We start from the raw sequence: 288,358 nt of genomic DNA on the forward strand, positions 1-288,358 counted from the left end.
GCTTCCTGGAATTGGTGTCCTTATTTGTATCTCTCTACAATGTGTTCAGTTAACCTATAAGGGAACCTACTATGTGTTGGGCCCCAGATTGGAAGGAAAAAGAGAGAAATGGGCACGGAGAAGGTATCAGGGGCAAAGACAAGGCCACGGTGGGAATCAAGGGAGACAGACGCATGCATTCTGCTTGCGTGAGGCTGAAACCTACGGGGCCAGGAGCAGAAAGGCACCCAGAAGATGCCTCGGTGAGGAGGAAGGATGCGAAGGTGCAGACACAGGTACTTGGTATGGGCGCCATGTCTCACTCCCAGGTTGCCTAATGCTGTCCCGTTAATGAAGTGAGTGATTAATAGCCAAGGGGATAGAGAGCTGGTGTATGAGATTAATCCCAGTTAATGAATCCATTGTTAACAGCATTAAATAGCAACGGGGGGTAGGGGACAGCTTCCTCTCCAGCACACCAGGCCTGGGCTGGCTCGGCAACCACCAGAGAGGGAGGCTTCGGAGGGAGGTGGGGAGACAGTGGAGAGAAGGAGGGTGAGAGATGAGCGTGTATCACGTCCCTCCTGTAAATCTGGTCCTCTCTCACACGCTCTTTTGTGCTGGTCCCCGTTGAGCCTCCGGCAGGCAGTGTCAGCATCCCCATTTAACTGAGCTGTGGAGATGACAGCTTGCCCCTGTCCCTGACTGCTGTGTCCTCATCGGCCTGACTGCAGGCCCGGCTCTGGCTGACAGGCCACGCTCCCTTTCAGGGGAAGCTGAGTGACAAGGTCCAGGGAGGTGGGTGGAGGGTGAAGAGAAGCGGTCACTGGTCACTGGAGACAGGAGGAAATGAAGGGACAAGAGGAGCTCCCAAGAACCAGGGCAGGAAGGGCCCTCACGGAGCAGAGAACAAGTAGATGGCAGGAGAGCACGGAGGACAGCAGAGTGCGGGGTGAGGGGGCCTTGCCGTGCGCTGCCTCTCTTCAGAGGGTCTCAGCCCTCAGGACTGTCCTCAGCAAGGCATCAGCATGGAGAAGCTATCTCTCTAGGCTGCCTCCCGCCTACTTCCATGGACCACCCAGACCATCTGAGTGGGGGAGCCCCAGGCTCCCTCTGCCCGCCCCACTGCTTCCTGGGCATAGAGATAACATTCCTGAACCCCAGCTTTCTAGGCCTGATGCCAGATGCTGAAAACATGCTAAGTTGTTTGACCTTCACAATAACCCTGAGTAATAGCTGTGATGGTTCCCCTTTGCAGATAAGGATACTGAGGCTCAGAGACAGATGCCCAAGCAAGTTAGCGATAGAGCCCGGATTTGAAATCGGGTCTACCTGGCTCCAAAATTTATGCTCTTGCTGCAACTCTTCCCTCCCCTAAACGAGCAGTCCTCAAAGGGCCGTCTGCACACCAGCAGCAGCAGGAGTGGCGTCACCCAGTGACTTGTCCGAAATGCAATTCTTGGGCCCCACCCCAAACCACTGCAGGCGGGCCCAGCGTCTGTGTTTTAACAAGCCCAAATGATTCCTAGAGCCACCGCCCTAGATGGGGCTTCCTCCTGGAACAGGGGAGTAGCTCTTCCAGGGCGATTCTGAGTCCTCCTCTGCCAGCCCTGCAAATGCTGACGCGCGGGAGCCCTGCTCTCCCCTATCTACACTCTCTCTCTGAATGATCGCCTCCCAGCCCCTGGTTTGACAACAAACATACGCTGACAGCTTCCCAGTTTATATCTTCATTCCCGACACCTCTTGGACTCCCATCTAATATATCCAGCTCCCCGCCTGACATCCCGATTTGGAAGTCTCCAGGCATCTTGAAATCAAAGTGAATTCGGATTGTCCCAAACCTGCTCCTCCCCCATCTGTCCCAACTCAGGAAACGGCACTAGCATTGATCCAGTTGCTCAGGCCCAACGTCTCAGAGTCGTCCTTTATTTCTCTCTTTATCTCATAGCCCACATCCACTCCAACGGGAAACCCTGTGGGTTCTACTGTTTAAACATATTTCAAATCTGACTGCTGTTTACCACCTCCACATCCAAACTGTCTTTCTCTTCTCACCTGGACTTGTACAATCGCTTCCTAATGAACCCCTCTGCTCCCTCTCTTGCCTCCTACAGTCTTGTCTACACTCAATGGCTAGAGTGATCCTTTTGAAACATAAATCTGATATTATGTCACTTTTCCTTCCAGTGGCTTCCTAACACACGTAGAAATAAATCATAGTTCCTGCTTGACCCCCGAAGCCCCATACAATCTATACCCCCACATCCCTCACTTCTCTCCAACCCCATCCTCTCTCTCACCACACCTGCCCTCCACACCACAACTGCCCCTGCCTTCTTGCCCTCCCTTGGTTATCACAAGCATGCTCCCACCTCAGGGCCTTTGCACAGGCTTTTGCCTCTGCTTGGAATGTTCATACAATTGCTTCATTCAATTCTCTGCTTAAAAGTCAGAGTGAACTGCCTGCCACTTGCTGATGCTTGCTCGGCTTCTTTAATTCTGCACGGCACTCAGTATCACCTGACATTGTGTCGTAGACTGATTTGTTTTATTCTCTATCTCCCCCATCAGGCTGTAAGCTCCATGGGGACAGGAACTTTCCATCCACTCAGCACCTAGAACGGTGTCTCCCATGAGAGCTGCTCAACCAGTATTTGCTGAATAAATGAATGAACGAATTTCTCGGAACTTTTGTCTTCCCCACCTGTAAAAATAAGCGTGCTCACTTCGCAAAGTACCCATGACGACTGAATAAATCCGTTAAAACATACAGCTCATGGTTGACATAATGTGGCTCCTAAATAAAGAAAGATGGTAGCTTTGGGGCCGGCTGACATGGGAATCACCCCTGGTCGTATGAATGGCTGACTCCCCTGCTCTTTCTCCTCCTTCAGGCTTCCTTCCCCGGTAGCCTACACCCTCGCTTCCTACCTTTCACTCGCGGCTGGACTGCCCTCCCCTCTGCTCCAACTCTCAGTTCTGCTCTTGCTCCAAGATCCAGTTCACCATCCTCCTCCTCCTGGAAGCCCTCCTGACATTCCCACTCTCCTCCAGGCATGTCTAGTACTGGATTCTGTACCCTCTTGCCCTGTTCTCTGATTGTCCCCTGTGTGTTTTCTCTCTTCAACTGTAATAACAATAGTGACACATCCTGTTTAAATTACATTTGCTAAATAGGCAAGCAGATCAGAGAAATATGGAGGAAAAAGGCAAATTTTCCTTCACTGCCCCTCCCCAAGCCCACTCCTACTTGGGGCGACCCCTGCCAACAGTCTGGCCCCACCGTTCACGGCCCCTTCCAGGCTCTTACACACCAACACTTGTCACATGCTAACAACAGTGCTTAATGGCTGGGATCACACTGCACCTACTCTTCGACTTGATTTTTTGGACTTAGCCACATGTCTTAGTGACGGCGCCCCGTCAGCACTCAGAGACTCCCTTTGAAGAGCAGTACAACTGTGGATGCACCATGATTTATTTAACCACTTCTCTGTTGACGGATGCTGGAGTTGTTTCCGATTTTGCACGATTAGAGAGCACGCTGCACGGAGCAGCCTTGTGTGCACCTCTCTGAGCACGCGCGCGTTTCTCCAGGAGGGAGAACTGGCAGTGGAGTCGCTGGAGAAGGCTGTCCTTCGAAGAGGCTGGGACAATGGCTACTCCACGGTGGCCCCACACTGACCCTGCACTCAGCATGACAAAGCCCTTCCACAAGCACCAATTTATCTGCTCCTCACAAGAACCCTGAGAGGTACTACCCTTAGTACCATTTTGCAGGCGAAGGCTGGAACGCAGCCCCATCCTGTCACTCTCCGGAGCTCTGCTCAGATCCGGTCCTGTACAGACAAGACAGGTCCCCAGACCTTGGGAGAGGTGGCAGGGGCGTGTGTGCGCTTCAGGAGTCCCAGTGGGATCATGGGCACCAGGAGAACAAGGGGGCACCCGGGGTGGGAAGGGTAGAGGTGAGGCACTTTGGGGGGGCTCCAAAGCCTGAGGAAGGGCGTTCTTCCCACTCCTTCCATGGCTCAGAGGAGCTGGGCTCAGGCTGAGAAGCAGGGCTGCTATGTTGCCATGGAAACAGAGGGTTCCTCTCTCCCTCACAGCAGGAATCTCAGTGATTGGGGGGTGGGGGGTGGAGGAGGATGTTTCCCTGGTAGCACCAAGGGTTGGGGCTAGGAGGCCGGTCACTCCCTCCCTTCCTCCCTCCCTCCCTTCTCCTCCCCACCCCACTGTTGAGGCCAGCAGCCAGCAGGAGGCGTCAGTGGGGGTGCTGGGGGCGCTGGGAGAGACCAGGAAAGGAGACACAGTTGGTGGGGGTGGGGTGAAGTGGGGAGTCAGGGGCTCCCGCAGGAAGCTGCATAAGGTCCCTCCTTTTAGACATCGCATGTATCAGAGGCACCCTTAGACCCCGAGCCTGGCTCGGGTAATCTTACAGGATGGACCTCCTCTCACACTCCCTCAGGGAGCCACAGTGTCAACGCCACTCTCCAGCCCAGCACGCCCATGCTGACCGAGGGCACACGTGCGTATGAACTTCTTACACACACGCACACTGCAAACCACTCTCACGCAGAGTCACGCACTGATACGCTCATACGTCGACGGCTTTGCACACTCATTCATATACAGTCACACATGCGAACCACGTGCACCTGCTACCTCATGCACACGTGTGGTCACATATTCATGCACGTGTGCAAACACACATCCTCTCTCTGCCTCCGTGACTGATTATCAGTCCCAGAAGAGCCTCTCCTTCCTCCTCATATCTCCTCCTGCTCACGCCTCCTCTTCTCTGTCTCTCCTCCTCTCCCTGCAGCCCTCAGCCTGTCCTTGGCGGGAGCCCTGCCCTCTGCGCTCAGCCCTGGAAGGAGCTGCTGTCATTTCCAAAGGAGCAGATTCGCAGACACAGACAAGACTCAGCCTTGAAAAAGCAGGAAGGGCTGGGGCCACGGTGGGGCGGGGGGTTGTGATAACCCACCCACCTCTCTCCCCTTCCAGAAGGATACTCCTGCCTGGTCCTGCCTGGATTTAAGGCCAGCAAAAGCTACCCCCCTCTCCAAACAAAATGAACAAACAAAAACCTCTCACAAGCTTGTAGTAAATAAAATTGTGGATACCCGAATAACCACGGTTAATAACAACAGGCAGCTAAGTGGCTATTTATTGAGGGCTTGAGTACCAGCTACTATGCTAAGTTTGTGGTCCCACTTATTCCCCATATCAGCCTCCAAGGCAGAGAATATTGTATCCATTTCACAGAGAAGGAAACTGAAGCTTAGAGACTGCATGTGACTTCCGAGTGACAGAGCTGGGCCTCAGACTCAGGTCTGGCAGGCTCCAGCCATCCCTGACCAATGGACCGCCACCTTGCACGGCCGAGGTTCCATGCGTTGAGCTCCCGCACTGTGTGAGGGCACTTCGGGGTGAGACCTAGGCTGCCCACAGGATGACTGGCACAGGAAAGCAGACACCTGCTGGCAGACACTGATCACCAGGCCTCCCTCTCCTGTGGGTCCTTTGGTCATCCTCCACCTCCCACCTGGGGAACTTTCACGGGTCATCTCTGGGACTCCCATGCCCACCCCGTGTCTGGACTACTCCCGTCAGCCTCCCCTCTTCACGTCACTGGCTTGTTCATCCTTCCTAGCCCACAACAGCAAATCACTTCTTTTGCAGAGAATTATTCTCGTTCCATTTCCCCTCGGGCCCACTCCAGCCAGGCCCAGAGAACTATGAGGTCTGACTACAATGGCTCATCAAGGTGTTAGGCTAACATAACTTGGTTAATTCCTAAGAGGAATTCTGTTCTGTTACTATTTTTTTCCTCCCTGCTACACCAATGTTGTTTCCTCCTAGTTTTTGAAGGCAAAATGTTCTTTTATTTTTTTAAACAGCCTTACTTGGCAAAATTTTAAGTTGCCAAATTCCATGGGTTCCCCAATTTTTTTTAAATAAGAGTCTGAAAACTACTGATTGCCTACAAATGTAATCCCACCCCTAATTTTCACAGACTGGAAAAACGAATCCAAGAGAAGGGGCTCGACTTGTCAAAAAATCAACTTTATTTGTGAGCTGCACAGACTCTAGAGTCAAAAGATCTGGTTCAAAGGCAGCCCAGTGACTAGGTGACCACAAACGGATGAGTCACCCAACCTCTGTGAACCTCAGTTTCCTCATCTGTGCAATGGGCTGATCTGAGAACAAACTAAGATGCTGTATGGTTATCACTTGGAAACCACAAAATGCAACCAAGCGTTAGCCATCACATACCCTTCCACTGCAGTGCCGGAGCCAGAACCCAGCTCCCTGCCCCCTGTTCTGTGGCTCCTCCTGCCTCGGTGTGTTCAGGTGGGACCAGGGCGGGCTGTGGAGTCGGAGACCTGGATCAAACCCCAGCTCTGCCATTCACTCGCTGTGCAACTGTGGGAAAAGTAACTCGTGTCCGAAATGGTTCTTCGTCTGAAAACAGGGGATTATAATACTGAAGTTGTGGTTGATGGGATTAAATGAGTTAATACACAGGAAGGGGCCAGCCGAGTGCCCAGCACATGGCTGGCTGACAATAAGTGGGTTTCTCCCCTTCCCCTCAGACTCTTTCCTCCCGCTGTTGTTCTCTGAATTCCTTCAGTGGTGACTATCTCCTGCTTCCTTGGAAGGAAGATTTCATTTTGGAAGGAGCCCAAGGTCACTGAGAGGCACGTCTGGCCTGGGCAGCAGACGGCTAGTAATCAGGCCCAGGAAGGAGCACCCTCTGCGTGTGCAGCTGGGTTTCAGCTCTCTGAGGGGGAGGAAGAGCTCCTCCTCCACCCCAGCTCCAAAGGAGGCCTGTCTTGCTGGGGCCCCGCAGCTCCACTTTGCAGGGCCCCTTCTGGAGGCCACCGAGGGCAGCAGGTCTGCACCCCCCGGGACGGGGCACTCATCATGTGTTGGCAGCTCAGAGGGGACGGCTCCGGCCTCTGCCACTGCCTCTCATCCTCGCCAAGCCGGATGTCAGAGGCAGAATGACACATCACCTAGTCCACTCCCCCGTGTTTTTTAAACGAGAGAACCGAAGCTCTTCCCTCCCCGACCTGTTCCCCGATGGACAGAAGTGAGGCTTGAAGTGCAACTCAGAATGTCGAGCCAGAAACTGACCTTGGGGATATCCAGCCCAGCCCTCTCCTCCTTTCCCACCTGCTTTACAGATAAGGACGCGGCAGGCAGGGAGAGAAGAGCCGTGTGCCCAAGGCATGTGTTCCCAAGGTGGTGACAGAGCTGCTCAGACACCCAAGTCTCCCGCCCCCGGCCAGCGTGTGGCTGCCCAGAGAGACAGCTCTTTACATGAGGAGCAAATGCTGCTCTCCCGGCCTTTCCTGAGAGCATCTGCAGGGTGGAGGGAGGAGGGCCAGCCCAAGAAGAAGCACGAGGAGTAGGGGAGGCCACCCAAGGGGATGACACTCATGTTTTCATCAAGGGTCCTGCCAGGGTCAGCAGCTCTGTCCCTGACTTCCAGGGTGGCCAGGGAAGCCCCCTCCTCTCCAGCCTTCGGCTTCCTCATCTGGAAAACAGAATGGATGCTGCACTGCATACAACCCTGGCCCTTCATGCCACGACCCCAAGGACTATAACCCTAGGGTCCCACAGCAACATCTGATGGCCAGGTGGTCGGGGTACCCTGCCCCCTGACTTCCACGGTGCCCACTGGAGGAACAGCAGGGATCACTGGCTGCAGAATTCTGCCTCAAACTCCCACTTCATTGGTTATCAGTATCATCTTTGCCCCTCAGTCTCCCCCAAGTCATCCAACCCACTTTGGCAGCAGCCACTGGAGGACCAGCCTGGGAAAACTGCGCCACCTAGGGGCACTTGGCCTCCACTGCAGCTTGGTAGAGGGAGAAAGGATCCTGGCTCCTGACCCTTATCTTTCTCCTCTGTCCTCACTACCACCTTGAGAAGGGAGGTCAGGGATTTTGAAGAGGAGGAAACTGAGAAGGTCAAGCAACAACAATGTGGCAGAGTCCAAACCATATCTTAGACCTCCTGATTCTAGCAAGTTTTTTCTGCCTTTTTTTTTTTTTTTTTTTCCTATTCCAAGGGCTTCTCTGGGTGGAGCGACAGTTAACACATAAGAGATGAGTAAGTCTTCAACAACCGCCCTTTAGTGGGGCAGAAATAATCTTAAATCGCCGTGAAACTTACTTTGTTTGTTTCAACAAGGATTTAGGGTGGAGGAGGGTCTGGCCATGGGCAGTGGAGTGGCCTAGCGGAAACACCTGGGGCTCAGACAGACTGGGGGTCAAGTCTCAGCTCCATCAAAGGACTCGGCTGGGCCATCCCGGTCCCCCATCTGGGAGAAGTCTCTGAACCACTTGCAAAGCGGGATTAATTTTTTTACTGGGTTCTTGGGAGGATTAGCGATAAAGTAAGAGAAACACCTGGCATGTGGCTGGTCTCAGAGAGTCTGTCGGAGCAATCCTGGCACTCCTCCACCCAGAAGCTGCCACTGGCCTCCAGTGAGTCCTTCTCAGCCCAGAGAAAGAGCTGAAGTCAAACACCAGCCCTGAGGCCACTTGGGATCTGCGTCTCCTCACCTCCCGCGCCGCACCCCTCCTTCTCCACCCCTAACCTCACTTCCCCATCCCAGCCCCACCCCATCCTATTCCCCGACCCCCTACCTGGGACTCCTCGCTGTTCCTAAGCACCCTGGGTGTGGTGTTCGAGCCTCCCTCTGTCTGGAATGACGCCAGCATAACCTGCTCCCTCACTGCCTTTGGGTTTTCACTCAAATGTCACCTTCCAGAGGGCCTTCCTACCTAAAATTTCAACACCCCACCTCTCTGCACCATTTTGGTTTTCCTCCTTTCACATTTGTTACCGTCTAACATCCTATTCATACCCAACTTACTTCTCTTGTTGTCTTTCTCCCATTCCATGTATTCACTACTGAGTTCTTGGCATACAGTCGGGGCTCAATAAATATTTGTTCAATGTGTGCGTGACTATTCAAGTAATTTTTAAAAGAGAGAAGAAAGCAGAAAACTGACCTCTCCATGCTTGGAAACTCAGAAAGTAATTAACATGTATAAGGTTTTTCTATCAAACCTTTTCCTATGAAATATTAAATGTCACCCCCAGGACACCGTGAGGACCCTGGCAGTGGTGGCCGTGCCCACCTTATAGATCAGGAAGCAGAGGCTCTGCAGAACCAAGGGCTTGTGTCTGGTCCCAGCCGGTCTCCAGGCTCGGCAGCTGCAGCGCTTTCTCCTTCCCACGCTGCGGCGGCCTTGGTGGCGCAGGGGACCTGGAAGTACTTACACTGAAGCACTTGGTTGAAGGACTGTTCTTAGCATAAGCACAGTACTTAAGTGGCCACCCAGTCAGCTCTCAGAGGGCCATCCCAGGGGATGAGCAGAGCCTTTCTCAACATGCGTGAAAGCTTATTGGGTACCAACTCTATGGCAAGACCAGGAGACCAGCCCGGGGCGGAGGAAGCCAGACTGCTCGAACCAGTGCGGCCACTTCCCAGACGAGCAGCCACTTCTGTGTGGGAGCCCAGCGAGTGGACAGACGCGGAGGGAAGCAGTGAAGTGTCCAGGAGGGAGGCACTGGAGCAGCCCACAGGAATCCCGGGCTGGCATCCTCATGCCCCTGGGAACCTGCTGCACCTCCTTGGCCGTGCCACCATTGAGTCCAGTTTCGCAGAAGCCTCTTCTGTCTTCCACAAGGCACTGTGCTCACCTCTGGCCCAGCACTCGGCAGGCACACTGTACTGATATGTCAGCCTCCCTCTCTCTCCAGGACACTGGTTCCCAACCAGGGGGACTTTGCCCCTCAGGAGACATTTGACAATGTCTGGAGATATTTTCGGTTGTCTCAATTGGGGAGATGTTACTGGCATCCAGTGAGGAGAGGCCAGAGGTGCTGGTACCCATCCTACACTGCACGGCCTCCCACAAGAGTTACCTGGCCCCAAGAGTGAAGAAGGCCAAGGTGGAGAAGGCCTGTTCGAGACTCTGAGCTCCTGGAGGAGTAAGAAGCGTCAGATTATTCTCTGCACACCCAGCACCAAAGGTGGCACAAGTAAAGCCATCCATAAGTATTTGCTTGATTGATGAGGACCAGACTGGAAACCTCTGGGTCCTCCTGACTCTGGGACTATATGATTAAAACCCCTGACTCTACCCTGCAGGCCCATCCTGCTCATTGGCAGGGCTGATGGACCTGGGGTTGGAGGTCAGACGTGTCCCCAGGAGAAGGGGGCTCCCATCACCCTTGCCTGTGGTGCCACATCTCGCTTAGGTTCACAGTCCACAGCTCTGTCCCCAAGTCATGCCTGTCTCACAGCTAGCACTGGGCTTTAGAATCAGACCAAGATGAGTTCAAGTCTTGGCTCTCCACTCACTCACTCTCTGTGCCCTGGGGCGAGTCACCTCTCCTCCTTTCCTCATCTGTAAACCAGGAGCGCCATCCCTGCCCTGCCCCTACCCGGCTTTTGTGAATATGTGTAAAGTGCTGAAAAAAATCTTCCGATTGAAGGTGACAGTTGGCTGGTTCCAGCTGAGTCCTGAGTTTCAAGGGTCTGGCTGGAGAGGATGGCTTCCTGCACAGTCTCTGCTTACCATGGCCCCAGTCAAGATACAGCCAGCTGGGATGCCCCGGGGGCAGGATCTGGCCCAAATCAGCCACAAGCCAGCCCTAACATGACACTTGTAGAAGAGGTGCAGGGTAAAGAAGCAGCCCCTTGAGAGCAGGGCAGCGTCTGCGGTGTTCGCCGGCACAAGCCTGGGGCTCACCATAAGCTCTGGCACCTAGTAGGCTGTCAGTGAACACTGGTGGAACAAATGCACATTCACTGCTGCTCCTGAGGGCGCCCCTACTGTGTCTGTGCCCTGTCCCAGCCTGGTACACAATCCCATTTAATCCTCTAACGGCCCTACAGGGAGGAGCTACATCCTGTATTCGCAAAGGGGTCGAGGCTCACAGAGCGAGGCATCCTGCCCGGGGTCACAGAGTTCGTAGGCAGCATCTCTGGGATTTGAGTTCAGATCAATCTCTTAGCAAAGCCCATACCCTTTCCACCAAACCCCCTTGCTTCCCCTCTATCCAGGGGTCAGAAGCTCTTTTGAGAAGCAGTTCTAGGAGAAGGCCCCTCCAGCCCAAAGGAACTCTACTTTGCACTGTGGAGAGCAACCAGGAGCCAGCAGGATTCTCACTTCCCCACCCCACCCGCAGCCCCCTACTTTGTCCTAGCCAGTGGGGGGGTGGGGGGGGCGCCCTGGAGCCGGGAGAGACCTTAGCAAGCATCTATCACCATTCCTAGCAAAGCCTCTGGAATCAAGGTCCAGGAATCTTCCCTTCTCACCAGCAACCTCTGAACTCTGTTCCAGAACCTCCGATAGGGTTTAAACCCCTTCGCTAAACTCTCAGGATGCACAGAATAGGGCATTCAGGGCTGTGTGCCTCCACTCAAAATCTCCTCTTCTGTCTCCTGCCAATCTCTTCAAATACCTAGTGGCCCACCTCACAGGATGATGGGCTCTTGCTAGAACGTACTGGCACCCTCAAGCCTCCGTGCCTTTGCACATGCTGCTGTCTCTACCTGGGAGTGCTTTTCCCCGTCTTCTTGGCCAAGCAAATTCCTGCTTAACCTGGGCTGGCTTATCTGTTAGGAATAGCAGGCACGGCGCCTCGACCTGCCACACTTTGAGGGGCCCATGAAAATGTTCTTTTAAAATCAGAAGAAAAAAATGAGCTTTTAGGTAAAAAAAAAAAAAAAGTTTTAATCCCTAATATGGATAGTTTGGCTTGATACCAGTGAGGTTGTAAAATAGACTTTTTAATTGTGTGTGTGTATCATTTAGTTTTAATAATGCTTATTTGCCTGTGCGTGTGTGTGGAGAGAGAGAGGCCCATGAAGACAAAAAGGTCTAGGACCCAAAAAAGTCATAATGTGGTCCTGTCCTCCACCTTCAAACCCAGCTGTTGAGTCGCTTCCTCGAAGCAGTTGTACCCTGAACACGCCCCCAACAGAACTGTCTCTTCTCTGTGTCCCACTACCCGTTTTTGTGCTTAGCTCACGGTATGATCATCTTTTGCTGAGCTGTCTTTCCATTAGACAGTGAGCTTCGTAAGGGAAGGGACCTTATCTTATACATCCCTGCATCCCCAGCACCTAGCTGGGGGCTGGCACATGGCAGGTACTTGGCAGATATTACCCAATGCAGTTGAAGCTCCTCCACACCAATAAGGCACAGAAGGTTCACAGGTCACCCGATAACCTACAGAGCAGAGCTGTCTCTGATCACGTATTCAATCAGATATGCCCACTCCGAGCCGGCACTGTCCTAGGCAGCAAGAATCAGTCAGCCATAAAGAAAACAAACATGGTCCTGCCCTCGCGGAGCTTACATCTGACGGCTCCTCCCGCCAGTCGCTACTCTTACTCTCCCATCCTTTCCCCATCCTGCCCACTGATGTTCCCCCAGCGCCGGGGCCAGGAGAGAAAGCACTGATCCCGCCACCCTCCTTCACCTGCTGCAGCCCCGCGGGCCCCACACCTCTCCCAAAGGGACTGCATTTCTCCTTCTCCGCCCTCCTGAAAGGTGACGCCTCCAGCTCCGGAGCAGCTCATTAATTTCACGCTTCGGCTCCCGAGTGACTGACCTACTTTCTGCTCTTTCCCCACGTGGCTGCCCAGCAGCGCTGGGTCTCTCCCACACCTGGGGCTGGGCTTCCCTCAGCCTCTCCCTCTCCCTGCAACCGGGTGTCCCTTCTGAGGCCTCAGCCCTCCCCACCCCGACCCTGGAGCTGAGGCTTCCCAGGCCTGGGGAAGAGGGGAGCCGAGGTCTCTGTGGACTGCGCAGCCCCGGATTCAAATCTCAGCTCCATCCCTCCCAGGCGCAGCGTCTCCCGCAAGTTGTGACCCAATCTGATCCTCGTCTATATGCGAATCTACCCGGCAGGGTGGTTGTGAGAAGGTGGCATCTGTACATGGACGGGCGTTGCAAGTATGGGTTCAAAAATACCCCTCGTCCCAGCCCCACCCATGGACCCCGTGCCCCAGCTGGAATGCCACCATTTCTAAAGAAGCCTGGCACATCCCCCTCCGCTCACAGCGCGCCACTGTCCTTCACGGGCAAGCCCCTGTGGTCGCCTCTTGCCCTCCTTCAAAGCCAAGCTGAAGCCCCACTCCCTGCTCTCCCCTCCCCCACCGCTCCCCTTGGTGCGGCGGCTGGTACTTCCTCATACCCGCCCGGCTCGGGAACAGATTGGAGGCAGGGCTTTTAATTGGTAATCCTCATTTGGCTTTCATCACAAAGACTTACATCTGGGCTTTCCTGGGAGGGCCCCAGTGTCAAATATCCTGCTTCTCTTTCCCATGAACGCTGCTGGGGGATGAGTAATGGCTAACATTCACTGTGGGCGGCTTTCAGAAGGCCCTGCTCCCAGCTTTACTCCCATCACCTTCTCTCATCCGCGCAATGACTCCATGAAGTAGGCACAGTTATTACCCCTGCTTTTCAGTTGAGGAAACTGAGGCACAGAGAGGGGAAGAAACTTGTCCACGGTGGGGGAGCCAGGATTAGAACCAACGCAGAGTGGCTCCAGAGCACAGCTCCCCGCCATTACTGCCGCAGCCAGACCACAGACTGTCCCTTGCACCCAGGACTGGCTCAAAAATCCCTTTGTCAAAAAAGTGTGCCCCAGACACTACATAACTTTGCATCCAGTGAAGGGACTGACTGTCTTCTCGCGGGTTCTCTTCTCTCAGGCATCAGTGAATGGCAGCATTGAGGCTTCTAGAACTCTGTGCTCTTTCTAGTACCCTGGGCCAGAACCAGGGAGCTCTGGGTTCCGGGCGTACATCTGGAAGGCTGGTGCTGGTGCCAGCTCCCAGCAGGTCAGTCTGTGTGGCTGCTGTGTGTGAAGGCTGCGTGCTGGGCACACGGGGGCACAGCGATGGTCTAGTCCACGTTGAGGCTGTGAGGAGGACCAAGGACCCTGCATCAGGGGAGTGGGGCAGAACCTGGTATGAGAAGTGCTGTGCAGAGACGCAGACATCAGGCAGGACCCGGGCACTCTGCAAACTCCATCTGAAAACACGGCCAGGGCGTCAGGAACAGGGCAGCCACACAGTTGGAATGCACAGCATGGCTTTCCACCCACCTGGCAGAGGAGCGGGGGCCTGAGCTCAAGGAAGGGGTCGGCACAGGGGTCTGCCCTCCCGGTGGAGCTCCGGTGGGAGGAGAATGCTGAATCCCTCCGCCACCAGATGAAGGAGAGCTGTAGAAATGCCTTCTATCCAGCAGAGTTGATTTAGTTTTATTAATGTGTATTTGTTTCTGATTATAAAGATAAAATGTGCTTATTGCAAACATTAAAAAAAATTTTTAAGTCATCTATAATCCCACAGTCCAGAAATAAGAACTGTTAACATCTTGGAGCCTTTTCTCTAAGCCATTTTTCCATGCCTATGTATTTTTATGTCATTAGGATTCTAACAGTTTATCGTGGGTATTTTCCTATTCTGAAAACCCTCCAAATCATGACTGTTAATGACTTTGTAATGTTTGATCCTACCTCATGATATATTTAACTATTCTCTTCTTGTTGGATATTTAGGTTACTTTCTATCAACCTCATTTCACAACTGTAATGGCTGTTGGAGCAAGAAGCTATACTTCCCAGACATAGTGAATAAAAGAATAAATGAATGAATAGGGTTGGTCCAGATGTTTAAGGCTCTGAACAGCCCGAGAGGGGAGTTTGGACCTGATCCTGTGGTCGCCAGTGGGATGGAAGGTCTTGAGCTAGCCAAGAAAATGCTCTTGAACTCTTCCAAGGCAGACGCTGCAGCCAGAGCCTTGGCCTCCTCCTGAGCTGGTAAAGGGGCACTCTCGCCCCCAGGACTGGCCTAAGGGACAAAACACTGCAGGCACCTCGGGGAGCTTGCCAACCAGGCTTCCCTGGTGGTGCAGGACTGAAAGAGGCACTCACTCTACTTTTCACAGCGTTCAAAGGCAGAGCTGTCAAAAGCTGGCCCCCAAATGCTCGTATTATGTGGGAGAAAGTCTTGGGGAGAAAATGAGGAAGGAGGGGAATTATGCAATTGAAAACATGTACGAATCCAGACAGAATAATGAAGCACAGACACAAGATTTTGCACTCAATGGAAATTGCATTTAGCCATGTTTTGTGGTTTGAGAAAAAGAGAGAGACTGACTCAGAGAGACAGATGGAGACACACAGGGCAAGGAGAAAGAGAGGGGAAAAAAGAAGAGCCAGAGATGCAAAGAGAGAGTCAACAGCAGCCAGATGGAGTCCCACAGAGGAGAGGAGAGGGAGCAGTGGGGCCTGGGGCAACCGCTTCGTCACCCCCCACCCTGCTCATCTCTCCTGACTTTGCACCTGGGTCTGCAGAGGGTCGGTCCGCAAGTCCCAGGGCTGAAGCCAGTCCTGATCTGAGCGAGAAGAAAACCAGGAGACCTCCACCCCCCATCTGGGGGCTTGGGATTTTTTCCCCATATTTTTCTGTATGTTTTTTGTATTGCCAAGTTTTTACAAAACGGAGCACTCACAAAATACTACTTCACAATCAAAAGGAACCCGCTCTGGCTCCATGCAACAGCCTGGATAACCTCGAGGGCTTTAGGCTGAGTGAAAAAGTCAATCTCGAGAAGTTACAGACTGTATGATTCCATTTATGTGACATTCTAGACATGAAGAAAATTGTGGAAATGGGGAGAAGATTCGTGATTGCCAGGGGTTGAGGAGAGTGGGAGGAAAATGGGTGGGTGTGACTTTCCGGGCCAGCACAAGGGAGCTCTTTGTGGTGATGGAAACGTTCTGTGTCTTGATTGCATGGTTACACAAATCTACACAAGTGATAAAATGACAAGAACTATATGCACACATTGCACCAACGTCAGCTTCCTGGTTTTGATGTGGTTCCATCGGGGGACACTGGGGAAAGGGTCATGTGACCTCTCTATACTATTTTTGCAACTTCTTGTGAATGTATAATTATTTTAAAGTAAAAAGTTACCCCCCAAAAGTCAAAAAAAAGAAACCCCTCCACCAGATCACGTATGATTCTTATCATCAGAAAAGTTATCCCAAAATGTTAAGTGCCACAAAGATGAAACCTAAAAGTCATGACAATATGTCATTCCCTAAGGTTTATAATCCACATAGAAATTCCTATTTATGCAGAAATCCTCGCTGAGAATAGAAGGCTGAACAAAAACCGGCTGGAGGATTTGCAGAGAGCTTAACTGAGAGAGCAGTGCCTTCTGCCTCATCTCGGCTGTGTGAATTTGGGCTAGTCACTCACCTCTCTGGGCCCAGATTCCTCATCTGTAAAATGGGTTCCTATACAGATTAAAAGAGATGGAACTGACTTGTGAAGCACACAGCGCTCAGTAAGTATGAAGTCCCTTCCTTCCTTGTGGCAGGCATCAGCCATGCCCAGGAAGGAAGGCTAGCACTGAAGGAGCCCTTAGGGGAATCCATAATATGCCACCAGTCATCCTATAAAAGCCCCCATATGTTCCCAATCATGCTATAAAAGTTTTTGAGCTCCACCACAGTTGGGGTAAAAATACCCATTTTTCCCTGAGAAGGTCTTTCTAAGATTGTATTTCTCTTTCAGCGTAAGTTTTAAGGGCATCACAAATGTGGTAGCATTGAGAGAAAAATGCTGTGGCTTTAAAACGCAAACAGAAACAGTTATGCCATTAGTCTTCTTAAATTGCAAAAGATGGAGATCAATCTTTGCCTCTGGTAACGATAAAACATGAAAGATAACGCAAGCTTTGAAGTGCAATCAGACCGGCAGGTGGGGTCATCTGTTCAGAACGGGTCACACAGCTGTAGACATGCGTGGGGCGGACTGAGGGGGCTGAGTTCTCGGGAGCAGTGGGGAAGACTCCATCACCTGGGCTCTGAGATCTGCTCGTGGAGCCTCTGAGAACCACTAGGTTTGAGTCCAACTCTTTTATTCACAGATAAGACCCAAAAAAGGGGAACCATGTGCCCAACTCTCAGAGCTCTTGAGTGGCAGTGGAGGACATGCTTCTGGAAATGCATCAGTGTGGGGAGTGAGGCTGGCTCTCAGAGAGCAGTGTATCCTCTTAGAAGAGTAATAACATTTAGTGATGCTTTTCTGGAGCCGTTTCCTTTGCTGCTCCCTCCTGCTTGAAGACGCCCTCCTTCCCGTCCGGGGCCCCGCCCGGCACCCAGCCGGAGGTCGGCCGTCTGCACTTGAGTTCCCCCAGTGACAGCAGCCCACGCCTCGTTGGACAGCTCCTGTCGGCAGAAAGTTCTCCCCGCCAGCCAGGTGTGATGTCTCTGACCCAGCCAATCGACCCCACACACAGCCTGTCATTCCACCATTTGAATTCCATTCCTGTACATTTTAAAGATGAAAACATCTTTATGAGTCCCTTGTTGAAATTCAAATATGGCCGTGAACACCTAAAGCCCTGCGTCAGTGAAGACCTTTGAGGTGGAGTGTTGGCAGGAAGCCCAGTGATGGAATGACTTAGGTGAGTTAGGGCTCAATGAGCAGGGAGGCTGGGAGGCCAGGAGGCCCAAATACGCTTTATTCAGGGGGCTATTTGGGTCCTCCAGGGCCTGTGTCTTCTTGGGGAAGAAAACAGGAGCATCCAAAGGGCATATTCCTTCCTTTCCCAGATCCGCATGCCTGGCTACTGGAATCAGTCCTATGGACAGGCAGAGTGGCTCCACTCTGGGGAGATTCAAAGCGTCCAGAAACTTCTGGTCAAGATGGTATTATAAGTTCGTGTTTTGAATTCCACCTCCATGCACTAAACTCATAGCAATGATAGAAAAAGATAAATTCAGGGGCCGTCCTGGTGGCACAGTGGTTGAATTTGCACGCTTTGCTTCTGTGGCTCAGGGTTTGTGGGTTCAGATCCTAGGTGTGGACCTACACACTGCTCATAAAGTCATGTTGTGGAGGCGTCCCATATATAAAGTAGAAGAAGATTGGCACAGATGTTAGCTCAAGGCCAATCTTCCTCACCAAAAAAAAAAAGATAAATTCAGAACAGAATAAACATCTGTGAGGACCAGAAATACAAGAAACACAAAAGGTTACATAGCAAGGAAGCTGGGGTCTGGGTTCAGAAGTAGGGTGAGCAGCCAGGAATTTGACTGCCTCTGGTTTAAGGGGCTAAATGAGCCCCACATGAGGCCAGGGCTGAGCCTCACACTGGCTCACTGACTAAATGTGAAACCCCCACCTGCATCACAGGATGAGAGCCTTGAGTCCTCAGCACGAAACCTGGTTCTGGACGGGGTCCCAGGAGTCCGGGACTCCTTTGTAGTAGCTTCCACGTTTCCTCGTTACCCTTGGTATGCTGCCGTTTCGCTATAGCGTGTCTAGCTATGAAGTGACTTTTACTTGTTCTGTTCAGCACTGAGTATGCCCTTTGAATCGAGCTCTCGTGTCTTTAATTCTAGAAAATGCTCAGCCCTTATTTCTTTAATTTGCTTCTTCTGCATTCCCTCTGTTCTCTTGGAATTCCTGTCTGTCAGCCTATACTCCATGTCTCTGAACTGCTTGGGGCATAGAATGCCAGTTGACCCCTCGGATCTATTTTCCTTGTTTCTTAGTAATTAGAGTCTCTGACTTTTAATTAGGCGTATGGTCACTGGGAACAAAGACTACACTTCTCAGTCTTCCTTTTAGCTACATATGGACATATGACCGAGTTCTGGACAATGGGTATAACTATGAGTCTTGTGGAACTTCCTTGAAATGTCTTTAAAGCAAGGGAGTGTGCTATTCTTTGATCCGTCTTTCTTCCTGCTATCTGGAAAATGCACAAGATGGCCAAAGCTGGTGCAGCCATATTGGATCATACGGTAGAAGTCAGTTGGAAGGAAATGGTGTCTCAGTGACTTTATGAGGTTGCCCTCTTAGCCCTAAACTTCCTGATGCTGGAGCATTACTCCATGAGAGAGAAATGAGCTTGTGTCTTGTTTAAGCCATGGTCATTTTCCTATCTATCATGAGACAGAGAAGGGAGAAAAGTCAATAAAGGATTTGATCATGAGCAGGTTACTGTTGGGGGCATCTAAGGCTCTATCCCACTGTGGGACCTGTGAGAGACTCTGTGAAACAGTCTGCATAACTGTCCCCCGAAGGGGCAAGGAAACTGGAGCACTTATCCATGAACTAATGTCCCCTGCTGGTTGAGGGTCTTTCCTGGGGCTAACTCCCCTGGTACTCTGCTGCCCTTGTGCAAGCTAAGCCTGTTCCTGCAGCCAGCAAATGCACTCAGAGGGAGATGCAGGAAGCTGTCATGCTGTGCAGAGCTGTTTTAAGGTGACTGCTGGGGTCAGACAAGGGAATGTGGGCTGGGCACCAACAGTGTCTGTGAGCTGTCTATTGCATTGGAAATTCTCTAACTTCTACACTGCTCTTTCCCATAGTTTATCTCTTTATCACTTGCTCCATCCTGGGAAATCCCCAGTTCTCTCTTCCAAATAATCCTTTATTCTAACATGTCCAATCTCGATTTATTCTGTCTCTTCAGCTTAGTGCATAAACTATATTTCTCATCCCAGAGTTTCTAAATGGTTTTGTTTCATTTATGCCAATTTTTAATTTATAATTGATCCTTCTCTTTTTATGGATGGACATTATTCCTGATTTTATTGATTACTTTTCCTCGTGTGTTTTGGAATTCTAGTTTGTAGGCTCTACTTAAGAGGGATTAATTTTTCTCTGCATATTCTCCCTGCCCGGTGCTTTGATGGTTTCTCCCTGGACTCCTGGGACCCTGCCCGAACCAGGTTTTATACTGATGACTCAAGGTTCTCATCCTGTGATGCTGTGGACATTTCACATGTCCAGCAACTGAACCAGCATGAGGCTTGGTCCTGGCCTCACGTGGGGCTCATTACATGTAGAGGAAAGGCACTTACTCATTTATTAACCCAATAAATATTTATTGAGTGCCTTCTTTGAGTCAGGCCTGTTCTAGGGGTGGGAATACAATGATGAACTAGACAAATAAATGTAAGTAAGTCTACCATTTACTATCAGATAGTGAGTGGCACCCTTAGTGCAAAATAAAGCAGAGCAAGGGAGTAAAAGTGATGAAGGGTGGGGTTCAGTATATCTTAGGCAAGTTGTTCATGAAAGGCCTCTCTGTAACATCTGAGTAGAGAACTGAATGGAGTGATGCAGCAAGTTATGCACAGATCTGGGGGAACAGCCTCTCAAAGAGAGAGAAAGAGCAAGTGCCAAGGCGCTGAGGTGGAAGTGTGCTTGTTGTGGTCAATAAACAGCAAGAAACCTAAATATGTAAGCAAATATTAACAGACCTAAAGGGAGAAACTGATAGTAATACAATTACAGTAGAGGACTTTAAAACCCCCACTTACATCAATGGATAGATCATCCAGACAGAAAATCAATGAGAAAACATCAGCCTTAAACAACACATTAGACCAGATGGACTTAAGATATTTACAGAACATTCCATCCAAAAGCAATAGAATACACATTCTTCTCAAGTGCACATGGAATGGTCTCCAGGGTGGATCACATGTTAGGCCACAAAACAAGTCTTAATAAATTTAAGAAGATTGAAATCATATCTAGCATCTTTTATAAACCACAATGGTATGAAACTAGAAATCAATTACAAAAAGAAAACTGGAAAAATCACAAATATGTGGAGCTTAAACAACATCCTACTGAACAACCAATGAGTCAAAGAAGAAATTGAAAAACCCCTTGAGGCAAATGAGAATGGAAATATAGCACACCAAAATCTACTGGATGCAACAAAAGCAGTTCTAAGCAGGAAGTTTATAGCAGTACTGGCTTACCTTAAGAAAAAATAAAAATCTCAAATAAACCATCTAACTTTACACTAAAGGAACTAGAAAAATAAGAACAAATGAAGCCTCAAGTTAGTAGAAGGAAGGAAATGATAAAGATCGGAACACAAATGCAGAAATAAATGCAATAGAGGCTAAAAAGACAATAGAAAAGATCGATGAAACCAAGAGTTGGTTCTTTGAAAAGATAAACAAAACTGACAAACTTTTAGCTAGACTCACTAAGAAAAAAAGGGAAAGGACTCAAATAAATAAAATCAGAAATGAAAGAAGAGAAATTACAACTATACCAAAGAAATACAAAGTAGCATAAGACATTAATACAAACAGTTATACACCAACCAATTGGACAACCTAGAAGAAATGGATAAATTCCTAGAAACTTACAATCTTCCAAGATTGAATCATGAAGAAATAGAAAATCTGAATGGATCGATTACTAGTAAGGAGTTTGAATCAGTAATCAAAAACCTCCCAAAAAACAAGTCCAGGGCCAGATGGCTACACTAGTGAATTCTACCAAAGATTCAGAGAAAATTCCGTTCTTTTCCTTCTCAAAATCCTCCCAAGCTCATTTTACAAGGCCAGCATTAGCCTGGTACCCAAACTAGACAAAGACACGATAAAAAAATTACAAGGCCAATATCCCTGATGAAGATAACGTAAAAATCCTCCACAAAATATTAGCAAACCAAATTCAACAATACATTAAAAGGATCATACACCCTGATCAAATGGGATTTATTTCCAGGGATGCAAGGATGGTTCAACATTTGCAAATCAATCAGCATGATACACCACATTCACAAAACGAAGGATAAAAATCATAGGATCATCTCAATAGATGCAGAAAAAGCATTTGACAAAATTCAACATCCATTTATGATAGAAACTCTCAACAAAGTGGGAATAGATGAAACGTGCCTCAACATAATAATCTCCATATATGAGAAGCCCACAGGTAATATTATACTCAACGATAAAAAACTTGGAAGTTTTTCCCTTAAGATCAGAAACAAGACAAGGATGTCCACTCTTGCCACTTTTATTCAACATAGTATTGGAAGTTCTAGCCTGAGCAATTAGGCAGGAAAAAGAAATAAAAGTCCTCCAAACTGGAAAGTAAGAAGTAAAAGCGTCACTATTTGCAGATGACATGTTTTTTTTTTAAAGATTGGCACCTGAGCTATCATCTGTTGTCAATCTTTTTTTTCTTTTTTCTTCTCCCCAAAGCCCCCTGGTACATAATTGTATATTCTAGCTGTGAGTGCCTCTGGTTGTGCCACGTGGGATGCCACCTCAGCACAGCTTGATTAGTGGTCCCATGTCTGTGCCCAGGATCCGAACTGGTGAAACCCTGGGCCACCAAAGCAAAGCACACAAACTTAACCATTCAGCCATAGGGCCGGCCCCACAGATGACATGATATTATATATAGAAAACACTAAAGACTCCAACAAAAATTTATTAGAACTAATAAATGAATTCAGTAAAGTTGTAGGGTACAAAACCAACACGCAAAAATCTATTTCATTTTTATGCATTAACAATGAACCACCCGAGAAAGAAATTAAGAAAACTATCCCAAAGAGCCAAAGCAATCCTGAGAAAGAAGAACACAGCTTGAGGTATTACACTCCCTGATTTCAAACTATATTACAAAGCTATAGTAATCAATACAGTATGGAACTGGCATAAAAACAGACACACAGATCAATGGAACAAAAGAGAAAGCCCAGAAATGAACCCATGCTTACATCGTCAATTAATCTACAACAAAGTAGGCAAGAATATACAATGCGGAAAGGACAGTCTCTTCAATAAATGGAGTTGGGAAAACTTGACAGCCACATGCAAAAGAATGAGACTGGACCACTTTCTTACACCATACATAAAAATTAACTCAAAATGGATTAAAGACTTGAATATAAGACCAGAAAACATAAAATTCCTAGAAGAAAACATAGTCAGTAAGCTCTTTGACATTGGTCTTGGCAATATTTTTTTTGGCTCTAACTCCAAAGGCGACAGCAACAAAAGAAAAAATAAACAAATGAGACTACATTCAACTAAAAACTTCTGCATGGCAAAGGAAACCATCAACAAAACAAAAAGGCAATCTACTGAATGGGAGAAGATGTTTGCAAAGCATACATCTGATAAAGACTTAATATCCAAAATATGTAAAGAACCTATACAAGTCAATAACAAAAAATCAAACAATCCGATAAAAAAATGGGCAAAGGATCTGTATAGACATTTTTCCAAAGAAGATACACAGATGGCCAACAGGCACATGAAAAGATGCTCAAAATTACTAATCATCAGGGAAATGCAAATCAAAACCACAATGAGATATCACCTCACACCTGTCAGAATGGCTATTATCAAAAGGACAAGAAATAACAAGTGTTGGCGAGGATGTGGAGAAAAGGAAACCCTTGTGCACTGTTGGTGGGAGTGTAAATTGATGCAGCCACTATGGAAAACAGTATGGAGGTTCCTCAAAAAATTAAAAATGGAACTACCATATGATCCAGCACTTCCACTTCTGGGTATTCATACGAAGAATACAAAAACATGCACACCTATGTTCACTGCAGCAGTGCTTACAAAGCCAAGATATGGAAACAACTTAAGTGCCCATCCATGGGTGAATGGATGAAGAAGATGTGGTATATACACACAATGGAATACTACTCAGCCGTAAAAAAGAATGAAATCTTGACATTTGTGACAACACAGATGGGACAGATGTTAAGGGTGTTATGCTAAGTGAAATAAGTCAGAGAAAGACAAATATCGTATGATTTCACTTTTATATGGAATCTAAAAAAACCCAACGGACAAACAAAACAAAACATATAGATACAAAGAACAGATTGGTGGTTGCCAGAGGAAAGTGGGGTGGAGGGTGGGAGAAATGGGTGAAGGGGGCCAAGAAATACAAACTTCCAGTTATAAAATAAATAAGTCATGTGGATGTAATATACAGCATGGTGACTGTAGTCAATAATATTGAATTGCAAATTTGAAGGTTGGTAAGAAAGTAAATCTTAAAAGTTCTCATCAAAGAAAAAAAAATTTGTAAGTTTGTATGGTGACAGATGGTAACGAGACTTACTGTGATCATTTTCCAGTGTATGAAAATGTCAAATTATTAGGTTGTACACCTGAAACTAATATAATGTTGTATGTCAATTCTACTTCAATTTAAAAAAAGAAATGAAACGAAAAGAAAGGGTGAGAAGGCCAGGGATCCAGCTGAGTGAGCAGGGGGAGAGGAATAAACAGTCTGGAGAAGCAGTCTGGGGCCAGATCCTGCTGTGTGGACCCGGGAGCAGCGGCATGCTGGAGCCCATTCAGACTGGCTCCAGAGCACTTATCGTTCAGTGATGTCCTGTTGGAAGTTAGAAATTGGCCATGGAGAGAGAAGGTACACCACAACTGGCCAATGCTACAAAGCAGGGCTCCCCATGGTCCAGAGGCGGTTGTTAAGCAAGTACCAGCACACTGCTACTTGTAGGGGTGGTGAGAAATTTGGAACAGGAAGCCATCGGAGGGTTTTGAACTGGGGAATAATGTGATGTGGTTTCATTTTAACAACCTCGTTGTGGAGAACAGACCCCAGGGTGCGAGAATGCAAGCGGGGAAATGATTAGGAAGCCATTGCAGTGGACCGGGTGAGGAGAGATGGGGAAGTGCCTAGAGAGGTTGTTGGGGGTGGGGGAGATGTTTTCATTCTGTGCTTTATCTTCTGGCCTCACCTCCCTTAATGTACTGTTTAGCCTCTGTCAACAGAGCAATTCTACTCACTGAGAGCAATATGTCTTCCTAGAAGGAATGAGGGCTCTGGAATCAGTGGGCCTGGATCCACTTCCTTTTTTGGGGGTGAGGAAGACTGGCCCTGAGCTAACATCTGTGCCCATCTTCCTCTATTTTATGTGGGGTGCCACCACAGAGTGGCTTGACCAGTGGTGCCTAGTCCGTGCTGCCAGTTGAACCTGCAAACCCCAGGCGGAAGGGGAGCGCCAGAACTTAACCACTATGCCACAGGGCTGGCGCCTGGATCCACTTCTTAACAGGATCCTGTGGGGAAATTATTTAACAGGTGGCCGTGAAGAATAAATGAGGTAAAGAGTGTGAAATTCCTATTTATCCTTCTTTCCCGGGGCACAGCACCCTGACCCTCAGTCCCTCAGGGTCCCTCCCTCTATAGGCCCAGGTCGTGCAAGCAGCAAGAATGAAACCGCTGTTCACCGGTTCCCCAGGCGGCCTGCGCATCTCTCCCAGATCCCAGATGGGCCACCAGCGCCACCTAGTGCCCAGTCTGGTTTCTGCAGGCCAGCCTTCCCTCAATGTTTCTTGATCATGAATCACCTCAAAGTTCAAGACTGCTTTGCCAGACGGAGCCAACAGCACATTAACTGTCTTAACGTTCGTTGTCTGACCTGCCAACACAGTCTGCTGTCTGCTGTCCCCCCGGTCCCTCCTTACATGTCAGTCTTGCCTCCATATCCAGATTGCAGAGGGCAGGACCCATGTCTTCAGAATCCACACCTATTTCTTGAGCCATTACTTTGTGCCAGGCACTCTGATTTAATCCTTAAGGCAGTTACATCCTTATGCTTTATCTGGAGACACTGAGGCTGAGACATCTATAGAAGCAACCCAGGTAAGATTTGACTCCAGGACTTCTCTCTGCAAGGCCAAGATTTTTTTCCACAAAAGCATCCAGCACAAGCTGGACAGCCAGAAGATGCTCAGGGGGTCATTTTATTTATGTGGCTCCATTAAAGGAGGGAAGCAAAGAGGTCACTGAACAGGAGTCAGGAGAACCACACTGAGGTTCAAGGTCTGCCATAAAGAGCTTGCTGAGTCACCTCGGGCAGACTGATGCCCCTCTGTGGTCTTCAGTATCCCCACGATTGGAGAAAGGGATTGGACTGGATGGTCCTGAAGCTTCCCTCGCATCCTGATGCTCAACAGTTGCAGAGCAGAGAGGGCTCCAGATGAGGGTTAACATTCTGGACTCTGAGGTCACTGCCTGGGGGAGTCCCACCTGCTGCACTCGATAGCTGTGAGCTCTTGGGCAAATCACTTATTCCTGCCTCCATTTCTCTGCCTGTAAAGCAAGGATGACAGTGCTCACCTTCCTGCCTCATTGGATTGTTGAGTTATCTATTAGAACCACTCAAAACAGTGCTTGGTACAGAATGGGTGATCAACTTATGTTCTTTTTTAAAAATATTGATTCCACCTGCTATGTAATTATTTTTGTTAAACCATTGAACCAGATCACATGAAAGTCTTGTGCGTTACAAATAGGGTTTTCCGCCATTTAATTCCTGCAAGCTCCAGGTCACGGTCATACATGTAGCCACAGATAAGGCAACACTGAAGGTCAGGTGTCTGACCCACAGGTTCCTCATAGGATCATGTGGCTTACAACTTAAATAAAACCTGAAATGCTTAGGACAAAATGAGCCCAAAGACCATTATCGTACCCTAAATTCCTTCATTCCAGACAGGAAATTAAGAAATCTGGGTCCTAAACCGGGCTGCTCTGGGCCTCGGTTTCCTCACGAGGAAACAGGGTGTGGACTAGCTGAACGTTTACGAAGGCCCCTATTATGGACCAGCCACTGTGAAAGGTTTCGCATAGCTAAATCAGAAAACAGCATGTATTGACAAAGGGACAAAGAACCCTGTCCTCCTGCTGGGTCGTTGTGTGACAGGAACCAGGCCTGGGCAGTGGGATGGCGTGTCCTCTCTATTCTGTTCTTTGGGATCTCCTCCTAAACGGGCAGGTGGGGAGGCCGCAGGGCTTGCTATGTGATGGGAGAAAGCCCTTCTCTTCTCAGAATCACAGGCCTCTGGAGGAGCACCACATGACAGAACTTTCGGAGATGACAGAAGTATTCAGTATCTGTGTTGTCCAATATGGTGGCCACTAGCCACCCGTAGCTTTGGAGCACTTGAAATGTGGCTAGTGCAACCAAGGAACTGAATTTTAGATTTTAGTTAATTTTAATTAAATTTAAATAGTGCATTGTGACTAGTAGCTACTGAGTTGAAAGAGCAGCTCTATAGCTATATGGCCTTAGGAGCATCCTCCTGGAAAGATGAGGAGGTAATAGAGACACAAAGAAATGGAATGATTTGCTTAAAGGCAGCCAGTGACTCTGTGGCAGAATTGAAAACAGAACCTAACTCCTTCTTATCCCAGGAGAAGTTCTTCCCTGCATTCCCAGCACATGCTTGCAGACTTCTGCCATGCTCTTCAGTGGCTCCATGACTTTCTGCAGGTTAAGTAGCTACCCATGACAGCAATGCTCTTCTACCCCACACCCACCCTCTCTGTGTTTGGTAAACTCCTACTCATACTTCAAGACCCAATTCAAACGTCCTGACCTTCTCTCCATCCCTGGCAGTTCCTTCCTCCCTCTCCATCTTCCCACAGCATTTTGTCTACTCAGCTACCAGGGCACTAATGATGTAATTATCTATTCTTTTGTCTCCCCCATTTGACTAGAATTCCCTAGAGGCACAGACAGTGTTTTATTCTTCCCCTCTCCAGAATCCAGCACAGGAGACTGGTTAACAAACATATATGAAATCAATGTACAGAATGTACTACAATTTGCAGACTTCAAATAAAAACAGACTTTCCCAGAAGATAAGGAGGTGTAACTAGTAATCAGGATGCCTGGGTTCTGTTGGTGACACATGCTCAGTTGCTGTGTGACTGTAGGTAAATTGTGCCCCTCTCTGGGCCTGAGGTTGGACTGAGTATTGCCAAGGCAGGGCTTAGCCCCCTCTAAGGGCCTGAGTCTGAGGAACTCCTGGCTCCTTGGGCAAGGCTGAGATGGATTCTCTCGAGGAGGTGGTGGGGAGCGGTGGTTGGAGGTAGCTGTCAACTGTGACAGGAGCCACTGGAAATGAGGGCTGAGGTCGCTGAGGTTGAGGGGCTGCTGGGCCACCAGGCCAGGAGAGTACAGAGAGCCCCAGACATGGTGGAGGGGGGCTGGGAGGGCAGCAGAGGTAGGAGCGGGGGGGGGGGGGGGGGGGGGGGGGGAGGGGGGGAGGGACTGGAAACCAACCAAACCAGAAGGAGGAGAAAGACAGGGGGAAAAAACCCAAAATACTGACTATACAAAGTCCATTTCTGGTTAGACTCCCATTTATTCATTCATTTCACCCATTCACTCAATAAATATTTATTTGTAGATTTCCTGAGCTCAGGGGCTCTTAGATCATCAGACAAAGAAACTGAGGCCCAAGGTGGGGAAATGACTTATTCCAGGTCACACGGGGAGCGACTAGCAAGTCTGGGACAAAGAGTCCAGGTGCCACCTTCTCAACTGTACCAAACCACTGGGCCAATTGAAAGCCAGTCGTGTGCGTCACTGGGGCGCCCAGCGCTAACTTTGGGTTACCAAGGCCTTGGGCAGCATGGGCCAGTCCTGCCAGGACTTTCTTCCAGGTAGCAAAGGAGGACTAAAGGTGATCCTCGACCTCCTCTGGGCCTCGCTCCTCATGGAGTGGCTTCATAGAATGAGCCCTGGACCTGAAGCCAGACAATTCTGGATTCAAGAACCAAGAGACTATTTTTTTTTTTCAAACTGGGTGAATTTGGACAGTCACTCATCCTTCAAGTCAGTTTCCTCATCTATGAAATGAAGATGATTCTCTCTCATGAGATGATGCTGTGAGGTTTAGATGAGATAATGTGTGTAACCATGCCTAAAAGACATCGGTGAATGTTTTGTGAATAAATAAGATGAGAAAGAAAACAGCAGCCCTGTCAGCGGTCTGCTGGCTGGGCGCTCACAGTGAGGCCACGGCGCTCTCCCGCCGAGTGTGAACAAGTTCACAGAACACCAACACCAGGCAAGGTCACTGTGATCACTATGCAGCGAGAAAAAAAATATACGACTCGGGGCCGGCCCGGTGGCGCAGCGGTTAAGTTCTCACGTTCCGCTTCTCGGCGGCCCGGGGTTCGCTGGTTCGGATCCCGGGTGCGGACATGGCACTGCTTGGCAGCCATGCTGTGGTAGGCGTCCCACGTATAAACTAGAGGAAGATGGGCACGGATGTTAGCTCAGAGCCAGGCTTCCTCAGCAAAAAGAGAAGGACTGGCAGTAGTTAGCTGAGGGCTAATCTTCCTCCAAAAAAAAATATATATATATACGACTCCATAATCACGTCTGAACGCAAATAAAAACAAGAACAGTGTGCAAAATCGCAAAAACGACCAACATCCCCTCCTCCCAGCAACATGAGAGTCGGCGGTTCCTTTACCAATTACGGCCTTAGCCCTGCTCCGTTCTCCCCTCTCTTAGAGAAAAATTAAGATCCCTAATCACCGAATTGCTGTCTTCCGACAGCACTTGACGCAGAGCGAACTCCTGCTTGTCGCACGCCTCTCCTGACAGCCTCTTTCTGAGATGCCCCACGCTTCCACAAGGAGCGCCCCGTCCTTCATGCAGCAAGTAATAAACCCAACTTTGATGACAGGTGTGTTCCTGGTGGTCTTTTTGCTATGGGGCATTGACAAAGACTTCAATGGTAGAAGTCCAGGCCCCCGTGATAGAATAGTGGAGGAATACACACACACACACACACATGTATGTATTATGTATAGGTATCGCATATACATTGTATATGTCTGATTTTTTTGTCTGAAGGGTCTTTCCCTCAAATTACACTGTATGGATGACTTATTACTCTGCTTGTGAATGAAACCGGCCCTTTGGTCTAACAAGCTCTGGCAAAATTTGGGAAATAACTGTCATGGACAGGGGAGGAAATGGGGACATGGAGAGAGACTCACATTTACAGAAATTTTACCATGTGAGACTTTGTCTCATTTAATACTCACAACCATTCTATGGGGTAGGTCCAGTATCATTTCCCTCAGATTACAGATAGGGAAACTGAGGCTCACAGAAGTTTGGTGTTTGGGCCAGGATTTGAAGCAGAACTGACTCCAAAGTGTGTGCTCTTTACGCCCAGCCTGTGAGCTCCTCTACTGTCCCTGAGAAAGGAGGGTAGCATCCTGGCCGCCTGAGCTCAGCCTCTCCAGCCCATAGCCCCAGGTAAGACCCAATAATTAGTCATGAGTAGGCATAATCCATCAGCGATCAGAAGCCATTCATGAATTCTCATTTTATAAGTGGGGAAACTGAGGCCCAGAGAGGCAATCCCCTCTCCTGTCTGGGCTTCCTTCAGTGATTGCTGGAGCAGATTCCTACAGCTTGCAAGGGGCGGGGCATGTATGTCTTCCCAACTCAGTGTTCAACCATGTTCCATTCATAGCTTGATATTAGTTACAGTGCGAATATTGACACTGCAGATATTGGCAAATGCTAGGGATTTTTGTTTGTTTGTAGGTTTTTATTTTTTCCCCAGAAAGTCAGTTAAAACATTTACCAGCACACCACTGGCTTCTTCCCTCCTATAAGGGAAAGAAATTATAAATATTAGTGGGGATATGTTTGGGAACAGCTCCCGTCAGAGGACAAAAACTGAACTCCACCTGGCTTGGCTGTGATTTTATCATAACGTCCACATCCTCTGTGATGTATTTGTGTCAGCGTAATCGGAGGGTCTTGTTGAAAGTCTTTCCTGGACCCGCCTGAATCAGAAGCTCTGGAGCCAGGACCCAGAATCTGCATTTTAACAGGTCTCCTCAGATGATTCTTGTGATGCTCCTGAGTTGATCACTGCCCTACATCCTTGTTGTCGTATCGAATGACACCTTAGACACAGAGGGCAAATTTTGGCCTTCAAAGAAAATGCAATCCAGCCTCTGTTTCTTGAATGCCCACCATGTGCTAGCTGGGGGTGCATGAAGACGGGCCCAGGTCCACTTCCGTCTTCTCTCTCCTGTCTCTGAGGCGATGGTACAGAGCTCACTGGTGTATCGACATGGGAATCAGACAGAATTCCACCACATCCCCTCCCAGAGAGTTCTAGGTAAGTGTGCCTGCTAGAAGTTCCATAGAATCTATTAACACATAGAAAATGTATAGTTAATTCTCAGTTGTCTAAACAATTGATGTCAGAACTGGGTTAGAGTCCTGGATCTGATTCACACTAGGGATGGGATCTAAGGCAAGTTCCTTAACCTCTCTGGGGCTCAGTTGCCTCCTCTTTAAAACTAGCATCTACCTTAGAGGTTTGTAAGACTCAGTGAGATAACGCTGGAAAAGCAAACTCATTTATACAGTGCTGGTTACACATTTATTGCCTTAGCTCTCTCGCCCTTGCTGATGGGCCCTCCTCAATTCCAGCACCATGGGACTGCCTCCCTCACCCAGGCTATGAGCACCTCACAGCAGGGCTTACACATCTATGTGTATGTCCAGCACAAAACAAGTATTTCCTTAAGGTATGTGATTGCATCTGAATGTATGACTTGCACATAGATATAGAGAGATGAAGCCACCCCCACACAGAGAAATGTGGCACTGGTACTGGATTATTCACAGACAGGTGGCATGGAGTTGTAAACAGAGCACAAGGCTTGGGGACAGGAGTTTCAAGTGTTAGGGTGGGGAATTGTATCTACTGCTGCATAATAAATTACCACAAACTTAGAGGCTTAAAACAACACACTTATTATCTCACAGGCTCTCTGTGTCAGGAATCTAAGCCCAGCTTAGCTGAATCCTCTGCCGAGAGTCACAAGACTGCAGTGACGGTGTCGGCCAGGCTGCAGTCTCATCTGAGGCTCAACCGGGGAAGGATCCCCTTCTGCACTCAGTCAGGTTGTTGGTGGAATTCAGCTCCTTGCAGCTGCAGGACTGAGGGATTTACTATCTTGTTGGCTGTCAGTCAGAGGCTGCCCTCAGCTCTTAGAGTTGCCTGCAGTTCCTGGCCATGTGGGCCTCCCAACAGAGGCGTCCTACAAGATGGCAGCTTGCTTCTTCAAAGCCAACCAGGGAGCAAAAGAGAGACTCCAGCAAGACAGATGCTACAATTTTATGTCCTCTAACCATGTAATCACTAATGTACACCCCATCCATCTGATCATCTTGGGTTGGAAGCAAGTCACAGACCCTGCTCAGACTCAAGTGGAAGGATTTATACCAGGCCATGAATACCAGCAGGTGGGATGATGGATGACCCTTTCAAGAATTTGTCTACCACAGGAACTGAGATGGACCTTGTGAAAGATTTTTCTTGTGAAGCCAGTAGACAGACTTGGGGGATAACAGAGCCCTTAGAAATCTTGTAACCATTTCACTTTACGCATGACAAAACAGAAGCCCAGAGAGACTGAGTCACCATTAAGTGAATAGCAGAATCAGACTAGACTCCAGACCCTCTGACTTCCAATTTCCACCATATTCTACTGCTTCTCTCTCTGCTAATAAGCAGACTTTGGGACCAAAAGACAAAAATTTAGGTGACACTTTGAAGATGTAGCTCAGTGGACATTGGAATGTCTTGGAATAGCTGCAGAATAAATCCAAATTCTTAGCATGACATTCAAGGCCCTTTGACTACCTAGCCCAACCAAGCTTTTTTGTCTCACCTCTTACCATCTCCCCCTGGTATCTAATGTTCCATCACAGAGAACTATTTGCAGCTTCCTGGTGATGCCTCCCTCCCTTTGCATATTCTCCACCAGGAATACCTTTCTCTTTCTCCGCCTAGAAAATAAACGAGCAAAACAAATTGACAAATAAATACAGCTACTTATCCTCTGAGTCCCAGCTCAAAAGCCCCCTTCTCCGTGAAACCATCCTTAATTCTTGTAGGAATTAATCACTCTCTCCATTCTGTTCTCGTAGAATCTTGTACAGCCTCTCATATAGCCCTTTTTGTATATATGATAGCTGTTTTTTGAGTTCTGTTTCTCCTACAACACCAGGACTTAAAGCAGGATTGTTAGAAAGAAGTGAAACTAATTTGCTTTCAACAAGTGTATCCTGCCAGCTGGTTTTGCCAAGAGACTACCACAGCCTCTCCTGCTGAGCTGAGACACCACCAAGGCTAATGAGGGTATTTATTTCAAAGCAGATGTCTCCAGAAGCTCACTGCAAGTCAAGGAAAGGCTAGCTCGATCCCCACCCAATTACCTTCTCCTCTGTAGCTCCCCTAGCTCCATTCAATAAATCTTTAGCAATTGATTGAACAGAATTGGATTGTCATTCAACACTCGTAATTAATGCTTACCAAAGGCTGGGCCGATACTAAGAGTTCAGACTAAGAGAGGAATAAGACTAGAAAAGGACATGAAAAATCAAAAGCACATGGGCTTTGGCCAAAAGTCCGATTCGAACTCAGACTCAGTTACTTACTAGTTGCATGAACTTGAGCGAGTTATTTAACTCCCCTGACCTCTGTTTCCTCAGCTAAACAGGGGATAACAATACCTCCTCCATGAGCATTGCTGTGCGGATTACATGAGAAGACCTATGTGCCTGGTACATTGCAGATGATCAACAAACGTTAGTGCCATGCCCCTGACCCATTCCTAGAAAATGCGTCACTAGTCACTAGTCACGCTGACAACACTTATCACACACTATCAAGAATGCTGGAAGAGATACAACATGCTGGGAGGGAAGAATACTCCATAGAATGGAGGGACCATCAAACAGAAGAGGAGGAAGGGAAAGGCTTCAAACACAGTGAACAGGAGTTGGCCAGGAGGACACTGCCATCAGAGGGAAGGGCACGTACAAAAGCAGGGCCATCCTAGCGCCTGGTCTTCATTTTTGTTGGCATCTAGGCCTTCGAGTTAACATAGAGATAAAACAATCTCTTCCTTCTGTGACAGATGACTGACGTTTTTCTTTCTTTGCCACCCCAGAGAAAGTGCCTTCTCTCTCAACCAGAAATCTGAAACCATCCAATTTACAGCTAAGGTACTGCTGAGAATTGAAATGCGCTGAATTCCAAAGTTCTGACTCTAAGAAGAATGTCAAATGAGCCTCATTCCCAGGGCGTGTGACACACTTTTGAATATATTTTATGGAGTTTGACGCCATTAAATTGAGACATAGGTTATAACCTGAGTGATGTAGTTACTGTGGGAACCCTTGGAATCTCCTAACATTTTTACATCCATAATTTCATGATCTTCATAACTTAGACTCCCAGAATCCTAGAATGTTAGGTGTAGAAGACCCCTCAGAAGTTCAACCTCCACATCTTCCTGACAGAGAAATGGAGGCCAACATATGGGGATTGAGCTGCCTAAGACCATACAGCAAAATCCTTAATTTCTGCCGCTGGAACATAGGCCTCTAAGCTTCAAGTCCACTGCCCTTTATCCTGTACTGCAGTTACTACTCTTGAGGGACTGTTACAAGTTTAGGGTGGGTCTTTTCAAATTGTACACTTCAGTAACATATGTTCATTGTGAAAAAGATTCATGTCCTTTGGGTCTAATTGACTGCCTTTAACCAGGTCAGTACTAAAAGGTTTTTATCAAACCTCAGGTTCTTGGCCATTTTCCTTAGGACTTAGCCCTTAGAACTTAGGAGATAGAGTCATAGAATCTTAAAGTAGAAAAGGACTTTAGTGGTTTATCTGGTTCAGCTCCCCTTAGACCAAAGAAATGGCCTTCTTGAATGTATCCAGTGATATATTCATTTCTCCAAAGGGAATTTATCCCATTGTTTGGCCATGACTCCAAGTTTCATTAAGCAGAACTCTCTTTCCCTGTCTACTCTATCCATTAAGATAAAAGGAAGGAAGGAAAAACGTATCATTTGGGTATCAGGCATATGGGAGGGGCTTGGATATACTACCTCATTTGATTCTGAAAACATCCCTCTAAACTAGATGTGATCAACCGGATATAAGACTGAAAAAGAAATTCAGAGAGTTTAAAAAGTGTGGCCGAGTTCATCCACAATGAGTGGAAGATTCAAGCCCGCATGTACTCTTCGGAATGCCGAGATGCCCATCGCTCTTGCCTTCTGTCTCTCTTCCGTAAAGCCCTTTCAGCCAGCCACACCAGAGCTTTCCTTTTAAAATAAAAATCCCCTGCTTAAATGCCATTGATGGCTCTTCAATATCCACTTGAGGTAAATAGTCCAAACTCTTTAGCTTAATATCCAAGGCTCTTGACAATCTGGCTCCAAGTGGACGTCGCTGGTTCACTTCCCTCTACCCTCCCAGTGCATCCTGCATTTCCCATGAGGATGCCTTTCTGTCTCTGCACATGCTGTACTCGCTACCTGCGTGCCCTTCCCCTCTTTCTCTGCCTAAGGACATCCTAGTTTTCCTTTAAGGTCCACTCAAATGTCTCCTCCTAGGTGAAGCCTTGACCAGTGTCTCTGCACATTAATTCTTCTCTGCTTTCTCCCAGCACACCGTACACACCTCTGTAACAGCCTCTTCTGCATTGTCATGGTCCTTTGTAGTCTAAGATCCTCAAGGACAGGGATGGTATTTTACTTTTGTTTGCATTTCCAATTCCTGGCATATAATAGGTGATCCATAAATATTTATGGAATAGAACTGAGGCTTAATCCTTTTCCAGATATTAGCCCTTCAATTACTTGAATAAACCTCTAAGGCTTTGCCCTATGCCATCCTCTTCCTAGTTATTTCTTCTCGCACCTAAAGAGTCCCAGCTCCTTCAGCTGTTTCCCGTAAAGTCTAATTTCCAGATTCTTATCATCTTGGTCATTTGCTTCAGGGTGATAATTTATCAACATGCCTCTTTTAAAATGTGATGCCTAGGACAAAATTTAATGCCCAGATGAAGTCTGGCTGCAGCGGAACAAAGAGGATGACACCTTCTGATTCGGACGTAACACTTCTTTACCCATTGCTATGTACCAGGAACCTCTGCCTATCTTATTTTCCTTCACTCTTGCAATAATCTGGTAAGGTAAGTGTTATTTCTCCCATCTTATAGATGATGATACTAGCCATCTGGTAAGGCATTTTGAGAGTAAGTTAACAACGTCACAAGCCCAGAGCACAAAGTGAGCTTGTGGACAACTGATACCTTTAGATCATTTTTAAATCAACTGCTGTCAAGTTTTTGGGTGTTTTTCCAGCTACCAGCTAGTGACAGGCTTAAGGGCAACTGAGGACAAAAAGAATCAGTGCCTTTAGAAGGGTGTGGAACCAAAGCACAGAGAAAAGCCAGGTTGAATTAACGACCAACTTCCTAACAATAACAGCCTTTATCTAGGAGCTCAGACGGAGCCTGGAATCTCTCAGCCACATAGCTTCCTGGAACTATTTTTATTAGGTATTTTACAAGAGGAACAAGAGCAGAAGGATCTTAGATAAACAATGGGGTTTGAGGCTCAGCACTCCTCTGCAAAGCCCTCACACCATCCAAGTCTGAGCAGCCAGTCCAGCCGGAGCCCTGTGAGTTACAGAGTAGAGGATAAGGAGGCTGCCTCTCTGGTCTGTGGCCTGGGCCTGAGAGGGCTCCACGGGGCATGTTCATTCCATAAATATCTCCTGAGCCCCCTGTGTTCCAGGTATGGTGTGAGGTGCTGGGCGTGTAATAAAGAACGAACATAGGGACAGTTCCAACCTTGTGGAGCTTGTCATCAGGTGGAAGACAGGCACAGAAGCAAATGATATGCACACGACCTAGCAAGGGCAATGATGAAAGAACGTGCCCAGGCTGCTAGGAGAGCAGGAGGAGGGGCATTTAACCCATCCTGGGGTGAGGATGGAAGACAAGGGATCAGCAGAGGCTTCCTGGGGAGGGTAATCTTAATTGATGAGTAGGAGTTAACCTGGTGAAGGTGGGAGGAAGAGACAGAAAAACAGAAGTTCCAAGTATGAGCAGAGCCTCAAAAGCAAGAAACAACATAAAGTTCCCACAAAGTGTGGGAAGAATTATAAGCAGTTTGGTGTTTAATTAAAGTTCAAGAGGCTAGGGAGGCAGAATGAATTGTTAATGCCCTTTGTGTATTAGGCACTGTGATGAAACGTTCACATACATTATTTCAGATCATTAACTCACTGAGTGACCTTGAGCAAGTTACTATACCTCTCTGGACCTCACTAGTAAATGAGGATTACGTGAATTCCAAGGTCCCGTCTAATCTTAGCCTCTGGCATAACCGGGTGGAAAAGCATTCTGATCTATGGTCTGTCTACCATGTTTACACAAATGCTAGTCAGGCTGATGGAGCCTCATAGCCCTGCCTCCTGTAGGGAGCGTATTCAAGAGGAAGTGAATTCTATCAGACTTTAAAACATTTAATGTTTTCAAGCATATAATGTTTGCAGGATTCAGAAAAGATACAGATTAAAATATCTGTCTGGCAAGGTGGGCTGTGATAAACGTCATTGGAAAGGGTCAGAAGGTGAGCAGTGGGGAGCTCAGAGTCAGGAGAGATCACAGTCGGCTTGGAGGGTTGGAGCAAGGCTGCTTGGAAGAGATGGCATTTGTGATGGGCCACAGAATGCACAGAATGTCAAGGAAGAGGCTGAGCAGACATTCCAGGCAAAGGAAACAGCAAGAGCGTGACAAAGCCAACCAAAAACTGTACTCCTGCTCCCCCATCTGCTCCCTCCACCCCTCCACCCCTACACATCCTCTGCTCACCCTACCCTATCCACTTTCAGGATTCCTAGCTGACAGTTGAGACTCTCCATAGCTAAGCTTCATTCTCTGTGTCCAGCTTACTGACTCATGTCTCCCCTGTGTGGACCCTCTGCTCCAGCCATACAAAATGACTTGCCATTTCCTAAATGGGCCCCTTAGTTTTCTGTCCTTATCTTATTATATCTTCTCCATACAATGCCCCATTCCCCTAATACTCCCTTCTCCCCCTCCAACTTTCCCTATTCACCATTCATGGTCCCCCTAAAATATCATCTTTTCTGTGAAACCCCTCCTGAATCTCTTTCAAACACCACCACGTTTTGATTGCATTTCCCTCACGGCACTTAAAACTTCCTGCCTTGTATTAGAATACTGTGCACTCCTTGAAGGGGAAGTGCTATACCATTTTGGTATCTCTCTTGAGGGTCTTACACAGGGAGCACTCAATAACTGTCCTGAGGCAAGTAATCACATAGGTTGTGAGCAAAGTGGTCAGAGGGAGAGTCTAAATGAATCTGCCCTTGGCCATTATTTAAGGCGAACGGCGCCGTCCTGTCATCCTTTGGTTATCCAGCATCATCCCCCCAAACTCTGACACGTGTTTTGGGGGTGCTGAGCAGTGGTACTGAGCACACGTCCAGCTCCAGCAGTGGGCTCTGTTATCCCATCCTTCTCATTGTTTCTAGGAGGTTCAAGCTTCCTGGTGAATCAGATCATAAAATTTCTAACCATTCTTCTGATCCCAAACTTAGTATACAGATGAAATCTGTTCAAACTGCCTGTTTAATGATTTTAGGCAGCCTTGAAGCAGAAAAGGAGTCACAAAAGACCAACAAGCAGAAGAAGATGTGGAAGGAAAAACACCCAAATCAAGAAGGAGGCTAAGAGCCCATGTGTGTTTCAGCCCCCCCCCCCCACCTCCCCCGATTTCTTTATGCACCAGAAGTCATTTTTCCATTTCCTTCACCAACTCTCCCTTGGGCTCACTGTCCACTCACCAACATGGTAAAAGTGAAACACCGTTTCCTTGGTTGTCAGTCCTGGAATAATCACTCCTTCTTGCTGTCCCTTATGAAGGGCTCTGCCACGTTTATTCCTTAATGTGATATATAAAACAGCAGACCTGGGGCTTGTTCCCATCCTTTCTTTAAAAAAAAAAAATTACATCCTGACTGATTTGCCTGTTTCTTTCCCTCTCCAATGCTTCCGTACTTCTTGGCTTCCTCCTTCCCGTGACCCGCTCCTAGGGTCTGGTCATCGCCCAAAGCCACTCTCCATCTGCCTCTTGGTTTTTAATCCCCTTTCATGTCCTTTTTAAAAATCCAAACATAAAACAATGAATAGAATCTATGATGTGCTGTGCCCTGGGACACTAAGTGGACTAAACATGAAGTACTACCCTCAAGGAAACTACAGTCCAACTTAAGGTGCTCCATAGTCACACATTTCCTACCTAGATATTTACCAAGTGACAGCACGGAGGAGGGAGCAATTAATTCTTCTTGAGAAATGTCAGAGAAATTTTGAGCTGGATCTAAAAAAGAAGCAGGGATCCAAAAGACAGTATGTATACTTTTTATCTTTTCAGCAAGTATGTAGGAATATCTCCTTCGTAGGAAGCCTTGTCTGAGACTTGGAGCTAAGGTGTGAACAGGTTTCCTGATCGCAAGAAGCTTTCAGCCCAGGAAAGTTCAAAAATGTCCCCTAAAAACGGCAATACAATGCCTATTGTGCCATGGAGAGAGTGACAGAACAAACTGCCAGGGGAGTTCGCAGAGAAATGTTTAAGAGAACATTTCTCGCTGGGTGTAGTAGGCAGAATTCTAAGACGGCCCCCAAGATTCCTGGCCATTGTCGTACCTGTCCTGCATAACCCCTGGGCCAGTGAATATAATGAATTTTACTGCTATGATTAGGTTATGTTATATGGCACAGTTGCCCTTAAGAAGGGAGATTATCTGGGTAGACTTGACCTGATTACAAGTCTTTTAAGAACTGAGCGTTTTCTCTAACTGGTTGAAGAAGGAGAAATCAGGGAGATTCACAGAGTAAGCGGGATTTGATTTGAAAGACGTTCTTTGTCAATGTGGCAGAGGAAGCCACGTGACACATATCTGAGAGTGGTCCCCAACTGACAGCTAGCAAGACAATGGGGAATCTCAGTCCTACAACCACAAACAAACAAATTCTGCCAAAAAGCTGAAAGATATTGGAACACACTTTTCCAGATAAGAAGGCAGCTGGCCAACAGTGATTTCACCTATAGGATGCCCTTAGTGGAGAACCCAGCCACACCGTGCCAGGCTTCTGATCTAGAGAACTGTGAGTTAATCAATGTTGTTTCAGACTGCTAAATTTGTGGTAATTTGGTATGAAGCAATAAGCACTTGCAACACTGTCCTCTCATTAGCTGTTTACACATTAGTTACCCCATCTTTGGGTTCCATGGATTCGGACTGTATCTAATTATCCTTCTAACCTTAGGACTATTCATCAGACAGGTACTCCCTAAAATTCCATGGAGTGAACGTTTAAATGAGACCCAGGGAAGTAGGCAATCTGCACCTGGATACACTCTGCCCATTCCCTCCTCCCAAAGATGGGGAGACTGATCCTGAGACTAGTGCCAAGACCAAAGGAGGAGGCTCCCTTCAGTCCAGCGCTCCAAGGCCTATTCTAGAAACACAGCAGTAAACCAGCCCCAGGGGCCCCAGCGGCTGCCCCAGTCTTGTGGGGATAGGTCCTTCCCCCAAACTTGGCTTCGGCGCATTTCCTTTCCAGGAGCATCGTTCACAGGGGCATCATTAACAAGGAATCTCTGTGTGACCGGAGAGTTGCCATGTTCTAAATGATGCCCACGCCCACTCCACAGCCCTCTCAACAGGGGTCTCAGGATTTACGTTTCACCACAACACCTTAGCTATACCTGAACACCAAATACGTCTTCGACCAGCCAAAAGGGAAGTAAAAAAGTTCTTGAACCTCATTCATTCATTTCCTATGAAACATTTTACTATGTTGTTGTTTTTACTATGAAACAAAAAGGAGCAACACAGTGAACACTTGTGTACCCTCTACATTCTTTACAAATAGTTAAAATGTGCTGTGTACTTCCCCCTGATGGCATTCCCACCCCTAACCCTCTAGAGATGACCACTCCCCTGACTCTGATGTTTATTGTTTCCATGAATGTCTTCTTACTTTTACTATGTGTGTGTGTCCCTAAACAAAATTGGTATTGTTTTGCTTATTTTTAAACTTTATATAGGTGGCATCATAGTGCTTATCCTTTTTTGTCCAACGTTATTTCTAAGGTATTTTCATGTTGTTACATTTAGCTCTCTATCAGGGGTTGGCACATTTTTCTGTAAATGGCCAGAGAGTAAATATCGTAGGCTTTGCAGGTGATAAGGTCCATTGTAGCATTAGAGCTGTCATAGAAAGCCCAGCTGGGTTCCAATAAACCTACATTTTCATACAAGTTACATGTGTCATGAAATTTTATTCTTCTTTTGATTTTTTCAACCATTTACAATTTTTACATTTACAAATGTAAAAACCATTCTTAGCTACTGCGCCATACACAGTGAGGCCAGATTTGGCCCAAAGGTTTGTCAATCCTGCTCTAGATCATTCATTTTTATGGCTATAGAGTGTTCGATTGTATATTCATTCATTTAAAAAATATTTACTAAATATCTACCAGATTCAAGAAATTCAGTAGATACTGTTGCAGATCAGACACTGATCCTGTTCTTAAGAAATTTACTGTGTAAGTGGGCAAGATAGGGCACATTAACCAATAAGGAGGTAGAAAGTGACAAAGGTCCTGAGAGAGGTCTGTATGGCCTGCCATGAGAGCTAACAAGAGTGGAGGAGGGAGAGCTCAGTTCACACTGGAACGGTGGTTGAGAAAGTGGGCTGTGGAGCAGGCTGTCTAGGTTCCTCTTCTGGCTCCACCATTCACTAGCTCTGTGATCTTGGAGAAGCTACTTTCCCTCCCAGAGCCTCAGCTTTCTCATCTGTAAAATACAGATCATCATCATCCCTACTGTACAGGTTTGTTGTGAAAATTAAATTGTCACAAGAATTTAATAAGACAGTACATATACAGGCCTGAAAGAGTGCCTGGTTCATAGTAAGTGTTATTTAAACGTTGGTTCTTATTATTCAAGCTGGCGGATCATGGAAGGCTTTGTGAAGACTATTAAATCACAGTGTTAAAAGATGGGTAGGATTTGGACAGACAGAAATGGAGAGGAAGGCATTCTAGAAGACAGACCAGTATATGGAAAAACCCAGAGTAACAAAGGACATATGTAGAAAACTATAAGTGAATCAAAGGGTAAGTAAAGGAGACTAGAGAGAAATAAATTAGAAAGGAAGCTTGTGGCCGGATCACGGAGAGCCTTGAGTGTAAACCTACGGAGTTGGGACTTTGTCCTGTAGGTACTGAGGACTTACTAGGTTTTATAAACTGGGGAGTGGCATGATGCTTTCAGGATCTGGCAGCTGTGGGAGGCAAGTTTGAGAGAACAGAGTCACAGCCAGGTTACAACTCCAATAGTCCAGAGACTGGGGCCTTGACTTGGGAAAAGGCAGTGTGCTTCAGAAATTGACTGGATATGGACAACAGGGAAGCAGTTAAAAAAAAATGCTACCATGGTTTTAAGACTGAATGACTGAGAGTATGGTGGTGCCATTGCCTGAAATGGGGAGCACAAGATAGAAAGAGAAGGTGTAGGATGGAGAGTCATGATTTTGGTTTGGTTTTTGTTTCTGCTTTTTCTCCCCAAGTCCCCCCAGTACATAGTTGTATATTTTTAGTTGTTGGTCCTTCCAGTTGTGGCATGTGGGATGCTGCCTCAGTGTGGCCTGACGAGTGGTGCCATGTCCTCGCCCAGGATCTGAACCAGCGAAACCCTGGGCCGCCAAAGTGGAGCGTGCAAACTTAACCACTCGGCCACAGGGCCAGCCCCGATGATTTTGGTTTTTAACTCATGGAGTTTGCAGACTCCATATGGAGTTGCCTGATGGAACTGGAGCCAAGAACAAAAAGGTCTGGGGAAAGGGTTGAGGATATAGATTAACTGCTGGGAGTTAATCCTTCCAACAACTCATATATAATTATCCCTATTTTAAAGAGGAGGAAACTGAAACCAGAGAAGTTAAGGTGAACTCCACAGCTTATGACCAACCACCCCACTCTGCTGCCACTGCAGCTGGCCTTCTCAGTGCTTTGTCCAGGACAGTTCCTCAGACCCTCGCTTAAAGAATGACTATTTGATGGATTCTGGGAAGCATGGATAGTTTACCTTCTCAGCTTTAGCAAACAAGAAGCTAGCATAAAGGGAACAGGCATAATGATGGCAAGACAAGCGGCAGCTGACAACCAGAAACTTTAAGAAACTGTCATGAGATTCCCAAAGGCATAGCATTCTGGGGCTGTTTGTTAAGGTGGAATATAGTCCTTCACTCCTCAATAAGCCAAGACGATTTCTTAATAATAAAGCCTGGGATTGCTACCGATTCAGGTTTATAATGAATCAAGAAAATACTAAATTTATTTCTGTATACTTAAATAAGAATGGCTAGGAAGTTTATAATAAACTTTTAAAAGATTTTCATCTGATATGGATACTTTTTTTTTCTTTTTTTAATGATAAAGGAACAGACTCAGGACTCTGGGAGAACTCCTGAAAAGCAGCTTTCCAGACAGCAGAGGTTTTGGGGCCAGCCCGCTGGCTCAGCGGTTAAGTGGGCACATTCCACTTTGGCGGCCTGGGGTTCGCCAGTTTGAGTCCTGGGTGCAGACATGGCATCGCTTGTCAAGCCATGCTGTGGTAGGTGTCCCACATATAAAATAGAGGAAGATGGGCACAGATGTTAGCTCAGGGCCAGTCTTCCTCAGCAAAAAAAAAAAAAAAAAAAAGAGGAGGATTGGCATATGTTAGCTCAGGGCTAGTCTTCCTAAAAACAAACAAAGAAAAAAACAGACAGCAGAGTTTTTGATGTAATTGTTTCCCCTCTCACTGCCTAAAGAGCCCTAGAAACAAGTGAAGGATACGCTGGGCTGTGTAGCTTTGGAGGACCCTCTGCCGGGATTCCCATGCCCGGTTAGGCTATCATCGATAACCTCTTCCCTTCCTCTCATCTGCCTCCCTGACTTGACTGCGTCTCTGAAAATGGGCAATGAGAGGTAACAGTGTGCTGGGGTCAGACAGGGAGGCGGCAAACTCCTCACGACACAGGGCGGAGTGGAAATAAAGGAATAAAACACTCGCTCTGGTGCTTACTTGTCAGGTGGTGAGGCGATACCAAATTAGGAATAAAAAAACCAGAGTCATTTGGGTCCCAGCTCTGTTGCTCACCAGCCCTGCACTTTCCTGTTTCTATCCGCCGGGAATGCCTGTGCCCTGTGAACTCATCCCTCAAGGCCTGGCTTGGGTCTTGAAAGCTCTTTCTGAAATGCAAATCTGATTAAGTCACTTCCCCACTTAAAACGTGAATAGCTTCTCATTGCAGAGAGCAGGCATTCTGGTCTCAGGACCCCCTCCTCCACCCTTAAAAATTATTGAGGACCTCAAAGAGCTTTTTTTATGTGCAGTTTGTTACTTCTATCAATATTTACCATATTTGAAATTAAAACTGAGAAATGTCTAAATTTTATTAATTCACTTAAAAATTACAATAATAAATCCAATACATGTTAACATAAACACATTTTTAATGAAAAAACCACTACATTTTCTAAGACAAAATGTTAATAAGAGTGGTGTCAAATTTGTGCAAATCTCTTTAACACCTGGATCCTAAAATCTGTTTCTGCATTTAATCTGTTGCAATATCCATATGTGCTATATCTACGGGAAACTTCACTGCGCACTCGTGAGAGAACGTGATCAAAAAAAGCAAATCACATTTAGCATTATTATGAAAATAAGTTTGAGCTCACTGACCCCTGAAAGGATCTCAGGGACACCCAGGGGTCCCAAGATCACACTATAAAAACCATTGGCCTACAAAATAAATTCTAAGCTAGACATACAAGGACACTCAACGTCATTCTAGACAGACAAGGACGTCCTTTCATGTTCTGGCTGCCTTTCCCTGTCTAACTTCAGCAGCAGCGTCACCATATCCATATGGCTCCCATACTCCCGCCACACCAGTCACGCCAGTCAGCCATACGGTATCGCGTCTTTATGCCTTTGCGTACACCGTTTCCTCTGCCTGAAATTAGCTTCCCCCTTGCAGACTCTTTCAAGAGTCAACTTGAATGTGTTTGACTCTGGGGCGCCTCCTTTGACGCCCACCCCCGACCCCTGCCGCCACACATACACAACGGAGCTGACCGCTCCCTGCAGGCAGAGCACAGGCTTTGAAGTCAGACAGGCTGGAGATGAATCTCCACTCATTTCCTGGCTGGGCGACCTTGAACAAATACCTTCACCTCCCTGAGTTTCAGATTCCTCACTGCTAAAACAGGGCTAATCCTGGGTGGATGCGGCGGTTAACCAGGAGAGCGTAGGAGAGAGCGCTCATGGGCACTCAAAGATGACCCCGTGTTCTGTGCCGGGCACACAGCGGGCTCCGTGCGTACTTGTTGAGTGGATGAAACAATGAAGGGACCGAGGAAACTTACACTTACTGAGCACTTACGAGGTCCCCACATTGTTCCGTGGGCTTTACAAGCATCAGTTTATTTTATCCCCACACCAACCCTCACACCTATCCAAATCCTCTGGATTAAGTGCTATCCCCTTAGAGATGAGGCCCCTGGGGTAGGGGGAGAACCCGGTCAAGGTCATCCATGCCCCAGCGCCTGTACAGGTCATTACTAAGGCAGGGATTCCGGCCCCGGGGACGCCCGCTCTCTGCCCACGGTGGCGCCCCGAGTCCGCCGGCCCACGGGGCCGAGAGCTGACCGCTCCTGGGTCTGCCATCGCCCCAACGGGCCCACGCGCGGCCTCGGGGCGGACGACCGCAGCGGCGGGATTCGAACCCGATTCCCCTAGCCTTCTCGCGGCCTCAGTTTACCCTCTGTAAGACGCGGCGTGGAGAGCCGGCCCGGGCGCGGATGCGGGCCCCCGGCGGAAGGCTCGCGGGCGCCCGCCCCTCGCCGCCCCGCCCCCCGCGGCCCAGGCGCGCGCCACCTCGCGGCGGGAGGCGTGGGGGCGGGGCCCGCGACCCCGCCCCGCCCCCCGCCCCTCGCCCCCCACCGCCGCCGCCGCTGCCGCCGCCGCCGCCCGGGTCGAGCCCCCCGCCGCCCGCGCGCCCGCCGCTCGCGGAGCCGCCCCCGCCCTCCCCTGCGCGCGTCCTCCCTCGCTCCCTGCGCAGCGGAAACATGGCGGCGGGAAGGGAGTGAGCCGCCCCGCGTCACCGCTGCGCCCGCAGGTAAGCGCCCGGGCGGCCGCCTCCGCTCCCCCGGCGAGCGCGCGCCCGGAGGGGCCTGGGCCGCCAGGGGCCGCCTCGGGCGGGAGGGCGGCGGCGGACCGGCCCGGCCGCTGCCCCCGCCCCTCGGGGCCCGGCTGTCTGTCCGTTTGTCGGGGCCGGTCGGCCTGTCTGTGGTCCGAGCGCGGCCGCAGCCCTTGCCCGCCGGGCCGGCCCGGCCCGGAGTCCCGGCGGCCCGTTCTGCCTTCGCGGCCGCGCCGGCGGGGCCCAGGGTCCGGCCGGCGGGCCTGACGCGGTGCGGGCGCCCCGGGACCCCGGCGCGGGAAACCCAAGGACAGGGGGACATTCGGAGGTGCGGCCTCGCGGGCGGTCGGGGCGGGGGTCGCTCTGTCCGGGCCGGCGGGGCTGGGGTCGGCCGGGTAGGTTGGGCTGGGGGCCGAGGGCCGGGGGTCGGGGTAGCTGTCAGTCTCCTCGGAGGCGAGAGCCGAGAGATGTCTGTGGTCCTCGCCTGCCGGCTGGGCATGGGCCGCCCGAGGGGCGGGGGCGGGGGGCCCGGAGCTGTCCGCAGCGGTCCTCGGGCTGGCTCCGGCGAGAGGGCTGCGCCGGGACAACTCACGTGTGCCGCCGGAAACGGGCGGGCAGAGCAGGTTTCAAACCTCAGACGGGGGCGGGAGGCGCTGGGCACTGAGGTGAGCCGGCGGCCGGGAGGGCTGGACACGTGGGCACAGCTGCGGGCCAGCTCCGAGAGGAGTGCCGAGGGCTTTCCAGGAGATGGGTGAACCCCAGAACATCTGCAGCCTGGAAGGGAATTTGAAAGTCCTCTAGGGTCCCTTTCTCCCATCCCCTACCAAAGTAGCTTTGAAAATCCCAAATTTTACCCTAATACTATGACCAACCTGTTTGCACACCTCTTCCAGGGTTGGGAAACTAATCTCTTCACAAGGAAACCTATTCTGTTCCTGAACAGGTTTGGTTTTTACAAATACTTTTTTAGTTGAAAGAAACAGCTGCCTCCAATTTTTCCTCGCTCTTTTCCCTTATGGACATCCGTTAAGATATCTGAAGATAGTAATCATGTCCCTGGAGTCTTGTGTTCGCCTCACTAATTCCAGTTCCTTCAGTTGGTTCTATACGCCGTGGTTCTCTGATCCCCTCTCTGAATGGGCTGGAGTTTGCCTATATCCCCTTTAAAGAGAGCTGCTTAATGTGAGTGAGAAGACAAAAACTAAGTTTCTCCAAGAAGCTCCTTGGCCCCAAGGATTGACCTGCTTAGATAAGAAATACTCTATTTCCTTCCTCATTTCTGTGCTGTGTTTTGAACTTTTAAAAAAAAGGACATCTAGCACTGTTTGTTCAGACGAACTAAAAGAGATCCTATTTTGTGGAAATTTTTGGGTTTTCCCTTATTTTTTAAATGTCTATAAACACTTTATCAAATAAGCTAATGTATATCAGAGTGTTGCAATGCACCGTGCAAATAGAAGAGCTTTTTCGTTTTACTCTGAAAAAGGATTGAGACCTAGTTTGGTGCCAAACTGCAATTCAATATTTAGTTGGAGAGGGAAATGCTTTATTACACTGAATTCTGTGCTCTATTTCTAACTGCCAACAGAAGGCCCAAAATTACTATGAAAAATAATATTTTTTGTTGCTCATTTACCAGCATTATTTTTTATTTGCTTTTCTGTCACTTAGCCTTGGTATCTGGGGTTAAGTTTTTAAAAAGCGTCTTTTACCAACATCTTAAACCCCTGCGGAAGCAACCTTGCGGGTTAGCAATTTTTTAAGCCCAGCCGAGATGTGATGGCCTTGTAGATAAAATGCCAAGCTCTTGTATCTGGGACTCTGTTCAAGTTCTGAGCAAAGGTTCGCTGTTTTTATAACGTAGACAAGCACATACCAGCAGTCAGAATTGGTGCTTTATCTTTGTTCGTATGTCTTCATGTTTTAAGTTGGTCAGTGGTTTTCAAGTTTGTGGTACGTGTGTCGAGTTTTGATTTCTGGTATGTTTGTGCAAATGCCGTTTCCCTTTTATGTAAGTTGGGTAAAAATTTGCATAGTACTACTATTCTGTACAGAACTGTATAGACCCAGGAAAGGCTCTAGTTCCTTCTCTTCAAAGGACTTGAAGTTAATGGTAGGAAATAGTAAGACTGTGAGAAAGAGCTGGTGTGAATATCCCACTGAAAACTTAAACTCAGCACGTTCTAACCTTTACACTTATGTACTATGTGTGCCATGTGCTAGGCAATATGCTATTTACCATGTTTAGCTGGGTATCCAAAGATGAATAAGATACGTTTCCTATTCTTGTGGTGCTGGTAAATTAGATGCTAAAATAGGTCATCTCAGAATGAAAGGTAAGAGCTATGCGTATGATGCTGCAGTTGCTCCAAGGTGAGGGTGCTTAGGCTAGCCCAGGACTTGAGGGAGGGCTTTGGGAAGAGATGACACCTGACCCAAATCTAAAATGGTAAGTAAGAGTAGGTCAGGCAAAGATGAGTAAAAACTGTGCTTCAAACAGAGAAAACAGCTTGAGGAAAGGCATCAATGTGAGAAAAGGAATGGCTTGCACGGAGAACCACAAGCGGTTTGGGAGTGCTAAGACTGTAACGATGAAGACCTAAGTGGTAAGTTGGGAGGCTGGGAAATCCAGGCAGGGGCCATATTGTGGTAGCCCTGGTATACATAAGTATCTTGAAATTAATTCAGTGGGTGTTTTTTTTTAATCACTAAAAGGTTTTTAACAGACAGGATTGAATAACATTTTTAAAATGTGGTTGTTGGGATAAGGAGGAAGGGATGAAGTAGGGAGAATCTGTGAGGATCTTTGAGTGATTGGATATGCAGAAGAGAGGGTGAGGAGTCCCGCGTAATGCTCAGGTTTTTGGTTTGCGTGACTAAGGGGATGGTGGTGACATTAACTGAGACGGGAAACACTGGACGATGGGTTTGGTTTCCGACTTGAAGATTTTGCGATTTCTTGAGTTAGGTCAGTGAGTAAATGTGGTGGAAGTAAGAAAAAAAGGTGTGGTCAGAAAGTGGAATGTTGGAGTTAAATTGTCTGGTGTGAAGCTGTTCTAGATGGCAGCCAGGTCTCTGTGTGTGGGGTAGCTTAAGTGCAGCAGGGGTGAAAGTGAGTGAAACTGAGTATGACAAGCAACTGTGAGGCTCTTGTATTGGACGAGTCTTCTTTGTGGATAGTGAAGTGATTTAGGGTGCTAGGATGTGGGAAGAGAGGAAATTGTGACCCAGGTGCAGTGAATATAGGGGATTAATCGGGAGAGCGGTAGATGACAGACGAGGAGGAGGGGTAGAGAGCGATATAGCCAGATGGTGTAAACCTCAAAGGAGGAAAGAGTTTTTAAACACAAGAGTGGAAAAGTAATGGTTTTTGAATTTTCCTTCCTGGAAGCAGGATTCTGATCTCTTCATCTTTATTCAGAACTCATATTAATCATTCTATTTGCTCTGAAGAGTCTGTTCTTAGTTTTGGAAAGTAGGAGGGCAGATCCTTTCTGCTAATACTTAATGACAAAGGCACTGGAGCTTCCCCCCCTGCTGATTAGTGGGTGGATAGGAAACAATCAGATAAAGCAATGAGGATATACCCATGGTTTCTGGGAAGAGTATAGCAGGAACAGCCTAGGTTTGGGGCTAGAAAGACCAAGATTCACATCTAGGCTCTGTCACTTACTAGCCTTAGGACTGTAAGCAAATTGTTTAACCTTGTGACTTTCAGTGTCCTTATCTGTAAAAGATAAATTCCTACTTCATAGAGTGTAACCAAGGTTACATGACATAATGTATATATGTAAAACCACGAGAAAAGCAATTGACACTTCACAGATACATACATGCAAAGTAAATGTTAGTTCTCTTACAGCTATCTTTAAAGGACTTAAGCTCTGCTAGCAGAAGTGAAATTTTTTCATGCTTACCTAAGTTATAAGACAATAAGTACTCTAAGGGAGGTAAAAGCAAAGTGATGTAGGAGTTCAGAGGAGGGAATGATGGCTCATTTCTCAACATTTGGAAACAAGGTTAGGCTTCACACTCAAGATGAATTTCATCTGGGCCTTGGAGAACAAATTTCAATAGATTAAATAATTTAGGTGGAGATACAAAGTGAGGAGAGTGTAGGATAGGTTTGTTAAAAATTGATAGTTACCATAGGTTTGAGTATTGTATTTGTGTAAGTCAGTAGTGAGAGATGTGGCTAGAGAGGTGGACTAGGGCCATAGTATTAAAATCCTGAAACTGGGGACTCTAGATTTACTCGGGAGCCATAGATTGTACATCCTCTCTCCCTACTTAGTTTCCTATCTCTAAAACTCACAGGCATTAATTCAGAAACTTTGGATTTGTGCTTGAAGTAAACCAAGTAAGAAATTCCACATTTGAAAATAAGTTCCTATGTAGGCCAATTTTAGGTTAAAAAATTAATTGCTAAGATTTGTTTTGTAGTTGTAGTTTAATCCTTGCAATAACTTGTTTGGTAGATAGGCTTAGGGGAGTAAAGAAACATACTAGATCTCACTGGGAGAAAGTGACTTAGACCTGCTCTGATTTCCGATTCTGTCTTTTTTATACTACTGTACTGATTTAGATTTGAAAAGAAGCCTGGATTCCTCAGTGTCACTAAATACCAACTGTACAACCCAGGGCTGGTCACTTTGCCTCTCTCATCCTCAGTTCCCTCATTTATAAAGAGAGGGAAGGTATAGGAGTGAGGTTTAACCAAGATGGTAGCATGTGTAAAGCACTTTACATACAGTCAGTTACATACTGGATGCTCCAGTGTTGCCCCCCTCAAATCTGTAAATGGGAGGATTTAACCAAACTATTGCCAGGGCCGCAGTGCTAACTCCCTAGCCACCAGGGAACTGCTAGAACTAATTCTTGTGATAACCTTGTGACCATAGAAACCCAGCAAGTCTTATGATTTTTTATCGTTGTCTCAGCCCCGCTAATCACCAGTCTTCTGTGCTTCTATTCCTGTGCTGACTTGGCTTCCTCTTCCTTGTAAATAAATTCTGAAGCCCATGTTCCCCCCAGGCACCACCTGGTCTCCTCCTGCCCTTTACTCACACTTCTCGAGTCACATACATTCAATGTATAAACTTTCTCCTTCTCACTTCATTGCATTCTGGTTTTAGTCTCCATCACTTAATAAAGTAAGTTTCAGTTTCCTCATCTGAAGATGGGGGTGATAATAGTACCTCTTAGGTACTATAGTAACTTAAGATTTTTGTGAGTTTTTTAAAGTGAGGGAATCTATATGAAAGAGCTCTGCACAGTGTCCAGCACAATCCAGGAAATGCTATATATATATATTACATTCTTATATATTACTTTTATTATTATTGCCATTTATTTAATCCTCAAAACACTCATGAGGAGATAATAGTCTCCTTGTTTTACAAATAAAGGAAACTGAGGGGCAGGCCCCATGGCCAAGTGGTTAAGTTCTCGTGCTCCGCTTCAGCACCCCAGGGTTTTGCCAGTTCGGATCCTGGGCGCGGGCCTAGCACCACTCGTCAGACCATGCTGAGCCAGCGTCCCACTTAGCGCAGCCAGAGGCACTCACGGCTACGATGTACAGCTATGTACTGGGGGGCTTTGGGGAGAAGAAGAACAACAAAAAGAAGATGATTGGCAACAGATGTTAGCTCAGGGGCCAAGCTTAAAAAAAAAAAAAGGAAACTGAGATTTAAACTTGCCCAAATTGCACAGTATATAATTGCTCTGATCAGGGTCACCAGTCTTCTCCTTGCTGCTGACATCAGGAGAGGCCGGCAGTTTTCAGACCTTACCAACACATTCATGATCCTTCCCTCTTCCTCAAAACGTTTTTTCCTTCGGCTTTGGTGCCTTCACTGTGTTGGTTCCTCCCTAGCCACTTCATCTCACGTGGTCTTGGGATGACAGCTTCCCTTCTCTTGCCTCTCTCTAGTCCTATGCCTTCTTCTCTGCCTTCCCTTAGCAATCTCATCCTCTCCCTTGGCTTCTGGTAACATCTGTATACTCATAACTCAAATTTCGGTCTATAGCCAGGACATCTCCTCTGAGTATTAGACCTGTATATTTAGCTACTTACAGTCAACCACACTAACAGCTCTGTATCATATCTACTTCCAAGTCACTATGTCCCCAACTTTTCCTGCCCCTCCTCCTTTAAGAAAATCTCTCTTCCTGAAGAGTGCTCTGGTTTAGAAAAATTTATGCTTATTTAATAAATAATTATTGTTGATCACTCAGATAGATGACTGAGACATAGTCCTTTCTCTCAGGGAGCTCACTGTTTAAGAGGGGGAAGATAGGGTGCATACTGAAGTAACTCTTAGCCAGCAATATAAAGTCAAATGCTACATAACTGTAGAAACTCTCCAGAGATTCAGAGCTGGAGGGAGATGTCACTGACTTCTAGAGTGGTCGTATAAGGTCTCCAAGTTGTTTGCTTAAAGAAAGCTCAACATATATAATTCAGGAATAGAGGCTGAGGTGGGAAGGATGAGAATTTGGGAACAGAGTTGCTTTTGGAAAGATGAGAGTGAAAATCTGTCCTTTCTCTTAAATCTTTGGAATGTAACAAACTCTATTAAAACAGAAGTTTTCATAGAACAGATCAATTCTAATTGTTGGCAGAAAATAATTCATTGGTATCATCGATTCAGTTATCAGCAGTTTATTGGAGCATTCTGTTGAGCATATACTCTGCTTCAGACACTTGGAAGATAGAGATGAATAGGAAATATTTGGTGTTGTGCAGGCATTCATAGCCTACCAGGGAGACAGAAATGATGATTATACGACAATGTAGTAAGTACTGTGGTAGTGGGAGGTGTGGTGTGGTAGGGTATCTGTATCTCTGCTGTGGGCTGAATTGTGTGTGTGATGCCGCACCCCCCAACCTTCATGTGTTGAAGTCCTAACTCCCAGTACTTCCGAATGTGACTACATTTGGAGATAGGGCCTTTACAGAGGTAATTAAGGTAAAATGAGGTCATGCAGATGGGCCCTAATCCAATATGAATGGTGTCATATTGTAAGAAGAAGAGATTAGGACACAAATACACAGAGAGGAAAGACGATGTGAAAACAGAGGGAGAAGACGGCCATCTATTTAAGCCAAGGAGAGAGGCCTCAGAAGGAATCAACCCTGCTGACACTTTGATCATGGACTTCTACCCTCTAGAACTGTGTGGAAATAAATTTCTGTTGTTTAAGCCAACCAGTCTGTGTCTTCGTTACGACAGCTAAGCAGACAAATACAATATCCATCCCAGAGTTTGTGTGCCGTTCTGCCTAGGGATTTCAGGGATGCTGTAAGTGGCCTTGGGAAGATGGAAAGGTGAGAAACGATAGATAATTACAGTGGCATATTATTGAAGGATGTCTTACACATTTTCTTATTTAATTTGAAACATACAACCCTAAGTAGCATGCAAAATCATTATAAACTCTGTTTACTGGTGAGGAATTGAGGTGCAGATGGATTAAGTGATGTGCCCAAGTCAAACAGCTAGTAAATGTCAGAACAACAGCTCAAAACCAGGTCTTCTTAATAGACATTTTTTGCTTTGTCCAGAATGACTCATTGCCTCATGTGACCTCTTTTTTTGAGACCCTGTGCTGTCTGAACCTCCCGCTGGTTCTGCTGCAAGTCATCATGTATTAATTTTCTTAAATTTTGAAGCATATAAAGGCCGCTGGATTATTTTCCCCTCTGTATTCACCATAAATATTACAGTTGTTAGCTTTTAAAATCAAAGCATGTACATATTGCATATTCATTTTAATCGCTATGTCTGTTGCTCATTGGCATTTTGTAGGCACATTTCCGAGTGTTTCCTTATTTATTATAATTGCTTTACACTCCTGCTTATGTAGACTTTCCTCTGGAGCATTCAAACATGGTGGAAATAAATGCTGTTTTAGTCATTATGTCCTGTAAAGTTTAATAGAAAGCATGAGAGCCAGCATACTTGTTTTCGGAGATATTTAATAAGAGAGCAGACAACCATTTTCTTAGATGATTTGGAATTTTAGATTTGCAACCTTGATTTTTTTGGTCCTCTGTCTTATCTCCACTTACCTCAAGGGACTGCCAGAAGGTCTCCAAACCAGATTAAACTTATTTCTTTAAAAAGAAATAAAATTTTTAAATGAATTTGGGAGTATAAAAGTTTATAAACCTAATAGCCATAGAGGGTCACAATTCCAAATTAAGGGAATATAGGAGCTTAAAAACCTCTAATTCCTTTATGTATTTTTGTTCAGTTTTTCATTCATTCACTCAACAAATATTTATTAATGTTTCCGAACTGCCAGATGCTGTGCTATGTACAGTGACAAAGATGAATGCCATAATTTTAAAAATGCAAAGACAAGGGGCCGGCCCCATGGTCAAGTGGTTAAAGTTTCACGCAGTCCGCTTCAGGGGCCCATGGTTCGCGGGTACGGATCCTGGGTGCGGATTTGCTCCCCTCATTAGCCATGCTGTGGAGGCGTCCCACATACAAAGTAGAGGAAGACCGGCACAGATGTTAGCTCAGTGCTCATCTTCCTCAAGCAAAAAAAAAAGTGCAAAACAAAAGAGGAAGATTGGAAATGGATGTTAGCTCAGGGTGAATCTTCCTCACAGGAAAAACAAACAAACAAACAAAAAACAAAGGCAAGCCATAGAGTTAAAGAATGTATTTGTGGTACATATAACAGCCAAATATTACTGTCTGTAATAATAAAGGATTCCTACAAATAGATTAGAGAAAGACAATTCAATAGAAAAATGACAAGGCATAAAAGAGGCAACCTAAATGTTTATTAGGCATTCACAGTAATTAGGTAAAGACAAATTAAAGCTCTAATCAGATGTCATTTCCCACCTGTTAGATTGGCAACAATTAATAAGTCTAATAATACCAAATATTGGTTAGGATGTGAAGTTAAGGGAACTCTTGGACACTGTTGATGGGAAGAGAAATTGCACATTCATAGTGAAGAACAAGTTGGCAATATCTATTAAAATTAAATGCACACAACCTGCACTCCAGCAATTCCGCTCCTAGGTAAAAACCTTCTAGAAACTCTCCAATGTATACATAAAAAGACATACGAAAATATTCATGAAACATTATTATAGCAAAAAAGTCAAAGTAGTCCAAATGTCTATCGATAAAAGAATGAATATACTGTAGTATATTTGCCTAATAGAATTCCATACAGTAATGGAAATGAATGAATTAGATCTGTATAGTAACTTGAGTGAATCTCACAAATAAAATGTTGAGTGAATAATACAAATGGCAGAACACGTTTATGTAAGGTTTAATATGCATGTATTATTTAGGGAAGCATACTTATGTAATAAATATTTTTTAAATGTATGGTAATGACAAATATCAAAGCAAGGATAGTGGATATCACTGGAGGGTAGGGTGGGGAGAAAAGGCTGAAATAATGCTGTGATGAGCACACGGGGGGCTGAAATTGCATTGGGAGATATTTTTGAACTCGGTTGTGGATATATGGGTGTCCATTTGTTATTCTTTGGACCTTTTTATATGTCTGAAATATTGATTATATATGTATTTTTAAAGTAATGGCGTAAAGTCCTTGTTATGAGTGTAATACAGGGAGGGAGGTGGTAGCAGAAATATAGAGATGTTATTAAGATGAATCATGTAAAATTGCTGTTTTTGTAGGTCTAAAATAGTGTAATATAGGCAATTTCCTATGGCTCAACCTTATTCAATCTAATGTAACAAGTGTTCTCATTGAAATATATTCAAAGCTCTTTGGGAACACGAGGGCAAGAACAACTGACTGCCTAGGCAGAGGAGGGAGATGGTCTTTGGAAAGGCTCCAGAGAGAGAATGACATTTAAACTGGACCTTAAGGATTGAGAAGGAACTCGCCAGATAGAGAGTGAGAGGAAGAAAGAAGCCCTTCCAGATAGAGTACAGACACCTTTGAATGGATGGAGTCTCCCAGGTGGAGTATATGGAGGTCAAAGAAAGGCAGTAGAGGAAGAGACTAAGAAGGGAAACAACAATAACAGCAAATATCTGTATAGCATTTATTATGCATTTTTATGTATGTATAAACTCATGTAATCCTCCTACACAGGGAAACAGGCACGTAAAATTTAACTAAACTGTCCAAGGTCATAAGGCTACCAAGTGGTGGAACCAGAATTTGAACTCTGGCAGTCTAGGTCTAGAGTCTATGCTCTTGGCCAGTAAGCTGTTCTCTGAATGACTATGCTGCAGGCAGAATCAGGAGAAAGCGGTGTTTTGAATGCCAAGCAAACAAGTTTCAAAGAGAGGAATAGTCAGCAATGTGAAGGGCCCTAAGGAGATAAAGTCAGAATACTACGAAGAGACTATTGGATTAAAAAAAATCATTGTGCTCTAAGGAACAGTAAGGTACTAAGGGACCAAGATAATGAAGATATGGATATCTCAGAATAGTAGTGATTCAATGTACCAGTTCTGTGGGCCAGTGATTATAATTCCATTTAATTATGGAGAAGATGGAGTCAGGGAGACTATTCAAAATAGATCCTCTATATTTAAGTATTTGATATGTCAACACAATTGAAAGAATTTTAATCCTCTGCTGTCTATATCATAGTTTCTCTAAAAAGCTGCTAGGATTAATACTGACAATTTTGTTTGTTCTTCTGTATCTTCTGGTTTTAATAAAGATAGAAAGAACTTAGGCTGTTGTTGATTTAGTGGATTTTCAGAATTGGATGATATTCTAAAGATCAGTAGTTCAGTCTCCAATATTTCGTAGACAAGAAGGGGAAAGAGACCTTTTAAACAGCATGATATGTGGAAAGAGTTACGGCTTGGTGGTTAGGAGTCCTAATTCAGGTCCCTGTCTGCCACTCGCTGGCTCTGTGATTTATCTCCTAGGGATGCAAAGGTGAGAATAAGACACGGTTCCTTCCCTTAGTGAGCTGACTACCCAGGCGATGGCATAAAAGGCTATTATAATTTTGCCTCCACGGTCTTCCTCCCCAAAACCTGTAACTCTAGACCAATCATGAGAAAAACATCAGACAAATCCTAGTTGAGGGATACTCTACAAAACACCTGACCAGTATTCCTCAAAACTAGCCAAGTCATCAAACAAGGAAAGTATGAGAAACTGTTAGCCAAGAGCCTAAGGAGATACGACAGCTAAATGTCCTGTGTTATTCTGGATGGGATCCTGGAACGGGCAAAGGACATTAAGTAAAAACTAAGGAAGTCTCAGTGAAGTGTGGACTTTAGTTAATAATGTATCAATATTGGTTCATTAATTGTAACAAATGTATCATACTAACGCAAGATGTTAATAATAGGGGAAACTCTTTGCAGTGTATATGGGAGCTGGGAACTATCTTTGCAGATTTTCTGTAAATCTAAAATTGTTCTAAAATAAAAGCTTATTTTTTTAAAAGTTATAGTAAAATTAAAATAACCTTATATACTATTTCTTTGGGATTTAATTAAAACACATTTCTTCGTAAAATGTTCCCAGTCTGATTGACTCATTTCATGGGACCAACAAGCTGCAGTGTTTTGATAGATTCATCAGAGTGTATGCTGGGTGGATGTCATATGAACTTTTTCCACCTCAGTGTCTTATACGTGTAGATGACAAAAATATGCCAAGTGCTAATCAACAGGAAGACTTAGACAAATGTAAAAAATTCTTACCACATAATATTGCTTGTTAATTAAAAACTCAGTGCCATTATTTGGGAGGATTGTGGTTAAATCCCCACATTGGCTTGGGAACAAAATGATTCAGTTCACATAGGAATGTTATTTTATTTTATTAGCACTTTCTAGTGTCATACAGTTCTGTGTGACACGAAAAAGTGCTAATACCGATTACCACCATGTATGAGTGAATTGGATGGTTATTTTTTCTACGAACGCTCTATAAGATTAGTATGGTTCTTGGAGTGAGATAAATTTAGAAGTCCTAGATCTAGTTTTAAGAAAAAAATAATTTTGGAGAAATAATCACAGAGTTTATAGTTCTTCTAAGTGTATCTTCATCATCAGTTATAGTTATACCCTCGTGTAAAGGAAACCGCTCACAGAAATCTATCTTCAAGGATATGTTCTGTAAATAATCATTTAAAGACCCTAGATGTCCTCTCTCTATAGAAAACTTAGAAAATATTCCTAAACAAATATCAGTGGAGCTAGCCATTCTCTTCTTTGTTGCTCCAGACCCTACTCTCCGAACTCCTCAGCTCTTACCCCTCAGATTTCCACACGTCCAACTTAACTACTTAATGAATAAACAAGGTTTGGTTGTTTGAACTGAATTCTATCAACTGCCTTAACAATAACTAGACTTTTTTTTAATGCTGACCTTGACACTTAGGTGTCCAAGTTGTCTTCTTGAGAACTGCTAGTTGAATTTGGTAAAATGTTAAGTAATGTTTTTGTTGACTTATTTATTCTCAACACTAACAATTTTCTGATATGTTAAATCCCCTAATGATGGCATTTAAATAAACCATTAGGCTGAAAAGAGAAATGTCAATTCAGGCAATTTACTAATTTGCTTGAGTGTCTGATTATTAGTTATTAATGAAAAGGTATATTTAGATGACTAATACAGTAAATATTTATACGGTGAGTGCTCAATACGTGTTAAATCCAAATTTGAATTAATGGGCTATTTTCATTATACTTCATTTTTTCTCTTTTTCTTTTTCTTTCTGTCTCACATGGAGAGGGAACTGTGTTTACACTGACTGTATTTTGGCAGTAGCTTTGTTGTCTGATGGGTAGGAGTTTAAATCCCATATCCTGCCCCCCTGATCTGTAAAAAGATCCTGAGATTATCCCTTTGATCAGACAGGCTCAGCAGTCCCTGAGCCATTTGTAGGTCTTGGCTTTTCTACGAGTTAAGGAACACAAGATCCTGGAAGGCAAGGCAATATCTTAATGTTTTAGTGCCGACCATATACACTGGTGGATTCTGGTACAGTGGTGGGCTCATAGTATGTTCTAGATAAATATTGAGGGGCTGGCCTGGTGGCACAGTGGTTAAGTGTGCGTGTTCCGCTTTAGTGGCCCGGGGTTCGCTGATTCAGATCCCGGGTGTGGACATGGCACCACTTGGCAAGCCATGCTGTGGTAGGCGTCCCACATATAAAGTGGAGAAAGATGGGCATGGATGTTAGCTCAGGGCTAATCTTCCTCAATAAATAAATAAATAAATATTGTTATAATGTCCTTCTTCTGAATTACTGGGAAATAACAACTACCCTTTCATACAGTATGGGAGGAGACAACCAGACTTTTGTTGAATGTTAACTTTAGCCTAAGCTAGTATTTCCCCAATTTGCCTGATCATCTGGAGCACTTATTAAGAAATAACAGATACCCTGACCTGGAGATTCTGTTTCAGTAGATTTGGGGTAGTACCCCTGGTGATCCTTTTGAAAAAAGCAATGCTCCAGTTTTTAAATATTGGTAGTGTGTTAATGCTTTTTGGTTGTAAAAGGCAGAAACCCAACATAAATGGATTGTGGCCAAAAAAAAAAGAGAGAAATTAATTTGAAATAGGGCCTGAGGAAGGAAGATATTAATAATTTGCTCCTTGCTTCTAGATTGGTTCCCAGCTTTGCGAGGCAAGGAATGCATAACCAAGTTGCTTGGGAGGACCCCAGGGGAATCAAGACTCTCTTAACGTCTCAGTCTTATCCACACTGTGGGTCCTGCCTTTCTGCCTTTGCTTGTACCATTTTTAGCCCTGGGTGGTTTTCCAACTCAGCAAGCCTCCTGTGCAGGCTCTAAGCAGAATGAACCTTTTTTAGAAAAGCTGTGTTTTCTTCCCGATGCTTTCAGATGGACCAGTTTAGCTTGGGGCTGATCTTCTTCGATAGGCACTGATATGACCTTACAGGTTGTTGCATATTTTTAGTATTTCCTCTAGTTCATATCTTGTATTCTCCCTGCGAAGTCTCTTTTTGCAATGTACCTCAGGAGTGGTGAACCTGGTACAAAACAGACCACAGTTTGATCAGTTTTCTCCTACTGCATAAGCATGGGCAGCCTCTCAGCATGAGGTAGAGGTCTGCACTGTTCTCTTCCCAGCCTTGATCCAGTCAGATCTACGTTTTAGGGAGTCATTTAACCCCACCCCCCAACCCCCACACCCACATACCAGTTTCTGTATCATAAGAGTTCTTTTGGTTGCAAGCAATAGCAACCAACTCTGGTTAAGTTTGTCCACAGCAGTCATTCCCACATCTTGCTGATTAGCAGAAACACCTGGAGAGATTTCAAATTAAAAATCTCATGTACAATAAAAAATAAAATCTATTAGGATCTCCAAGGGGATGAAACACAGGAATTAGTATTTTTTAAAAGCGCTCTAGATGATTCTGCTGCTTGCCCTATTTCAGTGAACCACCTCCTGGTTCATCTGTTTGCCCACGCCTAAAAACTTTCACTCATTTTTGAAATAACTTCTTCTTCTTTTTCGGTTCCTTGGTTGTACCTTTTAGGACTGTATCCTAAATATCTAATGAATCCCTCCACCCCTATCTGTCGTCATTTCCGTTATTCTAGCCTAGGCCACCACAGTTCTTTTGGACCATTGTTTTAACACCTAAATGGTTTTCATGCTTCTACTTCTGTGCCCCACCCCCCACCAACGCAGTCACCACAGATCATGTCATCATCTCTGCCTAAAATCCTTCAGTGACTTCCCCATTGCACTGAAAATACAAACAATGTTTTCCCTTGTGGTCTACATGATACAGAGCCTACTTTCTTAACCAGTCTCAAGTGATGCCACCATCCCCTAGCTAAATTCCAGTCACACTGGCTCCCTTTTTGTTCCTTAAACATATGAACCTCTTTCTTGTCTGAGACTTTGCACATGCTGATCCCTCTGCCTGGGAAGGCCTACCCCTGAACCTTGGTTAGTTCTTTCTCAGGTTAGAAATCACCTCCCCATAGAGGCCTCCCTGACTGCCCTTCCACAGTCACTGTTTATTTCTGTTTTAGCAGTTAAGCACAAAATATAATGATTTGTTTATCTGTTTACAAGTTCCATGGAGGTGAGGATCTTGCCAATCTTATTCTTATATTTAACATCCATCACAGTGCTTGGCATATAATGGTTTTCATTAAATATGTGTTGAAGGAATGAATGAATCTTAATGCTACCATCCTGGTCCAAGCTTCTGTCTTCTCTCCCTTGAATTCTTACAGTTGCATCCTAACTGTTCTGCCTACAACTGCTCTGGCTCCCCTTTAACCCATTTTCCATGTTGCTTTTAGGGTTAATTTTTTTTTTACTTTGAAGTCTGGTAATTATACTATAGCAAAATTCTTCATATGCTTCCTGTTGATCTTAATGTAGCTTAAAGAACTTTTAAAAATAATTATTTTATTGTAGTAAAATATACATAAAATTTACCATTTTAACCTTTTTTTTTTGAAGAAGAAGATTAGCCCTGAGCTAACTACTGCCAATCTTCCTCTTTTTGCTGAGGAAGACTGGCCCTGAGCTAACATCCATGCCCATCTTCCTCTCCTTTATATGTGGGACACCTACCATAGCATGGCGTGCCAAGCCATGCCATGTCCGCACCCGGGATCCAAACTGGCAAACCCCGGGCCGCCGAGAAGTGGAACCTGCGATCTTAACTGCTGTGCCAGCTGGCCAGTCCCCATTTTAACCATTTTTAAGTGTTCAGTTCAGTGGCATTAAGTACATTCACATTGTTATGCAGCTATCACCACCATCCATCTTCAGAACTTTTGTCTTGCAAAACTGAAACTCTGTACCCGTTAAAGAGTAACTCCCCATCCTCCCTCCCTCCAGCCCCCAGCAACACCATTCTCCTTTCTGTCTCTGTGACAGACTACGTACTTTGATTACTCTGGGTACCTCATATGAGTCAAAATCATACAGTAATTGCCCTTTTCTGACTGGCTTATTTGATTTAGCATAATGTCTTCAGGGTTCATCCATGTTGTTGCTTGTAGAGCTTCTAATGACCAGCCATCTACCCTTTGACTGCTTGTCGCTTTCCTGCTTGCTTTCTGTGCTTCAGTCACACTTCTTTCTTTCTCTTCTGTGGGCTCTTCACGCCCCATCCCACCTCACAATTTCTTCTCGTGCCTGTTCCCTCTGCCTAGAATGCTCTTTCCCCTTCCTTGCCTGGTTAATTTCTGCTAGTTCTTTAGATTTCAACTAAGACTTCAGGGAATCCTTCCTTCGTTTCCCAGAAGCTATTTAATCTCTACGTTACATGGTTTCATGGTACCATGTGAGTTTCCTTTGTAGTACTTAGAATAGTTTTAAGTGAAGCATATGTTTGTCTTTTTTGGTTGATTAATGTCTGTCCTAATGGCAGGGACCATGTCTTATGTTCAATATTGTATCCCCAGCACCTAGTATATAGTAGATGTTTCAGTAAATGATGTTACATATATAATAAATAATATTAAAATTTGTTGACTTAATGAATTTAGCTCTAGAAATTGATGGTTTAAGATCTTTCTCTCTAAAAATCAACTACTGTGTCTGAGCCTTCCTTGACTACTTTAGCCTGTAGAGATCTCCCTTTCCTGTGAACTTGAAAGTTCTTACGCATTGTTTTCTAGATGCTTAACATTTAAACAAGTAATCCTTGTGTCATCTGAAATTTTCTGGTTTTTTGTATTAGTTATGCTCTGTATTTGCCAGTTGGTCTTTCCCCTCTAAACAACCACTGGAGTTATTTCTCTAACTTTCTAAAGTACAAATCTGATCACCTGTTGGAACCTCTAGGGCGGTGCTTTTTAAACTGTATGTGTTGCGGCCGGCCCTGTGGCTTGAGTGGTTTGCACGGCCCAGGGTTTCGCCGATTCGGATCCTGGGCGCGGATGTGGCACTGCTCATTAGGCCATGCTGAGGCGGCGTCCCACATGGCACAACTAGAAGAACCCACAACTAAAAATACACAACTATGTACCAGAGGGCTAGAAAAAGAAAAAATAAAATCTTTAAACTATATGTATTGAAGGAGCAGTATTTTTCATTCATCTTAGACTAATTATTTTATAAATACAATAAAAATGAGTTATTAGGAAGGTGAAACTTTAAAAAAAATCTAGATATCAACCTCAAAGTTTTATTAGATTTAACAAAATAAAATTATTGTTAAACTGTAATACTGAGTTTCTAAGTGCTCGCTCTCCATTTCTGTACTTAGCGCGAACTGGTAACAGTTTCCTGATGAGGACTGCACGTTGAGTGCTGACGCTGCCGTACGTCTCTGTGAAGGGGGACGCTGGGGTAGGAGTGGCAGGGGGAGGCCAAATGGGTGCACTCTGCTTCCTTGCTCCCTGTCTACCAGATAAGCTCTGTAGTTATTATTGTTTTGCATAAAAATTTGTTTGAAGGTAATTCTTCGAGTGAAAAAGATTTGGCATCTCTAGCCTGCAGAATATATTCCTGGATCTTTATCTGATTCTAACCTAGTTTTCTAGTTTAGTCACTGCTTCCTATCATATATCCCATGCTTGAATCACCTGTCATTTTCCACAGGACATCATCCAAGCTCTTTCACTACTTACTACTTTTCTGCTTCCCTTTGCTTACTTAGAATTTCCTAAACTTCCTTCTCTGTCTGGAAAAAGATACATTCTCCAAATTCTGGTTCAAAATTCTGGTTCCTCTGTGAAGCCTTTTTTAATTCCTTTAGGTAAAATTGGTCTTCACTTTTAACATACCTTTAATAACTATATATTATGTTCTATTATAATGTATTTGCTTATCTGTCTCCACATCTAAATTAACATGATTAAAGTCCTCTCCATCCTTATATCCCAGGGATATAAGGCCCAGGGACTGGCACATTGAGTATTCAATAAACGTTGATTGGATGAATTGGGAAAGTCATCAATATTTGGTACTTATCTCAGACATAGAAGGTTTTTGTTTGGTCTTGGACAAGCTGTATGGTTTTCTCCTCCACAGCAGACCTATCTCTGGATGTAGAGTACGATGTATGTAATAAAGGGCTGAAATATGTGTCTTAGAAAATACAAGTAATGAGCCTCCTACACCGAAGTTATGTGTGGACCTGCACTGAAGCTCTGTGTGTGTTGTGTATGGGGTGTACAGAGAAGGAGGTGAAAACTGAATTAGCCTTGAAATTGGGTGGATTGAAAAATTTGGAATGTGAGTCTTTAAGTAGCACCCTTGTTTTGTTGTATCTTAATTGACTGTGTCTTTTGTTGAAGTTTATGAGTTTTGTAAGATACCTTTAAGTGGTCTCTTGGTGGTAAGAGAGACTCTTTGTCCTATGGAAAAAGTACAAGATTTAGGGCGACATGACGTAGATCGTCTAGTCCTAGATCCAGCGCTTACCAGCTGTGTCCCTTACCAGTTATTTAAACATTCTCGGTCTTGTTTCTTCATTTGTCATGCAGAGTTACTAACATTTGCCCTTTGTGCCTCACAAGTGTGTGAGCACCAAATGAAGTAGAGGATATGAAAGTGCAGGTGAACCCCAGAAACTGGGCAGCGGGACTTGTGCTCTTTACTGCCAGCTCCTTGACTTCAGAGAAGTTAAATTCTTGCACCTCAGCTTATTCCTCTGTAAAATGGGGATAATAATACCTGTATCACTAGGTTTATTGTGCAAATTAAGTTATTCATGAAAAATATCTAGCAGATTGACTTGGGCATTTGATTATCAGTCAGTTTACATTTGCTTTAGCATTACACCTTTTCCCAGTCCCCACCCGGAAATAGGATTGAGTAATAATGGTGAGAAATGGCAGTAAGTGGAGATTAATTATTTATTTACAAAATGCTAGTGTATGCTTAATTCTGTGTTAGTTGTTGGGAAAATGGAGACAATAATAATGCCTTACATTTCATTTCAGCTATTCAGTATTTAATTTTCACTTACCATGTTCAAGACACTGTGCTAGGCACAGAGGATAAAGAAAGAAACAAGAAGCATCCCCACCCTCCCAGGCTCAGAATCTATTAGAAGAATCAGACAAACAAATAAATAAATTGTAATACAGTATATACTGCACTATAATATATACTCCAGTATAATACAGTAATATAAATGTATACACAAATAGAATACAGTATAATATAAATGACACAGTCCGTGAAAGAAAGAATGGTTAAATATGAGTGTATGAGGAAGGCTTCCCAGAAGGGATAATATATGAATTGGATTTTAAAAGACAAATAGAAGTTTGTCAGGTGGGCTGGAGGGCTGAAGGAGAGGGCATTCCTTTTTTTTTTTTTTTTTTCCTTTCCCCCAGGAAGATTATCCCTGAGCTAACATCCGCCACCAATCCTTCTCTTTTTGCTGAGGAAGACTGGCCCTGAGCTAACATCCATGTCCATCTTCCTCAACTTTATATGTGGGACGCCTACCACAGCATGGCTTGGTGAGCGGTGCATAGGTCTGCGCCTGGGATCCGAACTGGCTGGGGCTGCCCAAGCAGAGAACGTGAACTTAACCACTACGCCACCAGACTGGCCCCAGTGGAGTGCCTTCCAGAAGGAAGATACCAGCATGTACAATGTTTGGGACTATATAAGTACTTGATTTCTGCTGTGATGTTAAGGTTGAGAAAGTGACTAGGGGTAGACAAGGACTGGATTATCCAAAAGACTGTCTACCATCCTAAGGAGTTTAAATGTCATCCTCTAGGCAAGGGGAGGCAGTGAGTTTGGAGCAGAGTCCAAAGAGGATCTCTTAGATGTTATAGGAAAATTGCTTCGATGGCATCGTGGGTGATGGACCTGGGAGCTTTAAGATTACCTAAGTGCTTGCGGGTTATTCACTCATCTGATTCTTAGACTGGCCTTTGAAAGTTGGCAGGCAGGAATTAATCCCATTTGATATATGAACCAGTGAGAATTAGAGATGACACTGGCCATCAGATGAGAGATGACAATTAGTCAAGGTCATATTCAATCAGTACTTATTGAATAAGGACTAAACCCAGGCCTTTTCCCAATCTAGTTTCATTTCACCACAACACAGTGAAAAACACAATCCCTGCCCCAAATGAAATTAAAGATTTGTTGGGGATGTTGAGGGATAATTTTCTTTAAAAAGGTAAAGTCAAGGATCCACAACTAGAATATACAACTATGTGCTGGGAGGATTTGGGAAGAAAAAGCAGGGGGAAAAAAAAGGTAAAATCACTTATTCACAATAGCCGAGATAGGGAAAACACCTAAGGGTCCATTGGTGGGTGAATGGATAAAGAAAACATGGTGTATATACAATGGAATATTATTCAGCCCTTAAAAAGAAGGAAATCTTGCCATTTGTGGCAACATGACTGACCCTGGAGGGCATGATGCTAAGTGAAATAAGCCAGACAGAGAAAGACAAACACTGCATGGTGCCACTTATATGTGGACTCTTAAGAAAAACTCAAACTCACAGCAACAAAGAGTAGAATGGTGGTTGCCAGGGGCTAGAGGGTGGAGGAAATGGAGCAAGGTCGATGAAAGGGGGGAAAAAAGATAAAATCACGACTCATGCAAATATAAAATGAACAAAAATTTTATTGAACTCTGTAGAAAACAAAGAATACAAAAATGGTTCAAAAGAGAATTCAAAGCACCACATATTTTTGGAGTATTCTGAAATTAATTTACAAGTGGATACAAAACTGCTCAGTATCCATAGAGCGATATCAATTGAATTCCGTGGACACAGTTTGCATTTCACTGGACAGAAATTATTTGCATTACTGTCAATTTACAACAAAGTCATAAAATAGCCTGGTCAGAGGCAGACCAAGGGACACCTCTCTGTAAGATCAGATAATCCTGGAAGGCTCTAGCATTCCTTTGGTAGAATATACCATTTCAAAACCTTCCACAATTATTCCTTACAGAGTTTAGGACTAATTCTCAGAAAATTCAGATTAATAAAAGACATTATGAAATTTAGGGATAAATTATATGATTTGGACTAGATTTGCTGTTGGTCAAGATCTTCCCAGTTTTCTCTACTACCCTATCATTATAGATAAGTGATCTTATCAGCAAGAATGTCCTATGGAAAATGGTGGAGTCAAACCATCCCATTGTGCAATCTTGGTTCCCATTCTCACTTTCTGTTTAGATTGCTGTCCAGGACCCTTCTCAAGTGTTTGAGTTACCCCTTCCCAGAAGTGAAAACTCTGCCCCCAAACCCACCAGCCTAGCTGTTTGGACCCTAATGCCCATGTTAAAAAAAGTCTTCTAGGTGTCAGCTGTCTGGATTTTCCAAGCATTACCTCTGCAGAGTTCCTTGGCATCATGCTCTCCTCCCCCTTAGTACTGTGGTGGGTTTTGGTAGTCTCTTTTGCTGTAATATAGAGGGTGCAGTCCTAAGAAACCTCATGTTGTAAAGAGTTAGTTTAACAATACTCGTTTCAAGGTTTTGTTTTTTTCCTTTATGAAGATGCTTATATAGTTCTAACTGTATGGCTATAAAACTAAAAATTTTGAGGAAATCCAACTTTTGTTTAACTTTTGTAAAAGAATCTTTCCCTGCCTGTCTCCACCAGCGTCACTTTTATCACATTTGTTGCCGTTGTTATAACAGAGCACTAAGTCACTCAAAGCAGTTGTTTTATACTCACAATGTCTTTCTTTTTCTCCTTCCTTTTTTTCTTTCTTTCATTCTGTCATTTCTTCTTCCCCCTTCCCTTCACTTTCCTTTCTTTCTTTCCTTCCGCCTCTCTCTCCCTCCTTCCTTCCCTCCTTCTTTCCTACCCTCTCTGTCCACTTCATATTTCCAAGTAAGGTATGTTAGGATGATGCAAATGTTTCCTAAAACCAGATATAGATATATCTCTTTGACTTAATGCTGCCAGCTTAAGGTTATATATCTGTTCATATCATCTGTAGATGGGTCTACTCTCAGGGATTTGTCATTGCTTAGTGATGTCAGGCTTCAGTCCTTTTGTTCCCTAGTCTTTTGCTGTAAGCATTCAGCCATGCCCTGTTCAGTTTTCTTGTGTGTAGTAAAATATACATAACATAAAATTTACCACTGTAACCATTTTTAAGTATACAGTTCTGTGACGTTAAGTACATTCATATCATTGTGCAGCCATCACCAGCATCCATCTCCAGAACTTTTTCATCTCCCCCAACTGAAACTCTGTACCTATTACACATTAACTCCCCATTCCTCCCTACCCGCCCCCACCTCCCAGCCCCTGCAACCACCATTCTACTTTCTGCCTCAATGAATTTGATCTCTAGGAACCTCATTAAGAGAAATCAAGCAATATTTCTCCTTTTGTAACTGCATGCCTTGTTGAATTTTGAAATATAGTATTAATGATGATCATAGTAATGATAATAATGGTTACCATTTAGTACTTTTTTTTGGGGGGCGGGCACATTGTTTATTTAATCTTTGCGCTGTATGCCAATAAATGGCCTTATCCATCCTCATTTGATAGTTAAAGAAGATGAGGCTAAGGAGATTAAATAATTTATGTGAGGTCATAGGTATATGAAGTATCAGATGCAGAATTTGATCTGTATTCTCTATGACTAAGGCTTCTGCTGTGTCCATTACACCAAAAGTTGGTGAAGTAAGCCTGACTCTAACCCACGTCAAGATGGCGTTGGAAAGAGAACGATATGCTTCATGGTTTCCTTGTCCTCTAATATACCAGTTTACCTTTTTCAGATTTCCAAAAAATAGCACGAGGAAAGTTCTAGTGAAGAATATGAACTTTATTTTTGGATTCCTTTGGATTATGAGCTCTTATCAAAGACAAGGACCATATCATTCATTCCTGTATTCCTAGCATCTCACTTGATCTAGCTTTAGAAGTCACGAAAACGTGTTAACTAAGCTGAACAAATTGTATGCTCTGAATCTGTCCCTCCTTTCCTATCCAGGTAAGTTGGTCTCTGAGACAGAGACAGCTATAAATGTGGTTACTGCTTTCAGGGACCTTAGAGGCTAGTTGGAGATGACAGATATAAAAAAATTACCGTCACCAAAACGGAATCCTGTTTGAATCTATTACTATGCTAAACATGTTAACTTTAAATGGCTCATTTTTTAAAAAAATTATGTTCTATTTCAGTTACTTATAGGGCTTAGTTCATAAAAACAACACTTTTGGGGAAATTATCATTATTCCCTGAGTCAAGGAGTTGGAGGCAGTCCCTCCAAACACATGTTCATGTCTCCTGGTGAAATTCCCCCAACTGCTGCCTGCCCACAGCCCAGTGTGCTGCCACTCTGGGCTTAGTGAGTAACAACTGAGTCAGGCAGAGGGTCTCCCACCTGGGGATTATGTCCTTACCTTGCATGAGTGAATAAGCCTCAACACCTAGCCAAGCCCCAACTCTTTTCCCTGGTAGACATTCCTCCATGCTTTGGCTCAAAATCATTTTTTCTCAAGAGAAATAATGAAAAGCCCAACTCTGCATATTAGAAAAAGTTTGAGTGTTGATTAATACATAATGTCTGAAAAAATGGTATATGAAAGTCAAACAGCTGAAAGACCAAGTGACTTGGATCTTGTGTAGCACGTTTTCTGTTTTCCATCAGTGGTTACTGTTGGGTATATTGGGCCACCATAGGAGTCCATTGTGATAACCACCCAGAGTTAGTGTGAGATTCCACAGGTTTAGGGGAATGTGGTCCCCAACATGACTGCCCCCACTTCAGATGCCAGCCTCAAGTGAGGTCCTCAGGCCACTTACATTTCTGACCAACTGGCTACAAATCTGAGGGGTTCATAGATCCCCTGCAGGTTCAGTAATTCACTAGAACAACTCACAGAACTCAGGAAAGTGCCATACCTATGATTAGGTTCATTATAAAGGATACAGATCAGGAACAGCCAAGTGGAAAGACACAGAGGATGAGGTCTGGGCGAGTCCTGAATACAGAGCTTCCACGTCCTCTCTCTGTGGGGTCAGGGCACATCACCCTCCTGGCACGTTGATGTGTTTACCAGTTAGGAAGCTCCACTGGGCTTCAGTGTCCAGAGTTTTGATTGGGGTTTCATCATGTAGACTCTGAAGGTCGGGCAGATCCAAAGCCCCAACCCACTAATCACATGGTTGGTCTTTCTGGCAACCAGCCCCTGTCATGAGCCATCTCATTAGCATAAAATCATGTGTGATCCAATGGGCTGCTGAATAACAGAGATACTCCCATCACTTGGAAAATTCAAAGGGTTCTAGAAGTTCTGTGCCAGGACCGAGGGACAAAAACCAGACAGATTATTTGTTATACAACACATGCTACATAAGAGAAAGTTGAGTGTAGTGGGTAGGAGTATTGTAGTCGAGAGTTATTCTGTTTATTTTCCTCTTGAAGTTGTGGTAAAAATTAAATGTAATCATTGGTGTAAAGTGCTTAACACCGTACCTGGTATGTAGTAAGTCGTGGATATATACTAGCTAGGGTTGTTTTACTTTCTTAGGGCGGCTGTAACAAATTTTACCACATATTAGTTGGCTTGAAAACAAAAATTTATTCTCTCATAGTCTGGAGAGTAGAACTCCAAAATTAAAGTGTCTGCTGGGCCACGTTCCCTCTGAGACTTTAGGTAGAATCTTTCCTTGCCTCTTCTAGCCTGTCGCTGTCAATCCTTGGCTTGCAGTTGAATCACTGTGTCTCTGCCTCACGTGGTGTTCTCCCTGTGTGTGTCTGTCTTCACATGGTGTTTTTCTTTTCTTATTAAGATAGCAGTCATACTGGATTTGGGCCCACCCTAATGACCTCATTTAACTTGATTATGTCTACAAAGACCCTATTTCCAAACAAGGTCACATTTGCAGGTACCAGGAGAACACAATTTGGGAATATAGTTCAACTCATAACAGTCTACCCTCTGATCCCCCAATATTTGTTTCCTTCCCGTGTGCAAAATACATTCACCCCATCCCGGCATCTCCCAAAATCTTAACCCATTCCAGCATCAACTCTAAGTCTAAAATCTTGCCTACATATAGTCAACTCAAAAAGTCCCAAATCTCATCTTCTAAATCGGATATGGATGAGACTCTAGTATGGTCCATCCTGGGACCAAGTTCCCCTCCATCTGTTGACCTGTGAAACCTAGAAAACAAGTTACCTGCTTCCAAGATACAATGTTAGGACAGGCGTAAGAAGACATTTTCATTACAAAAGGGACAAAATGGAAGGAATAAAAAGATCATTAGCGTAAAGCAAATTCCCAACCCAGTAGGGCAAATTCCGTTAGATTTCAAAGCCTGGGGATAATCCTCTGTGGCTCCATGCTCTCTCTTCTGGGGCAGTCCCCTTTCAGCCTGAGAGGGTCCCACTGGCCTAGACATCTGCATCTGTGGCTCTGCCCTTGGTATTATTCTTCCTTCATTTTGTTCCATCTCCGTTCCTTTCAGTCCAGGCTGGCAGCACTTTTTGTATAAAATTCCCAAAAACCTTGTCAGTCTCCCATGCAGTTCATGGGGGTCCAAACCGTTTGACAAGAGGGTCCTCCACAGATCTTTCCTGGGTAACAGTATCTCTATTCCTAGCTTCTGAGATGATTGATTCTAGCCATGAGTTTGTTCAGCCACACCCTTGGCCCTGTTTCCAGAGTATGCTGTCTGGATAGGTGGAGAATTTTCCAGATCATCAAGGGCCAGTTCCTTTTTGCTTAACAGTTCATTCCTCAGTATATCTCTTCTTGTATTTTACCATAAGCCCCAAGGAGAAACTAGGCCACATTTCAATACTTTGCTTAGAAATCCTGTCAGCAAAATATCCAAGTTCATCACTTATAAGTTCACCCAATGACTGAATGCAATTCCGACAAGTTTTCTGCCCCTTTCAAACAAGAAGTGCTTTTTCTCTACTGTCGAGTAACATGTTCATCATTTCCTTCTAAGGCCTCCCTAGAAGCACCTTTAATGTTCATATCTCTACCAACCATCTCTCCAAAGCAATCTAGGTTTTTTCCTATCGAGCCTCTACCCGTTATTCAATTCCACAGCCACTTCCGCATTTTTAAGTATTTGTTAGAGCAGCACTCCACTCTCATCAGTACCAAAATCTGGATTAGTTTCCTGGGCTACCAGAAGCTGGAAGAGGCAAGGAAGGATCTTCCCCTGCAGGCTTCACCTTGATTTTGGACTTCTAGCCTCTAGAACTGTGAGAGAATAAGTTTCTGTCGTTTATTACAGGCAGGTTGTTGCACTTTGTTATGGCAGTGCTAAGAAGCTGCCTGGAGTTACTGTAGTCATCAGTGAAAGACAAAGAGGATATGGTATCTCCCTGTATCCACAGGGCTTCCTACCCTGTGGTAGAAAATTTTATAATTTCCTATTATATTTATAGGAATAGGAAATATTTATAGTTTTTATTTCTCTTCTCTTTTAAACCATATTTGTATGTCTAGTTGTACTATAAAGTTTACTTTTGTTATGTTGTCAGCTTATGATTTGTCTTTGTTTTATCTCAGGAGAGCAGGCTTAAATCATTGGTGGGGATGCTTTGGTACCAAGAAGCCTTCAGCCTGTTGGAGGGGTAGGGGCTTTAGTTTTACAGACCTTCCTTCTACCAGAATGCCTGGTACTCGTTCTTGGTTTCCTTCTCATGCATACTTTGTAACACCTGCCTCCATCAGGGTGAAACAAGAAGAGCCCCAGTGGCACTTCACTTAGCCTCTGGATAGGCAGTTGACCCATAAATGATGAATTACATAATGAATTCTTTACCATTACTTCTAATGGATGTTTGAATCTGTGTTTTTCAGTTTTGAGTTATTTTTCAAGAACACGTTCTTTTCCTGTCCTAACGAGGACCTATACTTTTTTGGATTCCCCTTAGTGCCAGTCACAATGTTTGCAGCTCTCTTAGAAGATACTCTGTAAATTTTGTTTTGCATTGAGGAACGCTTATCCATGGCACTGCCAGTGGGAGGCTAGCTCTAGTGATAAATAAGAGATGTTAGTTGCCAGAGCTGTCATTTCAATTTGTCCTGCTTGCGCTGAGCTCATTAATAAATTGCCACAGTAGTAATATGAAAGTAATGAACCTTCTGGAGGTCCAGCTGGGGCACAAGGTACTAGCAGGGACCTTCAGGGCAGCTCCCATTGTTATATACAGTTTAGTTAAAGGGTTTCAGGCTCTTTTTTCCCCCTTTGAAACATATGTATTTTACAAAATTCGAGTCCTGTTTTAACACTTCTGTACTTTCTAAGTGAGTGTATTTGAATTCAACTCAACTAACATGTATCTGATGTCTACTACTGTCAGGCAGGGATATAAAGATGAATAAGACTTCACTTAGGGCTTCACTGCCAAATAGGGGGGAGAGGTATGTAAACAAAGAATTGTAATACAGTATTTAAATGCTATAAGTATGAAGCAGATATAAACATAGCATAAAAGAGGAAATGTGTCTAGGGAAAAGAGCTAAGAAGACTGAGCAAGGAAAAGGAGATACATTGATTTCTGAGTTAAATTTTGAAGGGTGAGTTGTAAGTTGACGAGTTCAGTGTTTAATGGGAAAATGGACTTTGTTGCAGATGGTTGAGGGACTGTAGATCCTTTAGAATAACTTAGAGGAAGAAAAGATGAAATGAGACTGGAGAAGTAGTCAGGGGCCAAATCTTAAAGGATTTCAATTTATGTATGCAATACCAAGGACTTCAGTGAATTGCATTCTATAGGCTACATGGCTCCATTGAAGGATTTTAAGCAAAGAAGCAACATGATTGAATGTTTATTTTAGAAGGATTACTCTGGTTGCCATACAACAATGGAATGGTAGTAGAGAGACAAGTTAGAAGGCTATTGACTAGTGTTGTGCAAGCAGGTAACACCATAGTATACTGCAAAGAGCATTGCCTAGATTGTTTCAAATCCCATTTCAACCACCTACTAACTTTCTAAACTAACTCGGAAATTTCCTCATTAGTGAAATGGGAATAATGGAAATCTCTCACTGGATGTTACGGAAACTCATATGAAATAATGTAGATACATGGAATTGCTCCAAAGAACTGGGTATAAATGTTAGCTGTTATATTTCAACTTCTGTTTTTGTTGAGTTTTAGGTAACTTATAACCAAGTTTAGGATTTTTAAGAAGCACTGTCATTTTTCTTCTACTGCTGTGTCTCAATAAAACAGAAGGAAATCAAAGTTTACAAACATTTTGTATTCTCATTAAGATCCATATTTCAGGATTTCCCAACATTTACAAAATAACATAACTCAAGTTTTTTCCTTTGGACGTTCTGCCAGACTCTCAATTAGAGAATCAGGCGTGGTGTCTTTTTGGAGTTGGTAGTGCAATAGGAAAAGATTGGAGCCCTGGCTCAACAGATGCGCTTTTTAGCTGAGCACTAGCATCAGAGGTTAGTCTGCCTGTTTCTGAAGTGCTTAATAAGAATAATGTGAATAGGTGTCCTAGCCACCTTGCAGATCTGTTGTGAGGATCACGTTCTTTCCTTAACTAAACACTCACTAAACTACTATTCAAGATACTGTTAGAAAGACTGTAGAAATGAATCAGATCTGGATCCTAATTTCAAGGGAATTTCAGTGCTAAAAGAACTGTGAAAGATGTATGTAACTGTAATACAAATAAGATAGTATATAAGTCAGTTAACTTTGAAAATTATAAAGGTCTTTGAAGCTGGAAGTCATTTATATTTTGTGTAATATATCGTAAAAAAATATTATGTTTTATAAAGTATATTTCACATGTTCTCATTTTTTAAAGTGCTTCTCCAAGTAAAGCTGAGAGAGAGTCACTTTCTTAGATACGTGTAGAAAATAAATAGTAAAGATAGATTTAGATTTTTAGGAAGATTTTTAAACCTATATGCATATTTTGACCCTAGGCTTGATCAGGCTTGATCACTGATATTCAGGTAACTTGGTTAAAGTACTCTCAGCCCTCAGCCTCAAAGAGAGAGAGAGAGAGAGAGAGAGAGAGTGTGTGTGTGTGTGTGTGTATAATGGAGATAATGTCACCCACCTTTCAGGTTTGTTGTGATGAAATAGTCATTATATATAAAAGTGCTGAAAAGCAGTTACTGTCCGTTCTTTCCTGCAGTCTCTGCTCCAGCCCACCACCTTTTCACTACTGCCCAGTGCTGAGCTTTGAGGCAGCAGCTTCTTTGAGATATTTTAAAGTTTTGGGGTTTTTTTACATATGACAAATTTCAAACATGCAACAAAATTGAAAGAGTTTTGCAATGAAAAACCTTATATCCACAACCTAAATTTTACCATTACTTGTTAATATCACCTATCTATCTGTCCCTCTACCCACCCAGCTGTATTGAAATTTCTTTGGTGATTTTTTAGGACTTTTCTGAAAGAGGTTTTTTAAACTAATTTAGAAGCCAGGAGTGCAAATACATTTCAAATATTTGTGATTAAATTGCAGTTTTCCTGTTTACATTGCTTTGTACCTGTGGGGAATTTTACTTACCAGGTTGTTCATTATTTGTATCTCTTTGTATTTTCTGTGCTCCTAGGCTATCCTTTCTAATCTCAGCTCATCCCATTGCCTTTTCCTGAGAATGCCTTTAGTTAATCTTTTTTCAGTGTTACGTTTAGAGTAGGTTCTTTATATAGTCCTTGTTGTCTCCTTCTCCTTTTAAAGTTTCTTTAAAAATTAATAAAAATAATACCGTACGTTTTGTGCCTAGTGGCAAACGCTGCACTTGGAAGCTTTGTTTGCATAGAGCGGGGCGTCTTAAAATCTCAGACGTCTCCATGCGCTCCATCAACTTCCATTTCTTGTTTCTGAGCTCGGGTCTTTGCCCGGGACAGTTGGTCTATTTACTGTGCCCCAGGAGTGAATACAGCCCTTCACCTGTGTCTGGTTAGAGACTCGCAGCGTTGATTGATTGTCTCCGTTGGATAGCTCTGCTTAGATTATATGTTACAGAAATTCTTCAGAGTCTCTGATTCTTCCATGGCACTCTTCTCTATTTTCCAGTGCTGCTAGGTAGCTAGGCAGTTTCTCATACTTTCTAAATCTTTTGTCATCTCAATGCCTATATTTTAAATGAGTTTTAATCAGATAGAATTTGCCTTATGTTATGTGGATTTCCTTAATAAGCTGTGAGGACTGTGTTCGGAAACATCTTTGAAAAGCTAAATTATGTTCATGATTATGTCTCTCAGCTCCGTCCATCCTCATCACCTTTATGTAATGATCCTGTCAGATTTGAGAGTGACTTTCAGGATACTGAAGGACCCAGCTTGTTTTTGTTTCATTTTAAGAGATTTTCCTTAACTAGTCCTCTCTCAGAAATCAAGTATAAGTTTTAATTACAAAATATCCAAATATTTTTTAAATTCAGAAAGTAGTCACTGTGTTCTGGTCATGTAAATTTTGAATTTTAGGCCCTTTTTTTCCTTAGTGATTAACATTCATTCACTTCATTCCAATATTGAGAGCCTCCTCTGTACCGGGCACTATTCCAGGGCTGGATAGAGTGCTGAGTAAATAACACAGACAAGGCCCTGGGGAGGAGACAATAAATAGACAAGGAACGGATTAAATTTGCTAACTGCTGTGAAGGATTAAGAGTGGTATGACAGAGAGCGTTTGGTGACTCCTTCAGGTTGAGTGGTCGGGGGAGGGTTCTCTGGGGAGGTGACATTTAAGCTGAGACCTGAATGATAAGAAGCCAGCCATATAAATATGGGGTGGAACATTCCAGGTAGTCTAAAGGCCCTAAGGTAGTAAGGAGCTTGTCCTGCATCGGGAGCAGAGAAGGCCAGCTGGCTGGAGCAGAGTGAACACAGAGGTGTAGGAGAGGAGGTGGTAGGGGAGGGGTCAGAGCCTGTAGGGTTGTATGAGTCAGGGTCAAGTACTCAGGTTTAATCTTAAGTGGTGTGGGGAGCCTTTGGAAGATGTTAAGCAGGAGAGTGACATCTAATTTACATATATAACCAAGGTAGGGCCATATAATGGAGAAAATCAGCCAATGCTGGGAGCCTCTAGCCAGACGTAGGCAAAAGATTGCAATTACTCCTGGGACATCCTAAATAGCCCAGTTTTCCTGGGAAAATCCTAAGTCTCGGAGATAAGAAATGGGCCAAATTCCCTTGCTTTGAATCCCAGCTCCACCATTTACTAACTGTGTAATTTTGGGCAAATTGTAAGACATCTCTCTGCACTGGTTTCCTCATCAATAAGATGAAGATAATAACAGGACCTCTTGTGAGAACTGAGCGACTTAGTACGAGTGAAGTGCTTAGAACACTGCTGGCACGTAGCGAGTGCTTAATGTTTAATTTGATCATTTATTTCCTCTCGGTGTGGGCTGTCTAACATGATAGCCATGTGGTTAGTGTGACTAAGTACTGAATTGTAAATTTTGTTTAATTTTCTGTAAATTTAAAAACTGAACCTCAGTATAGTTATTGGAAAAATTTTAAGTATGTTTTAAATAATTTGGGTATATGAATCTTTTTCACCTGTAAATTTTATGAAATTTAAATACAGAACAAATATTTCTGATGAAAATTTAGCATCTGAATTGAGATAAGCTATAATTGTAAATAGACACTAGATTTTGAAGACAATGTAAAAGAGAATATAAAGTATTTTCATTGATTTTTATGATGATTAGTGACTGAAATGATAATATTTCAATATATTGGGTTAAATAAAATGCATTCTTAAAATTATTTTCCTATTAAAATTTGTTTCTTTTTCAAATTTTAAAAAATGTGAGTACTAGAAAACAAAATGATGTAAGTGGCTTGAATGACGTTTCTGTTGGGCGGCTGTGCTGTAGATCCTGGGTCAGGAGGAAGGGCAGTGGCAGAAGCATATGGACTGGGGGAGGTGCTTTTCCTAATTACACAAATACCCCTGGAGAGTCCACAACACTTTTGCCAGGGGAGCCTCCCTCCCCATCAGACAAATCCTGCCTCCTACCCTCTTGTTGAAAATCAGTTCTTTGGGGCTGGCCTGGCGGTGTAGCAGTTTGGATCCTGGGTGCAGACATGGCACTGCTTGGCAAGCCATGCTGTGGTAGGCATCCCACATATAAAGTAGAGGAAGATGGGCATGGATGTTAGCTCAGGGCAAGTCTTCCTCAGCAAAAAAAAAAAAAAAAAAAAAAAGGCGGTGGATTGGCAGCAGATGTTAGCTCAGGGCTAATCTTCCTCAAAAAAAAGAAAAGAAAAGAAAATCACTTCTTCAGTGAGCCTGCCCCAGTGATAGGAGTGTTTTGTATTCTTCGGGTCAGTCAGTGCAGGGGAAAAAAGTTATGAATCACCACTCTATGTTAGAGAGTATTGCACAGGTTAGACACCTGTCAGTGATTTCGATTAAATAAACTTAAATTGTTTTCTGATATAAGTTACCACTAATCCTGGTCCAGCGAACCCCAGAGACTTAAAATGAGGAAGAATTAAAGTAGATTTTAATTAAGGGATGAATTGCTGGGTCAAAAACTGAGAAAGTTGAGTGAGGCATCTTGTGTCCTAAATGCTGAATTTCCAAAATTGAAAAAAACAAACTGAGTCAAAAAGCTAAGCAACCATAAACTTTTGTCTCTGAAGTGAAACTGGGCTTTGTTTTTTTCTTCTCATGCCTGTTGGTTCTTGCTGGTTCTGTGATTATAAACAAAGGTTTTCTGACTTATTTGAAAAGACGTTATTCTCAGGATTAGCAAGAAGAAGATTCCTAATAAATACTGAGTGACAGCTAGCAAATGGTGCAACTCTTCTGCCTTAGCTGTTTGGAATGCTTATTATATATTCTTTCTGTATCACCCCAAAATACATTTTTTTAAATCTATGATACGCCTTAGCTTAATACCACATCTCAAAGATTATTCTACGCCCTCTCAGTCAGGTCAGTTTTCTAGAGAAGAGGGCCCTTTTCTGAGATTGCTGTCCTGTTTCAGATTCACATAAGACACTCTCCACCGGCAGCCCCTCTGTAGCCTCTGGTCTTACTGTTACAATGAAGAAAGAGGTCGTCCCAAAATTTCCCAGCAGAAATGAGTGTCAGGACAATTGCCTGAGTAGCTTGCAGGAAAACTAACTGATATTCTTGAACAATGTCCCTTATTTAAATAGCAATAGGATTTTCTCTGCAGCCATAAAATCAGAAACTTGTAGAGGCGGATGATGAGGAAGCAGAGGCGTGTAGCTAGTTTATAGTAAACATGAGACCCGCCTGGGAAGGCGCTATAGAGTTCTCCTCTCCTGGTTTTCAGATGAAGAATTTGAAGCCCCAAGGAAGTGACTACTCAGTGACATAGAATGAGTCAGGTCAAGTTTAAGTCTAAGTTGCATCTCAGTTTCTTGGTACAGAGAAAGCATAGTTGCCCCAAGTTTGTAATTCTATAAGATTCATTCCAGACTCTGGCTAATGCCAAGGAGTCATCATAACACTTTTTTTAGGCTAAGAACCTGAGATTTAGGGGAATTTATAGAATGGTTTATAGATGCTGCTGTGTCAGTGAGCCCAAATTACTTCTGTACCTGTCTCCGTGGCATAAGCAGGTAAGAATTTAGTCTATTCTCAGGGCTCTGTGTCTGAGGAGGTAGTTTTCCTTGTGGAGCTATGTCCTATTAGACGCTAATAAAATAAAGTTGATCTTGAGATCTCTGGTACCTTGTAGCATAGGCATCCTTCAAAGGTCTGCTTGGGAAGTGTGAACAGATAAAAGATGGCAAATGGGTTAATAGTCTCTTATTGGCCCCCAAAGCCATATGCCTCTGACCTCAGGTTTTAATTTTGTTGCCATGAAAAGGTTTTGTTAAGTGGCTCCTGTCTGCAGATGGTGACATGCCTTCAAATGTTCACTCCAGGAAAGCTTGGGGAAACAAGTCACTCTTAGAAGCTTAATGTTCTGGATAGCTGCACATTTGTTCCTTTACACATTAAAACTTTGTTTTTAAAAATCATTTTAATTGGAAATTATTCTGAAATGGATCATACCCTTCTTCCTTCTTTTTAATTCAGTTTGTTGAGCCTAATTTAACCTTTTCTTAATGACTGAGATCCTTGTGGAGGTGTGGGTGTAAAGGATATAAAGTTCCATGGGCTTTTGGTAGCCTATTCCTAACTCTGTTTTTCCCAGGGACGAGCCTATTTTGACTACATAATTTTTACAGAATGTAAGGTTTTTGGGAATGCATGTTGTTGTAAAAATGCCCTGGTTTAAGTCTGTGGGTCACAATCAAAAGAGATTTGAAAGCGACTGCCCTTGTAGCTCCTTTTTGTGCTAATAATAATTTCTTACATTTGCATACTACTTGACTGTTTGCCATATCCTGTATATGGCCTGTGATAAGTAAACTAGGGAAGGGATTAACTTTGTGTTGTTTTTAAACTGTAGTAAGCAATCATAATGGAACCAAAAAGAGATGGACTTTGAAGTTAGACAAAACTTTAAAATTTTAGCCTTTCCACTTAGTAACTGTGTGACCTTGAATGCCTTAATTAATCTTGTTTAACTTCAGAACCGCAGCTTTTTTTTTTTTTTTTTAACCTAAATGGGAAATGCCAGAATTGTTGAGTGCTTTAAATCAAGTAGTGAAGATAAAAGTGCCTGGTAGGGACGCCATGGATGAGTCTCACAAACAAAATGTTGGGTGGAAGGACGTGAACGTAAAAGAGTACGTTTGACATAATTTTATTTATATAAAGTTCAAAACAGGCGCAAGTAATCTACCATGATAGAAGTCAAGACAGTGTTTACGCTTGGGTGGAGTAATGACTGGGAGAGGACATAAGAGAGTACGTTGGGTGCTGGCAGTGATCTCTTTTCTTGGTTTGTAGACACATTGTAAAAGCTCACTGAGCTTCATACTTAGGATTTGTGTGCTTTTCAGTTTGTATATTATGCTTTAACAAAAAAGTCGTTTTTAAAGTGCTTAGCACAGAACCTAGCGTATAGTTCCTCCTCCTATGATGGTTCTGTAAGTTAACCATGTGAAAGTCCCTTTAACAAAATGATGCTAGCCTCTTTTCCTTGTGACTTTGCAGTTTCTTTGTTCTGTGGTTCTCTGTCTCTTGATTCCAGTTTTTCACTTAGGCGTGTTTAATAAATATATACTAACGGTAATCCTAATTGGTATTGTTGAAGGAATTTAGGTCAGACAAGGTCAAATTGAATGTCTGACCACTGTGATCTAGGAGTTAATCAGTTATATGAATTTTGATTTGATGCTGTTCTCTGATCATTACGTGACTTGATGTTTTACTTTTTAAGCGGAGATTAGATAGAGATTTTTCTGATTTGTGTAATATATTTTTTCTAACATCAGATCAACTTCATTATTGAATTTTTTTCATGGTGGAATATTGGACTCATTCTGTTATTTCTGGCACTTTTAATATAAGCCACTTATAATGTAGCAGGCTTTGAAATGGTCACTTGTCACACCTAGTAACACCTTATATATTTTGCTTGTGTTCTTATCACTGAAAGAGAACCATACTTACTGTTTTTATCTCGTTGTTTGGTACTACAAGTATAGAAATAGAACTTGTATACTTGGAAATTTATGTAAGATCCTGTTATGAAGAACTTAGAATTGTTGAAAGTTCAATTTAAAACTTGAGAAAGTTACTTTTTCTAGTAGGCAACATGTGGGATATAAAATAAGCCTGTGACAGTCTCTGCCCTCAGGGAGGATGGAATCCTGTAAGGAGAGTTTTGTGAGATGGGCAGAAAATGGATTTGTCTGCATGTGCTTTTGGTCTTTTGGATGTTGGCCTTTGAGAGAAGGTTTCTGATGGAGACAGTAGCAAGGCCCTCTCAACCACAGAGAGCTGTGGTGATGATCACATGGATGCCAACGGAGCCAGCAGACAGAGAACTGTGATTGGTAATATGACACAAAGTTAGGGAGGCAGAGAAGCACCACCTATCTATCAGACACTTATGTATGTTAATTCATTAAAATAGATAATGCCATTCAACCCTCACAGATCCTCTGGAGTAGACACTATTATTTCCACTTTAAAGATGGAGAAATTGAGTCCCAGAGACATTTAGTAACTTGTCCAAGTTTACATAGCTAGTAACTGAGTTGATTCTCAAATCCAAAGCCTGTCTGTACCACACTATAGATAGTAACATGCAAAGAAAGGATGTGTTTATCAGAAGATCCTCAGCTTGGAAACATGCTAAATGAGAGGTCATAAAGAAAATAGATAGCAGGTTACATCTGGGGTTACCCAAGAAAGGGAATGCTATGACTCAGGACTTAATTTCGTGAAAGTTCCTGTGAAGCTTTTTGTGTTCCTGTTGTGAGACGGTTGAATGAAACTGTCAAACCCTGGTGCAGATCTGCCTTTTTACCTGTTTCTTTTTTTTATTGTAAAGTATACATAACGTAAAATTTACCGTTTTAACCATTTTAGGGCATTACGTACATTTACAGTGTTGTATAGCCTTCATCACTGTCCATCTCCAGAACTTTTTCATCATTCCAAACAGAAACTTTGTACCCATTAAATAACTCTTTGTTCTCCACTCTGCCCAGTCCTTGGTAACCTCTGTTCTACTTTCCATCTCTATGAATTTGCCTATTCTATTACCAAGTATAAATGGAATCATCCAATATTTGTCATTTTGTGTTTGGCTTATGTCACTTAGCATAATGTTTTCAAGATTCATCCGTGTTGTAGCAAGTATCAGAATTTTATTCCTTTTTATGGCTGAATAATATTCCATTATGCATATATACCACATTTGTTTATGCATTCATTCATTGATGGACACTTGGATTCTTTCTACCCTTTGGCTGTTGTGAATAATGCTGCTGTGAACGTTAGAGTACAAGTATCTGTTTCAGTCCCTGCTTTCAGTTCTTTTGGGTATATACCTAGGAGTGGAGTTGCTGGATCCTATGGTAATTCTTTGTTTCCGTTTTTGAGGTTTTCCACAGCAGCTGCACCATTTTTCATTCCCACTAGCAATTCATAAGGGTTCTGATTTCTCCATATCCTCATCAGCACTTATTTTTTGTTTTAGGGTTTTTTTCCCCCCACAATAGCCATCCTAATGGTTGTGAAGTGGTATCTCATTGTGACTTTGATTTGCATTTCCCTAATGATTAATGATGATATCTTTTCATATGCTTATTGGCCCTCTGTATAGGTAAGTGGAGAAATGTATATTCATGTCCCTTGCCCACTTTTGAATTGGGTTGTTTGAGGGTTTTTTGTTGTTGAATTGTACGAATTCTTTATATATTCTAGATATTAATCCCTTATCAGGTATACGATTTGCCAGTATTTTCTACTGTTCTGTAGGTTGTCTTTTCACTCTAGTGATAGTGCCCTTTGATGCACAAATTTTTTTCATTTTGGTGAAATCCAGTGTATCTGGGGTTCTTTTTTGTTGCCTATGCTTTAGATGTCATATCCAAGAATCATTGCTAAATCCAGTGTCATGAAGATTTTCCTCTGTGTTTTGGAGTTTTGTAATTTTAGTTCTTATGTTTAGGTCTTTGATGCATTTTGAGTTAATTTTTGTATACAGTGTAAGGTGAAGGTTCAACTTCATTCTTTTGCATATGGGTGTTCAGGTTTTCCAGCATCATTTGTTGAAAAGAGTATCCTTTTCCCAATGAATGGTCTTGGCACCTTTGTCGAAGAACATTTGGCCGTATATTTTAGGGTTTATTTCTAGGCGTCTGTTCTCTTTCATTTTGTCCTCATGCCAGTACCACACAGTTTTGATTACTGTAGCTTTGTAGTAAGTTTGAAATCAGGAAGTATGAGTCTTCTAACTTTGTTTGTTATTTTTAAGATTGTTTAAGCTATTTGGAGTGAATTTTAGGATGACCTTTTGTGTTTCTGCAAGAAAATGTCCTTGGTGTTTTGATAGGGATTGCATTGAGTCTCTAGATCACTCTGGGTAGTACTGTCATCTTAACAGTATTGGTCTTCCAATTCACGAACACAGGATGTCTTTCCATTTATTTATGTCTTTCATTTCTTTCAGCAATGTTTTGTAGTTTTCAGTGTATGATATTTTAGTTATGTGGCTGTTACATTTCTCACAGTAAATTAATTAATTAATGTTCTAGTTTATCCATCACTGTTTAGTGACTTACAGATCTGCCTTCAAAAAGTCTGTTCTATTTTGGGGGGCCATCCCAGTGGCATAGTGGTTAAGATCGCGCACTCTGCTTCAGTGACCTGGGGTTTGCAGGCTCGGATCCCGGGCGCAGACCTAGCACTGCTCGTCAAGCCACCCTGTGGCAGCATCCCACATAAAATAGAAGAAGACTGGCACAGATGTTAGCTCAGCGACTTCCTCAAGCAAAAAGAGGAAGACTGGCAACAGATGTTAGCTCAGGGCCAATCTTCCTCACACACACACAAAAAGTCTACTGTATTTTTAACAGAATCAGGGTTCTGAACCTACAAAGCTGAGGGAAGGATCCTGGAAATTGGAAACCTAAGCAAGTTGCTGCCCTTGGGAAGTCCTGTTGGATGTTCAGACTGCTGGTTTCCTCTGATAAAAACCTAATTTCACTGCATGTCTTCTTTGATCTTCAGTAGTTCACATTTCTAATTTATTCTGTCTTTTGCTTCTAGATTCCTCCATCTTGCTAAGGAGGAACAATTCCCTTTTTGGCATAGCTGATGGTACCATGCAAAAATCAGATCCTCGAAAAGGTCAGAACTTGTATTTGTATGTAATAGAAATTAGAGGGTTATCCTGTGTTAGGCTGTGTATGAATGTATGGGTCACAAAAAGTGATTAAAGTGATTAGAAGTATCTCATCCTTTTTGCCAACTTATCCTGAAATTTTAACAAATCCCGCATGTCACTTATACAGCTCTTTATAGTTTGCAGAGTATTCTTCACATAATTATCTCATATAGTCTTTCCAGTAGTCTTATTAAGTAGATGCTGTTGCTATTCCTGTTTTGTGGAAACATTGAGAGGTTAAGAGACTTACTCAAAATCTTGTCACTATGAACTGCAAGATTTAGTCCTAGATCTTTTGCCTCTAAATCTTACCCTTCTCACTACATAGTTCATAATCAGTATCAGAATTTAATAGACATGTAAGTATGGAAGCTATATGAACATTGGAAATAATGTATTAAAGTCTAAAAAAAAGTTAAAGCCTCTTTATAAAGGATATAAAATATCATTAATAAATCAGATCTTGATATTGAATTTCTAACATAATCTTCAGGATGACACCAAACACCTCACTATGTAATGTACCATTGTCTTAGTATGGCAAACGAGGCCCTCCCTAGGTTGCTGCCTACCTACTTGTCTGTTCTCATCTCACTCAGTTCCTGTCATTCGTCTCTAGCTTACCCTACCCCTTTCCATCCGTAAGAAACTGCTGGCTGTTGTCGAAGCACTCTGTCCGTGCCTTTGTACTCTATTCCCTTTGCCTAAAGTGCCTATTCATCTTTCTTCTTACGATCCTAGCTCAACTTCATCTCATCTGTGAAGCTTTCCTCAACTCCCCAAGCAGAGTTGATCATTCCTTTCGGAACACTTTGTATAGGAAATCTCTATTAGAGCAAAAACCACATTATATTATGATTGTATGTTTGAATTGCTATCTATCCTACTAATCTGTGAGTTCTTTGTGAGCATAGGCTGGGACTTAATTTGTCTTTGTGTCCTTAACACCCCACATTACTACTGGGCTTAGATACATTTTGTTTAAAGAATAAAAGAGCAGCTTTCCTTAAAGGATCAGTACACTAATCTAGATGAGAGACTGACCACATAAAAATACTTAGACGCTTACAAATATGGTAAATGATTATAGTACATGCTTGAAGTAGAATTGTGGGATGTTCACAGCCAGGCAGAGTTATTTGGGGAAAGATTCCTCTAGATCAGGCATTGGCAAACTTTGGCCCATAGGCCTAATCTTGTCTGCTGCCTGTTTTTGTAAAGGTTTATTGGAACGTAGCCGTGTTCATTGCTAATGTATCTATGGCTGCTTTCATGCTACAAAGGGAGAGTTGAGTAGTTACAACAGAAACCGTATGTCCCATAAAACTGAAAATATTTACTGTTTGGCTCTACACAAAACAGTCTCTGCTCTGGGAGATGACTTTTGAATGGAAATATGAAAAGAAGAGGAATGTGAATTGGTGAAGTGTGACTGTGCATCATCTCGCAGTGAAGACAGGCCATAGTAGTAGCTATGCTAAGAGAGGAAGTTTCATCCAGTTTGTCAGAGAGCTGTGTTGAAGAGATGACATGGCAAGAGTGCTTTGGATTGGGAAAGAGGAAACACAAAAATCTAATGGAAAGAAACTTTCAAGTAAACACTGGGCGTCTAGTAAGATAGTGTCCTAGATATGAGCAGGGCGTGATGACGATGATGGAGAAGGAGAAGGAAGCAGCAGTACAAATTAATAGTGACCGAGTGTCTGTTGGATGCTGGCTGCTGTTCTAAGTGCTTTATACGTATCCTGTTTAATCCTCCCAGCAACTTTATGAGGGAATTGCTGTAATTGTCTTTATTTTACACATGGGAAAACCAAGGCATATGTGGTCAAGTTACTTGGCCAAGGTTATACAACTAGTAAGTGATAGAATCAAGTCTGAACCCAGGCAGTCTGACTGCAAAGTCTTCATAATAGAGGAGGGAAATCTGGGGATATTTGGTAAAAATACCCTTAAGCTTGGAGTAAGGTAAGTAGTCCGAGTAATTAGGAAGTGTTATCCCGTTGTGGTAAAGAGAAAACGAGCAGACCATAGAATAGTACTGTCGGATTCTGTCCCATTAGAGTGATATACTGTGGATTAGGAGGATGGGAGGGAGGAGGAGGCAAATCGCATTATACAGTAAGACATGTTATCCATACAGATGTAAGGATACATCTTACATGCTATACATACATGTTATAACTTACAGAATCAGTTACTTTGCTGCAAACATTGGACTTATTTTTATAAAGGTTTCTTTTGACTAATTAGCCATCTCTGTGTGCTCAAAATATACTTTTTATTGAAAATTTCATTTACACTTAACCTTTCAGGATGGTATAATTGTGTAAAATAAAGATGGCGCATGCGTTATTTCAAAGAAGGAAGATATTTCAGAGTATCCGTCAGGTTGAGTTGTAGTGATATGGAGGAAATAATTAGGATGAGCCCTTATTGCTACTGCCCCACAGACTCACAATATGGTAGAACTTAAAAGGGACCTTGCAGATCATGAATGAAGTTACCCGCTTTATTTTACAAATGAGGAAAGTTAAAAACCAAAGATGCTATGTTACTGGCTCAGAGTCTCCCAGTAGCCTAGCTGTAACTGGACTTTCAAAGATTAGAGAGAAGGTACGTAAAGTGCCTACCACAGTGCAGTCAGTAAATAGTAGATGAAGAAGCAGAAGGGAAGGATGATGATGATGATGATGTTATTTCTTCTGCCCCCGTATCGCACTTCTGTAAGCCTTCAGAGAGAAATTTGGTATTATAGATGTGTCCATGTGGTCATGCTGCAAACCTAAAGTTGCACAGTGTTATACTGACGAAACCAGAGTTGCATACCCCCCTTAGATTATAGGCTCTCAGATTTGGAAGGGCCTTTAAAGGTTACCTAGTTCAGCCTTCCTCTTCCTCCTCGTGATTTCATATCTCTGCCAAGAGGTTGTCTTACCTCTGCTTCCACATCCTCAGTGATGGCAGATTCATACCTTCCCTCCCCAGAGTTCATCCCACTGTTGGATACCTCTGACTGTCAGAAAGTTCTTCCTATAATGAGCTGAAGCCCTGTCTACCTGTAACTTCCACTCACTAGTTGCAGTTCTTCCCCTTGGGGTACCCTGCCTTCAGAAGGGCTGACTGGTGGAGCAGATCATCCAGTACCATCGTCTTCTTCATTCTGGATACTGGCTGGAATGTCAGATCCATCTGTCTGCCAGGAAATATGATGTGACACCACTGGTGCCACTAAACTCCTTCCCTGTTCAAGAAGCATGAGCCAGAAGCCGTCTAAAAAGCATTAGCTTCTGTGCTCTAGATCATGCCTCTTGAGCCTCCAAAAGGGTGAACATGAAGTCTACTAGGATAGCCTGTTAAGACAAAGGGAGTTATGGCCTCTCTGCCTTTTCATTAGCTATTCACTGCTAGCTGCTTTGCTTGTTAAAGGAAATACTGATGTTCTCTGGGGTTCTTCTCTCTGTGTGCGCGCACAGACATGTCTGATTGCTAGAGAGGGAGTGGGGGAGGGATGATCACCAAGGAGAGATCTGCTCCGTCTTTGTTCACATCTGCTGCTTGCACAAGGCAGGATTTACTGCTCTCTGAGAAAGTGATTGCCTAGCTTGTTTCCCCTCCCCCCTCTTCTGGCGGATCATCCCAGAGGGCTATTACCATCTCATCACACTTATCTCTGAATGGAGTAAAGTAAGTGAAGGAGAGCTGGGAGCAGAGGATCAGCTGAGAGGCACTAGGAATGCTTGCTGGTAAGAGAGAGTGGCTGATCAGTGGCGCATACCAGACCCGGCCCCTGTCTGTCTCCTGCCTCCCCTGTAGCCCATCCTCTATGACCACAGTGGGGCAGGAGTTCTGCTCCCAGCTTTTCCATTTTGATCTCTGTGCATACTGGCATAGGATTATGGTTTATTAAAACCACACATGCTATTTCACATAGAAAGAGTTCTGTCTTAATGGGTTTTCAGAAGTACACTTGATGTTTCTGTTTTCTGTTTTCCAGTTTCCATTCTGGGGGAAACAGCCCTCCTTCCCTGATCCCTTCTTTGCTGCCCCCCTGCCCTCTCTCCTGGTCTGTGCATGTCAGCCTGCATCACTGCTTTTGCTTTTTCCAAGCTCTATGAATATGTAAAACGTGGTGCCTATGGACAGCTCCATTTAATCCAGTTTTACCTCCTGAAATCCCAGACCATACCTAATCTTATTCAGTGTCCAGATGAAGCTAATAAGCATGAGTGCTTCAGTTTTTCCTGTAGTAAAAGGAGTATAGTATCCACAGTCACACTGGTTGTAGTTCTTCCCAAGCTGCACTTTTTTGTGTTAGAAGTTACTGAACCAGGTTTGTTTTTGTCCATTGCCCAAAAGCCAATCACCAGGACGCTAAGATCACAGCAGAGAGAGGGTTTTAATCTCAAGACAGCCAAGCGAGAAGGCAGGAGAATCCATCGCAGGTCCGCCTCCCTGGAAATGGGGCTCAGCAGTATCTATAGGGTAGGGGACAAGGTCGTCTGAATCGTGGGCATAGATGATTAGAGGTAAGGAATAGTGAGGTAAGTGATGATTTGCACAAGCGTAGACAAGCTTCATGCCTCTTCACAGGATGCATGTTGATAAAATGGCAGCATTACCATGATCTGAGGGTAGAGTTCTTAGCTTCTTGACATCAAAAAGGTCGCTTATCAGGCCGACCCTGTGGCCTACCGGTTAAGTTTGGATGCTGTATGTCAGTGGCCCTGGTTCGGTTCTTGGGTGCAGACCTACACCACTTGTCGACGGCCATGTTATGGCAGCAACTCACATACCAAATAGAAATAGATTGGCATAGGTGTTAGCTCAGGGCGAGTTTTCCTCAGCAAAAAGAAAAAAGGTCACTTATTGAGTGTTTGTGCAGGCCCAGTTGTTGGGTTGGTGGTCTCAGCTGGCCTGAACTGGATAAGGGGTCTCAGTTCCTGAAAAACCACTCTTAATTACTCTGTCGGTAAGATGAGGTCAGTTGAACTGGTCCTGGAGGGCCTGTGGTTACATAAGCATTTGTAAAGTTTCTTTTTCATGAACTTGGTTTTTTGTTTTCTTTTTTGATGAGAGAGACAATGTGGTTAATAGTATAGTTTGCATTCAAATCTTGCCTTTTCTACTGACTGTAACCTTTTAGAAAGTTATTCGACCTCTCTGAGTATCATTTCCTCATTACTAAAATGAGGTAATGAGACCATATTAAGTGAGATCATACTGGTGAGGACTCAAGATGGTGTTATGGAACTACTTCCTTACCACGATAGCTGGCATCCAGTGAACACTCAGAAATAGTAGCTATATAATGTTAATGATTATTATTACTATTGTTAATGTATAAGTGATAATTTACAACTGGATTTTTTCTTAATATCATAATGTATGAAGAATTTTTTCTACTTTTCCTTGCTTGAAGGGATGACCTATTGTGATTGTATTGTCACATTTTGAAAGGATGCTTCCATAGCCTTGTAGATTTTTCTGCTACATATTATCTTTCTCTGAAGGGTTTCCAGAAATACCAGAATCTTTGCATTCTCTAGATTTGCACTATCCAGTGCAGTAGCCACTGGATACGTGTCTATTTAATTTTAATAAATATTAAATAGAATTAAAAATGCAACTCTTCAGACACACTAGCCACATCACATGTGGCACATGTGGCTGGTGTCTGCCCATTAGACGATGCAGATATTGGACATTTCCATCATTGCGGAAAGTTCTATGGGACGGCACTGCTTTAGATATTCGTAGTCTGTGCCCTTGTGCTCCTTTCTCAGAAATCAAGGAGGGTATGTTTTCTGGGATGTTCTGAAGACTTCTCTCGTAGTGTTTCAGGGCCCTGGACGTCCATCGTGAAGATTCAGGTTGCTCTTCTTAGCGCAGCCCCCTGGAGTCATTACTGTCTTTTAGAATATATACAGGCACTTTCATTTCCCCCAGGAAGATTGAATTACCATAATTCTTTTGTATGATTTATTTTTTTAATTGACGTATACTTGACATACAATATTATATTAGTTTCAAGTGTACAATGTAGTGATTTGGTATTTGTATACGTTATGAAATGATCACCCTGATAAGACTAGTAACTGTCTGTCATCATACAAAGTTATTACAGTATTGTCGATTATATTCCCTATGCTGCCTATTGCATCTCCATGATGTATTTATGTCATAGCTGGAAGTTTGTGCCTCTTAATCCTCTTCGCCTATTTCGTCCTTCCTCCCATCCCCCTCCCTCTGGCAGCCACTAATTTGTTCTCTGTATCTGTGAGTCTGTTTCCGTTTCGTTTTGTTTGTTCTCTTCTTTTATTTTTTTAGATTCCACATATAAGGGAAGTCATATGGTATTCTTCTTTCTTTGTCTGATTTAGCTTAGCATAATACACTTTAAGATCCGTTGATGTTGTCGAAAATGGCAGGATTTCATTCTTTGTGCATTACCGTAATTTTTAAAGGTCCCAGTCAACAGTAAGAAGAAGCCAAAGGGAAAAGAGGCAAAGTAGAAGGAATTCTGGCAGATAGTCCAGAGAGTAGTTACTTCAGTTGTGAATATTAGAATCCTTGGGGGCTAACTAGTAACAGGAGGTTCTAATTTCCTTTTTGTAAGTACATTGTTTTATTCATGATCTGAGTTTTCCCTCTGAGAAAAGGTAGTAAACAGCAAGTTTTTCCGTAGTAATTCCTATTATCTGTGTTATGTACTTTCAAAGCCATTTTCCCTTTGTTCTTCACCACAGCCTAGTGAAGAAGTGGATTGGGATTATCATTCCCTTTTTACTGATGAGAAGACAGGCTCAGTGCAGTTAGGTTACTTGCATGAAGTCTTCAAGAGGAAATAGTTTTTAAGTTAAATTTTAACTTCCAATTCAATATTTTTTGTTTTGTTTTTATTTTCATTTTGCTCTGTTTTACCACCAATCGGACTTTGGTAAAAGAGTGAAAGTTCTTTAGGGCAGCCTGGAAACTGTTTAGTGTCGCATGAGGTGCTCTCAGAGAGTTGCTGCAGCCTCATTGTCCTATGGCCATGGGTGTTAGTCTGCTCGGACTCGGGCTGCCGTAACACAGCAACACGGGCTGGGTGGCTTAAACAGCTGACGTATATTCCTCACACTACTGAGGCTGGAAGTCCAAGGTCAAGATGCTAACAGGACTAGTTTCAGGTGATGCCTGTCTCCTTGGCTTTCAGACAGCACCTTCTCACTGTGTCCTCACCTGGCCTTTTTCTCTGTATATATTTGTGGAGTGAGAGAGAGAGAGATCTCTGATATCTCTTCCTCTTCTTATAAGGACATTGGTCCTGTCAGATTAGAGCCCCGCCTTTATGACTTCATTTAACCTTAGTTACTTCCTTAAAAGTCCTGTCTTGGGCCAGCCCCAGTGACCTGGTGGTTAAGTGTGGTGTGTTCCGCTTTGGAGGCCCAGGTTCAGTTCCCGGGCATGGACCTACACCACTTGTCTATCAGTGGCCTTGCTGTGGCAGCAGCTCATACACAAAAAGAGGAAGGTTGGCAGTGGATGTTAGCTCAGGGCAAATCTGCCTCAGCAAAAAAAAAAAAGTCCTATCTCCAAATACAGTCACGTTGGAGATTAGGACTTCAACATATGAATTTTGGCAGAACACCAATCACATGTTAATGGTTTTTCACTATCTTTTAATTTTCTGACTTAACCTGGTTAGTTGGAAACTATATTTATATTCAGAATTTGCATAGGAGCAAATGTAGCAAATATCTGTTTCTTTATTTCTGTGGATATTGAGGCTTAAATTATACCTGTGGTATTTGCTGTAAGGTACTGTCCAACCCTGAGATATTCTAATAAGCAAAAAAAAAAAAACTATTGTATCTGACTGTCCTACTTTTCTTATAATATAGCCTAATGTGTTAATAGTTAAAAGTCTCAGTACTTTATAGGGTAATAAGTGTCCCCCTTCCTCCCCACCCCCATTTTACAGATGGAGAAGTTAATGTACAGAGAAACTGACTTGTCAGAGGTCAGAGCAAGGTATTGGTGGATCCAGGGATAAATCCCAGACCTCTTAACTCCTTGGCCAGTTTTTAGTTCGTTGACTATGCAGCCTAGTGGTAAGTACCTCTTTACCGTATCCTGGAGGTCGGAGGGATTATCAGACTTAGCAATGACTGAAGTTAAGGAATTCCTCATTACTAGTTAGATCATTCATTATCCTTTTCTTTTAGCCATGATGTCATTTTTGTCATTAGCATGAATTTTGCGGGTCGTGAGAGGAGGTTGGAAGTTTTGCTTTTTAAATACTTCAAAATATTTCTGTAACGGTTCAACCACACTAGAGATTATTATTAAGAAAGAAAGAAAAACCTATTATCTAATGAATTTGTTCTCTGTCTTAGCCACCATGCTAGACACTTTGTATTAAATTATCTTACTTAAATATCATTATAAACTTATAGCCATTTCTGGAAGGTATGAATTCTTACCATTTTTATAGTGATATTCTTAATACTGTTAGTTTAGTTAAATAGAAAAATATAAATTTCAGAGTTTAGATTCTAAATAAAATTTTGAGTTTTGTGGAAACTAAGAACCTTATCACAAATCTTTAAAGATAAAATCTCTTTATGTTTAATCATAGATTTCTAGATTATTGTGTCATCCCTTTTTTATCCCTTGCTTAAGACTTACTGAGGCGGGATGGTTTGTCTCATGTGAGATTAAGTCCAGCTTGCTCTTCCATTTGACACTAAAATCGTACTTTCTTTAAAGCCTTTCCTCCTGTCTGTACATCTGAAATGGTTATGGTTCTTTTAATCACTGGGGAGGTTGAACAGCCGAGCCTCCTGGAAAGTGTGGATGCACATGGGCTTCGGGAACCAAGCTCCCTAGGCCGTTAGTGTGTCCTCTGCTCCAGCCCTCACCTCTGCTGCTCTGCTCATTGGCTCCTTTCTTACTGTAGATCTGTGCTCCCCATGTGGTAGACTATATAGCACTCACATTGACCACACTTTACTTCTCTCGTCATACTCTCTACATGCCTTCTGCTTTAGCCACATTGAACTACAGTTGTCCAATATGGCACTGTCCAATAGAAATACAGTTCAAGTCACATATATGATTTTAAATTTTCCAGTATCCACATTAAAATTAATTTGTTTCTTTTTACCTTTTTCAATAATATGTTTTATTTAATCTAGTATATCTAAAATATTATTTTGACATGTAACCAATATAAAAATAATGTAATAAGCTAGTTTACATTCTTTTTTTCATACTTAGTCTTCAGAATCTAATGCATGTTTCATAGTTACAGCACATCTCAATTCAGACACTAAGTTTTATCAGCAATACGTTGATCTGTATTTAGATTTTAAAATATTTACAACTGAAATAGTGGATTCTCATACCTAGTTTTGTTCCAGACATACTTAAGGTTTTCCCAATAACTGCACTGAATGTCAGTTTTTAAAATTAAATTAATAAAAATTAAAGCAGAATTAAATGTTCGCTTCCTTAGTCACACGAGCCGCATTTCAAGTGCTCAGTGTGGTTAGTGGCCACCGTATTGGACAGAGCAGGTCTAGCATAGTGCTTCAGGGCATCATTTCTTTACATTATTCTCTCTCCATGGTGTACTTTTATTACCCCGTCCCCAGTCCCCAAGACTCAATTTGAGTGTCGTCTTTTCCATAAAGTCTTAATTTCTCTTCCCTCCCCTCCCCAGGGAGAGCCGGCTCCTTCCCTCGCCTCTCCCTTCTGAACCCCCTTGCATACTTTTAATGCAGCCCCTTTAATACTTTATCACACTTAATTTGTATCTTTCTCCCTCTCCTAGAGTGCAGGGCGAGTGCCTTGTTATTTTTTTAATCCCCCATCACCTAGCACACATAAACTGGAACCTATGCGTAGTCAATGAATTTTTGTTTAAAGAGTGAATGAGTATAATTTCAATCTGGAAATAGCGAAGACTTTAGAGGTCTTTTTGAAAATAGTAAGTTGGAAATGGAATTTGTCAAATTGAACAAGATTTAATAGGAAGCAACCTACTGCTCTTTAAACCTGTGACATTACATTCGTTCATTTGTTTAATTGAACTAGACATAAGAGATGGGAGAATAAGGCATAATCCATACTGATAACTAGTTCATCGTGAGGCTATCCACATGTGCTCGAACACTCACACACACATAAGCTATGGATACATTACTGCTATCTCAGCTCTCATAATATTGTTTGGTGCTTAGTGAAATAGAATTCCAAGGTTGAGTAGGATCTTATACGTTTATCTAGTTAACTCCCTTTCCAAGCTGTGAATTCCCTCTCAGCTTGGAAAAGTTTGAGTATGTTTGGTGATAAGTGGTCTTCCAGCCTTTCTGCTTGTATACTTGAGGGGATGAACAACCCATCCTCTGCAGGATAGTTCTTATTGCCAGAAGGTCTCTCTTTGACATCTGCTACACTCCAGTGGATGCTTTTTCCAGTGCCTCCAATTCAAAGACCACATTTCTTGAAACCCCTGGTCACCACCCCAATAGAATGTAAGCTCCATGAAAGCAGGAGTTTTTATCTGTTTCGCTCAGTGATATATCTCCAGTGCCTTGAATAGTGCCTGACAGACAGCCGACAATAAACATTCATTGAATTAATAAATCTACATAAGCAGGATTCAGGGCATTAACTCAATTAAATTTTTTATTTGTGGATTTACTCCCTTTGTAGACTATTATTAAATATCTTTCATTGCTGTTGCCTGACGATCCTTTCTCCATGGCACTGTTAAACTTTCTGAGCCCCAGATTCCTCACCTGTAAAAAGATACTGATAATACCTGCGGTGATCTGTATCAAAATGCCTGGCATCCGGCCTGGTGTATGGTAACAGTAGATGTTAGCTGAATCTGAAATGGAATCAGTGTGACAAGCTCTGACCTCCTGACATCCCAGAAAAGTTTAAAATTAATTTTAAAAATTGTGATAAAATATATATAACATGAAGTTTACCATTTTAACCATTTTTAAGTGTACAGTTTGGCAACATTAAGTACATTCACACTGTTGTGCAACCATCAGCACCATCCACCTCCGGAACTTTTTTCATCTTGCAAACTGAAACTCTATCCATTAAGTGATAGCAAGTTCATTTTTAATGTTAGCCTAGATAAAACATGGTTGAAGTAGTAAATCTGTTGTGGAAAAAATATATATTCTAAAATCAATATATAAATGGCTTTTCTATTATGTACACTTTCAGATGATCTGTTTTTAGTCATTCTTCATTAACGTGGATAATTGATATGTAACCATAGTGGATTTTGTATCTAAGGATCAATCTCTATGTCAAAATTGTTTTGATAAAAGCATGAATTTAAATATTGACTCTTAATATGTATAATTTTTCTCTTGTTGCATAACCATTTCTGACTTTGGTAAAAAGAGAAACTTTTTTTTTTTTTGCATGCTTGCTGTGTGCCAAAGCCCCAGGAATACCACTGACTGGCTTAGGAGTATTTCGCTCTGACACTCTGTCGACAGGCACAGAAGTAGGAGGAAGAGATAGTATTCTGCTTGGGGATGTTACCAGAAAGCTATTACAAAGTAGCATTTAGTCTGGACCATGACGAATAAATAGGAATCTCCCAAATAGGGAAGGGGGAAAAGTCCAGAGATATGAAAGAGGATGGCGTGTTTATTATATTTGAATACAGTTTAGGGCTTGATCTTTGAAGACTTTTAAATGGAGTAGTGACACATTTTATCTAATCTGTTTTAGAACATTAATGCTAAAATATGGATTGAAAGGAGTGAGATGAGAAAGGAATTAAGTAACTGGGTTTTTTTTGGTCAAAGTGAGAGATAATGAAGTCTTGAACTCAGAATAGGAGCAGAGGAGATGGAAGAGAAGAGATGGTCATTTTAGAGGTAGAACTGACAGACTTTGATAACCTACTGGATTTGGAGGATAAGGGAGAAGAGACAATTAAGGAGGATTTCAGGTTTCTGATTTGTTACTGGGACTACCAGAGAAGAAATATACTGCCTAGGGAAAGGGAATAACGTAAAACTAGTTATTTATAAATAGTAGCTGCATATCATAATATACTCTGAAATGTGACGATTATTCTTAGAATGCTTTGAAAATTCCTAGGTGACTAGCTCTTTTTTTAATGTGTGGAATTGTATCAGATGCTATATTCTGTTCACTTAGAAACTGATTCAAGGCCAGTTAGCTAATCCCCTGAGTAGTTTGTGGTGATGCATTTTGTGATGTAGTTGTCTCCTTTTCCTCTTTGGGTGCTGATTTCCAGATTCCACTGGTTTGTGCCAGGAGTTTCAAATGTTTCTTCTCGGAAGTTCCTTTTTCATTGTCTTAAGCTGAACCTTATTTCATGCCTTCTGCCCAGTTAAATTTGTTAGTCATTTTGTTCATTTTGCTTCACCGTTCAGTCTGGCTTTTGTTTTTTCTCTTTACTAGCATATTTGTTTTCTAAATTGCACTGGTTGCTTTCAAACATTGTTTTATTAATGATCTTGCAGCTTTGTTTCTACTTATGGTGGCTTCCTGAATTAGTCTTGTGCATACTGGTAGCTCGTCTTTACTTAAGTGATATAATACTGAAAACCTGTATAGAAATGGAATATATATTGTTTATTTAATTTTTAAGAATATAGTTTTTCTAATTATAAAATGTGAAAATTTTTAAACATAAATTCAATTATGATATCATAATATCTTTTGTCTCTGTTAGCAATTTTTTTCTTTGAGGAAGATTAGCCCTGAGCTAACGTCTGCTGCCAATCTTCCTTTGTTTTTTGCTGAGGAAGACTGGCCCTGAGCTAACATCCGTACCCATCTTCCTCTACTTTATATGTGGGATGCCCACCAAGCATGCTAAGCGGTGCCATGTCCACACCTGGGATCCCAACCCTGGCGAACCCTGGGCCGCCAAAGCAGAACATGCACACTTAACCGTTGTGCCACTGGGCTGGCCCTCTGTTAGCAATTTTTAAGCCTGATGAAGTTTGTAATCTTTATTGATTTAGAGGCAAACAAACAAGGCAGGTTACTAGAAGGACAGGGGACATCAAAAGAGGAGAGAAGGCAAACACTTGGATGGGATATGGCCAATGTGACTGGGGTGTAGCGGAAAAGGGAGAAGTCATAGCAGACAAGATCAGAGAAGTGGCAGGATCCGGATCTTACATAGCTTTGTAAGGCACCGTTCCCACTCAGTGGGAAGCTATTGGAGGTCCTAAAGCAGAAGGTGAGAGAGGGAATATTTGGAGTATGAGGAGAGAGAAAAGGGCAGAATTTGTTCTTTTCCCAAAGTGGAAAAGCAAACATAGTAGGGAAGTGTGTGATTTCTACACAGTGTTGTGGCATTTCAGAATTACGGCCATGAATGTAAAGTGAGCCCAGTGAGTTTGCATTTGTTTTTTTTCAGCCCTCATGAACTGTTGGGGTAAGTGTGGTGTAGGTGGATAAGTGGCTTTAACCAGAGTTGGGACTGAGGCTTTACTAGGCAACTTTGACCAAAAAGAGGTGGGGGGGGTTAAGCATGTTTGCCAGGCAGCGATTTTAGTGAGGGACCGTGGAATCTGAGCTGCTTGGAAGAGAAGTGAAAACATGGGGAATGAGTGATGGTGAGAAAGTGGTAGGCTCAGTGGTGAATCTGAATTTTCAAACAAGGAAAGTGTATTTCCATTTTGTATGTAACATATCCTCTTAATAGGAAATCTGAAAATATGTGAGATTAGAAAAGAGAGGGGAACCAAAAAACAGTGCCACCACCCAAAGATAACCAATTATATATTTGCTGTGTTTACTTCCGTCTTTTCTCTAGTGATAATTTTTTGGGGTTGTATTCGTTTGCTAGGGCTGCCATAACAGAGACTACAGACTGGGTGATTAAACAACAGGAATTTATTTTCTTGCAGTTCTGGAAGCTAGAAGTCCGAAATCAAGGTGTCATTGGCAGGGTTGGTTTTTTCTGAATCTTGTCTCCTTGGCTTGTAGGTATCCAACTTCTCCCTGTGTCTTCGTGTCTTCTTTTCTCATATCTGTGTCCAAATTTCCTCTTCTTGTAAGGAGACCTCTCATATTGGCTTAGAGCCCACCATAATGACCTCACGTTAACTTACTTCCTTCTTTAAAGACCCTGTCTCCAAACGCAGTCGCATTCTGAGGGGCTGCGGAGTGAGGACTTGACCATGAATTTGGGAGGGGACACAATTCAGCCTGTAACAGGAGTGTTCTTTGTTGTCCATTTTTTACATAATTGTGGTTATTCCATAAATATAATATTTGATCCCATATTTTATCAGACAACGTTATAATGTAAACATCTTCCCATTGTTGTTTAGCCTTTGTTAAGGTTAACAGCTGCAGAATACTTCGTCAAGTGAATGTATTGCAGTGTCTTAATCCATCTTCTGTTTTGAACATTTAGGTGCTCCCCTTTTTTTGTATTATAAACAATAGTGAAGCTTTTGAAATGAAACATGTTTCTGTGTTTGGGATTATTTCCTTACACTGGAGTTTCAAAAGTGGTTTGCTTTATCAAAAGCTACTGATACATCTTGCTAAACTGGAGAAGTATTGAATCTTGTATTTTCTTTCCATGTTACTGTTTTCTCTCTGCCCACAGTAATAGACTGGAATGATGTTAGAAAACACAAATATGGTCACCTATCAGAGTGTGCATCCCGATATCAAGGTAAGAAAAACAACTTTATTTAGCTTGGAAAACTTTTATTTGCCATCTTTTACCATAAAACCTTTATGCTTAGAGGTCTGAATGTACAAAGAACTGAGTGGTTAAAGCCGTAGCAGATATTGTCATTTATAGAGGTAGCTGTCAGAAGCAATATGCTTTGTTTTGAGCTGGAAATCAGGAAACTTAGATTCTGAGTTTCAGATAATTCCGAATTAGCTTCATCGCTTTCGGCACGGTTGCTTAGCTTCTCTGGATTTCCATCGTCTTTAAGAGTTTGGGCTTGGGCGTCAGGCAGACTTGGTTGCTGTGCTTCCGCAACTGCTACTGGTAAACTCGGTATCTTTTCAAAGGAGAGAATTGGACCAGGCAAACTCTCAAGCCCTCATTAACCCCAGAGCTTCATCTTTCTGTCATTTTGGTGTGTTTATCATGATGATTTATGCTGTAACATTTTTTTCCTTAATAGAAGCTACTGACATCCTGGAGCTAGGTAAGATATTTTTCTTGTGTTTCTGTTAAATAAGAGGAGTTACTAAGCCAGGGATTAGATTGTAACTAGGAAAAGAATTCCGTGTGTCTGTCTCATAAACTGGTGAATCCTGTGCTCTTGTCTGCCTCATGAGCCCATGTAATTGATCTCAGCTGTCGTGTCAAACCCGCCTTCTCAGGAGGCCACAGACCAAGCTGACAAAAAAGCAGGGGGAGGTAATTACATAGAGTACAAGGAGCATAAGAGTTGAACCAGACTGTAGGTAACTTCTTAATTCACTAAATCCAGAACTAAAACAAACGGCCACCATCTGTAATTCAGAATTCCGTGCGTGTGATTTTCCCAAAAGAAATTTTGCGTAAGATGAATTGAACTGAAATTAAACAAAGATTTTCTAAATTTTTTAACTGAAATATTAAAATATCAAATGAGTCAGACTGATATTGCATTTGGTTTCCATCCTGGCATAGTGTACTTTAGGACTAGGATTTGAGAAATAAAACTAATGTTAATATTTCTCAATCAGCTTTCAGGGTTCCTACATAAACATCAGTCTTAACTTCTTAGAGTCCTTTAAAATCCTCCTGCGTGTTACATGAATATTGGTATCCTGATGCTTTTATCAGTTTTTGAGTACTTTTATGTATTTTGTTACTGCAGCTTCATGTCTTCAGCTCGATCATTATCATTGTCTGTTTGCTTCCTCCTGGCTTTTCTTCCAGTAACCTCAAAGGTGACATAAAGAGTAGAACACTAGGCTAGGAACCAGAACTCCTGGGTTCTTTGAAAGCTAACTCCGCCACTTAGTAACTTTGTGATTCTGATCCTTAGTTTTCTGACTTGTAAAATGGGGATAATAATCCCGTTCTGCCTACTTAACAGGGTTATTAAGAAGATTACATGAGCTAATGGATGTGAAAACATCTTAAAAACTCTCAAATACTTTTCAACTTTGGAGGATTATTAATTTCATCCTGTTCAGCAACTATCCTCAGGCTTTAAGTCAAATCTTGTGACATTCTTTGAAGTAAAGCATTCTATGAATGTGAGATGAAGAAATGAATGAAATGAAATAATGCAGGTAAAGAGCCTGGCACTTGATAAACAATAAATGATAGTCACTTTTTATTATTCTTTAAAACTTTCCTCAAGCTTTCTAAGGTACTGGTGTGTGTTAGAAAAAACATGGACATCTCGGGGCCGGCCCCATGGTGTGGTGGTTAATTTTGGTACACTCTGCTGTGGTGGCCCAGGTTTGCTGGTTCAGATCCTGGGCACGGACCTACACCACTCATCAGCCATGCTGTGGCCGTGGCCCACATATAAAGTGGAGGAAGACTGGCACAGATGTTAGCTCAGAGCTAGACTTCCTCAAGCAAAAAAAAAAAAAGAGGAAGACTGTCAACAGATGTTAGCTAAGGGCTAATCTTCCTCAGCAAAAAACAAAAAACAAAAAAAACATGGACATCAGAAATAGATAGGCCTTGGTTCAAATTCCTGTTCCCCACTTATCAGTTTTGTGACTTAAGGAAAATTAATCTTTCTGAGCCTATTTCCTCATCTTTAAAATGGGAATAAAACCTACTTTGCAGGTTACAATGAACATGGGAGATATTGAACATAGTATAGCATGTTGCAGGCTAATGGAAGGCACTCAGTGATAGCTGCTGCTGTGTTTGGTTTTGTTGCTAAATGATAACAATTATAGTTCAGTGACAACTTGAAGGTATGTTATAGACAACTATTTTGTTGACAAGGAATTGTGAAAAGTGGATACTCAATTTAACATAAGGTACATAAAGTGACATTAAAATTTGAAAGTATATTTTTCCTTGTGAGAGTAGAGGTAGCACAGCCAGGCATATCCTCTGATAAGTTAATCCTGCTTATTTCATTTTACCATCAAGCATAGGGAGCAGTCCCAAATATCAAATTGAAATAGATTTGGGGGCTGGCCCCATGGCTGAGTGGTTAAACATCCACGTGCTCCACTTCAGCAGCCCGGGTTTGTGGGTTTGGATCCCAGGAGCAGTACTCCACTCATCAACCATACTGTGGAGGCATCCCACATACAAAACAGAGGAAGATTGGCACAGATGTTAGCTCAGGGCTAATCTTCCTCAAACAAACAAAAAAAAAGAGGAAGATCGCCAGTGGGTGTTAGCTCAGGGCGAATCTTCCTCACCAAAAAAAAAAGAAATAGATTCAAATAGTAGATTTTTAGAATCTCAGAGTTTGGAAAAGGACTTAAAATGATAAAAATTGGCCCAGCATTTCAAAATCTGACATGTTGAATTTCTTAGAAAATGTCGTCTTGAATTCCTCAAAGCTGTTGAGAACTTACAGCCTCGTTAGGCAGCTCACATCACATTTAGACAAATATTTATTGGGCAAAAATCTGTTTCTTTGTAAATTCAATTAGTCCTAACTTTGAGGGCTATATGGAATAGGTTTAGCCAGTTTTTCACTCACTGCCTCTAGTTATTAGAAAGCAGCTGTAGGAGCTGCCTTCTCACCGCCTCTCCATTACTTTCCTAGAAGAACGACTCCTCCCCCAAACCCTTCATGCTTCCCCTTCTCGTTAATGTGGTGTGTGAGGCTCTCTGATAGTGGAACACTGCTTTTATCTATTCATTTTAACCTGTTTTCTAAACTACTATTTCTTTAAACTCTGCCCAGTAGCCATACCAAAAGATTCTGTTTTTAGAACTGCTTTTTCTCACTTCTGGACCTTTCTACGTGCTTTTCTTTCTGTCTGAAATGGAAAAAAGAATTTCTTCTCTTTGGCTGACTCTTCCTTATCCTTTTAAACTTTAATTTAGAAGCTTAGAGGTTACTTCCTCTGGGAATCCTTCCACAAGCCCTTAGGTGCTCCTGCCACGCTCTCCGTCTCTAACATAGCACTCACCACCGTTTGTGATGACTGGCCGGGTTGTCTCTGCCTCTCACTAGCCTGAAGCTCTGCCAGGGCAAGAACACTGTTTGGATCAGCGCCGTGTCTCCCGCACCCAGGGCAGAGCTGTAAACATTTGTTAGATGGACAAACGAAGAAATGGCTCTGAGACTTTGCTTTCTTACTCATGCTAAATGTTCGTTGTTCCTTCAGCTGGCCCGCAGGTGACATGGTTTTATGTCCCTTCACCACTTGGGTCACCGTTTCGGCTTTGCTTTTGTCTGTCTCTCTCAAAGTGCAGCTCCCAGAACTAAATTTAGTATCCCGGCTGTGATTTTACTAGTCCAGAACAGAGCAGGACTGTCACTTACCTGCGTCGTCTTTTCTTTCGCTCACTTTTCGTTGACTGACTTTTTCTTTCACTCACTCTTCATTAACTAATCTTTTATGGCGCCTCTATTAAGTTTCAGGCACTGAGCTTTAAAAGTGAAGATTTTAAAAATTAATAAAAGATAGCCCCTGTTTGTAAAGAGCTTACATAAATAATTATGATGCTATGGTGTGAAGAGTATGAAAATAAATGTGTGAACAGGATATTACAGGAGATAAGGAAATGGATGGATTTATTCTGGAAAGAGAGGTAAAGTCAGAAATTCTTGTTTTTTCACTTGGTGTTTTATCTTTAGATGATCCATTAAAAAATATAAGCTATTGATCCAAAAGGCCTATGGACAGTCTTTTGAGAATGAACTGAGAGTGTGTATCCCATGAACTTAGCTTTGGACGTTTTAGAATAACTGGATTTTATTAGTGCTGGATATACCACAACTTACTAATCCTTTGAAAGTGCCTAGAAAACAAGGAGTTTAGGGTGACTTATGAAAAGGACTTGCTCTATTTAAACTCATTATGAAATTACATGAAACAAAGTGCTCCTGGTGCTGGAATAGACTGACTGTTGAGAGGAACAGAACATAGAATCCAGAAATAGATCCAAGTGTATGTAGGAAATTAATATCTGATCAAGGTGACATCTCATATCACTGGAGAGAAGATGATTTATTTAATAAATGATGTTGAAGCACATTTATTGAATAAAGGTGAAAAGGAAAGCTACATCTTTGCCTCGTTTGTCTCAAAAAGTAAATTCCAAATAGATCAAACATTGAAAAACTGAAGTGTAAAAAAAATGAAATCTGAGAAATCCTAGAAGAAAACATGGGTTAGTATTTTTACGATATTGAAGTGAGGAAAGCATGATATGAACACCAAAAAGTCATAAAAGAAAGACTGAGAAATTTAAGGGCAAATCCTATCAGACTGAGACAGATGTCATATATTTATATATACAGACAAAGAACTGGTATCCTTAATCTACAAAGAACTCTTAGAATCTGTGAGAAAACAAAAGAATACCTCAGTGAACAATGACAAAAATAAAGTACAAACTGACTGATAAGCCTAAAAAGATCTTCAACTTTATTAGTAATCAAAGACTTGCAAATAAAAGTATAACAGTATTTTGTTTTTTCACGATAAGATTTATCAGAATTGTAGAGATTGTTTCCTACATCCTTGCTAAAACTGTTTTAATATACTCTTATACACTATTGGTAGGAATTATATTGTATCAAAATATAAAATATGCATACTCTTTATCCATTAATCCCGCTCTTAGGAAGAATTTGTCCTAAGGGGATAATCTTAAAAATTTTAAGAGATGTGTACACAAAGATGCTCATCAAAAATTAGAAAACACTTAGATGACCATCAAAAGTATTTAACAAATATTGTTGTTAAGTTATGTAAATTATGGTACATTTAACCAGTGTTAGCTTTTCAGTCCGTAATCTTGGAGTAGAATTTCTGGTCTAAAGACTGTGATTGTCTTTACTGCTCTTAGGAATTTGGGTTCCACACTTTAGGTGGAATGAGGTAGAGTTCTTGTACAGGAAGGTGGTCAGAACAGTAGCCAGCATGTGTGGAGCTGCTTGACGTAAGCGTGTCAGATGAGGAGCAGTTGTGGTATTTGGGACATATTTAGAAAGAGAGGTTAGATAGGTTATGTCTGGGACCAATGGGTGGAGGTTAGAAGGCGGCAGACTCTAAGGTTAATGACTATCCATTTGTACTGCTGAACAGCAGCTGAAGAATTAGTTTCTCATCTCTGGGAGTATTCAGGCAGAGGCCAGAGGGACCATTCAGGTCTCAACTTTTATCTCCCCTCATCAACTGCCTTTCTTGACCATCCTACCTGAAATAGTACACACGCTCTCAGCACTCGCTTTCCCTCTTACTTTGCTTTATTTTTTGTTTATTTGACAAGGGCCAGGAATTGTATAATTGTTACCTGGTGTCTCTATTACCCTCTGGACCAACTGACATATATTTATTTGTTTATTTGTTTGTCATCTTTCTTCCCCCTTAGAATGTAAGCTCCTTGTGGGCAAAGACTTTGGCTGTTTTGTCCTTTCCTGTATTTCCCAGTGCCTTGAACTAGACTTAGCATATAGTAGATACACAATAAATATTTGTTGAATGAGTGAATATTAGAGAAAGAGATTCATGCATTCAACTAGATGGATCTCTTGTGCTTAACATGTTGGGGGACTTTTAATGTTTTGGTGAGGAAGATTGTCCCTGAGCTAACATCTATTGCCAGTCTTCCTCTTTTTTCCTTTTCTTTTCTCCCCAAAGTCCCAGTACCTAGTTGTATATCCTAGTTGAAGGTCATTCTAGTTCTTCTGTGTGGGACACCACCACAGCATGGCTTGATGAGTGGTGCTAGGTCCATACCCAGGATCCAAACTGGTGAACCCCTGGCCGCCAAATGGGAGTTGTGAATTTAACCACTCGGCCATGGGACAGCCCCAGGACGGCCCCAAGTTTTAATTTTTTAAAAGTACCTCTGTCTAGTTTGTAAAGTTCCTTCAGGGTAGGGATCTTATTTTCTAGTAATGAATATAACTATCATGTGGTGTGTGTTAGAGTTTATAAAACACTTTCATAAGCATTATTCAGTAATTTAGAGATGGCTGGCTTTTTCTCATCTGTAAGATCTCAGCTGAAATGTGTCTTCTGCAGAGCGTCTGTCCATAACTTTATCATCTAGTATAGTTCCCAGTCTCTATCTAACACATCACATTATTTTATTTCCCTCAAGTACTTATCACTTATTACCTTATTTATTTGTCTATGTATTCATTGTGCCTCATCATGCACCAGAATGTAAATTCCATGAGGGCAGGGACCTCCTGTCTTATCCCAGCACTTAGAATACTGCCTGGCACATAGACAATACTCAAACATCAGGTGAATGAATAATTGAAATCACTCTGTAAATTATAAAACATTACATTTATGTTGGTTAATAATGATAATCTTCACAATAATCCTTGATCCCAAGTATAGATTAGATTTCTCTGTTCTGCATTCTCAAGGCAACCTTTACTACCTCATTAACTTAAATTTATCATAATTGTACCAGATTATTTGTGTTATTATTTATTTAATATCTCTGCTTATCTCTAGACTGCAAACTCCATGAATTTAGGAACCACGTCTCTCTTGTTCCCCTAACATTTAACACGGTGCTTCTGCACTTGGAACAAGTTTAATAAATGTTTATAGAATGAATTAGCATGGGTACAATCTTGTGAGATAGATATTCTCTCCATCTTTCAGATGAGTGAACTGATGCTTGGAAGGATTAAGTAATTTGTCCAAGACAGTTAGTTATAGAACCAAGACTTTAACCAGCCTTTTCTGCCTCCCAGTATTACATTCTTTCAACTACACCAGTAGTTTCTAGACACAGATGTTAATCAGAATTACCTGGAGGGACTTTGAAAATAGAGATTCTCAGACCATACTCAAAGCCTCTTCAATGAGAACCTCCGAAGATGGGGCCCCAGAACTCTGTTTAAAGAAATGAGAAAAATTATTCAGGAGTTTCTAATGATAAGTAACAGATGGGAATCAATGATACATACCAGGGGTTGGCAAACTACTGATTGGGAGCCAAATCCAGCCCACTGCCTGATTTTATAAATAAAATTTTAGTGGAACGTAGCTGTACTCATTCATTTACATATCGTCTGTGCCTGTTTTCATGCTGCAATGCAGAGATGAATATTTGTGACGGGGACAATATGGCCCACAAAGCATAATATTTTTACTATCTGGTCCTTTACAGAAAGTTTACCAACCTCTGATCTGATTGCTGCCTGTCCTGTTTTGGGGGGTTCTTTGAGTGCTTGGAGATTGGTAGACTTGACGTTTGCCACCATTGTGGCCTTTACAGTAGGTGTTCAGATATTCTTATTGAGTCAATAAAAATTAACTTATTTTGCAATTTACCTGATAGTAAGGGACTAGGCATGAGATAGCATAAGCAGTCAAATTTAAGAAAAATACTAATCTAGGTATGGTTCAAGTCAGTCAGCCCTCACAATGGGTGAACTGCTTCCAGCAAACAGAGTCCTTTTCATTCAGTTAGTAATAAAGTGTTCCCTAAGTGAGGGAAGATGTGAGGTTTCTTGCCTGTGTAACAGAGATCGATTATCATAATTGATGTGTGTAGTAGAGAACTGTGATTAATATCCTGATTATTTTGGTACCCCTGAATTTTCCATAATTCTTAAAACCAAAGTCTCTTCGTGCTTCTGGTCAGAACTCAAGCTAATACAAGCAATTACCTATGACTCACCAAACCTCTAAACCTGTACTGCCTAATAAGTAGCCGTTAGCCATGTGCAGGTATTTGAATTTAAATGAATTAAAATTAAGTAAAATTTCCGGGCCAGCCCAGTGGCATAGTGGTTAAGTTTGCATGCTCCGCTTCAGTGGCCTGGGGTCCACTGTTTTGGATCCTGGGAGCAGACCTACACACCACTCCTCAAGCCATGCTGTGGCGGCATCCCGCATAGAAGAACTAGGACTTACAACTAGGATATACGACTATGTACTGGGACTTTAGGGAGAAAAAAAAAGAGGAAGATTGGCAACAGATGTTAGCTCAGGGGTAATCTTCCTCAACAAAAAGCATAAAAAAATTAAATTTTAATTTTAATTTCTCACACTAGTCACATTTCAAGTGTTCAGTAGTTACATGTGGCTAGTGGCTACTTTACTGGATAGCACAGATACAAAACACTTGTTTCATCACAGAAGGTTTGGTGAACAAGTGCTGCTACAGATGCTAGAGTTCAAGAGTCGCAGTTTAGTCAAATCCAAGACTTATTATTTGACTTAATCCTTTATTTAAAAGAGTGGAATAATAATGTCTAATGTTTCCTTTTTCTAAGAGCAAATAGTGATGAAATGTATTCAGTCCTTGCTTTAGGGCCGTCTCAGCTAAGAACAAACTATTAAATTCTGGTAAGCTCTTTAAATCTTGACTCGAGGAAATATCCATCTCGTTTACCCTATGGACCAACAGTCTATTCAAGATGATTAATCACAGTCAGTTCGTGAAATGGTCTAGAACTGACTGTGATTTCTGGCCAGATCTACTTGGCTTTGTTGAGGATGGTGGGAAAGAGACCAGTTTTAAAACAGAAGCTGTAAAGTCAATAGAGTATAAAGTCTTGGCATCGTCTTTGAAGTGATTTAGATTTCATCATTCAGTGACTCATTTTTATTCCCAGCATCTAGTGCTTTTTGCATGGCCCAAAGGGGCCCTGTGCTGCTCCACTACAGAGGAAACTTCAAGAAATGCTGGTTTGCTACAGTGTTTTAGCTTGTGAGAGTCTCTGGGACCTTCCCTGCTCCACCATGGGGTCACCTCTAGGTGGGTATTAGGGGGAGATTGGTAATTGCTTTAACGTTTAATAAAGAACTTGGTAGTCTTTTGTGGTCCAATAAGATATGTATTTAACAACCTGTCCTTTAAAATGTTTTCTCTGGCCCCAGCATAGTGTCACCTTAAAGACTGTTTCTCTAGTGCAGTGTTCCTCAAACTTTGAGAGGCTCTAAGGCCACTTCCAGAGGCTAAAAGATTCTGTAGATTCCTCAACTTACTCTTAGTTCCCATCATCAGAAATGCTATCCAAGACCTACTTTTCTCTAAATTACCAGATCTTTATCATTTTGCACCTCAGTGCAATGCAGCAGTGGCAGGGATGGGAGTGGGGTAGGGGTGGATGAAAGAGAGCCAGTTTTTAGAGTGAGAATTCAAGTATAATCTCGCTCATTCTGACTTTTTCAGCCCTCAAATCCTCTTACTCTATGTCTCTAGATAGCCTTTCCTTCGTTCTTTTTTGAGCTGAGGTGGTGGGATCCAACCATATTGGGTGTTAAAAGCTGCCACTTGATGGCATTAAGGGACCTCTCCAGGAGTTAGGTTGTCAGAAGGAATCTCCTCACCCCTTTCTACCTCTTCTGTTCTGTTTTCCGTGAGCTTCCTGGGCACTTCTTTGAGACACTGTTATATCTTGCTCTGGCATTTTGGATTGCTTTAGGAACTAACATGAAAAAGACCTGAGGTCATTTTTAGACCATGATTTAAAAACAGTGATCTAAAATGATCCACTGAAGTCACCTGGATTTCTCCCCCTAATACTCCTTTGAGCCCAAACAGGGAAAAATAAGTTTTTTTATGCTTCAAACCAGTCTGAAAATAGCCTAATGTTTAGTGTAGGTTGCATCCTGAAAGTATTTTTTTAGGAAGTTGACTGTGATGGAGATTTCTATTTCCTTTACAGGTCATTTTACCTGGGACAAATACCTAAAAGAAACATGTTCAGTCCCAGCGCCTGTCCATTGCTTCAAGCAGGTAATTGATTCTCAGCATCTTCAGCAGGTGGGAGGCACGTAGTTTTTTTCTGGTCTTTAGACGAGCAAAACATGAGGTCAGAGCCCTTGGGCTTCTCGCCTGGAGGACCCAGATTAAAGTTCTCTGGGAAGAATACAACTCAAGACCCATGATGAGTTTTGGCAGCAGACATTCTCCCCAACTTCATCCCAAGTAACACCTTTTCCTTCTTCTTTGCCTCCTTGAGGATATTCTGTGTTACTGAAAACAAAAGCTAATTTTTACTATAGCTCTTAATTCAGACAGATAGGAAACAGTTATAGCCCTTAGACAGTTTTTGGAAGTGGAGCAGTATTTGTTTCTTTGTACCCAACACCCCTGCTAAAATCTTATCTTTTCATAAGACTACTGGCACTGAGTCCCATTGAGGAGGAGTGTGTTAGGAGTTCATTACAAGTCATTCAGAGTTTCCCACTTAGGATTAAATGCCCCACACAATACACAGATGATGTTGACTATATCAGTACATGATAAGGCTGGTAAGCAAAGAAGGGTACTGCTGCTCAACAGAGCTAAAGGTCAAGAAGTTATTTATGTCTCCCTTCCTTTGGTATTCAATGGCTATTTCCTAAAACTGTCAACATTTCACTTTGAGTTTGAATTTTTTCTATACTCTAAATAAAAGTAAAAATTCAGGACTTCTGCTCATTTCGAATAATAAGTATTAAATTTACACCCCACCCAAAATAATTTTAAAAAGACGAAATATATTAAACAAGTTACTGAAGATCAGGCAACCAAGCTCAGTGATCTGAGAGATGGAAAACAAATGAGTTAAGCCTCTTATGATTTCCCAACTTACTGCCTTAAGAGAGTTTTGAGACCCTGGCCCAGGGAAGGGAAACCCAGGTGGAACCAGCAGACTCTTTAATTTGAGGAGAGGGACCTGAGAGTCCAGGGAAACCAATATGGCTAGACTTTGCAGGACAGAGTGCCAGAGAGGAGAGCGCTGCACAGAAAGAAAACCGCAGAGATCTACAGAGAGACCCCTTCAAGTATGCAGCAAAGTACTATTGTTAAGCATATGCATGTGAGGAAACTATCCAAAGCCAAGGGAAAAAAGCATCTAAAAGGATTAAAAGGAATAGAGCCTGGCACTCACACAGGGTTGGAAATAGTGCCTGATCCCATCAGCTAGACTGGAAAATCTCCTAATTCATGTGGCATCAGGTGAAATACTCAGAGAGATCTTGCTCACTAGTGGGAAATAATTAGCCTTAGAATGAGCACTGCTTTGGACCTGCCTAACAAATCAGAAAAGTAAGACTCAAAATGATCAAACTCTTTCCAAGTAACTTAACTGCATTTAGGAACAAAGCACAGGAAGGGAATGCAAAAATATCCAGCACCCAACAGATAAAATTCACAATGTCTGGCATCCAGTCAGAGATTACCAGGCATGTAAAGAAGCAGGAAACTGGAAGCAATGATGAGCAGAATAATCAGTCAATTGAAACAGACTCAGAACCTATACAGATCTTAGAATAGCAGACAAAAACATTAAAACAATTATTTTAATTGTATTGCATGTTTTCGAAAGTTAAGTAGAGACATGGAAGATATAAAAAAGATTCATAATGAAGTACTATGTGCAGAATGAAAAATACACTGGATGGGATTCATGGCAGAAGAAAAGATGAATAAACTTGAAGACGCAGCAATAGAAACTATTCAAGATGAAACATAAAGAGAAAAGTTTTTAAAAAATGAAAAGAGCATCAGTGAGCCATAGGGTAGTTTCAAGTTCCGTGGAGTAACTTCATAGACTATGTAATTGGAGTGCCCGAAAGAGAGAAGACACAGGACAGCAAAAATATTTGAAGATATAATGGCTAAAAACTTTTCAAAATAAAAAAAAAAAAAGAAAGAAATGAAGAAAACTACACTAAGGCATATCATAAATGCTCAAAATTAGTGATAGAGAACATCTTAAAAGCAGCCACAGGAAAAAAGACACTTGACATACAGGGGAACTAAGATAAGAATGACATTATATTTTCTTGGCAGAAACAATGCAAACGAGAAGAAAGTTGAGTAACATGTTTAAAGTGCCAAATGGAAAAAACCATCAACCTAGAATTCTATACCCAGCAAAAAGATCTTTGAAAAGTAAAGATCTTTTCAGACATAGAAAAGCTGAAGGAATTATCACCAGAAGACTCAGTACAAGAAATGTTAAAGGAAGGTGCACCAAGCAGAAAGAAAATGATACCACGTGGAACTACAAATCTACACAAAGGGATGAAAGTCACTGGAAATTGTAATTATAAGGCTAAATACATAAAATGTTTTTTCTTATTTAAGTCTCTATAAAAGATAACTGTGTAAACAACAATAATAATAATATTGCATTGTAGAGGTGGTAACAGATGTATACATAAAATGTATGACAGCAATACCATAAAGACCAGGAGGGGGAAATCTTAAGTATGCTATTACAAGATTCTTACACATGTAGTAGTATAATGTTACTTGAAGATAGACCCATAAGTTAAATATGCTTACTATAAACCCCAAAGCAACTACTAAAATAATAGAAAACAAATAGCAAGATAGTAGATTTAAATCCAACCATATCAGTAATCAAATTAATTATAAATGGGCTAAATGCTTTAATTAAAAGGATGAGATTGTCACATTGGCTAAAACAGCAAGACCCAATTATATACTGCCTGCAAGAAATTGCACTTTAAATATAAAGAAATAGGTTAAAAGTAAAAGAATGAGTTGCAGGGTGCAAAATCAACTTACAAAAATCAGTGGAATTTCTATGCTCTAATAACAACCTAACATAAAGAACTCAAGAATACAATCCCATTTCCAATTGCAGCGACAGAATAAAATATCTAGGAATAAATCTAACCAAGGAGGTGAAAGACCTATACAATGAAAACTATAAGACACCATTGAAAGAAATTGATGATGACATAAAGAAATGGAAAGAGGGGCTGGCCCATGGCCGAGTGGTTAAAGTTCTGCTCACTCTGCTTCAGTGGTCCACATTTGCAGGTTCGGATCCCAGGAATGGACCTGCTCCACTCGTCAGCTGTGCTGTGGAGGCATCCCACATGCAAAAAATGGAGGAGGATTGGCACAGATGTTAGCTCAGGGTGAATCTTCCTTGCCAGGAAGGAAAAAAAAAAAGAAATGGAAGGATATTCCATGTACATGGATGGGAAGAATAAACATAGTTAAAATGTCCACACTACCTAAAGCAGTCTACAGATTCAGTGCAATCCCAGTCAGAACCCCAATGACGTTCTTCATGGAAATAGAACACAGAATCCTAAAATTCGTATGGGGCAACAAAAGACCCCAATAGCTAAAGCAATCCTGAGAAAAAAGAACAAAGCTGGAGGCTTCACAATACTTGACTTCAAAATATACTACAAAGCTGTAGTAATGAAAACAGCATAGTACTTCTACAAAGACAGACACACAAATCAATGGAACAGCATTGAAAGCCCAGAAATAAAACCACACATCTGCAGACAGCTTATCTTCAACAGAGGAGCTAAGAAAATACAATGGGAAAAGGAAAGTCTCTTCAATAAATGGTATTGGGAAAACTGGACAGCCACATGCAAAAAAATGAAAGTAGACCATTATCTTTCACCATATACAAAAATTAACTCAAAATGGATTAAAGACTTGAAGGTGAGACATGGAACCATAAAACTACTAGAAGAAAATCTGGTCCGTACACTCTTTGACATCAGTCTTAGAAAGATCTTTTCAAATACTGCTACTGAGTATTTATCTAAAGAACCTGAAATCAGCACTTCAAAGAGACTTATGCACCCGTATGTTCATTGCAGCATTATTCACAATAGCCAAGACATGGAAGCAATCCAGGTGCCCATCAACTGACGACTGGATAAAGAAGCTGTGCTGTATATATATACAATGGAAATACTCAGCCATAAAAAAGACAAAATCATCCCATTCGCAACAACATAGATAGACCTTGAGGGTATTATGTTAAGCAAAATAAGCCAGGCAGAGAAAGACAAACACTGTATGACTTCACTCATATGTGAAAGATAAACTAACATTTGGACAGAGAGAACTGATTAGTGGTTACCAGGGGGAAGGGGGTGCAAGGTGGGCATAAGGGGTACAGGGGCACATTTATACAGTGACGGACTAATAATAATGCACAACTGAAATTTCACAATGTTATAAACTATTTTGACCTCAATAGAAAAAAAGTGTAAAAGAATGGAAAATGATATACCATGCTGACATTAGCCATGATAAAGCTGAAATGGCTATATTAATATCAAAGTATATTTCAGGACAAAGAATATTACCAGGAGTAAAAAGTAATTTCATCATGATAAGGGGTCAGACAGTCCTTACATGAAGAAAAAAATGATAGAACTGTAAGGAGAAATAAATAAATCTGTAGTCAGACTTTTAATACTCCTATGATTAAAGAACAGGTAGACAGAAAATCAGCAAGTTTATAGTTGACTTGAACGACACTATCAACCAACTTGACCTAGCTAACACTCTCCAACAGCAGCAGAATATACATTCTTTTCACACACACGCAGAACATTTACCAAGTCAGGCTATAAAATAGGACCTGATAAACTTAAAAGGATTTAAGTAATACAAAGTATGTTCTCTGATAACACTGGCATTAAATTAAAAATCAGTAGCAGAAAGCTATCTGGAGATTTGGAAAATCTCCAAATATTTGAAAACTAAGTAACACTAAAAGGTACTTAGGGACATTAGAAAGTATTTTCAACTAAATGGAAATGAAAGCAGAACATTTCAGAATTTGTGGTATGATGCCAAAGCACTACTTAGGGGAAATTTATAGCACTAAACACCTATATTAGAAAAGAAGGAAAGTTTCATTTAGTGACCTCAGCTTACAGTTTTAAAAAGCTAGGGAAAAAAGAGCAAGTTATCCCCGAAGTAAGCAGAGGAAAAGAAATAGAGCATAAATCAAGACTACAGCATAAATCAATGAAATAAAAAACAGAAAAATAATAGAGAACACCATTGAAACAAAAAGCTGGTTCTTTGCAAAGATCAGTAAAAGTGAAAAACCTCTAGCCAGATTAATCAAGAAGAAAAGAAAATACAAATTACTAATACCAGAACTGAAAGAGGTGACATCACTATTGATTCTACAATAGTAAAAAGATGATAAAGGAATATTATGAACAAATCTGTGCCTTTAGATTTGACAACTTATATGAGATGGATAATTTTCACGAATGACACAAATTACCAAAGCTTGCTCAAGAAGATGGAAATCTGAATAGTGCTCTTTCTGTTACAGAAGTTGAATTTGTAGTTAAAAACTTTCCCACAAAGAAAATTCCAGGCTTAGATGACTTCACTGGTGAATTGTTCCAAACGTTTAAGGAAAAAATAATACAAGTTCTGCACAGATTGTTCCACAAAGTTTAAGAGAATGTAATACCTCCCAACTCACTCCATGAGGCAAGCTTTACTCTGATACCAAAACTAGGCAAAGACATTGAAAGAAAAGAAAACTACAAAACAACATGCCATGTGAAAATACATGTAAAAATTATAAACAAAATTTTAGGAAATCAATCCAACAGTATATAAAAATAATTCATCATGACCAAGTGGGGTTTAATTCCAAGAATGCAAGATTGATTCAACATTCAAAACTCAGTTGATGTAATTCACCGTATGAATATACTAATGAAGAAAAAATATCACAATAGATGCAGAAAAAGCATTTGACAAAATCCAGCGTCCGTTACTAATAAAAACTCAAGAAACAAGAAATAGAAGGGGATTTCCTAAATCCTACACCCTAAAGGGCATCTATGAAAAATCTACAAGTGACATTATACTTAATGGTAGAAGACTGAATGCTTCCCCTTTAAGGTCAGGGACAAGACAAGGATGTCTGCTCTTGTCACTACTTTTCAGCATTGTACAGTAGTTCTCCCTTATTAGAGCTTTTACTTTCTCTGGTTTCAGATACCCACAGTAAATCATGGTTTGAAAACTTTGAATGGAAAATTCCAGAAATAATTCATAAGTTTTAAATTGCATGTCATTCTGAGTAATGTGATGAAATCTTACACCATCCTGCTCTGTCCTGCCCAAGACATGATTCATCCTTTTGTCCAGCATATCCACACTGCATACACTACCTGCCCATTAGTCACTTAGCAGCTGCCTGGGTTATCAGATTGACTCTCATGATATCGCAGTGCTTGTGTTTTACTTAATACTGGCCTGAAAGCACAAGAGTAGTGATGCTGGCAATTTGGATATGCCAAAGAGAAGTTGTTAATCTCTTACTGTGCCTAGTTTATAAATTAAACTTCATCATATGTATGTATATATAGGAAAAAACATGGTATATATAGAGTTTGGTACTGTCCATGGTTTCAGGCATCCACTGGGAGTCTTGGAACATGTCCCCCTCAGTAGGGAGCACTGTTGTACTACCAGTAGAACCATGTCAGAAAAAGAAATAAAAGGGATCCAGATTGAAAGATTAGAACAAACACCAAAGAAAATATCTGGGTGGCAAATAAGCACATGAATTGATGGTCAGCATTATTCATTAGGGAAATACAAAGTAAAATCATAATGAGATTTCTCTATACATTTATTTAAATGTCTCTGATAAAAAAGACTGACCATATCTAACAGTGGCAAGAATGTGGAGTAAATGGAACTTTCATAAACTACTGGTGAAAATGTAAGATAGTTCAATTATTTTGGAAAGTAGTTTGGCAGAAAAACTTCAACACATTACTGAGCAAAAAAAGATAGCAAATGAATGATACATCCTTGACTTGAAAAAAATATGTATACCTTAGTAACTAAAGCCAGTATTTAACTCACTGGTTAAAAGTAACTCAATAGAAGATAAATGGAAGAGAAGCTCCCATTTACAATAGCAGCAAAGAATTAATATTTAGGAATAAACTAACAAATATGCAAAATTTATATTAAAAAAACTTTGGAAAACACCTTACCAACAGCATGGTCCATTAGAAAAAGTTTATAAAATAGACTTTGTCAAAATTCAGAACTTATGTTCTTCAAAAGACACTACTGGTAAGAGACTGAAAATAAAAGGCATGGACTTGGAGAAAATATTGGCAAATCACATAGCTGTCAGCAGTACTCTCCAGATTGATCTATTGATTTGATGTAATTCCTATCAAAATCCCAGCTATTTTGTAGAAATTAACAAGTTGATCCTAAGGGACTCAGAATAACCAAAACAATGTTGGGGAAGGAGAACAAAAGTAGAGGATTCACATTTCCTGATTTCCAAACTTACTACAAAGCTACAGCACTCTAGACATTGTGGTACTGGCATAAAAATATACATATAGATCAGTTGATTAGATTTGAGCATCCTGAAATAAACTCCTACATTTATGCTCAATTGGTTTTGGACAAGGATGCCAAAACAGTTCAGTGAGATTTTCAACAACGGATGTGGGTAACTGGATATCCTTATGCAAAAGAATAAAGTTGGAACCTTCCAAAACTGAATCAAGAAGAAATAGAGAATTTGAATAGACCAGTCACCAGTAAGGAGATTGAAACAGTTATCAAAAACCGCGCAAAAAGTAAAAGTCCAGGACCAGATGGCTTCCCTGGTGAACTGCACCAAACATTCAAAGAAGACTTAATACCTGTCCTTCTCAAAATCTTCCAAAAATTGAAGAGGAGGGGAAGCTTCCTAACTCATTCTACGAAGCCAACATTATCCTGATACCAAAACCAGACAAGGACACCACCAAAAAAGCAAATTACAGGCCAATATCACTGATAAATATTGATGCAGAAATCCTCAACAAAATACTAGGAAATCAAATACAACAATTTGTTAAGAAGATCATACACCGTGATCAAGTGGGGTGTATTCTAGGGGCTGCTGGGATGGTTCAGCATCCACAAATCAATCAACATGATACATCACCTTAACAAAATGAAGAATAAAAATCACATGCCAAGATACAGCATCCATTTATAATAAAAACTCTGAATAAAATGGGTATTGAAGGAAAGCAGCTCAAAATAAAGCCCTATATGACAAACCCACAGCTAATATCATTCTCAGTGGAGAAATATTCAGATAGCTTTCAGGAAAACTGAAAGCTATCCCTCTAAGAACAGGAACCAGACAAGGATGCCCACTGTCACCACTCTTATTTAACATAGTATTGGAAGTCCTTGCCAGAGCAGTCAGGCAAGAAAAAGAAATAAGAGGTATCCATATTGGAAAGGAAGAAGTAAAGCTGTCATTATTGCAGATGACATGACTTTACATATAGAAAACCCTAAAGAATCCATTCAAAAAACTTTTAGAAATAATGAATACGGTAAAGTTGCAGGATACAAAAATCAACATACAAAAATCAGTTGCATTTCTGTATACTAACAATGAAGTAGCAGAAAGAGAAATTAAGAATACAATCCCATTTATAATTGCAACAAAATTTCCTTACTTCCTCAAGCAGTCTACAGAATCAATGCAATCCCTATCAAAGGTCCAACAACATTTTTCACACAAATAGAACAAAGAATCCTAAAATTTATATGGAATGACAGAAGACCCCGAATAGCCAAAGGAATCCTGAGAAAAAAGAACAAGCTGGAGGTATCACACTCTCTGATTCCAAAGTATACTACAAAGCTATAGTAACCAAAACAAAAACAGACACACGGATCAATGGAACAGAATCGAGAGCCCAGAAATAAACTCACACATCTGTGAACAGCTAATTTTCGACAGGGGAGCCAAGAAGATACACTGGAGAAAGGAAAGTCTCTTCAATAAATATGTTTCAGTTTGGGGAAAACTGGACAGCTTCATGCAAAAGAATGAAAGTAGACCATTATCTTACACCATACACAAAAATTAACTCAAAATGGATTAAAGACTTAAATGTAAGACCTGAAATCATGAAACTTCTAGAAGAAAACATAGGCAGTACGTTCTTCAACACTGGCCTTAGCAGCATATTTTCAAGTACCATATGTGACCAGGCAAGGGAAACAATGGGAAAATAAACAAATGGGACTACATCAAACTAAAAAGCTTTCTGCACAGCAAAGGAAACCACCAACAAAACAAAAAGACAGCCTAACAATTGGGAGAAGATATTTGCAAACCCATATATATGATAAAGTGGTAATATCCAAAATATATAAAGTACTCATACATCTCAAGAACAGAAAAACTAACAACCCAGTTGACAAACTGATTCTAAAGTTTATACAGAGAGGCAAAAAGATCTAGAATAGACAACACAGCCTTGAAGGAGAAGAACAAATTCGAGGCTGACAGTAGTCAACTTCAAGACTTACTGTAAAGCTACAGTAATCAATACAGTGTGGTATAAAGGAAGAGACAGATAGATGAATAGAATAGAATAGAGAACCCAGAAATAGTCCCACATAAATATAATCAACTGATCTTTGACAAAGGAGCAAAGACAGTCCTTTCAACAAATGGTGCTGAAACATCTGGACAGCCACATGCAAAAGAAGGAATCTAGACCCAGACCTTACACTCTTCACAAGAATTAACTCAAAATAGACCACAGACCTAAATGTAAAACTCAAAAGTATTAAACTCCTGAAAGATAACATAGAAGAAAAACAAGATGACCTTGGGTATGCTAATGACTTTTTAGATACAACACCAAAGGCATGATCCATGAAAGGTATAACTGACATGCTGGACTTCATTAAAATTAAAACCTTCTGTTTTGTGAAAGACACTGTCAAGAAAATGAGAAGACAAACCACAGATTGGGAGAAAATACTTTAAGAAGACACATCTGATAAAGGATTGTTATTGAAAATAGACTACTTCAAGAACACTAAAAACTGAACAATAAGAAAACAAACAATTAAATTTAAAAATGGGCCAAAGATCTTATCAGATACCTCACCAAAGAAGATATGCAGGTGACCAAAAAGCATGTGAAAAGATGTTCCACGTCATATGTCATCAGAGAAATGCAAATTATAAAAACAATGAGATACCACCACACATTTATTAGAATGGCCAAAATCCAGAACACTGACGCCACCAAATGCTGACAAGGACAAGGAGCAACAGGAGTTCTCATTCATTGCTTGTAAGAATGCAAAATGGTACAGTCATTTTGCAAGACAGTTTGGTGACTTCTTACAAAATTAAACTCTTATCATACAATCCAACAATCACATTCCTTGGTATTTACCCAAACGAACTGAAAACTTATGTCCACACAAAGACCTGCACATGGATGTTTATTGTAGCTTTATTAAAAACTGCCAAAACTTGGAAACAACCAAGACGTTCCTCAATAGATGAATGGATAAATAAACTGTGGTTTAGCCAGACAATGAAATATTATTCAGCCTTAAAAAGAAATGAGCTATCAAGCCTTGAAAAGACATGGAAGAAACTTAAATGCATATTACTACGGGAAAGAAATCAATCTGAAAAGGCTACATACTGTATGATTTCAACTATTTGACATTCTGGAAAAGGCAAAACTATGGAGACAGTAAAAAGATTAGTGGTTGAATGGGTGAGGTTGACTAGGCAGAGAGAGCACAGAGGATTTTTAGGGCAGTTAGACTATTTTGTATGATCCTATAATGATGGATACGTGTCATTATACATTTGACCAAACCCATGGAATATACAGCACCAAGAGAGAACCCTAATGTAAACTCTGGACTTTGGGTGATTGTGATGTGTCTGCGTAGGTTCATCAATTGTAACAAATCTACCACTGTGGTGAGGGAGGTTGATAATAAGGGAGGCTATGCATGTGTGGGGACAGGGTGTATGGAAAATCTCTGTACCTTCCTTTCAATTTTGCTGTGAAGCTAAAACTACTCTAAAGAAATAAAGTCTTTAAAAATAAAGCAAAAGAGTGACATCAGCATCATGGCAGAGTGAGGTCTCACAGAAATCTTTCCCCTCCAATATACAACCAAAAAAGACATCCATAATCCAACAGAGGACATCCAAACACAACACAAAAAACATCGGAGGGACCCACGCAGCCATATGATGGAGGGCGGAGAGACTGGAGCCTGCGTTGGAGGAGGGGAAACAGGGTAAGAGAAATCTTTGCTCCCTCCTCTTAAAGACTGTGATCAGGGACCGTGGGCAGCCTCTGAGAGGAAGGGAATGGGGCAGGGGATGGTTGTTCATGGGAACATCAAGGACTCCCGAGGGCTCTGGCAGCCTAGAGGGAAGCCCTCTACCGGGGTGGAAGCTTTAGCAGGTGTGACCTTATCAAACCAACATCCCAGGAGAGCAGAGGGAGAAGACCCCAAGAGCATGCAGGAGAAAGCACCCCTCCCCCGACGCACTCAACACAGCTCCAGCCCCTGGGATTTTGGCTGAAAGCAGAGGGCTCAGACTATGTGGCTCTTGACCCCCACCCAGTGGCACTAGGCAGTAACCGCAACCAAATAATGCCAGGATACTAAAGCACAGAACAACTCCCTATAGTGATATCAAATACTATATTAGATCTCCGGACCAGAGAGAAAATAACAAGTACCCAGAAATCAGTCCTAAGGACACAGAAATATGTAATCTAAATGACAAAGAATTCAAAACAGCTATCATCAAAAAACTCAAACGAGGTCAAAGAGAATTTAGAGAAACAATTCAGTGAGTTCAGGAGCCACTTTAAAAAAGAGGTTGAAACTATAAAGAAGAATCAATCAGAACTATTAGAGATGAAAGACACAATGGAAGAAGTAAAAAAAAATATGGATTCCCTGAACGCACAAGTGGGTACCATAGAGGAGTGAATCAGCATAATCGAACATAGACATGTTGAAATGCTCCAGTTAGAGGAGGAGAGAGAACTAAGACTAAATAGAAATGAAGAAAGTCTCCCAGAAATACCCAAATCAATTAGGAAATGCAACATAAGAATTATAAGTATTACAGAAGGAGAAGAGAAGAATGGAGCAGAAAGTGTGTTCAAAGAAATAATAGTGGAGAACTTCCCAAATCTAGGGAAGGAAATCCATGTGGAAGAGGCTGCCAGATCTCCTAAATATGTCAGTGTAAAAAGACCTACTGCAAGGCATATAGTAGTGAAACTGGCAAAACTGAATGACAAAGAAAGAATGCTAAGGGCAGCAAGGCAGAAGAGAGTAACCCACAAAGGAACCCCCATCGGGCTTTCAGTGGATTTCTCTGCAGAAACCTTACAGGCTAGGAGAGACTGGAATGACATATTCAAATCATTGAAGGACAAAAGCTTTCAGCCAAGAATACTCTATCCAGAAAAAATATCCTTCAGATATGATGGAGAAATAAAAACTTTCCCAGACAAACATAAGCTAAGGGAGTTTGTAGCCACAAGACCCCCCCCTTTAGGAAATCCTCAAGAAGGCTCTCGTACCTGAAAAAAAAAGGGGAGAGAAAGAGGTTACAAAGTGTGGAGTAAGGAGATAAATAGGTAGACAGAATCAGGGCAGGATAGCAAATACTTAAGTATAGCATTAAAGACAAATGGAAGGAAAACACCAAAAATAAAGATAATCTTATCATTTTAACCACAAACTCATAACACAAGTTGAAATAAGATGTGAGAAAAACAACTTAGGAGGGGAGGAGGAAAGGGACTGAATCAGTTTAGTCTAAGGAAATTAGAGGTCATCAGAAAAGGGACTATCTTACCCATGAGATCTTGATGCAAACCTCAGGATAACCACTAAATAAAAAAGCAGAACAGAGACACAAATAATAAATAAGGAGAAAATAAAGAAACACAACATAAAAAACTACAGAACTCGATTGGTAGACCAAAATACACAGGGACAACAAACACAGGTAATGCAGGAGAAGGGGAAACATGTGTGATAAAATTGCAGCATAAAGCCCTCATATATCTATAATCACCCTAAAGGTAAATGGATTGAATTCTCCAATAAAAAGACAGAGTGGTGAGATGGATTAAAGAACAAGACCCAACAATATGCTGCCTTCAGGAAACACATCTCAGCTCCAAAGACAAACACAGGCTCAGAGCAAAGGGATGGAAGATGATACTCCAAGCCAATGGCAAACAAAAGAAAGCAGGTCTTGCAATACTTCTGTCAGACAAAGTAGACTTCAACATAAGACAGGTAAAGAGAGACAAAGAGGGGCAGTATACAATGATCAAAGAGACACTCCATCAAGAAGAAATAACACATGAATACCTATGCACCCGACACAGGAGCACCAAAGTACATAAAGCAGCTATTAACAAACCTAAAAGAAGACATTAATAATAACACAATAACAGAAGGGGACCTCAACACTCCAATCACATCAATGGACAGATCATCCAGACATAAAATCAACAAGAAAACAGTGGAATTCAATGAAAAGCTAGACCAGATGGACTTAATAGACATATATAGAACACTCCATCAAAAAACAGCAGAATACACATTCTTCTCAAGTGCACACGGAACATTCTCAAGGATAGACTATATGTTGGGAAACAAGGCAAGCCTTAATAAATTTAAGAAGATTGAAATAATAACAAGCGTCTTTTCCAATCACAATGCTATAAAACTAGAAATTAATTACAAGAAAAAACTGAGAAAAGGACAAAGATGTGGAAATTAAAGAACATGCTATTGAACAACAAATAGATCATTGAAGAAATTAAAGGAGAAATCAAAAAATATCTGGAGACAAATGAAAATGAAAACATACCATGCCAACTCATATGGGATGCAGCAAAAGCCGTATTAAGAGGGAAATGCATCGCAATACTGGCTCACCTTAACAAACAAGAAAAAACCCAAATAAGCAATCTCAAACCACACCTAATTGAATTAGAAAAAGAAGAACAAACAAAGCCCAAAGTCAGCAGGAGAGAAATAATAAAAATCAGAGCAGAAATAAATGCTATTGAAACAAAAAGGGCAGTGGAAAGGATCAATGAAACAAAGAACTGGTTCTTTGAGAAGATAAACAAAATTGACAAACCCCTAGCCAGACTTACAAAGAAAAAAAGAGAGAAGGCTCAGATAAATAAAATTAGAAATGTAAGAGGAGAAATAACAACAGATACCATAGAAATACTGTGGATTATAAGAGAATACTGTGAAAAGCTATATGCCAACAATATGGACAATCTAGAGGAAATGGATAAATTCTTAGACTCTTACAACCTCCCAAAGCTGAATCAAGAAGAAACAGATAATCTGAATAAACCAATCACAAGTAAAGAGATGGAAACAGTAATCAAAAACAGCCGAAAGAATCAAAGCCCAGGACCAGACAGCTTCCCTGGGGAATTCCACCAAACTTTCAGAGAGGATTTAATACCTGTCCTTCTCATGCTATTCCAAAAAATTAGGGAAGACGGAACGCTTCGTAACACATTCTATAAGGCCAACATCACTCTGATACCAAAGCCTGACAAAGACAACACAAAAAAGGAGAACTACAGGCCAATATCGCTGATGAATATAGATGCAAAAATCCTCAAAATATTGGCAACCCAAATACAGCAATACATCAAAAAGATCATACAGCATGATCAAGTGGGATTTATTCCAGGGAAACAGGGATGGGTGAACATCTGCAAATCAATCAGTGTGATACACCATATTAACAAAATGAGGAATAAAACCCACGTGATAACTCAGTAGGTACAGAGAAAGCATTTGACAAGATCCAACAGCCATTTATGATAAAAACTCTTAACAAAATGGGGATAGAAGGAAATTACCTCAAGATAATAAAGGTCATATATGACAAACCCACAGCCAACATCTATTCAATGGGGAAAACCTGAACACCATCCCTCTGAGAACAGGAACAAGACAAGGTTGCCCACTATCATCATTCTTACTCAGCATAGTACTGGAGGTTTTTGGCCAGAGCAATTAGGCAAGAGAAAGGAATAAAAGGAATCCATATAGGGAGTGAAGAACTGAAATTCTCACTGTTAGAGAACCCTAAAGAATCCATCATAAAACTATTAGAAATAATTAACAACTACGGTAAAATTGTGGGCACCAAAATCAACTTACAAAAATCAATTGCATTTCTGTACTCTTAACAACGAACTTAGAGAAAGAGAAGTCAAGAATACAATTCCTGGGGGACTAGCCCCATGGCCAAGTAATTAAGTTCACGTGCTCCACTTTGGTGGCCTAGGGTTTCCCTGGTTCGGATCCTGGGCATGGACACGGCACCGCTCATCAGGCCATGCTGAGGCAGCATCCCACATAGCACAACCAGAGGCACTCACAACTAGAATATACAACTATGTACTGGGGGGTTTTGGGGAGAAGGAAAAAAAATATTGGCAACAGTTGTTAGCTCAGGTGCTAAATCTTTAAAAAAAAATTGAGAAATAAATCTTTGTTAAAAAAAATACAATTCCATTTACAATAGCAAAAAAAGAATAAAGTACCTAGAAATAAATTTAACTAAGGAGGCAAAGGACTTATACAATGAAAACTATAAGACATTATTGAAGGAAATAGATAATGACATAAAGAGATGGAAAGAGATTCCATGCACATAGGTTGGAAGAGTAAACATAGTTAAAATGTCCATACTACCCAAAGCAGTCTACAGATTCAGTGCAATCACAATCAGAATCCCAATGACATTCTTCATAGAAATGAAGCAAAGACTCCTAAAATTCATATGGGGCAACAAAAGACCCTGAATTGCTAAAGCAATACCGAGAAAAAAGAACAAAGCTGGAGGCATCATCATCCCTGACTTCAAAATGTATTACAAAGCCACAGTGATGAAAATGTCATGGTACCGGTACAAAAACAGGCAAACAGATCAATGGAACAGAACTGAAAGCCCAGAAATAAAACCACATATCGGTGGACAGCTGATCTTCTACAAAAGTGCCAAGAACATACAATGGAGAAAAGACAGTCTCTTTAATAAATGGTATTGGGAAAACTGGACAGCCGCATGCAAAAGAGTGAAAGTAGACCATTATCTCATGCCATACACAAAAATAAACTCAAAATGGATCAAAGATTTGAAGATAAGTCCTGAAACCATAAAACTCCTAGAAGATAATATAGGGAGTACACTCTTTGACATTGAACTTAAAGTTAAAAGGATCGTTTCAAATACCATGTCTTCTCAGACCAAGGAAACAAATGAACAAAATAAACAAGTGGGAGTTCATCAGACTAAAGAGCTTATGCAAGGCAAAAGAAACTGGATCAAAACCAAAAGACAACCCACCAATTGGGAGAAAATTTTTGCAAATCATATATCCAATAAGGGGTTAATCTCCATAACGTATAAGGAACTCACACAACTCAACAACAATAAAACAAACAGCGTGATCAAAAAACAGCAGAGGATATGAACAGACATTTTTCCAAAGAAGATATACAGATGGCCAATAAACACATGAAAAGATGTTCAACACCACTAATCATCAGGGAAATGCAAATCAAAACTATAAGATGACACCTGTTAAAATGGCTATAATCGCTAAGACTAAAAATAACAAATGTTGGAGAGGGTGTGGAGAGAAGGGAACCCTCATACACTGCTGGTGGGAATGCAAACTGGTGCAGCCACTATGGAAAACAGTATGGAAATGCCTCAAAAAACTAAAAATAGAAATACTATATGACCCAGCTATCCCACTACTCAGTATCTCCCCAAACAACTTGAAATCAATAATCCAAAGTAACATATGCACCCCTGTGTTCATTGCAGCACTATTCACAATAGCCAAGACATGGAAACTATCCGAGTGCCCATGGACTGATGATTGGATAAAGAAGATGTGGTATATATACAAAACGGAATACTACTCAGCCAGAAAAAAAGAGAAATTCATCCCATTTGCAACAACATGGAAAGACCTGGAGGGAATCATGGTTACCAAAATAAGCCAGACTGAGAAAGACAAATATCAGATGATTTCACTTATATGTAGAATATAAACAAACACATGGACAAAGAAAACAATTCAGTGGTTACCAGGGAAGGGGGTTGGGGAGTAGGCACAGGGAATGAAGGGAAGCACCTGTGTGGTGACAGACAAGAAATAATGTACAACTGAAATTTCACAATGATGTAAACTGTTACAAACTCAAAAAATTTTTAAAAAATAAAGCAAAAGAAATGACTTATTGATACATTCAACTATATGAATAAATACCAGAATAATTATGCTGAATGAAAGAAGCTAGACCAAAAAAAGTATATTCTCTGTGATTCCGTTCAAGACTAGAAAATGCAAACCAATCTACAATGATAGAAAGTAGGTCAGTGTTTGCCTGGGGATGGGGTCCAGAAATTACTGGACAGTGGGTTTATAAAGGAACATGAGAAAACCTGGGAGTATGTCCGTGCTAATTATCTTGATTGTGGTGATAGTTTTAAGGGTGTATGTGATGTGTATGGTATCATTGATGTATGCATATATCAAGACTTAAACTGTAAAGCTTATTGTATGTCAATTATAACTTGTTTTATAAATATGAATTGATTTATAAGTTAATGTCAAAATAAGAAAAGAATCAACCCCCAATGGTTAGTCTGTATGGTGGCTATACAAGTTAATACATTGAAATGCTCCATGAAGAAACGCTAAGTATATGATAGTTTAATAGGATGATTTCTAAAAAAAGAAATCATTATGAATACCTGGAAGGTTAGGGAGCTGGGGAAGGAAGGATGAGAAAGCATTTAAGTAAGAACCATTTGAGACACTCTTGTCCTTTTCTTACTGGTGTGGTGAGTGGAAAGTATATTTGATACGTCAGTGGAAAGTACCTTTTTCCTCTTCATTTTACCTTCCATTGTTTCTTTTGCATGAAACCCTTCCTAAGTATTAGGGAATAATTCAAGGTGGTTGCCCCTGGCCCAGAGATAACCAATTTGAATCCAAAGCATAAATTTTCAAGTTCCATCTCTTAACATCCTACTGAAAATGCCATTTACTCTTAGTCTGCCTAATCCCCATGGCTTGTTCTCCTCAGTCCTACACACCTCCAAGCAACGAGTTCAAGATCAGCATGAAATTGGAAGCACAGGACCCCAGGAACACCACATCCACCTGTATTGCCACAGTAGTTGGACTGACAGGTGCTCGCCTCCGCCTTCGCCTTGATGGCAGCGACAACAAGAATGACTTCTGGCGGCTAGTTGACTCCGCTGAAATCCAGCCTATTGGGAACTGTGAGAAGAATGGGGGTATGCTGCAGCCCCCTCTGGGTGAGTAACTAGACCCAAGCTCTCCTTAGCAAATTGGTTATCTTCCTAAAATTGTACATCCTGTTGTGGGAAAGCCTAGGGTTCCCTGCCTATCCCTTCTTTTTCATATAGTCCAGAAGAAAAGGCCCACCCAAAATTAAATGAGCCATAAAATCTGGACGTCTCCATCTCTACATTAACTCAGAATATCCAGGCTTCTCTTAAGCTCTCATTTTTCTAAGAAACCATACCGTTCATTCTTTGTCAGTTCCCATGTGTTCTGAGAGAGAGAATGGGAGCAGGTCTTTCCTTTTAACCTGCCTCAAAAAACCATGGAGCTTTCACCAAATCCTACAATAATAACAGGAGGTGAGGGGAAAATCTCCCAGTAGAAAGGATGACTGTGATAACAGTTCCTTATCTCTTTTCCCCTAAGTTCTCACTTGGTCCTTCGAATTTTCTCGCTTTGAATATATTATTAAGTAAAATACATTATTTTATTTAAACTAATAACCCCAGTAGATTTTTCTCCTCAAGATCAGATTCTTCTTTTTTTTTCTTTTTGCCTCAGTATACCTGACTGATTTAGCCCATCTCATCAACTGCTATCAATCGCTATTGCAGTGAGTCTCGATGGAGGCTAGAGAGAGGGGTTATTGGCTGTGGGCTGTGTTCCCCTCAGGAGGCTGTGCTAGATTAATTGAGTATTAGAGGACACATATCATTTGAAAGAGCTCCCCAAGTGATTGTTTAACATTTTCCCCATTAAAAAAAATTATATGTGGGGCCATCCCTGTGGCACAGTGGTTAAGCTTGCACGTTCCTCTTTGGCGGCCAGGGGATCGCCGGTTCAGACCTTGGGTGTGGACCTACGCACTGCTTGTCAAGCCATGCTGTGGCTGGCATCCCACATATAGAGTAGAGGAAAATGGGCATGGATGTTAGCTCAGGGCCAATCTTCCTCAGCAAAAAGAGGAGGCTTGGCAGCAGATGTTAGCTCAGGGCTAATCTTCCTTAAAAAAAAAAATTGTGTATAACAAAATTTCAAACATAAACAAAAGTAGAAAGAATAGCACAGTGAATGTCCATATATCCTTTATCCTTGATAATTATCAATATGTAGTCAATCTGGTTTTATTTGTACCTGTACACACTCCCTGGCCCCTTCTGCTCAAGTCCCCAAACATAGTATCATTTATCATTAAATATTTTGTATGTATCTCTCATGGATAATGTTTTTTAAACATAATCATAATAACATTATCACATGTAAATAAACTAATGATAATTCCTTAATGTCAACAAATGTTTACTCAGTGTTTAAATTTTCCCTATTGTCTGTCTGCCTCTCTCTATCTCTCTGTGTCTCATAGTTTCTTTGAATCAGGATCCAAATAAGATCCACATATTGCAGTTGGTTGATATGTCATTTAAGTCTCTTTTAATCTATGGGTTCTCATTCTCTCTTTTATTTTTTCTCACAGTTTTTTTGTTGAAAAATGAAAGTCGTTGTCTTTAAAATTTCCCACAATTAGGTTTTGCTGATTTATCTGTGTGGTATCATTTAACGTGTTTCTCTGTCCTTTCTTTCCTGGAAATTGGTAGCTAGATCTAGAGGCTTGATCAGGCTCAGGTTCAGTTTTTTCATGAGAATATTTCATAGGTGGTGGTGTTTACTTCTATTAGGAATCATATATGGCCTTGTTGTCTCTCATTTTGTAATGTAGAGGCCATTAATGCTTGTGGGCTGGATCAGGGGTTGACCGATTTTCTTAGAGGGCCAGATAGTAAATATTTCAGGCTTATGGGCCATACATTCTTTGTTGCAACGAGTCAACTTTGTCCTTGTAATGCAAAAGCAGCCGTAGGCAATACCTGAAAAAATGGGCAAGGCTGTGTGCTAATAAAATTTTATTTATAAAAAGAGATGGCGAGCATGCTGGCTATAGTTTCCTAAGCCCTGATTTAGATCCATCAATTCATTATGGTTGCAGAATAGGAAATTTTAATCTTATCATTCCATCCAAAAAATTAAGTGGAATATGTCTATTAAAATAAACTTTCATCCACTATTTGGTTATCCTGAGGTCTAATTCATGCAGAAAAGATAATTTAAATGCTTGATTCTTTATTTATCAATTTTTAAAATAATGAATTGGCTTATTAGCACCCTCCAAAAATACTTAGGACAGTTTTGTTTTCATTGTGTAATATCATAAACTCAAGGATTCATACATATTTGATGTGTTTCACTCCAATGCACTAATTGTTCTTATTGATTCTTGAATTGTCCCACTTTGGCCTCATAGGAGCCTCATCAAGTTGTCTCCTGACTCTTTATTATTTGACTGCTCTCTTGGATTTGTGAAATTTCAAAGTGTTCCAGGCTCGTCTTGTACATTTCCTGCTCCAAATATGCAATCAGCTATTTCTTTTAGGTGCCTGGGCTCCTTTCAGTGGGAACTGGTACTAAGAGACCATAATCTGGGCACTAGAGTGCTCAGTGCTACTGGGTTGGTCATTCTTTCTAGGTATTTTTGGTATAGAGAGGTAAGAACTGCCTTTTTAAAATTATTAAGGCAAAAAATCATTGATTTGTATTGATACTTCCTACTAGAATTCAGGACAATGGTGTTTTTACTTACTTCATCTTTAATGTCTTAAATCTGCATCTCCTTTGTACCACAGTAAAATCTTAGTTCTCTTTGTCACTAACAAAATAACTCATTTGCCTCCTGCTACAGTACATGTACAACAGTCTCAGAATATCAATGCCAGTACTGCCGCCATTATGATTACTGACAGTGTTTGAGTTATTTGCATTTCTTTTTTTCTTACCCTCTTGGGAAATATAGTCAATGATGTGTTATAAGGTCATTGGATCAGTTTCTGTCTCAGTGGCAGTGCCACCACCTTGATGTAAACAAGGTCATTTGTTTCATTTTATTTTTTATTTTTAGAGATAGTCTAAAAAAATTTTTCCATTATAAATATGTAAGTGATATACATCATTCTTAAAGTCAAATCTATAAAACAATACATTCAGAGAAATCTCCTTCACCTTATTCCTTTCTTCTGCCATAGGTAACCACTTTCTTTTAATTTTATAGCTTATACTCGATTTTTTAAATATATAAACAAATATATCAGTGTGTGTGTGTGAGTGTGTGTACATATTTTTAAACACATTTGTATCCTTCACCTTGTTATATAAATGACAACATACTATACATACTTTTCTCAACCTTGCTTTTTTCATTTAATAATATGTCCTAAAGATGACTTCTTAGTGGTATGGAGATATTCCTCATTCCTTTTTATAGCTTCATAGTACCGTATTGTTCCCAACTTACTTTATGAATCACTGTTTAGAAGCATCTTGATAGGCTATTTAAAAATAGAGGTTCCCAGGGATAATGGTGATCATCTAAATAAAAATCTTTCCATAAATTCTCCAGAAACATACAGATCAAAAAGGAAATCAAACCACCCATAACTCATGCCTAAACATAACTGAGTCAAGAATACCACAAATTTCAATTACATGTTGTCTACATGTTCAGATATAAAGATCTGAAACCACTAGAGCTAGTACCCAACCATACCAAAAGGAAGAGTCTTATGTACCCAATTGCATAGCAAAGGGAGAGAGCAATGGGGGCCTCACAGCCAGAATCACCCCCAGGAAAAGATAGTCCCATCCAGAGTGGGAAATACTAGAACAAAGCTCAGACCTTCTTAATTAGAGCATTGGCCACTGGGGAATGAGAAGGAAGAGAGTGAATTGAAAGTGTGAGAGACTTTTAGATAGCAGCCTTGGGAAGAGGACTGCCTTGCGGGCAGAGGCAGACATAGTGTTGAAGCAAGGGGTGGTAACTGAGAGTCATATGGAAACAAAAGAGAATCATAAAATCGAAAGACATACCAGTCTCCCATCGCATCCCATACAGCCTCATCTACTAAAGAAACTGCATTTCACTATACCAACAGAAAACTCATGACCCAAGTTCCTTGCCAAGATAGAACCTCCTGTTTTTGCTGGTCCAGGAAAATATAAGACATTTTAAATGATTAGGCAACAGCAGTAAATATCCATAAAAGGCTTCTATATAAAGAAAAACAGAAGATGAGCATGAAACCACTTTACTGAAAATTCTACTGCCAAAATCAGTGACTAACCAGAGGAAAACTATTGTCCAACAACCCAACTTGAATTAAACAGGTATTGACAGAGATGGAAAATTACCTTGAATCATAAATTTTAAAAATCAGACTAGACATGCACAATAGACAGGAAGATGTGAAAATAGAATTATCCACACTCAGGGAAAAAAACTGAAGACAAAGTAACCTCAGTTGAAGACTCCATTCCAAGGTGCTCAGTGGGACAGTAGCTTCAACTGAAAATATGATAAGGGACGTTGAGGAGAGAAATAAAAACAGCCCAGAGGATAAATATTAGAAAAGGTTTTTAAAAGGCATCAGAAAGGAACTGTTAAATATAGAACATAGTCAACAAAGATGCAGTGTGTGTATGTATGTGCGCACATAGAATTGGAGTCCCTAAAGAAGATAAACCAAACAGTGAAACAGAGTTAATACTTAAAATTGTAATACAAGTTTTCCAAAAGTTAAGGAAGACCTGAACCTACGTAGTGAAAGGGCGTACCTTATTCCTGAGAAAATTGGTTCAGATGGCCAACTCTAAGATAGATTCCAGTAAAACTACTGCACTCTAAGAGTAAAGAATTCCTCTAAGCTTCCAAGCAAAAAGGCCAAATTATTTACAAGGGAAAGTCAGGTTTGCAGCATACTCCTCAACAGCTAAGCATAAAGCAAGATGAATTGGAGCAACATTTTCAAGAAATTTCAAGGAAAGAAAATGAGAGCAAGGGCTTTATATCTAGGCAAGCTGTTTTCCAAGTATTGAGATTATATGAAACAGTTTTCAGCATGCAAGAACTCAGGAAATAGTGTAACCCCAAGCCCTGCCTGAGGAATCAGTTACAGAAAGAGCTTCATCCAAACAGAGGATGAACCAAAACAAAGGTGGAAACAAGAATAGAACAGGATGGTAAAATCAGCTGGATCCAGTGAAGAGAGAGAACCCACACAGTAATTTGAACACAGAAATTTTAATATAATTGTTAACTATAACAAAATTGGAATAATGAGGGATTGGCTAGTCAAAAGGAAGGAGAACTCAAGAATGTAAGAATAGCAGGCATGAGAAGCCACTCCACTGGGCCTGAGATAGAGCCTCCCCTCCTCTGTCCTCAGGGCTGAGACATAGACCTTGGAGGGGGCACAGCTGTGGCTCACTTGAGAGAGAAGTTACTGTGGTGCCACAGCAGTGGAACTTGCTAGAAATTTGCCCTCTAGGGTGCTGGGAAAACTGTTCATGGTGAGGTATCCCTCTGGAGAAACTCTGCTACAAACTGCTGAAGGTGAGGAGGGTAGTGCTGCTGCTGCTGCGGGCCACTGGATGCTGCTGGCTGCCGTGCACTGCGGGAAACAGACAACAGAGGAGATGGGAATGCTGCAGGAGCCTGCCAAGCAAACCCTCCTCTTATAATATCTCCAGATGGAATCAGGATACCACTGAAAATTGATGACCCAGGGGCCGGTCCGGTGGCACAGCGGTTAAGTTCTCATGTTCTGCTTTGGCGGCCCGGTGTTTGCTGTTTCGGATCCCAGGTGCAGACATGGCACTGCTTGGCAAGCCATGCTGTTGTAGGTGTCTCACATATAAAGTGGAGGGAGATGGGCACGGATGTTAGCTCAGGGCCAGTCTTCCTCAGCAAAAAGAGGAGGATTGGCAGCAGATGTTAGTTCAGGGCTAATCTTCCTCAAAAAAGAAAAAATCATATTGATGCTTTAAGTCAAATCCAACTTTATACTGTATTCAGGAGACAGACCTAAAGTGAAGTGAATCAGAAAGGCTAAAAATAAAAGGGTGATCAAGGGTATATGAAGAAAATTCAAACAATATAGTAGCAGAGGTTGCAATTCTGATATTAGACATGGTAAAATTCAGACCAGGATGCATTAAACAACACAAAAAAGCCACTTTATAATGCTTAAAGGTGACACGATTCACACTGAAAGTGTGATCATTAAAAATATTTCAGTACCAAATTACAAAGCATCTATCTTCATAAAAATAGAAATTATGGTAAATGCAGGGAGGGTTAGACAAACACTAATAAGAAATTTAACACACCTCTCTCAGGCGAGATAGGCCAAGAGGACAAAAAGTAAAGATATTGCAGACTTTAATGAATAGAGTAGATCATATGTATGTGTGTGTGTATATATATGTATGTATGATGCATATCAAACTTTATACCCTGGTAAATGCCCTTCCACCATGAAGTTTAAAACTCTTTAAACAACTCTTGTTTGACAAAAGGAAATATAAACCAAAATTGCGGAGTTGCTAAAACATAATGCTAATAAACATCACATGTCAGAATTTTGAGATACAGTGAAAGCGGTGGTTGGAAGAAAATGTATAGCCTTAAATATTTGATATCAATAAAAATGAAAGGATAAAAATTAAGGATTTAAATTTTCAATTCACAAAGCTAGAAAAAGAATCACAATACAAAGAAAATACAAAGGAAGAAGAAAAAAGAGTAAAAACAGAGATTAATGAGGTAGAAAATAGAAAAGCAATAAATTAAAATACTGAGCCTTTGGGGAAAGAATCAACAAAATACACAAACCACTAGTTAGTCTAGTAAAGAAAAGCACAGACAAGAGAAGGACAACTAAATAGATTGGACTTGAGAATTCTTCAAAATTAGAAGCTTTTGTGCTTCCAGGGACACTATCAAGAAAGTGAAAAGACAACCCACACAGTGGGAGAAAACAGGAAAATCTGTAGAGGCAGAAGGTGGATTAGTGGTGTCCAGGGACTAAGATGAAGGGAGACCAGGGAGTGGCTGCTAATAAATATGAGGTTTCTTTTTGGAGGAGTGATGAAAATGTTCTAAAACTAGATGGAATGATATTTTCACAGCTCTGAAACCACTGAATCATATGTTTAAAAGGATAAACTTTTGGTATGTGAGTTACATCTCAATCAAGCTGTTACTTTTTAAAAATCACATATCTGATTCAACAAAGAGTGTTGAGAAAACCAGATACCCACATGCAAAAGAAGGAACTTGGGCCTTTACCATACACCAGTGTACAATAATTAACTCAAAATGCATCAAAGGCCTAAATATAGGAGCTATAAAACTCTTAGAAGAAAACATAGGGGAAAAGCTTGACGACATTGGAATTAGTGATGATTTCTTGGTTATGACACCAAGAGTACTGGCAACAAAATAAAAAAATAGTTAAATTGGACTGCATCAAAATTAAAAACTTTTGTTCATCTAGGAACACAATCAGCAGTGAAAAGGGGACTTGCAGAGTGAGAGAAGATATTTGCAAATCATTTATCTGATAAGGGGTTAATATCCAGAATATATTGAAAAACTCCTTCAACTCACCAACAACGAAACAACCTGACTTAAAAATGGGCAAAAGACTCGAAGAGATATTTCTCTAAAGAAAATATACACATGGCTGTTAAACACTTGAAAAGATGCTCATTATCATCGTTAGGGGAATGAAATCAAAACCACAAGGAGATACCACCTCACATCCATTAAGATGGCTATTATCAAAAAGGAGAAAATATAAATAGAAAATAACAAGTGTCGGTGAGGATATGGATATTGTATATTTTATATATACAATATGGATATTTGTATATTGCTGGTAGGAATGTAAAATGGTACAGCAACTATGGAAGACAATATGACTTTTCCCCAAAAAATTAAAAATAGAATTTCCATATGATCCAGCAATTTCATTTCTGGGTATATAGGCACAATAATTGAAAGCAAGGACTCAAGCAGATATTTGTGTATATATATGTTTAGCAGCATTATTCACAATGGCCAAAAGGTTGAAGCAACCCAAGTGTCCATTGACAGAAGAATGGGTAAACAAACTGGTATATACATACAATGGAATACTGTTCAGCATTAAAAAGGAAGGAGATTCTGACACATTTTACAGTGTAGATGAACCTTGAAGATATTATGCTAAGTGAAATAAACCAGTCACAAAAGGACGAATGCTATGTGATTCCACTTAGGTCAAGTACCTAATATAGGCAAATTCTTAGAAACAGAAAATAGAATGATGGTTGCCAGGAGCTGGGGACCAGGAAGGAATGGAGAGTTACTGTTTAATGGGTACAGAATTTCAGTTGGGGAAGGTGAAAAAGTTCTGGAGGTGGATGGTGGTGATAGTTGCACAATGATGTGAATGCACTTACTTTTGAGAAAGAAAATGAGAAATATGTGTGTATACACATACACGTATATACATGAAATTATATACTTTTATATACTTAGTTTTATAAAAAGAAATACAAGAATATTAAACTAGAAAATAATGAAAAGGTCACCTATTGGGAGTGTCTGGGAATAGGATGGAAAGTACAGGAACGAGAGTGAGTCTTCTCTGAGGCTATCCTTTTATATTTTTTTGACTTTTGAATTATATAAATGTTTTACTTAATAAATAAAATTAAACCAAGAAAAGATGAACAAAACATATCCTGAAGTTGATTACAAACAGAAACAAACTGAACTCTGTTTCAAATGGATATCATAACTACATTGAAAAATGAATTAATTCAAATAGCTTGAACACACAACCCTCACAGCACACCCTTAATGGGACATATTTCAAAGAAAAAATGGAATGGCAAAGAAATTCTGACTTTTTTATTAATGTTACTTGTTTTGCCATAATAATCTGAAACTATTTCGCATGTATTGAGGCTAGAGCAGATGAGTAAGTAAGATACAAAAATGAAATGGGGGAAGATGAAGAACCCTGCAGTATAGAATTTGAATTGGAGGTATCTGCATGAACTGTTAACTTTAAAATATATATATATATTTTTTTCAAGTTCTGTCCATTGAAAAGGCCTAAAAGCAATGACATCTCAGTAGCAATGAGCACACCTTGATTTTGGTTGCTAAATCCCATTCTCCACTAGCAGGAATTATGGCTCCTTGGAGGAATTCCAAGGCTAAGCAGAAGAGAAAATATAAGGTGAATCTGGAACATCTTATTTGGCCAGAAAACAAAGAAGTCTCAAAGAATGATGGGGACATATCTAAAAGAACAGGAGTCAGCTTGGAGGGGCTCTGACTAGCCAAAACTGGAAGAATATGAGTATCCAAAAGAATAATAAAAATAAAAGGACATTGTGAATTGTTCCCTAGTGATACACAATGAGGCCCTAGTGATACGCAAGAAAACAAATTTTAAAGTTGCAGAGAAAGGTCTGCTTTACAGAATATCAGCTAATAAATATAGAACGAGTGGTAGACAATTGCCATTTGCAACAACCATTTTAATTGGTTCAGGCAAAAATAATCAAAACCATTGGGTAAAAAAGCTTACTGGAGAATAGGAGATTCACATAGTCCCCAAGCTTCTCCCCACTGATTACCTATTAATTACAAAGGGAAATTACAATAAAGAAATCTGTCAGTCACCCCTTAACAAGTGATCGAATTTAGTGACAAACTGACATTATGTGCCCTCTTGTAGTAATGAAGCGAGAAGTACTCAACATCACTTGTGTAGTGTTTTTGTCAAAACTGTTTAGCATGAATGTAATTGAAACATTCAGAAAAAAATCCAAATTGTTGGACATTCTATAAAACAGCAAATCCAGACTCTTCAAAAATACCAGTTTCATGAAAAACAAATACAAGGCATCAGACTATTCTAGATTAAAGGAGGTTGAAGAAACGTGACAACCAAATGCAATATGTGATTCTTGATTGGATCCTGTAGTTAAAAACTTAAACAGCTAGAAGGAATATTTTGGGGACAGTTGAGAATATTTTTAATTAGATTTCTTGAGTATGATAATATTTCAGTTTTAAAGAATGTCGTTGCTCTGAGGACCAAGGTACTGACGTAGTTGGGGGGGGCAGAGTCATGATGTCTCTAACTTTCACATAGTTCAGAGGAAAGCGTGTGTGCAGATAGATGGAAAGGAAATGTGGTGAAATGTTACTAGTTGTTGAATCGAGGTGAATGTCATAGTTGTTCATGTATTGTTTTTGCTGCTTTTCTCTAGGTTTAAAATTTTTCAAAATAAAAAGTTTTAAATATATTATGTATATAATTCTACATATATATGTGTGTGTGTTCATGTTCCCCAGGCCTCCTCTGGACCTCTTCCCAGAGTTGCTGAATCAGAGTCTCTAGGTAATGGGGCTTGGGATTCTGCATGGTAAAATGACTCTCCCGAGACTAACACGGTTGGTCTATATTTGGGAAGCATTGCTCTAGAAGAGCATTCTTCTTCAGTAAAACCTTGTATGGTTTGTGTGCGTGTGTATGTGTGTGTCTTCTGTTGACACAGGAACATTCATTACTACTCCCTTGCAGAGTCCTCCAGGGAAGAAGGCTAGAAAGGTGGAATGATTCACAGGTGACGTTCTCTCTGTGCTGCCAGCCTTTCCCTCACACCCCCTTGTTTTACTGACCTGTCCTGCTACTCAAGATGTGATTTTTCTCCTCTTCAGGGCTGTCTGGATCACTAGTTCTCAAACTTGGCCGCCGGTTAGAATCACCTGGGGAGCTCTTAAAAATTTCAGTGCTGGGCCTTAGATCAGTTAAATCAGAATTCTGGGGGTGGGACCGATGTATTCTTTAATGCTCCCCAGGATATTCCAGTGTCCAAGTGTGAGAGTCCCTGGTCTAGAGCAGAAGCTGGCCTCTGGTGAGGTCCCAAGTCAAGTGTGTCAGAATCCCAGACGAACTGCCTGCTCGGCAAACTTAGGCACATGCTCTAGTGTATATGTGGTACATTGACTTGAAAGGAACCCTTCGTATGTTCCTGTTGCTGATCAGTTTTCTCATTCGTTAAGTAGCCTCCAGCGCCCGTCAATAAAAAGAGGGATTTACAAAGATGCATCTCTCAGTTTGTAGTCACAGAAGTTTGAACTCTGTTTATAGAAATTTGTGGGAGGAAAAAAACCACAAAATTTTGAAGAGAAGTAACTTTCTGATGTCTTAAATGCTTATTTTATAAAAGAAATGTTTAAAATATTTCCTGAACTCCCAGACCTATCTGTACCTAGACCTATCTCAAGATTACTCACAACCCCCACCCCCAGTTCAATGCGTCTCAATTAACTTGTGTTTGAGCGTGTATGTGGGGGTAGCAGCGAAGTGTGATAGAGTCCTGTGACAACCAAAAGGAATCCTAACTGTCCCTCCCAGAGACAATGGTGCCGAGTGTTCCCTTCTTCCTCTGGGAAGACAGTTTGTTGAGCACTTTCCAGTTCCACTTGTCGTTTCTTTCACTCTTGGGGTAGAATTTAAATAGTGCCCCCAACCTCAGTTTGGAAGCACCCCTGTGGTTCAGCATCCTCATCTGACAAATACAGAAACGGAAAGGGAAGTGAATGTCCAAGGTTGTACAGTGAGTTAGCAGCATATTTCTGTACATGTATTTGTATAAAGCTCCTCTGGGAGGAGAAAATGGGTTGGGAATCATCTTGACAGCCATAGAGTCTAATAATTTCACAAAGCTTGGAGTTATTGTATAGGACAACAGTGGGGTGGGGAATGGGGTCCACAAGCCGTGGTTCCTGGTGTGAGTGCTGTTCTGTTACCTGCCACCAGAGGGCATGAACTATGATTAGAGTCTAGACCTGCTGATCTACCTGTAAGTCCAGAGCTTTCTCAGGTCACTGTTAGTTTAAACACTGTTAGTTTTAACTGATCAGTCGTCCCACAGTCTTGGGAACATCTGGAAGCTCTTTATAACGGGTTCTTTACAGATAATTTTAGAAGACATCCTAGGTGAGCACAGAGCACTTGCGGCACCCCTGGGTTTAGGGTTAAAGAGACCTGGCTTTGCAGTTTTAGCTCAGCCACTTGCTGGTCTAGTTGTTTGGCCACTGGTAAGCTGCTTTACCTTTAGCAAGTTAAGACTTTACTTTGAATTTCAGTTGCCTTACTTGCCAGATCATTAATAAACTCTGCCACACATGGTTTTTGTGAGGATTAAATGGAATAACATGATAAAGCGTCCATCCATTCCTGGCGCCCACTTAAGAAGTGTAGATTTTCCTCTGTGGAGTAAAACTCTCATGGAGCTTGTGTTTACTTGGAAAGATATATGTATTACAAAGAAAAAAAGAATTCCGGCAGCGATGGCGCTGAGGATCAATGAGAGGGAGCAGGATTTAGGAGCCTGTTTTAGGTAGGGTAGTCTAGGAACACGTCTCTGAGGAGGTGCTGTTTCAACAGAGAATGACTGTTAAAGGTTGGAGGAAATGGAAGGATGTTCGAGGCAGGGGGACACAGCTTGGTGTGTGTGAGGAACAGAGCGACCAGTGAATGGCAGGCAAGGGAGTGACAGGAGGTGAGTTATTGGAAGGAAGTGAGTTCCATGTGAGGCTTGTTACCATGCATAAAGAGTTTAGGTGTATTTTGTGTTATGGGATATAAGAATAACAATGATGGATCTGATTTATATTTTGAAAAAACAAACACATCATTCTGGCTGCTATGTGGAGAACAGACAGTAGGGAGGCAAAAGTAGAAGCCGAGAGTCCGGTCCAAAGGCTGTTGCAGTGGTCCAGGCAGAGTCTGACTGTGGCTTAGATTAGGGTGGTTGGTACTGGGTGAGATATACAGAATGGTAAGAAATGGTTCTATTTAGGATACATTAGATGTAGGAGCCACCAAGACTGCTGATTAATTGTATTCGAGGGGTGATACAAAGGGAGGAATCAAGGGTGACTTCTAGGCTTTTTAGTGGGAGCACGTGGGTTTAAATAAGCGGTGCCATTAACTGAGATGAGATGACTAGAGGAGAGAATAAGTTTGGAGGGGGTAGCAAAATCAAGAGTTCTGTTTTAGACTTATTCATTTTGAGATCTTTAGGCATCCAAGTAGAGTTATAGAATAAGGCAGTTAGAAATAAGAGCATGAAACTCGGGGCAGAGGTTTGGGCTAGAGATATAAATTCCAGTCATCATTTGAGAGGAAGAGATCGGAGACCAAGAGGAAGAGAGAACCAGTGGCCAAGCCCTCAGGTACTCCCACTTTTAGAGGTTAGGATTTCTTACCCACCCGTCCTTTTCCTTGCAAGCACCTCAGGCCATTGTTTAATTTGAGAAAACCCTCAAATTATTGTTTTTATTCTTCTCTTCTTTCTTTCACAAATTTATGACCCCAACTCTTTTTACCAAGAGAGACAGTATGGTAGGACTGAGTGATGAAGTATTTAAAGACATTAATGTGATGATTAACAAGGAAGGCTGTGGAGACAGAAGAATTGGGTTTAAATCTTGCCTCTGATATTTACTAGCTTAGTAACCTTGGATATTTTACCTAATTTCTCTACCCTCAGTCTTTTCATCTTTAATAATAAAACAATAGCCAGCATTTATCTGACACTTATTATATACCAAGCAGCGCTTTAAGTCCTTCACATATATTAACCTATTTCAATCCTTAGACCAACCCATTGTTCTTATCCCATTTTCTTATCCCACATTCTTATCCCACTTTATTGTTGAGCAAAATAAAGCCAGAGAGAGGTTTTATAATTTGCCAAAAGTTACACACTGGGCAAGTGGCAGAGCTAGGTTTGAACCAAGGCAGCCTGGGTCCAGAACCAGTGCTGCTTTTCTCGTATCTAATTCTTAGAGCTGTAGTAGTGATTAAATGAGATGACCCAGTTAAAGTGCTTAGCACGTGGAGCCTGGCACCTAATATGTGCATAATAAATGTTTCCTTTGGGAGGCAGCATAGTGTAGTGAAAGAGAACCAGATGAAAAGTCCTGGGGCTCCAGCCTGACTTGACAAGAGCAGCTTACATGACCATGAACCAGTTTCTTAGCCTCTCTGGACTTCAGGTTTGTCACCTGCAATATAAAATCTTCATACTTTTTGGCCTCTGAGGTCCCTTTCAATGTTAAAGTTCTATCTGTGACTCCCCAAGACAGGTTATGGATACATTTGAATTTGGGTGGGGGTCTCACATCACCATGGGGGTTTAATAAATTAGGGTTTAATAGATAATTAATTGTTGGATTAAATTGATTTGTTAACTCTCAGTGGTTATTCATTGAATAAGATACTTGATAATTCTTGGGTTGGGAACATTTCTGCTATATGCTTCTCTTGAAGAAGCTTGCTAGAAGGTAGTGAAACATAAAGGTAAGAACCGTGAGGTCTGAACTAAGTCCGTCATATGTTAGAATCTGTCTTCACCAGATACTCTTTGTACAAGCTACTTCTCTTGAGTTTCCATTTCATCACCTGAAAACTAGGGACAATAGTGGTACATGCCTCATGGCATTATTTCAGATATCCAGTAAGAAATTACATGTAAAGTATTTAATACGTGATAAGCATTCAATATATATTAGCCATTATAATATTATTATAAGGTTCCCAGAGCTTGAGAGGATTTTTTTTAGCTCTTCAAGTTCCAGATGAGATAGAAGCTCCTCAGTAACTCATTTCTAAACAATGGAGCTGGCAGTTACGTGGTGAGGCACTCTAGTTGTTGGACCCTGAGGACATGAGTCTGAGTTTTCTAATTGTGCAGTCATTCCTCCCCACTCCTCTCTTTAACAAGGCGTAGGGAGCATTTCTCTGGAACAGTTGTGCCTTTCTTTGCCTTATCCATAGATGGAGTGAGTCATTCTTGGCAAGTGTGCTCTGAGTTTGGCTTGCTTCAGCCCTTCCCTGATCTGAGGAGAGTTGTTTTCCCCACATACAGACCAAGCCTGAATTTCTGGAGAAATTTAAATTTTTTTGTTTTTACCATGGTCAAAGGAAGAGTAGTAGTCAAGACTCTTTTGGCTATGCGAGCAAAAACCCAACTCACACCAATTTAGAAGAGGAAAAAAGGGGGAGGCAGGAATTATTGACTCATATACCCAAGAAGTCTAAGGCCTAGTGTTGAGTGTATCTGGACACAGGGTTCCAAACGCTCTCCTGTTTCTCCATCTCTTGCTCTCCTTTGGCTTTATTCTCAGGTATGTTCTCCACGTAGCAGCGCCAAATCTACAAATGTCCTTATAGCCATGATCTCAGAGAAAGAAGGACTCTCTCCTGTGACATCCATATCATATCAGAAAACAATTGATCCAGCTTGGGACATAGGTACGCTCTCTTGGTCTAGGGGAATCTGATGCTCTTAAACGGCATTATTTTCCATTCCGTAGCCCTGTGATAGACATCCCCACCAAATTACACCGAGTTAGGGTGATGGTTTTCCAAAAGGAAAAGAAGCTAGGCAAGCAAAAAAGTAAGTGATAGCAGTTTTAGATTAAGTGATAAGAACATCCACATTGCTTTTGCCCATTGTTGATATGAGTGAGCTAGCCCAAGAATTCTGACCTTGGGAAGCTTGGTTTCGCCTCGCCAGGTCTGAGACTAAACATTTATATCTTATGGGGTGGTACCTCTCTTCTTATTTCTATTTTCTTCTCACTTCTCACCCTCTCCCCTTTAATTTAACTGTAGTTATTGCTTAATACTTAATCCCAAAACTGATTCTTCCTTTTTCATTTTACCTGTGCGTTGATAGTTTAGCATAGTGGTAAAGAGTGTGGGCTGAAGGGTCAGATTGCCTGGGTTTCAGTCCTGTCTTTGTCATTTGCTCACTTTGAAATCTTAAGCACTTTACTTTGTACCTTTCTTCTCATCTATAAAGTGAAGACAATGTCTACCTCACTGGGTTGCCTTGAGGATGATTAGATAGTCAGTGGAAAGTGATTGGCCTCGTGTCTAGCACACAGTACAGGACGCAGCAATATCAGACAGTGTTGCTGTGACTTCCGGCTCTGCAGCTTTGGTGCAGCCTGTCTGTCCTTGTGTCAGGAATGGGAAAGCTGAGGTAGATTGGGAGACTATCAGGAAGCACTGGATTCTCTTTTAGAAAATGAATATTTTTGGATAGGATGATTCCCTTCATCTTTATCATTACCTGATCCTTAGTTATTTAAGTAAAAGTGAATCTCAAAAAGTGTTTTAGGGGCCAGCCTGGTGGCATAGTGCTTAAGTTCTCATGCTCTGCTTCAGTGACCTGAGGTTCACGGGTTCAGATCCCGGGTAGAGACCTACGCACCACTTATCAAGCCATGCTGTGGTAGGTGTCCCACATATAAAATAGAGGAAGATGGGCACGGATGTTAGCTTAGGGCCAATCTTCCTCAGCAAAAAGAGGAGGTTTGGCAGTGGATGTTAGCTCAAGGCTAGTCTTCCTCACCAAAAAAACAAAGTGCTTTATATTCGGGGTATGTGTGTGAGAGAGAGAGAGAGAGAAAGCAAGAGCAAGAGAAATAGTGAGTTAGTTTATATTGATATCAACCAAAAAGATTTACTTATATATTGGGTTGACATGTTTTACTTTCTTCTTATGAGGTTTTTATATCCCCTTTCGCACTCTACTGTCTAGATCCCTTTGAAGTATTTGTTAATCTTATCTCACATCTGTTTTGTATTTTTCGAGAAAAGCTTTTTGGGCCTTATGATATATATTCTGTAGTACTTGTCTTGGAGTCAGGGAGCGTGGCTGGGGACTCTATTCCACAACTTTGCAACATTACCTTGGGCAAATTACATTCCCTCTTATGTGCCTCATTTCCTCGTCTGTCTAGTGAGGCATTTCTTCCGTTTAACCTTTAAGTCCTTTCCTAACAGTCTGTGATTCTGTAACTATCCCAGCATAGGTTGTGGCAGGAGTAGCTGAATTCCAAAGTGAAAACTTGATATCTCCATTCCCTTTGAAACATATTTTTACCTGTTGCCTATTATGTTTGCTGCAGGATTTCGGCTGAATGCCTCCTCTTGGCCCATGTTCCTTTTGAAGACGCTAAATGGAGCAGAGATGGCTCCCATCAGGATTTTCCACAAGGTACGTGCCCCTTAGATATCACCAACTCCAAACTGCTTAAGGTCAAGTGCTTATATTCTTTCGATTACTGAGCCTCTGATGTCTGATTATATTTGTGGCCTGAGGCTGCCTTCTCAGAAACGAGTGCAGCAGAAGGGTTTTTAGTACCTTAGGAAGCAGCGCTTATCCCAGAAGAATATTAGACTGTAAGTTAGGATTCCTGGGTTTTGGGTCTCAGCTCTGCCAGTAATAAGCTATGTCCTTTTGACCTCATCTGTAAAGTAGGAGTCTGTGTCACAGAGTTGTTAAGTTAAAATGTGTTTATTAGTAAAATATATAAAATGTAATATAAATCTAAAGAAGCTGTTCTTATTATAGCTTGGATTTCCGTAAGGACCATATGCTAAACAGAGAGAAAGGAAGGAGACTATTTTCTGAGTGCCTACAGTATATCTGAGGTTTATATATACTGTCTCATTTAATACCCACAGTTAACTTTATGAAACAAGAATTATTATTTCCATTTAATAGTTAAGGAAACAAATACTTCTGAATAAGGAACTTGCCCAAAATCACATGGCTAGTAAGTGGTGGAACATTCTCAAGGAATGAGATGATCGGTCTGCTCTCAGTTGAATTCTTTCATGAGGTTAGAGTTACTGTAAAGGGGACTAAATTAAGGCTGCTTATGCCCCTATTTAAGTCTAAATCCTGAGAGCACTCTGGTTCCCAGAATGTACTCTACTGGGCAACTTAAAAACCCTTTCACTAAAGAACATCTCAGATTGGTGGCAAGGGTGGGTGGACCAACAAATATTCTTCTAAGTGCTTTACTGAGCTTACTAGAAAGTAAGAAAACTCTCCAGAGATCAAAATAAAGAAGGAAAACCAGAGTGTTAAGTGTATATACTGAACCTTCAGGTGCCGTAAGGGGCTTTGCCAGTCTTACTTTCCAAGGATCTTGTCTTTTAACACCCAGAGTAGGATAGAAAATGAGGCCTTGGGCCCATGCAAGGCGGGGAAAGGGACATGAGATTGCCACATAAAAACCCAGATCAGAGCCCTGCAATGTTTACTCCTTAGTGGAAAGACTACACGTTGGTGAGGAAGAGTCTGTGCCTGTGCTCTGGGTAGACGTGGGAATGGAGTCGTCTCCTCTGATAAGACAGTCTTCCCCCATGGAAGTCCAGAGTTCAGATATAGTACCTGTATTATCTAGGAACTCCAAAGTTGGATGGAGATATTTTGAGTGCCTGGCACAAGCAAACCCGAAACCTTTCTAGAGAGTGTGGTTGCTTTCAACCCAGATGTCGTAAAAGTCTCAAAAGTGAAGTACCATTGAAGATGAATACTCAGTTTAGAAATTACAGACCCTCAGAAACTCTCCAAACGGGCCAGCCTTGTGGCCGAGCGGTTAAGTTCTCGTGCTCTGCTTCGGTGGCCCAGGGTTTCACCAGTTCGGATCCTGGGGGCAGACCTAGCGCCTCTCACTAAGCATAGCAGAACTAGAAGGACCTACAGCTAGAATATACAACTATGTACTGGAAGGCTTTAGGGAGAAGAGGAAAAAAGTACATAAGTGTTCAAGTCAATGATTTTAAAAAGAAAACTCTCAAAACAAATCCAACATGACAGGACATCAGAAGACAAGACAAACAGTAAGGTTATAACCCAAGGACTTTCGGATAATAGAAATATCAGATAGAGAATATAAATCAAGCATTTGAAATGATTAAAGAATGAAAAGAAGGAATTTAAAAAATGAGAAAAGTACAAAACCATACTTTTTTTTTTTTTATTAATGTTATGATAGATTACAACCTTGTGAGATTTCAGTTGTACATTTTTGTTAGTCATGTTGTGGGTACACCACTTCCCACTCTGTGCCCTCCCCCCACCCCCCCTTTTCCCTGGTAACCACCGATCAGATATCCTTATCAATATGCTAATTTCCACCTATGAGTGGAGTCATATAGAGTTCGTCTTTCTCTGACTGGCTTATTTTGCTTAACATAATACCCTCGAGGTCCATCCACGTTGTTGTGAATGGGCCGATTTTGTCTTTTTTTATGGCTGAGTAGTATTCCATTGTGTATATATACCACATCTTCTTTATCCAATCATCAGTTTCTGGGCATGTAGGCTGGTTCCACGTCTTGGCTATTGTAAATAATGCTGCGATGAACATAGGGGTGCAACGGACTCTTGAGATTTCTGATATCAGGTTCTTAGGATAGATACCCAGTAATGGGATGGCTGGGTCATAGGGTATTTCTATTTTTAACTTTTTGAGAAATCTCCATACTGTTTTCCATAGTGTCTGTATCAGTTTGCATTCCCACCAACAGTGTATGAGGCTTCCTTTTTCTCCACAACCTCTCCAACATTTGTCGCTCTTGGTTTTGGATGTTTTTGCCAATCTAACGGGTGTAAGGTGATATCTTAGTGTAGTTTTGATTTGCATTTCCCTGATGATTAGCGATGATGAACATCTTTTCATGTGTCTATTGGCCATATTCATATCTTCTTTTGAGAAATGTCTGTTCATGTCCTCTGCCCATTTTTTGATCGGGTTGTTTGTTTTTTTGTTGTTAAGCAGTGTGAGTTCTTTGTATATTATGGAGATTAACCCTTTGTCGGATAAGTGGCTTGTAAATATTTTTTCCCAATTAGTGAGCTGTTTTTTTGTTTCAATCCTGTTTTCCCTTGCCTTGAAGAAGCTCTTTAGTCTGATGAAGTCCCATTTGTTTATTCTTTCTATTGTTTCCCTCAACTGAGGAGTTACAGTGTCCGAAAAGATTCTTTTGAAACTGATGTCAAAGAGTGTACTGCCTGTATTCTCTTCCAAAAGACTTATTGTCTCAGGCCAAAACCATACTTTTTAAATGAGAGATTTGAAAAAATCCCAATTGAACATAGAACAATAGAAATGAAATTTAACTGTTAAAATTAAAAATTAATAGGTAGATGTATAAGCAACCTAGATATAGATAAGGAAGAATTAACTGAAAGACGTGTAAAGAATTTCCCCAGCATGCAGCACAAAGAGATAAAGAGGTGGAAAATATTAAAGACAAGAGACAAGGAGAATAATATTAGAAGGTCCAATATATGCTGAACATGAAATCCAGAAAGATGAATTAGGAAAAATAGAAAAGAGTCAGTATTTGAAAAGACAATGACAGAATTTTCCAGAGTTTGTAGTAAAGACAAATATATACCTTAAAAAATCATGGTATAACTAAAATAAAAAGAAAAGATCTGAGCAAGTAATCACATAAAGCACCCTCAAAAAAATTACAGTTAGGTTGACAGCACATTTCTTGACAGCAACAGCACAAGCCAAAAGATAATAGAATAATATTTCACAGTATCCAGGAAAATGCTTGTCCACCTAGAATTTTATATCGGTACACTATTATTTCAGAGTTGATATAAAAATCAAGATATTTTCAAACAAACTAATACAAGTAGACAGTAATATATCCACTGAAAGAACAAGTGAAGACTCTATTTCAGGAAGAAGACAATTGAACCCAGAAAGTAAGAGTGAAAGGCAAGAAGCAGTGGTGAGGAGACGTTGGTTAACATGTAGATAAAACTAATCAAGCACTGTCCACAACTGTATAAACCAATTATAATTACAAAAGGATAACAATGTGGAACTAAATTATCAAACACCTCTTAGCTCAGTAGTTGAAATATTTTAAAGTTCTTGTATTGTTTGGGACTAGAGATAAAGATGAGTTTTAGACCAAATTATGTCAACTGTACAGTTAGAGTCTTAAGAGGAACCACTAAAAGACTATAAATAGAATGGTTAACATCTGAATCAAGGGAGGAGGAAAAAGGGAAAAAATTCAGTTGACGGTAAAGGAGAAAAAAGAACCTTGAAAAATCAGGTTAAATAGAAATATAGGCAATAGGATAATTGTAATAAGTTTAAATATATCAGTTATTATTAGAAATGAGCTTAAACTCATCAGTTTAGTCAGATGTAGATTAGATTGTTTTTAAATCTAGCTACATGCTGTTTGCAAGAGACACTGCTAAAGTATGACACAAAAATGTTGAAAGTAAAAGAATATAAAAGATATACCAGGCAAACCTTTATCAAAATAAAGCAAGTGTTAACTATACTGAAATTAGACAAAGGAGACTTTGATGCTAAGAAAGCATGAAAGAGGTCACTGTCTAATGATTAAAAAATACAGTTCACCAAGAAAAAAAGTTGTAAATATGCATGCTACTAAAAAACATAGCCTCCAACTATGAAAAGCAAAGTCTGACAGAATTACATGAAAAAATTGGAAAATCCACAATCACTAGGGGATATTTTAGTAAACATCTCTCAATAATTGGTAAATCAAGTAATCAGAATAAGCTAATAAGTGTTAAATTAGTTTTTAAAAATCAGTTGCATTCCTATTTAATAGCAACAAATGGTTTGAAAATGAAAATTTTAAGATACCATTTATGATAGCAGTCAAATTATTAATATGCCTAGAAAAAACATGAAAAGCATGAGATATTTATAGAGGAAATTTTAAAATCTGTATTAAAGAAGAAATCCACATTAAAAAATACTTAAATGGAAGATACTCTAGCATGTTTTTGGATGGGGATGCTCGATATCATACATACAAAGGTTATTTCTTCCCAAATTAATCTATAAATTTGGTGTGATTCCAGTCAAAATCTGTGAAACTTGAAAAGCTGATTCTAAAATTCACATGAAAGATCAAGGAGAAAGAATAGCCAAAGCAGTGTTGAAGAATGGCAAAGTAATAGGCCTTTTTCTACCAGATATTCATTTACTAAGACTGTGTTCTTGGTACAGGGTCAGACAGTAAGACCAAGAGAACAGAATAGAGTGTAAAACACTTTTTTGGAAACTTTATCTATGCAGCCACATTGCAGATCAGCACCCAAGAACTCTCCTCACTGCTGGAAAGAGTGTACAATGTTACAGCCACTTTGGAGGGCATTATAACAATATTTAATACAGCAGAAGATGTATATATCTTATAACCTGGCAATTCTACTCCCTAAAGAAATGGAGAATGGTTGTCCTGTGCAGAATGGAAAAAGCACGGGTTTTGGGGTAAAGGAGACTCAGGCTTGAGTTCCAGCTCTGCCTTTTATCGGCTGTATAGTTTTGGGCACTTAGTTCACCTCTCTAAATATGCCCTAAAGAAACCCTCCCACGTGTGTACAAAGGAACAAGTGCCAGAATGGTCATTAAGACTCTTTTGAAATAATAAGCAATTGGAAACAACCTTAAATGTCCATCAAAAGAGAATGAATAAATTGTGGTATACACATATAATAGAATACTATTAGCAGTTAAATTGAACCAGAGCTAAATTTATCAACATGGATAAATTTCAAAAACATGTTGAACAAAAAAAAAGTTATGGAATGATATGTATAGTTAGTTAAATTGAACTGGACCTAAATTTATCAACATGGATAAATGTCAAAAACATAATGTTCAACAAAAAAACAGTTGTGGAATGATATGTATAGTCTTGTAGTCTGACCACGGGGACAGGTTCTGAGAAATGCATCACTAGGCGATTTCGTCATTGTGCAAACATCACAGAGGTACTTATGCAAACCTCGATGGTAAAGCCCACTAGGCTTTATGGTGCTAATCTTATAGGACCACCATCATATATGTGGTCCATCACTGACCGAAATTTCGTTATGTGGCACATGACTGTACAGTATAGTACCATTTATATAAAATTTAAAAGTATGCAAATAGATATGTACATATATAGTAAAGTATAAAAATATGCATAGGGAATGGGGTAAGGGAAGAGCACAAAGGGGATTCAACGTTGTTAACTTTTATTTCTTTAAAAAAAATGTGAAGTAAAGATGTCAAAATGTTAGGATTGCAAAGTAATACTTTGGTGTGCTTTGAGATCCATTTAAAAGAGAGACTAAATCTCCATTGTAAATCTTATTATATAGCAGTCACTTGTTATCATCCGAATGAGGTACCAGTCTTTTGGCATACATAGCCTCTCTCTTTGTGCCTAGGTCTATTTATTTCTCTTTCTCATCTAGGAACCACCATCGCCTTCCCACAACTTCTTCAAAATGGGAATGAAGCTAGAAGCTGTGGACAGGAAGAACCCTCATTTTATTTGCCCAGCTACTATTGGGGAGGTGCGGGGCTCAGAAGTGCTCGTCACTTTTGATGGATGGCGAGGGGCCTTTGACTACTGGTGCCGCTTCGACTCCCGGGACATCTTCCCTGTGGGCTGGTGTTCCTTGACTGGAGATAACCTGCAGCCACCTGGTACTAAAGGTAAAGGGCCACCTATGAGCTCTTGAATCCAACCCAAGTAGATAAGGGAGATTACCTAGATCTCTCATCGTCAGCATATCTTTACCACTGACCCTCACTAGTAGGCAGAGGAGGAGCAAGGGCCGGCAACTTAGGTAAAAACCAAAGTCTACCCGAGAGTAATCAGAAACAGTAAGAATAAAATGTCAGGGGAAGCTAGACATAGAGTTTGTGATAAAGTAAAATTCCTTGCTCTAAATGTCCTGGTTTATTCTCAGGCAACTAGCTTCTCGTCTGCCCTACTTTTGTTCCTAACCCTTTTCAGAGTTTGAGTAGTATCATTCTCAAGGTGCACATCTTCCTCAGGTCTTAGGGGCTTTGTATATGAGCTGGAGTAACGTTGTAAGTACTTGAGAAGAGCTGTAGCAGAATGGAAAAAGCATGGGCTTTGAAGGAAGAGAGACTTAGGTTTGAGTTCCAGCTCTGCCCCTTACCTGCTGTGTGGCCTTGGGCAGTTAGCTCACCTCTCTAAACCTCAGATTTCTCGTCTGTAAAAGAATGCCTACTTCATAAAGTTATTGTGAGAAATAAATGAGATTACATGGATAAAGTGCTTACATAATATCTGGCAAATAGTGCTAAACATTCACTATTTTTTTTGTATTGTTTTTTCTATTGTTGCTATTATTATCGTTGTTATATACTATATTATATTTATTAAAATTAGTAAATACAATTACTACTATATAATATATGCTATATTATCATTATTATAATACTATTATTGTAAAAGTAACCACTACCGCTGGGAGAGTATATATAAAGTACTAGAACAGTACTACAGAGTAATTGAACAGTAAATGATATTTCTAATGAGGATGTTGGAGATCATCCAGGGTAGGGTTTGAGATAGCTGCTCTTAATAAAGGAAATAATAATGAATCTCATCCCCTTAAGTCTAAAAGTTGTGATGAATCTGAGGGAATAGAAAGTCACCCTTCCTGTTGTCTGTGGATCTCTTTTCTGAACCTCTGTCGAATTCATTCATTCAATTAGCCAGATATTTATTGAGCATCTAATTTTGAGGCCAGCTGAGGATACAGGAGTTGCCGAGATGGACAGCGTTCCCGCCCTCGTGGCACTTCCATTCTGGTGGATGAGATAGTCGGTAAAGATTTAAATCAAGAAATAAACAAGGTGATTTCAGATAGACAGTTTCTCCTGAGGAAATAAAGAATGATAAGAGAGTGACAGTGAAGGTGAGATGGTGAAGGGGATTTTTTGTTTAACAACTTTATTGAAGTATAATTAAAGTAAAATAATGGCTCATATTTAAAGTATACAGTTTGAAAAGTTTTCACCTATTGTCTGCATCCAAGAAGCTGTTACCACAATCAAGATAATGAGCATATCCATCATCCCCAAAAGTTTCTTTCTCCCTCTTTGTGGAGGAGGGCCTCTTGAGATACAATTTCTTTTCAGGAAAAGTTATCTGAAAAGGTGATATTTAAACCAAATGATGAGAAGAAACCATTCAAGAAAAGAGAATTCCAGGCAGGCAGATGGGACATACATGCAATGGTGCTGAAGATGACTGCTCAACCACAATGCACTGTGGGAGGGGGAAAGTGGCAAAGTCATGTAGGACCTTATAAGCCAGAGTGAGGATTTGGATTTTATTCCAAATGTGGTGGGGAATCATGAGAGGGTACCATGTCGGGGAATGACAAAATCTGGTTTACATTTAAAAAATCACTCATATCCAGAATACAAAAGAACACTTTAAACTCAACAATAAAAAAGACAAATAGCCCAGTTAAAAAATGGGCAAAGGGTTTGAATAGATATTTCTCCAGAGGAGATATACAAATGCCCGATAAGTACTTAGAAAAGATGCTCAATATCATTAGTCATTAGAGAAATGCAGATCAAAGCCACAGTGAGATACCACTTTCACATCCATACAGGGTATGGCTATAATCAAAAGACATACAATAACAAATGTTGGTGAGAATGCTGGAGAAATTAGAACTGTCATACATTGCTAGTAAGATTGTAAAATGCTAGAGCCACTTTGGGAACAGTTTGGAAGTTATTCAAAATGTTAAACATAGAGTTACCTGTGACCCAGTAATTCCATTTGTGGGTATATACCCAAAAGAATAGAAAACATACATCCACACAAAAATGTATCATGAATGTTCATGGCAGCATTATTCGTAGTAGCCAAAAAGTTGAAGTAACCTACGTGTTCATCATCTGATGGATAGATAAGTAAAATGTTGTATACCCATACGAAATACTATTTGGCAAGAAAAAGGAATGAAGTACTGATATATGCTACAACATAGAGGTACCTCAAAACATTATGCTAAGTGAAAAAAGCCAGTCACAAAACACCACACATTGTATGATTGCATTTATACAAGATGTCCAGAATGGGCAAAAACATAGAGACAAAAGATTAGTGGTTGTTAGGGGCTGGGGGAGAGGGGAAATGGAAAGTGACTGCTAATGGGTATGGGGTTTCTTTTGGGGATGTTGAATATGTTTTAAAATAGGGACGATGTTTCCACAACTCTATGAGTCTACTAAAAACACTGAATTGTACACTAAAAGGGTGAATTTTACGGTATGTGAATTATATGTCAATAAATCTTTGAATTAAAAAGTCACTTGGGCTGCTCTATGGAGAATGGGTTGTGCTGCGGTAACTGTGGACAAGGAAGAGATGAGGGCTGCTTGGATTAGGTTGGTGGCACTGAGGTGGAGAGAACTTGAGATGGAGGGTAGAGAGGTGGTGAGACACACTTCTTGCCTCAGGAAAGCGCTGCTCCTCTCTGTGCTTCAAGAAACAAATGCCCTGGGGTCGGTATGAGAAGTCCATTAGCATCCCTCTGCAAGCCCTGGGAGATAATATTTCTGTGGGAGCAGTGAGAGGAGAAGTGCCTTGGAGGTGGCAGTGGAGTCATTTTTGTTAATTTGAGATTCAAACAGGATAAACCTTGTTGTTCCAGGCAATATTCACTTAGTAGGTTGATTTTCTCGCTTTCTTGCCCAGAGAACTCTGTTATTTTGATTGGCAAATCTCTCATAGCAGTCAGGCAGTTCTCACGAGCCAGAAGAGCTAAGAGTCTTTGTGTCCAGGAATTGCTGGACATGCATTCGTTTCTGACTGTTCACCATGCTGATAAGAAATATGACTCACTATGTGGTTGATGCTTCCAGAGATGTTTGCTGACTGTTTTCATCTCCTCTTCTGTATGTCCCTGGAGATCTTAGATTTTTAACAGAATATGACCAGAAGGACCAGGCTCAGAAGGTAGAGAGGGACCTTATTCCAGTTGGCATTTCCAGACCAGGTCCTTTGGTCATCATTCTAGCAGCCAGGTTGTTTCTGCCAACACCCCCCACCTCCCCCACCTCATCCCCTCAGTAGGCTCTGTAATGTAGCTTTCAGTAATAGCGGAACTTTAGCCATCTCAGCCTCCTGGCTAAGGAGCAAGTGATACAATGTGGAAAAAATGTGGTTACTCAATTCATTTCACAAAACAAGATGTTCTCTGTGTGTAAGCCTGTTCTCTTTCTGATCATACTGTCTCCTCCTTCCTTCCTACCTTCTGATCCTCAGTGTGCAGATGTTAAAAAATTCAAAGTAATCATGAGATTGTTTCTTGCTCACAGTAAGTAGGAAAAAATACCAATATTCATTTAATATTCTTTTACAAGTGTTATTTCATTTCATCTTCCTGGTAACTCTAAACTGGGTATAATTATTTTCAGAGACGTTTTATTTATGAGAAAAGTGAAGTTCAGAGGATTAAGTGACTTGATTCTGTTGATATCTGAGAGGGAGTCTAGATGGAGAGGCCATGGAGATCTTTTAGTTGGGCCAGCTGTCAGGGCCATCGCTTTGAGCCGTATTGCCTTCACACATGGTTACCCTATACTCTCCCCATTCTCCTTTGGTCTCTCTTCAAAATTTCATTTGAGGGGCCAGCCTGGTGGTGCAGCGGTTAAGTTCGCACGTTCCACTTCGGCGGCCCAGGGTTCTCCAGTTCAGATCCCGGATGTGGACATGACACCACTTGTCAAGCCATGCTGTGGTAGGCGTCCCACATATAAAAAGTAGAGGAAGATGGGCATGGATGTGAGCTCAGGGCCAGTCTTCCTCAGCAAAAAGAGGAGGATTGGTGGCAAATGTTAGCTCAGGGCTGGTCTTCCTCAAAAAAAAAAAATTTCATTTGAGACCCTGGATGTTGGCTTCCAGATCCTGATACAAATAGTAAAGAAGTGGTGTAGTGTAATATCAGAGCCTTGAACTGGGGCCTAGTCTTAACTGGGCCACAAACTTGTTTTATGTCTTTGAGCAAGTCATTCCTAATGTGAGAGGTTGTACTAGATGATCCTTAAGGGCCCTTCCGCCTCTGTAGCACTATAGAGGTTCCTAGTCTTGGGGATGGGTAACAGGTGACTCCTGTGACTGTCTCTTATGTGATTCCAGATCCATCAGCTCACCTAGAGCCCAGCTCTGCCCTCCACCCATGTAGGGCTCTGCCTCTCGAAGGGGACGCCTGCATGCCAGCTGGTTCTCCTTTGCTGAGCCATAGTACTCTTTTTAGCTCGTGAACTCCTGGGCCAAGCCAGCTCTGATGGGCAGCAAATACCAAGCTTGTAACTAATCCAAGGTACTTGGTTATAAAAGGCAGAAGCTTTTTTTTTTAACTCATCACTTTTTTTGTGTGACTTAGAATAAAACTGAAACACACATGCTTCCTTTTTAGATGTAAAAAACAAAATAAAGAGTTCAGTCCAGTTGGCATGACTGTAATGCTAATTAGGCCTTTAGCCATTATAATAATCCACTTAACTCCCCCTTGCTCTGATTTCAGGCTGGGCAAGCAAGTTTCAGGTTATAGTTTAGCTTCTCATGTAATTTTACAACAGGAAAAGAACATGAGATCCAAGCTGCTTTGTATTTTTACTGTAAATTAATATATTACTATTCTGGATTATGTAGCAGTCTCTTGTGACTTCATCTGGTATAAACTGGGTCCGGCTGCACTCTGTATACTGATACAGATACGGGGTCCAGTAGAAGCGCTGCCCTTGAGCACACCCGTTGGAGTAAATGGTCGGCCAGGCCTCCTTTACCTTTTCAGTCTACCCTTTCTAGCTGTGGCATTGTACAAAGAAAAACCTTCCAATCTAACTCAAGGCTCTGGTTGATGTGTAGGAATATTACCCTAGTGTGGAGAGTAAGAATTTGATGCTTAAAAACAAAACTTTCAGAATGTCTCTTTTTTTTCCTGTGAAACATTTAAAAAGTGTTTCCCGTAACTTTATGGATGGTCTCTTCCTGTTGTAAAACTACGTAGGAAACTATACTATATCACTTTGGGATTCTGGGTCAGAAAGAGGTTGGTTAAATTGCAGTCCTAGACCACGAAGGGAAAAACTAGGGTTGAGGCAAGAATAACACAACTAAAGCCAACCTGTAGGTCACAGCGCGTAGATCAACAGGTGGACTGATTTTCTTCAGCCGGCTATTCATTCAAATTCTAACTATGTAGTCACAACCAAGTGCTACTCATTGGGTTCGTTGATGGGGATTCTGCCTTTAGAGTTTACAGTTTTGTGAGCATACAGACAACAGAGAAATTACAGCTTTGGAATAATGCAGTGCAGAAGAGCCCCCAACCTAGATCGGAAGTTGGAGGTCAGGGAAGGCTTCCAAATGAAGTGACATCTAAGCTTAAACCTGAAGATTGGGGAGGGAGAAAGAGTTCCAGCCAGCAGTGGGGAAAGATGGGTGGAGGCCTGAGACTTTTTAAAAAGTGTAGGTGAGCTTCGGCGGCCCAGGGTTCGCCGGTTTGGATCCTGGGTGTGGACATGACACCGCTTGGCAAGCCATGCTGTGGCAGGCGTCCCACATATAAAGTAGAGGAAGATGGGCACGGATGTTAGCTCAGGGCCAACCTTCCTCAGCAAAAAGAGGAGGATTGGCAGCAGTTAGCTCAGGGCTAATCTTCCTCAAAAAAAAAAAAAAGTGTGGTTGAGGAACTCAAAAATGTTTAAATAACTAGATTATAGGGTGTAAGCAGAGGAATGGAAAGAGACAAGGCTAGAGAAGAAGGAGAGGAAATGCACAACTTCCCTTATAGACCATTTTAAGGATCTGGGTCTTTACCCTAAGAGCAATAAGAGCCATTGAGTGGGCTTTAATTGCTGGTCAGACTTGTGTTTTAGAAGAACCATTCTGGTAACAGTGAAAGGATGAGTGGCTTCCAGAAGCTGAGGCAGAGATGTCAGTAAACAAGCTGTTAGAATATTCCAGATGAGAAAGAGAATTGAGGCAGTGACATCGTGGTAAAAAGGATAAGATTGGGGGGCATATTCTGTGACTAAAGAAGGAAAAATGTGAGTTTTTAAAGTATGACACCTACGGCAACTATTTTATTCATTTAACAAACAGTTACCCCTGCAACATGTAAAATAATGCTAGTTTTTCCAGTATAAGCACTAATGAGGGAGCTAAAATTCTTCTTTCTGCCATGTTTAGAAAATTAGCATTCATTTCTACCTGGAGTCCTTGTTAAATGGAACTAATTTCTTAAATTCATTTTTATATCCTGAGCACTTGGCAAATAGCAGTTACTCAATAAGATTTGTTGAGTGAAGTAGATCATGCTATATTTTCTGATTCCATTTCTATTCATCGTTAAAGCTGTTATTCACTTAATTACAAAAGTGAGAGTGTTACCACAATTTTAACAGCAGACTACGAGTTATTGAAACTAACATTCTGTTTTTTAAATTTTGGAATTGTTATAGCCAAAAATAAGAGTGGCAGAGGGCCCTCATCTCCAGAAAGGCTCATCTCTGAGCCCATATTCACCCGCCTCTCTGTCACTAAACCATGTACACTCTACACCTGGGCCCTGAGCCTCTCACCCAACTTCTTTTTCTGCTAAGTGACAACAAGCAGGTGAATTTCCTCTTCAGGAAGCTTCTAGTGACCAGTATGCCCCTCTTGTCTCCTGAGAAGGTGTGTTCATTAGCCGTGTCAGAAAAGGTGTGAGCACATTGGCTAACAAGTGAAACAAATTCTTTGGTGCCCCTAAGGAGGACAGATACTTGGCTCTTTGGCTATTTTCCCTCTTACCCTCTCCTATATACTAGTTCCAGTCCTTACCTTTATTTAATATACCATTTCCTCTCTCCCTACACATGCACACACACACATATACAACCTCTGTCCTTATTCCAGTTTTGGCCTTGTAGTCTAAACACATCTAGAAACTCTGGCCTTTATTCATCCATCTATACAACGATCATGTAGTAGCCTCATGTTAGCAGTACTAGGCTCGGTGGAGCTTATTGAGAAGTGCCTATTTCCCAGGTTGATTGATTTCAATGACAAAATGGGTGTGCAGGTGCATAGCACCATGTAGCACATAGTAGAGTTCCACTGTATGTCTGTTATTTCTGTATTAAGATGCCTAGACATCACAAGAAAAGGGAGCTGCACACAGAGGCATTTAAGTGCCCTATTTTGGTCAGGAAAAATAAATATATCTATTTATTTTCTTTGCGCAGTGAACCGGTACTCCCATAACTGGTTTTCTCTTGACTGTTTGCTTTATAGTACACAAATAGAAATAGGAATATGGGGAAATGAAATGAGTGTCACTAGATCATGAAGCAGAGGATCTGGGTTCTCTTACTGATTCTAATCGTATCTGCCCAAGGGGCAGAAAAATCCTGTTTCATGCCTCTCTTCCAGCTTCCTTATGCTGCGCCTTTGCTTTGCCCAGTTCTCTCTCCTGACTTCACCAACCACAGATTCCTGAGAATGGTAGCAAGTTTTTGGCGTGTCTAGTGAAACAACTGGCATCTCTCAAACTCCTGGAAATAGTGAGATGTGATTAGGCAGTTAATATATTTGACCACACCTGCTGTTTTCTTGGGACTACTCAGACCTGTGTAGTTTTCTTTGGCAAGCTTTTATTGTATGACCTACTGTGTGCCAGCGTCAATACATATCAACTTGCAAAATCCCCTATTTTAAATGTGTATGTAGTTCTTAACCTGCTCTGGTGGTCTAGCGGGTTAAGACTCGTGCTCTCACCGCTGCAGCCCAGGTTCGTTTCCCAGTGAGGGAAGCAAGGCCAGACTGTCTGTTGGTTGTCATACTGTGGCGGCTGTGTGTTGCTGTGATGCTGAAAGCTCTGCCACTGGTATTTCAAATACTAGCAGGGTCACCCATGGTGCACAGTTTTCAGCAGAGCCTCCAGACTAAGACAGACTAGGAAGAAAGACCTGGCCACCCACTTCCAAAAGAATTGCCCATGAAAACTGTGTAAATAGCAGCAGAGTATTGTCTGATATAGTGCCAGAAGGTGAGAGGATGGTGCAAAAGAACCAGGCAGGGTTCTGCTCTGCTGGACACAGGGTCGCTAGGAGTCAGAATCGACTCCATGGCACTAACAATAAATGTGGTTTTTAGGACAGGCATATTGGAAACGAGTAATAAAAATTCTGAGTTATTACCTTTTTTCCTCTTAATTCCCTAGAAGATTTTTTGAGGAAATATTACAGTTATAAATGAGAATTTCTGAATCTCAATAATGACTTACCAGAAGAAAAATAAAACAAAACCATTCAAAACGTAAACATTCATGTATATCAAGAAGATGAGAGAAATTTAGCAAATTCTTAAACAGAGCAAAGAAAAACAGAAGATTATGAGGGTGATATGCCAAGAAGGCAGTTTGTAAGCTTTTTAGATTCCTTGCCTTGTGCTAAGGGAAGCTGGAGTGTGTGTGTGACTGTGTGGCTGACTGGCAGGTGCTCCATTACCGTGTGCTTTCGTGCCACCTCTCTAAGTGCCCAGGCTTGCCAAGACCATGGGCAGACCATCTTCTGAGGAGACATATCCCTCCACTGGCTGAAATTACTCAAGAATCCTCTCACCTGTTGCCCCAGACAGCTCAGGTCGGTCACTCCCTTGAGTTTCAGTAACAGGAGGCTTTTAAAGTGAGCTTGTGGCCCTATCATGCATTTTATTCTCCTTCCGTTTCCCCCTACTCTCTACAGGTTTATCAGCCTAGAAAGGCCCCAGGAAAATGGGAACTGTCTTCACAGTTGCAGAGGTCCTCTAGCCATGCTGTATCAGTCAGAGTCAAGAGGGAAAGAAGGAGCTAGATACAGAGAACCGAAAGTGTTAACTGAGTTAGATAGGAGCAGGAGGCAACCCACGCTTTATTAAGTGAACTGGAATTTAGAGGAGTGGAGTTTCAGCCTTGGCATGAGCCCAGCTGGCAGCACATAGCTGAACCTAGCCAAGTTGAGCAAAGCTAATAAAGAACACATCCTCTAAATTACTATGCTAAGGCCAATGATACACTGCGTGAATGAAAACAACATCCCGTCCAGGAAACTGATAAACCAAGTGGGTTTTCCCTGTTCTTTTTTTCTTGTTCATTGTTCCTGTTCTGTGTCATGCAGACACACATGCACAGACGCATGCACAAGCTGAATCCATTTCCAATTCCATATGCTCTGTGGTTGCTGCAGAGAGGAGAGGTCTGATAATTAATTCTTTCGGGCAGCAAAGACTCCTAAGGATTATTGGAGAAGCAGGAGTCAGCAGTACCCTGATGCCATTCATTATTAGAACTAGGCATGTTTAGTTCTTTATTTTCCTTTATTTGGGGATACACTCTTGTTTTGTTTTGGGTTTCAGGGTAACATAGTGGAAAGAGCATGGACTTTGGAGATGCAAGATCCAGGTTCGAATTCTAACTTTGCCTTTGTGTTCTTTAGCAAGTCTTTTTAACCTCTGTGAGTTCAGTTTCTGCATCTTTAAAATATCCGAGAATAATGGTTGTCTTGGGAAAAGGCAGTTGTGTGACTGTTTGAATTTCAACCTGCAGTAACCACTTTTTCGTAGAACATCATCTTTACTTAAAAGAACTGACATGGGACAACTAGAAGCACCTACAACTAAAATCCACAACTATGTACCGGGGGGCTTTGGGGGAGAAAAAGGAAAAAATAAAAATAAAATCTTAAAGAAAAATAACTGACATGCATATTTGGCAGATGCTTTCTCCAAAATTAAGTGAGCCCATCTCTTCTCAAGGAAAACAACCTATAAGCATTTGCTGTAAAAGATAAATTTAAACCTTCAAGCAAAAGCTGGAATTGTGGAGAACTTGTATCCACCAGCACGAGCTTAACATCTTCCCGTGTGTAGACTTCAGAGTCACTCTCTCCCATGTTCCCCTCCCATCTAGAAGTCACTTTGGTTAAGAGTCAGTCAGTTGCCTTAATAATAAATATGAGATGTCAGGAAGGTAAAAGTCATAGAGTCCTAGAACCTCAGGGTTGGAGGAAATCTCAGAAGTCCTCAAATTCCATCTCCCACCTAATTCAGGGCTCACTGTGAGAGCATCCCCTATAAACACTCATGTAGCCCTTACTTAAATTCTTCCGGAGACAAGGAGATTGTAACCTCCCAAAGGAGCACCTTTCTTCCATTTATGATCTCTCTAATGGCTAAAAATCTTTTTTTTTTTTTTTTTGAGCTGAAATCTGCTTTCCTCCAGTCTCTCTCCTTTGGCTCTAATTTTGTTTCCTGTTTCACCTGAAACCTTTTCAGATAGCTCTTGATATTCTTGTTCCCCTCGGTCTTTTTTCATCAGATATTTCTGAGATTGGATAGTTCCTAAGCCCCTCATCAGCTGGGACTCTCTTCGCGGTCCATTTCAGCGTGCAGTGTTGTGCCTCAAGTGCTCTCTGCATGTCGGGATGGCCTACGAGTGCAGGATGAGTGGCGCTCGCACTTCCCCCAGAAGGGGACTGCACCGTGCCCTAACTTGTTGAAGATAAGGGATTGCATTTTTTCTATTTTTATCTTCTCAAACGGTCACTGTAGATGCTTAATGTTATGCCTTATCTAGTCTCAGTGTAAGTTGAACTGAACTTCAAGACATAATGGCCATGTTGGATTAGATAAGGGGGTTTTCTGGTAGGTTTTTGGGTTTTTTTTTTTTTGCTACTGAGAGGGTAGAGGTGGTGCTTCACAAGATTTGGAAAATACTTTTACAGTTCTCTTGTATCACAATACCCAGGTTGTGATAAACCTAGTATCTTCCTCAGTAAAGGTTTTCATCAGATAAGAAGATTCCTCCTCTTTCCCCATAATATCTTTTCTTCATTCAAATCAGTAGGGATCATATGATACCTGCCCTGTAGAAACATGGACGCCTCCCTCAGAGCTGAATTCACTCACACACGTGGTCAATAATGAGAGTACACTGCAGAGCCAGTCTTATTTGGAACTTTCTGTAGAAAAGAACGTAGGTCACAAAAATGTGTTTAACCTTTTGTGCACCTGCTATTTAGTACTGTATTAAACGAATTACCTTTTATAATGTCGTTTAGAAGGATGTTTAATGAGCACCATTTTATAAGACAGGAAGTTAACATTTACCAAGCCCATGCAAGGTCCCAAATATGGTGGCAGACACTTTGATACATTATCTCAGTAAATCTCACAAACCCCTTTTGGGGTTTATAAGTATTTAACCTTGTTTTACATATGAAGAAACTGAGGCTCAGAAAGGTTACCAGGAAGCATAAGAACTAGGTCATATCAGACACAGTGCTTATCATATCCACATCCTCGAATTTCATCTCAGTTAAACTCATTGTAACCCTTAGCTCAAAGAGATTAAGTGACTTACAAGGACTTGAACCTAGCTCCATGGGTTTCTGACTTCAAAATCCATGTTCTTTTTGCCATACCACACTTCACTTCTCTATGCATCAAAGGAGGTTTAGACATAACCATTAGGTAAATAAGTCTGAGATAATTGTGAATAAGATCAAATGAGTTAATGAATGTTAAAGTACTTTGAGAATTGGGAAGTGTGATTCTCATGTGAGGGGTTTCCATCAGTGATTTTGGAAATGCCTAGTGAAATCTACGAGAAACTTCACGGCCCTTTTTTACCCCAGCAGCTGGGGCTTAAGATGCGTTTGAAAGGTGTGTTGGGAGTAGAATGAGAAGGATGAAGAGTGGGAGATGGATCCTTCAAAGTACTAATAACTAGTTACTGTACATCTGGACAAGAGAAGTGAGTTTTCTAGGCCAGTCTTTACCAGCTCTTTAGCCATAGAAAATGAAATATAGTAGCTTTCACAGAGGAAGTCATTCATAATTGAGTCGAGCCACCTCTATACATAGTTGTGCAACCAACTATGCCAAGTGAGATATTCCTAGGAAATTTAACTTTCATGGAAATAGAAGGAGTTGGAAAAGCCACCCAGGGGCAGTGGGTAGGACCCCCAAGGGTATTTTGAGTACATGCGAGTCTCTCTGTCCTTTCTCCCCATTCTTGGTATAGCTATTGGCCACATTAACATTGAGAAGTAATTGGATTTTCTTTATCTTGTCTTTCCTGGTAACTTCTGTTGACCTACACTTGGCTTTCAGTGTAGTATATGATGCTAAAAATTGAAAATTCGATAAATCCATTCAGAAATACTTAGTGAATTCCTGCTGTGAATTGGCCAATATGCTAGATATGTAAGGAATATAATTCTATTAGGAGAGATGAGATATAGATAAATAGAATATAAGGTAGAAGTAGTTTTTGCTGATTTGACCTTTTCTGCATCCTGTTTAGATTTGGTTATTTTTTAGGACCGATAGAATTCTCATAGAACTTTGAAAATGGAAGGACCTTTTTAGAGATTTACTAGCTGTGTGACTTTGAACCTCTCTTAGCCTTAGTTTCTAGTTAGAGGCAATAATAGTTGCTACTCACAGGATTGTTACAAGGAGTTAAATGAGTTCCTGTGTTAGAACAACAGCTGGTACATACTAAGCTCTCAAAAAATGAGTCATTTTCTAGTAATGCTGTTATTTTATAAATAAGGAAATTGAGGTTCAGTAAGAGTAAATTCAAGTTTTATTTGGGTTAGCTGTCAGATGATATATGTTGTTTGTATGATGATTAGTAAGGTGAATCTTTCATGGGTAGTATTTAAAAGTCTAAGTTTATGTGTATTACTAAAGCAGGCACTTATAAAATAGTTGTCAAAAATAGCATGAAATGTTTGAGTTACCAGAAATGTATAAAGTTCAAAATAATACCATACAAACTGAGTAAGTGAGGAGAGGGAAGGTTGGGGAAGGCTTCTTGGGATTTGTGGCATTTGCTGAAGAATGCCTAGAATTGGTGAGCAATGGGAGAAGCAATAGGAAAGGGCATTCCAGGAGGACTAACGTGTACAAGGCACAAGCTAAGGAAAAAAGTGATTCTGAAAGCTGAAACACAGGGCATATGTCAGAAAACTAAAATCAGACAAGGTCAGATAATAAGCAGGGCCTGCTCAGAGGGACTTTGCCCACAAAGTAAGAAGAGACCATTGAAGGGTTTTAACCAAAGGAGTGACATGATCATATTTTTATTTTACACAGATCCTTACGACCTGTTAGATAAGGAATAGAGATGATGGGTGGGGGTAGGTTAGAGGCAGGGATACCACTTAGTTGGCCGTTTCAGTGATTAAGGCAAGAGATGATGAGGATATGATTTAAGGTAGTGGCAGGTAGGGTTGGAGTGAAAGAAATGAATTTGAGACATTCAGGGGACCATTTCCCTGGGAAAAGGCATGGTTGGGTTTTTTCAGGTTTTTTGGGGTTTTTTTGAGGAAGATTAGCCCTGAGCTAACATCCACCGCCAATCCTCCTCTTTTTGCTGAGGAAGATTGGCCCTGAGCTAACACATCCATGCCACATTCCTTTACACTTTCAGTGCTAGAGAATCTTAGAGATAGCATGCTGGGGAAACCGTGGACTTCATGTCAAACTAAATAGAATAAATGCTGAATTGGCGGTAGACCGTGTTATCAAGAGAATATGCCAAAACTAAGCATAGGTACGTAACCAGGAAACTCAATCTGAAATCGGTCAACAGAGTTGCAAATCAAGAAGATGAGTTGTCCAGATGAATTTGTGATGAAAGGTACAATTTCTTCTAACTTTAAAGGCACAGTACTCTGAGCTAGCTTCTGAAGGCTGACTTGATTTTTAGACGTCTCTCTCATTTCAAGGGCACTAAAGTAACTACCATACGTCCATTATTTTAGCCAAGGTGTATTTACCTTTTTGTATACTTAGACGTATTGCAGACTGCCAAAGTTGGAGCAGAAGTGAAGATTCCCAGAGTGATTAAAAACTAGCATGTAAAGAAATGGCGTATCTTTGAACTACATTAAAAGGCCAGAAATTTTAACAGTAGCTGGTCCTGGATACTGCCCAAATTATCCTTTGTGAAGTGGAAGGCGTTAGAATGGTTTCTTACTAATTATTACCGTGAGAGGAATGAGCAAAAAAGAGGGTTGGGGAGAGGCAGAACACCAGCCTGTCTGCACTCTTCAGGGTCTCAGGTGGGCCCTCTTCAGTCTCAGGACAGGGTGCCCATTGGCTGTATCTGTTACTAGAACAGGGAATCGGGGTCCCCCAACCATCAGGATCAGAAGCATTGTTCTGCCATAGGTGCCCCTTGGCTGCTTTCCCCTTTTCCTTTCTCTTTCTAACTCTCCCCAATCTACTCTGCTCTTCTACCTCCCACATAGCAGCATAGTAGCAGAAAGTCACTAGAGTCAGAAGGGAAAGAGGCTGACGTTTACCGAGTACTGTGTAGCCAGTGCTGCAGTGGTCTCATTATATGTTATTTTGTGTAATCTTGACAATAGCCTGTCAGCCCGTGTTATCTCAAAATTTGGGAATAGCCAAAAGAATTGTAATTTGGGATGTGCACATGTGGCAAACCATAGGCAAATCCAGCAAACAAAGGGGAGCTACTTTTGTAGCAAAAAAGGGGTTGTTTGGAGAGGCTGTTCTCAACAAAAATAGATTGGGGAAAAACAACAGTTCAGGGCAGCAGTGGCTTCTCATTGGCTGAGCTATAGCATTTCTCATTGGCTGAGCTGCAGCATTTCTCATTGGCTGAGCTGCGGCATTTCTCATTGGCTGAGCTGTGGCGTTTCTCATTGGCTGGGATGTTGCTGGGTGGGAGAGAGATCTTCCTTCACTAGTAAAGTAGCTTTACTTCCTGTCCAAGATGCAAATGTCTGTCTCTTGTGTGGTGTAACTGACAATGTGTGATTGGACATGAGAGCTCCCCCTACAGGCCTTCCCAACTCACATTTAGTTAAGATTTCTTTTATTAATTTCCACAAACCCATTAGATAAGTGCTGCTATCTCTTTTACAAATGAAGAACCACAGTGCAAAAAAATGAAGTGACTTCCTCAGAATCACACATCATGTTCAAATGCTCACAGTTACAGCTCCAGCTTTGCCATTAACTTCTGGGGAGATCTTAATCAAGTGTTTTTTCTCTATAATCTTTAGTTTCTCTGTCTGTTAAAAGAAGGAGATTAAACTAGGTGATATGTAAGGTCCTTTCCAAATGTTAATATTCTAAGACTCTGTTTTGGGTAAATCGTCTAGTTAAGAATTGGAATAAGGCACAAGAGGTTAGTGTCTATTTGTTCATGTAATTCTTTTGTTCTTAGATGTGGTCTGTTCATCTGAGCTTCCCACCTTCCTCCTCTCCTTTGCCATTGTTAACAATTTGTATATTTTATTCCTTACAAATAATTTTTTGAAATACAGTTTAATCACCCTGTATATTAAATTTTATATTGTTTCTCACTTAACATTATATCATCCGACTTGTTCTGTTATTGCACAGTCTTTATAACATCGTTTTTAATGATTACATAATTTGATTGAATGGATATGCAATTGTTGGCTTAATTATTCCCCTAGTTTGATCATCCAAATTTTCTTTTATAATAATGCTATGATAAACATATCTAAACATTTTTTCTAATGCCGGGGAACATATTCTTAAGTTAGGTTTCCACAAATATAAGACTAAGTCAAAGAAATAGAATATTTTTAAGGATCGTGGCTACACAGAGCCAAATCTGCTCATCTTTAAGTATAGTCAAGTGCTGCATAATGACATTTCAGTCAAAATGGACCGCATATATAATGGTGGTCCCATAAGATTAGTATCATACAGCCTAGGTGTGTAGTACGCTGTAGCATCTAGGTTTGTGTAAGTACATTCTATGACATTTGCACAACCATGAAATCGACTAATGACACATTTCTTAGGACTTAGCCCCTTCGTTAAGTGACACGTGTGGATACCTTTGCATGTTCAGCCAAGAACCTTCTGCTTAAAACCAACCAGAAAACAGCATCACAATGGTATTTTTTCCCCTACTTCCAGTATGTTTTTGGATAGGAAACACAGAGCCTGAGAGGTCATCATTGTTATATACCAATTAGAGTGTTCCTACAATAGAAATTGTTGCAAACCAGAAAGAAGTAGATAAAAATTTTTGCCCATTTTCTGCCACTCCACATACATGCTGTCATTTGGAAACAAACTTTGCCTGGAGTTGACTATGGGACTGCAAGTATTCCCTAGGGAAGAGAGCACACGTAGTATGTCCAAGGCCTGTGCCAGAAGCTTTAGGGACTACATAAAATGTAGATTAGACTCTGTTCTTGGAGTTTGTATTCTGCTAGGGAATAAACATGAACCACTGAAAAAGCAATCTAAGCCAAAATCCTAGAATCAAATGCTAGGTTATGGGGTACATTCTTTCAGTCAAGTAAGATTTATTTTTAGCACCTACCATCTATGAAGGACGACTAAGAAGTGGAGACAGTAGCATTGCCCTTAGCTGTTTATATACTAGTTGGAGGAGACAGAAAATAAATAAGTAAACAGAGAGTGATAATTTCTCTGTAGAAAGATTAAGTAGGATAAAGAGAAAGAGGGCAATAGAGAGTGTTGGGCGGGGGCGGGGGGTGAGTGGGAGTATTATTTTGTATGAGATGCTGAGGAAGAGCCTCACTGAAAGGTACCATGATGCCGTATGGATATCCGGGAAAAGAAATTCTTTCCTGGCAAAGGGAGTTGAAAGTATAATGCACAAAAGCAATAGAGTGTTTAGTACAGCAGTTCTCAAACTGTGGATCCTTGACATCCCCAAGACCCTTTCACAGGATCTGAAATCAAAACTGCTTTCATAATAACATTATTTGTCTTTTTTCACTGGGTTGATAACTGCGTTGATTGGGCAAAAGCAATAGTGAGTAAAACTGCTGGCACCTTGGCACCAATCAGGGCAGTGGCACCAAGCTGTAGTAATAGAAGCATCTTTCGCTGCCACACATTGCAGGGGGAGGAAGCCAGGCTCACTTGATGAAGCAGTAGGCTTTGAGTCCATCGAGTTCCAACCTTTGAGTGCATATCTTTTTAATACTCTGTGTGAGGAAGTGGGAAGTATGACTCAAGCAGTTCTGCTTGCTGAAGCGCTGTGGTTGCCTTGAGAAAAAGCACTCGTATAATTGAGCTGTCAGCTAACTAGCCACTTTTTTTATGGAACACCATTTTTACACGAAAGAATGACTAACAGACAAACTGTGGTTGTTCACATTTGGTATTTGGCAGACATTTTCTTAAAAATGAACTACGCCAGCCTGTCACTTCAAGGAAAACAACTAATAGCATTTGTTGACAATGATAAAATTTAAGCTTTCAATTAAAATTAAAATTTTGGAAAACTTGTGCCTGCCACCATGACCCTGACAGCTTCCCAGAACTTACACAGACTTTTCTGATGGGGTTGGGGTGAGGTCAACTGCTGTGAACTTTTGATATTGCATGAAAAAGTGAGCCAGCCTTGGAAAATCTGGATAACTCAGTGCAACAGTATTTTCCAAATGACCGATGTATGATGTTACAAAATCATGCGTAGATAAAAGATTCATTCAAACTGTAAGACTGACCAATGGATTTTAAGGTTAACAGAATATGAAAAGTTCGTTGGTATGGTTTCAGATTCCACGTTTCAACTAACATTTAAGAAACTGTCCCTTGTTGAGTTTTGGTGTAGAATCAAAGAAGAATATCCATGATTACCTGAGAATCCTATTTAAGTAGTCTTCCCTTTTCCAACTGCATGTCTCCATGAATCTGGATTTTTTTCATATACTTCAACCAAAGTGGTATATAGCAACAGATTAAATACAGAAGCAGAGAATCCAGCTGTCTTCCGGTAGGTCAGACATTAAAGAGATTTGCAAAAATGTAAAACAATGTCATTCTTCTCACTAAAGTTTTTTCTCTTGGAAAATACAGTAATTTTCGTAAAATTGTGTTAACATGTTTTTTGTTAATTTAAAATTAATATTTTTAAAATTTCTCAGTTTTATTTATTTATTTATTTATTTATTTATTTATTTATTTATTTTAAGATTTTATTTTTCCTTTTTCTCCCCAAAGGCCCCCGGTACATAGTTGTATATTTTTAGTTGTGGCATGTGGGATGTCGCCTCAGCATGGCTTGATGAGTGGTGCCATGTCTGGGTCCAGGATCCACACTGGTGAAACCCTGGGCTGCCAAAACGGAGCGCACAAACTTAACCACTCAGCCACGGGTCTGGCCCCTTAAAAGTAACTTTTTTTTTTTTTTGAGGAAGATTAGCCCTGAGCTAACATCTGCCGCCAATCCTCCTCTTTTTGCTGAGAAAGACTGGCCCTGACCTAATATCTGTTCCCATCTTCCTCTACTTTATGTGTGGGACGCCTGCCACAGTATGGCTTGCCAAGCAGTGCATAGGTCCACACCCGGGATCCAAACTGGTGAACCCGAGGCCACCAAAGCAGAACGTGCGAACTTAACTGCTGTGCCACCGGGCTGGCCCAGTTTTAATTTCTAATAGGATAAATATTGATAGATGTAACCCACATGAACAAAAGCTATTTGTGGTCCTCAGTAAATTTTAAATTTGGTCGTGAGACCAAAAAGTTTGAGCATCATTAGCTTATTGTATACAGCGAGGACAGCGTGAGGGTAAGGTCATCAAGGGAGAGTCGTAGGAAAGGAGGGCAGCGAACCAATGAGGAATCAGATCTTGTAGAGTTCACTAGGTCTTGGCTTTAACTCTGGGTGAGATGGGACCAATTAACTCTGGGTGAGATGGGAAGTTACTGGACATTTCCAGCACAGAAATTATGATATCTGAGGCATGTTTTTAAAAGCTCACTCTGGTAGCTATGTTGAAATTAGACAAGAGGGCCAGAGACAAACCATTTAGGAGTCCATTGCAGTGACCCGGGTTAGAGATGATGGTCATTTAGACCAAGGAAGTGGGAGAGGGAGTGGTGAGAACTGGTCTGATTCTGGCTGTATTTGGAAGTTATAGCTGATGGAGTTTACTGCTGATAGGACGTGGAATATGGGAAAACGAGAAGAGTCAAGGATGAGTAATGGAGTCAAGGTGTTTAGCTTGAGCCATTTGAGAAGATAGAATGTGGTAGAAAAGACTGAGAGGAACAAGTTTGAAGGCAGGAGGTGGGAGAATCAGGAGTTCAGTTGTAGACATATTATGCTTAGAACGCCTAATAGATTTTCAAGTCAGAAGTTTTAATTAAAATTAGAGTCTCGAGTTTAAGGGCAATTTCTAAGCTAGTGATATAAATTAGGAAGTTTTAATTATAGATAGAATTTAAAGCCATGAGGCTAGAGGAGATCATACAGGATTGTGTTCTGAGTGTGGTCCCCAGACTAGCAGCATTGGCATCACCTGGGACTTTGTTAGAAAAGCAAATTCCTAGACCTACTGGATCAGAAACTCAGAGGCTGGGGCCCAGGAGTCTGTGTTTTAACAAGCCCTTCAGGTGATTCTGATGCAGGCCGAGGTTTAGGAACCACGGATCTGAGGAGCATGAGTGTAGATAGAGAAGAGAAGCTGTCCGACAACTGTCCTGGAACATTCCCAACATTTACAGGTTGGTGAAAAATTGGGGATCTCCCTTTTTCTGCAGTAAACCTTGGCTCCCACCAACATTAGTCCTAAAATACAAGTATAATAGTTTCAGAATTGCTCCCCTCATACCACTATGAAGAAAAAAACTTAATAAGAAGAGTTCAAGGGCCTGACCTGGTGGTACAGTGGTTAAGTTCACCTGCTCCATTTCGGTGGCCTGGGGTTCACAGGTTCTGCTCCCTGGTGCAGACCTAGCCCCACTCATCAAGCCACACTGTGGTGGCAGCCCATATATAAAATAGAGGGAGGTTGGCACAGATGTTAGCTCAGGCCAATCTTCTGCACCAAAAAAAGAAGCTTTCAAAATTTGTTTGCATTTTCCTTCCTAATCAAATACTTTGTTCAAAAGTTACTTGCATCTTTTTTTCATTTTTCCCTCAGTGTGATTAGGTTATTCATTTAAAATACAGTTGGGTTCATTTATTTCTGTTTGCAGTCAGTTTTAGGTTTAGGTTTTTCCCCCTCTTTGTGGATTTAATTTTATTCTTTGAATATGTACAAAAGCTTCCAAGAGTCAAAACTATACAAAAAAGTTTTCTGAGAGAATTGTCCTCCCTGTCCTTTCCTTCCACCTTATTCCCTCCACCACTGCTACCCTTTCTAAGTAATCGCTGTCATTGTTTTCTGATTTATCCTTCCAACATTTCATTTTGCAAAAGTAGGTGGATATGCGTGTTAGTCTACCCTTCTTTTCTTAAACAAAAGGTGGCTCACTCTGAATTCCCTTTTGTACTTTGCTTACTTTTCTTACTTAACAGTATCCCCTAGGAATCACTCTGTTGTGAGTTCACAGAGTTCGCCCTCCTAAGCTATAGAGCACTCTATCGTGTGCACATACCGTAGTTTAGTCAACTAGGCTCCTTTGGGCACCAGATAGTTCCCCATATTTTACCATTACAAGTAATGCTACAATTACTAAACTTGTACACATTTATTTTCATATTTTGGAGGCATATCTTCAGGGTCAGCTTCCAGAAGTGGTATTGTTGGGTCCAAAGGTATAGACGTCTAAATATCTAAGTAGGGTTTTGTTACATGTTGACAAATCCTCTCCGTAGAGGTGGTACCATTTCTCACTGCCCCCAGCAGTGCAGGAGCGCCTGCTGTCCTCTGGCCTCAACAGCAGAGGGTATTACCAACCTGTCTCTTTTTTCCCGATCTAATGGCTAAGAAATGGTTTCTCAGTATAGTTTTAATTTCCATTTCTCTTTTTGAGTGAAGTTTAACATCTTTTCATGTGCGTAAGGGCCATTTTTATCTTTTTATGTGAATCATCTCTTCATTTCTTTTACTCATTTACCTATAGGATTTTGGTCTTTTTTCTCCTCAATTTTAAAAAGTCTTTTGTATGTTAAGTATATTAATCCTTTTATTGTGATATATTATAACTACTTTTTCTGAATTTTTACTTTGTAGGTTTTTTTGCCATGCAGAGGTTTTAGTTGTATTTTATAGTTGAATTTTTCAACCTTTTATCATAGGAATTTATCCGTGTTTTCCACTAGTATTTGTATATTTCATTTTTTTATGGTTAGATCTCTGATCCATTTGGAGTTTATTCTTGTGTAGGGTAAAAAAAAATAGATCTAATTTTATCTTTTTCCAAATGGCCATCCATTATTCTACCATCATTTATTAAAATGTCCATCTTTGGGGCCGGCCCCATGGCCAAGCAGTTAAGTTTGTGCATTCTGCTTCAGCAGGCCAGGGTTTCGCTGGTTTGGATCCTGGACACAGACATGGCACCACTCATCAGGCCATGCTGAGGCAGCATCCCACATAGTAGAACCAGAAGGGCCTACAACTATAATATACAACTGTGTACTCGGGGGCTTTGGGGAGAAGAAGGGGGGAGGAAAAGAAGGTTGGCAACAGATGTTAGCTCAGGTGCCAGTCTTTAAAAAAGTTTTTTAAAAAACAATCCATCTCTGCCCCAGTGGTTTGAGATGTCTCACCTTTATCATCTACTGCAGTTATGTGTATAGTTGGGTCTTCCTGTCTGTTTATTCACACAGTACCACAGTTTTAATTATAGAAGCTTTGTCGTTTGTTGTAGCATCTGCTAAGGCTGGTCCTTCTCATAGTTCTTCCTTTTCATTGTTTTCTTGGCTATTCTCATGTTTTTTTCATATGAACTTCAGTATCAACTTGTCTAACTTCAAGGGAAAAAAAGCCTTTGTGGTGTTTTTATTGAGATTGCATTAAATTTCTGAATTAATTTGGCAAGAACTAACAACTTGATGATACTGAGACATACAAGAACAAGAGATGTCTTTTTATTTGTTCAGGTCGACTTTTGTGTCTTGCAGGAGTGTTTTCTAATTTTCTTCATACAGGTTTTGCATATTTCTCGTTAACTTTATTCCTAAGTATTTCGTCTTTCGTGATTCTATTGTAAACACCTTTCTCTTCCATTACATCTTCTTACTGGCTATTGTTTGTGTATATGGAGGTTATTGAGTTTTGCCTATTAGCTATATATTGTTACCTTGCTGAGTTCTTTTTCTGTTTGAGCTAGCTTTATCCCTGATTCTCTAGGGAAGCACTGTCCAATAGAAATACTGAGCTGCATGTGTAATTTAAAATTTTCTAGTAGTCACATTTAAAAAAGAAAAAGAAACAGATAAAATTAATTTTAATAGTGTATTTAAACCATAATATCTAAAACATGACCATTTTAATATGTAATCAATATAAAATATTATTAATATTTTACATTATTTTTTCACTGTCTTCAAAATCCAGTGTATATTTTACACTTATAGCACATCTCAGTTTGAAATAGTCACATTTCTAGTGCTCAGCAACTGCGTGTGGCTCATGCTTACTCTAGTGGTTGGAACACGTCTAGAGTGTTCCAGGTAGCTATCGTGTCATCTATAAATAGATAGGTTTTACTTCTTTTCCGATTGCTTAGGCTCCTGATCGTTTTATCTTATCTAAACGCACTGGCTAATACTTCCAGTAGTATGTTAAGTATTAGTGGAGATAGGAGGCATCCTTGCCTTATTCCTGACTTAGTGGGAATGCCTCTTGTGTTTCTCCATTAAGATGTTGGCTTTAAGATTTAGGTATATGTGTTTTATCTTGTTAAGGAAGTAGCCAGATACTCTTTTCTTTTCTTTTTTTTTAAAGATTGGCCCTGAGCTAACATCTGTTGCCAATCTTCCTCTTTTTTTTCTTCTTCTTCTCCCCAAAGCCCCCCAGTACATAGTTCCGTATCCTAGATGTAGATCCTTCTAGTTCTGCTATGTGGGACCCCGCCTCAGCATGGCCTGACCAGCAGTGCTAGGTGCACGCCCAGGATCTGAACTCGTGAAACCCTGGGCCACTGAAGCAGAGCACACGAACTTAACCACCCGGCCATGGGGCCACCCCATATTATTTTCTTGAGCGTTAAGTTTTGTCAAAAGCTTTTTCAGTATTTATGGAGATAGTCATCATATAATTTTTCTCCTAAGACCTATTAATATAATCTGTTAATTGATTTCCTAATATTGAAATACTTTTGCGTTCTTGTTATAAACCCAACTTGGTCATGATATGGTCTCTTCTTTTAACTTTTTGTTCAGGAATAATTTCAAGCTCAGAGAAAGTTGCAAGAATAGTAGAAAGAATCTTTTTTACCCATATCCACCAATTAACATTTTGCCCTATCTGCTATATCATTTGCTCTCTCTAAATGTACATTTTTAACATTGATACAATATTTAATCTATCATCCATATTCACATTTTTTTCAGTTTACTCAGTAATGTGTATTTTTTTAATGTGGTGTTAGAATCTGATAAATATTTCATTTAGGATTTTTACATCCGTATTCATAAGTGATATTTATAATTTTGTAATTTTTTGCTGTCTTTTTCAGATATAGGTGTCAGTTTAGTTTTTGCTTCGTAGAAAGAACTTGGAGTTTCCCTCCATTGTCTGTGCTCTGCGCTAATCTAGGTAGCCTTGAGACGATGTGGTCTCTGAGGGCTTGGTGGCGTGCTCCCGTGACAGCATCTTGGCCTCCTGCTGCTTTGTGGGGTAATTCCTTAATGACTCTAGCTGCTTCTTCCATCAGAATTGGTCTGTTTAAGCTTTCTGTGTTTTACTAGAGTCAATTTTGGTAAACTTGGCTTTCCTGAGAAATTATCCATTCCATCTAGGTTTTCAAATTTACTTGCATAAAAGTGCAAAGTGGTCTCTTATTTTTTTAGTTGGCTTTGATTCGATTGTTTTGCTCATTATCACTTCTTATGTTTATATTTGTGCTTTCTCTCTTTTATTCTTGATTAAATTAGCTAGTGATTGGTCTATTTTGTTGGTTTTTTCCCTAGAACCCAGCATTTTGATTTATTAAATGGATCTAGTATTTTTCTGTCCTCTACCTTATTAATTTCTGCTTTTATTTTTATGATTTCTTTCCTCATCCTTTCTTGTGGTTTACTTTGTTTCTTTTTCTACTCTTCAAATAGAAAATATAATTCACTTATGTTTGTTAATTTTTAGAATTTTATAGGTAATTTGTTTTATCATTTTATTTATTTTATTGATATAGATTTATTTAAGGTTATTAATTTTCCTCTGATCACTGATTTAAAGGTACCTCATTGATTCTGATGCGAAGTGTTTTCATTATCATTATTTTTCAGAAATTCTGTAATTCTTGTTTTTATTTTTCTTTTCTCTGGTTTTTTTGTTTGTTTTGGTGAGGAAGATTGACCCTGAGCTAACCTCCCTGCCAATCTTCCTCTGTTTTGTATGTGGGACACTGCCACAGCATGGCTTGATGAGCAAGTGTAGGTCCACCCCAGATGACCTTAAGTGCAAACCTAACCACTATGCCACCAGGCTGGCCCCTTCACTTGTTTTTTAAATTTCCCTGTCAAAGAGCATTTTTGCTTTTTCATTTGTTTGTTTTTAGTTTTGTTTCATTGTGATTAGAGAGAATTGAAAGTTACCAGCATTTTCTTTGTGACCTAATGTGTGATGAGTTTTTGTGAATGTACCTGTTCAGCAATATTAGGGTGCAGTGTTCAATATATATCCATAAGATTTGTATATATCCATAAGATCAACATCAGATGATTATACTGGTTAGATCTTTTATATCCTTATTTTTTGTCTCTCCATCTGTCTTATTCTGAGAGTGGTGTGTTAAAGCATCATATTAATAGTGAGGTATTTTGTTTGCTTTTTCCTGAGAAAAATCACCTTGAGCTAACATCTGTTGCCAGTCTTCCTCTTTTTGCTGAGGAAGATTCTCGCTGAGCTAACATCCATTGCCAATCTTCCTCTGTCTTGTATGTGAGCCACTGTCACAGCATGGCCACTGATAGATGAGTCATGTAGGTTGGCACCCAGAAACCGAACCTGGGCCACTGAAGCAGAGTGTGCCAGATTTAACCAGTAGGCCGCCAGGGCTGGCCCTCATATTAGTGTTTTTTCTATTTCTACTTGCATTTCCTTTAGTTTCTACTCTATATAGGTCTTGCCTGAGTCAATTATTGACCAAATGGCTATTTTCTAATTCCTTCATTTTTTCCACATTTATTAGTTGGGATTCTACTATGAGTGAAAGCTTTCCCTTCTTCTCTATTTTTTTATTTATTCATTTGTTTACGTCAATATGGACTCATGGATTCTTATTTTATTTAGTAATAATTTCTTGTTATCATTATTCATTTTGATGCTCATATTGTCCTAGATTTGGCCAGTGGAAGCCGCTTGAAGTTGGCTGCTGTATCCTTTTCACATGGCCCCATCTTTCTTTGAGCATCCTCATTACTTTGTGACCAATGTGTTCCAGGTTCATCTTGTGTCTTCCCTGTCTCGGTCCACACGCACTGAGTTGAGATTAGTCATGTAAAGATCTGCTCCTAATTTTCTCAAGATGATATTCCTCTAGGACAAGAATCACATTGGGTTTTTGTCACCTTAGATAATTGGCAAACCTTGATACTTAGCATTTACTAAATTTTCAACTGATATGATCGATTTAATTAACATATGAATTGTCACTTCCTGTGCTCCTGAAGGAAGAGAGATCACTTCCTTCCTCCTAGGCTACCTGACAGAAGATGTGCAGAGAAGACTCCAAAGACTGGAATCGTGCCTGGCTCTGCCACTGTCACTTCTCTGAGTCTCACTTCGTCATTTGTCAAAGGAGATGATAATGTCAGCCTTCACAACATTGTTATGAAGGCCACATGAAACCACAGATGTACAAGAATTTTGTCAAAGTGTTGTTGATTAAGGGTGTAATTCTGTCAATCTTAGTAGCATCAAAATGTGTTGGAGAATATTTCAGTCTTTCATTTTTCTCTGAAGTAGGACAGTCATTAAATTAATTATTTACATTTGGAAAAGTAAGAAAAGGTTGTGTTTAAATGACAAACTCAAGGTCACACCATAAGGGACAGAACTGGAATTAGATTCCTGGTCTCCTGACATCACCTCAATTTTTTTTTTTTTTTCCAACTAGAATAATTAAGTTAGAATGTGTCAGGACAGGGCTTCCTGAAGGGAAGAACTTCCAAATCCTGGAATCCCTCAGGAGAGTTTCAGAAATTCGTTTTTAAGAAGCCTTTAAATTAGTATGAAGCTTAACCTCGGTGATAGCTACTCTCATGTGACCTGCATGCCCTGATTTGTCAGAACTGTTAAATATAATTGGTTAGTTTCTTCCATCTGGATCTTTTAGGCCAGAGAGGGAAACCTCTCAGCCAGTTGTCATCATGGATTTTTATATCTATCCTTAAGGGAAAAGAGAAGAAGAACTGTTTTCTAACTGTTATAAGACCAAGTAAAGCCCTGTTCAGTTCTTCTCATATCTGTTTCCTTTTTTATTCTACAAACATGTGCTGGGTACCAGCTAAGAACTCAGCACCTTGTCATATGATGGCAGGAATTCCAAAGTGAATCACTTACCTCCCTGCCCAGCTCAGGTTCCATGAGCTGTTACTGGAGATACATGGAGCAGTCTGGGGGTTTATAGGAATCAGTTTAAACTTTTGGTGTGTTCAGTTACTTAGGCTTAGGCATGGAATAGGTAGAGAGTTGGGTTGGGTGTTTTTGTAGGCAAGTTTGTTTGAAAAAGAAGGACAAGGAAGTAATTATAATTATAGCTCAGTGGTTCTCAAACCTTTTGGTATCAGGAAACTTTTGTATCCTTAAAGACCCCAAAGAGCTTTTATTTATGTGAGTTATTCATATCACTGTATTAGAAATTAAAACTTACGAGGGCCGGCTCCGCAGCCAAGTGGTTAAGTTTCACGCACTCTGCCTCGGTGGCCCAGGGTTTCACCGGTTCAGATCCTGGGCGTGGACATGACACTGCTCATCAGGCCATGCTGAGGCAGCATCCCACATGCCACAACTAAAAGGACCCACAACTGAAAATATACAACTGTCAGGCTGGCCCCGTGACACAGAAGTTAAGTTCGCACGTTCCACTTCTTGGAGGGCTGGGGTTCGCCAGTTTGGATCCCAGGTGGGGACATGGCACTGCTTGGCAAAAGCCATCCTGTGATAGGTGTCCCACGTATAAAGTAGAGGAAGATGGGCATGGATGTTAGCTCAGGGCCAGTCTTCCTCAGAAAAAAGAGGAGGATTGGCAGTAGTTAGTTCAGAGCTAATCTTCCTCAAAAAAAAAAAAAAATACAACTGTACCAGGGGGCTTTGCGGAGAAAAAGGAAAAAATAAAATCTTTAAAAAAAGAAAAAGAAATGAAAACTTACAACTTTTTAAAACATAATATATAAGCACACATTCCATTAGCTCTCAGAGTGATGATATCACACATGTAGCCTCTGGAAAACTTCACTGTAAGAGAGTGAGAGTGAAAAAGGCAAATAATGTTTTAGTATCCTGAAAATAGTTTTTACCTTACAGACCCCCAAAAGAATTTCGAGGACTCCCAGGGCTTCCCAGACCATACTCTGAAAACTACTAACTGTATAAAATTTTTAAAGTTCATTTTACCAATAATAGACATTTGACTCATTTTAAGTTTTCAGTTATTACAAAAACACTGCTTTGAGCATTCTTTTACGTGTATCTTAGTGTACACGTTCAAGAACTTCTCTGAAGTTTGTACCTAAGATTGGAACCGCTGAGTCCTAGGGTCTGTACATCGTCAGATGTGTTAGATAATGCCTGCAATGCCTGTCAGGGAGTCTTCGGAAAAATACTATTGTGAACGTTCTAGTGCGTGTCTTTTGATGGTCATACCCACTCGTTTCTGTTGGGTACATACCGAGGTGTGGAATTGTTGGGTGGTAGAGTATAAAGCTAAGCAGTTTTTTAAAGTGATCTACATTCCTTCCAGCAATAGCCATGAGTTCTAGTTGCTTCGTACTCCTCACCAGTGTTAGGTATTATCAGTTCTTTTAATTTCAGCAATTTTGGTGGAGATGTAGTATCTTGTAGTTTTAATTTGCATTTTCCTAATAACTAATAATGTTCAACAACTTGTCATATCCTTATTGGCTATTTGTATGTTTTTGTGACGTGACTCTTCAAGTCTTACCCATTTTTTAAATTGGATTGTCAGTCTTTTTATTACAGATTTTTAGGAGTTTTTTATATACCCTGGATGTTTCTTTTCTGACGTGTTATGCATATATTTTCCCACTCTCTGGATTTCTTTTTTACTTTCTTAATGTTGTCTTTTGATAACAGAAATCTTTTATTTTAATGAAGTCATGTATGTCAGTCTTTTATAATTAATGCTTTGTGTGTCCTGTTTAGTGAATCTTTGCTTACCCAGAGTTTTTAAGATATTCCCCTGTGTGTGCTTCTAAAAGTTTGATGTTTTAGCTTTCACGTTAATTTTTGTATCTAGTGTGAAGTGTAGGGGTCAAGTCTCATTTTTTTCCATATGGATGTCTGTTTTATTGAGGAGACCGTGTTGCTCCTCCCCCACACGCAGAATTACAGGGACCCTTTTCTGATAAATGAGACGACTGTGTACGTGTGGGTCTGTTTCTAGGCTCTCTGTTTTGCCCCATTGATGCGTTTGTCCATCGTTACACCAGCACCACCACATGTTAATTACTGTAACTTGAGTAGCTGACAATGTAAGCGCTGCTTCCAGCTCTACTTGTCATTCATCAGGATTGGCCTGGCGACTCTGCATCCTTCACGTTTCCTAATAAAATTTAGGATTAACTTGTCGATTTGCACATTCACTCACATTAGAAAAAAACTGCTGGGATTTTGATTGGAATTGCGTTGACTCTTTAGATCAATTTGATGAGAACTGAGAGCTTAGTAGTGTTGAGTCTTCTAATCCATGAGTGTGACACAGCCCCTCATGCCCACCCGTGTCCAGGTCTTCCTTAATTTCTCTCAGAATGTTGTATAGCTTTTAGTGTAGATGGCTTGCACATCTTTCACTGAATATTTGTTTTGGGGTTTTTAAATTTCAGTTTCCAATTGTTGGTATATATAGAAATACAATAGATTTTTGTATTTTGAATTGTATCTGGTGGCCTTTCCAAATTTATTTTTTGATTTTAATAGATTTTGTAGATGGGTGGGATGCAGTTTGTGTAAGAAGTCGTGTCATTTACAAGCAATACTTCTTCTTTACGTCTGTGTTTATAGCTTTTCTTTCCTTTTCTTTCCTTATTACATTGGCCTCTACTACAACGTTGAGTAGAAGTGGTGATAGTGGATATTTTTGTTTTATTCTGTAATTCAGTAAGAAAGTGTTCAATATTTCACAATCGTTAAGTATGCTGTTGGCTATAGTTTTTTTTATAGATACTCTTCTAGAAGGAAATTCCCTTCTATTCTTAGTTTATTGAAAATTTTAATCATGAATGGGTGTTGAATTTTGTCAAATGCTTTTTCTGCATCTATTGAGATGATATATGGGTTTTCTTCTTTATTTTGTTAATATAGTGACTTCAGCTCATTTTTTTTTTCTATTGTTAAACAAACCTTTGTATTCCTGGGATAAACCCCACTTAGTCATGATATATTATCCTTTTTGTATATTACTAGATTCAATTTCCTAATATTTTGTTAAGAATTTTGCATCTATGTTCATTTTATTTTGTTGTAATGTCTTTATCATGTTTTGGTATGAGGGTTACATTGGCCTCATAAAAGGAGTTGGAGAGTGTTTCCTCTTCCTCTATTTAAGGGATTTTGTCCAATTTGTTATTACTTCTTCTTTAAACTTTTCCTAGAACTCAGCAGTGAAGCCATCTGGGTCTGGAATTTTCTTTTTAGTTGCAATTTCAGTCTTTTTACTATGTATAGGGCTCTTCATATTCTCTTTTTCTTGTGTTCAGTTTAATAAGTTGTGCTTTTTCAAGGGAGTTGCCCTTCATCTAAATTTTCAAATTTATTTGCATAAAGTTATTCATAATATCCTGTTACTGTCTTTTTTTTTTTTTTGAGGAAGATTAGCCCTGAATTAACTACTGCCAGTCCTCTTTTTTTTTTTTTTTTTTTTTTTTTTTGCTGAGGAAGACTGGCCCTGAGCTAACATGCATGCCCATCTTCCTCTACTTTATACGTGGGACACCTACCACAGCATGGCTTTTGCCAAGCGGTGCCATGTCCACACCCGGGATCCAAAATGGCAAACCTCCGGCCACCAAGAAGTGGAACATGCAAACTTAACCGCTGTGCCACCGAGCCAGCCCCTGTTACTGTCTTCTTAATGTCTGAAGGATCTATAATGAAATAGAAACTTAAATCATTGATGTTTAACCTTTCTTCTCTTCTAATGTAAACATTTAGAGCTGTAAATTTCCATCTGAGCTCTGCTTTAGCTAGATCTCACACCTGTGGATATGTCATATTTTCATGAATTTTTTTTTTCTCCCCAAACCCCCCCAGTACGTAGTTGTATATTTTAGTTGTGAGTCCTTCTGGTTGTGGCATGTGGAATGCCACCTCAACATGGCCTGATGAGCAGTGCCATGTCCACACCCAGGATCCGAACTAGCAAAACCCTGGGCCACCAAAGCGGAGCACACGAACTTAACCACTCAGCCACCAGGCCAGCCCCTTCATGAATTTTAAGTTCCAAAACTTTTCATATTTCTATTTCAATTTCTTTGATATATGAGTTATTTACAAGTATATGTCACTTAATTTCTTAGCATTTGGGATTTTTCTAATTAACTTCTGTCATTGATTTCTATTTAAATTTCACTGTGGTTAGAGAACATATTCTGTTTTATTTCAATTCTTGAGAACTTTAGTGAGGATTGCTGTCTCACGCAGCATATCCCATAAGCATGTGAAAAGAATGTGTATTCTACATATATTGGGTATGGTATCCTGTATGTGTCAATTAGATTGATTGGTTAATTGGTTATTTATGTTATTAATTGGTTAATTTTGTTATTCACATGTTTCCTATCCTAATTGATTTTTTCAACTTCTTGACCTATCAATTACCTCTTGTGAGAGAGAGGTTAAAATTGCCAATTCATGATTGTGGATTTGTCTGTTTCTCCTTTTAGTTCTTTAAACTTTTGCTTTATATATTTTGTGTTATTAGGTACATATAAATTTAAGGTTATTGCAGCTTCCTTTCAAATTGACTACTTTATCTTGATTAAATGTCCTTTTTTAATCTAATCATACTTTTTGCCTTAAAAACTGCCTTGTCTGATGTTAACATAACCACATGAGCTTTCTTTTGATTAATGTGTACAGGGTATATTTGTTCCATGTTTTTACCTTCCTGTGTCATTATATTTCAAGTGTTCTTATATTTCAGGGCCCTCTTATAAACAGATATAATTGGGTTCTGGGGTTTTGTGGGTCCAGCATCTTAATTTTTCCCTCCTAATTGTTTTACTTAATTGATTTGTATTTAATGTAGTTATTCATTTAAGTCTACCATTTTGCATTTTGCTTTCTCTTTGAGTTCTTCCTCATTTCTTTATTCTTCCTGTGTTGCCTTCTTTCGGATTAATCGTATATGTTTTATTACGGTTTCTCTCTCCTTACCTTTTAGTGATACATTCTTGTGTAATTTTTTAATCAGCTACCCTCTGCCTGTGTGCCTCCTTGGTTTCTTAAAGCCTACCTTAAATAAGTGCTCTAACCGCTTCCCCAATAATGCAGAATTCTCAGCAAAGTTTGGCTCCATTTATCCCCTCTTCCATGCTTTGTGCAGTTGCTTTCGTATAATTTACTAACACATATATGATAAACCCTACAAGCCGTTTTTCAAATTCTTGTCCTCAATTGTCGATATTGATTTGTATCTGCTCACACACTGGCCCTTTCTTCTGCTCTTCATCCTTTCTGCAGTTTTGTCCTTCCATCTGGGATTACTTTGCTTCAGCCTGAAAAACTTCCTTTTTATTTCCTGTAGTTTCGGTCTGTTGGTGACAAGTTCTCTCAGCTTTGATTTGTCTGAAAATATTATTTCACCTTCATTTTTGAAGGTTATTTTCACTGAGTGTAGAATTCTTGGTTGGCTGTTTATATGTTTCAGCCCTTTAAAGATAGTCTGTGGCTTCTGGCTTCCATGGTTTCTGTTAAAAAGTCAGCCATGAGTCCTATCGTTGCTCCTTAGAAGAATAATGCTTTCTCTGACTGCTTTCAAAAATTTTTCTCTGCCTTTCATTTCATTTATATTTTATCTGTCTTTTATTTTTAGCAGTTTAACAGTGATGTGTCTTGGTATAGTTTTGCTAATTTTTTTGTATTTTTGCAACTTGTGGATTGCTGAGCCCTTCTTTCATTAGTTTTCAAATACTTTGCCTCATTCTCTCTTCTCTCTCTGGGATTGTAATTACTCATATTTTGCATTTATTGACTATATCCACCTGTGTCTAATGCTCTAATCTGTTTTCTTCATATTTTTGCTTCATTTTGGATGTTTTCTATTTATTTTTCTTCAAGTTTATTAATCCTTTTTTCTACTGGATTCTGTCTGCCCTTAAATCCATCCAGTGAGTTCTTAATTTCTAATATTTTATATATATATATATATATACATATATATATATATATATATGTAGTGTGTGTGTGAGAGGAAAATTGGCCCTGAGCTAACATCTGTTGCCAGTCTTCCTCTGTTTTTCACATGGGACGCTGTCACAGCGTGGCTTGATGAGCAGTGCTTGGTCCATACCCAGGATCCAAACCTGCAAACCCCAGGCTGCCAAAGTGGAGCACATGAACTTAACCACTGCACTCCCCGGCTTGCCCCCAAATATTATATTTTTTATTCTAGGATGTCCATTTGATTTTTTGTATGAATTCCAATTTTCCATGAGTATTATTTATCTTTTCTTACATTTTGTTGATCTTTTCCTCTACTTTCTTTAACATACTAATTGTGGTTATTTTTAAGTTTTTGGTCCATTATCTGGAGCATATGGGCGTCTCATTCTATTGTGTATATTTTCTCTTGCTTACCAATCACAGTGTTCAGCCTTTTTTTATACCTAATTTTTTTTATGATATACTAGATATTTTAGATAAAAGGACTCTTTAGGTGTGATATCTTCCATCGAAAGAGTTCTTCCTTTCCTCTCTTAGGCGCATAGGGTCAGGGCCTGATCCCCTCACAGACTGAGCTTGAGCCTGGAGTTTATCCCTGTTCCTTGGACCTGGGTCTTCTTGGGCTTTTGATTGAGAACTTGATAGGTAGCTGTCTCCTCAGTCCTGACATACTGCCCCTTGAGAGGTTTGGGGCTTAGTTCTTTGACCTCTCACTCCTTACAATTCAAAATATGGCAAATATATTGAAGAAAAGATCAGCTATATGTTTGAGGTAGACCTCTCCTTCTAGTGTGACCCTGTCTCCTAAAATTACAAGATTATGCAAGATTTGATTCTGCCTTTTAGAAGCTCTCACCCTAGCTTTGCAGTTCTAATGAGCAGGCTCAGAACTCAGAAAATGTCCCACAGGGAAAACTGGCCACACACGGAGCTCCTCAAGTTCCAATCTGTCACAACAGCCTCTCTGATTTCTCTTTTCTGCAGTAGAGCTCCTCTGCACAGGCCAAGCTTGATCCTCAGTTCATGCCCCAAATTGGCAAATACCCTCTGGAAGGAAAACAGTGTCAGCTACCTCGGAAGCTTTCCCCACCCAGGTCTAGAATTCCTGTTCATCTAATCCTCTTGATTTCTACAACACTGCAGTGCCTTTTTTTTTTTTTTTAATGCTTTTTTGGTGAGGAAGATTGGCCCTGAGCTAATATCTGTTTCCAATCTTCCTCCTTTTTTTCTTTTTTTCTCCCCAAAGCCCCAGTACATAGTTGTATGTCATTCTAGCTCTTCTCTGTGGGACGCTGCCACAGCATGGCCTGATGAGCAGTGCTAGGTCCACACCCAGGATTCAAACCAGTGAACCTCTGGCCACCAAAGCAGAGAGCACAAACTGAACCATTCAGCCACAGGGCCAGCCCCTGCAGTGTCTTTTAAAATAATTAATCTGACTTTTTCTGGTTGTTGCATCAGCAACATTGCACTGCCATAATCTATCACATCCTACCTGGAAACATCAGAAACATTATCTTCTATCTGCCCACTGTAATTAGTTTTTTAACTTGTCTCCCTAGCTCTACTCTTGCCCCCTCCCCTCCCAGAGCAGCCAGGGCATTCCTTTTAAGTACATCCTGTCTCTCCTCTGCTCAGAACCCTTCAGTGGCCTCCCCTTATCCTTAGAATCAGTTCAGATTCAGTTTCACAGTCTAGAAAGTCCAACACGATCTTATGGCTACTCCCCTAATCTCCCTCCAGACTCCCCTTTGCTCACTCAGCTCCACTCTTACCTCTTTTCCATTTCTCAAACACACTAACATGTCCCCATCTCAGAGTCTTTGTACTTGTCACACACCCTCTACTTGGAAGGTTCTGTCCTCAGATCTTCATAAGGCTTTGCCTTTATTTCGTTTGGGAGCTCTGTGCAAACGTCACCTCCTTAAAAAGGACTTTCCCCACCCCATATCTTCTTACTTTGCTTTAGTTTTAATCATAGCACTTACCTAACATTATATTGTATATTTATTTGTCTATTTTCTGTCTCCTTCACTAGGAGGTAAGCTCCCTGAGAGTGGAACCTGTGTCTGTTTTGGTTGCTTTTCTAACCCCAGGGCTTAGAACAGTGCAGAACCTGTAGTGAGTGCTCGATAACTATTTGTGGATTGAATTAGAAATCCCTTACCTTGAAGAATTCTTAATTTAAGGAGAAGATAAATGAGTGGAGTAAAATTGGAAGTCCTCTAACATGGATGTCTACAGAATGCTTTGGTGGGGGCAGGGTACTGACTTGGCTGGGGTGTAGTTGACAAGGCCTCGATAAGGAGGTGGCCCTGGAGCTGGGTGTTGAAACTGAGTAATGATGTACGTCTGACCAAGAAGAATAGAAAACTCAACATATGTGAATGAATTGGTGTTCATAAAACAGTGGGGCTAGAACATGGGGGTGGGTGTCAGGAAATGACATCAGATATAACTGGAGAGCAAGGCAGAGGCAAAGTCACAAAGGCCTTGGGTAGCAGGATAAAGAATTTGGACTTTACCTTAAAGATAATATGGAACAAAAATTTTTAAGGTAAGGAGAGATGCTATCAGATGTATATACTTCCATATGTTTCACTACTCCTCACTGCAAGAATCACACTAAAACCATAAGTAGGTTGATATAGAAAATCCCTGACTTTGTTGTCAGGGCCCACTTTCAAAACATAAGTCCTGGGCCGGCCCTATGGCCTAGTGGTTGAGTTCAGTGCACTCTGCTTCAGCAGCCTGGGTTCGGTTACTGGGCACAAACCTACACCATTCGTCAGCAGCCATGCCGTGGTGGTGACCCTCATACAAAAAGAGGAAGACTGGCACAGATGTCAGCTCAAGGCAGATCTTCCTCAGCAAAAAAAATAAGTCCTTATCCCAACTCACTGTGCAACCTGGGGAGGCATTATTTCCTCTTCTGAGCCTCAGATCTTCATTCTTAGCAGAAGAGAACCGTAGGCTTCTAAGAGCTATTCCATCTCTGCACGTATGGTTCTGTTTATATGCTTTAGCTAGATGCCTTGGGACAAAAAATTTAATTTTTTTTTTTTTTTGCATTTACCAGAGATAATTAAAACTTCCCATTCTTGCCAATCTAAATTCAGTTCTCCTCTGAGATTTTCTAACATTTAGGTCAGATGCCAGGAAACTAACTTCTTGGGGTAAAACTACCCAAGTGGAAGTAGCAAGTCTTTTTTTTTTCCTCTGACTGGGATGGGAATGCAGGTGGGAGGAGGGGGTGATAGAATGAGTCTTTTTCTTGCAGTTATGATTCCAAAGAATCCCTATCCTGCATCTGATGTGAACACTGAGAAGCCCAGCATCCACAGCAGCACCAAAACTGTCTTGGAGCATCAACCAGGGCAGAGGGGGCGTAAACCAGGAAAGAAGCGGGGCCGGACGCCCAAGCCCCTAATTCCCCATCCCATCTCTACCCCATCCAAGTCAGCTGAACCTTTGAAATTCCCAAAGAAGAGGGGTCCCAAACCTGGCAGTAAGGTAGGTAAAAATGTGGGTTTCCCAGAAAGGGATGAAGGGTTATAAAGGGATAACCCATCCATACTCATCCATCTTGCACAGGGGCATGTCTGGCCCTATTCTCCACCTGGTATTGTTTTTAGAGGAATCTCCTAGATTGTTATCCCTACTTAGCTACTTTTCCTGGGAGTTGATAATATTAGAGATAGGATGGTTTGGATAAGAAACAAATTTTGACTTTGAAAGTTATTCACGTTTGAGGGAATTCTGGTCTTGAGGGAATTCTGGTCTAATATTTTCCATAGATGGAAGGCCCTGCTCCTAATTGTTAACCTACTCAGAGTAGATGCCCAGGCATGTGAAAGACCAAATTAACTCTGTAAATGTATTTCTTTTTCCATCCCTTCCCTTTCTTTAAAAAAACAAAAAAAGAGGGGGCTCGCCCAATGGCATGTTCATTAAGTTTGCATGTTCCTCTTCAGCAGCCCAGGGTTCACAGGTTCAGATACCGGGCATGGACCTACACCCTACTAATCAAGCCATGCTGTGGAGGCATCCAACATACAAAATAGAGGAAGATTGGCAACAAATGTTAGTTCAGGGCCAATCTTCCTCAAGAAAAAATTATTGAATACCTACGAATTATCAGGCTCTGTATCGGACGCCATTACATACGTATCCTGTGATCTTCACAAAACCCTAGGAGATGAGTAGTGTTAATGTTATTTAATAGCTAAGTGAATTGAGACTTAGAGATATGAAATGACTTCCCTAAGGTCACGTAGCTAATAAATGGCAAAGGCTAAAAAGATGAGTCCCCAGATCTTCTAGTTCCAGGGTCACTGCTGCCCTACCACATGTTCACTCCCCCACACTTCCTGAGGGAGATAACACTTAGCTCTAGTTAGGAGAAGACTGCTGAGTCAGCTGTCGCTGAGCTCTGTTACTGAGCGTCTCCCCTTTGAGCCATGGCCAGTTCTTCATGCGGGCCTTCCCTAGGGAAACCGTTGTTGTGAAAGGCCCTCAGCTGCTTCTCTAGGGCTTCCTTTGGCATCACCTTCTCCACTCACTTCCTGTCACTTCCCTGCACCTCCCTCCCGAACTTGACTGCCTGAGTTTCGATAGGGAAATGATACCACTTCTCCCTGGGCGTTCCATTCCAATCTCATGAGTTCTTTCCTACGTTTTCTTGGTTGGTTGGTTTTCTTTTGTTTATTAGCTCCAGCTGACTTCAGTCCTTCTGGAATATAAAAGCTCCTCAAGCTCGAGAACCTAATCTTTTTCTTCTCTTTTTCTCCTGCAGTGCCTTATGTCTCACTCTCTAGGGAGATGTTTAGTATATGCAGAATGGTTGGATGGATGATTTTAGTGATGATATTCCAATTGAGACTGTCTCTTATTTACTGGCTTTGAATTCTCAGTGGCACATCCTGGTCTTTCTGTGTAACACGTAATGCTCCTAATCTGTTCCCACTAACCCCTAACCCAGGTCCTGCTTCATTGTTGTCTGCATTGCTCTCGTCTCATCCTCATGTTGTGGAGGAGAGGCTGAAGGCCCTGAAGATTCCAAGGCCAGAGAAGCCCTGCTGTTGATGAGGGGAAGTCGCCTTGAGGAGAGTCAGATTAAAGAGGGAGAAAACTTGTCTCTGAGGTTCCAAAGACAGAACCAGAACCAAAAGGCAGAAACTCAAGCCGACAGGCTTTGTCTTGACATAAAACGAACAGTTAGATCTATCCCCAAATGGAGGTAGTGACCTCCCGTGACTAGAGGTATTTCGTCAGGGACTGGATGACAATGTGGGAGGGATGTTTTCAGGGAGAGGGAAGTGGAAGTATTGGATGGATGGTTGGATTAAACGGCCTTTAAGATCCTTCAAATCCTAAGAACTGTGGTTCTCTGATAGTCTCTGCTCTGCTTCCTCAGGCAGTCCCAAACCTAGTAAGCAGAGTCCTCTTTCTTTCCACCCCTCTTGAAAACCACAATTCTCATCTTATCCTGTATTTTATGGCTTGGGATTTGACTCCCTAATTCCCCTCCTGTCCTTTTGCTCCTCCTATAAATGTACATGCCTTCCACTTAACCCATGGCCGTTGTGTTCCTTTATGAAACAGAGTCGTCTTGTGGCTGGAGAATAGGCTTTGAAGGCAGGCAAACTTGGGTTTATTTGTCGTCTTCATTTGTTACCACCTGTGTGACTTTGGAAAAGCTTCTTTGAGTAGGGCTCTGAGCCCTAGATTTCTCACCAATAAAATGGAATGGGTGATATCTGAATAGCTGTAATACATGTAAATGCACATGTCTCAAACAGTAATAATGCCTTCCATCTGTCTGCTTTCTTCTACAATATTTGGGCACCTTATTCACCAGGCTTGTTCCTTCAAGGACAGCATGAAGTCCTACCACCAGCTCAGTGAATTTTAACTGGTATTTCCTTTCTTCCCTGACTCGTTGCTTATTTGGATTTTTATTTTTAGCAATATCAAAAAATATGAGGAGATGTCCATGTCCCATATGTGCTTTGAATGTTTCATAAGTGTTTGCGTGATTACTTTCACAGGCAAGGCCATCTTATATATGCCTGCTGTCACTGGTGCTATCTCTTTAGATAATACACTCCTAGAAGGCAGACAGTTTTATACAGCTCCCAACAGTGGACTCTGCATGGGACATTTAGTAAAAAGGGATTTCTGGATCTCAGTGATGGTTATGTTTTCCTTGCATTCAGGAAGTTTTTAGAAAACTATTTCTTGGAAAGAACCTTCTAAGATCTTTCTCCCCTAGAGACTGCCCTGAACAACATAGAAGAGAGAGTTAGATTTCTCTCAAATTATTTTTATTACTTCCCCCATTATTGATATTCTATACTGTACGCTTCATTAAAAACATTTATTGACACATTATACGCCAAGTACCATGCTAGGAATCGTACTCAGAATCAGGCCCTCAAGAACACCAGTATGTAAATCTATAATACATTGTGACAAACGCAACAATGCAAAGTACAGAGATGGCACAAAAGAGACAGTAACTAGAGAAAAATCTAGAAAAACTTTGTGGATGAGCAGATATTTGTAAAGTCAAAAAAGAAGGGACAGTTTATTATTGTGAAGGCATGGACCAGGTAAAACTGCAGGGTTCTTAGAGAAGTAATATAGTTAGAGATTACTAGAGGATAAGGTTCTACATAAGAAATGGCAGGTAATGAGCTAAAGAGGTAAGCAGAGGAAAGTATAGAGTTAGGGGAAGGGACATTTCCGTTATTCAAGAGAGAGAAATAAAGTACCAAGTAATGTCAAAGTAGATTTAAGCCACATTTTTTTTTCCTTTTTTGCCTTTGTCTGCCAACTAATAAAGAACCTGGAACTTCAAATGATAATATTGAATCTAATATAAAAGATAGTGAATTAAGCTCTGGCTCTACGAAAGCCCAGAATCTTGTGCATAGATTCAGAAAATATTTACTAAGCACCTGCTGTATGTACAGCTTTGGGCAAGATGCTGTGTGGAAAACAAAGATAAAACACAGTGCCATCCACAAATATATTTCAGTTTCATGGGTGAATTAAATGCTAGCAATAGGGGAATGAGAAGGCAAGTTACCTGTCATGGGTAGCAAACTTCTCCCCATCCATTTTGACAGAGGAAACCTCGGACTTTGATGAACCCACCACCCACCTCACCAACAACCAGCACCCCTGAACCGGATACCAGCACTGTACCCCAAGATGCTGCCACCATCCCCAGCTCAGCCATGCAGGCCCCCACAGGTAAGAGCAGATCATGGTGCTGGCTGCAACAAGCCCCAGGCCCCAGTGTCTGTACTTTATCTTGTCTCATACCAATAGTTAGCCCCCTGTCCATTTGTAAGCCTACATAGAATCCTTAAAAGAACATTTTTATCTTTGGCATTTGGAATAGTTACAGAGACACCTTCATCCTGCCAAAACAATCAAAGGAACTAGGGGAGATGTTCTGTAAACTCAGAGTAGGGGAGCTGGGGCATGGGAGAGGGTGGAGCTGAGGCCAGCACCGGGAGCTCCCTGGCCCAGTGTGTAATAATACTCATCCTTTCCAGTTTGGGGTGCTCCGTTCTTGGTGATACCTTCCAGAACCCTTTCAGCATTACAATAATCCTGCCACCACTCAAATATGTATGAAGCTGCTCTGATTTTTTTTTTTTGAACATCACCAATGGTGGCAAACCTTGGTACTGTGAGAGTAAACTTAATTTTCGAGACCAAGCAATGAATGTTTGATTCAAAAGCAAAATCTGATGGCTAAAGTTTGTGTGGTAATTAACCTGGGTTATGCCTATCTGTTCCTATTTTCATAAACTATCTATGAGGTAACTCTAAAAGGGCTACCCCTTTAGGATAGATATACAGCCTCCCAATAGGGTAACTGTAAAGAACAACACTCATTTTTTATGTGTAAATTAAGATGTATGTGTGAAACCTCACTCTTGTTACTCCACAGATACTCCATCTTTTGTGTGTGTGTGTGAGGAGGATTGGCCCTGAGCTAACATCTGTTGCCAGTCTTCCTCTTTTTGCTTGAGCAAGACTGTCCCTGGGCTAACATCTGTGTCAATCTTCTACTTTCTACGTGTGGGACACCACCACAGCATGGCTTGATGATGTGTAGGTCCCCGCAGGGATCTGAACCTGCGGACCTCGGGCCCCTGAAGCAGAGCGCATGAACTTAACCCCTCCACCACCAGTCCAGCCCCAATACTCCATCTTCTTTAGGGAAGTCTGAGCAATTGGAGTGATCCCCGTGAAAGTTGAGGTAGTCTTTTTCTTAGAAGGAGTTGAGTGTATCTCCACCCAAATCCTGGAATGTTAGAGGTTGAAGGAAAGGGCTGAATAAGCTTTGGAAGATTACAGGGCCTGCCTGTGGCATTTATGTCCAGCTCTAGTCAAGGTCCTATCACGTGATTTCTCCAAATGTATCATCTGCATCTAGCCCCAGCCGATTACTGGTTTGCTGACCAGTGGCCTATGCCCCTAAGCTCCAAAGATGAGGACGTAAGGACAGATGAACACCTTGGTGAAAATATTGGTTACTTTTTCCAGCCTCATGACATTCCCCCTAGTTGCCTGTAAACCTGCTTTGCTTGCTCCACATCATCCTAGATGCCACTTAGGTCTCTAGGTGCCTTTTCAGTAACACCTGGAAGACCCAGAGCAGCGGGAGCTTTGTGACTGCGCCTCGCTGTTCCATGTGAAGGATGTGGACCATCACTCTGGCAGCCAGTGATCTGGCATCCCTCCCTTGGCCTGGATCTCATGGGCTAGGAAAAGTGGACACTTGCTTTGTATCTTTGTTTCCTGCTCTTGGCCAGGCTGTGGCAGTCTTGACTGTCACTGTGTCACCATCCCCTGATTGGGCCTTGGCTCATCCTGTGTGACCTTGACATCACTTCCCTTCTGAGCCTGTTTCCACACCTATACAACGATGGGATTAGTCCAGGTTACCTTTATAGTCCCTTCAAATGTTAACAATGGAAGCTATCATAGATTGAAAGCTGTGTGCCCCACTATATCCTTCATCACGTAGCTTTAATTTTTTAGCTACACAACACTTTTGAGAGTTTTTATATTTATCAGAGTTATATACATGCTCATAGTTTAAAGGAACAATAGGTCCACGAGAATTATTACAGAAACAAAATGAACAGACCCACCATCCCCCTGTCATTTACTTCTCACCAAAGGCAATCATTTTTAATTCAGCTGGTTCTTTTATTTACTTCCATATATGTAAATGGCATGTTTATATGGCTATTTTTTTTTAGCTTTAAGCATTTTTCAGCTGACAACCCACTTTAGAAGATGAGGATCTAACTCTTTTTAATCTCCTTGCCCCTTACCCACCCTCACATACTTCCCTGTCTTAATACCATGATACTGTAATTTTGATTAGATTGTTACAGCTTGTTAAATGCTGTTCTCAATTGGGCCGTGTAATGTACTGTGATTACTTTTCCTTTGTTGCACATTTTGTTTTCAGAGTAAATCTTGATTGCTTTGTTATGTTTTTGTTTTGCTATGTGCTTATTACTGATTCAACCTTAAACTCTCTTACTACTGTATACGTCTCTTTTATAATGTTCAAGCACATTGTATGTTCTATCCATGTCAAACCCTAAGAGATCTCTCCTAGAGCCTTCTGAGTTCCTTGGCATCCTCTTCACCTCTCTCGGGTTATCTCCAGTTTGCTCCTAACCATGTCTTTGTTTTCCCATGTAAATCTTTCTTAAATTTACGTCTTTAGTTTTGTATGAAACCTGTTTATTCTCTTTGAAGCTTCTCTTCATCCTCAGTCTTCTGAAATTTCACGTGGGGTGTGAGTGTTTCACCTCCCACGCTAGACACTTCACTTAGTGTGTCCACCCCATTCTTCAGTTTCTTGAAATTTTCTTAAATTCTTTCATCAGTGATTTCCCTCCACTTCTTTTTCTCTTTTCACTCTTTCTGGCATGCATCTTATTCAGATGTCGAACCTCTTGAACTCGTCGTCTAATATTCTTGACCGTCTTTATTCTTATCCCTATTCTCTGTCTTTTTGCTCAACTTTCCTCAAGCTTTCCTCGACTATATCTTCCAACCTTTGTATTGAGTTTTTTGTTTCTGATGTATTACTTTTAAAGTATCATTATTTATTACTCTAATAGCATTTTCCAAAGGGTGTTTGGTGGAAAACCAGTCCTGCAAAATGCTTCGCAAGAAGAATTTCACGTATGTTTAGGAACTTTGGTCACGTACGTTTGGGAAACGCTTGTACTCCACTTCCCCACTCTTGGACATTTGCGTCTGCTATGGAGAGCTCTTTTTTGTCTTCTGAATTTTTTGCTAGCCTATTTTTTTTAGGTTCACAGCAAAATTGAGCTGAAGGTGCAGAGGTTTCCCATTTACTCCCTGTCCCCACACATGCATGGCCTTCTCGGATATCAACATCCCCCACCAGAGTAGGACATTTGTTTCAGTTGATGAACCCACACTGAAATATCATTATCACCCAAAGTCCATAGTGTACGTTAGGGTTCTCTCTTGGTACTGTATGTTCTGTGGGTTTTGGCAAATACGTAATGACATGTGTTCACCATTATAGTGTCATACAGAACAGTGTCACTGCCCTAAGAATCCTCTGTGCTCTGCCTAATCCTCCCTCCCTCCCCAAAACCCCTGGCAGCCACTGAGCTGGTTACTGTCTCTGTAATTTTGTCTTTCCCAGAATGTCATACAGTTAAAATCATGCAATCTGTAGGCTTTTCACATTGATCTTTTCACTTAGTAATATGCATTGAAATTTCCTCTGTGTCTCTTCATGGCTTGATAGCTCATTTCTTTTTAGGGCTGAGTAATATACTAGCTATCCTACGATTCATTTATCCGTTCACCTACTGAAGAACATGTTGGTTGCTTCCAAGTTTTGGCAGTTATAAATAAAGGTGCAGTGAACATCCATGTGCAGGGTTTTGTGTGGATGTAAGTTTTCAGTTCCTTTGGGTTTATACCAAGGAATGTGACTGCTGGATATAGAGTATGGTAAGAGTATGTTTAGTTTGGTAAGAAGTCACCAAACTGTCTTGCAAAATGACTATACCATTTTGTGTTCCCACAAGCCATGAATGAGAATTCCTGTTGCTCCTTGTCAACATTTGGTGGTGTCAGTGTTCTGGATTTTGGCCATTCTAATAGGTGTGTAGTGGTATCTCATTTTTTTTTAAATTTGCATTTCTCTAATGACATACAATGTGGAACAGCTTTTCACATGCTTTTTTGTCATTTGCATATCTTCTTTGGTGAGTTGTCTGTGAAGATCTTTGGCCTATTTTTTAATCAAGTTGTTAGTTTCTTATTGTTTTTAAGTGTCCTTTGTAGTATATTTTGGATAACAATTTTATTTTATTTTTGCCAAGAAAGATTCGCCCTGGGCTGACATCCCTTGCCACTCTTCCTTTTTTTTTTTCCACTTGAGGAAGATTAGCCCTGAGCTAACATCTGTGCCAGTTCCTCTATTTTGTATGTGGGTTGCTGCCACATCATGGCTGATGAGTGGTGTAGGTCTGCACCTGGGACCCAAACCTGTGAACTTGGGCCGCCAAAGCAGAGTGCACTGCTTAACCACTAGACCACAGGGCCAGCCCCACCAATTCTTTATCAGATGTGTCCTTTGCAAGTATTTTCTCCTAGTGTGTGGCTTGTCTTCTCATTCTCTTGACATTGTCTTTCACAGAGCAGAAGGTTTTAGTTTTAAGGAATCCAGTTTATCAATTATTTCCTTCCTGGATTGTGCCTCTTGTGTTGTATCTGAAAAGTCATTGCCATACCCAAGATCAATGTGGTTTTCTTCTATGTTATCTTCTAGGAGTTTGATAGTTTTGAATTTTACATTTAGGTCTGTGATGTATTTTGAATTAATATTTGTGAAAGGTGTAAAATCTGTGTCTAGATTCCCTTTTTTGTGTGTGGCTGTCTAGTTGTTTCAGCATCATTGATTGAAAAGATTATCTTTGCTCCACTGTATTACCTTTGTCAAAGATCAGTTGACTATGTTGATGTGGGACATTTCTGGGCTCTCTGTTCTGTTCCGTTGATCTATTTGTTCTGTCCCAGTGCCACACTGTCTTTATTACTGTAGCTTTAAGTCTTGAAGTTGGATAGTGTCAGTCCTCTGACTTTGTTCTTCTCTTTCAGTATTCTCTTGGCATTTCTGGATCTTTTGCCTCTCCATATAAACTTTAGAATCAGTCTGTCAATAGCCACAAAATAACTTTCTGGAGTTTGGGTTGAGATTGCATTGAATCTGTAGATCAAGTTGGAAAGAACTGACATCTTGATAGTATGGAGTCTTCCTATCCATGAACATGGGATAGCTTGCCATTTATTTAGTTCTTTATAGATTTTGTTCATCAGAGTTTTGTAGGTTTCCTCATATAAATCTCATACATATTTTGTTAGATTTATACCTAAGTATTTGATTTTGGGAGGTGCTAATGTAAATGGTATTGTGTTTTTAGTTTCAATTTGCTGTTATATAGGAAAGCAAATGACTTTTGTATATTAACCTTGTATCCTGCAACCTTGCTATAATTGCTTATTAGTTCCAGGAATTCTTTGTCAATTCTTTTGCATCTTGTACATAGACAATCTTGTCATCTACAAACAAAGAGAGTTTTATGCCTTCCCAAACTGTATACCTTTTATTTCTTTTTCTTGTCTTATTACATTAGTTAGGACTTCCAGTATGGCATTGAAAAGTTGTGGTGAGAGGGGACATCATTGCCTTGTTCTGATCATAGTGGGAAAGCTTCTAGTTTCTCACCCTTAAGTATGATGTTAGCTGTAGGTTTTTTGTAGATGTTCTTTATCAAGTTGTGGAAGTTCTCCTCTGTTCCTAGTTTGCTGAGAACTTTTATCATGAATGGGTCTTGGATTTTGTCAAATTTTTTTTGCATCTATTGGTATGATCATGTGATATTTCTTCTTTAACCCATTGATGTGATTGATTATATTAATTGATTTTTGAATGTTGAACTAGCCTTGCCTACCTGGGATAAATCCCATTTGGTTGTAGTGTATAATTCTTTTTATATATTGTTGGATTCAATTTGCTAATATTTTGTTGAGGATTTTTGCATCTGTGTTCATGAGAGAGATTGGTCTGTAATTTTCTTTTCTTGTAGCGTCTCTCTGGTTTTGGTATTAGGGTAATGCTGGCCTTATAGAATGAATTAAGAAGTAATCTCTGCTGTTTTCTGAAAGAGATTATACAGAATTGATAAAATATATTTCTTAAATGTTGGGTGAATCCATCTAAGCCTGGTGCTTTCTATTTTTCAAAGGTTATTCACTGTTGATTCAAATACTTTAATAGATATAGTCCTGTTCAGATGGTCTTTTTCTTCTCGTGTGAGTTTTGGCAGATTGTGTCTTTACAGAATTGGTCCATTTCATCTAGATTATCAAATTAATAGGCATATAATTATAGTATTCCTTTATTATCTTTTTAATGACCATGGATCTGTAGTGATATCCGATCCTCTTTCTTTTCTGATATTACTAACTTGTATCATCTCTCTTTTTTCTTATTTAGCCTGTGTAAAGGCTTATCAACTTTATTGATCTTTTCAAAGAACTAGCTTTTGGTTTCATTGATTTTTCTCTTTTGACTTCCTGTTTTCAATTGCATTGCTTTCTGCTCTAATTTTTATTATTTTAAAACAAACACATTTTAAAGTAATTTTAATTTCTTCTGCTGCTTACTTTGGATTTAATTTGCTCTTCTTTTTCTAGTTTCCTAAGGTAGAAGCTTAGATTATTGATTTTAGATCTTTCTGCTCTTCTAATATATGCATTCAAGGCATAAATTTCCCTCTATCCACTGCTCTTGCTGCATCCCCAAAATTTTGATGTTGTATTTTCATTTAAGTCAAAATATTTTTAAGTTTTTCTTGATATCTTCTCTGACCCATATGTTATTTAAAAATGTATTTTTAAATCTCCAAGTATTTGGGAATTGTCCACCTATCTTTCTGTTACTGATTTCCAGTTTAATTCCATTGTAGTCTAACAGCAGACATCGTATGATCTATTCTTTTAAACTTGTTAAGTTGTGTTTTTGGCCTAGAATGTGGTCTGTCTTGGTGAATGTTCCATGTGAGCTTGAGAAGCATGTGTATTCTACTGTTGTTGGATGAAGTAGTCTATAGATATCAATTATATCCAGTTGATTGATGATGCTGTTGAGTTCAACAGTTTTCTTAGGTTTTCTGTCTGCTTGATCTGTCCATATTTGATAGAGGGATGTTAGGGATGTTGACGTCTCCAACTGTAATAGTGGATTCATCGTTTCTCCTTGCAGTTCTACGAGTTTTTCCCTCCTGTATTTTGATGCTCTGTTGTTAGGTGTATACACAGTAAGAATTGATAAGTTTTCTCTTTTTTTTCTGGGTTGTTTTTTTTTTTTTGGTTTTTTGAGGAAGGTTAGCCCTGAGCTAACATCAGCCACCAATCTTCCTCTTTTTTCATGAGGAAGACTGGCCCTGTGCTAACATCTGTGCCCATCTTCCTCTGCTTTATATGTGGGATACCTGCCACAGCATGGCTTGACAAGCAGTGCATTAGGTGCACACCCAGGATCCGAACCAGTGAACCCTGGGTCGCCAAAGTGGAACGTGTGAACTTAACCATTGCACCACCGGGCCGGCCCTGATAAGTTTTCTTACGTAATTGACCTCTATATCATTTTCTAATGCCCTTCTTTATCTGTGATAACTTTCCTTGCTCAGAAATCTGCTCTGTCTGAAATTAATATAGCTACTCCCACTTTTTTTTTTCTGAGGAGGATTCGCCCTAAGCTAACATCTGTTGCCAATCCTCCTCTTTTTTTGCTTGAGGAAGATTAGCCTTGAGCTAACATCTGTGCCAGTCTTCCTCTATTTTGTGTGTGGGTCACAGCCACAGCATGGCTTGCCAAGTGGTGCCATGTCCACACCCGGGATCCGAACTGGTGAACCCCAGGCCGCCAAAGCAGAACGTGCAAACTTAACCACTGCGCCACTGGGCCGGCCCCTCTATTCCTTTACTTTTAATCTATATGTGTCTTTATATTTAAAGTGAGTTTCCTGTAGACAACATATAGTTGGGCCTTATTTTCTGGTCCACTTTGGGAATCTGTCTTTTAATTGATATGTTTAGACCATTGACATTTACAGTGATTATTGATAGGGTTGGATAAACATTTACCACGTTTTTACAGTTTCCTGTTTGTTGCCCCTGTCTGTTCCCGTTTTTGTCTTCCACTCTTCTTCTGCCTTCTGTGGTTTTAACTGAGCGTTTTGTATAATTTCATTTTTTTCTCCTGTCTTAGCGTATCGGTAATACTTCTTTTTTTACTTTTTCTAGTGGTTAGCCTTGAGTTTTCCGTATACATTTATAACTAATCCAAGTCTGCTTTCAAATAACACTGTACCACTTCACACATGTAATAAAATAATCCAGGTCCCTCCTGCCCGTTTCTTGTCTGATTGCTGTTATTCAGTTCATTTCGCTTACATGTAAGTATGCATAAGCACATGTATGTACCACACATAAGCACACACAAATATATCATGATTATTTTTATTTTGAACAAACTGCTATCTGTTAGATCAATTAAGAAAAATTAGTTTTTATTTTGCCTTCACCTGTTCCTTCTCCGGTGCTCTTTTTGTCTTTATGTAGACCCGAGTTTCTGACCTATATTATTTTCCTTCTCTCTAAGGAACTTCTTTAACATTTCTTGTACGTCAGGTGTATTAGCAACAGACTCCTTAAATTTTTCTTCATCTGAGAAAGTCTTTATTTCTCCTCCATTTTTGAAGGATAATTTTGCAGGATACAGAATTCTAGGTTGGTGGTGTTGTCTCTCAACACTTTAAATATTATACTCCATTCTCTTCTTGCTCAAATGGTTTCTAAGTATGTACTTTTTATTGTCGTTCCTATATTGATAAGATGATTTTTTTCCTCTAATTTCTTTCAAGATTTTTTCTTTATCTTTGACTTTCTGCATTTTGAATATAATAGGCCTAGGTGTAGTTTTTTTTTGTCATTTATCCTGCTTGGTATTCTCTGACGTTCCTGGATCTGTGCTTTGATGTCTGACATTAATTTGGGGAAATTCTCTTGTCACTGTTGCTTCATATATTTCTTCTGTTCCTTTCTCTTCTTATTCTCTGTTTCCATTTCTTCTTCTAGCATTTCCATCATGTGTATGTTACACATTTTGTAGTTGTCTCACAGTTCTTGGATAGTCTATCCTGGGGTTGTTTTGTTTTTGTTTTTGTTTTCAGTCTTTTTTCTCTTTGCTTTTCAGTTTTGGAGGTTTCTATTGAGATATCCTCAAGCCCAGTCATTTTTTCCTTGGTCATGTCCCGTCTACTAATGAGCCCATCAAAGGTGTTCTTCATTTCTCTTACAGTGTTTTCGGTCTCCAGCATTTCTTTTTGATTCTTTGTTAGAGTTTCCATCTCTCTATGTGCATTGCCCATCTGTTTCAAATGTTGTCTACTTTGTCCATTAGGGCCCTGAGCATATTAATCATAGTTATTTTAAACTTCCAGTCTAATAATTCCAGCATCCCTGCCATGTCTGAGTCTAGTTGTGATGCTTGCTCTGTCTCTTCAAACTGTGTTTTTTGCCTTTTAGTATACTTTGTAATTTTTTCTTCATAGCCAGACATGGTGTACTGGGTAAAAAACATTGTTGTAGATAGGCCTTTAGTAATGCGATGGGAAGGTATTGGAGGAGAAGTGTTCTGTAGTCCTGTGGTTAGGTCTGTCTTTGGTGAGCCTATGCCCCTGGGCTGTGAACTTCACCAGTGCTTCTTCGTCCTCCCCACTCCCCTTAGATGGCACAGGATGGCTGGAGGGGCTGGAGTTGGGTATTTTCCTTCTGCCAGGTTAGGCTCTGATCAAATCCCAGCAAGGTTAAACTAGCAAAATAGTTTCTCCTGAGGGCAGGTGTTGTAAAGAACAGAATGCTATGGTGTATTTTTAAATGGTTCCTTCACCGCAACCCCTGCTGCTGGAAGCATGAGGGGTCTTTTCTCCCACATTCACTGTGAGAACCTGGTCGAGCTCCTGGAGGTAAAACTCACGAAAGTGTGGGTTCCCTCCCCCGCCCCCATGACTGGGTCCACCTGGAGTTTTTTAACTCTCAGACTGGTCTTCACTGAGCTTTCTGCAATTCATCAATTACAGTTTAGATTTTCCCACCTCAGCACTGGGTCCGATGGAGGTTTCTGCTCTGGTAAATTGTGATTGTCTGTATTCATCTGTCTGTGTCTCCACATTTTAGGGGCAGCAGTTTGCACTGTGACCTCACTTCCCTGATGGATCTAAAAAGGATTGTTGATTTTTCAGTTTGTTCAGCTTTTTACTTGTTAGGATGGAGTTGCTACTCCAAGCTCCTTACATGCTAGACCCTTCTCAGAATTTTTTTTTTTTTTTGCCTCAAATTCTGATTTCATAGATGCAATAGAAAACCAAAACATGACAGTATACAAAAATATCTAGATAACCTTAAGATTGAAGGATTTTTAAAACAAGACAGTAAGTACAAACTAAGAAAAGGTATGTAACCTTTTATATACCTGTAAAAGGCAATAGTAATATATTCAACTATACTAAAATTCAGACAGCTCCTCTCTCTTCCACATGGCATCAGTTGGGGCTGGAGGATCCACTTCCAAGATGGTTCATTCACATAGCTAGCAAAGTTGGTGCTGGCTGTTGATTTTCTACACAGACCTCTCCAAAGGGTAGCTTGGGCTTCCTCATACCATGGTGGCTGTCTTCCTAGAGCAAGTGTCCCAAGAGACAAGTGGAGGCTACCATTTTCTTAATACTTGAGCCCAAAAATTAACATAGCATCATTTCCCCTATATTCTGATGATCAAGCAGTCAGAGAGCCTAGATTCAAGAGAAGGGGTAAAGACCCCACCTGTCAATGGGAGAAGGGTCAAAGAATTATGGACCATATTTTAAAACCACCTTAGTCCACTTTCTGCATATAAATTATTTACATTTGTCCCACTTGAAAAATTCTCTCTTCTCCTTGCAAGATTCTCCATTAAAAGTCTCATCGTGGGGCCAGCCCTGTGGCTGAGTCATTAAATTTATACGCTCTGGTTTGGCAGCCTCGGATTCCCAGGTTCGGATCCTGGTCACTCATCAAGCCATTCTGTGGCAGCATCCCATGTAGAAGAACTAGAATGACCTACAACTGGGATATACAATATGTACTGGGACTTTGGGGAGAAAAAAAATCTCATCCCTTTACAACATGAGGCTCCAGATCTAGGATTTTGTCATCTAAATCAGATCCAGATGCCAATGAGACCTGTCAAGTGTAGTTTCTCAGGAACAGCTCCTTGAGTGTAGTTCTTCTCAGTCTGGAGACCTGTGAACAAAAGAAACATGTTGTCTGCTCCCCACATACCCAACATACGATGGTGGGTCAGGCATAGGATAACTTACAGATACACCCAGCCAAACGGGGAGAAAAACTAGAGGCACGTAGCCATCACTGGTCTATAGAAATTCTGAAATCCAGCTGGACACATGTTGCCAGTTCCTTGATTAGATTCAATGCTGCTTTCTGGGAATTGTTTTCCCTGGTTCTTGGTTTTCTCCTCTGAATCATTCTTCCTTTTCCATGAGAAAACTGACATTGCCTACTCAGTCTTCTTTCTGCCTGTAAAAGGTTAGGAGTCTAAAAGATTTTTTTCATTTTGTACCATCTTTGTTGCTTTTAGTCCTAGCTGGCAATGCCTCTGCTGGAATGATTCTATTAGAAACTTGAGGTGTTTTCTATGAATACTGTTGGGATTTACTTCAGAAGATAAAAGCTACAACCAAAAATCTCTTACAGTTAAACCCTTCTCTGCTTGAACTCCCTGTACAGCTGCTGTGAGACAATGCCCTTAAGATTCTTAAAAATCCTATTGTTTAAGGGAGAGAATCTGAGAGCTTTGCTCTTAAGATTCTTAGAGGGCCTTTTGGTCTGAAAGAGTTTATGAAGCACAGTCTTAAATCGTTCTGCTATGTTAACAAAAGATTTTATTGTCCCATTCTGGATTTGACCCTTTTTTAATTTAGAATTATTTGCCTTCTGGAGAGACTGGAAATGAGAAGTAATTTTATTTCTGACCTCTGTAAGTCCTGGGCTTTTTTTATTTTGTGGGGGTTTTTTTTCTTTTTTTTTTTTTATTGCGTTCATAATAGTTTACATCGATGTGAGATTTCAGTTGTACAGTATTTCTTGTCTGTCACACATAAGTGCTCCCCTTCACCCCCTATTACCACCCCCTACCTCCCTTCCCCTAGTAACCACTGAGCTGTTTTCTTTGTCCATGTGTATGTTTATATTCCACATATGAGTGAAATCATCTGGTGTTTGTCTTTCTCAGACTGACTTATTTCGCTTAGCATAATTCCCTCTAGGTGCTTCCATGTTATTGCAAATGGGATGAATTTGTCTTTTTTATGGCTGAGTAGTACTCCATTGTATATGTACACCACATCTTCTTTGTCCACTCATCCGTCAATGAGTACTCAGATGGTTTCCACGTCTCGGCTATTGTGAATAGTGCTGCAGTGAACATGGGGGTGCATATGTTACTTTGGATCGTTGATTTCAAGTTGTTTGGGTAAATACCCAGTAGTGGGATGGCTGGGTCATATGGTATTTCTATTTTTAGTTTTTTTGAGGAATCTCCATGCTGTTTTCCATAGTGGCTGCACCAGTTTACACTCCCACCAGCAGCGTATGCGGCTTCCCTTCTCTCCACACCTTCTCCATTTGTTATTTTTGGTCTTAGTGATTATAGCCATTTTAATAGGTGTAAGGTGGTATCTTAGTGTAGTTTTGATTTGTGTTTTCCTGATGATTAGTGCTGTTGAACATCTTTTCATGTGTGTATTCGCCATCTGTTTATCTTCTTTGGAAGAATGTCTGTTCATCTCCTCTGCCCATTTTTTGATTGAGTTGTTTGTTTTTTTATTGTTCATTTGTGTGAGTTCCTTATATATTATGGAGGTTAACTCCTTGTCAGATACATAATTTGCAAATATTTTCTCCCAGTTGGTGGGTTGCCTCTTTGTTTTGATTCTGGTTTCTTTTTTTTTTATTCTGGTTTCTGCGGAAGCTCTTTAGTCTGATGAGCCTTTTTTTTTTTTAAGATTTTATTTTTTTCCTTTTTCTCCCTAAATCCTCCCCAGTACAAAGTTGCGTATTCTTAGTTGTAGGTCCTTTCAGTTGTGGCATGTGGGACGCCACCTCAGCATGGCCTGATGAGCAGTGCCATGTCCGCACCCAAGATTTGAACCGGTGAAACCCTGGGCCACTGCAGCAGAGCGCGCGAACTTAACCACTCGGCCGCGGGGCCAGCCCCCTGATGAACTCTTCTGTGGGGTTTTTTTAAACTCGTCTCTCTCATCTTGCGTTTTTATCACAGGCGGTAAGAAGAAGCCAGACGGATCTTTCATTGCTTTGTCTGGAAATCACTTTAGCTATTTCACTGAGTTCCTCAGGTGCCTGTCCTGTTTCCATGTTACTGCAAGTGACAGTGGTGTCAGACTTTCCACCACTGCCTAGCAAGTGTCCCCGTCCTCCATCTTTCCATAAGATTTTCCTCAGTTCCTTTAAGCCTTTGCTGACAGCTTCCTCAAGACCCTTTAGGCTTCCATTAAAACTCGACTTACAACCCTTTCACCTTTCACTCAACACTCTTTTTGTGGCTCTTTGTGCTTCTTTATGCTGCCAGTCCCAAAGCCAATGCCATGCGTGTTAGGCTTTCTTACTGCAGCACCTATTTCTGGTACCACAGGCTGTTGCAATAGTCTTCTGCTACGAAACAAACCACCACAAAACTTGATGGCTTAAAACAGCAGTGTAGGAGGGCTGGGTGGCAACAGCTTGTCTCTGTGCCACGCAGTGTCAGCTGTGGTGGCTGGACTAGGACTGGAGGATCTCCTTTCACCACATGGCTGACAGGCTGGCTCTGGCTGTTGGTTTCTCTCCACATGCGCCTCACCACTGGGTGTCTTTGCCTCCTCACACTGGGTAGGTGGATTCCAAGAGTGAATGTCCCAAGAAACATTAAGTGGAAACTGCTGGCTTCTTAAGCTCTGGGCCCAGAAACTGGCACAGGGTCATTTCCACCATACTCTATTGGTCAAGTATCACGGAGATCAATGGAAGGAATGTCAAAGAATTTGGGGCCCATGTGTTAAAACTGCCACATTTTTCTAAGGATTCTGTAGTTTGCCTTTTCTATTTCACTCTTTAATCCATGTAAAATTTCTTTTCTTAATCATCACTGGAGTGGTCATATTTTTGCCTTTTTGTGTGTTTTAATTAGGTGTATTTTACATACAGTGAAATGTATGGATGTTAAGTGTACAATTTGAAGAATTTTATTCATTGTAAGCACCCATGTAACTATCACAATTAAAAGTCATTTCTACCACCCCCAGAAGTTCCCTCATGCCTCCTTGCTCCAGTCTTCACTCCCACCTTTCTTCTGATTTCTGTAAGTTTAGATTAGATTTTTCTGTGCTTGAACTGAATGGAAATGAAGTCATGCTACATATACCCTTTTGGATCTGGTTTCTTTCTCTCCAAATGTTGGTGAGATGCACCCTATCAGTAGTTCATTCTTTTTTATTGCCAAGTGGTATTCCAATAAATGAATATACCACAATTTGTGTATCTATCCTCTTGTTGATGGACATTTGGGTTGGTTCTAGTTTGGGGTTATTATGATGAAGCTGCTATGAACATTCTTGTAAGCATCTTTTCAAAGACATAATGTTTTCATTTATTTTCATTAGTCTTCTTATCTCTTTGAGTTCCTGCATTTTTGTTTGTTTTGTTTTCAGCAAAAAAAGTGATATTTTGACATGAGAATCCTAACTAATTCTTAACAGACTTCAACCAATCCTTCTATTGTTAGATCTACCTTCACACCCACCTCCAGAGGCACCTGCCCATTCTTGGGTCTTTTGTGAAGTATAAGACGGAACAGCCTGGTTCTCATCATTTGCCATTTGTGGTTAAGGATTCAGCTTTCTTGGGTCTGCCAAGTCAGTTACTCCTTTGCCAGTATGCTTTCCAGCTTCCAGAATTTTATGTCGTCTCCTCTCTTGTTGTCTGGCTCATTTTAGGAGAGAACAGAGTTAAATGTATATTTCAACTCATCTTGTTTACCCTTTTCTTTTTTTCCTTCCTTTCTTTTTCACATGTCACCTTTCACATCCCACCTGCCTCCTTTCTGTTTTCCATTTTCTTCTCTCCACCTTGCTTCCCCTTAGAATTAGAATTATAAAGGTGGAAGAGTCCTCAGAGAGCATCTGGCTCTTCCCCCTCCTTTTTACAGATGGTAAACCTGAGGCCCAAAGAGAGCGGCAGTCCCTCCACAGCCCACACAACTTCTGCTCTTATCTGTTTTCCTTTAATAGCAAAAGAGACTTTTTGCCCTCCTACCCTTTCGATTAGTGAGCCATGACAGTGTGAGAAAGAAGGTTACCCCCTACTCAAGTGGAAGCCTAGAAGGCAGATCAGCAGAGTGTCGCAGCCAACCAGGCTACTGTGGGTCCTCTCTGGAGACCATGATGCAACTCTGTTTAGGACTTCCTCTTTCTCCTGTACCCACCCAATCCCCTCCCCTACCACAGTGCCAGGTGAAGGGTTGCAAGTAGGAGAGTGCCCAGCTGTCATGACAAGAGAAACTACTAAAACAGATACAAAGATGGGATGCTCATGATTTTCTTTATTCCAATTTTTTTTCTATTTTTACTACTTTTTTGGGGCCTGAGTGTTGACGTAGAAGATAACAAAGGGACCCCAAGGCCCAGAACAGAAAGCAAGCTAGGTGACCAGTGATATACCCTTCTAAGTCCAAGGCCAACCACATTCACACTCTTGCTAATATTGCCATGGCCACACAACTCCTTACACATATGAGGTAAGACATACAAGGATTATGTGAGGCAACCAAGTACCAAAAGTGAAAGTACATACGTCTGGGAAACTGTTTAGATTTTCTTTTCGGCACACGGAAGACAGAGTGCAAGTTCTGTGCCTCGGCTTTGGTCTGGGCTGTTCTCCCAGCAGGCTGTGTTCCCAGAGCCTTTGGTCATGCAGTTTGGGCTGGCAGCAGCTGGGCACAGCAACCCTCTACCCCCTCCCACAGTGTTTCACCAGCTTAGCAGCTGGGAATCCTGCTGGGGACCAGAGCCCAGGGTACGAAAGACAGAGGAGAGCACTGTTCTTCTGCTTCTCTACCCTGGGTACTCTGTAAGCTTTTTTGATTCTGTCTCCTGCAGTTTGTGTTTACTTGAACAAGAACGGCAACACAGGCCCCCACCTGGATAAGAAGAAGGTGCAGCAGCTCCCTGACCATTTTGGGCCAGCCCGCGCCTCTGTGGTGTTGCAGCAGGCTGTCCAGGCTTGCATCGACTGTGCTTATCACCAGAAAACCGTCTTCAGCTTCCTCAAACAGGGCCACGGGGGTGAGGTTATCTCAGGTAAGCACCCTTGGGCTGGGCTGGCCTCCTGGCCAGAGGGGCAGGCCTTCTCAGCTGGCTGATTTCTGACGAGGCATCCTGCTTCCTCCTTCACACCTGTAGACTCTGGAGAGACGTGAAGGGACTCCGTTCCTCAGAGAGTCCTCATTTTCAACTCCCAGAGCCCCTCTGAGCCTTAAGCGTATCTCTGCTGAGTAGAATACCCATGCAGACTCTGCTTAACTGAGCCTCTAAACAGATTCCTTTCCTGTCTACCTGCTTAGCCTTTCCGTATAGAAAATATATGAGTGGATTGCTTTAAAGACATTCCACAGGAAAAATCCGGAGGGGGCTGTGTTATGGCAACAGAACTTCTCCAGGCTGCCACGGCCTCCCACCTGGCTTCAGGGAACCACAGAAGTCTTCTCTCGTACTTTTGGCTCTTAGCCTCCCGATCCTAAGGCAGCCCTGATACATGAGAGTCAAATCCCAGGGCAAAGTGGGAAGAATCATTCCTTCTTTCTTTCCTGCTATGAGAGGTTGAGTCAACTACACAGTATTTTTTTGTTTTCACTGAGAATATTCACTTTTTCTGCTGTGCCCTAGTTCTGTTTCAGTTTTCCTAAGTCCAAAACCCTATTCTGTACTGTGTTCTGTATCCAACCTCTGAAGACTTGACCTCGAGCCCCAATCTTAACTCTCTCCTACTCCATAATCTCCTGCCCCTTCCCTCTAACAAGTGGCAATATTTAGCCTCAGGAAACTGAGCTGACATAGAAGACCCCATAAATAACCCAGCTGTATTCTTTTAGCAAACATTTATTGAGCCCTTACTATATGTCAGAGGTTATTGCCAGACACTGGCTAGGGGAGGGAGAGAAGAGAAGAGGACAGGCTGAGGCTCTGCCCTGGTGGACAAGAAACCATGTCACAGCTAGGTGAGAGCTGTCACAGGAGAGGAACGGGGACAGGGTGCGTGACCCAGACGAGGTAGTGACTGGCGGTGTGGAGGATGGGCCGGCGGGAGGGGCTGTTATGGAAGGCTGGGACTGCTTGGGAAATCAAGCCTTCCTCTCCGCCTGAGGCCGAGGCCACCGCCTGGTCTCTGCTTTGCTTCTGTGCAGGCACGCGGCCTCCTTACTGCCTCTCTTTAGCTGCTGCGACCTACGCCTCCTCTAGGGTTCTTCCTCTGCCCCAAAATTGGCTCTCATAATGACCCGCCTCCCCATTTCCTTGCTGTCCTAAGAGACAAATGTAGAGGCCTTTTGCGTTTTAAGGGTTATCCAGGTACTTTTTGAATAGAAATAGAGAGTAAAATAAAGCCAAGCATGGAATAGTTCCAAATGTTGCCGAAATTCTAGTGCCCTTATACAGACCAGATTGTGCACCCAAACATTGCTGGCAATAGCTGTGTTCTCCTCTGCTGCCCAGCGTCTCTGTTCTTGGGAAGTTCCTGTGGAAATAGAACCCTAAATGAACCGATTTCCCGCAGGAGGCCCAGCCAGTTGGTGGGCAGACAGAATTATGTTCACAGTTGTTTTCACAGGTTGAGTAAAATCATTCCAGAGCCTCGGGTGCAACATACCTGGCCTGGCCACTCCCATTATTGCAAGCCCTTTGGAGTTGGAGGCAAAAATCAAACCCTCAAGGGAGGGAGGTAAGGCAGGGAGGGAGGAAACCTGGGCACTGATTGCCTCTGTGTAACCAGGTAAGCCTGAGGCAAGCAGTGGGCTGGCCTCTTCCTGCCCAGTGCTGCACTGCACTGCCAGGCTGACGTGCTCAGCCCTGTTTACTTAACTCCACAGCCGTGTTTGACCGGGAACAGCACACCCTCAACCTCCCAGCAGTCAACAGCATCACCTACGTCCTCCGCTTCCTGGAGAAACTCTGCCACAACCTTCACAGTGACAATCTGTTTGGCAACCAGCCCTTCACACAGACTCACTTGTCACTCACCACCACAGAGTACAGCCACAGCCACGACAGGTACCTACCAGGTAGGAGCTGGGATGGGGATGGGCTAAGAAGGGGGGGCAGAGCTAGTGGCAGCACCAGCAAGGCCTCAGACTTGCTAGCCTGGCCCCTATTATCCACACATCTGGTCTTCTGTCCCTTACTATTGCCATGTCTGGGACTTTTTGGTCTCCTCTCATCTTTACTCTCTCTTCAAGATTTTGTCCCCTATCTCTAGGATTAACCTTCTTTCCTCCAGGTTTTTGTCCATAGAAAAAGGTGGTTCACGATTCCCTTTCTGAGCTCCAGGCTGCATGCGGAGCCACTGTGAAGTCACAGTACATCTCCCAGTGTGAATCTGGCAGCAAAGGCCTAACATGGATCTCCCTTGCCAGCGGGAAGGTTTAGTCTCAGGCTGCAGATTGAGAAATTTGCTCCCTGGTGATTGGCCATCCGCTCTTTCCTTTGGCACGTGGCCCTAACTCCTCAGCACCGCCACTCTAGCGAGTCAATTCAAGTTCCTGCTGTTTCTAAATAGGCTGGAAAATAACTTTCTTAGTTAACATACCAGACCCACAACAGGAAAGCGGATGCCACGTGGCTGGATCAGTGACTAAGCACTTCCGAGAAAGGTTACAGAGTGAATGAAACTCGGCATCTCTAATCTGGAGTCCAGAACACAGCCCGACAGGGAGGGAAGGAAAGCTCGGCCCTAAACGTGGCGAGGTAGGTCGTTGTTGAGAGAGGGAGGAAAGGCCCTTTCAGGGAGTCCCGTGGACCTTGTCCTGGCCAGAGGAAGAGAAAGGTCATGCTCTTCGTGTCGGGGCATGCTGTCCGCTGATGGGGGAGCTTGTGTCTGAAAGGGGCCCCCCTGACTTTCTACACATGTTGTTCCCACATTGCTTTCCCTGTTGTCTTTTTATCATTGTCTTAACAGAATCACTTCTGAAGAATGTGTTCAGGGAAGTGACTACTCACCCAGCCCCAGCCCTGCCCCCGTCTATCCTTCTGCACCCAAATGAGCATTGCTTATGTGACTTGCAAAAACATACCTGAATTTCAAATATTCCTTGTGGGGGGCCTGCAGACGTATCTGTGACCCCCTCACTGATTCTTTTCTTCAGAGGGAACTTTTTCTCACCTAACCTGCTCTAGATTGCTTTCTGTCAGCATCAGAATCTCTGAGAACAGAAAAAGGTATTCTTACTTATAGTTAGAATGCTGCACTGAGGGGCCGGCCCCATGGCCAGGTGGTTAAGTTCATGCGCTCTGCTTTGGCGGCTCAGGGTTCACCGGTTCGGATCCTGGGTGTGGACATGGCACCGCTCATCAAGCCATGCTGAGGCGGCATCCCACATGCCACAACTAGAAAGACCCACAACTAAAAATACACAACTATGTACCAGGGGACTTTGGGAAGAAAAACGAAAAATAAAATCTTTTAAAAAAATAAATGAATGCTGCACTGGGAGTCGGGGCTGGGCATGGTAGACTTGGTGCAGACAAAGGCAGGTTGTTAGGTATCCCCAGCTGTTGGCATTCAGAAACTCTAAGCCGCACTTCAGTAATGAAAGTTAGGCCTACCTGGGATTCTGGAAGAATGGATACACGAGAGGAGGTAGCATGTGCATGGGTGTAGCTACTGGTCTAAAGATAGATTTCTCAAAGAAATAGGAACTCAGAATTCTTAAATGGAATATTGTCATTAAGAACTAAGAGAAGCATACTGGTAGCAACATGCGGACTGGTGGGATATACATCATGGGCCTGCAGTCATCAAGGTAGTTTGGCATTGGGGGCATGACCTTTCCTGGGAATTCCATTCCAGTTTGCATCTCTCTGATTCAACTATTAGATAAGAAGCAGCAAGCTTTAGCCACTCTTTCTTCTTGCCTCACAAACTAAGAAAGAGACAAACACTAGGGTTATCACATTCCACCATTGACTGCTTCCACTTCCCTTCTCTCATTTTCAGACAGACTCAGCCAACCCTCTGTGCCCTCCTGTGCTCTCTAATTTCTGTTTCTCAGAATGGGTGCTCAGCAGCTTGGCTGCTGTCACCCTAGTTTCTATTTGCGTCCCTGAAATGAGCCTTCTAACTGTGTCCAGACAAGCCAGAGCTTTGCCTAGATTTCTCACTCCTCTGTGCTCCCTCTCCTCAGTTATCTGTTCTGCCTGTCCACCACCAGCCTGCCTTACTGACCCTTTGCTCCACCTCTGCCCATTTATCACTTGCAGTACTTTTTTGATTATTTACCCAATCCTCTGCCAAAGAACTTGATCTACACGAGGGCTGTCCTTTGCTTTGCCCTTTGAGTCTGGTGTTGATCACTCCCACCCTTTTGCCTGGCTGTACTCCTCTGCTAGTTTGACATCTGAAGTTGCCATCTCTGTCATCTGGGTTCCTACTGGAGCCCTCCCCCTACAGCCTGTCTCTACTCTACCCTCCCCCTTGGGGTCTTGACTCACTGATAGCAGGTAGTCACCAAATACAATCATGTTAGGCTTCCTTACCTGAGTTGAGACTTACTTTTTTCCTCCAATGTTTTATTTTGAAAAATTTCAGACCTACAGCAAAGTTGGACAGATAGTACAACAAGCAGCCATCTACTCTTCACCTAGATTTACCACTCAACTTTTTGCAATATTTAGTTGATCTGTTTCTCTAAGTATATATACATATATTTGTATCTTTATAATTTTCATTTACTGAACCATTTGAGAGTTGACTAGAGATGAGAGACTTGATCCTTAAATACTTTTGTATGTATCTCCTCAGAACATGGAATGTAATACTATTATCACACTCAAGAAATTGAACATTAGTAAAACCTACCAGCTGATACATATAGTCCATATTCATATTTCCACAATTCTCTCAATAATGTCCTTTATAGCTGTTTTTTCCCCTAATTCAAGATCCGGTGAAGGATCATCCACTGCGTTTAGTTGTCTGTCTCTTTAATTTCCTTTTATGTAGTGCAGTTTTCCAGACTTTTTTTTCTACCTTCCATGATATGATATTGGCACTTTGAAGAATCTAGGCCAGTTGTTTTGGTCCAGGTCAAGTGTTTACCAAATACTTACCTCTGTACCACACCCTGTGCTGGCCTCTGGGGAGACAGAGATGAAGCCACTCCATCCCTGCTCTTGCAGAGTCCCCAGCTGAGGGAGGGCGAGAGAGGTAAACATGTGCGTGGTAAGAGCATGGAACAGACGGGAGTGATGAGCAAGAAGCAAGGTGGAAGAAGAGATCAGGGAAGGATTCCTGGGGGAGGCAACATCAGATCAGAGTCCCTGCTTCAGAGCTACGTACGTATCTGGGTCAAATAAGCACCTTGTGAAGGTGAAGTGAGAGCGAGCTCCCTCTGACCCTCTAAAAACTGACAGTGTTAGACGGGAGATAGTATTAATTTAACTGGTCCCAGTGGCTTACATTTTAGCTATAATTGAAAGCCACCCAGCGTCAACCTCTGGGTCTGCTGTTTTGGGATTGCGCAGGCACCTCTCTGCTGGAGGAAGTGGTTCATTTGTCCCATGACAATGAGCTCCTTGTGCTTGTCTTTCTAGTTGCTCTTCAGGTCTTCTGGGCTAGTTATAAAGTCGTTCTGCCAAAATCCTGAAATTCACAGTGATTAAAGCCAAGTGAGAACTGTAAAATCTCTTAGAATCCCCCTCCATCCCCAAACGAGGTTTCCTCCTAGAACTCTCAGAGTTTTAACGTGATTCAAATGTTCGTAATTAGTTGAAACTGTATTGATTCCCTTATTCAGTCAGACAGTCCGTCAGCCCCGTATTTACTGACTGCGCGATGCCAAGCTCTGATTTAGGCATGGAGAATTCCATTGTAAACTAGGAGTCAACAGAGCTTACAGCCTGGGAAAGAATGCAAACGAATAAGCAAACAGTTATTTCATGGTGATGAGTACTTTAATAGGACAAGTTCAGAATTCAAAAGTTCAAACCAGGTGTGTCAGGGAAGACTTTCCAGAAGAAATGATATCTAAGCTTGGACCTGAGAGAGTAGAATAATCAGGCAGAGATGCCACAGACCCAAAGAGATGGAGGAGAGGAGTGAGGAAGAATGTTCCTGTTGTCTAACTGGCGCGTGAGACTATGAGGACGTGGGGGAAGACAACCTGTTTCGGAGGAACTGAAGGTCCAGTACAGCTGAAATAAAAAGTAGAAGAGAGGAATGCAAGAGACAAGGCTGCAGCGGTAGGCAGAGGCCCAGTCATAAAAGATCTAACGACCCGTGTTACAGACTTTAAACTGTATCACTGAACAAGGAGGATCCATTGACGTGTTTAAAGCCGGGAAAGTAACTTGATCAGATCTGTGTTTTAGAAAGCTCACTCAGGATACTCTGTGGGAGAATGGAGTGGACAAGTAGGCAGAGAAACTAGTTACAGATTTTTGTAGAACTCTGCGAGTCTTCCTATATTTGAGGGTTATCTTTTCCTTTGATATCCAAATCTAAATAAAGTAAAATGAACCCCCATCCCACCTAACCCAGAGAAGGTTACGTTTTCGTGGTAGTTGCCCATACTTATAGCTCTGAACTCCCGCTTCTGGCTCAGCTCTTAGCCCTTCTTTCCCTGACGGCTCCTGTAGCTGATGGTCTCTCTGCAGTGCTTTGCCCCAAACATTTGATCCAGTTCCTCACCTCTCGTTTTTTTAAGGCAAAACTAACACGAGGCTGTTAAGTGTAATAGTCTTATACTGAAGTTTTGGGGGGAAAGAAGGTTAATTACTGCGAAGAACAGGAAGCAGTTTAACATTTTTGTTTTATCTAATGTTTATGGGCTGTCAGTGGGAAATATCTTCCTGGCCTCTTTCACCTTAGGCCTCAGCCTGCTGCCGTTGTCTGGGGCCCACTTTGGGCCCTTCCTCCTCTGATTTCTCTTTTCCCTCCATCCCATACCTCCTCCTTGTCAAGCTATCAGAGGCAACTCGAAATTAATTTATGGTGCAAAATGATTCCATTTCCTTCCATCTTACTTTTTTCCCTCCTATAGAATGCCCAGACCTTGTTTTTCATACCAAAAGTACCATTAGTGTAGTTATCTAAATGGAAGAACCATTTAGCTCAGATCTAAACTTTTAGCAGCTCAAAGAACAGAGGCAAAAGCTGTGGATGGAGAGATTTGTTCCATCCGTTCTGTGTTCCCTTTTTCTACCTTCCTGTACATTAATCCAGTTCTGTTCTATTTCCTTTGTTGGCTTATTAGCTATAACTCTTTATTTTGTTATTTTAGTGATTGCTTTATTTCATATTATTCATTTTTTACGTACCACAATCTACCTTAAAATAGTAATCATATCCCTTTATGTATAGTACCAGAACCTTACAGCTGTATACCTTCACTCCCACCTTCTGGCCTTTATGCTGCTGTTATCGTACATTTCACTTTTACATATATTAGAAATCCCACTTTACATTATTATTTTACTTTAAAGAGGTAATTACCTTTTAAGGATTTTTTTAAAATAAGAAAAAATTATTTTATATTTACCTTTTTATAGTTTCCATTTCTGGTACTCTTCATTCTTTTGTGTCAAGCCAGAGTTTCATGTCACTGTCTTCTCTCTGCCTGAAGGACTCCCTTTAACATTTCTTACTGTTATGGTCTACTGTAGTTGAGTTCTTTTGGCTTGTGTGTCTCTGGAAGGGTCTTTTTTTGCCTTTGCTTTTGTTGAGTTTAGAATTCCAGGTGGATTTTGTTGTTGTTCAGCTCTCTAGAGATGCCACTCCATTGTCATTTGTCTCTGATGAGAAGTCTGCTGTCATTCTGTGGTCTCTCATATGTGTCTTCTTTCTCTGGATACTTATAAAGTTTTCTGTCTATGATTGGGTTTAAGAATTTGATTGTGCTATGCTTTGGAGAGATTTTCTTCATGCCTCTGGTGCTTGAGGTTCACTGAGCTCCTTGGATATGTGGGTTTATAGTTTTCATCGAATTTGGAAAAAATTTTGCCTTTCTTCATGTGTATTTTCTGTCACCCCTCCTTTGGGGACTCCAATTAGACATGTATTAATCCTCTTGAAGCTTTCTCACAGTTTCCTGATGCTTTTTTTTTTTTAAAGGTTTTATTTTTCCTTTTTCTCCCCAAACTCCCCCAGTACATAGTTGTGTATTTTCAGTTGTGGGTCCTTCTAGTTGTGGCATGTGGTTTGCCACCTCAGCATGGCTTGATGAGCGGTGCCATGTCCATGCCTAGGATCCAAACTGGCAAACCCTGGGCTGCCAAAGTGGAGTGCGCAAACTTAACCACTCAGCCACAGGGCCGGCCCTGACACAGTTTCCTGATGTCTTTTTTTTTTTGAGGAAGATTAGCCCTGAGCTAACATCTGCTGCCAATCCTCTTTTTGCTGAGGAAGACTTGCCCTGAGCTAGCATCCATGCCCATCTTCCTCTACTTTATATGTGGAACACCTGCCACAGCACGGCTTTCTGAGCGGTGCCATGTCCGCACCCAGGATCCAAACCAGCAAACCCCAGGCCACCGAAGCAGAACGTGCGAACCCAACTGCTATGCCACTGCACTGGCCCCTCCTGATGCTTTTTAGTTTTTTCTTTTTTAGCCTTGTTTCTGTTTTATTTTGGAAAAATTCTATAGATGTATTTAAGTTAGTTAATCTTTTTGTCTGCAGTATCTAATCTACTCTTAATCCATCCTGTGTATTTTTTACCTCAGTCATTGTATTTTTATTTCTAGAAGTTCAGTATGGGTCTTTTTATACCTTCAGTGTCTCTGCTTAACTTGCTCAGTCTTTGCTTTAACTTCTTAAACATATGAAATATGGTTATAGTCACCTCTCCAGCGCTCTGGCCTGTGAACTTTAGCTGCTTGGCATGCCCAAACTCTCAGCTCCATCTCCTCAGCCCTGGGAGATCCCCAGGCTCTGTCTGACCTCCCCCTTCTGCACTGTGGCCTGGGAGCTCTCCAGACAGTAAGCCAGGAGCGAGCCTAGGGCTCACCTCGCTTGTTTCCCCTCCTTCAGGAGCCACTGTTCTGCACTACCTGATGCCCAGTGGAAACTATTATTACATATATTTTGTCTTTTCTTTTAGTTGTTTCAAGCAGTAAGATATGTCTAGTCCCTGCTACTCCGCCTTAGCTGGAGTGGAAATCCAAAATGCATCTTTTATCTGTGTCTGTCTTACCATCTCTGTTGCCTTCACCATCATCCTCGCTGTCCTGGCCTGTGAAAGTCTCTCTGGCCTATCTGGTCTCCTTACTGGCTCTCTTCCTCTCTGCTCCATTCTCTATTTAATAGCCCAAATACTCTTCTTAAAGCATAAATTAGATTATAGCACTTCCCCGCTTGAAACTCTTTAGTGGCATTCTAATGTGCTTACAGTAAAATCCAGATGTCTTACTTTGGTTTGCTGTGTCCTGCATGATCTGGCCCCTGCCTACCTCTCCAAACTCATCTCTTTTCTGTACATTTTAGCTGTACTGTTTTTCCCCCAATTTTCCTGAATATTCCAAACTGCCTTCTACCTTAAGCTCTTTCTGTATGCTACCAGGCAGCAGCCCCGATCATTGCACAGGGAACCTACAGCAGATTCTTTCCCATGATCAGGTTCTACCCAACCACTCAGTTTCTTAGCCTTTCCAGTAGAATTCTTTGCATGTAAGGGGTATCCTGGGTCCTGACCATATTCCTATCCTGTGCAGTTTTTCTTAGAGAGCGGATGTTTAGATAATGCTTTGGGTTCATTTAGGGCCTCTGGTGAACCCTAACATCAGGCACATTGTCTGACACACCTCCGCTTGGACTCTTCTTCAGACCACAGCTTAAACATCAAGTTGTCAGGGAGCCCTCCCAGGGTCTCATCATCTAAAAAAGTTCCCCCTGTTATTTTCTGTCTGAATATCCTATTCCTTTCCTTAGTAACATTTATAATAGTTTCTAATTTTTTTATCAACTTGTATTTTGTTGTCCTCCATACTAAATTAAGTATTCCGTGAGGGGAGGGATAATCTCTCTCTCTTTCATCATTGTCCGCATCCATCACCCTAGCTGACCACAGTAAGTGTTTAATAGTATTTGTTGAATGAAAGGGTAGTAGAGGATGTGAGACATGTGGTCAAAGAGGGCTTTTTTTTTTAACATGAGACAGACTTTTAAGCATGTGCAAGAACTGTGCTAGTTTCTGGGTCCTATGTTGAGGTAAGAATTTTCTTAGAGCCACAGCTCTAGCTTCTTGGTCATTCACTTCACCCCATGAGCTGAAAGCATGGTTGTGAGCACAGAGTCCTTGAATCTCAAAAGTGTAAAGAGCTCTAGAGATGATCTAGTGTCTAGCCCAACAGACAAGAGTGGTCATCTGGCCTCTGCTAAAATACTGCTAATGACAGGTTGCTCACTGTCGCTTTTGGCAACGATTTTGTTTTTGGACACTTCTGATTGCTAAAATGCCTTCCTTTTTGAGCTGAAATCTGCCTTCTTATAACTCCTGCCCCATCTTCCTCTCTCTGCCTTCCAAAAGAACAAATCTGCCTCTAGCCCTCTTTCCTTCCCATGACTGCCCTTAGGGCATCTGTCTCCTGACTTTTCTCCAGACTATACATTCCCAGACTCTTTCTCCTTTGCTAGGATTTCTAGGCTTCTCTCAACCATTCTGGTCATCCTTCACTGGGAGCTCCAGTTTTTAAATCAGCTTTGCAATGGAATACTCAGAGGAGATCTGCTTCTCACTGATAATAAATGCGCAAGGGCAAGGTCCTTATCCGTCTCCCTCTGCATACCTCATACCTAGCATTGTGGCTAGCACACAGAGTGTTCAACAAATGTTTGTTGAGTGAATGAATGAGCTCCTTCTCATGATGATGGTTCTCATGTCTCCAGCATGTCAACAGCAAATTTAATTTACACTGACCCTATGAAGTTAAGGGTTTTCATCTGCATTTTATAGATGGACAAACTGAATCTCAGAAAAAGACAGTGATCATTGACTAATGATCATGCAGAAATAGACCTCACGTCTTCTACTCCCAGCTTCTGACCCCCGGGCCAGTGGTTTCAAAGCTTGTTTTGTTTAGCAGTAGAACTCCTTTTTTGCAAAGGTAAGATTATATGAAGAGCCCTACTCACTTGGCCTCCCTCTGGAGGCCCCCAGGGCTCTGTGGAGCACAGTCTGAAAGCAGTGCAGTCTTCTACCTGGCATTGTCCCCCTGACGGCAGCCAGGACCTCGTTGATGGTCCTTAAGCTGACTAGGACTCCCAGAGCCTGGAGCGTGAGGCTGCCCTTTTCCACTACATCTCAGCAGGAAAGATTTCTTGACCTTGCCTAGTCCGGGGGCCACCAGTCCAGCCTTTCAGACCCCTCAGCTCACAACGCAGATCTCAGTGGTCATTCTTAGCCCTGCTGCGAGGAAGAGGCACTTGCCGATTTGCATCAGCGTCTGGTGAGCATTGTCGTCATAATTACTCTCCACGTCAGTTAGCTCGTGTGTGTCAGGTGACACCATCCGAGTCTTTGCTGAGGAGATGAGGGCTGGGAAGGTGCGGGTACCCTGCTGATAAATGCAGAAGCTAGACTTCTTTTTCTTGGGCTATTGCAGAGAACTTAGGTTTGCCACTCTAACTCTGAATGAAGAACAGAATAACAACTCCCCACCTTTGTAAGGTCCATCCCATTCCAATTTCTCATTTGACATTCTCAGCATCACAGAGGGTGACTTTTCCCCATTTTACAAAAGAGGAAACTGGTGCTCAGAGAAGACAGACCCTGCCTGCCTGGGATCACATACCTAGGGAAAGGCGGGGGCCCAGGCGTAGAACCCAGGCCTCCTGTTTCCTGGGTTTGGGTTTGGGTTCCTGTTCTTATCTCAAAGAGGACCACTGCTATAGTCATATCTCCTAAAAAAGTAGGAATCTGAATCCTCATCTGCAGAAAGTGGGTGGGATGTGGTTCAGCTATCCTGGAGTCCAGGGACTTCTCTCTTTAGAAGCATTTCTAGGGAAGGGCTTTACCAGTTAAACTCCCTAAGCAAAGGGTGAATAGCTGTCCCATGCTGGATTGGACTTTAAGCCCATGGTTACCAAGCAATTTTAGGTGAGTAGTGAGTAGTAGTCCTAAAATCCTAAACGATCTTGCCATGGAGGTCTCTTTCTTTTTTTTTTTTTTTTGGTGAGGAAGATTGTCCATGAGCTAACATCTGTGCCAGTCTTCCTCTATTTTATATGTGGGATGCCACCACAGCGTGGCTTGGTGAGCAGTGTGTAGGTCCGTGCCTGGGATCCAAATCCACGAACCCCGGGCTGCTGAAGCGGAGCATGCAAACTGAACCACTACACCACCGGGCCAGCCCTGCCACGGAGATCTTATTGTGTGCCAGACAATGTGCTTGAATTTAGCGTACATCAGAGGCCCTACATGAATCCCAAGCATTATCTAAACACCCAATATCTAAGAAAAAGCACAAAAGACAGATACGGTCCAGTACTGAAGATATCCCATGCAAGCAGAGAATGCTGTGGCCAGGGCTGAGAAACTGACTTGGTGTGGGTAGAACCCAGTCGTGAGAGGGAGTCTGCTCCCGGGTCCGTAACACAGTGATTAGGGGCTGCTACCTGGTTTGGGCCTTGGCCTGGCTGTAGACATGGCAGAATGAGATTCCCTTTACAGAGGCTTTCATAGCTATTCTCTTTTGATATTCATAAGCCCCTTGGAAGAAAGGTGCTTCCCATGTTATAGATGAGGAGACTGAGGTTCTGAGGGAAGCACCTTGCCTGCTGAGTGGCAGAGCCAAATTCAACCCAGTTTCTGGTCTCCATGCCCACATTCTCACCACTCTACAAACCCAGCTTCCTTGGAATGTTTCTACAGGACGAGGCAGTTATGAAAGGAGAGAGGGAACATAGGAGCAGATCCTTTGCAGCCAGGCCTTTAGCCAGGCATCAAGAAGCATTTCTGGGATGTCCTGCTTGCTGAGCAGAGGGTCCCCTTCTAAAGTGCACTCATCTAAGTGTATCTCTTCTCCAGCACCTCTGTTTCCTGATCTAGCATCTTGTGTGTAAGTCAGCCTCTTCCTAGAAGAGCTGTTTTATTTTTTTTCCCAAAGAGTTTATTTTTTCTTTTTCTCCCCAAAGCCCCCTGATACATAGTTGTATATTTTTAGTTGTGGGTCATTCTAGTTGTGGCATGTGGGATGCTGCCTCAGCACGGCTTGATGAGTGGTGCCATGTCTGTGCCCAGGATTCCAACCAGTAAAACCCTGGGCCCCGGAAGCAGAGCGCGCGGGCTTAACCACTCGGCCATAGGGCCGGCTCCAGAATAGTTCTGTTTCTTAAGATTCTCCCTATCCAGAAAAAGCATAAGACATCCAGACCAGAAGAAACCTCAAAGACCCTCTAGTCTAAGAGGAAGAGTCTCCAAGGAGATCCAAGCCCAGAGAGTGGCATAGGGCTTGACTAAGACCACCTAGTAAGAGCCAGAGCCATGACTGGTACACAGGCCTTGGGGCACCCAGCCCAGGGCTTTCTGTTTTGCTGCCTCTTGCTCCACGCAAACAGGTACCTGGGAGCCAGTGCCCTGGCATCCTTCCAAACTAGTCCCTGCTCTCACTCTGGTTTTACTGTTTTCCAGGTGAAACCTTTGTCCTGGGGAATAGTCTGGCCCGGTCCTTGGAGCCACACTCAGACTCAATGGACTCCGCCTTGAATCCCACCAACTTTGTCAGCACCTCCCAAAATCTTCGAACCCCTGGGTACCGGACTCTGCTTCCATCCTGTGGCCTCCCACTGAGCACGGCCTCAGCTGTGCACAGGCTGTGCTCCAGGGGTAAGCTTACCAGAGGTCCAGCACTTCCGTCCTCCCTCACTCTTCCCTTCCTTCCTGAGCTCTGGGAAGCCAGAAAGGACTTAGCTCTGTTGCCCCCTGTCTGGTGGTGGGACTGGGATCTGGGCTTATCATTGTGCCTGGCTAGACACCTGGGAGACAAGTAAAGCTCTGGGATTGGCTTAAGAATGACGGAAACTAAGAGCCAAAGACCTAGAGCCAAAGAGACAGGGAAGGATTCATTCTTTCTTCCATTAGCCATTTATTTGAACACCATCTGTATTTGGTGTGGGGATGCAAAAATCCATCACTTCTTGTCCTCAAGGAGCTCACACAGTCTTGTGGGAAGAGAAACAAGATAATTGTAAACCACATCTTGAGTGTGGTTACAGAGATATGCTTTGGGTAGTATGAAAACTGCAAGAAGGCCCACCTAACCCAAGCTTGGTGTCCAGGGGAAGCATCCTTGAGAAGATGACTCTGTCTGAGACTTTAAAGGGTGACTGTATGAGTGGCCATATCAGGGGCCGTGAGGGAGGGCGAGCTTTCCCGGAAGAGAATACACCATGAACGAGGGCAAAAGGATAAGAACTAGCACAGAGTGTACCAGGAGCTACATGCAGTTTGGTATTGCCGAAACATAAAATGTAATACTGGAACTTCAAAGAGAAGGGCCTGGAAAGGTCAGGGGTTATGTCATAGAAGACCTTAAATGTCATATTAAAGAATTTGGAGTTGATCTTATAGGCAATGCAAAGCTATTGAAGGCTTTTAATTAGAGGCAAAACCTAAACAGGTTTGTGTTTTCAAGAGATCGTTGACTGCTGCATGGAGGATGGATCTGACGAAGGACAAGACGAGAGAGACCACTTAGGGGGTTACCAGAAGGGACCAGACCAGGAGTGACACAGGCCTGGATTAGGGCAGTGGTAGAAGATTTGAAGAAAAGAAAATAAATTTGAGAATTATTCATAAGGTAAATTTAGTCAGATTGAAGGTTGTGAAGAATGAGGGAGTGGGAATGGCTCCCAGGTCTCTAGATGGGGTAGCTACCAGATAGTGGCTCCGTTCACCGAGAGAGGGAACCGACCGTAGAAGAGAAAGAAGGGTAGGGAGCCCGTGGGTCATCCAGGTGATATCCAGCAGGCAGTGGCTCTGCAGGTCTGATTCTCAGGAAAGAGGACTGAGCTGAAGTTAAATATTTGGAAGTCATCAGCATACAGATGGTAGTTGAAGTTGTGGGATGAATGGCACCCACTTTCCAGGAGTACGTGCAGCATGGAAAGGACAGACGACTGAAGACTGGAGTCCTGGGGACCAGCAGTGTCAGGAGCTGGGAGCAGGAAGAGGATCCCGCCAGGGAAACAAAGGAATAGTCAAATGTGAGCGAAAACAGAAGAATTTGGTATTGTGGTGACCGGGGGTACGGTGTTTTAAGGAGAGCAACACAACAAAGGTTCGGTAAAATGAGAACTGGAACGGCATCTGTTGGATGCGGCGATGAGTGGGTAATTGGTGCATTTAGCAGAAGCAGCTTCGTTGGTGGTGGAGGGTGGTGAGGGCAGAGTACAGTGGGTGGGGTTATCAAGGAGAGTTTGATGAGAAAAGGAAAGATGGTGACCTTCAAAAGAAGGTCTTCTAGAATGGGAGCACATTGAGCATGTTTATCAGCAGACAACTTGAGCCATCCAAAAAGAAGAAATTAAGAACATGGTGGGGCCGGCCCTGTGGCGCAGCGGTTAAGTGTGCACGTTCCACTTCGGCGGCCCAGGGTTCACCGGTTCAGATCCCAGGTGTGGACATGGCACCACTTGACAACCCATGCTGTGGCAGGCCCTCCACATATAAAGTAGAGGAAGATGGGCATGGATGTTAGCTCAGGGCCAGTCTTCCTCAGCAAAAAGAGGAGGATTGGCAGCAGATGTTAGCTCAGGGCTAATCTTCCTCAAAAAAAAAAAAAAAAATATATATATATATATAGGAAAAAGGAAAGTAAGACCTTTAGGGTAGTGGGAAAGATTAGGGATCAAGGGCATAGACAAATGGATCAGTCTTCAGCCAGAAGGAGGCACATCTTGCTCTCTGAGACTGCAGGGGAAATTGATTGTGGCCGTAAGTGAATGGAGAGAGGGCTGAGGATGATCTAAAAGCAGCGATCAGGAGAGAGAAGGATGCCACCTCCGTACCCCCCAGTGGCCTCCCCAGCCCAGGGTGTGTGGGTGTGGAAGAACAAGAAGACTCCATTAGCAAGGCCTGCAATGGAGAGACGTGACCTCGGGAAAGAGGGATTTCAGGAAGCCTGAGACGGGGAAGGAGTCTGGGATGCTCCCCAAGGCAGCAGAATGGAGGACGAGGAGCTCTGCAGAGAGGTGGGGCTGGAGTGATTTCCTGCCTTGAGGCTGGGGTGAGTCCTCTCGCCTCTCAGGTCTTCGTGTTCGATGACCTGGTCTTTTCACAGGAGTGTTAAAAGGATCCAGGGAAATGGGATCGTTTGGGAAACTAAATCATTCCCCAGGGAGGAGGGAGTCCCTGTTACTGGTGTCTTCCCCAAGGCCCTGTTTCTGTTAGGAGTGCTTCTTGATGGGCTGCCTCGCGTGGCACTGGCCTCAGATGTCACTGTTGTTTCCCTGGCATTTCTACTCTTCCTCTGGAATATATTTTGAGTCTGTCAGCCAGGCCATGGTCTAAGTCCCTGTTGACCCTGAAGAACCTCACAAGGCTATGAAAGGGTTCTATCTGGTTGCCCTAGAATTGTTTCTCTCAGAGAATTTAGACGCCAAGTCTGTCCCCTCTTATTTCACGAATGCAAGATGATTAGGCATCAGTTTGTTGGTCCGACCTCACGTGGATGCGCCTCGCCTGCCTTAGTCGTTCTCCGACTGAAACTCTGCCCTCCTTGAAGAATAATCACCAGCTGTGCCCGCTGGGTACAGACTGCCTGCAGAGCTCGGGATAGGAGAAGACAGAGACAGGGCACCAGCTTGTCTTCTTCCTAGCTGTGTGCTCTTGGGCAAGTCACTTCGCTTCTCTGGAATCTCTAAACTGAACGTGGTGATGCTTCCTTCCAGGGCTGTTTTAAGGGTCAAAAAAGCTGACGATACTTGGGGTTCTTTAAAATGTTCATGTATCAGACTGTTCACCACTATCACCTGTGCATGCCACAGTCATTTCTTCCCCGGGCTATTTTAGTGTCCTTCTTAACTGGTCTCCTTTGCTTCTGTCCTCGCCCTGTAAAGTTGATTATCAACACAGACTGTGAGAGTGATCCTTTTAGCTGTAAGGTGGTTCTTGTCACCCGTCTGCTCAAAACTGACCTACATCACTCAGAAAAGCCAGTCGTTTTTCAGTGACATGCAGGGTCCTCTATTATCTGCACCCCTCTCCCCCGCCCCATCACACGCACGCATATATACCTCTCAGACGTTACTTCCTCCCGCTTTCTCCTCGTTCACTCTACTCTGGCACGTCAGCCTCCCTGCCCAACCTGAAACATGCCAGGCACTCTTCTGCCTCAAGATCTTTGCTCAGATGTCGCCATTTCAGAGACGTCTCTCCAGACCACCATATAACTTAGCAACTTCCTGCTACCTGCCCTCAGGGAGTATATATTCTAGCAGTAAACTGACAGACAAACACATACATATATAATAGTATTATACTATTCTATACACTATAATAGTATATATACTATTATATATGTATGTGTGTTTATATAATATCGTTATATATGTGTGTGTGAGAGAGAGAGAGATTCTCAGCTTCCCTGGGTATAGGAATTAGCTAAGATGGTCCAAGAAAGGTACGTTCACGTGTATGTCTTCTCTCTGCTCTCCGTAATCTTTGCACTTGGTTTCTCTCTTAGCGTCACAGTGGGCTTTCAGGGCAGGGAGAAGTGGCTGGCTCCCAGAGCCCTCCACAACTTCCTGTCTACTACCGCCTCTCAGATGCCACTGGAATTTCTATGACGCTCAGCACCCCTGCTCGTTCCAGCACACTTCTTCCCTGGTCTAGTCAATACAGGCTTGAGAGAGAATAGACTGGAGTGTCCTCCCCAGGGAGCAGGGACTGGGCCAAGTGAAGTGTGCCTCGACTTTTAGACCTGGGACCCAACCCAAAATGGAGGAGGATGGGAGGAGACTTTTAGCCTTTGCCGGAGATAGTTGAAGAGTAGATCCCTTCTACTTTTGCAGGTATGTTTCAGCTCTGCCACTTAGTTGTGTGACTGACATCTCCTGGGTGGTGAGGATACAGACTTGAGCAAGGCAAGATCCTTGCCTCAAGACAGACATAGTCTGGTGGAGGAGACAGAAAAACACGCAAGTAACTATTATATATGGTCATTCATTCATTTAACAAACAGGTTTGAACATCTACTGTGGCAGACCAGGCACTATGTTTATGTCTTAGGGGCTGTAAAAGGAAAGCATTCTCTCCCTGTGTGTCTCCCTACTCTCCATGCTCTGCTCAACACTGCTTCACCTCTGACACCAGACGTGTGGATTCTCCACGCACTGAGCAGTTTTGCAACACCAGCTGGGCGTCCTACAGTTGAATTCAATTCTGACATTTTCTACTTGGAAATGGCATCAGATCCCACAAGTCTGCACCCCCCACTTCAGGTGCCAGTTAGAAGTCCAGGTTGTAGGGCCGGCCCTGTGGCCAAGTGGATGAGTTTGTGTGCTCCGCTTCAGCGGCCCAGGGTTTTGCCGGTTCGGATCCTGGGCACAGACATGGCACCGCTCATCAGGCCACGCTGAGGCGGTGTCCCGCCTAGCTCAATCAGGACTCACAACTAGAATATACAACTATGTACTGGGGAGCTTTGGGGAGAAGAAGATTGACAACAGATGTTAGCTCAGTGCCAATCTTTAAAAAAAAAAAAAAGGTGAGTTTCTGGTTGAGACCCTCAGACATTTATTAAAAAAAAAAGTCCAAGTTGTAAGCTGTGCTTCTGAGTGACCAACTATGAATTGGAGGTTCCCACAATCCCCTGCTGGGGTTCAGTTGATTTGCTAGAGTGTCTCACAGAACTCAGGAAAACTGTTTACTTACTAGATTACTGTTTTTTTATAAAAGGATACAACTCAAGAACAGCCAGATGGAAGAGATGCACAGGGCAAGGGATGTGGAGCTTCCATGTCCTCTTCGAGCATACCACTCTCCCAGCACCTCTGTGTTCACCAACCCAGAAGCTCTACGAACATTTCCCTTTTGTTTTTTGTTTTTTTAAGATTTTATTTTTCTCCCAAAGCGCCCCAGTACATAGTTGTGTAGTTTTAGCTGTGGGTCCTTCTAGTTGTGGCATGTGGGACGCCACCTCAGCATGGCTTGATGAACGGTGCCATGTCCACGCCCAGGATTTGAACCAGCAAAACCCTTGGCCGCCAAGGCAGAGAGCGAGAACTTAACCATTCAGCCACGGGGCCAGCTCCCCCTTTTGGGTTTTTATGGAGGCTTCATTCCGTAGGCATGATTGATTAGATCATTGGCCATTGGTGGCTGAACTCCATCTCCAGCCCCTCTCCCTTCCATGGAGGCTGGGGGGTGGGACAGAAAGTTCCAACCCTCTCACCACCTGGTTGGTTCCTCTGGCAACCAGCCCCCATCCTTAGGGCCTTTCCAAAAGTCACCTCATTAACATACTCAGATGTGACTGAAAGGGGCTGGTTATGAGTAACAAAAGGCACCTTGATTTCTCTCACCACTTAGGAAATTCCAAGGACTTTAGGAGTTGTGTGCCAGAAGTGGGGGTGAAAACCAAGTATATGTTTCTTATTATAAATCACAGTATCACAAGGATACAGCAGGGAACAAAAGAGGAGAAGACAGGTAATAAACATAAATGCATTAAATTATTTTGGATGGTGATATGAGCTGGGGAAAAAAACTAGAGGACGCAGTTGGATTGAGAGTGATTGTGTGGGGGAATTGAGTACTTTGACTAGGAGATCGGGGAAGGCCTCTTTGAGGAATTGATATTTGAGATGAGCCCCAAATGTTGAGAAGGAATCAGGTATGCAAAGATCTGGAAAAAGGACATTCCTGACAGGAAATTGCGAGTTAAAAAATAAAAGCGTAGCCTGTTCGAGAAGCAGAAGGAAAGCTAGTGTGTTTGGAGCTTGATGAGTGAATAAAAGGCGGAGGGGATGAGGTCAGAGATAGAAAGGGCCAGATGATGGAGTACCTTCTAGACCATAGTAAGGGGTTCAGGTGTCATTTCATGTGCAACTGGAGGCCATTGCATTGAGTTTTTAGGGGGGATTGACATGATCCAATTAGTTTTTAAGGGTTGCTTTGAGTCCTTTATGGAAAACAGATTATTAGGGTGATCTGACCGGGGAAAATGTGTAGAGATTGAGCTGTAACCAAGAGATACAGGAAATGCTTTGTGAGACCAATTACTTCAGTATTAGACCAGAAAAGTTTCATAAAGGGGCTGGTCCTCGAAGCTGTTGATGCAAATAATTCATAATCAATCTATAAATCAAAATGGGGGTGAGTTTATCATATAAGCCAGTTTTGAGGACTATAGCCCAGGAGCGACCTTCACCAAGGAAGGAAGGAAGCAAGCGGAGGGTACAGAGTGGTTATCTGCCGTCTTGGAACAGGAACATCCCTTTTACTACTGTCACAGGATGCTTCGCTAGCACAGCAGGTCAGTGGTCACAAGAGGAGCTCAGTGGGTCAGTAATTAATCCTTAGTTTCTGGGAAGAAATTCTGATATACGGGGGAGGCAGCATCCCTATCTTTAAGGGCATCATTCTTAGCTTTGGGACATGGTAAATGTTTCTTTCTTTCTTTCTTTTTCTTCCTTCTTTCCTTCCTCCCTCCCTCCCTGAGCTAATGTCTGTGCCAGTCTTCCTCTATTTTGTATGTGGGATGCCATCACAGCATGTCTTGATGAGCAGTGTGTGGGTCCACACCCAGGATCTGAACCAGCGAACCCCAGGCCACCAAAGTGGAGCACGTGAACGCAACCACTATGCCACTGGGCTGGTGCAACAGGCCACATCAGGCCTTTCTGGAAAAACATGGTCAAGCCAAATTAGTTTTAAACCAAATGGCTTCCTCATATACTCCAATATATCTTGTCGCTTTTCGTTTATTCATCAAAACCAACTCTTGCTTAGCAAAGTTGCAGTTTGCAAGGAGTAAAGGAGAAATTGAAGGGAGAGAAGGGGGCACGTTCCAGGCAGAGGGATGAAACATACCAGAGACCTGTGGCGGGTCAAAATACAGAGATCCCAAATCCCACACGGGAGATGGGGATAGCTGTATTTGAGCCAAGATTGAGATGAAAGCTCTTAGCAAAGCACTAAATTAGCATTGAGTTTCCTGGCAGCCAAGGCAAAACTCTTTTCTACCTCCTGCATCAGGTTGTAGCGAGGTCAACTGTTCTCCAGACCTGGGAAGGTGCCCAGGGTCTTGTCCACACCTTTTGTTAATCCCGAGGCCCCAAGGGTTTGGCTCTGAAGTCTTGCCCTGCTCCTAAGTTCTCTCTAGAAATGGTATCCAGAGCCAAGGCAAAAGCAGCCTCACCCACCTACCCCCACTGAACCCAAGTAATCTCCTCATGGCATTGTTCCCTGGACTCAGGTCCAGGCTGAACCACAGCCTCAATGTAGAATTCCTTGTGGCCATTTCCACAATCAGATCCACCCTAAAGAACAAAGATGTGACTTCAGCAGCCTCTCAGGCCCTCACGGCCTTTGTGGAAAGCCCTTCCCACCCTCAGCTGCCTCTGGTTCCTCTGCTCTGGCTGCTGTAAGCTCACCCACAGGGCCCTCGGGACAGGCCAGGGAGGGTGGGGGAGTTACAGACCCATCCCCACCCGTTATGGCAGGTGCCTTCCTGTCCTGCAGGGTCGGACCGATACCTGGAAAGCCGGGATGCCTCTCGACTGAGTGGCCGGGACCCCTCGTCATGGACAGTCGAGGACGTGATGCAGTTTGTCCGGGAAGCTGATCCTCAGCTGGGACCCCATGCTGACCTCTTTCGCAAACATGTAGGTTCCCCCGCCTGACCTCCCCGTGTTTGCTGAGAGTCTTACTTCTGCAGCTTCTAGACTCTTAAAGGGTATGGGCTACATATTTGTTCCAGGTCCCTTGAAACTGAGCACAGGAGACGCCATACAAACTTCGAGACAGAATCTTGGGTCTCAGACAGATTCATTGAGCACCAAGGTAGCTCGCTCCTGTAGTGTGGGATCTGATTCAGCCGCGTTCCTCCTGGGTGTGCACCCTGTGGCTCAGTGCCCGAGACAGGCTTGTCTCTTTTCCTGGGAGCACTTGCTCTCCCATCTGCCTGCCTTGGCCTGAGAATCAGGGCCTTCAGCCCAAGTTAAAAAGTCCCTTGCCAAGTGGCCCCCAACCTTGCCAGTCCCCTGTCCTCTGCCTGCCCCTCTGTGAGCCTCCAGCATCTCTTTAACTGACCGGTGGCCCCTTGGCCAGAGACTGCTCCTGATCCTCCTGCAGTGACCATACCCCTGGTACGGGGCTCAACCCCGCTTCCCATAGTCCCTACTGCTTCTGCCCTGTGGTCACTCAAAACAGACCTGCTGCCTCTCATTGCTTATTTAAATCCTTCGTGCCATGTGGGTTTGGAGGGTGCCCTTAGATCAGGCCCGAAGGCCTTACAGCTGCTCAGTGAGTGTCTGCGTGTGCCTAGCTCACACAGAGGGGTCCCTGCCCCTCGGGAGCGAAGACGACTCACAGAGTAACAGTTGAGGGTCAATATAAAACAGTCTGTGAGAAGTGATGAGGCCACTGAGAGGGGAGGCTTCCTGGAGGAGAAAGAAGTGAGCTGGATCACAGGTTTGGGAGGGCGGAGAAACTGCCTCTCAGGTAGCAGAGAAAGGAATGTGGTACAAGCGTGTGAAGAGCTTAGCACAGGGGGTTCGGTACTAGATTTCGGGGAGGGGTGGAGACAGAAGGTGGGCAGAACAGGTGGGCTTTAGTGTCACAGCAGGTTCACTGGAGTCCCCGTTGCTGGTACTTCCTGGGTGGCCTTTCCTCAGAACCTGGAGTGAGCAGACCAGCCAGGCTTCTGACGGCGCCTCCCTCCATCCCCCCAGGAGATCGACGGCAAGGCCCTGCTTCTGCTGCGCAGCGACGTGATGATGAAGTACATGGGTCTGAAGCTGGGGCCCGCACTCAAGCTCTCCTACCACATTGACCGGCTGAAACAGGGCAAGTTCTGAAGCAGGGAGACGCAGCTAGACAGCTGAGGGGCCAAGCAGATGAGGGCGTTCTTCTCCCAGGAAGGAGGGGGCACTTGCTGGTGCCTCAGTGGGGTTCAGGGCCACCTCAGGACTCCAGGAGGCTGTGTGGAGCCACCACTGCTGCCCTCTCTTGCCATGTGTCCTTCCATGAAGGACTGAGGGGGGAGTGTGGGGCCCAGGGCTGGTGCTGCTCTTCCCCTCAGCCCTGCCTCAGCTCTGAGCTCTCCCTGTATTTATTTCTCGAGCTGGCCGGCCTCTCACCAGGGCTTTAGACTAAACACCTTCCAAGTGACGGAGGAAGGGGCCAACCCCTGAGGCCTCGGAAGATGGGGCCTGAGTTGATATCTGTGCCCAGTCCCCTTACCACCTGCTGGGCCTGATATAGCACCCCATTACCCCACAACTCCTGCCTTCTCACAAGATCCCCAGAGTCCAAACTCATGGTGCAAACCTCTACCTTTTTTAAAACAAGACCTTTTCTTATTGTTAATTTATTGTTTCTGACACTTGGGCAAACCCTCCAGCTCATACTTCTCAAGCTCCAGACATTGAGTTTCAGAAGGAGAGAGACTGCCCTGCTCTGGTCCCAGAGAGGCATGGCCCCTTTCCAGAGGATGTTACTCTAGGGCACTTCTCTTTGGGATGGACAGACCTATAAAGCCTTGACCACGTCACTCAGCATGCGGGGAGAGAGGGTCCCGGTCCCCTTCCCCTCTCTTCCTCTACTGGGCCCCTTGCAGCCCTGGCCTCATCTGTGGGAATGGGAGTCCCCTGCCCCACGCTGTTCCCCACCACAGCTCCTTGCCCTGGCCAGAACTGCTGTGGAAGACGTTTGTGCCCAACAGTTTTAAGCCAAGAAGGCCCCAAGGTGGAGGGGAGGGTCTCCAGGCCAGCGTCTGGTTACACTCACCCCACTGTCCATATGCTTCCTTTCTAAGCAAGTCAGCAGCACAGCTGCCCCCGCTGCCATCTGGACTTATTTTATGTCGATTTGTTTATAAATAAAAAACAATATAGATGCCAATGTCTTTTCAGTCAGCCAACAGCCAAATCACTGCGCCTCCAAAGGGCAGGTTGGTCCCCTTCTCTCAGTCTTGGTTTCCTCGTATACAAAATGAGGAGCTTGGACAAGACGATCCCCCAGAGGCTCCTGCAGAGGCTAGCCTGCATCGTACGTCTCCCACCAGCAGGGGCCAGGTACTCAAGTCCAGGGCCACGTGTCCCTGTTTCTAACGGGGTCACAGAAGGAGGTGAGGGGCAGCAGCACAGTGCGCTATAACATTTACATCCCTTACCGTGCGCCCCACAAACTGCTCCATGTGAATTAGACTCGTCTCATTTAATCTTCACAACAAACCCATTTTATAGATGAGGAAACTTAAGCTCAGAACACATAGCGAGGAAGAGCGAAAGTAGGCATTTGAAGCCAAATAGCCTGACTCCGAGGCCAAGACGGAGGCTCTGGCTGGCCCAGCTGTTCGCCGTGATGCTCTGGGCCAGTCATTTCCCTCTGGGCCCCTCTGGCACTGAGGGGTGTGGATGAGGAAACCTCTGAGGCTTCCCTGCCAGCTCTTACCGTGACTAGTTCTGACATCGTGACTTAGAATGTCTTTTCCACTCAGCCACTGTGAGGTTCTAACATGGTCCCCACGAAGCAGTCAGGGTCAGGGCTGCCAAACCACAATAGGCCTCTGTTTTCCACAGACTCCTGGACATTGGGCTCTGGTAGGCTGTGCTCTTCATTCAGGGTACTCCCAAAGAGGGCCTTACGGAACCCTGATGATGTACTTCTGGGTGTGACCTTCACCCAAGAGACACAGGCACTGGAGGTGACACCAGTGTATATAGGCAGGCCGGACATGCCGCAAGGCCGGGCCTTGAGAAGCAGCACGGCACCCCCCCCACTTTACGCTGTCACCAAGAGCATACAGCTTACCTAGGAGCATTTACTGAGGGCTTCTCGTGCTAAGCAGTTTACGTACCTTATCTCGTTTCAAGCTTACCACACCCCTCTAGGGTGACTGCCATGTCCCCACATTTTACAGGTGGGAATAAAGCTTAGAGTGGTTAAGGTACTTGCCCCAAACACCGTAGCTAATGAGGGTGCAACACATCATACTGCCTGCAGCAGCACCCAGGGGGCTGTGGTCTTAGATCCTACTCCAGACTCGCACAGGCCACCCTGGGCATGGCGTTCACTCTGAAGGCTGTCGGACCGGAAGCAGCCTGCCACGGGACATCAGGGAGCAGTCCTCTGTGGGGGTGGTCCTCGCAGAACTCAGTCATCAGGACTGTTCTCCTGTGTTGCCCGGGGGACAACTCAGATGCAGGGAGAAGTGGGGTTCACCTTGGCTTGGTGCGTTGTAAGCACTAAGAAACACCACGGCCCAGGGGAGCTGATAACGCCCTAGTTCCCCGGGCAGAACAACTCCATAGGCATAGCTCCCAGGGTCCCCGCGAGGGGCCTGCCCAGTGAGTACTGCACTCAGGAAGCCCAAAGCTGTGGCTTTTTAGCAGATGTTTATAGCTTGTACATAGATCTCCGAGTACAGTTAGGGGTCATTTTTACCATAAGTAATGCTGTCTTGAAACGGCTGACATTCCGTTTCTATCTAGCTTCCAAGGGAACAAAACTAGCCAGGTCACTGAATGTCCAATTCTGCAGGAGCGGAGAGGATCTGTCACCCCTTCACTCATACTGCCCTGACCTCTGGGGTCAGAATTAAATGTTATTAAGGAAAACAAACAAACAAAAACTCAACTCTGAAATTGTCTCACAAAGCCAAGCCTCCTAATAGTGACCAGGGTCATCCAGAGAAGCCGCAGTGGCCTCCAGTAGGCCCGCCGCACCCATGCTGCCATGCAGGCGAGACCACTCCATGGACACCGACAGTCCAGCCACCCACAAAGTGGGGAGGCATGTGGGAAAGTGGGACTGGGGACAGCGCTGCAACAGGAAGAGGACAACAGCTCCCCTGCTGAGGAACACTAGGAGGAAAAAAGCCAGGTGCTTCAGGAGGTAACGAGTCCAGGCTCTGCTTAGGGCTGAAACCATCAGGAACCCTCTGCCCCTCCCCACCTGTGTCCCCTCCCTACCTGCTGGCCATGTGGTCCGTGTCACCTCTCCACTCTGTCTCCGTTGTCCTGGCCATTAGTCCTGAGCAGGATTGTCCACAGCATTCCTCTTTGACATCTCTGTGGAACAACCTGAAGTCTTTCTCTGCTCTGGCACTAGTGGTCCAGCCTCAGGCCTCGTGCCACAATCCCTCAGGAAGAGCCAGAAGGTGACTCGCCCCTCCTTGCAACTAAAGCTAAAAACATGGAAACCCTTCTTGCCTAGGAGAGTCCAGACACTTCTCCCCTCATTGTCCCTCTGCTTTTTGCAGCCTCCTTATCCTAATACCCAAGTCATTCCATTCCATCAGGGAACTCCACAGCTGGAACCTCCCGCCCAAGGACTGACGGTCACAGCTAAGCATCAGAACTGCGTGTTTGTGCCTGGCCTTTGACACAAGGCTGCTGCGGATGCTTCCAGGGGCCGGCAGCCAACAAGCCCCAATGTACAGACAGTGGGCCTGAGATACCCATGGGTGGCTGGGGCTGGCCACTGTCAAGGGTCGGGTGGGAATCAACAGGCAGTCACTGGTATGCAAGGGGAGGGCTCAACACAGGCCAGAGTGCCATGGGGTCCAGATGGCAAAGGCTGTGTCCACACTACTTGTCCCCTAAGTTCCAGAGTTAGCTGTCCCACGTAATGGCCAAGCTCAGTCCCCACCCCCGCCCATGTCCCTCTGCCCCTCACCTGGCCTTCCTGGGCAGTTAGCACAGACACCCATTCTTGATGTGGTTTCAGGGATCATGGCCATGGGGGGCCGCCAAGCGGATACTCTCCAAATAACGTGAAAACAGCCGTATCCCCAGCCTCCCCCTGCCCCTCGTCCTTGGGCCCAGCTCACATGCTTAACTTTAAATTCAAGAGGCTCTTGTCTCCAGTGCCAACCTGGGATTTGTCGATAAGGTCACAGATGTCCAGCGAGAGGATCAAGAGGGGCTGCTTCTCCCACAACACTGGACTCACATCTGCCACTGCCCTAGCTGCCTGCAGAGGACCCCCGAGAAAAGTGGAACTGATGTCAGCTCACGTAAGGTCGTTAAAGAGCCCAGGGAGATATGTCATACAGTGGTTTAAAGAGATTTCCAGTGAGAAAGTTTTGGCACCCAGGTCAGTTTGGCACGTTTCCTCAGGACCGCTGCCCGACAGCGAGGCTGCTAGTAAAGTCTGTCCGGTTCTCTGGTTGTGTTCACGTGCTTCGTCTGTCAGGGCGCCTCTCCTGGCCAGCTGTCTGTTTCTGCACAACTCAACTCGAGTCAACCGGCTGAAACAGCTACAGCCCAGTTGTACGGTTGCTGTGAGAGTGGCGCATGATGGTGGAGTCTGGAGAGGCCTGAAGGACACGGGAGGGAGCATGGGGAGCTGAGCCGCCATCGTCGTAACTCTCAGAACTGTGACTGCAGCGAGGGGGCAGCCCTGGCTGCAGGGGGGGCAGGGGCAGGCACCTGACAGGCTCTGCCCAGAGCGTCACACTGCCACCACGTGGGCCAGGGGCCTCTTCCTTCCCCGCACCATAGTCTCTTTCTCAAGTTCCCCACCAGAGCTTCTCCCTCAGAGCCTCAGAGGGGAACAAAAATTCATTCACATCTTCAGAATGGCTGCTCAAAGAAGGAAGGCAACCTTCTCAACATGGTCACACAGCTTCCCCAGTCTGAAGCACCTGCCTTTGGACCCCACCCTCCCTGGGCCCAATCAGGACTTCCACAGGCAATGTGGGAAAGTGCTGCCTACATCTGTGTAATGCAGAGCACTATCAAAGGCCCCACCCACCCACCCAAGAGCAGATTGCTGCATTAATAAAGGCTGTGTATCCCCATGTCAAACAGTAGGTGACAACCCTGTCCTTCAAAAGAGTTGGTACTGCTTGACTATTTTTCAGGGCTTTCCTGGACAGCAACCTCTGTCTCTGGCATAAAGAAGGGCCTGGTATCGGGGGAGCCCTGGAACCAGCTGTGTGTTCTGATCCATCCTGTGGTAGCTGGGTCCTATCTGTGCTCGGTGGAGCCTGGGATTGGTGACAGAGGGGGAGCTGGGGATTTGAGGCAGCAGGGGACCTGTGTGGGCTCTGGGGCCTAGGGAGATGTTACGGGGGGAGGGGTGTGTCTTCAGCCCCTGGATTCTGAGCGCCGCCCCGAGGGAGCCCTGCGGCCAGGGTGCTTGGTGTATCTGTTTACAGCTGTATCTGTTTACGGTGCGGGTGGGGAGTGGAGGAGGGGTTTTCCTGATTAACTTCCCAACCCTGCCTGCCTGAGTTTGGCCAAGAAGGCATTGTTGATGCTCATGAGCTCACAGAGGTGGCTGTGCAGGCCCCGCCCACTTCCTACAGCCCTGGTTCTCCCTGCCCTGTGCCCAGCCCCCAAGTGCCCTCGGAGCTGCTGCCCAGGGGTCAAGGGGCTGTGGGAGCTCAGGGCTAGCACCTCCCACGAGTCCCCAGGAACCATCAGGACATGAGGGTCCTAGGCCTCCTTTTTCCTCCTATTCCTGTTTGCCCTGAATGCCCCCACCCCAGCTGTGGTGGCCCCCAGGCCCTGCCTGCCTCAAGGATCCAATCAGAAAAGATGCAGCCCAGTGGTACCTGCCACAGAGACCGGAGGCTGGGTGTGTTGGGGTGAGTGGAGGGGCTGGTGTGTGCACGTATGAGCACAGCTCAGGAGTGAAGCCCCGGGCCTGGTGGGAGGCGGGGAGGGGCTACAAAGGGTCTCAGCTCTGATCCTCATTCTGCCTCTCCTCACTTCTGCTCTCTGGACCCAAACCAGAGGATTCAGTCTAGACTAAGAGTTCCTCAGAAGGGCCCACGAGCCTCCTGGGATTATATGTAATGTGCAAAGGCCGTTTTTCTGGGGCGGGACCATAGCTTCCCTGAGTGTGCCCAAAGCCTAAGAACCTCTGCCCGAAGACCCTCTGAGCTGGCCTGACTGTTTCACAGCCTCTGCTAGGCTTGCACCTGCTGCAGACCAGGCGGGGAAGCAGAGGTGGGGCTGCAGCTGGCCTGGGAGGCCTGGGCTAAGGCCACTTCTCCAAAGGCCCTTGAAAGGTTTCGCTGGTGCCTGGAGGCAGCAGTAACCTCTGGTGGGCAGGAAACTGAGGGCACCTAGGAGGCCCCAAGCCTGTGGCTTGGGGAGGGAAGACAGGCCCCTGGGGCCAATGAAAGGAGATGGGGGACCTTCAGAGGTCTGAGTTCTGGTCCCCTCTTCCACCTCTGGGCAGATCCCTCGGTCTTCACTTCTGTGGAATGAGGGGCAGGCTCATGCTCTGCTCTCTGTTCAGCCTTGACTCTCCTCTATCCTGTCCTAGGCCTTGGCGGGGGCGGGGGGTGGGGGGCGCGGTGACAGGCCCTTCCTGCTGGCCCTCTACCCTCCCTCTCTCTCTCTCTGGCCCTGCCCAGCCCCTGCCAATCTGTGAAGCTCCCAGGAGCCTTGGCACCCCCTGAGTCCCCTGGGAGGCCCTGGGCTAAGCTGAGAGCCCAGGGCCTTGAGAGGAGCCACCAGCACTGAGGAATCCAGGAAGCCCTTCCGAGGGACACCCCTCCAGAGACCCCCAGGAAGAGATCACCACAAACACAGGCGCAGGAGCCCCTCATGGAGCCTCCAGGCGAGCAGCACTCGCAGGAAGCACCCCCAGAAGAGTCCCTGCCCAAGGAGTCGGGCCTCGAGGTGGCACCCAGCACGCACGTTCTCTATGTGGGCCACCTGAACCCACAGTTCTCAGTGCCTGTGCTCGCCTGCCTGCTGCGCGACACCCTGGAGAGGCTGGAGCTGCCTGTGGCACGGGAGCACATTGAGGTGGTGCGGCGGCCGCGGAAGGCCTATGCACTGGTGCAGGTGGCCACACACGGGGACACCCTGGCCTCCCTCCACTGGCGCCTGCAAACAGCCTTGGAGGAGCACCAGATCCTCAAGGAGCTGGTGGCCCGCGGGAAGGAGCTGGTGTTGGGTGAGGGCCGAGGGCCCTCGAGCCACAGAGAGGTAAGCGAGGAATTCCCGGAGCCACTAGGCCGGTGAGCCCCAGAGCCTCCCCAAGATGCCTGGGTGTGGCTGGCCTGCGCTGGCTGGGGGTGGAGGGTGTCTTTGAGGAACTGGAGACAAGTCTGCACACTTGGGGGCTTGAGGCTGGCACTGCCAGCGTACTCCCAGAGGGACACTGACCCTAACAGTTTGCCTCCAGCCTGGAAGCATGTGAAGAAAGGCCAGAGTGTGGAAGTCCTCCCTGGGTCCTTCTGCATCCCAGCCCCTGGGCCCGGTCAGCCCAGGCCTTTGGATACTCAGGGACCCCGATTTTCTCTTGGCCCACCTCATCCATTTGTTGACAAACACCAATGCCTGCTCTGTGCCCAGCAGTAAAACAGACAGCAGACCTGCCCTCAAGGGCCCTCCGTCCATGGGCAAAGCCAGGCACAGCCAGTTACAAAGCTGCAAAGTGGCCACTGGAAGCTGTGGAAGGACAGGAGGAGGGTCCTCACTGCTCTCTGGGGACAAATTCACAGGGGAAGCGAAATCCAGGCTGGGAGTTAGGGACAGGCACTCAGGGGAAGGACATTCCAGGCAGAGGGACACGGCATGTACAGAGGGATGGATAAGGGGGAATGTTGCATTTGTAGAAGGGCAAGCCATTTGGTGTCCCTGGGGCTGCAGGGGGAACTAAGGATGAAAGCTGGGCCAGTGGGCAGAGGCCAGGCCACCAAGGCTGTTGAGACCCAGGCAGAGCCAACAGGCTGGGCTTTGTGGGGCGGGAGGGAGCAGTGAACTCACCAACGGGGCTGTGGTGGGTCACCCCACGAGACAGGTGATCTCGGCTTTCCTTTTCTGTGGGGGCGAAAACTCCATGGCGTATAAATTGTTGCAGAACTAAAGGGCTCTGTGACTTACATTTCAGGCCTGTGAGCCTGATGTCATATTTGTATGACAGTTTTCCCATGTTTCTGGTAAATTTGTCTTCTCAGGGAGCTGCAGGGCTGGTAGGGACATGCCCCTCATCACCATGCTGCAGTCCACACAGCTCCCAGCCCTGAAGCCAGGGAGGGCAGCAGAGAAGCCAGTAAGGGAGGAGTGACGATCTGACTTGCATCTAGGTCAGCCAGGAGGATGCATGGGACGGGGAGAGCCTGGAGGCAGGGAGTCCAGTGAGGGGCTGACAGTGAGGCCCAGACTAGGGAAGTGGCCATGAGCATGCTCACGCCCAGAGCCCTTGAACAGAGTGGAACCATGGAAAGTACTCAGCAGGGCCGAAGGAAAGTTGAGATTCAGGAGACTGGTCATTGGTCCAGAAGCGATCAGCAAGGGTTTCAGAGAGATGAGGGAGGGCGTGGGGTCCCTGAGCACCCGTCTCAATTCAGAAACCTGAAGCTCTGTCACTGGGGACCTCAGGGCACTGAGGTGACTCCTGGAATGACCCAGTCCTGGGCTTCAGAGGCCTGTCCACAACCCAAATGGGAAGAATTTGGTCCACAGGTGTCCCAGCCCCCAACCCCGGGAAAGACAGCTCTTGTTACCCACCTTGTGTTCCCAGAGCCCAGCGGGGAAGAGGGCAGCCCAGAGGGGAAGGAGCAGAGGCTGATTCGAACCCTTGACCCAGCAGGGTTTCCCGCATGGGCTGCAGGATGGTGGGCAGAATTAGACCCCTCCACTTGGGTGGGGACACCAAGATGCCCAAGTGGGCTTGGCCCCAGGGGGGTGGGGGTGGGGGTTCTGGCAGTATGTCTCTCTTACCACCAAGGTTGGGGGTCCCAACTCTTGCCCCTCACCCCAGCAGGAGGAGGACAGCGGCCCAAGCCCCAGCCTCAGCCCCGGCCCCTGCCCTGACCCCAGCCCAGGCTCCCACCTCCGGCCGACCCGGCTCACCAACACCCCTCCTACCCGGGCCCTGGCCCAGCGGCAGCGGCAGCAGAGCTCCTGGGTCCCACCCAGCAGCACACGCTCCGACAGTGCCATCATGCACCAGAAGATCCTGGGCCAGGAGCAGCTCTTCCAGGGCGCCTTCCTGGGCAGCGAGACGCGCAATGTGGAGTTCAAGCGGGGGGGCGGCGAATACCTGACCCTGGCCTTCAAGCACCACGTGCGGCGCTACGTGTGCGCCTTCCTCAACAGCGAGGGCGGCAGCCTGTTCGTGGGCGTGGAGGACAGCGGCCTGGTGCAGGGCATCCGCTGCAGCCACCGCGACGAGGACCGCGTGCGCCTGCTGGTGGACTCCATTCTGCAGGGCTTCAAGCCCCAGGTCTTCCCTGACGCCTACACGCTCACCTTCATCCCTGTGGTCAGCACCTCCACCACCAGCACCCCCCTCAAGGTGAGCTGCGGGAATGAAGGTCCCTGGGTCTATTTAGTCATCTATCATGTCATCACTAAACGTGATGGCCCACATCGCCTCTGCTGAGCCATGGTGGGCGGGGATGATGGCAAAGGGGAGTTGGGGAAAAGAGAGACTGGAGAAGAGCTGGAAACAGCCCCACCTCCAGCCCCGGCAGCCTCAGGAGCCAGCCAGCCGCAAGCCATGTGGGGTTTGGGCTGCAGACTGTCCAGTGCAGTGCCTGCTGCCCTTACCAAGGTGATCCGCCTAAGTGTGCACGCCAAGGCCCAGGCTGAGCCGCAGCTCTACGAGACAGACCTAGGGGAGGTGTTCCTGCGGCGTGACGGGAGCACCCAGGGCCCGCTGTCCGTCTGCGCCATCCAGGAGTGGTGCAGGCAGGTAAGTGGCCAAGGCTGGGGCAGCCAGGGTGGGGCCCACGCTGGACCCAGGCCCCTTCAGCCACTCACTGAGAAGTCCTGGGCAAGCCATCAGGTTTCTGTTGGTGCTCCATCACCCCGTGAGTACACCGCAGGGGCTGGATCAAAATAACCCCACTACATCCAGTATTCCACTGTTGTGTGGCTGGGGAAGCCAGGAGAGTGGAATATTGAGAAGTTTCAAGACAATCTTGAGGACTGTGTACTGTTATCTTGGGGGAGACCCTTAAGATGGGGGGCAGTGAATGCTAGACACAGTTCCAAGGAAAAACCTTTTCAAGAGGGAAACTTCAGGTGGCAGAAAAGTGGAGGAGGGTAAGGGGCTGACAGAGAGGAAAAGATGTGGCCGGGGAGCTGCCAACCTGAGCCTGCCCTGGTACTTGAAGAGGCTGCGAAGACAGATCATCTTAGGGTGTGGGATGCTGGCAGGACCCTCAGGTCAGGTGACTTCCGTCAAGACCCCAGGGCTGACTAGGTCAGGGATGGGAGCATGGTCAGGGAACCAGCTTCCCCACCTAGCACTGTCAATACGGTGCCCAATGGCCTTGAGCAGGCCCCCCAGGCACTCTGTGCCTTGCCTTCCTCCATCAGGTCAACCCCTAGGGGGAGGGTGCGTGGGCCCAAGACAATGTCAGCTTAGACATCTGCTTCCACAATGTCCCCTCAGAAGTGGACAGCGGAGCTGAGCAAGCTGGAGGAAAAGGTGAACGTGTTGACGGTGGAGAAGGAACAGCTCCAGGAGCAGCTGCAGCAGCAAAAGCCTGTCTCCTGCACCTGCTGCGTCCTGTGAGGGCCCCAGTGGGCAGGAAAGGGCGGCGCAGGGAGGCGCCTCTCCTCAGCCTGGGCAATGCAGGGGTTTCCTATGTGAGCCAGAGTCCTCCCAATAAAACCCATCTGGGCTGCTCAGAGGTGGCTGGGAGCACCCCACTTCCTCGATCCTTCGACAACCCTGCCCACACACAGGCGGGTCCCATGTGCCTTTGATCCTGAGCAGACCCCAGTCTGTGTAGCTAAAAAGTAGCTCTTGGCACCATCCCCAAGGAACCTTACTTTCAGAAAAAACTTGGCCAGAGCTGTCCCAGGGCTGACTGTTCTTCTCCAAAATGCTCACTGCGCCCAGGCTGGGGTCTGACTCCAGTGGGCTAGACGGCCAGAAAGGAATGTGTCATCCTAGGAAAGCCCCCCGCAGTGGCGAGGCACACTCGCTAACTGTGGTGCAGGGCAGGCTGGCCACCCTGCAGCCCCCAGCCCGTCTGCTGGGACCTGTGATGGTCAAAGCTCTTTAATAAATTACATGCACCTGGGGCAAGAACGGTTATTTCTAGGGACCCAATGTGGCAATGGACGCCAAACTCTGAGCTCCTCAGGGACACCCAACCACAGCGCCTGAGCCAGGTCTTCAGAGGCTGCTTGAGAAGTGCACAGAGGAGGGGCTGCTCAAGAGGTCAGAGGCGAGCCATCTGTGAGCACCTTCCACGTGCCAGGCACATGCTCAAGGCCAGCCCAGGCATCCCGACCCTCAGGAACACTCCTGTCGGGAAGCAGCCGGTTTCCACAAAGGCAGGGTGAGGTCAGGCCGTAGTTGCGCTGCTCGACTGTAGGAACTTGCCCGGCTCACCTGGGTTGAAGTGAAGGGCACTGGAGGCACTTTGCTGGGTCTCCTCCCCAAGGAGAAGCCTCTGGGCACCGGACAGTCAACACCGGGCATGGAAGGCCACCCTCCTGCACAGCCTCAGCTTCAGCCCTCGCCCCTGGTACAGTCCTGTCTGCCACAGCCCAGGTGGCAGGGCTGGTTGAGTTTTGTAAGCCCTAAAGCCATTTGGGGTCCCATTTCTAGCAGGGTTATGCAAGAGGCCAGCACTCAACAACTGGTCAGCTGAGACACTGTGAAAGGCAGGGGCGGCAATACCAGCCCCCTGCGAAGCTTTTGCAAACCACCCACACCCACCCAAGTCCTGGCTGTTGCAGGGACACTGCCGTCACCAACGGACATGTCAGAGCCCTCAGTTCGGGGAAGGGCTTTTATAAAAATGCCTGAAGCCTGTTTGATGGACCACCAGGTGGGAAAAGAGGCTAGAATGCACCCAGTCGCCACACTCAAAGTAGCAAGGCAAGTGTGAAGACCTCTGTCAGCAAAGACACTTGATTTCGGTCCATGAGAAATGAAGACAAAGGCCAAGAGGAGGAACGCCGGCTCCTGGGCCTCAGCAGTCATGGTGGCCTTGGTCTAGTGAGTGGAAGGATAAAAGGGAGCCTCCTCCTTTTCTGGATCTCTTTGACGGAGGGCCAGGTCAAATGGTGAGAAACATTTTTCTCCCCAACCCCTAATTTCTCAAATATCAATGAGTTGGGCCGGCCCCGTGGTCCCGTGGTTAAGTTTGCGCGCTCCGCTTCAGCGGCCCGAGGTTTTGCCAGTTTGGATCCTGGGCACGGACATAGTGCCACTCGTCAGGCCATGTCTCACATGCCACAACTAGAAGGACCCACAACTAAAACATACAACTATGTACTGGGGGGATTTGAGGAGAAAAAGCAGGGAAAAAAAAGATTGGCAACAGTTGTTAGCTCAGGTACCAATCTTAAAAAAAAAATCAATGAGTAAAGGCTGTTGACCACCGACAAGCAGCCGGGCCTGAGCCCCGAGCATCTGCCTCAGACTGTCTGCAGAGGAGCCGGCTCATGGGGTGGTATGCTCAGCTGCTAGCGTGTGGGTGGTGGGTGCCAGGGTCACCAACATGCCACAAGGAGCACGGGTTCAATATCAATGATTTCACTTGGGGGAAGAACCACTCAGGACAATGCTCTGGACTCAGAAGGCTGGGGGGCAGGAGGACCCGAGGGGCACAGAGCAGTGCTGCCGGCTCACATGGCTCTGCTCTGCTGCTCCTGGCCTCGTCCGGAGGCGCCCAGGTCCAGGCCCCATAGAGGGAAGGACCTCCTCCATACACATCACAGGAATGCCCCCTTGCTCAAGAGCTGGCAGTGTACTCAATTCTGGTTCCCATTAAAAAGAAAGTCTCCCCTGTTAGTTTTTAAACTATCAGATCATCCACTTAAGGGTGCTCACCTGGAGGAGCCCTGGCGCGGACGGTTCAGGTGACCGCACACAGGCACGTCTGGCACTGTGCTCAGACATCTTCCATCCAGCCACAACAAACAAGCATTATACAGTGTGTCTGCTTTATTTATTTCTTAAGTTAGAGTATACACGGAGTCCAGCCAGAATATAGTGGGCACACAGCCGTGCCCATCAGTACATCACATTAGGAAAATAGCTTTCATAATGCATTTCAACTGCAGTAACACCGTTCTGGAAGGAAAAGTCCCCTCGAGCAAAGCTGTCTACGTATGAGAGGGTTTTAGAGGCAGCTTCCCCAAAAGAGTCTTTGTTCTTTTTTAAGCGACCCCTTGATGCAAGGAGTGTTTCCCAGCCCGGGAAGAGAAGCACAGCGAGGACAGGGAGTCTAAAATCACACTTCAGAGAGAGACAGACTTCTTGCCATTTCGTGTGACACAAACTGACTGTCCCTTTGGACAAGGACCAGCCACAGCTGGCACCGAGTCTCCACAGGGCAGGGCCGAGACTTTGTTTCTGGTTCCACTGCTCCTAGTGGCAAGCAGTGCCCTCAGGTTACCAGCACCAAGTGTTGTAAGCATGAGTTAAATGACCCTCTGTGCCCACGCAGTCCATGGGGCTCTTTCTGATGGTCTGGGCATCCCAGGGGGAGCGATGGGCTCCACGCTCAAATCCACAGTGACGTGAGGTAGCTGGAGAACAAGGTGAGGGATGGCCCTCCGCCAGCCCCCGGCCTCCGCTCCCGCCCAGACGTGCTGCTTCTCGGCTGAGAAGCTCCAGGGCGGCAAAGGAGAGAGTCGGATGCCAGGCAGCGCACCGTGTAGGAGCCGATACACGTGAGGGGACATGCAGGGCACAACGTGTTCCAAATACCTTTCCCCATAATAAAATCATCTTAAAAAAACATAATTTAAAGGAAGTGTCAAAGCTGAGTGTAAAGTCAAAGCTGTCAATTCTCTCAGTCCGAAGGCTGTCTTGAAGAAGCACCCCTGTTTAAAAATAAATGAAGCAATTAATTATATGATGTATGTTAAAGTAGAAAAGTTAGAACTTATAGTCAGCTGCTATGGTGCAAACTGCACCTATTTGTCACTGAAGACCAGGAGTAGGAGCCTAGTGTGAATAATTAGAAGCCGAGTGTCTAATTCCTATGGAATCATACGTTGTCAAGACCTTACATGGACTTCTCCCTCTGCCCCAACACAAGCAATCTTTCCCACGGCTCCCAGCCTCTGACCAGCGCCACCAACAGGAAACTCTCCACTTAGCAAGGCAGTCAGAAGTTCCATGTCACTGCCCCAACATGCACCCCTTTACTGTTAAAGCTTCCTTTCTCTTTATGGTAGTTTCTTAGATGAGCAAACTATATGGTGGAGAAAATCAGTGAGTTCATCTGTGCTAAACACTCACCCGGCAGAGAGTAAGGCACAGAGCCCTCCTCCTGACAGGTAGGAACCTACTTCTCACGCCGGCCTGCCTGGCTCAGGCCATCAAGGGCCAGCCGGCTGATAACCAAGGCAGAAGGCAAGAGTCATGTGCCCGCCAGACCAGAGAACACCAGGGGTGCAGGATTCAGGGAGGCTGCCTGCCCGCGCCTCAGGCAGGAGCGCACCTTCCCTGTGCTGGGACCCCCAAAGATGGGACCACACCACACCCGTGGTTCTTTCAGACCCCACAGATGCCCAACTGACACCCCCAGCCCCCTCTGAGACCCTCACCAGCAGAATGTGTGACACAGTTTGCTCGGTTTTCTTAATAGGACTTTACATAATTCATGGCAGTGCCCAGAGCTGCTATACTTTATAAACTTACAAACCAAGGTTTGTGCAATAATCATTTGGATTTTAAGGGATTTCCAGAATAAGCAGCAATCAACATAAAAGTGTTGTATGTCACATGTATCAGCTTTAAAGCACTTCCTGAGGCTCTGCAAAAATGACAAATCCCATGTTGTCACACCTGTCACCTCCTTCAAGATCTCCAAGTTTATGGCTACAGGAAATAACAAGGGTCTGAGTCCAGTTCCCCTAGATTTGGTCAGACTGGGACCCAAATGTAGCGATCAGTAAGGAGACAACTGCCCAGTAACTGGTGTCCCCCACGCGGCGTCCCCAAAGCAAGGCGGACAGGTGCCTGTAACCTGGAGGGTCTCGCCCATTTCGTATCCACGCTGACCTCACCACTCTCATTCTCGGGCAGGTACATTTCCAACACTAAACTTTCATGATGTTCTTTCAATTCTAGTGCTATCACCACTAAACAAACAAAAACCCCTGAAGCTTAAAAATACCACTTACGTTGCCATCAGTCATGATTTACTGATGGAAACTTCAATTCAGTGATCTCAGAGTCCGGGGAGCTGCTCCCACTTCTGTCACTGTAGGTGTCCCTGTAGAATTGAGAGGGTTTATTCATCACCTCCCACCAAAAGTTTGTTTTGTGGCCCTGTTCCTGTAGCCGCCATCACGACAGGGACACAGCAGAAATCAGAACTAACTTTACTGCCTTACGTAGTCAGCATGAAGCTGTCGAGGGGTTTTCTTCTTCTGGTGACAGAAGATACACATTCAATTTATAGCCTTCAGTCATGACGCCCTGACCACCAAGGCAGAGGAACTAACAGGTTCCCGATAAAGGAGAAACAGGACGTGAAGTCCACCCGGGCTGCAGCTGACACACCGTGAAAAACCACAGTCCCCCACGGACCATGGGGTCCCACTGGCAAAGGTCATCCCAGAACCCAGACACTGCAGAGACGGGGACCTGGCCGCCATGCCGGCGGAAGGCTGGGGTGGCATGAAGCAGCCTGAGAAAACCCGGGGAGCAGAGGACACCTGCGTGTCCGTGTGAGGAGGAGCACCCTGGAAGGTTCCCAGTTCCTGTGGCTTCGCTTATCGCTGTGATGACTCAGAGACCACCCCGAGGACCAGAGAAACCCGAGCCCACCTCGGGGAGAGCCGGCAGCCTTTCTGGAGGTAATGCGGGAGCCGCCCCACCGAGGCCAGGAGGAGGCCGAAGTACGGTGGGGAAGGCTTGATCGGTCTGGACAGGAACTCAGGGTGGTACTGAACTCCAACAAAAAAGGGATGATCTGCAACAGAAACGCAGGTAAACAGCTTCACTATGCATGTATGCATGACATGCAAAAGATGAGGAAAAACTCTCCTTAAATGTTTCTCATTTCCACAGACCCTAAAAGTATTTAAAAATAGCTTCTTAATTTGAACCTGGGTAAAGGTAACCACAAAGCAAGGGACATCTGACAGCCTCTCCCCTGCACACTGTCACCCTCCTGGCTGCAGGGGCCTCCTCTCCAGGTTCCTGTCCCCAGCTCCCCCAGCCCCCTGACTTCCACGGGATTGAGTCACGCAGGTCATGTTAGATCAGAAGTGGGGCTCAAGACATCTTGTTCACCAAGACACCCAGCCCCCAGAAGACAGTGCTGCTTCCTAACTGTTAGGTCAAGGGCAACAACTAATGTTTTTATATTTTCCCACACGTCAAGAAGACCTCCCCAAGTTCTCCATTAAACACGCTGCCTAAGCAATCACCTTCCAACTCCACGATTTCCATTCTCTCTCCTCCTACATCTTGGCCAACGAACTTCAAGCCTTGATCTTCCAAACACTTTTTCAAGACTGGATTCACCTGTTGAAGCACGAAGAATAGTTGTGCTGGCTCTGAGCTTAGCGTGTTTCCAGAGTAACAGGAAGGAAAAAAACGTAAAGGTCCCAGAGCTCAAATCCTCACCTCGAATCTGTGCCGGTGCCTCTCCTCCAAGTAATCGGGGTCCCCGTAGAGCTTCCCTGGCAAAAAGGCAGGCTGATGCAAAGGCTCCTGAGTGTGTTCACAACCGCCCCTGCCCCCCGCCTCCCTGTCTCCACAGCCAGGCCTTTCCAAGGGTATTTCTCTCACTCTCCCGCCAACCACAGCCACCTGCTCGTGGCAGCGCAGTGTAGACAAATCTTATCTTTGACCCCAACCACACCAAGAAAACTGTTCCAGACTTTGACCACCACCCTCCAACACGAGATCACTGAGGGACGAAGCACTGTCCCGCTGGAAACTGCCTGGGAAGACAAAGCCAGACATACCAACGGCCAAAGCCCTGAGACAGACATCTTGAGAGCCACCCAGAGGACCCTCGGGGCCAGCACCATGCAGGTAAGGCACAGTCACCAAAGCTCCCACGCATGGCTGGCCGCCCCTAAAGAAGGGCTTCGTTTGCACACGGGCTGCTTTCCTGCCCCACTGCGCTGCCACGCAGGACCCCCACATTCACAGAACATCAGAGTTGGCAGGACTGGAGATCACTGCTCAGTGGCTCAAACTGCTGCCACCGCACCCCCAGACAGGCACCGGCTGCCCCGCTCGTAAAGACAGAATTTCCCAGAAAATAAAAGATTCTCTTTTAAGGAAATAAAATCTAACAGTAATTTTCTTAAATATTTTCCTCCCTAAATTTCCCCTAAATCTTTAGCACCTATTAGTACTTTTAGAATAAAATCTATTTAGGTTGAACTGTATGAAACTGCTTTTTTTGTGGGACAAAAATCACCAACATTGGCAGTTTCATACAGTTCAACCTAATAGTCGAAGAAAGTAACAGACTACAGTGGATTTCAAGTAACTGCCTCATTCTGCTGAGTTGTCCGCACCCAGGGTCCCCAGGTCCCTGAGTGCACTGCCCGTGACCTCTCTAGACCCACACTGCAGCTTTGGCTATTACGGTGCGTCCCCGAAGAACATGTCTAGGAAGGGAAAAAACAACTTCAAAAGCAAGAACCAAACCAAAAGTCCCAGCCTGGCTCTCCGGAGCCACGGCACCAGCACAGGACATGCGTCCTGGACGTGCCGGGCCGAAGAGCGGGCCGGGGAGGCAGCTCTTACTCATGACCGAGTTCTTGGTCTGGAACAGGGTTCTCCTCTTGCCCAGCCTCATGGTTCCGCCCATCTGCCCAGGATTGTGTTCCGGCATGTCTATGACCTGGAGATGTTTAAAAAACAAACACGCACTGCCAAACTGTGCCTCTGTTAGGAGACGGACCGCCTGCTCTGAATGAAACGAGCCTGTGTACAGGCTCTGATTCCCCAGCTTTTCCTTACAAGAGATGTTTTTTCACAGCAGAAAATGCCTCCCAATAATCATTCTTAATCCTTATTGGGCAGGGTCCTCATGAGCGGCAGGACCAGACAGCTGCTCCCTCCCTTGGCCGCTCCCTCCCCCAGCACTTTGGATTGTAAGTGCCACTGGGTTGTAGCTCGTTCTAATAAAGACTAACACAGCAGCATGGATACAGGACCACATATGTGATAACCCACTCTCCTCCACTAGACTCAGGAGCTGCTCAAAGGAAAAAGATGCTCCTCCAGGGTCCGCCGTGTCCCAGCGGGAGCTCAGCAAATGTCTGTAGAGAAAGAGGCCAAGGCACCCGGCCATGACAGTCCAGACACCGCTCAGTCCATGCTCCCCTTTGCCTCGAGGTCCCACACCTCAACACCTTTGCTCTTCTCCCCCTGAGGTCTTAGTATTAGCCAAGTTCAACTTCAGGTCGAAAAACATATTGATGCTGGTTAAGTGCCCTGAGATCAAGAGTCTTGTCCATCTTGTTTATCACAGCATCCTCAGTACCATGAACAGGTCCATCACCTCTGGGATGGGGACGCAAAGAAGAATAAAGGCACTGTCCCTCCCCCGTGGGCCACATTCCTCCGACAGGAGATAGAAAACGAGGTATGCTGGCCTTGAAAAGCTCTGGTTACTGTGAAACAAGTCAGTCCTATATTCCAACAGTTTCCTAATAATATGCCCACCTCCCCAGGTTGTTGGGGATTAAGGGAATTAATATATACAAAGCGGAGAGAACAGTGCTGGCACACAACCAGTGCCTACGTACGTGTTTCCTACTGAGATTGTCATAAAGGGCTCCTGGGAGCCAAGTGGAGTGGGATGGAGAATTATTTTAATCAGGAACCCCCTGGTTGGCTGGGGTGGTACCTGTCTTAAAAACTCTCTGTGGCAAACTGGGAATAGTGAGAAATTACACAACGAAGAATAAAAGTTCTTCCCATCCGGCACGCCTGACGGTGCAGGACCTCAGGGTTCTTCGGGAAGGACCAATTCCCCCTTCCTGTCTCTGACCATCAGTCACTCATAATGCCCCTTCCACACCCTTCGAAGCCCTGGTGAGGTTCAAACAGCAGACTCACCACGGGATGAGTGGTCTCAGGATCGAACTCAGTGGAATTGGCATCTGCAAAATCAGAAGTGCTTGTGTTATGGAAACGGTTAGAAACAAAACTGATGATTTAAGTTTCAACCCTAAGCTCTAAATCTAAGTCCTTTAGCGATGAGAACAAAAACTAGGGATAACGTTTTTGAGATGCTGCACAGAATGGAGAAATCACAACGAACGACGTAACCTAATCACCTTCATTTAGATGAGGCATCCTGACAGTTCCTGTGCTGTCGTGTCCATGTTTTCACTTTTCGTTTCAGACTGTATCCTTCCAAGATGGGCAAATTTTATTTCTTCTACATTTCTTTCATCCTTAGCATCTTGTACAGGCCCTACTCAACTGCCTCACTCGATAGCTAAATCAGAAATTAACTGATTTCAAAACCTAAACAACCTTTCTATCCTTCACTGAATTTACAGTCTAACCATAAGCTAAACCACTAAAGACTAAAAGCACTGAGCTCCTGGGGCTGCATGGCTGGTTCTTTCTGTGTGAAATGCTAGGTAGTGTTCCCCTCCTGGGCCTACAGCAGGGCCGGGTCGAAACTGAAGCTAAGGTACCAGGTCACCCACCCCACTGGGGCCCCGGTTGGGTGGCAGGAGGTCATGCTGTGAAAGGGTCCAGGGTGCCCAGAGGGCCAGCTCTGGATGGTGGATGGTAAGACAGGACCAGCCAGGAGCTCAGAAGCCAGAGGCACTGTCCCCTCAGGGTTATTGTGAAGGAGCCTCAGAAAAACTGTGAAATGAACCCAGGACTAACAGCCAGCTGGCCACCGAAGAGTCACTTGTACTTGGTAAAGCCAGACTTTTACACTCCTTCAGGCTGCTTTATTTTTCTTAGAACTTATAAAAGTCTTTCTGAAAACCTAGTATTTGTCCACTGGGTGACAGAAAATCAAGGGGCAGTGGCAGACTCTTCCATTGGTGGCCCCAGTGAACTGCAGCCCCTGCGTTCGCCCTGTGTGTGTGGCCTCTCCCCCACTGACTGGGCGTGGCCACAGGGCATTAGCAAGCTTGCCAGGTGCTTGCGCAGTGGGCGAAGTCTAGCGGTCGCCATGCTGTGAGGAAGCTCGGGCTGTATTAGCGGATGATGGGCTGCCATGGGGACCTCAGATATACCGCATGGAGCAGAAAACCGCCCAGCCGAGTCAGTCAACCCACAGAATACTGAGAAAGAACCATGGTGGGAGCCACTGAGCTCTGGGTGGTCTGGACACAGTAACAGACAGACAGGCACAGAGCCAACGTGACTGAGCACTTCCCCTTTGCCAGGCACTGTGCTGGGACTACTCACGTGCACTGTTTCATTTAATACTCATCACCCCCTTTCACAGAAGAAACAGAGGCCCAGAAAGGCTAAGTAACTTGCTCAAAATCGCCCGTAATAAGTGATAAAGTCAGAATTTGAGCCCAGGTCTGCTCAGCTCCAGAGCCCAAGCTCACAATAACTGCACAGCCTCACATGGGCCAGTTCTCCCGCTGGACAGCAGCTCAGGGACAGTGGCCGTGGTGATCGAAGGGCGAGACTCTCCAGAGCAGGAAATGCAGGCAGGGCCGAGGCTGCTCGCTCAGCCGGCTCCCTCCTTCCTGCGGTTCACTTGGAGGAGCTGTGCTTTCCCTCAACAAACACGGCAGCTCCCCTTCACTGCGCCCCGCGAGCTGCCGAGAGACCAGGCCGACCTTCCCCACGGCTCCCAGTCACCCAGAAGGCACTGGGCTTCAGGCCCTCCAGGAACACTTAAGCAAGAATTTAACAGGCTTTTAAATGGACACTCACCTTGCCATCCCAGCACATTTCTTGAAAATTCCACCACCGCCAACTGCATTCCCAGGCACACACCTGGCGGGCGGAGGGAAACACTCATGAAGCCCCGTGAAAGGCCACACTGCTACACTCCCCGCCACCTGCCACGGCCTGCGTGTCCTGTTTGTTCACAGAACGCCAATCACAAACCCTCCTCATTTCCTGCTGTCAACAGGCAGCCCCGGCTGCATTTATCTGTATCAGATTCCAAAAACTGGGTGTAAGTGCACGTGAAGATTGCAGGTGCCAGCAGCTATTCACTTTTAGAAATAAGCAATATTCTAGTCAGTACTTAACAGTTCCAGCTCTCTTACCCTCTCTCATTAAGTTCCCATCTACAACTGATCAAGTTGAAAAGTACTAAAATTTACAGCACCAGGAAGCATCCAAAGTCACTTCACCCCGTTACAGTCAGCCGGTGTCCAAGGGAGGCTAGAAACCCCGTCTCATGTCCTGCCAAACAGCTGGGTTCAGGAAAGGGACCAGGCTTCCCAAGTGGGATTCCATTCTCTGAAAACCCCACAACACCTACATGGAGCTCACAAGTTTGAACTTTTCCTTTTAAAGGAGAGTTCGAATTTCTCCCGACCAGAACGCAAAAGGCTTCTCCTTGAGCTGCTCTCTAGAGAAACGGCATCCATGTCTGGTTTTGGTCATCTCCGGGTTATTTATAGCCTCCTCCTTGGCACGTTTTCTTGCTCTTTCCTACTCCTTACCCAAAAAAGGCTTCTTCTGTTTCCGAGCCCAGGCGATCGCTTGGATTTTTCCCTCCGTCCCTCGAACACCAAATCCGCCCGGCACCAGCACTCCACTGTACAAGAGAGCAGAGCACAGTGCGACCCCTCTCCACCAGCCCAGCTCACGGCGAGCCCCCAAGGAGCCGTTTCCAAGACACGGATGCCTGAAGTCCCCCGTCGACTTCGCTCCCGGGCTATAACCGTGACTGGAAGACCGCTGTATGTACTATATGCACTAGGAACTCAGAAAACGTGCAGAAAACCGTGCACCCTTCTTAGTAACGTTACAAAATGCCTACAACGAGTAAAAAAAGATGGCATACGTAACAGTAATACTGCCACCGCACGATCTTTGTCCGAGGCCTGGAGTCTCTAAATTTTAATATATATTAACAGAAACACCTTTTTTTTGACCTCTTGGCTTACGGTGCTCCCCTGGGAGGAAGGAGGCCTTTCCTCGTCAGCTCAGGGTGCCACACGGACCTAGGTCTCAATCGCAGTTGTGTGGCTCTGCACCATTCCACTGTTCTCGTCAACTAGAAATTCTCGCTCATGTTTCACTATTATAAATAACAGCTGCCAAAAACAAACTATTTAAGAGACTCTAGTGACGGGTGCTCATGAAATGTCCTGGATCAAAAATCTTTACATAGGACTCGTCGATAGATGCACACAGGAAACACCATCAATCAAATCAGAATGAGTTTTCTTCAGCTTCAACTACATTGATAAGCTGTATTTTCGTAAGGCTTATTTTCTTAAGACCATCCAGGATGCAGTCTTTTCCGTAATGAAAAGATATTTTAAAGAGTAGATTACCTACTATGAGCACAGGAAAGCACGGCACTTGGTTCCTGAAAACAAACCAAAACCCCCTGGCAACCACAGGGGGAGAGCCCTACTCACTGAGCGCTGCAGAGCTTCTGCCAGGCCTCGTGGTAGCGGACCGGCTCCTCCTGCAAGGTGCTCGGCTCCAGGTCCGTGGAATCAATGTACTGGGCGTGTGCAGACAGGGGAGAAGAGAGGCTCGTGACTCCAGAGCCACGCTTTCAGAATTTCTGAATATTACCAACATTCCATCTTTCTTAATTTTAAAATAAAGTCTTAAAATGATTATCTTAATATATTTAAAGTTAATAATTTTAAAATAAATTTTAAATTTTTCTTATATTTTAAAATACAAGCATTTCCTTCAGATCATTTAACTCCCAAATCTGGCTCTCTCCTCGCTCTACACGGGTCTGTTTGGGATCAGCTAAACCACTGCAGTTGACTCTGTTCAAAAGACATTTCCCCAGTCCGGCTTCCACCCAGACTGCTTTCATTTCTTTCAACTTTATTGGAGTATAATTTACATACAACAGAATTCGAGCATGTTAAGTGTACACTCTGATGAGACTTGCTAAACACACACACATAGAGGAAATTATCATCCTCCCCCAGAGTTCCCTCTGCTCCCCTGCAAACCACCTCCTCCCCACTCTGCTTTCTGTCAGCACCGCTCTGCCTCTTCTAGAAATGGAGCCATACAACAGGTAGCCTTGGCGTCTGGCTTCTGTCACCCAGTATGTAGCTGAGATTATTTGCGTTGCTCTGGGTATCACTAGCTTGTTCCTTTTTATTATTATGCAGTTTCCCACTGTATGAATAAACCACAATGTGCTCATTCACTGACTTGTTCAGGACATGTGGGTTGTTTCCAGATTTGGGCTATTATGAATAATAGGTCCATTTGTATAAAAATATTTTTTTGGTGGATATATGTTCTCATTTCTCTTGAACAAGTATCTGTGAATGGAACTGCTCGGTCATATCGTAAGTGCACATTCACCTTTATATGAAACTGCCAGACTGCTTTGCTCTCTGAAGCAACTGTGCCATTTACATTCCCACTGGCAACGGAGGAGAGTTCCACAGCCTCCCAACACTCTGGGCCACTTGGTGGGACTCATGACAGATTCGTGACCAGGCCCTCGTCAGCCTGTTTCCAGACATCCTCCAAATCACACTCTTCCATCTACCAAGTTCTCGACTATTCCATTTCTCCAAGCCCTTGAATGCGCTCCACCTTCCGTCAGGAACACCCTTCTCTTCTGCCTTATCCGTCTTCCCAAACCTGCCCCAGGGCCCCTCCTGGAGGAAGGCTGCCCTCCTCACGCATCTACCCAGGCAGGCTCACCCCGCTCTGTGCGCTCCCATCATACCTAAGTGACCTCGCTGTCTTTATCCACCTCTCAGCCCCTCCTGTCTAACATGTGATAGGCAGAGACTGCCTCCAAGCAGGTAAGGGAAATAAATGATTGAAAGAAAGAGCAAAAAATAAGTCAGGGCAGTGTAATGAAATCTCCTAATTCTTAAAACATGTATAATAGGTCATTCTACAGGAACATGTTCACCAGCACTAAGCAAACAAAATTATCACGCTGAGGAACGCTTGGAGAGGTAGGAGGCGAACCCCAACGCCAGTGGGGCAGAAGCTGCCCAGGACCCGTCAGTGCTGACCCTGGTTAACACACCCAGCACTGAGCTCCAAGTGAACTGCTAACTTTCATCTCCTCCTGAGAAGCTCCGGCTGGTGAGCTACGAGGCTGGGAAAAGATCTAAAGGGGGAGGTGGAAGGTTTCTCCAGAAGGGCTACCACACAGAGTACCCCCTCTCTGCCAGCCACAGTTCTAAGCGCCTTATATTATTAACTCATTTAATTCTTAAAATAGCCCTGTAAGGAAGGTACTATCACCATCTCTTTTTAAAGATGAGGAAACTGAGGCACGAAGAGGGTTAAGTAACTTGACCAGGGTCACATCTTGTAAGCAACAGAGCCAGACTCTGAGCCCTGGCTGTGTGGCTCCAGAACCCGCGCTCGGAACCTCGACGACACTTGACTGCCTCAAGGAGACAGGTGGAAGCCGGCTGCTCAGCCTTGCCCACCACGGCACAGACAGAACACAACCACTGCTATTCGCTGGGTGCCGCCCATGCTCCAAGCACTGGCTGGGCGACTGGACACGTTTTGGAGAATGTCCCAGCTCTACGAAGAGGACAGCACCCCCAACTCCACAGATGAGGGGAGTGGTACCACAATCACGCACCGTGCCTCTGGCCCCCCAGGGCTCCCCATCCCCACGGAGGGATTTTACTTGGTCACCTGATACTCAGAGTCAAGCATTCACTCTTAGCTTCTACTCTGACCATCTCTCCCCTTCATTATTTCCTGAAAATGCTCTACTGTTCTCTCAAAGCCAGGAGCCAACTACGACTCTTTTTTACTCCTAAAAAGAAATTCTGAGCTCCAAAAATCTAAAGCAGACACACATGTCGCATCTATGAGAATGCAGACAGCTTTCCTGTCCACGCCTCGGCTGCCCCTGCGCCAGCCTCCTCACCTTGATCTCCAGTTTGTGGTTGATGGCCAGCGCAGAATGCTCCAGAGCCTTAATGACAGAGGCATAGGAGTCTGAGAACTTGGTGTATTTGCCCACCAGGGCAATAGAGCAGGTCTCCAGCAAGCGATCATACCTACCAACCAAGATCAAGAAGCAACAAGTTACTCAGAATGCACAGACCACCATGAGATCAAAGTTGCTTTTTAAAGAGAAGAAAAACATGTCTGGGAAGAATATAATGGGAGCAGCTATTATCTGAGTTCTATGTACAGAACAGCATAGAGGAAGCACTTTTCAGATCAACAAGGCAGGCTTTGTAAAGAAAGTAGGATTTCAGAACCTGTTACAGAGAGATGGCTTCAAAATCTCACACAAGTTGTTGTTTTTTAAAAAAATTAAAATCCCAAAGGGTAAAAAAATTAACATACAAACACGCAAGACAATTCACAAGAGTTAATACAATGAAGGGAATAGTCAAATAAATTATAGGACATCCACACGAAAGTCCACACTCATTAAAAAGTTTCATTATATTTCACAATGTTATAAACTATTATGACCTCAATAAAGTAAAAAAAATAAGTTTCATTATAAAATGTAATTAGTAACAGAGCAAAAATGTTTATATTTAATGAAAAAAAGATCACAAAACTGTGTGCCATTTTTGTAGCTACATAATGATATACAGGTAAATGGACAAAGAAAGGGAGGATGTCAAAATGAAAATAACATCCCAGAGCAGTGGAATGAGCACTCCCTCCCCAAATGCTTATTGATACCATCATAGTGATTTTGCAACCACAGCAAGGACATCCAGTGCTCTGGGCACTGTGTGAAGATCTCTGATGTGACGTGCAGGCGTCACAGAGCTTTAAGAGGAGGAAAGCAGCACGGGGACAGTTCTCAAAGCGATGAGCTTGGCAGCAGTAGTAAGAAAAGACTGGCCATCCTTGCTGATCCTTCTGGTGTGGGATGAGCAGCATGTTCCCAAACGCAGTTCAGATATTTAGGACACTCCTCAGGAGTGCTCCAGCCACAGTCAGCCAGGCGTGTGGGCCTCAGGTATGTGTGCTAACCTGTTTGCACTGATTTTCTAGTTGACGGGAGACCAGGGTGGTGGATGTATGATCAGAACTCACTGGAGACCTGGGCCCTGGGCAGCTTTCCTGGGACTTCCTCATCCGAGACGCAGCTGCCTGAGGGCTGAGATCCTCCCTTCACACCCCTGACCCTCAACACCTTCTCTAACAGGAGTGGACAGCACAAGTACGAGCTGAATTCCCTGAGCCCCTGCAACAAGAAAAATAAGGCTAGGACTCCCAGCTCCTGATTAGGAAGCAAACCTGTCAGCCATCTCCTTCCACTTCATCAGCATTTTTCGGGGCTGCCTCTCAATAGGAAGGTCAAGTCTTCGAAGAAAATAATCGACAACGCCCTGCTCCTCCAATAACAAGGGGACTCGGTATATGGACGAGACATCGTGGACACAGATCACCTATTTGAAAACAAGGAAAGGTTATTTAATAAAAACAAACAAAAATGGACTTGGCTGCAGCCTCCCACTAGCTATATGACCTTGGGAAAATAACTGTTCTAAATGTGCAAACAGGGGCCGGCCCTGTGGCCGAGCGGTTAAGTTCACATGCTCCGCTTGGGCGGCCCAGGGCTTCACCGGTTCAGATCCTGATCCTGGACGCGGACATGGCCATCAAGCCATGCTGAGGCGGCATCCCACATACCACGACTAGAAGGACCCACAACTAAAATATACAACTGTGTACTGGGGGGCTTTGGGGAGAAAAAGGAAAAATAAAATCTTAAAAATAACTAAATAAATAAATAAATTTGCAAACAGAAAAAAGGGCAATTTTCTAGAAAAATATAAATTACCAAAACCGATTCAAGAAGAATAGAACAGAAGAAGAGTGGCTAATCTTTTGGGAACATGGGTGCAAAAATCCTTAAAAAAATAAAAGTAAAAATAGCAAACCAAACCGCAAATGTAGTTAAAAAAAAAAAAAATCAAAATCATGTCGAAGAGGATCTGCCCCAAGAACAGTGGGTCTCAAACTCGGCTGTACGCTGGCCTCACTCGGGGGAGCTTTTAAGAAATCGCAAAGTCCACGCTGCACCCACAGCACTTAAATCAGCCCCGGGGGCAGGAGGCAGGCAGGCAGCAGCGCTGTGTAAAGCTGAGTTTGAGAAGCAGCACATTAGGAAATCGAACAGCGGAATTCACTACATGAACAGATTAGACGTGGGAAACAAAAATCACTTCAGTAGACGCAGATTTAATAAAAATTCAAAGCTAATTCATAAAAAAAAATTGTGGTAAATTAGGAATATTATGGAAAATGCGAAAATAGAAGAAACCCACAGCAAACATCATTCAGTTTGATATTTAATATCAATGCTTGATATTCAAAGTCTGGAACAAGACAAAACTGGCCACTCTCACTATTTCTAGTGAACCATGTACTGGAGGTGTTAGTCATTACAATTAGATAAGAAGAAAATGGATATGAACTGGAAAATCAACAACTGCTACTAAATATATACATTATTGCTTATCCATAAAAACCAAGAGAATTTACAGGTAAACAGTCAGAACTAACAGAATTTTAGTAAGGTTGCTAGGCTTGACACCAAAGGGCAGGAGTCAGCAGGGTTCCTACACATGGGCCCTATCTAATCAGGAAATGTAATTTTTAATTATGCTATTCATATGGTAACAAAAATTATGAATACCTATAAATAAATCTAAAAAACAACTTTACAAAGATAAGTAAATCTAAAAGGCACCTTTTTAAAGACAATTATGGAATATTATCGAAGAATAGTCCTTTCAACAAATGGAGCTGGAACAACTAGATATCCACAGGCAAAAAAGGGGAATTTCAACTTTTATTGAAAAGTTCCTATACATAAGTTAACTCACAATGGATCCTGGACCTAAATGTAAAACCTAAAATTATAAAGCTTTAGAAGAAAATCTTCATGATCTTGGTTAAACAGAGTTCTTTGGTATGATACCAAAAGCACAATATATAAAGAAAAAAACAGACGAATTGGAGTTCATCAAAATGTAAAAGCTTTTGTGCTCCAAAAGACACCATTAAGAAAATGAAAAGACAAGCCACAGATTAGGAGAAAAAATTTGCAAATCACGTATTTGATAAAAGATTTACATTCAGAATATGTAAAGAACTATTATAACAATAAGATAAGCAAACCAATTAAAAAATAGGCAAAAGATTTGAAACATTTAAATATAGAAACACTTGTCGCATTTTTAATAGTGAATCATTTTAATGACAACCTATTCTATTACAGAATTGAACTACCTTCACTTGCTAGGACAGAAATACCTATAATAACTGAAGTGCGTGATAAAAAGGCTGTTCATAACAATGAAATTATTCTGACGTTCCACATCCCAAGGATGAAGCAGAATCCCGCTGACAGAGCTCCCGGCTCAGCAATCACACCCGGGAACACTGACCTCGGGCCCCAGCACCCTCCCAGCCTGACGCTGCAGCCACTGTGCAGATGGGTAGGACGGCCACCTCTGTGATGGTCAAAGGCTTTCCTCCTGCTCTACGCACGTCAATGCCAGGCCAACAATTCTGATTTTTTATATTCACTTCCATGCTCCTAGCCGTCTTGTAAATGGATTTCTCTTATTTTAACTCTGCTGCTGCATTCTCCCCTCTGGGTCAGCGGGGCTCCCCTACTTAGTCTCCTGATCCTCAGATAATCTAGTAGTAAAACAAACCATCCATAATCTAATCACAAATTCCTGGACCTCAACTTCCCCTCTACTCTCCTTCAGCCAAACCTGACAAAAGCCACCATCTCAACCTATCACTAACATTTCCACACCATGCACCACACTTGGACATGTTACAGGTTCCGAAATGTTGAATTTCTTGTGCCACAGGTGCCCCCCATCAGCACAGGGAACAAAAAAGACCATAATATGTTTAGAGACTACAACACCAGAGACACCAGGCACCAGGAATGTGAAGCTGACTAAGGTGGTCTTTGCCTTCAAGAAGCTCGGAGTCTCTGAGGGGAGACACACACCAACACACACACACATGCACACGCGCGCACACACCCCAAGCAGCAGTATAGTGGGCTCACCAGCAGTACCTGCGACACACACAAGTCACCCAGAGAAGAATCAACCCTGAAGTTTGAGGGTGAGGAGGTTTGGCAGGTAAAGCTCTTTAAGAAGATACCATGTCCTAGCTGGGCGCAAAGGACGAAAATGAACCGGAGACTGCCGGGTCAACAGGGCGAGGGGGACGCCCATTCAGCACGGCTGGAGGAAACAGTACAAGGAGTAGGGAGAGAAGAGGCAAAAGGATGTTCGGGAAGCACCCAGAGAAGGTAATGGAGAATCCCGGAGCCCACAGGCATCAGCTCTTCTGGGAACAGCCTACTGTCCCAAATTACGAAGTAACAACAAGCCTCGTGAAACCCGTTTAGAGACTTCAGGATAATTAGAATCCAAAAACGATTTACGTGAAGATGGAACTTCTACCTACTTGTTCAGGTTCAACGTGGCAGAACATCGATATTTTCTCCTTCACTGCCGTGTCGAGAGGATTTGAACACCTGCACACGACCTAGCAGTCAAGGAAATAAGATGTTCAGATAGAAGGAAGACATTCGTTACATAGTTGGGTTTTTCTCTTAATTGAAATTAAACAAGACAACCCATTGTTCAGCTGGATGAAAATGTTAACACCCAACACAATGCAAATAAACTATGAAAATACTACCTGTTTTCAAAACTGAAATTCCTAAATCCCAAATGAGAGAAATATAAGAGAATGGCAGCACAAAGGAGCAGATCAATGAGCTACAGGAGCCAAGTGGGGCTCTCTCTCCTCAATTAACGTCCTTGGGTAAGAGGGAAAGGAGCGTAAATGATGGGGTGAGGGGAGAAATAAGATGCCCTCACACAGGCCGGGGAAGGAATCTTTGCCAACTGCAGCCCCAGCTCAAAGCACTAAACCTATTTCTCCACCATCAACCAGAAGCATGCCAAGAAAACCAAGGTCTCGTCTGTCAGGGAGGAGAGCTTTTAATTGCACACACGAGATCGCGCTGGAACCAGGTAATCGGGAAATCTCACCAGATCGGGGGAAAGCCCAAGGCCTCTGAGTTCCCGAACACTGTTCTGGGTGGGTTTAGTCTTCTGTTCCCCTGTTGAACTTGGCTATTTTACAAAAGGAAAAAGAAATTAATTCCTCTCTGATAAAGAATTTTCAAGTATGACTTTTCCCTGAACCTCTTTTAATAGGAAAACAGATAATTTGATCATTTATCTCATTTAGGTTTTATTTTTGTCAGAGTCACACATGCATATAATTTAGTTTAATAAAGTTCAAATAGGTCTACAAGGTATGTCCTAAAGAACAGTGGTACCGGCTCCCGTCTACTTCCCCCCTTTCCAAACCCTGGAGACAGCCACTCTCCCACTCTGCTCCTAATCGATCCTCTGGGATCTTTATTGCTACTTCTTGACATTTAGTTTGAGGCATTTTCTACTGACTTCCCTGGGGGGATGAGGAACCCACTCTCTCTGCCCCGATCCTGTGCCTGCAGCCCCGTCTCATGACCCTTCTTCAGTATTCACAGATTTCAAAGATTTCAGTACCGTCCACCGTCAAACCAGGTGTCACACTTTTACTTTCTGGTCCAGCCGTTTGTTTTCCTTGGTGGGTTGTTCTGTTCTGTTTTGTTGGTACACTGAGCTTGCTACGCACTCCATCATCTTTACTCTCCTCTCACACTTTACAGATACACTTACTGGGTAGAGAATTCTAGGCTGGAAATCACTTGCCCTCAGAACCTTTAAGGAAACAGCTTCATGATCTTTCAGCTTCCGATATTGCTGCTGAGAAGTCTAATGCCATACTGATTCTTGATTTTTCTCTCTAGAGCCCTTTAGAATGTCTGCCTCATTATTCTGAAATTTCACACCGATGTGCCTTGGTGTGGGTCATTTTTCACTCAATATGCTGGGCATTCAGGGGGCCCTTTCAATCTGGAAACTCATGTCTGAAACATTTCCATGAATTGTTTAGATCAGGAGTCAGAAGATTTTTTCTATAAAGGCCCAGATAATAAAATATTTTAGGTTTCGTGGCCCATGTAATCTCTGCCAGCACTACTCAACTCTGCTGTTTTAATACAGAAGCAGCCGTGGACAATATATAAACCCATGGGTGTGGCTGTGTTTCCACACAATTTTATTTTCTAAAACACGGTGGGTTGATTCGGCCTGTGGGGCACGGTTTGCCGACCCCTGGTTCAGATTACAGTTCCTTCTCCCTTTCTGTTATTTTTTTGAAATCCAATTACTTGGATGTTAGAACTTGCAGACCACTCCCCTAATTTTCTTGCCTTTTCTCTCCTATTTTCTCTCTCTTGATCCCCTGTTCTCCTTCCCAAGGTTATTTCCTCAACCCTCTTTCTCTTAAATTTCTGCTATCTAATTTTTAACTTCCAAGAATTCTTTTCTGTTCTCTGGATGCTCCCTTTGCAGGGGAGCCAGCCCTTGATTAAAGGATGCAGTCCATCTCAATTCTGAGGACATGAAGGACAGGTTGCTTTGTTTTCTAAGTCTCCTGCTCCCTGCAGAGCGTCAGTTTCCTCTAAGTTCCTTTCTATCTGTTATTTTGGTCTCTTGCATGTTAGATGCTTTCTCCAAATGTCTGGTGATCACTGGCCGCCAGCTCCTATTGAAAAGCTAACTAGAGTTTCTGGGTAAGTGGGTGGGCTTGTCCACCAAGGTCCCCCTTGTGGGGCTCTGGCTGGCCTGTTTCCCTGGGGAGCCTCGGAGGGCAGTGTTTTCTCCTGGGCCAGTCACATACCCAAGAAAGAATCTTACAGTCTCCTACGTGGGAGGGCCAAGCTGGCTGTGATGATTCTGGGGACCAGGTTGCAGAAGGGAGGGTGTCTCAACAGCATAAAATGACACAATTCCACGTTTCTAGTTCAGTATTACTGCCCTCAACTGTCCCTGGTGTCTGCTCATCCAGGAACCCTCTCCAGAGAAAAAGCCTACAGTCTTCCGCTGAGGTGGGAGAGGGGCTGAGGCCCAACTGTGCACATTAGGGGAGGGGATGGCAGGGTCCAACTGCTCCCGAAACAGCAGTTATGAGCCCCACCCTCACCCCCAGTCCCAGAGGTACCTGAAGCTGCCCATTCCTGCGCCTCTGGGGGCCTGCAGGGCAAACAGGGCTGCGCCTCTGCTCCCCCGGCTGCAGGCCCGGGACCCAGCTCTCCCAGGGCCACCAGGTCAGTTCCCATGTCTCCATCTTCTGTCTGCCTTCCTAATATTTGTTAACTGTTGACTCCTCTCACAGGATTTATCTTTATGAATTTTGTCTCAAAAAGAATTCCCTTTACTATAATTGTAGTGGGGCTTCACCACGCAGTAAAGACAACTGGACACGTTCAACCCACCACCTTTAACTGCAACTTCCCTGGTTAATTTTCCAAATGTTTTCCATTTGATCTTTTCAGAAAGTACGACTATAAAAATTTAAAATTCACACAGGAGTTTTTATTTCCTGCTTCCTGTACCTCGAATAATTAAAAAGGATAAGGGGGAAATCAACCTGTTCCCCCTGCTCTCCTCATTCAAGCTCTGAATGCCGTACCTGAGGAACCAGACTGACGTGAATATTGCAGAAGTTCTCTCTCTTGACCTTGAACTGGAACTGGCGGAAGGCCTCGATGAAGGGCATGCTTTCTATATCTCCCACCGTCCCGCCGAGCTGAAAGAGCAAAGTCATCCGAGAGGGTAAGCACTAAACCCTCCTCTTGTGGGTTAGTTTTCTCACGACTGCACCCTGTCACCTCACCTCAATCATCAGTTACAGTATAATGTGGACTCTAGACATGACTTCGTGCGAAAAGGTTACTTTTTTGGCCAGGCTCACGATTCCCCAAGGTTATCACGGATCTTTCCACATCATTTCAAGGAAAAAGTCAGGGGGAAAGAAGTACTAGGAATTTTATTTCTATGACAGTCACAAAGCAAAGAAACCTAAGTCTTATCTACTTAGTTATCTACTAAACCTCTGTACTAAAAAGCATCAGTTATAAACAAACTGCTGGAACTTTCGAGGCTCCTAGTTTTGCAGGAACGCTGAGATCCAAGAGCTGGGATCAGCACAGCAGGAGTACAGAAACCGAAACCAAAGGAGGCCCCTTCAGAGATGAATGTTCCTGGCAGAGGAAAGCCAAGGTCGGCTGACTTTCTCAAGACAAAGGTGGAAACGTGTCACGCCACTCCCACTGGTACAGGCCACCTTAAGTGAACATGTAAATGCTGAACAAGGAGAATCGCTCTGATAAAGTACCACTTTTGACGGCTGCACCATTCCACCTGACCATTACTGTGCCCCTACCTGCCACACTGCAGCTGGGAGGGTCAAGGGCGCCTCTGGGCACTGTCTTATCAGTTGCCGATGGCTGACTAAGGAGGTGATTATGTACCCCTGGTCAAATACGCAGGAATCATGAAGTTTAGAGAAGACTCATACAAACCTCAATGACACACACTTGAGGTTCCAGGCCATCTTCGTCCACAGGGATTAACGCTTGTCTCATTACCCACTCCTGGATGGCATCTGTGATGTGAGGGACCACTGGGAGAGGAAAAAGAAATATGTAACTTCCACTTTTCCATTAGCACCGACTGAAGCATGTACATTCATTATGAAAACAAAATGCTGTACTCTGCACAGAGGAGCAACATATTTTGCTAAATAAAAATATTTCTGAGACCACTCTTTAACGGTCTTAGAAAAAAATCTTTGGGCTCACACTCCCCGCAGCCTCCTTTCCAGATTTCCTGGCTGTGGCTGGAAGCGCTACAAGAGAGGAAGGCCGAGCGGCATCCTGAACCACCTCAGAGCACCTGCCCCCGTGCAGAGTCCACCCTGGCTGCAGACCCACGGCACACCACCTGGCCACCCTACTGCTCACAGCTGAAGGCGGGCACTGCACACCTGGGTGCTTTTTCCAAGAACAAGCAGAGGTTAGGAGCCCGTTCCTTTGCTTCCAGTTTACCAAAGGGAAGAGAATCCACTGCAGACAACACAGCGCAGCAGAGCAGTTAGGAGCACAGCCTCTGGGGCCAGAATGTCTGCATTCAGATCTCAGCCCCACCACTCACTAGCTGTGGCTCTCTGGGCAATTTACTTAACTATTCTTAAGCTTGATTTCCCTATCTGTTAGGTGGAGGTAACAGCTTCTACTTCATCAAGTGGTGGAAATTTCATGAGCTACACCTGTAAAATGCTCAGCAGAGTGCCTGGCACGCCAGCACTCAAGAAATGCCAGCTACTGCTGCAGGGCTGGGACAGCAAGTTCCTAAGGGGCAGAGGTGACCGTTTAACTTGCCATGCAGATAACCAGCAGTGCCTCAAGCACGAGGGTACTCATTATTTATTCTGCACAGAGCAGCCAAAGTGACCTTTTTTTTTTTTTCTGGTAAGGAAGACTGGCCCTGAGCTAACATCTGTTATCAATCTTCCTCTTTTTTCTTTTTTCTCCCCAAAGCCCCAGTACACAGTTGTATATTCTAGTTGTAGGTCCTTCTAGTTCTTCTATGTGGGATGCCACCACCACAGCATGGCTTGATGAGCAGTGTGTAGGTCCACACCCAGGATCCAAACCAGTGAACCCCGGGCTGCTCAAGTGGAGAGCATGAACTTAACCACTATGCCACCGGGCAAGGCCCCCAAAGTGATCTTTTCAACTGCAAATCAGAGTTCAGCCATGTTTAAGCTCTTCCATGGCTTCCCACTGTCGGAGTAAAACCCAAACTCCACACCGTGAGCCAGGAGGCCCCGCAAAATCGGGCTGCAGCCCACCTCGCCCACCTCTCCAACCGTCACCCTCAGTCACCGGACTGCAGCCAGGATAGCCCCCTGTGCCCTGACCAGGGCCTTTGCAGCCTCGGGCCTCTGGACGTGCTGTGCCCTCCTTCCCCTCTCCCACGGCCAGCCTCCCCTCACACGTCCTCTCCTTGGAGGCCTGCCCTGACCACCTGTCCGCACTGGCTCTCCCCTTTTCCCTCTCTCCTCACTCTGCTCATTTCCTTCACAGCTCCCAGCAGACATCTTGTTTCCTGTTTGTTTCTCTCTCCCACAAGGCGACCTCCATGAGGACAGTGGCCTTGCTGGGCTTGTTCATCACGTATTCCCAGCCCCAGCGAGGGTCTGACTGCAGCGAGCATTAAAATGGCTGATGAATGAATGAAGAAATGAATGAACACACTGGAGACCTAGAACCACAAACTGTGGGATCAAGATCATTGTGATTCTTCATTGATCCCTTTCTGTGTGTCAGGAACTCCAGAGAAACACTTTACTCACTTGGCTCTTTCAACCCTAACAACCTGGAGAGGCAGGTCCTGTTGCCATCTTCATTTCACAGAAAAGGAAACCAGGTCTCCAAGAGGTTAAGCAGTATCTACCCATGTTTGTAAAACTGCTAAGGGGCAGAGCTAAGACCTAAGTAGGACCCAAATAGCCCAGAATCTGGTCTGGGGCTGCCCACTGTCAGCGTAATGGACTTTCAGACCAGTAAAGTCTAAAGCCAAAAGCAGATTTATTCTCATAACTCAGATAAAAGCCACTTGTCAGCAACCCTCAAAATCTGGACTTACGCCATTATACTAAACCAGTCGTTTTCCAATCCTACCTTTTTTAAAGCAGCACTTTTCTCAAATGAACACTGTGCAAAATCCCAATACGGCAAACAGACACAAGTGAAGCTGGCTGGGGAAGCTCAGGAGGACCCAGGGACCCACCGCTCAGACTCCCCGTAGCCCGTATGCACTGAGGACCAGTCTGAAAACCGGTGTACACAATGGATGCTCTTTTCCTTAGCACTGTCTGTACACAGTAAGTCCCAGATGCACGACACAGACACCATCTGGCTCACTGCCCTCATCTAATTGCCCTCATCACTTCACAGTTATCACTGTATAAAAACAACAGCTCTCTGGGCTCAAATCCTGCCGCCGGACTGACAGCTTCAATGCCATTCACAGAGCAGCGATGGCTTCTTCAAGTCATCTTTTGAGTAAACAGCCATACAACTCGGAATTGTCAACTGAAGGCATATTTCAGTAATAACACTTTACGACCGTTTCATGCTGAAATTGCGTGAAAGGTGAATTTTGTACACAAAAGAAATTAAACTGGGTTAGATTTTTAAACCTCAGAGGCAGATCCAGGATTATTACCTTGGACAGTTTTCCCCAAGTAATCTCCTTTGCGCTCCTTGTTAATGACGTACTGATAGATCTTTCCGGTAGTCAGGTTGTTGTCCTTGGTGAGGCGGATGTCAAGGAACCGCTCATAGTTACCCAGGTCAAGGTCCACTTCCCCACCGTCGTCCAGCACAAAAACCTCGCCTGCGGTGAACAGTGAAAATGGTTAGAGTTAGTGAAAAACGCACATCTCAGACACAACACAAGTCCCCAAATATACACACTCGACAGAACAGAGTCTGCACGAACTTGACAGGAAACAGAGAAACTTATTTCTAGGGAACTAAACAGGACACAAAACAAAGAAAAATCACCAAACATTCTCCAAAAGGTAACTTCGTACTTCTAGTCTGCAACAAACTCAGTCTGAACCAGGAAGGGTTACGAAACACCATGAAATGGAAGGAAATTACAGCCTACAGGGCTGTGGATATATGGGACTTTCTATTAGTATGGCATCCATTGCCTAAAGAAAAAGAACTGTCAACAAAGTTCTGTTTGAGCAGAGTAAGGTTTAAAGTGTGATAAAAGTATGATTTGATTCAAAATTTAAACAAGATATATACACTCAGATTGTGTTGATTATAAAAACCAGCCTCCCGGCTACACTTGAGTCCTAAGTGAAGTCGTAAAATGGCACAAGTTTCCCTCATTCCTTTGTTTCACATTCATTCCTTGAAACGTCATTCTGGAAATTCTGCCCAGAATGGTCCACTTCTGCCATCACAATAGGAGACAAGCTCATAAATGGGACACAATAGTCTTATTTTCCCCCTCAGAGAGAGATCTCACCCTCTGCTTGAGAATTATGTATTAAATATTGCTCCAGGATGTCAATCTCTTCCTGACACCTTATTGCATAAGGATTTCTGCTTTAATGACATTCACAGCCTTATAGATTTTTACCTCAACATTAGAAAGCAGGAGTATGAAAACAATTTCAAAACAGAGGAAGTATGTTTTCATAGCACATCTACTCCCAACTTTAAGCAATTAATCTTGAGGGTGATTCAGACACAGTCACACAGCACACGGCTGATCGGTTCTCAGCAACAACAAAGAAGGGCTACTTCCTTAGCCTCCAGTAACGGTCTCAACTTTTCACTCACCTCAAAAGATGCGTGTTTCTATTATCCGAATTCTGTTAGCAAAACAGAACCTCCAGCTTACCTATCACCCAAATCCATCATTTATCTGTTGCCCGAATCTCTAGAAAGTGGTCCTGTAGCCTCTGGTTAAACACCTCCACCAAAGGGAACTCACAACTTCTTGAAGTCGGTCACCCTATTATCAAGATCTTCTTCTAGAGGGCCAAAATCGACTTCCTTACGACTTCTTCCCACCCATCCTATTTCTAAAGCTTGGGGCCATGAAGAATAAACATAATCCCTCTTCACAAATATTTGAAGAAAGTTATGATGTCACCAGATTTCTTTTTTTCAAAAGAAGTGACAAACTTACATTCAGCCACCAAGAAGATCATTTCTATTATTTCTATTACAGAAACCTCTAGATTCTAGTCACCACATTGCATATTAAGATTTCTCCTTCCTCTCTGTCCGGTGAGAAAAGCATCATTCTGCTACGGTTTAGGACCTTTTCAGAAGGCAGGAAACAGAAGTTATGTTATGCAAAATACAACTGCCAAGGGCTCACATGTTCTTCCATATACTACACAATTATTTTTTAAAAAAGGAAAGAAATGCATTTTGCTTACCATGCTCATAAGGAGAGAATGTTCCCGCATCAATGTTGATGTATGGGTCAATCTTAATTGAAGTTACATGTAAACCACATGACTTCAGAATTGTGCCCACACTGCTGGCGATGATTCCTTTTCCAATTCCTGATATAACCCCACCGGTAACTAGAATGTACTTCATTTTTCTTTTTGACCTGGAAGAAGGAAAAATTACAAATAAAATATATTTCAACAAATCAGACTTGCTCGGTTCAAATACCAGCTCTGCCACTTCCTAGCTATGACCCTCCTGGGACCTCAGTTTCCTTGTCTGTCACACAACTTCAGAAGGCTGTGTGACAGGGGTTCTTGGATCACTGAATGGCTTTAGTCAAATATGAGTTGAAAAACAACTGCTAATCAAATAATAACGTAGCTTTTGTTTAAAGCTTTGACAACTAACAACCTTGAGAGTCAACCTCATAAAAAAAACCAGCTCTAAGCTGTTGACAGAACACTCTGTCCCAAATGTTGGCGGACATCGCTGCCAGACACTGGGATACCAGGCAGGTGCCTCTTTATTTTTCCCTACATGGGGAAAAAAATTTCAATCTTGGATAAGCACTCTGATTCCCCACGAAAGAAATAATGTCTTTGGCTAAACTACAATGCATCACCAAGAAAACACAGCTCCTCTGGCTTACAGAAGACAGAATAAAAGGAAAGAACTTCAACATCTGAAAGGAGTTCCAGTTAAACCCAAAAATCTTTTAATCAAAGGCAGCTCTCTTCCGTGATTTAATAATAACTTACTCCTTGCCAGCAATCTCTCCCAGGTATGCCATGGAGAGACGCTGTATATATTGGAAGAAAAGAACATCAGATACTAAACCGGTCTGAAGCACACAATGGGCAGGGGACTCAAAGAAAGGGCAGATTAGATTAAATCCAAAGGGCAGCACAGCTGTGGCAGGGAATGGAAGAAACAGACTTGGTGAGACATCACAGGGGTGGGAGGATGCAAGAACAGGAGAGGCGAAAGGTGAGGAGTCAGCGACAGGCTGGCCTGGGAGAATTCATCACTGGCCCCCAGCTTCGGAGGGCCAGAAACATCATTTGGTCAGTTAACCTAAATGTGATCAAAATGAGAGACAATCACTAAGCAGAAGAGAATGCTTGCTTTGGCATGCTCAGGACATTTTCCTCCTCCAGAACACTTCAAGTGAAGCCAAATTATAATAAAAATAAGCTAAGAAAGGTACAAGGAAACTGGGTAGTTCTGCTCCAAGTATTCCCCCACCCCACGTCTCCCCAGGCAGGAAGGAACACCCTTGGCAAGGAGATAAGAGTGCTCAGGATGTCTACCCTGGCCATCTCCTGCTCTTTTTATCATCTCTTGCAGCATTTCCAAAAGCACACTCCTTGGTTTCTGCGCAATGCATATGGGATTCCCAAAAGGGTTTTAGGAAGAGATGAATCAAAAAAATGCTGGTTCAACAGTCAAAGGATTTCTTTAACGCAAGACCTCTGGGAGTTTTTAATAAGTTAATGTGCACTGTGATCTCCCAAAATGGGTATATGGCATGTAGTTTCCTCAAACTGGATTGTCCCCATATCCCTAATATTTAGGGAAAACACTGCTGCATCACCTCACAGGTGAAAGGTTCCTTACTGACACATGAATATCAGACTTGCTCCATTTTAGGTATGTCCTAACCAGGCATGTCCCTGAGACTATACCCTGGGCTCACTGACTAAATTTTGGATGTTCCTAGAAACTCCTCAGCCACCTCAAGTGGGTTCCTTCTACAGCAAACACATCTTGTCCATTTGCATTCGATTTCTCCCAATTTTACTTTAAGAGGGTACGTCTCTCTTTAGGGGAGATTCTTGCAGTCTACCATAGTGCCTGGCAATAAATATTCCAAGGTACTCAAGGACCAGGTGGGAGGGGCTGGCCAGACTCCTTCACCCACATTTGTGGACCACCCACGATGTGAGCACTACTGTGCTAGACACTTTGGGGCCACAAAAATGAATCCAATTTGGGCCCATATCTCAAGTTGCTGGCAGTCCACTTAGAGAGATATAACGTTTACAAATAAATGAATAATCCAGTGATGGCAGGCAGCACAGGGACAACATGTGAAGGGTATCAACGAGGAAGGGAGAAGAGAAAGCTTTCAGGGGCAGGACCAGGGTGAAGTACCATGGCCCAGCAGAGGAAGGTGAGGGAAACTGAGGGAGGAGAGGATGAACTCCTGCTTTGCTGACCTGAGACTTGCAACGGGCCTGGAAAGACCGGCTGCGTGACTTAAAGCACGGGAAAAGGAAGAGCGGGAACAGGAAGACAGAGGCCATCTACAGAAAACAGGTAGGGCCAAAAGAAGAGACGGGGAGGGGAGAGGGCAGGTGGTGGGGACTAAGCTGGAAACACAGCCAAAGGGCCCGATCTGAACTTTATTCTGAAGGGGATGGGAGACACGGGAAGGGTTTCAAGCACAGATGTAATATAAACCAAGATGCATCAGAGGAATTCAACAAAGATGAAAAAGAGCTTTTTCTGGTTACATGATGTGAGACGGGGTTCCAGCTCCACCACTTGTGTACTGTCGAGTCACTTAAGCTGCCCGAAGCCCGGGTCCTCAGATCTGTAAGATGGGGGCGAGAAGCTCGGCACTGCCTGTGTCACAGGATGGCTATAACGAGTGTGGACGTAAACGCGCCACGCCAGCGTCATGAACTTCTTTACAATGCAGCATCCTCACTCTGGGCGGCCGGGAAGGGAGCGCGGGCTGTGGGGCCCAAGGGGACAGCACGGGGAGGCCATCGGGCCCGGCGAGCTCCAAGGCCCCTTCCACTCAGCGGAGTCGGGGTGCGCCGGATGGAGGGGGCCGCTGCCAGACCGCCGACCCCATCCCCCACCGCACACGCCTGTCTCGGACCCCGAACCGCCTCCCAACGGGGCTGCGGCCGGGCCTGAGGCCAGAGGGGCGAGGGCGGCTGCTGGGTCTGCTCCGGGAGGGCTGAGCCAAAGGGGCTCCGAGCCTCTCCGGCCGTCTCCGGCCCACGAGCCATCCTCGGCCCCCGGGTCAGGCGAGCCAGACCGCGCTGCAATGGGCGCTGCCGGGCCCCGCAGCCCGCGTCCAGCGGCCTCTCCCGCCGCCCCGCGCTTACTGGGCCAGGCTCCCCAGCTGCGCCCGGCCACGCGGCCCCGCGCGCGGGAGCCGGCTCCTGGCGGGCCCAGCCGCCCACCCCGCTCCCGTTAGGCACGCAGCCCATTGGGCAGGCCGGCGAGCCACTTCACCCCTGATTGGTGGGAGCCCTGTCTGTCACCCGGCGGTGGGGCTGTCCCGCGCCGGGCTCAGCTCGCGCCGCCGCCTCCCGCACGGGAAACCAGCTCCCCGGCACCCCGGCAATCAGCCTACCTGAGGCCGGCTCCAAATCCTGCCGTCGGCTACGCAGCGGAGCGGGCGACGCGCGCAGCAAGCCCCGGCGGCCAGTGAGCCCGGCCGGCCGCATGCGCCCGGCAGTCTTTCACGGGGGCGGGCTCTAGGCGGTGCGCACGCAGAGGCGGGGCGGGGCGGGCACGCGGGCCCTCCCCGGGGCGGGGCCTGGGCGCGTCCCCGAGTGCGCAGGCGCGGGGCGGAGGCGCTTTGCAGCCCACGCGGGTAGCTGTCCTGGACAGTCAGTCCCGCCGTGCTCCTGACGCCTGGGGGACGCAGCTGTTCGAGACTGGGCAGATTGTGGCGTTTCTGCCTCGCAGCCTTTGTCACACCCGAGGGTGCAAGCCTCCTTTCTTGAGGGGGAGGAGGCAGTTTTTGGACTCACGCCTGGCAAGCCCGTCGCCTGGCTCCAGCCTCCTTCCCCATCGGGCTTCTAGAGGAGGCTGGGTCCATCGCACCGTGTCTCTGCACCGTGGACCCGTGAGCACCACAATCGCGGCTCCTGGTGGTGCGGCCCCAGCCCGGCTTTCCCGCCGGGCCCTCTGGACCGAGGGACGCCGGCAGTGTCACCCCCGGCCTCTAAACGGGAAGGCCAGGAGGGCGGCTCTGCGCTGGCTGCCGCCTCATCTGGCTCCCTTTCCCCACGTCTGCACTGACGGCGGCTACTTTAGCTGGACAAGGGTCCAGAGGCGGACAGTTTCATTCAGCCGTTCATTGACCCCCACTGTGTGCCGTGTGCTGTGCTGGGCTCCAAGGGACCCATCCTAGGTCTCACGATGGAGTGAGGCAAATGGCCAGCTCATTGCACTTCGTCATGATTTTCATCAGTGCCCAGTGCCAGGGGCGTGAGTGCCCAGCGTGGAGACTGGGGATTCAAGCAGGGAAGTCTTCCCTGAAAAAGTGGCTTTAAAGCTGAGACTTGAAGTTGACAGGCAAAGAAAGGGAAGGGAGAGGTGAGAATAAGAATGAGGCAGAAGGAAAAGCCTGTGTAAAGGCCCTGAGGCCCAAGAGAGCCTAGCACAGCTGAGGTGGAAGGCCAGGGGAGCTGAGTCACAGCCTAAGGAAGAGAGGAGTTCAGGCTGGAGACAGCGGGGCCTACCATGCAGAGCACTGTAGACCACATTCTTTCTTCTAAGGACAGTGGAAAGCGATAGAATCTTATTGGAGGAGAGGGTTATGTTTTTCTTTTGAATAATGAATACATGGACACGGTTAAATTTTTTCCCCAAACATTACACAAGGGTATACTTGAAGAGTAAGGCTCTCACCTCTGCACCAGTGTTCTTGTTTTCTTCCCCAGAAGCAGTTTGTCACAAGTTTGTGTATCTCTTCAATATGTTTCCAAATGTATTTAAAGAAAAGGTGCAACATCAGGTTTGTATTTCAGGAAAATCAATCAAATGGACTCCGAAAAACCAGTTAGGAGGTTTCTGCAGTGGCTCAAAGTGGGGGCTTCTGGCTCCTTCCAAATTTGGATCACCACTGCTCCTTCTCTGCCAGGCTGCCCAGGCTGTGCTCCACTCCCAGTGTGTTCCACACTGGGGGTGTGTTTGAAGGTGCTCTCCGGCCACATGTTCTTTCAAGAAGCATTTAGTGTTTATCAAAGTGCCTGGGACGTGATAAATCTGGGGAACATATTTGCTGAAGTAATGAAGACGCTGTAGCAGATTTAGAAAAATGAGCCATTCACTCCGCCACTATTCCGGACAACCACTTTGCACTTTCCTCTCCTTCCTCAAACCTCTGCTGTCTCCTCCCCGATGCTTGCTCTCAGCTGAGGGTCTTGCTTCTTATCTCACTGAAAAAATAGGAGTCATCAGGAGAACTTCCTTGAGCTCCCACCACCATATCCCTCACCCTTCTTGGATCTGTGCACACATGCTCTGCCTTCTGTCTTGTGCTGTGCACAAACTGTCCATACTCCTAGGGGTCAGCCTCTTCTCCTTGCTTCAAGTGCCATATCCTCTCATCAACTCAAGACTGTCACTCTAGTATTTCTCACCTCTTACGTTGTTTCCACTAGCAGAATGCAATTTCTCCCATCGTAAAATAAAACCCCTCTCGACTCAACATAATTCTCGGTGCCTCTTTTCAGTACAACTTCTAGAAAGTGTTGTTTGTCCTTGCTGTCTCCAATTTCTTCCCTCTCTCTTGAACTCATTCTGATGAGGCTATTGCTTGTGCAATTCCACTCAAATTGCCCTTGTCAAAAATTAAACTCGATATTCCCAGATTTCTCTGTATGCCAGCCTAGACTCTGATCTTTGGTGTCTGTTCACAAGTCCCAGATAAAGATGACAGCGTGGCTGTATGTACGTTGCGTGAGTGCCTGTGTGTATGTATGTGTATTTGCATATCTGGGTTGCTCCTCTCCCCACCTTGGGCTCCCTGACTCCCTGTGGGCTTCTGGGTGCAGCCATATGGCCCCCAGATCCCGCCCCTAAACCGACTACTTCTCTAACAGCATTTGTCACAGCTGGACACCACCTCCTTAAAATGTGTTCTTGACTTGGCTTCTAGAAAATGACTTTTTCTCAGTTTTTCTCCCTTTTCACAGGCCTCTCCATCTGGGTCTCTCTTCCTCCATCCTTTCGTCTTCTGGACTTGTAAACAGTGGTATGCCCCAGGGCTCAGTCCTCAGATCTCTTCTCCATCTACAATCATTCTCTAGATGATCTCATCCAGACGTTAAATACCATCCAGATTCTGACAACTCCCAAATTGATGTTTCCAGTTGAGACCTCTCTCTTGAACTCCAAGTGCAGGGCCCCTCTAAGCACAGGGCCCTAAAGTGGGCCCCATGCAAGGCTACAAAAGGCCAGGTGCCTTGTCTCCACGTGGGACAATTCTGTGATGCTATTCATGCTCAAGAGCGCCCCCTGGGGTCAGGCTGAGGCTAGACTCAGCTATACCAGGCGTTGGCAGACTCCGGAAAGGGGCAAATAGTAAATATTTTAGAGTTTGTGGACCATATGGTCTTGGTCACAGTTACTCAGGTCTGCCTTCATGGTGCAAAAGTGGCCATAGAGACTGCATAAACAGAAGAAATGTGGCTGTGTATAGGGCCTGGGCCTTGCTTGCTCAGCAAGAGCCCACAAACCCGTTGCAACCATGTGTCCATCCTGCTCCCTTCTGGGCAGGACGCCCAGCTGCTGGGATTTGTAATGATCAGGGCCTGGCCAGCCCGGATTCTACCTTATCGCACTCAAGGAACATCACGTCTTGATGACACGGAGCCCTGCCACATGAGCTATTGTTCCTGGGAACACTGGTCACACCAGGGACAGCTCCCCCGGAAAGCATATAGCCTTTGGGTCCCCTGCCTGTATAAACAACCCCCTCCCGGCCCACGGTTGCGGGGGCAAGCTGCTCTCCAGCCGGCGGCCGGCAGACCTCCCTGTAAGTGGCTCCCGATGAACCTGTGTGTCTCCTTCACCGTCTCCGAGTCTTTTCTTCAGTCTCTCGGCAACCTACCCCGCGCTGCTCACCCAACTGGGCGTGCAGCCAGACACTGTGTCCCGATGAAACTCCTTATTGACAGAAATACAGATTTGATCCGAAGGCCAAAGTCTGCCAACTCCTGAACCAGAGAAATACACCTCTAGCTTCTTCCCTGCCCTGTCCTGCTTCTCATTCCTAACAGCCTTCACTGGAGAGCGTTCTTCAATCATTTACTTGCACAAGAACCCCATCTCAGACTTTGCTCCTAGGGCACCCACCCCAGGACACCACCCCTCCCGCAGGTCCCTCCTGCCGTGCGCCTGACACTCACCCTGACATTGGTCCCAGGTGCTGAAATAGCCTAATCACGTCTCTGTCTCCTCCATGCCGATTGTAATCTCCTTGAGGTTACTTAACCTTTGTGTCTCAGCTCCCTTATCAGGTACAATCTTGTTCACCTTTTAATGACCAGGATCTAAGATTTAATTCCCACTACTATCCTATGACGCAAACGCCATCGTTATTACCCTATTACGTGAGAGGAATCCAAGACTGAAAGATGGAAACGCTCTCCTGCCGGCCCATGGGAGGCTCACCAAATCCTCCTGTTCTACCTGCCACCAAGGCTTGCTCATCGTTTCCTCACCAAGGCTTCTTTGGGTTGCTTTTTTCTCTTTCACATCAATGTGCTGTCATCCTCGTCTGGCATTCTAGTAGGTTACCTGGATGAGCAATGGAGCAGGAAGGAGAATGCAACTACTGACTTAAACTTGTTGTCATTTTTTTCCCAGATTGGGGCTATTGAGTCTAAAATTAAATTTTATTTAGATTTTAATAAATATGTGAGTGTCACAAAACTCAAAAGGGAAAAAGGGATACACAGTAAAAATGTCCCTCCCATATCTACTCAGCAGCCACTGGTTTTCCTCCCAGAGGCAAGCACTATTACCAGTGTCTGGTCCATCCTTCGAGAGGTGCCCTGCACATGTGTGTATGTCCTATCGCATTCGCTGTGTATTCTTCTAGTGTGAATGTGTTGTGGTGGCTTTTCCCCACTTGAGCTAGCTTTCTCTGATGATGATATTTAGTGAACTGGCAGGTTATAGCCTCACTTTGCTCTTGAAAGAACTTAAGGCTTTTTTGCGTGTGTGTGTGTGTGTGTGTGTGTGTGTAAAATTTGAGAGAAAAATGAGGCAAAGGAAAAATAAGGGTAGGAAATTTTTTTCTTCAGTGACACACCATTGCCTTCAAGATAAAGTCAAAACCACACTGATTTCAGAGGCTTTGCACGAGCTGGCCTCAGTTTCCCTTTCTGGCCACACTGGACCCTTTCAGTTCCCTGCACACGCCATTTGTTGTCTTTCTCGCATCTGGATCTTTGCGTAGACTGCTGCTGGGCTCTCCCCTTCCCTTTGTCTTACTAATGTCACCTTTCACCGTGGCCTTCACTTCCCCAAAGTAACTTTTCCGGACAGCCTCCTTCTCCCAAGCTGGGGTTAGCACCTCTTCCCCATTCTTCTGTCGCTGCCTGGACTTCCCCAAGTATCGCACTTACATGTTGTATTTTGATAGTTCATTTCCTTGTCCAAGCCTCCCACCGTCTCTAAGCTCTGTGAAGCCTGGGACCTGTTTATCTGATTTACTGTTGTATGCTCAGTGCCTAGCTGGTCCCAGCACATGGGAGGCATTTGGTGAATATTTGTTCCACAAATAAATGAATCCAGAAATTAAATTACGTTCCAAATCCTTTACACTTTCTAGAGGCGAGTCACAAATTCAACTTTTAACTTCCAAGCAGCCAAACTGAAGAGGGTCATTATGATTAAGGAGAAAATCATACAACAATTGCTCAGGAGACATATCACTTCCTCAAATAACCTTTCACTGAGCTCTAGGTCCCTTACTGGCACCCCTATTCTGCAGAAAGCCAATAGGATGGCAATAGGATGCCGTGTGGGGAAGAAGCCATCTGTAGACCTGGCTTATTCAGGGTAAATTATAAAGCATCTTCTGGTGTCTCCCATGAGGGTTGTTCTCTCACCTGATGCTGGGTAGATACTGAGGGGCAGTGAATTCATTATTACACGCTCTGAGAGATACGTGGAATGATGCCATTCTGAGTTTCAAGTTCAATTAAGAGCTTTTCAATAATCAGTTGAGCTTGGGATAAAATTCATATCCACCTGAGTATTAATTGATGCCCTCCCCAGAGAATATGATGGGCTGTCAGAATAATCTGATAGAGACGTCTGTCTCCTGTAGAGCATATAATAATATACATTAGTATTATATACGACTGTGTGGCATAATCATACCTTAGTGTCTCAATAACACATTTGGGGGGAAAATGTAGTAAAAGAGAAAGAAAAACACAGTTTATAAAAACATGCTATTATGAAAACGTAATAATGAATTCTTAGTTGACAAATATACCATAGCTAACATCACCACCATATCTCATCACCGTATCCCAGACTTGGGGGGACGGTTCTGATTTCTTGGAATTTTATTATTTTTAATAAAAGTAATGTGTTACACATAACTAAATGTCATTTTGTTATTATACCCCTGTAAGACTTTTAATGCAAATAAATGAGCAGATGAGAAAATGGATACTTCTCAGATCATATGTTTTGACTTCGGGGTTTGGAAAACGTAGCAAACAGGACTCGCTTCTAGTGTCCTCCCCTGTGAGACCCCCCCCCCCCAGCCTCTCAGGCTGGTTGAGGACCATCCCTCTCATCCACAGAGCCATCTCTCTATTCATCTGTCCCATCATTTACCACATTATATGGAGGCGATCCGGATTCGTTTCTTTCTAGACTGCGAGAAAGAACTGCCTCTTTTCAGCATCAGTAGCTGCAAGAAGAGGTGGGGAAGCCGCCCCCAGACTTCCATAAGCTCCAGAACCATCTCCGACACATAAGCTACCTAAAAACCATGTGCTCGTTAAGCAAACAGAGCTCCAAGACAAGCTCCTGCCCCTTGCTTCCCCCCAAATTGTGGCCCCCACACCCCTCCAGAACCAAAACTTCAGAGGCAGAGCATGCCATCCACGGTGCCTGGCACAGTCTTTGACGGAAAGAAGGCGCTTGATGAATATTTGATGAACTGGATTAAGACTATGAAATGACCTTGTGACTTTAACTTCCTCGTGGTCTGGCTTTTTCCCACCTCTCTGTCCAAGACAAATGAGTGTTCTTACAAAAGAAAAAACCTACTGTATTTCATTTGGTGGGAAGACACCACAAGAGCGGTCCTTCCGCCAGCCCAGCTCGAGAATCCAAAGGTCTCCAACGTTTCCAGGCAGTGTTCCCCAGGGTGATTGTGGACTGAGGATCACCAAGAGGTCAGCGTGTGAGTGTTCCCCGGGCTCCCGCTGAGCCCCTAGCCTTCTCCCAGATGCCACAGAGTTGAGTGAACTAACCAAATGACGCCAAGTGGCTAGATAAGCAGGACATTGAGACATTTAGAAAGATTTGCATCAAGAAGCACTCAGCAGAGTCATCATATGTGTAGAGAACTCAGTGGTTATAATTTCAAGTTCCGGGGCCAGGCTCCAGACATCCCTCTAAGGTGTCTCTAAGAGATCTATTTCTGTCTCAAGAACGACTCATACTCCTGCCATTAGTGCCACCATCACTTGAAAGGCACCTTTTAAACTGGAGGAAAAATAGGGATTCACAGGCCATCCAACAACCCCCAGGGTTACATAATTAGCACTTCGATTCCTGTTGCACATGAGAGTTTTTTAAATGATTCAACCTTTTAAACACTTGCATTCAACATATATTTAACTGATCTGAGCTCAAGGGGGTATGGGAAAAACACCCATTTGTTTGTGGGTTTAAATAACTGGAAAGGTTGGCAAAGATCATGTGGGAGAGGTGATGTTATTCTGGAGAGGGAAGTTGAAGGTTGTTTTTTGTTTCAAAAAATTTACTTATATTTTGTAAAGTTTTTTTTTAAAGATTTTATTTTTCCTTTTTCTCCCAAAGCCCCTCCGGTACATAGCTGTGTATTTTTTTTTTAAGTTGTGGGTCTTTCCTGTTGCGGCATGTGGGATGCCGTATCAGCGTGGCCTGATGAGCGATGCCATGTCCATGCCCAGGATTTGAACTGGCAAAACCCTGGGCCGCCAAATTGGAGCGCGCAAACTCAACCACTCGGCCACGGGGCCGGACCCAGTGTAAACTTTTTTTGAAGTATAATGTACAGACAAAAAAGTGTAAAACTCATAACTGTACAACTTGATGAATTTTTACATATTCAACCACACCCATGTAACTAGCACCCAGACCAAGAAACAGAATGTTACCAGCACCCCAGATGCCCCCTCGTTCCTCTCCCAGTTACCAGTCCCCCAAGTATAACCGCTACTCTGACTTCCAACACCATAGATTCATTTTCTCAGGGCTCTTTTAAAAACTAAAATACAAATAATATGGTCATCCATTAAAGCTCTTCATTTTTTCAAGAATCTTAAGATTCACAACATTTTATTTGCCTCCTTTAAATTGTGCCTGTCTCCTCTGTCTCTCCTTCCTCCAGATCCTCTTCTTTTTAGGAAAACAAATCACCTTCCTCTGATTCTCATTATGGAAACAAATCTAAAGAGTTGGCAAGAAAGGTGTCTATTTCATTCGTTCATTTATGGAGCATTTATTCGCATCTCCTATGTGCCAGGTACTGTCCCCAGTGACCAGGTTTCCAAAGGCAATTATAATACCAAGGTCGGTATAGTTTTGGGGGAAAGTGGAGGGGTGCCTCCTAATCCCCCTGAGGTGGGGGGTGGGGTAGCTAACCCAGCCAGCTGGCCAAAAAAAGCTTCTGTGAGCAGTACCCGTAAGGATAGGTAGGCACCAACAGAGGGAAAAAGGGAGGCAGGCTGGAGGGGGGGGGATGTGAGGGGACAGAGGAGAGGGGCATGGAAGGGGGGATGGATGGAGGGGGGATCATGCGCTGAGACACAGAGGCAGGAGGAGCTTGTCCATTTAGGAAACAGCAGAGTTCATTCCTGTGAAGGAAGACCACAGTGGCGAGAAGACTTCGGGTTAAGACAGTAGATTGAACAAATACATCAAACTCTCCTCCCCTCCCCACTGAAACCTCATTAAAACTACGATAAAGAATGTTTTAAAAATGCATCAATCCATAAAGGTGGGGAGAACAGGAGAGACAACAAGAGTGAAAATTTTGGGAAGCAAGACATTAGATGAATGAATGAAAAGTGAGCAAACTCAAAAAAACCAAAACCTGAGCCAGAGATGGGGAAAACCAAAACCATCTGATTTACACCGACGGCATGAGAGATTTTATTATAGGAATCAGACTTTGCACAACTATAGGGGGAGCTGAGGAAGTGAAGGTCTGGAGCAGGGAGATGGGAGATCGGAGGAGGGGTCAGTAAAAAATCCTTGTGAACAACCATCAGAGATGGACACAGTGCAGTTTGTTGGGAAGTAGAGAAGGCAGGTGAGTGCAGCCACTGGGAAGGGCGAACTGGTGCGGAGGCGCCGGGGTGGCCGCAGCCTCTGGGTAGCTACACTTCAGCGGGCCCAAGCCTCTGGTGGTGTGCCTGGCGCCTCTGTGGTCAGCAGGGCCAGCGTTTTGGAAGAGGAGCCGAGGACAAGTTGGAACCCCCAAAACCCTTCTGCGTCTGTCTATCACCATCGCCCCCGTTCAGAGAACGATGGCCGCCGCTTCGCTTCCACCTTGCAATCCTCATACCAGCTCCTCTTCTGGGCCCCTCTCGCAAGGAACCCTAAGGGAAAGGGGGTCCAGGAAGCACAGTTCCAGTTTAACCAAGTTGCAAGTGAAACTTGGAACTACTCGTGAGCAGAGGAGCAAGAGTTGGAAAGAGGCCACGCTGCCCGCTCCCAGGAGCAACACACCGGACCTGGGTGGCTTGTGCCCAGACAGCCAGGTGGGAGAGACAGAAATTCTGCCATGCTTAAGCTGCTGCACCTTTGGGTCTCTGTTCCTTCAAGTGAATGCACGTCCCTCTCAAACACCCCCCGCTTTTCCACTTGTAACTCTCACTCTGCATTTTGAACCCCTCCAAGTTGTGCGTCTGCTCTTTGCCTTTCATTCTCTGTCGGACCCTGGCAGCCCCCACACTGCAGCCACCCGTGGTCCAAGCTCAGCTGCGCCACGCTCGCTGTTGGGGGCTGCAGCGAATTCCCACCTAGGCCCTCCTCCAGGCAGAACAGAAACTCTGCGTCCACCTGTGAAGACCCCTTTCTTCTATGGGGAGCCCACCTGCGTTTCTTGCCTCCTTCTCTCTGAACTGGCCTCAGGTCTACACTTCGCCCCGCAGCCTCCTTCCCTCTGGCATAACTCGCTCACTCCAGTGTGGACACCTGCCTTTCTCTAGAGGCCTCCTTCCCAGCCTGTTGTATGACTAACATTTCCACCTTTTCTTTCGTTGACAAAATGTAACGTTGAAATTCCTTGTAATAATATAAAGGGCTTTAGAATACAACAGTGTTTCGTTCAAGTCAAGTATTTTAAAATTATGATGAAAGTTTCTTCCAACATACACAGACATTGCTCTATCAGTCTTAATAAATTTTCTTAGGATTCAAATAATAACTCCAACTGAGTTCGCTGGTAAACCATTTGTTATTTCATTTCTCCAAAGGTAAGTTTTTTCTTTCAGTCCATAAATGTTGTTAGCACATATTAGTATTGTGGAGGGGACCCCAAGACCACCCTCAGGCTCAATGATTTGCTAGAAAGACTCATAGAATTCAGAGAAGTTGGTGTGTTCATGGTTACTGTTTATCACAGTGAAAGGATACAGATTAAAATCAGTTCAGGGAAAGGGTGCCGGGGTGAATCCAGGAGAAACTAGGCATAAGCTTCCAGTTGTCCTCCTTCCTTCCTTCACACAGAGAGGACCTGATTCTCCCAGCGACGATGTGTGAAAACGCGGGCAGGGAGCTGCCATCCAGGGAAGCGCGCCTTGTCTCTCATTTGGACCTGGGCTGTCAAAGGCAGGACCTGTAGTTTCTTGAGCTCTGCCTGAAAGTGTTGCAACAGAGCAAATACAATAACTTTGTTTCTTGCTTTGCAATGACAGGCATTTACCAAAGATGAATTATTTTCCTGCAGTAGCTGAACGGTTTACAGTTAGATGTAGGCAGGATGGCCTGGCCACCTCACTTCACAAGATGTTTTCTAGGACAACAGACTTTTGGGCCACAGGATAGAGCTAGAAAGCTCCAGAATACAAAGGTGAGATCATCTTGGAATATTTGTTGCCTGTTGAATGACAAAGCTTTTTTTGTACTACTGTGTTCAGTGATTCTGATGACATCCCAGTTTTAATTAAAAAGTTGTCCATGATAGTGGGAAAATGATTAGCCATCAAAATTAAATCTATTCAAACATCAAGTATGTACGTTTCCTATAGGCCTTCCACTTCTCTAAGAATGTTTTATACACACTGTATTATATTTTTTCAAAAGAATTCAGTCAGCAAAGTAGTATTAACACAAAGAAGTATTAAAACACGAATTTTCACTTAACTTAGTAATTTAAATTATGAAAATTCACAACATATAAATATCACTCATATTCAAGTATGATAAAAATACTTTGAAAAAATCAATTTTCCAGAGCTGTAAAGTCTTACAGCTTTTTAAAATAAAGTCTTTTTTAAATAATAGATTTGATTGATTTTCAACCATTTTGGTTTTAGACATAAACTTTTTGCTGTTCTTACTTTAAATTCTTCTTTCTTTCTTTTGAGGAAGATTAGCCCTGAGCTAACATCTGCTGCCAAGCCTCCTCTTTTTGCTGAGGAAGATTGGCCCTGAGCTAACAATCGTGCCCATCTTCCTCTACTTTATATGTGGGACGCCTGCCACAGCATGGCTTGCCAAACAGTGTCATGTCTGCACCCAGGATCCAAACCAGCAAACCCCGGGCCACCGAAGTGGAACATGCACACTTAACCGCTGCGCCACCGGGTCGGCCCCTAAATTCTTTTTACTGAGATATAAAATACATCGAGTGAGGTAATGTGAGGTGCCTGCGTCTGCAGTGCATGCTCGGTGAGTTTCTCCATGTGTATACGTGCCTGGTCCAGATAGAGACAGTTTCCACCCTCCCAGAGAGCAGCCTCATGTCTTCCCAGGTCACCACTGATCTGATTTCAATCATCATGGATTAGATTTGCCTATTTGAGAACTTTATATAAATGGACTCATACATTGTGTGCCTCTTTATCAGGCTTTTTCACTCGGTATCACGTTTAAGAAATTTATCCTTCTTGTTGTGTATAACCATACTTTGTTTCTTTTTATTGCCAAGTATTCCATTGCGTGGATGCTTCACAGTTTATTCATTCATCGATGAACGTTTGTGTTGTTTCCAGTTTGAGGCTATTATGAGTAAAACTGCTGCTAACACGCTCGTGCATGTTTTTTTATGGACGTATGCACTCTGCTATTGGGTAAAAAATACTTAGGACGAGAGCGCTGGGTCAGAGCAGGCATGTTGAACTTTAGAAACATTGCTTCGTTTTTAAAAGCAAACAGTATGCCAGAGGGGGTGGGGGGTGGGTGGACAAAATGGGTGAAAGGGGGCCAAAAGTTACCAACTTCCAGCTATAAAATAAATAAGCCATGGATGTAATCTACAGCATGGTGACTACAGTTAATAATACTGTATTGCATATTTGAATGTTGCTAAAAGAGTAGATCTTAAAAGTCCTCATTATAAGAAAAAAAAGCAAAGAATTTTTGTAACTGTGTATGGTGGCGGATGTTGACTAGACTCATCGTGGGGATCATTTTGTAATGTACACAAATATCGAATCACCATGTTGTACACGTGAAACTAATATAATGTTGTATGTCAATTCTGAAATTTAAAAAATTCAATTAAAAATAGCAAACAATAATTCATTCTGAAATTCCATCAAGAATCAAACTGCTAGGGGCTGGCCCGGTGGTGCAGCGGTTAAGTGCACACGTTCTGCTTCCGTGGTCCAGGGTTCGCTGGTTGGGATCCCCGCTACGGACATGGCACTGCTTGGCACGCCATGCTGTGGTAGGCGTCCCACATATAAAGTAGAGAAAGATGGGCACGGATGTTAGCTCAGGGCCAGTCTTCCTCAGCAAAAAGAGGAGGATTGGCAGCAGTTAGCTCAGGGCTAATCTTCCTCAAAAAAAAAAAAAAAAAAGAAAGAATCAAACTGTTAGATATTAGCATTAAAAATCAATAGTTGCTCACTCAACCAAGAACTAATAAGTGAGAGAAGTGACAAAATACATTATTTTTATATGGAAACACTTAACATTAAATAATAAAAAGATCCATACTTTTAGGAAAATGTAAAAAATAAGAGAAAATTAAGTTAAGGAACATCAATATTTTATATGTACTCATAAAGTGAAGAACATGGCAGATGATAACTAAACCGTGACTAGGATTGTAGTCGGACTGCCTGAGATGAACTGATGGGGGTGTGGCAGGATGTGGTCATGACAGAGCCTTTCTGGCAGCAGAAGCTTTGTATAAAATCTTAGCCACGTAAATAATTGTTACTGAATTCTGGAAGTTTACAGAGGGACCATCTAAGTGTTCAAATAATTTTCAGCTGGGTACATTTTTGAGCGGTTGAACAGGTCAATGTGCCCGCAGCCCATTCATGGCATGCCAGTTGCAAAGCTGTGCCCTAACTAATAGAAATAGGGGTTCCAAGACAAAACACATTCTGTGGTCAAATAATTCTGGAAGATTCTATGCTAAAGTTAAACTGCAGGTTTAATACTGCAGGAATTCTCAGAACTTTTTTTCTTTTCTCCTTTTTCTCCCCAAAGCCCCCTGGTACATAGTTGTCTATTTTTAGTTGTGGGTCCTTCTAGTTGTGGCATGTGGGACACCACTTCAGCATGGCCCCACGAGCAGTGCCATGTCTGCGCCCAGGATCCGAACGGGCAAAACACTGGGCCGCCGAAGCGGAGCACATGAACTTAACCACTTGACCATGGGGCCAGCCCCTCAGAACCTTTGAGATGCCAATGCCCACTGTGAATTCTTTACGGCTCCCAAATGAAAATGGGCAAAGTAACATACAATCCACTTAAACACAAACATTCAATAAACATATGAAAAGGCTCAGCCTCACTCATAACTAAATAAATGCATACTAAAACAAGATAGAATTTGTCACAAGGAGATTGGCAAACCTGAAAAAGCTTTATAACGTCCAGGGCACTTGAGGACGAACAGGTGCTCTCATGGAAGGTAGGACGATGAGTAGATCCATACAGGCTATTGGAGGGAGTAACAGCTAAGGATGATGCTCTTGTAAGAGAAAGCCAATGACTTCATCAAATGGGAATTTATTATCCTCCCAAAAAAGAAGTCTAGTGACAGGCGTCCCAGGCTGGTACATCCTCTCTACGACATCACCAAAGTCTAAGGCTCCTTCTGTCTTTCTGCTCCGCCATGCTTAGCACGAAGCTTGTTTTCTCACATTTGCCTGGTCATGACCTCATGGTTACAAGATGGCTGCTTTACCTCCAGCCTCAGGTTCACATTCCAGGCAAGAAGAAGGGAACAGCAAGGAGGAAGAGGTTGTGCCTCCATCAGGAAATCAATGCTTTCTCAGAGGCCTCCAGCAACTTCTACTTATATCTCAGTGTCTAGAACTGGCCACCCCTGATGCAAAGAAGGGAAGTGTAGATTTTTTAGCTCGGCATATTGCCTCTTTGAGCAAAATCACATATTGGTTGACCTAATCTAGCCTCGGCTGACTATCAGTTCTCATCTCGTGATTCCTCCCCTCGACGTCTGTTCTGCAGCCTCATTGATCATAACACATAGCGTTAGTGCTCCTCCCAGAGCCTTCAGATCCCCGTTTTCCTGGTGTGTGTGTGTTCCCCGGCTTTGGTCTGCTTTTGCTTCCAACACCCCGTACCCGTGGCTCTTTTGGGGGTCGCGGGCTGCCCTCAGGAGCCCACTTTGCCCCATGAAGTATCTGAGAATTCACATCTTCCTGGGGTGGCCCTAAACCAGGAGGTGGGGTATGAAATCCTCAGCCACCTCGCCCTAGGGTGGGACAAATGCTGAGGCACAACTCACGTGCCGGAGCTCCCTGCAGGATCAGGAGGAGGCCACCCTCTGAAGAATTCTGCGCAAAGTCCCCCCTCGGCTGGGCCTCCTCTTCCCTGCCCGCTTCCCCTACACCCTTGCTGGTTGCTTCCCACTCCCGCGCTTGAGACAGCACTTAGTAAATCACTTGCACACAAAGCCTACTCTCAGAGTCTGCTTCTAGAATCCCTGACTTAAGATGCTGGCCTCCTCTCTGTTCCTAGAATATGCTAAGCCTGTGCCGACCACAGGGCCTTTGCACACTGTCAGAAAAGCCTTCTCCAGATATACAAGTGGTTCAGATCTTCACTCTGTTCAGGTCTTTGCTCAGATACCACCTCATCAGGGGGAATTTCCTTGACCACAATGGCTAGAATAGAGCCCTCTGTCAATTTCTGTCTCTTACCCTGCTTAATTTTCTTATACTACTGATCACTGCTTAACAGTATCTAATAGATTTTGTTCACAGCCTTTCTCCTCCACAGAATGTAAGCTCAGAGACCAGGAGCTTTGTCTTGTTTTATTCTCCTCTGTGTCCCCTGACGAGGAGGAATGCCTGCCAGAAGGAAGGCCTCAAGTCTATTAGCTGATTGAATCACTGAGTGACTGACAGCTAAGGACCTCTGCAGCCTTAGCTGCTAGACAGTGCTTTCCAGCTTTGAAAGGGGCCTAGACAGAGCATTGGAGCTTTTTTTGAGGTGGGAAAACAGCTTTTCAGATTCCATAATTCCAAGATTCCATAGATTCAAGATTCCGATGGTTTCTTTTTTCTTTTTTAGATTGGCACCTGAGCTAACAACTGTTGCCAATCTTCTTTTTTCTCCCCAAATCCCCCCAGTACATAGTTGTATATTTTAGTTGTGGGTCCTTCTAATTGCGGCATGTGGGACGCCGCCTCAACATGGCCTAATGAGCGGTGCCATGTCCGTGCCCAGGATCCAAACCCTGGGCTGCTGAAGCGAAACACGCGGACTTAACCACTCGGCCACAGGGCCGGCCCCTCCAATGGTTTCTTGAGACACCCAAGCTGAGTAAGGAGCCCCCAAGGAGCTCGTGGTCTCAAGGAGCACCCAGACCCCACACATGGGTACTGACACGCTCTGTGAGTTCTCTATCGTGGTCCATACACCGGGCTGCACAGACCATCACTCCTGCCTGGGAAAGTCCAGAAGACTCCACGGAAAAGCCCACGGTTGACATAAAAGAAGGAGTAAGTTTCTTGGGGGGGAGGGGAGGCGGGTTGCAGTCCCGTTAGGAGGAATAGCATGAGGAAGGTACAGAGTCCATGGCCTGTCTATCGGAATAAAACAGAAGGTTCCGGAGGAGAGGGACTGAGGCGGGAGCGAGGCGAAGGGAGGGCAAGGTGGCCAAGGAGTTGAGGGTGTGGCTTTGACCAGAAGGCAGTGGCGAGCCATGGGTGGGGCTTGGCCTGGGGGAGGGGCAAAGGGGAGAATGGTCTGAGCTGAGTTTTAGCAAGTTACCTCTGGTGGTGGCATGGATGAGGTCAAGAGGGGAAAACTGGTCCCTTCTGTCGCCTGTCCACTCCCAGCTCCAGGCACAGAGCTGAGCTGTTGGCACCAGAGGGCGCTATGATCCCGGACTTGGGCCTCCGGCCTTCCGTGACCCCGTCTCGGGCACCTCGCCTCCCGCTCTCACACGCCGCTGTCCGGCTGTCAGCACACAAAGCCTTGGGACGTCTTTTGGGTTGCATCTTGTTGTTGCCTTTCTCTTTCCATGTAATAATCACTGAGCCTGAGGGGCTGCTGGAGGAGCAGGGGGAATAAACAGTAAGATCCTTGGTGTCTTCGAGCACCTGGGCTAACCAGAGGTTCTCAGAGCCGTCTCCCAGCAGCATCGGCATCTCCTGAGAACGCGCGAGAAATGCACCTTCTCCGGACCCACTCCAGACCTACGGAATCAGACGCTCTGGGGTGGGGCCCAGCCATCTCTGTGCTAACAAGCCCTTAGTTTGGTTCCGGTGCATGGTTAGGTTGAGAATCACTGTCTGAGAAA

General features: G+C 43.4%; 3 protein-coding genes and 1 long non-coding RNA gene across 51 annotated transcripts; 2 read left to right on the forward strand and 2 right to left on the reverse strand.

Annotated features, from left to right (window-relative positions):
• The first annotated feature begins 45,608 nt into the window (after positions 1-45,608).
• On the forward strand, positions 45,609-231,311 carry SCMH1 (Scm polycomb group protein homolog 1). Of its 47 annotated transcripts, XM_070510172.1 has the most exons (19): positions 45,641-45,796; positions 84,363-84,443; positions 92,447-92,576; positions 99,110-99,178; positions 99,645-99,668; positions 100,551-100,749; positions 108,210-108,352; positions 109,266-109,336; positions 127,370-127,604; positions 144,482-144,570; positions 150,628-150,871; positions 187,047-187,279; positions 190,900-191,026; positions 207,139-207,339; positions 209,124-209,315; positions 220,875-221,069; positions 222,332-222,448; positions 228,930-229,072; positions 230,141-231,311. In XM_070510172.1, exons 7-19 carry the CDS (start codon positions 108,277-108,279, stop codon positions 230,264-230,266), a joined length of 2,049 nt encoding a protein of 682 aa, XP_070366273.1. In that variant the 5' UTR covers positions 45,641-45,796; positions 84,363-84,443; positions 92,447-92,576; positions 99,110-99,178; positions 99,645-99,668; positions 100,551-100,749; positions 108,210-108,276; the 3' UTR covers positions 230,267-231,311. The 47 variants fall into 47 exon arrangements, with proteins under 47 accessions (XP_044626424.1, XP_070366292.1, XP_044626441.1 ...); XM_070510177.1 differs by lacking the exon at positions 222,332-222,448; XM_044770494.2 differs by lacking the exon at positions 100,551-100,749 and having other exon boundaries at positions 45,731-45,796.
• Positions 207,306-209,655, reverse strand: LOC123285826 (uncharacterized). Its single transcript, XR_006527828.2, has 3 exons — positions 209,313-209,655; positions 208,695-208,771; positions 207,306-207,444 (listed from the first exon to the last, which is right to left on the reverse strand). It is a non-coding gene; the product is annotated as an uncharacterized lncRNA (long non-coding RNA).
• A 5,531-nt stretch (positions 231,312-236,842) lies between the features above and the next one.
• Positions 236,843-241,043, forward strand: SLFNL1 (schlafen like 1). 2 transcript variants are annotated; one of them, XM_070510201.1, is made up of 4 exons: positions 236,843-237,364; positions 239,145-239,681; positions 239,940-240,080; positions 240,786-241,043. In XM_070510201.1, the coding sequence occupies exons 1-4, from the start codon at positions 236,978-236,980 to the stop codon at positions 240,906-240,908; spliced, it is 1,188 nt and encodes a 395-aa protein (XP_070366302.1). In that variant the 5' UTR covers positions 236,843-236,977; the 3' UTR covers positions 240,909-241,043. The 2 variants fall into 2 exon arrangements, with proteins under 2 accessions (XP_070366302.1, XP_070366301.1); XM_070510200.1 differs by lacking the exon at positions 240,786-241,043 and having other exon boundaries at positions 239,940-240,352.
• A 2,238-nt stretch (positions 241,044-243,281) lies between these two features.
• On the reverse strand, positions 243,282-271,924 carry CTPS1 (CTP synthase 1). Its single transcript, XM_044770488.2, has 19 exons — positions 271,778-271,924; positions 268,386-268,564; positions 266,642-266,812; positions 263,932-264,032; positions 263,040-263,156; positions 260,504-260,587; positions 259,911-259,991; positions 256,701-256,852; positions 255,358-255,490; positions 252,881-252,969; positions 251,954-252,048; positions 251,211-251,273; positions 249,405-249,448; positions 248,085-248,181; positions 246,945-247,000; positions 246,746-246,842; positions 246,141-246,285; positions 245,492-245,583; positions 243,282-244,183 (listed from the first exon to the last, which is right to left on the reverse strand). The coding sequence occupies exons 2-18, from the start codon at positions 268,549-268,551 to the stop codon at positions 245,499-245,501; spliced, it is 1,776 nt and encodes a 591-aa protein (XP_044626423.1). The 5' UTR covers positions 268,552-268,564; positions 271,778-271,924; the 3' UTR covers positions 243,282-244,183; positions 245,492-245,498.
• Positions 271,925-288,358: the final 16,434 nt, after the last annotated feature.

Source organism: Equus asinus, chromosome 5 (genome assembly GCF_041296235.1).
Source record: "Equus asinus isolate D_3611 breed Donkey chromosome 5, EquAss-T2T_v2, whole genome shotgun sequence".
NCBI lineage: Eukaryota > Metazoa > Chordata > Mammalia > Perissodactyla > Equidae > Equus > Equus asinus.

Coding starts and splice junctions, on each gene's coding strand:
- SCMH1 (XM_044770489.2), top strand. CDS start 84,419: ATGCAAAAATCAGATCCTCGAAAAG. Junction 84,444..99,109: donor AAAATCAGATCCTCGAAAAG/GTCAGAACTTGT, acceptor CTCTGCCCACAG/TAATAGACTGGAATGATGTT. Junction 144,571..150,627: donor CCATCAGGATTTTCCACAAG/GTACGTGCCCCT, acceptor TTTCTCATCTAG/GAACCACCATCGCCTTCCCA.
- SLFNL1 (XM_070510200.1), top strand. CDS start 236,978: ATGGAGCCTCCAGGCGAGCAGCACTCGCAGGAAGCACCCCCAGAAGAG. Junction 237,365..239,144: donor GGCCCTCGAGCCACAGAGAG/GTAAGCGAGGAA, acceptor CCCTCACCCCAG/CAGGAGGAGGACAGCGGCCC. Junction 239,682..239,939: donor CCACCAGCACCCCCCTCAAG/GTGAGCTGCGGG, acceptor GCCCTTACCAAG/GTGATCCGCCTAAGTGTGCA.
- CTPS1 (XM_044770488.2), bottom strand. CDS start 268,551: ATGAAGTACATTCTAGTTACCGGTGGGGTTATATCAGGAATTGGAAAA. Junction 252,049..252,880: donor CAGAAGCTCTGCAGCGCTCA/GTGAGTAGGGCT, acceptor TCTCTTGTACAG/TGGAGTGCTGGTGCCGGGCG. Junction 247,001..248,084: donor GACCAAGAACTCGGTCATGA/GTAAGAGCTGCC, acceptor CCTTTTTGCCAG/GGAAGCTCTACGGGGACCCC.